The 247,303-nt window shown below is 41.2% G+C and overlaps 3 protein-coding genes across 8 annotated transcripts; 2 read left to right on the top strand and 1 right to left on the bottom strand.

Annotated features, from left to right (window-relative positions):
* Positions 1-41,624: 41,624 nt before the first annotated feature.
* On the bottom strand, positions 41,625-49,821 carry TMEM100 (transmembrane protein 100). Of its 3 annotated transcripts, none has more exons than XM_021555556.4 (3): positions 49,734-49,821; positions 46,382-46,552; positions 41,625-43,179 (listed from the first exon to the last, which is right to left on the bottom strand). In XM_021555556.4, the coding sequence occupies exon 3, from the start codon at positions 43,115-43,117 to the stop codon at positions 42,713-42,715; it is 405 nt and encodes a 134-aa protein (XP_021411231.1). In that variant the 5' UTR covers positions 43,118-43,179; positions 46,382-46,552; positions 49,734-49,821; the 3' UTR covers positions 41,625-42,712. The 3 variants fall into 3 exon arrangements, with proteins under 3 accessions (XP_021411231.1, XP_085412868.1, XP_085412869.1); XM_085556742.1 differs by lacking the exon at positions 49,734-49,821 and adding an exon at positions 48,723-48,821; XM_085556743.1 differs by lacking the exon at positions 49,734-49,821 and adding an exon at positions 47,050-48,696.
* An 8,842-nt stretch (positions 49,822-58,663) lies between these two features.
* PCTP (phosphatidylcholine transfer protein) lies at positions 58,664-68,286 on the top strand. The gene is made up of 6 exons (XM_077787373.2): positions 58,664-58,890; positions 61,977-62,094; positions 65,281-65,360; positions 65,694-65,865; positions 66,514-66,581; positions 67,105-68,286. Exons 1-6 carry the CDS (start codon positions 58,726-58,728, stop codon positions 67,168-67,170), a joined length of 669 nt encoding a protein of 222 aa, XP_077643499.1. The 5' UTR covers positions 58,664-58,725; the 3' UTR covers positions 67,171-68,286.
* Positions 68,287-100,566: 32,280 nt separating this feature from the next.
* Positions 100,567-227,162, top strand: ANKFN1 (ankyrin repeat and fibronectin type III domain containing 1). Of its 4 annotated transcripts, XM_085556503.1 has the most exons (20): positions 115,003-116,700; positions 154,997-155,096; positions 155,247-155,381; positions 160,100-160,301; positions 167,999-168,209; positions 172,995-173,189; positions 175,203-175,316; positions 189,859-189,956; positions 190,560-190,650; positions 193,929-194,036; positions 200,521-200,620; positions 201,749-201,881; positions 202,467-202,583; positions 205,803-206,018; positions 208,080-208,246; positions 209,653-209,803; positions 211,584-211,752; positions 215,127-215,293; positions 218,493-218,712; positions 220,880-227,162. In XM_085556503.1, the coding sequence occupies exons 4-20, from the start codon at positions 160,116-160,118 to the stop codon at positions 221,674-221,676; spliced, it is 3,240 nt and encodes a 1,079-aa protein (XP_085412629.1). In that variant the 5' UTR covers positions 115,003-116,700; positions 154,997-155,096; positions 155,247-155,381; positions 160,100-160,115; the 3' UTR covers positions 221,677-227,162. The 4 variants fall into 4 exon arrangements, with proteins under 4 accessions (XP_077643502.1, XP_021411103.1, XP_085412629.1 ...); XM_077787376.2 differs by lacking the exons at positions 115,003-116,700; positions 154,997-155,096 and adding an exon at positions 100,567-100,811; XM_021555428.4 differs by lacking the exons at positions 154,997-155,096; positions 155,247-155,381 and having other exon boundaries at positions 115,000-116,700.
* Positions 227,163-247,303: the final 20,141 nt, after the last annotated feature.

The raw sequence follows: 247,303 nt of genomic DNA, 5'->3' as shown, positions 1-247,303 counted from the left end.
AGTCAGGGGCTACAGACATCCAGGAGAAGCTGCTGTACCCAGGGGCAAGAGGGGAACTGAACAATTGGGCAGTGCTGCTCACCAGTTGTTGCCATTGCAGACAGAGCTGCTGAACAGTTCCTGGTTCTGTTGGCCACTAAATCTGTCTGTCTTCCCTCAGGGTGATAAAGGGATGTTTGCCTCTCCTGCTTGCCTTGAACAAACCTCTGTGGGGCAGGATATCAGGAGTACATCACTATTCCTGGGGCACGCTGTGACACTGTTCTCAATCTGTGGGCAATAAATCAGTTTTGCTCCTGCATTTAGCCTGCTTTTTGATTTGCATTCAAGACTCTGCACTCTTGGCATGACTGGCAAGATGTAGCTGCTTTTTTAGGAACCAGGGGACTTTTGTGAGCTGGGAATGGGTAGAGGGTCTTTGGCCTGCTGAACAGGTTTGCTGGCAGAATAAATCCTAAGAGTCATTTCCTCAAAGCCAGAGGTCTCCAGGCCTGGCTCCTGACTGCTGCTTTGAATCAGATGCTGGGTGAGGGAGGCAGAGGGGAGTTAGATGATGAGAAAAAGGAATCTCTCAAATTAACTTGGCAGGATCTGCCTCAAGAGGCCCTGCAGAGCTCTTTGCTCAATTCAGCTGGGGTGCAACTGGAGAGAAAAAAGCCTGAGCTTTCTTGGAACAGCTTTTCTTGTTTGTTTTGCTTTTCCAGGCTTTTTTCAGATCTGCAAATCTGTGTCACATCATGTGTGATGGCAGCAAATACAGTGAACTCCGAATTAATTTTGGTTTTGTTGTGTTTTTATTTTTTGTTTTGTTTTCAGGGAATACAGGCCTCCTTCAAAAGAGGATGCTTGAATACCAGTCAGACACCTGGTGAGCAACCCAGCTGTTCTCAGCTGTTCTCCCATCTCCCTTTTTCATTGTTTGCAGAAACAATGAAGTGATCGAGCTCTAAGAGAGTTGAACTGAAAAAAAGAGCCCCAAGTGCCAAGCTCTTTAGTGCTCTTTGTAAAACCCAAATAAATGGAAAAATAAATCAAGCTTAGACACCAACAGGAAATTGAAAAGTTACATCAATGGAAGGACAGCAATGTATACGTCAATCATTTGGCTGGAGATGTTGTGGTATAAACAGATTTTTATCACTTATAGCTCTCTATTCAAATAATTCTGTCCCAGAGTTCTTTTCTAACAGTACAGATCAGAGTTTTGCCAACAAGCCTCTGGGAACAAATATGAGAAATAGAGCAAGACTGGCTTTGCTCTCCCTGATTTCAAATTCACAAAGGTTTTACAGCATTGGCTCAATTCAGAAAAACAGAAAAACTCATACCTAAACCACAGTCAAGGCAACAGGACTTGTTTGATGCCAAGAGGGCACATCCCAAAGTGTTTTGTTGAGTAGAGATGGACTCCTGGAACTGCTCCATCCCCACGGTGCTCAAGGCTCATTCTCACTGGACGTGGCAGCACTGTCCTCATCCCAGCAGCCCAGGCTGCCATCCCCATCCCTGCCCAGGGTCACTGTGCCCCAGCTCCATCCCAGGGACGTGGTCCCTGGAGCCCCCGAGGACAAAGCCTCTGCCTTCCTTGGGAGATAAAAGATATGAGGATACAAACAATCATAAATAACTGATGTCACTCCAAACTGAATCCTGTCCCCTGCTTCACCCATTTCACTCTGTTTACCAGCAGGATTTTTTGTTTTGTCTCTGCTCCTTCCACACCCACCGGTTGCTTTGTGCTGCTTTAGACAGCAGCAGGACTCCAGCCTGCAGCAAGGGGCTTTCCTGGGGGATTTTCCTCTCTGACCAGGAAGGAACCATGTCCCCCTGCTGTTGAGGCTTTTAGACCTCTGATCTCCTCCTTCTGACTCTTGGGCTCTGCCTCTTGTCCAGACCCAGCAGCTGCACTGCAGTCAGTCCTGCCACGTTCCTCAGGTTTCTTTCCTGGCATGGTTTTCTGCTGCAAGCTTAATCCAAATAATTTTTGCATTGTTCTTTCCTGGCCACTGTCTTATCATCTCTTCACTGTTCCCTCTTGGCTTCCTCTGTGGTTCCCATCTGTCTGTGTGTATCTGTAGGCTTAGCTTCAGTCAAGTTTTGATGTCACTCATTGGACATCTTGTTATTCCTTGCCTCAGCATTCTGGTTTCTCTCTGCTCTTGTCAATCCATTCCATGTCTTTCAGTCTCTCTGAGTGAAATCTCAGTCCAGTGATTCCAAAAAGGCCTGAGCTGAAGGGGAAGGCAGCAAAGGTGCCCATGAAAATGTTCACAAGCACAAGGTGAACTGAGCTGAGCCCAGCTGGCCAAAACCCTTAAGATGCTCTACAGACCTGTGTGAACTCTGCCAAAACACAGTTCTGTTCTGAAAGCAGGCACTGCTTGGAGTTTTGCAAGATTTGCTGGAAAATCACGAGTTTCCTGTCTCCACGTGACTGCTGAGGATCTGGTTTGCCAATCTCCATGCAGACATGCACATGGGAATAAAATTACTTCATGCTTCCAGGTAGGTAACCACCTATCTGGTAAGCATTTAAGTGTACCTTGGGTCATTCACTGGAGACAATTCAGAAGCAAAACTGACACAAATACATGATATTCTGAGAACAGTTCCAATACTTTTAAAAGTTGCTTAGCAGCCTTCATGCAGCAAAAGTGGCCAAAGAGGAAATGTTAAAAATTTCAGCTTTAAACCACCATTTGTATCACCCTGTGAAAAGGGAGGATGATACAACAATTTATAATCTTGGGCTGAGTGCCTCACTGTACAGGGACGTCTATTTTCAGTTTAATATAGCAAACCTATCTTTTATCTAATATTCAGCAGTTCTTGTCACAGCTATGCTCAAATGATCAATAATCCCTCGGGACTGAGGTGTTCTGGTCAGACTGTCAGCAATGTGCCATCTCTGGCTGTCAGTCAATGACATTTTCCAGCAGCCCAGCAGCTGCAGCTGCACAAAAAATAAAGCTTTGTGTCATGTGAGACTGGGCCATGCCAGCCCCTCTTCACTGCCCACGCTTCAGCTCCCAGCAGGGCTACACCTGAGCAGGGAAGGCTGAGCCTCCTGACAGCCACAGTGAGAACCCCACCATCAGCACTGTCCTGCTTTGGGCAACACCTCAATAAACTGAGTGCAGCTGAGAGCTGTTTTCATTCTTATTCTGACAAATCAGCTAATTAGAGTACAAAATAATATTCTCAGGCCTGGCAAATCCTTTTGACTTTGAAAGATTTTAAAATTTATTTTGGTTTTTCTTGCTCAGACAACATGGAGACTCAGTGCTAAACTATACAAAACAAATTAAATATCCAATTACAAACAGTTGGCTCTGGTCTGGAAGCACTTCAGTTAACTGCCATGATTCAAAGGAGAAAAATTATTTCATTTTGAATACCGTAATGCTTTTTAAACACAGCACATTGGCTGACCCATCCTGGATCACGACCTCAAGAACTTCACATACTTGTTTTTGAAAATGAGGAAATGAGGTTTGTGCCTTGTCCTATTAAATGGATGTTCAAGCTGCAGTGAGGGGAGAGGAGCTGCCCATCTGCCCTTGATGATGTTCCAAGGGAGACACACAGGGCTCTAGAGTGACCCATGAGTGTTGTCCCAGCCCTAACACCAGTCCTCACTCCCTGGCCCTGGACCACAAAGGTGCAAGAAACCCCCAGCTGTAGGAATATAAAAAGGTAAAAGACTTTAGGAAGTGCAAAAAGGCCTCAGAAAGTAGACAGAAAGCTGAGAAAGGTTGGGAAATTTCTAAGCCTTCTCATGGAAAGCTAGGAAGTTAAGAACCAAGTGAATACATTTATATTTATCATAAGGAATAAGAAAGAACAGGAACTTATTGATAATTAGATGTGAAAAGTCCTAGATATATGCTTTGCAAAGATAGAAAATGTTTCAGTCTTAAATAATGAATTATTGTGTATTTTTTGAGGTTCGTAGAAGTCCTTTTGTTAATGTTAAACCCACATGGGTCTTTTTCTTATTGGTTAGGGCATAATGACTTTGCACCTTTTCTTTTATGCTGTTGTTTCAAAGAAAATGTAGAAAAAGGCTTTGCATAAGCTGCCACCTTGTCTCTGATCTGGATTTGCATGGATGTTGTTATTTTCTCTGTGTCTCTTGTTTTTTTTGCTTGTATGGTACAGACAGATAATAAATCCTGAGTCTGCAGCCAGTCAGGGTCCCATCCCGTTTGTGAGACACAGACTGATCCAGCAGACTCAGCAAGGAAGGGAATGGCTCACCAGTCTGAGTGTGTCTGGCAGTGCCAGGATTTAAAGGGTGTTACATCCCTGAGTCTTCCATGGCAACATTCACATGTGCTGCCACCAGGGATTGACAGAACAAAGCCATTCTTTTGGGCTGGATTCACACCAAAGTGTGTTTTTCAGATCCAATGCTGAAATTTCCTAAGAAGACACCAATTCTCCCAGCTCCAGTGGTATCTGTCCTCCAGTATTTGTCCTTCAGCTCCACAAAGCGCAGAGTTTTAAAGCAGCACCACATGCTTTTAGAAAAATATGGGGGTGTAACAAGAGGTGAATGAGGTGCCTGATCCTTTAGAGAAGATATTTGTGCTCAGAGGTGTGTTAAGTTTCACAAGACTCAGTGCAATCCCCAGGTTCCATGTGGACCACCCAACTGCATGGCAAGAAACCCGTTTTTTTTCTCATGGTTTTGTCCATACTTTATGTGTTTTGCAGCTTTTACAGTTCTTTTGTTTTCCCAGCTGGTTTGCCTGAGATCAGGTCACAGAAAGCAAAGGGCTTGGTCAGAATTTAAACAAAAGCTCTTTCAAATTTAAGAAGAAGAAAGAAGAAAAAAACCCCACTTGCAGGGAGACCCCTTCTCCAGTGAGGAAGAGTTTGATTCAGAGGCTTTTCTGCAAGAAATTCAAGGCTAACTTGACCCATGACTAGCACTGCCAAGGTGTGTAAGGTGGGTGAGAATTGATTGTCTCTGTAAAGAAAGAGAATTTCAGGAAGTCTGAATATTTTAGGTCATAGGTTGGACTAGATGATCTTAAAGGTCTTTCCCAACCTAGTTAATTTTGTGAAAAGACTTCAGCAACAGAAACACATACCCAGGATTTAAGACAAGGGTTAAAATCTCCTTCTGGATAGGCAGCCATCAGAAAAATCAAGGAGGATATAAGGGACTGGCTGGAAGGTGAAAACCTCAGGTGGGTGGATGCAGAACAGAGAAGCTCAGTTCCCAGCACAGCATGAGCTGGGTGGTGATTGAACACAGCCCTGTGAGGGTGAAATCCCATCCTGGCTGCAGGGTACCAGCCCAACCCACAGCACAGCAGGGCAGTGTTGAGGAGCTGAGAGGGGCAGGTTTCCTGGGCCACAAAGAAAATGCTGCCAGTTTTACCCTTGGTCAGATTTCCAAGAACCAGACACTGTCATCAGGTAATTCAATGGCAGCTTCCTTTTGTTCCTGGAGCTCAGAGATCAAGATTTCTACTTGCTGGCAGGAACGGAACAGGCTTTGAATGAACCAGAATTCCTGGAGAAAAACATGACCTCTTTCATTTTATATATGTAAATCCCACAACTCCAAGTGTCCCACGAACACTCTGGGGTGTCATACATCAATTGCTGACATTTTATGCCCATGCAGACGGAGTATCCTGCATTTTAAACAACTGCAAGAACAGAAATTTTGTTCCTATGGAACCTATTTTTTTATTACACTCCTAAACCTAATCTTAATACTTCCAAGTGTACTTTGGACAGTGGCCAAGCTGTGCACGTGTGGTAGGAAGCTGCCTCACACAGCTCTGTGCAAAACGGGACAAGGGACAGTGGCTCCACAGGCTCCTGTGGCATCTGAGCCCAGCAGAGGCAGAACAGCAGCTGGGCTGGCCAGGGGATGGTGAATGTGACCCCACAGAGCCCAGGCAAGAGGCTGCTGGTACTCTTAACAGGGTGGAAAAGCAACGTGTAGAGATCAAAAATTAAAAAGGGAGAGCAAGCTCCTTTGATAGGCTCAATATCACAATCAGGAGAGACTTCCTGGCCTCATATTTTCCATATAAACACCCTTCACTGGATAAAGTTAATGGCTCCCTCACTGCAAGGCAGAAGGGCTTGATCAGTTTAATTGACGTCACAGATTGGGTATTTTAATGAAATGTGCTGTGCTTCCCCCATTTATATGTTTGACCCTAACCTTTACCAGATGTTCAATTCCTGCTCCCTCGCAGACACTGCAGCTCTGTGTTTGAAAGCTGAAATGAAATCCTCTGCCATGAACCCTTTTGTCTGAGCTGCTCCCTGCCATGGGGACAGGCTGCACAGAGCTCAGCCAGCAGCAGTGTGCCCAGGAGAGGAGGGGACCACGGCCAGGAGGATCACACTGTGCCTGTGTGGGAGGGTGAAGGGTACAGAGCTGCTCCCCTGCCATGAGCAGGGATGAAATCACACTCTGCCCTTCCAGCCCCTCCAAACTGCGGCCCTGAGACCAAAAGAAAGAGCCAGAAAGCCTGAAGTGGGGATTTGGCTCTGCCATGTCCCCTTGGGCACTCTGTTCCTGCCTCTCAGCCTTGTTTTCCCAGGCACAGAACAGGATGATGTCCCTTGCCCAATTACATCCTGTGTTTATCAGGGCTGGGCTGGGGAGAGGCTGCAGGGCTTGGGTGAGGAGAGCTCCCTCCTGGCCCCTGGGACAGCCCAGGCTCTTCCTTGGGCAAGGAGAAAATAGCACCACAGACCAGCATCCTTGGGTTCCTCTGCATGCAAATCAACTCTAGGCTGAGACCCTCAGAAGTTTTATCTCTCTGAGCTCTGCAAGAGTGAAGCCAGCTGCAAATAAATCATCAGGAAAAGGGCATGCCATCAAAAAAGCTGCCATCAAAAGTGTTCTAGTGTTTGATGGTCATTTAGAATGTCTCCTGCTTATTCTTTTTTAAAGAGAAGATAAAATGATGGAGCAAGAGAGGGTTAAAAGAAGATCCACATTCCCAGACCTCAGCTTTGGTTTTCAATCATTTTAGATAAATGGCAAGCTGGACCCCAGCCACCCGTTAGTTCTGGGTTTGGATTAGCAAATTGAAAGTCACAGATGAGGTTTTGCAAAACCAAACACAAATCCTCCTTGGCCTGCTCCTGGCTGAAACCGAGCTTGTCCTGAGCAAAAATGAGTGAATCACTCTTTAAAACACATACACCAAAAATGCTGAACTCAACAACCACAGAGTGAAGGAGAGTACAAAAGCCTGTGCAAGGCAATCATTCCTTTTAACCCTGGAGAGACCAAACTTGCAGCACCAGCACTTTCCAGCAAATTAGGCAGGAAAAACATTTGGAAATGTCAAAAAAGAAAACCCGATGAGCTCTGCATCCCCCATGGATCCCCAGGGGCTGGGGATGGAGCTCTGCATCCCCTGTGAATCACCAGGGAATCTGGGTGGATCTCTGCATCCCCTGTGAATCACCAGGGAATTTGGGTGGATCTCTGCATTCCCCATGGATCTCTGCATCCCCCCTGGATCCCCAGGGCTGCAGGGCTCAGCTGCCTCACCATGGTCTCACCGTGGCTGCAGAGGAATCTCAGCTCTGGCCCCTGGAGCACCTCCTGCCCCTCCTTCTCCACTGATCTTGGTGTCTCCATGTTGTTTTCCTCACATGTTCACTTCTCCTTCTCTTCTCTGGCTAGGAAAAAATTTTGTCCGCTTTGTTTTGATTTTCTTCTTAAATGTGTTATCCCAGAGGCGTTTCCAACCTCCCTCCCTGGCCCAGCCTTGGCCAGCAGCGTGTCCATCTTCAGAGCCATCAGGGACTGGCAGTGCTGGACATGGTGGAAGCTTCCAGAGCTGCTCACAGAAGCCACCCTGTGCCTCCCCCCTCCACTACCAGAACCAGGCCATGCAAAACCAACACTTATCCCACGGACAAGAAGCTGAAAGGGAATTCTGCATTCCCTTTTGGAGCAAAATCCCTTATCAAGGGCTCCATCCCTAAGAAACTTCTCTTTAGCAATCAGCTTTGTCATGGTCTGACACATAGCTGGAGGAGATAATTCACTATCACCTGGGGTGTGCTGTTTGGAGACCAATTAGCCTTTCCCAGTTAAATGTAGTTTTCTTCTCTGATTAAAAGGGCACTGAAAGCAATAAATACCCTGTAATGCACAAAGTGTCAGGATCTGAGCTGATCTCAGTTAATGCACAGCTTCTCTTGCTGCAGTCATCTCCCTGGAAGGCTTCACTCAACTGCAAAAGGAAATTGCCTCAAGTGAAGGAAAGTGGAGCCAGTGAAGCAGCCAACATATGAATTCTTCTTTTTTCTGTTTTCACAACTGGGGACCATAGACAGACAGTCTGGATTTATGGCAGGGTTCACAGCTTTGCTGCCTCCCAGAAGCTGCTGTGCAAACTAAGTCATCACCCAAAACAAAAAAATCACCGAGTCAAGAGCCTGAGAGGGAAAAAGTGCAAGTTCTTCTCAATGAAACTAGTAATTGATAATTAAATATTCAAAAGGAAGATGTTCATCTTCTCACTGAGATGTATCACTCCCTCATTTTTGTATTCATGAACGCATTCATTCAAAAGCATGGATAAAAGCAAGGTGACAGGGCCAGGCTGGCAGGAAGATGCCACCAGCACCAGCACGGAAATGACAAGTGCAGTGAATTTGGTGGCTCTGGCTCCCTGGCTCACAGGGGAGGGGAAGGAAGAGCAGGAATTTGAAGATGGCTGTTGTCTTGGACGTGCTGAAGTCGCTGTTGATTTTAGGCCAGGGAGGAATGATCTGATCTGCTGTGTTCCCTCCTTGTCTTGGCTCCCACTCATAAAGGCACTTAAAAAGCTGTCTAGCTTCAAGTATGTGCTTAAGTGCTGAATTAGTGAATTAGCATATTTACTTGTCTGCAATCCCTTCAAAAGCCAATTGGAAGCCCCGGGATTTTGATGAATGTCTTTGATAGCCCCTGGGACAGAGCACAGGTCCCAAGTTGCCCTCTCTGACCACACCTCTGTGGCTGTGGCAGCCCTGTCCTGAGGAGCTGCTGCGTGAGAAGAAGCTGAGCTTGGATGCTCCTCTCTGGTCACCTCTGAGCTATACTGATATAATTTTAGGGATCAGTTTCCTCCTGTCACTTGCCACACTCAGTGCTTTTTAGAAACTTCTGGTTGCATGCAGTGAGCTCACTGTCCCCCTCCAGAAACGAGCTGAGATTCTCATGCTCAGAGTCTGCTTTTCCTGCTGAGTGAGGCTCTGAATTGCAGTGATGCTTTTCCTTGGATTGAACTAGGGGAAGCTGTTTCCAAGGACTCACACACACAGCTGACATCAAAGGCTCCACGAGCAGTGATGCACCCCGAGGTGCAGCGGACGTGACTCACGGTGACTCGGGGACGTGGGCAGCTGCCAAACGAGGCAGCACTGGCAGCAACCTCATCAGTCTGAGACCTTGGTACCCTGGCCATGCCACTTGGGAGGAGATGAGCCCCACAAGTCCCCTTGCTCCTCAGACCACAGCAGTGACCATCCCCAGCACTGTCCCCGTGCAGCTCTGCACCATCAAACTCCCCAAAAGGGAACTTAAAATCTTCTTCACGTCTTTCATTTGTTCATGGATGCTTATAACAAATAAAAGCTGCATTTTTGATGAGTATCAAGCCTGGGTGCAGAAGGCCTCAAGTCTTCTCAGCTCATTAAAAAACAGAGAAGCCAATTCCAAAGGAACTTGAAGCCAAATGAAGTGCTGAAACAAGCTGTTTCTTTCAAAACTTCTGTGGGAGCAACATCCTTGTTGCTACAGCCCCAGGGGAAGATCACAGCCCTGGCCCGTGTGCCCATTCCTCTCTCGCTTTTGCCAAACTGCAGCAAATAATGGATTTTTTCTCCTTCTGTGGAAAGTCTAAGCTAAATTCTTGATGCTTCTTGTAAAATCTGGAGGCTGATCAAGCCTGACTTCCCCACTCACACCCCCGTGTAATTTGTGGTGTGGCTCTGCAGGCGCAGGGGAGGGCTGTGACCATCTGTTTTTCTGGATGGGAGAGGGAAGGAGTCACAAGGAAAGTTTTGGTGGGGCAGCTCAGCTCTGGGCTGTGATTTATAACTGCAAATACAACAAATCCTCTCCAAGTGCCCTGGCGTTGCTCAGGAACCAGAGTCCAGCTCACAGAGCAGGCTCAGGTCACTCGAGTTTAATGACCACTGATTTGGGAAGGTGTGGAAAGGCAGATAAATTGCTGCCCTTGGTCCAAAATCCCTGAGGCTGCAGATCTGCTGCTGACAGATGGGATGGAGTGGTGGGCACTGCCCTGTCCTGGAGACCTGACTCACAAAATGAGGCTTAAACTGCAAATGGAAGGGCTCATCCCTCTCCTTCCCACCCTGGAGGATTTACTGGCACCAACAGCCACAGCAGCTCCATCTGGCACTTTCAGCACCTCCACTTGAAAAGAGGAGGCAAGATTGAAATTTTATATTTTATTCACTGAAAGCAGCTCAAAAATTCATTTTTTTTTTCACATTTTGAGGTTTCATTTTTTCCTTTTTTGTTTTAGTTTTTTTTCTCATTTGGAGGAAATGCTGGAACTATTTCCACCTCTGTTCTAAGATGGGGCACCACTTTAATTTTGAGAATGTTAGAAGAGGTCATTGAAGTTATTTTTAGAGGAAAACCTGAACATCTAAACAAAATCTTCAACAAAACACAACATAGGTTCATATCTACAAATCTGTACTTTTCACTGGAAAAAGATGCATGAGAAACTATTGCCTGTGTTTACAGAGAGCTGATGGGAAGAGTCTGCTTGCTGCTATCCCACAAGGGCTCGTTCCTGTCCCATCCCGTCCCAACCATCACCTCCCAACTGGGAACCCCCAGATCCCCTCATACACAACTCTGCTGGTACATGTGTGACACCAGAGGCAAAGGGATGAGTTAGAGGATCAACAAGGAGCTCAAATGTCCCAGAGTCCCACCAGCTGCTCTCTCTGAGGACCATGCTTGAAGCCACTGTTGGAAGCAGCCAGCAGGAGCAAAATCATCCTGTCTTCTGTGAACTCTATGTCCAACTGGGTGTGTTATTTAGCCTAAATGATATACTAAATATTCTGGGTTTTTTCATATCCATCAAGGCAGACTAGCTAAGTCAGAGATAGGGTATCACAAGTCAGTTCCTTTGGAATAAACAGCTCTTCCCAGAGCGTTTTCCAAACGGCACCAGAACGCAGGGAGACCCTGGGCTGGGGCTCCTCACTCTGCTGCAGCTGGGTGCTTCCCTCTGTGGCTGTGAGACAGTGGGGATGGACACTGTGGAACATCCTCACACACACACACATGGCACTGAGTGCCTGGCAGCCTGTAGGGATGTCCCAAGGAGAGGGGCAGTGATAGAAACCCAGCAAGAGGGGCAAAACCTCAGATTTTGCTCGCTCATAAATCACTGCTTTTACAGCAGATAAATCACTGCTTTTACAAGGCATTATTGAATTCTTTCCAGGCTGACCATCCAGCCCCTCCACCAGCATAGAGCAGACTGGCACAGAGTTGTCCAGACAGGATATCCTCCAGGGAACAGCCTCTGCAGAGCACAGAACAATAGAGCCCTGCCTCTGGAGCTGTGGATACACAACGTGCCCAGCATCTTCTGCCCCAGCCCTCGGCTATCTGCTCTCAGCACAGCACCACGGTATCAGATCTGCATCAGCATCTATTTCCTGTTTGTGAGAGTCCCACCAGGGCTGCAGGGAGCAGAGCAGGCTCTGTCCTGCACCTCTGCCCACCCTGAAGCTTTTGAGAGCTCAGGTATCTCCATGTTTGCTCTCTGAGCACAGCAAACCCACCAGCCAGTCCTACCCATAGCAATGGCTACAGGGCCTTCTGCAGCTCCACCTCCATAGGTTCCCATCCCTGTTTTGGGATCAAGCACGTGTACATAACATCATATCAAAGTCTCTCACGAGGGCTTTGAAGACACCATAGGACTGAAACATCTTCCAGTCACCTTGTAGAGAACATTTCCAGTGGTTGTGGAACACCCAGCCAATTACTCACAGTCTCCTTGGTTAAGGTGCACTGAGTCAACTGCTGCCAGCTCAGCTGCCAGGCCCTATTCTGCTCTCAGTTATACAAATTTGGCAAATTTGGAACAACTTCACTTTCACAGCATAACCTTTTTTAATGGAGGACAGCATCTGGTGTTTCTAGGTTCATGCTGTGTAATGGGGAACAGCCTTGGGCCTCTGACCCATCAGCAAGGGAACATATATTGAAATTAAGCTCCCAATAGGTAAACATCTCTTCAGTACAATTTTTTCTTGTCCTGGTTGTGGAAACAGTGTGACTTAGCACTGAACTGCAGCGTGATACCCACTGCATGCAAAGGGCAACTTCTGCAGCACTGAAAAGGTTATCTACTGCTTGACAGTGAAATAGAGAAAGTCTCTTTAAAAACCATTTCAGACTTAAAGCAAAGCCCTGACATCCAGTCCCTGGAAGCACGAGCACCCTGATGGGCTCAAAGGGATGGCACAGCACTAGCTCCAAGAGCCCCAGGGATATTTCTTGTGGTGCATCCCACCCAGCTCCTCCCTAGTGACTCCACTGATGCTGGGTTTGATTTGTTCATGTATTCATCAGCATGGAAATGGTTTATACAGGATTGTGGGAAGAAAACCCTTCACAGAGGGGTTTGCTACCATGGGTTTGCCATATGTGGGGCCAGGTGGCTCCTTGCTGGCTGTCAGGGTCCCTGGGCATGCCCTGCCCAGCAGCACCCCCATCTTTCACAAGCACCTGAAGACAAAGAACACAGAAAAAAGCTCCTTTTCTCCCAAAGGCAAAGCAAGCCCACACTGCCAGCACAAGCAGGAGGTACTGTTGGGAATGCCCAAGGAGGGGGGCTTAGCCTGGATTTCAGCAGTGCAGTACTAACTGGCCCATGATCACTTATATCCCAAGACTTGGCCACTGCTGAGGATTTTGATCCTTTGGGATCTTTGTCATCTTGAACCATACCTCAATTTCCTAGCCTCTGCAGCAGAGAGTGTACAGCATCATGTAAGTCTGTGAGAACAGAATGGAGTGAAAGCCCTGTAACTGAGGAATATCTCTCAAAAGACTTAAAAGAGGCTCAAGCAATTTTTTTAAGCACTTGTTCTTATTTGAGCACATTCTTTCCATGTGCTGAGCACCCAGGGTATCACAAATAAGAAGCAGGTCACAAAAAGAACCTTCAAACCCCCTAAATAATCCCTGGTGTCACTCCATGACAAACAGACCCCCAGCCTGTGGTGCTGGATGCCTTTCACAGCAAGAAGAGCATTTTGCTTCATTCCAAGCAGGAAACACCCCTTCCAACATTTGCTTTCTTTGTTGGGTACTCGTCTTTCATTCTGCATCCCTGAGCTAGTGCAGGACGTGCAAACATTTTGTAATTCCAAGAACAAGCCCATTAAAGCCTCAGAGCAAGGGGAAAGCCCTTTTCCTGCCAACAAGGCACTTTATTGTCAATACCCCATTGTTGTACTCACTCTCACCACCCCTTAAAGCAATTAATGGATAAATCACGGATTTTTCTGTGGCATTTCTGTGGGTGGAGTTTATTCCCATCCTTATCTGAGCAGCGGATCTTTCCCACCAGTAACCTGGTGCCAGGGTGTCCCACAGCCCCTGACGCCGGTGCACACTGCAGAACAAACAAACTCAATTAGGGGAGGATATTTACAATTGCTGACCAAACTCTCGATTTCCTTGGTAAGCTCCTCCAGACAATGTGCTCCAGCCTCCAATTGTACTGTCAGAAATTCATATGGGCTCAAGAATGAGAAAATATTGTGTTTAGATTTGTGATAGGCAAAGCAAAACAAGGCAGTGATGTTTGTGGAGGGTTCTTCCCCAACCCCATGTGTTTGTTTATTTTTACAGCCCCAGAATGGAGCAGGATGAGTGCAGAGCCTCCCTTGCCCACTGTCCTGCTCCTATCCAGAGCCAGCCCTCAGTGCTGGCAGCAGCAGGGCAAATTCCCTGGGAGAACAGAGCTGCATGAGGCTTATTGTGGCCCCAAACTCCTACAGTGCCTTCACTGGGCTTATTAAAACAGCTTTTCCCAGATCTGCCAGGATTCAAACAGGAAATGTGGTGCCAACATGTTGGCGTTTGCAATGGAGGATAAAAGAAACGTTCACCTCTTATTACAGCTGCAATCCCTGCTCTTCCAAGTGGAACCCTGCAGGCTGCAGCTCCCAGCCCCATCCCACTCAGCACTTACAAGCTGAGATAAAATACCCCTGTTTTCAGGGCATTTTCCCCCTCTGGGAAGCCAGCCTTTGCTCCCTTTCAGCCCTGCTTTGTGTCAGCATCCAAACCCCCCACCACAGGACATGCTGACCTCGGGCTGCTCTCAGGTGTAAACTCCTAAATCCCCTGAGCTGAGAATTCCCTCCTGAATTTGAGCTGGCCTGGAAGAAGCAGAGTGTCCCTCCTTGAGAAGGTCTGGCAGCCATCCCCAGGTGAGTGGTGCCATTTCACAGAGCCTGGCCCTGAGCTGCTGTGGAGCACAGCCTTGCAGAGGATGATGCATTTCTGGGTTATTCCTGTGCTAGAGCAGCATTGCTGGGGCCATGCTTCCCACAGGATGCTAAAAGGGGCAACATCTTTGGAGGTTTTGACACAGGAGATCACATTCAGCCCTTATTTTTGCCCCAAGCAAAATTCAGGCTTATACCTTCATTAATGCAGACTAACAACAGAGTTTAACTCTGTGTGGGCTGATGGCTTAATGTTGGAACCAATTCTGTTTCTTATTAAATCAAGAGCAAATCTTGAGTGATGGCACAGCAAGCAGTGTTTTCCATATTTTCACCAGTTTAATGAAAACCAGAATTTGGCTCTACATCTTAAGAGATAACACCCTCTGTACTTGTGGCCAATATATGAATGTCTTCCAGCATTGTGCATCTCCCTCCAAAACCCTTGCAAGCCTTCCTTTATAGGTTATCAAAGGATCAAGGTCTGAAAATCCATGAAATACATGGGCTGTGCAAGATTTGCATTTAATATAGCATGGCTTTTCTTATCTTGTTTCACTGAAAACCTCCCTTTGTTATTTAGAGGATTAGGAATGTTCAGCAAGGGAGGAGGAGAAGGGGCTGGTGGCTGTGGGATTTTAATTCAGTAAAATACAGAATTATAGTTGTTCCTCATGATTTACAGCAGTCTAATATAAACCTCTGGTTCAGAGGGGGAATATAAATTAGTTGGTTAATAAGAACTGGATTCCAACCAGCTGGATTAGGATCCTGTAACACTCATGTATTTTACTTCTCTCTCCTTGCCCTGTTAATTGACTGCAGGCCACCCAGGGTAACAAAGACATATGACAGAAATATAGTGTATATTTATGTTGGCTCATCTTGCTGTAGTCTCCTTCAGGGTATGACCTGATTTTAATAACTCAGCCTATCACTTTCTGGCTCATTTCCTTATGTGCTTATAGCTTATATAGTGCCTTTAGGTTTATTCTTTTAGCACATTTGGAAAAAGAATTAAAAAAAAAAAAAAACCAACAAAAAAACAAGAAAATAAAAGGAGAGAGGAAGAGGGAACACAGCTACAAAAATTCGTTAAAATCCATCTCCATCCTAAAAATATTTATTAGCACAGATCACCTCCTGACAATGTTTCCCCACAGCCAGTAAGAGCATTTTCAGAACAACTGGAAGATGTGAGCGCTGCCATCTGTTCCACCCTCAGTGAACTGAGAACTATAAACATCTCTGAGGCTGGGTCATTTATCATTACAAAAAAGTATACAAAGAGGCAGGAGTTGAAGTAAAATCAGTCTCATCGTGGGAAGAAATCTGATTGTAAAGGCACACCAAAATATCTTCCAATGTATCAGTCTTCCTAAAAGCTTGCAATGGCTTGTACATTTGGTTCTCTGGAGCAGAGATTGCTTAAATTAATTTAAACCTGCCTGTTTACAGTTCTTTGTGTACTTCTGATATTATTAGTTTAGATAGTTGTGTGGCGTTGATATAGTTATGCTGCTAGAGTACATTCAGAGAAATTATGAACTTTAATGGGAATTCCAAATATGTTCCTGAGATAAAGAGGAAGAAAACCTACTGAGCCTCAGTTGTTTAGGATGGAGCAGAGAGGTATTTGGGGTGGAAGTCTGCAATCAATGATTTTACCTCAAGGCCTTTTAGTTTCCACATCCTCTGTTCCACACCATTTGTTCATCCTGTCTTAAAGCAGGTATTTCCTAAAGCTGAGATTAGAAGAATTGGAGTATGAAGAAAATTTCAGATGAAGGTAAACTAATTCCAATGAGAGGAATGAGAACTGCCAGCCCAAGAAAGGGAAAAAGCAGCTGACAGCAGATTGAAGAAGAGATCCCCAGGCACAGTTGTGCCTCCATGGTGCAACAAAGGGCTCAAAGGAGCCAAACATCTTGAGGAAAGCAAACAAAAGAACTGGCCTCACGTGAACTTTAATTTTGTCCAGAAATTCCACTCTGGATCAAAGAGCTATAGTGAAAGTTTAGTTGGAAACAGCATTTTCCTGCACAGAAGTTCAGCTTCAGCAAGTGGAAAACTTTTCCCCTGCTCATGGAAGACTAGTTTTGTCAAAGTCCCAGCCTGTTCTAGCCTAAGACCAAAGGCTTCTTCTGAGGAAAAAACAAGTGCAAGCCTGTTTGGGCTGATCTCTGGCAGGCAGGGCAAGGCACAGAGGGAAAACTGGGCAACCCCTTTAGCACTGCTCTGCCAAAAGCCCAGTAGGTAATGATGGGTTACAAAGAGCCAAGAAAAAGAGTGGCTGGTCCACGGGGACATGTGGACGTGTCCCTGGGCCTGAACTAGGAGGATGTGAAGCACAAGGTGACCTAGAGACAAAGTCATGAACTTCTGAGATGTGTCTGCTGGGTTTGGTGCTTTTCCTGTGAGGAAAGGAGCTCCTGGATGATGCTGAGGGACGAAGCTTCTGCAACAGCAAGCAGAGACAGCTGCTTCTTGTGTGCCTCCTGTTTGCATTCCAGTACAGCTGGAGCACACAGACACACCTGGGAGTTGTGTCCCGTTGTGGGATGAAATTTCACACTTCAGAAAAGCAAGAGCCATACCAGCTCTGAGTGTTAACCACCCACGCTGCCCTCTGATGAGGATTTCATCATTTGGCTTATCAAGGTCAGACATGAAGGATTTACTGACTTCTCCCCACAGTTTATTATCTATTGACATGATTTTCTTTTCAAATTTCAGTTTCCAATGACTTGCTAGTGTTAGCACTGGAAAAGCCAAGTGTAGAATGATGCCAGTGAGTTCTGCTAGATGTGCTGTGCATCACTCTCTGGCTGCTCTCAGTTCTTCTGAATAGACTCAAAAAGTTATTGGAAATCTAAATACTTTTGTCCAAAGCTGGAATTACTATCACTTGGGTTTTCAAGGAACTGCACAGGGGGTTCTTTACAAAAATTAACTGACAAAAATGAGCCCTTATCCTTTGAAATAGGAGCACAGCTCAGAAAGGGATCCTCAGCACTGCAGACACATAATTGTTCATATCCACCTAGTAAACTTCATCTTAGGGGGGCAAAAAACCCAACCAACAGTTTATTTCCCACACTTCTTGAATGAAATAAATACTCTCTGATGGCTAGAAGAGACCTTCTTCCAAGGATATTCCACCAAGAATATTTATGGCCAGCCTACACTTATTTGTTCTTGTGCTAATGTTGCCCAGTTTAAATAGTTATTTCTTGCTGGTGCTTTACCCCTCCAAAGCTTTTATTGCCTTCCTGATATAATCCAGTGAGGATTGTACTCAGAAAGCTTTTTCATCTTTCCCATTGGTTTCTCTCTTGCTGTCAGAGACTCTAAGTACCTGTCCCAGGGGTCACTGCACCTGGTGGCTCAGCCCAAGGTGACAGAATGGCAACAACTGGATCAGCTCACAGATTACAAAGAGTTGCTGAACATCTTCCTATGATGTCCTGTTTGTTCACTGTTAACTTCTCTAAAAATGGATGCAGGAAGAGGAATCTGACTTTTAGTCCAAGGCTACCATTGAGTGACACCTCAGCTATTGGAAGCCAGGGCAGTGAGACATCAGCACCATCAGTCCATGGAGGTATAAATGCACATCTTCATCCAAACATCATTAAAAGTTAATTTATACCTTCACAACAGTGACCACGACTGGATGCAGGACCTGATGGATCCGTATTCCAGCCCACAACCCCTCCCCAAGGTGCTGCAGGTACTCAGTGCTCACACAGCAGCTCAGGGCTCTGGCAGATGTGTCATGGCATTTCAGAAGCCCAGAAAGTGATGTGTCATCCTTGCAAAAATTAGGTTACAAACATAAAGGAAGGCCAACAAAAGTCACACCACACAGATCTGAATATTGGTTCTGCCCACCTCAAGATCTGTGGATGTTTGCTCCTGAATGTTTTGCTCAAGCTGAGGTTGGAAAGGAATCAGCTTGGCACGTTCACACTTGATGTCTTTCTTTTGCAGTGATCCCATTGTTCTGAAACATAATGGGGCAGAGTTTTCTATAGTCCCACTGGGACTGTATCAAAATTGAAATCAGCACTGAAAAGTGTGCTGTGTAATGCTGCTGCCTGCTCTTAACACCATGATTTTAGCCAAGAAACAGTAAGCTATTCACATTTACGCCCAGTGAACTGGAAAGTCTTTTATTCAAGCTCCACATTAAATTTCAGCTGCCAAAAATGGTCTCATTCTTATTCAGGTCAATACTTGTGACTTCTTAGGCTTGCACAGTTCCCAGGGCAGCTCAGGCCTGCAGCAGCTCTGAGGAGCTCTGTTCTCATGGTGTTGTTACTTGACAGCATGTTGATTTTAGGGAACTGGTTTCCTTCAGCCTCCTTCAATCAATACCCAGTGAAGGAGCAGGGAAAACAAGCTAGTCAAAGGCATTGTATTCTCACCAAAATTCTGCATTCTTGTCAACATCCTCACCTTTAACATTAAATCTTGAGGCTTGAGGCTAGACCTGATTGCAGAGTATTTTGTGCTTCTCGCCTTACCCCAAACACACGAACAGCTGAGGTACAGAAGTCAGACTGTCCAACAGCCATTCTTCAGTACCACATGTATAAACCCTCTGTTAGTGCCTCACAGTGCCTCATTTCACAGATTACATTTCTTTAGAAAAGCTACTTTTCCCTGCCATTTACACTTTTCCCTGCCATTTACATTCACTCAGGGACTGAATTCATGTTACGTGCTGAGGGACAAGAGAGCACCAGGAGCCCAGGGAGGATGCTGGGGAAGATATGCTATTCAGGGCTCCTACCCTGATGAGAAAGGGCTCACAAACCTGAAGAGGCTGCAGGTGCTGTGGATCTATAGGGAGTTAAAATTAAAATCTTAAAAAAATACCAAAATGGGTATCATGGGAATCATGATAAAAGATGAAAAATTACCAGACTGCTTATCCCTGAGGAAATGATGTTTCTTCTCAGTGATTTGAGATGAGGTTCAGGGATATCCAAGAAGCCAAACTGCTTCTTCCCTCAAGCAGATAGGGACTGAAAGCACTGGCACAGAGTTAGTGGGGAAAAATCCCAAGTTATATTGCAGCCATTCAGTAAAGGCTGCCTGGTCCCCACCAGCAGTGACAGCCATGTGAGCAGCATGGGACAGCACTGTGGTCTGCACCAAGCCCTCTGAAAAGGAGCTCTCTTTGCTTTTAATTTTCCCTTTTCACAGAAGTTGTTCCAGCAGAAAGCTGGGGAAATCAGTATTTTCTTTGGAAATACCTCAGAGATAACCAGGCTCTTAGAAAGTGCTGCAGATATGGCACCTTCCACACACACACCTTGGCAGAGGGCTGAGGGAGCAGCTGAATGTCCCTAAGCACTGCTCTGCTCCTGCTCCATGCTGGGGCAAAGTCTCACAGTTCTCATCTGATGGGGCATCCAACCTCTCCGTAGGTGCTGGCCTCCTTTCTCCTGGCAGCAAACAGGGAGCAACAGGTTCTTGTGTGTCTGTACCCAAAGATTTCCTGCTCCTGGACATGCCCCATCATGGTCAAATCCATTTCACCACACCAAGCTTCCCCCCAGCTCGACAGAGGCTGTATCAAGGGTTGTTTCCTCTGTGCCCACAGACTCTGCTGGGACTGTGCTGCTGTGGCCAGCACAATTCCCTGCTGGGTCAAACCCAGGGTGTGTTTGGCACCTTGGCATAAAGCACCAGGCCAAAACTGAGCAAAATCCACAGTTCACACCAACAAAGGGCAGAAGGTGCTTTGCTTCCTTCTAAAGATCAGCCAAGGTGCCATTTAAAAGCACAGCCGAAGATACGTGACAAAGGATGGAACACCAACACACCTGAGCTCACTGCTCTGCCCTCCATGGGTTTGGGTGCTGGAAACCCCTGAGATACACACCAAGGAATTTTGGGACCTGTGGATGTTTCTGCACCTGTTTGTAAATGCAGCTAATCCAAAATTAGCCAGGAGAAGTGGAAGAATTATTTGTCAGCTCCTGGTCTCCTCAGCCATCTTGGAAAAAAATGTCACAGATCCACTGACACTCCTGCTGTTGATTTAAATAGCAGCCAGGGCCAGGATCCACTGCTGGGTGAGGGCAGCGTGGAGCTCCTGTCTCAGGCTCCTCCTGTATCAGATAACTCACCAACATGCCTGAGAAACTCCCTTGGACCACAGACTCCAGTAGCAACCCCACAACAAACACTGTGCAGGGCTTGCAGCCACCCCTGGGGCTCAGGACGTGGTCCTGGCAGCGAGGGGAGGTGGCCCAGCTCTGCTCCCTTCTGCTGCTGCCTCGTGCCCACGCTGCTGGGCTGGCACTCAGGGGACGGGGACCACTTGGCCATCATTTCCTGTGCCCCCTAGTAGGTCCTTCAGTCTCTCAGCCCTATTTTTTCATGAGCACATTCGTGACAGTAAAACCTCCTCCCCAACCTTTCCAACCTTTCCCGTGAGCTCCTTGAGCAAGAGAAGCTCATGCTCACATTTGACAGGGGATTGCTCACTGTGGTGGCTGTGCTGCCCCATCTCTGGACTGTGACTGCTTTTGTGGGGCTCCACTGAAGTGTCCTGGACCCCAGAGTACCTCCTGTCTGCAGAACAGGCTGAGGAGGGGTTTCTGTTCCAGCCCAAGCCTGGCAGCTCTGCCCAGCCTGCCTTTCCCCATGGAAATACAGAGCTCCTAGGAGTGACCAGCAAAACCATTTCCCCTCCGCCTCTCCTATCACACTGAGGGCAGGAATTCGATTGCAGTGCTCCCACCCCTACCCCAGGAGAGCTGTAGTTCTACCTCCAAAATGCAAGTTAAGCATTCTGCCTCCGTGGCTCCCCAGCTCTGCAGAGGACACTCCTAAAAAAACACTTTTCATGTGGACCAAGAGAAACTGCAGAGCTTCCTATTAGCTCATTGTGATCTGCACCATGACTCTCTGCAGCTGCATCAGACACACCTTCAGCCTCCTCCAAAAGCAATTCTTGTGCCTAACTCCAGCTTTACTCACAGGAGTAATTTCTGCTCATTCTGTTTCAGCAGAAGTACTGGGGCTGCACACAGTGAAGGGCAGTACTTTAATATGGGTTAACAGAAACAGGCACTTCATGTTTTAAGGTATCCAGCTAGATCTTAGCACATAAATATTTTCTCTTCATCTGTCAAGAGAACTCGACCAATATCCAGGGATTTCCCCAGAAAGATTTGGATAAAAGCCTGGAATACAGATGATGTATAATTTTCAATACAAGAGTGAAACTATTACATAAAGGACTTCAGAGCCAATACAAGTCAACATCCTATGAGGTTCTCATATATTTTCCAGATGAGATTCTGCTCTGGCCACACCAGTTGCAGTTTTGGTGTTTTTGTTTCAATGTTGGGTTTTTTTTCCCTTTTAAGATGCTAGTTAAAGCAAGGGATTACTTACTTTTTTGCTAAAATAAGCATCTACTAGTCCTAGAATATAACCACTAATCTAAGTCTGATGATCCTTCTTAACAAGACAAAAAGGGCAATCTTTTGTTGAAAGCATTGTATGTAATTTTAATATTGAACTTTTCCTGCTGTAACTTCACTTGTGCCATCTTGCCTCCACTGACTATTAATCCTCTAAACACACAGTAACTCAAGCTATTAGAGTTAGAAAGTTACTTAGTGGGAGGTTTTAATGCTCTGAAGATAAATGGGTGTTTATATCCAAAATCATGTCTTTATTTGGAACACAATTCTTCAAGCACATAATTATGTAAATAGTTCTTGGCCAGGCAAAAAAGAAAAAAAAATTGTCTTCAGGATTTGTCAGCTGTGAGTGAAGATCCCCAGTCTGCAGTGGCAGTGTTAGGAGGGAGCCTGCACAGGCACAAGAAACACACACCCACCTTGGGCTGGGGGGCAATATTGGGCTGTATTTATTTATTAATTCCCCATTCAATGGGGATCCCTTTTTTCACACAGTTCAGGAGTCTGGGGGAGAGCCAGCCACAGCATCACTGAGTGTGTCCCCTGAGCCTGAGCTGCCATCCTGGCTGTCCCAGGTCAGACACAGGTCCTGCCAGAGCAGCACCATCCCCAACAGCCCCTGGTACCCGTGGCTGTGGGATTTGGTGTCAGCAGCCCAGGAGCCAGCCCTGTAAATCATGATAAATATATAATTCATTGTTTTCACAGACCCAGGAGAGGCCCGGGGCTGTGTGTACATCCAGATGGAACCACAACCCTTCCCCACTGCTATCTACTGCACAATGTTTATCAGGGCTTACAGACCACTTCCTTTTCAAAACCCTTATTGAAATTCGCACAATAAACAATTTGCCCAATTGGGTTTAGGAAGCCCTCAGCCCTTTTCCTTTCGAGGCAAAAGAAAAAAAGAAAATAGATTTATTTATTACATAGAAGCAGCCTGGACTCTGGAGGGGCTGGGGCGAGAAGGTTTGAGGCTCTGGATGTGAGCACAGACATTAAGAGGGGACATGCCTGCCCCAGGGGACTGTAAGACCTCAAGAAACAGGAATATATAGTGCCTACCCCCCAGTCTGGAGAGAAAAATTCCTCTGGATTAGAGGTTGGAGCCACTTTGCTGAAGCGTGGCAGCAGCACAGGTGTCACACACAGGGTCAGGAGTCACAGAGGTGTCACACACACAGGGTCAGGAGTCACACAGGTGTCACACACAGGGTCAGGAGTCACAGAGGTGTCACACACAGAGGGTCAGCAGTCATACAGGTGTCACACACAGAGGGTCAGCAGTCATACAGGTGTCACACAGGGTCAGGAGTCACAGAGGTGTCACACAGGGTCAGGAGTCACACACAGTGCAGCCTCAGCCCTCCCTTGGCACAGGAGCCTTCCCAGCAGGAAAGCCTGAGCTCCTGGAGACCCCCTGGCCCAGCTGTGCTGGAGCCAGGCTGATCTGACTCCATGCTGGTTTTGGTCCCTGGATTTTGGGTTGCTCCTGAGGAAGCTGTGGGAGGCACCCCAGGGACACAGGAGCTGCCAGGAAATCATCTCTTCTCACATATAGGTGTCACAGGAGGGAGCACAGACACTTCCCCCCTCTGGGTTTAACTTGCAAGTGTGTTCCACATCTTCCAGGTGCAAAACTCAGTGTGAATGCTGCATCCCATAGGAATGCCTGTGTGCTTTAAGGATTTGAAGAGCAGGCTCTACATGCCAAGCATGCACTGCTGCATTCAGGGCATCAAATGGGAGGCTGAGAGACAAAGGAAGAAGGGAGAAACTTCCTGAACAGAAAAGGTACATTTTTAACACCATTCCTCCAAGAAGAGGGGCCAAGAGAAGCAAGGTAATGCTTGCTCCGTGGGAGAAGATGCCCATTCAGATGAGGTTTTCTGAAAACCACACAGCTGTGAGGAGGAGGGAGGAAATCTGCTCCCAGCTGAGAGCTGCTGAGACAAAACCTCTGCCCCAGGTGAGCATTTCTGGGGCAGAGATGCCAGTGCAGGAGCAGGGGAAGCTTTGAGCCTGCAGCAATTCCCAGGTATAGAGGACTCTCAAGGGGGAGCAACAGCTTTTCTTATTCTTTTGATAAAGGATTTCTACCAACCTGAAGCCTGAACAGTTCCCTCTCCTTTTTCTAACATGAAATCCCCTCTTAAAATCCTCTGTTGGATTTTTGGTGAGATTTTTAGTTTTTGTATCTGAAGCTGCTTGTAGTACAGGGTACAGTGGGGAGAAGACACAGTTATCACCCAGGAACTGTAGCTTTGATGCAAGATAGAAATAATTTCTTTTCCTCTTTGAACTGTCATCATCTGCAAGGGGCAGCAGAGCCAGGATGCCCTTCCCACCCTGGGGAAGGCAGGGAGCTGGTTTGGGCAGGAGCTTCCACACTGCCTGGAGATTTTGAGCCTTTGCCCAGCCAAGCAGTGGGGATACTTTTGCTGGGGAAATGCTGACCTTTCTGCAGGGCAGGAATTCAAGGCAATGCTGTGAATATGAGAAGTGCAGCAGCACTTGGTATGAGATGCCACATTAATGATCAACATAACATTCCAGGCTTCTTTTAATAAATTTTAAATGGGCAGATCTGGCAGGAAATGCTGCCACACCTGGAGGGGAAGGAGTTAATCAGCCAGTATCAGGGATGCTGCAGACAGAGAGAAGCCAGGATGGGTACGGTGACACCAGGCAGGCATCAAGTGCAAAATCATTAGTGTTACCAAAAAAAAAAAAAAAAAGAAGAAAAAAAAGGAGCTAGGGGGAGGATAGAGTACAGACTTCTGCTGGAGTGCTGGGTAGGAAGTATCACAGCTGGAGCTGGGATAGTCCAGTCTTGCAAAATTCTATTTGTATTCTCTCAAGGCAATGAGTACTTGCTGGGCAAGCCAAAGGCAATTAATTCATGGTAAGAGCTGGCAAGTACAATTCCAGGACCAGATTTCCACCCTTCCTGTCCATCCTGACACACACATTCTGCCTCCAAGAAATATATTCTCATCAGGAAAAAAAGTGAGGAGGAGTTCTGTGTTCTGGGTCCCACCTCTGCCTCCCAGCACTGAGCTCCAGTATCCAGCCTTGCCAGGGCCAGTCCTTTTTTCTCTCTGCTTTGACTGTGGTTAGCTTTCTTTGGGGAGGGAATTAAAGTCACAATTAACCAGAATGTTAAAGCACTTCTCTACTTTTCAGAAGAGAGATGCTGCAGATGGGGAAGTGTGAGAAGGGAGCAGTAAAAGGCTGTGATTAAGCACCTAAAGGTCAGGGATGGCCTCAGCGAGGAGGAGGAGGGAAAACTTCCTCCCCACTACCCCCATCCCTTCATGACAGCAGAAATTAAAAACACAGAGAGCTGTTCAGCTGGGAGTGACTTTAGTTTAAATCTTTCTGTTTCTTGCTCAATAACTCTCATGATAAGCTTCCTGCTGGGGGAGTTTGTGAGCCAAGGCTGGCTACCGAACAGGCAGCGTGTGCCTGTCCACATCCTTCTGCATCATTGCAGCTTCTAGATCTGATGGGGCAAATCCACAATTCAAAAATAAAAATATTTAGATACAAGCTGTTCTCTGAGAAGCTAATTCCATGCTGGAAAGTTCTCTAGCAGCTCGAGGAGGAGTCAAGAAAACAGAAGCAGCTCAGGGATTTGTGTGAAGCAAGTTTTTCCTAGCCCTGCACAGATTACATTAATAAAATAACTTGTCTAATTGAAAAAGTTTGATAATTTATAAGCTACTTTCAAAGTCCTTTGAACTCTGTAGGAAATTCCCAGCATCCTGGATGGGCTTTTGCTCAAGTTCTCTATTGTTTGCATGAAGGGAAAAATATGAATATTGATATAAGCCCTGCAGCTTGGAAGCCTTGCTAACAAACAGGATCTGAGCAAGGGAGGATGGAGACAAATTAAATACAGTCAGAAAACTGACCTGGTCCACCAATGGAATGTTTAATATGGCTGTTAATGGCTCTGGAACACTTAAACCATTTATATTTGGTGTGTAGATACAAATTGAAGAGCATCCCACAGTGCCTCCAAAAAGCTTCCTCTGAGGCACTGCTCTCAGAAGTGACTTTATCAAAATCCCTCAGGAGTGGCTGAGTGATGTAAGTTTACTGAGCAATGTTATTTTTTGTGTTACCTCTCTGCCCACAAAACTCCAGGGGAAGTGCACAGAGCCCAGACAACCCAGTGTGGGCTGTGACTGATGGACACTGCAGGCAGGGAAAGCTGCTTAGTAACATCCAGAGAGTCCAAATGTCCCCCCCCCCGGGCTGGGAGCATCCAGCTTTCAACATTTTGAGTACCCCTCGCTCAGATTTTTCTTCTGCTGAACCATAATTGAAGTCAACGACCTCTTCTAAGCTTCAGTCCTGTCCACACAAACTTTGTTTATTCAGACTTGTCAGCAGTTTAGCTCACCATACTTAATCGGGCTGGCTCCATCCCCACCAGAACACTGTGGCCATTCTTTTCCCTTCCAGCACCTCTGGACCCCAGTTACTGACACAGAGAGCCCACACCATCCTCCTCCCCCGAGCCCTGCAGGCTGTATTCCATTCCAACAGGATCACCACCTCCATCCCCAAAGCTGCCACTTCACCTCACAAGGTCACTCATTTTGGGTCTGTTTATTTGCCCAAGGCTGGAATATCCCGTGTCAGCTGACAGATGTGATTGCACAGCAGCAGAGGCTCCTCTCCCACACACAGAGTGTGCTTAGGCTCTTTTGGGGCTTGCTCAGACCTCACAGGCAGCTGCATCTCTGGGACATCGATCAATCTTTCAAAGCAGCGGCTGACAAATTTGTTTTAACCCAAGTTGCTAACCAAAAACTCCTACTGCTCTTCTATTGCAGAAGTTAAAGGGGAGAATTTTTTTTTTGGTGTTCCCCTACAATGAAACCTGAATACCAGGCCTGTTTCAAATGATAGCAAACATCAATGTTATGATTACAGAATTTAGCTTGCAAGTGGAAGAGGGCACTGCCTTCTACCTCAGAGTGAGATTCCACTGTGCAGCTACAAAAACACACAGAAGGCAAAGCCAATGCCAAGCCCTAATGACTCGCAGTGGCTCTGCAGAAGAGGCAGACTGTTGCTCCTACAGCAGTGATCCCTTGGGAGGGTAACACACCCCTCCAAGACGAGCACAACACCATTCCCAGGGTTTCATCCAGTCATTTCTTCAGTTTTCTACAGGCCTAAGAGAGAATGAAACCTTCAAGAGAATCAAACCTATTAAAGCTTTGGAGCAATAGCCCAGTGGGTTTAGTCTCTCTGAGAGGGAGAACATTCATGAAATGAACTCGTAATGTGCTAATTCGGGGAATATCTTTTTTCCGAAAGGCTAGCGTTACAAAACAGCGTCACCAGGCACTACCAGGAAAACAATCCAGTCCCCTCTAAAGTTCAGCAGTGCTCATGACGACATTCCTGTCCTGAGACTGCCACCAAGATGTTCTCAGACAGCCCAGGCATATGGAAATCATAGCTCCCACAGAACAGCTGTGTTTTTTGGAAGTGACTTCATATTTTTGGATGTTGTCTGCCACATGGAATTGAACATCTTCAACAGCAAATAAAGCTCTTCCTTTCATCCCCTGCCATGTTTCCTTCATGTAATAAAGGTGGTAGATGATTTTTTAACTCCACAATCACTTTTTCCCCAGCCTTTCCTTAGAGCACAGGGCCTGTATCTGTTAGTGCCTTTGCAAGTTTCTGGTATTTCTAACAGGAATTGCACTGACATTTTACCCAAGAATGGGTAAAGGGTTCTTCTTCCCACTGGTCTCACATCTGGACTGATCTACTGACTCACTCCCAAACAGTCACTCTGGCAAGTAAGTTCCCTTCCCAAAACCATGTGTTCCATAAAGGCAGTTTCACCACATTTGCCTGGCAAGCCACACACATTGCTTGCTACCATCTTCAGCAGAGGTCCAGACCCTGTGGGACATGCCTAAACCCACCCTGGGCCCTGCCATGTGAACCAGCAGCTCGGAAAGCTCAGGGCTGCTGATGGCCAACACTTCTGCAGCCTATGGCAGATAAAGTCCTGTAAGAGGGCAGTGAGAGAGGAGATGCCAGGCTGCAGCAACAGAAGGGATGCAGGGCTGGGTTCACCTTCTTTTTGGGTGGAACATAGGAAAAACTTCACTTCTGCCCTTCACTTTCTGCCCTTCCCCAGACACTCCCTGCAGGTGCTGTCCTTGGAAGAGGAGGCAAAGCATCCTGGAGGCAACATTTGTCCCCACACCAGGGCAGACAAGCCCAGGTACAGCACGAGCTGTGGAGCCACAGATCAGTCCCCCAGGCATCAGCCAAGGCAAACCCCAACGCTGCAGTCATCTCTGCTGCCCTGCTTTGTGTGATAACCCAGTCCCTCCTCAGCCTTCCCTCTCAGCAAACAGTGCTCAAGCCTCCCTACAAACAACTGCAGAGCTGTCCTTTCATCTGCTCACGAGCAGACGTGATAAATAAACCCCAAACATCTCCACTGGCAGCAACAAGCAGCTGCACAGGCCTCTGCAGTGGAGCTGCCATCCCACCTCTGCTGCCAGCTGCTGGCCCCTGGAGAGCAGCTGGAGCTGCTCAGGAGCCAAATGGACCAAAGGCAGCTCATGGAGCACAGGGAGTGCTGCTCCTGAGCCTGCTCTCAGCGCCTGCCCCAGCTCTTCTGACCTGAGAAGCTGTGCCAGTGACTCCCACATCCATGAGCATATGACTCTCCATCAATTCAGCTCCTGCAGGTGACCACATTTGCTCCCTGGTGTGCCAGGAATTGACAAAAGAGAATCTGACTCAAGCATTTGGAAATAAACTCCAGACATACGTCAGGATGTTCAGCAGTTCCAGGTTCAGCTCATTTTACCACTTCACCCAGATCCCTCAGGCAAAATGCAAATTGCAGATTTCACAGAAGGGCTTGAGGATCCAGATGATGAAAACAGCACCAAGTTCCTAAGAGGCTTTAGCAAAAAAAAAAAAATATTCTTTTTAATTTTTAAATCCTTAAAGGCCTTATATGTACATTAAAGTAACTGAAAGTGGGAGGTATGTTGGTGTAAGCAATTAAGGCACTAAAGGCCTTTGGTTCAAATGGACAGACCTAAAACATCAACATTTTCCCTCAAGATTTCCCCTAGCTGCCTTTGTTTTCCAGCTTCCTTACACTGAGAGCACTGCTCAAGATCACATCATGGTTAATAAATCTAGGTTTACATTGAAATTCTGCATATAATGCTGGAAAGGTCCAAAAGTGATTATATATATGTAAATTTTAAAAAATACACATAAAACATATTTCTAGCTAGCTTAAAGGCAGCAAGAGAGTGTCTTATCAAAAGATAGTAACTGAATAAGGTAAATAAAAGTATCTAACAGAGCCCAGGTGAGGAGTCTCAGACAGGGATTTGGAAGAGCTACAATCTGTTTTATTTTCTTGGGTAAGCCCTCTCTGTCACTGAAAATTTGCATACATATATCAATATATATACAGACTGCTGCTAGCCAGGAGGGAAACAAACAAGGAAGTAGTCAGGAATTGGGAAGAGCTGGGTGTCTTTTAGTTATTTAAGGTATTAGCTGAGCCAATGGGCACGTTTTTCCTGTTTGAAATAGACACAATAAGATAAAGGTCAGCAGGGGAATTGGTTACATTTCTCTTTCCCACATATATGCTATGGCTGTGGAGAATGTAATCTTCCCAAAACACTTAAAGATACAGAATAATTTGGAGATTTTATAAGCATCACATTGGCTTCCTCTGCCCAGAGCACAGTGCATTATAGGTACCAATTCTCTGGGAAAGCCAGAATAATTTGGGCTTTTTGATACTAAACAGTAAAAGGAAATCCTGTTATGCAAATAAAGGGTCCTGTAGCAAAAATTACTTAGCAGCAAAGCTAAGTGCCCTGTATGCTTACCTTTATAACAGAAAACATCACATTGTAGGTAAAGAATATTTTCTAATCTGCTTTTCTCTTCTTCAGTAGATAATTGAATTGGATGTCATGCTCCAAGTGCACCAAGAGGCTTAGTAAATACCAACAAAATCAATAATTGCTTAGGCCAGGCAACAAGATACTCAGTAACATTCTTCCAGATCTATTAACACACAAACTTGATACAGACACCAGCCCAGCCACAGAACCCACCTTCATTTTAGTGACTTTCCTTCTCAATCCTTCTCAACCCATATTTTTTTCAGTTCACTTAACTATTATAGAAACAGCTCTTTCAGACAACAAGAAATAAAAGATACCACAGTGTCACAAACCTGCATATCCCACTGGGATCAGTAAGAGCCTTCAGGCTCCTACTGGGAGTTCAGGCTGACTTGAAACTGCATTTATAATGCACTTGGCTTCATTAGAAGCCAATTAAGGACACTGGCTTCTGAAACTGAACCCCTCAGTCAGTTAATCAATTGCTAGTTCTAAAGTGCAAAGAAAGTTATGCTGCTTATTACAAATTACTTTTAAAGATTATTTGATTTCTTAAAGGAATAACATTAAAGATTGATATTAGTATGTATGTGTACACACATTAACACACGTAAATAAAAGCCCAAGAGAATTTGTCTCTTGGGGAGTTGCAGAAGGACCTCTACAATGGGCACAGTGGGCATTCTGGGTGCTGCTTCTCTAGTCCTCAACATGAAATCCTATACTGGCAAATACCCAGCAGTCTGGCTGGGGTCTCAAGTGTGCTGTGCCTTGTGCCCAGGTCCCCTTTTACAGTTTCCATGTAGCCTCCAGAATCAATACTCCAGAGAGTTTGTTGTTAACTCAGCAAAAGGCAGAACCCTGCTGTAAGGAGCCCAGGGAAAAGCTATTACAGAAGCCAAAGCATAAGGTGGGATGTTATTGGAATGTTCCTGAATAAGCAACTTTAAGCAATCAATTAGTTCCACTTTTGTTTAGGAAAGACAGTAATGAAACATTACTCTTAGGGCCCCAAATGAACAAGAGATCCACTCCTTCCCTTTGTTGTAAAAAGCCCTGCATCCTGCAATATCTGCTTTAATGGCTCAATTCTGGTCCAGGGATTTCAAAATGTATATGGCTGTCCTCCAAACCTTCCTTGAAATAAGAGTGTATTTTGTTTTAACTTAGAAAAAATATTCTCATTGCATGCAAATCCCTTCCTTGGCCTGCAGCAAAAATTCATCAGAGAGACCAAGGAGCTGTGAAGCCTTCATTGCACAAACCACAGTGTTTGTACATTGTACAAACTACAGGAAAGACACCTCACTGCATCCTTCTGCTTGGCCACTTGAGCTGTCACTGAAGGGCAGAAGTACAAGAATATACCCAGGGGCTGGTTCAGGAACCAGGTGCATTAGCTCAAGGTTGGTCTAGCAGAGCATCAGAACCCAGTTCAGCCTCACCCATCTCTGGATTCTTTGCTTAATCCACAACAACAGCAGAAAGCCTCAAAGTCCAGCCCTTTCTGTGGCTTTTATCCCAACAAATGTATTCAATGATTTCCAAATCAAATACGTAGGCCAGGGAATAAGGGGATGGACACTGAGCTTAACTGCTGTTCTTTGGATGCACTCAAACACTAGTTTTTGGAAAGGCTGCTTTTCAGCTCTTTGTGATACTACCAAGAACCTCTGGCATGGGAACAAACAAAAGAAGTGTTGAAGATGCCGGGGCTGGCTCTGTGAGAGGGCAATTTAAAGAATAATGGACATCCAGTGATAAAGTCTCCATGCTGTGCCATTCCGCTGGCAATTATTGAGGAAGTTTGTTTAGGATTTAGGCCCAAGAGTTCCTAAGAGAGGTTTGTAAACAGCATGGAAGTTGAGTTTCCTGTTGGCGATAGGAAGACTGACAGCTCACAGCAACCTTTTGTGTGGCAATGACAAGTGTGATTACTGTGCAGTTCCCCTGCAATGTGATTAGATTGCAATCAGACTGTGGCTCTGCTGGATTTCTTGATGCCTTAATTGATGGCCCCAAACCAAATGTCTTTCACCAGAAAGAAAAAACCCTGAAACTTGAATTCCTTGGGACTGAGTAGGTTTAACACCCTCTAGTGCCATTTCATGCTTGTGGCAAGTGAACCCTCTTTCCTTATGTACTTTGGGTATAATCTATAGAAAGCACTTGAAGATCCAGTGACAGATTCTGTTTCCTGTTTTGATTTAGAGAATACGTATAAATTTCTTTTCTCAGTTCCATAAAGTTGTTATGAAGATGAAGCTCCTTTTAGAATTAAAAAGTAGTTGGCAATACTTAAACAACATGGCTACAATCTTGGGTTTATGGAATTCTGAAGGTTGGGTTGCTATCACCAGTGAGACAAAGACATAATTTGGTGCATTAAGTAAGCACTGTAGTTTCTTTATATTATAGGTGTGTTGCTCAGAGCACATTTCTAAATTTGGAGAATTAATATTTACAGATCATCTACTTTAGTGAAGAGTAAGGCATAATAGGATGACTGTTTATATGCACAAGTACAATATGTTTAATTGAACAGATGTGAAAAACAAACAACAAAACAAATATTGTCTGAAAAAATAACTCTGACAAAACTAAATCAAACTAAATTAATTCAATCAATTAGGAAAAAGTGTCTCATGGAAAGTGTAGCTAATAAGCCCATCTCGGAAATTTAAAAATTATCCAGAAACCTGAGCCACAAACTTGTATTTGACAAACACTGCCAAAATGTTCCAACACCATACAGTAAGACTGTGTTATATAAACACAGCCCTTGCATGAGAAAGTTGGCTATTCATGATTCATAAATCAAAAAAGATGATGGAAATATACCAGTATTTAAGAGATGCTAATAAAACATAACAACTTATTTTACCATTCTCCACAAGAAAAAGCAAACTCGGAGATGGGAGCTGAGTTCTCTTCTTGGGCCCACAGTCATGATTTCCCTTAAAAAAAAAAACAAAACAAAAAAACAACACAGCTTTTTGTTTTTTCCCTTTCTGGCATCGAGGTTGCTCAGTGATCAAGGGGAGGAGGCCACTGTGTGGCTGTACATGTTCATTTACAAATAGACTTATAAACCATATAAATGAGCTGATGTTCTAGCACGTGTTCTTCCTCTGTGGGGAGCCTGGGGTGTTTCTCTTCACTTCAAGGCCTTCCATGAGCAGCTGCTAGCTCTGCCACAGGCCCCTCTCTAATCTCTCATTCCATCATCCCTTTAGGACACTTGTAATGCTTGACGGGACTTTAATACAAATCTTCCCAAGGCAGTTGTTAAATGGCCAGGGTCCATGACATGCATGGGTCCTGACCATGACACAATTCACATGTTCAGGAATGTAACTTCATGCTATGCATGCTGCTGAACTGCAAGCTTTTGGTTCTGACTTCATGGTACTTAATCTCTTCCATGCCAAAAATTGCTTAATAGCATCTCATATGTTCAGCTGAATGGCTGCACTAGCCCAAAGGGAAAACTTTGTTTCAAGGTGGATTTAAACTTTGCTAGAAAAAAAGAAAAATCAAATTACTTAATATAATCAACGCTGTTTTTCCTTCTGTCTGTGAGGTGCAGGGGATGCAGAAGGGCTCTGCTGACCTCAGTGAGCACACTCCCCAGCAAGGCAGATCAAAAATCACCATCTGGGGTGTGTCCCACATACCCTACAAATACTGGAGGATCTAGAAACTAAATGCAAATCCCCAAGCCCTCATACCCACAGAACAGCCCTCCTATTGCCACTTTTGAGCTGGGAAGGAAGTGAAGAGTCACTTTGCATGATGTCCTTCACATGGCTCCTGCTCAGTCATGTCCCTGTGATGAACTGATCCTCTGCACAAAGCCTGTCTGAAAGCAGCTAAAAAGAGTGGCTGAATGAGATGGAAACAGCAGCCAACCCCCAGAGGTGGAGTGCCAACATCATCAGGGGTTAACAGGGCTGGAATCTGAAGAGCAGCCCTCTGACTCCTGGGCAAAATTGGCCACTTTTTTGCAAGTTATTTGGAGACCAGGTTGTGACTGCAGCTCCCCCCCAAGCACTTCTGTGCTTCAGTCTCTTCAAATCATTCCTCAGCCCAACTGGAGGTCTGCTGCCCTGTGACCACACCGCAGCTTTCTGCAGCAGAGGTTGGCTCCCCAAAACCTGATGTTCATTGAGGACACAAAGCTGGGGACACTGGCAGAGCATTTATTTCTTTCAAAGACAGACCTGCACAGATGAGAACTCTCCAAGCGCTCTGCGAAGCTGATGCCAGTCACATTTTCAGAGTTCCAGTGTTTAACAAAGACTTCACTCTGGGGATAAGAGCATTGTCCAGCAGAGGAGGTGACAGAGACGTCAAATCTATCTGCCAGATGTCGGTGTCGTAACTTGTACCGAGGCTCCTTTCTCTTTGTGCACTTGGCCCTGCCGCCTGCAACGTGCATTTCCCAGCTGGAAAGGCCTCACACAATCCTATTACTGGGAAAAAGAAAACTGCCCAAAGGGATAAAGTACAAAAGGTTTGCCTTTGCTACAGGAAATTGGAACTGCCAACAGTCCTGCTGAACTGAGTGCGTCGGCAGAATTAGGGTTTAGCAAGGTATCAGCAGTGGGACAGAAATGGAGGGAAACAATTTCCTAAGTCAGACTATTTTCTCTCAAAATCAAGTAGAGTAGAGAAATAAAATTCAGTGATCAGAGATCTTCACAGTCTGGAATTTTATTGCATTAAAAACTCCAAGGTTGTTCTCATTTTCCTACCTTCCCAAATAAGAATGTAAATCTCAGCCTCAGGAGTTTATCTGTGCATTAATTTGGGTACAGAGCTTTCATACTTGTGCATATTTCATTTCAGCAAGATGAAAATCTTTTGTGTTATCCGGCTCTTTCTGATTTTTTAAATACAATGCAGCTGAAAATTAAATGTGGCAATACAGTTATTACAATTTCCTGTAAAAATGAATAAGCAATAAAATTTACATTTCTGTGAAATGTTTTGACTTAACAAGATCATAGTTTTCCAGTGGAAGACTATTCCCTTGGGGGTTTCTGACCAGCTGTAACTGCAGCGTTTGGAATCCATCTGTCATCCCTGGAAATGAAGGACTATCAGAACCACAGGAGCACAACTAAGTGCTTGTTAAGGCTGAGGGATGCTCTCAGTGCTGGGAGCACCAGGGTGCAGAAGTTTTCCTTTCTCATTCTTCACAACTTTAAATCCTTCCTACATCTGAACACATAGTGTTGAATTATTAAATCGATATGTGAATATAAGTAAATTAGAAAACAGATAAAACTCCAGTAGATGGCGCTCAAAAATATCCCAAATTTGTGTCCCCGCTGGGCTGTCAGGACCTCGGTGCCCTGCACGGCCTTGGGAGGCAGCTGTGCCAGCAGCCCTGGGCAGCCTGGCCAGCATCACCCCCAGGGACAGGGGATGCTCAGAGCTGCAGGGCCTGTAACAAAGGTGGGCTCAGCACTGGTTGGGAGCACAGAAAATACACCAAAAGCAAGTGGATTAAGAGATCCGGGTCCTGTAAAAACACAGCAAAGTTTTGCAGAGGTGTTGGGAACCCGGGCATTTGTAGAACATGACTTTCCAGGCAGGGGAATATCTGGCTGCCAGTTCCTGTGCAGTCTTGTTGTTCAATAATGCCCAATTCTGGGGTAACTTTTGAATTTTGTAGCTCTGACTGGAAGGAGCCTGTTGTATTTCAAAGGCTGTTGAGTAGTAACTCTTCCACAGAAGCACAACTGGTTTTACCACCACCAGGGGAATGGTTTTTATTGACCATTCTGACCAAAGACCAGAGTGAAAGTTGATACCATCTGAGTCCCTGGTTGGTGGCCCACGGGAAGTGATCTAAGGGCCAGTTCCTCTGCAGTCCCACAGAGCCTCTGCCAGAGGAGCATCAGCCACTCCAGCTGTGATGCAGCCGCTGCTCTGGGGGCAATGCTCAGTGAGCCCAGAGATCCTGGCTGTCCTCTGCTTTGTGCAGAGCAAAAGCAAGGCAAGAGCAGAGCAGCCTCCCCAGGCTGCCTGCCAACATGCCTCAGTCCTCCTCTGCAGTACTTACCTCTGCTTTAGCATTAGTGTGAGCAAAACACACATGGGCATATAAATTCTCCCTGGTTTTTCTGTCCCACCCTGAGCTCCAGGCTTCATGCTTTCACTTCTGGTCACTTTTATGTGTCTGTGTCTGTAGTGCCTCTAGTCTTGCTTGGCATGGAGCAGCCCAGGCCACCGTGAGGAAGAGGTGGCTGCTCAGAAAAGCCATCTTAGCCCCACTGATGTCAGCACACAGAGGGGCAGGAGAGGAGCAAAGCAGTGGCTGTGATGTGAATGCTGTGCTCAACACTGATAGTCTGTGTCTGTCACAACACTTGGAGCTGGTGGCAATTGAGGCTACCACACCTATCATGGCCCAGCTGCTGCGATGGAGGAACCTCAGGGTTCTGCCAAGGGAGGAGCAGCTTGTTCTCTAAGTTGTTGGGGTTTTTCTTATAAAAGACTAATGAGGTGTTGGTCCTATATGCATTTAGTCACTCATTTTGCAAGAGCTTAAACATCAGCAATAACTTGATCATCTTTAGGATCTTTCACATGAGTTATATCACTCACTTCAGCAGTTTTGCCTTTGGGGAAAAAAGGGAAAGGGGTGACAGGATGCTTTGCTCCAAGCCTGCATTTCATGAAACTTCTGCAGTACCGCTTTTGCTCTAGATTAGGAAACAATTTTCTTCCAGACCCAGTCATTAGACTTTCTTGAGAAAATGGAATAGTTAAGAGATCAGGACATTTCTTTAAAGGTTCATTTTGCAATCCAGAGTGAAAAGTCCTTTGCTTGTATGCTAGCAGAGGTTGTTCTTTGAAGCACCATCACTTGGTAGGCAAAGAATGAAATTATCTAGATGGAAGCAAAGCAGAAGTGGCAAGAGAGATGGTCATCCATAGCATACCCCATGGATTCCAGGGAAATAAGTCTGCTCAGGGGAATCTCAACTAATTCACATGGAGGCCTACTTTGTCTTTCTAACTGTGTGAAGCAGCAGATTCCTCTCTGCAGCGCAGCGAGGGTGCAGGGCAGAGAACAAAGAGCAGCAGACAGTGAGAATGCGACACCATCCCTTCCCAGAGCTCTCTGGGCTGCAGCTCTGTGGCTGGATGTTATTTTAGTTATTTTAGGGGCTGTGCCTCCCTCCCAGGCGCGTCCCAGGGCCCGGCAGCCGCGGGCTCTGACGCCCGCTCAGCCCGAGGCGTATTCATGTTCAGGAATGGGAGGGTCAGGGCCATCGACACACACCAGCATCCTGCTGCCTATTATTTCCTGCCAGCCCTGGCGTTGCACCAAGCCCTAACATGACAGGTGGATGGAGTTCACAAGGAAATCATGTCATGGGCCAGTTTTCCAGGAAAGCTGTTAACTCTATTCACAAACCCGGGCCTTCAGATAGAAAGGGAACGTGGCTGAGAAGAGGCGCTGAAGGGCTCCTCTGCTGTTATTTATGTTTTTGTCACCGATTATTCACTGACATCTCTTGCTGCAGCACAGAAATCTTTACCTCTGCACACTGCCTACCCCTTCAAGAGCAGATGTGGCTGAATGCTTTTTAACTTAAAAAGCCATGGGGACACTGCATCTGCAAATCCCAAGTGGGCATTCGATGTCACTCAGGCTGCAAAAGATGGTAAAAGAATCTGCCTTTCACTGAGCTAAATGGTTCCTGGAAAACAGAAAATAAATATGAGGTGAGCATCTAAGACCAGTGTAAACCTCGGGACTTCAAACATTTTGTAAGAATGAAACTGAGGATAAAGTCCAGGATGTATCAGAAACAAGACTTACATATTTTTAAAAGTCTCCATCAACAAGGCACATTTGCTATCCTTCCATTACTCTATACAGTGTCCAACATCTGCAGTTGTGTGTTCTTCTGTTCTTCTCTTTCTTTCTTTTTTTTTTTTTTCTGTTTAGAAAATGCAGTAATTTTCCCATTAGTATAGAAGCACAGAAGAAGAGTCAAGAGGAAAAGCAATCAATCCAAAAGAACTGTTTTTCAAAAGTGTCATGTCTGCTACAAATGCAAATTTTAGGATGCACAGAGTCGGGACAATAGGAATCCAACTGGCTGTTCACAAGAGGAAGGATTAGGTCCTGTGTCATGTTAATAGTGACATCAACAACCTGAATAAAAGCCAAAAATTCAAGTTGATTTTGCAGTTTAAGACCATTGTTCTCCCACATGGTTTAGCCTGTAAGATTTAGTCTACACATAGATTTCTGCCAGAATTTATGGTTTTCACATCATACAGTGCAGTTCTTGATATGTAGTGTACTTCAATATATAAAAGCCCTTAATGACTGGCAAATATTTACACTGATATAGCTAAAATGTCATACAAGCTACAGGCAACAAAGCTACTGGAAATATAAAAGCAAAATTATGTCTGTCAGTTCTCAGAGGTACTGTTAATATCTGTGCAAAATTATGGCTGCCAATATTGTTCCGTTCTTATTTTGCAGCCCATTGTAAAAACAAATTAGGTGAAACCTGCTAATAATATGCACCAACTTCCATCTCAGATATCAAAGGAGAAGTAACCCTGGATTTGACTCTGGATAAGCAAAGCTGAGGCAGGAATATGGGATATTCCAGAGGGCTTGTTCCTGGCCTGACCCTTCCGGATGCTGGTGAGACTCTCGGGCCTCTCTTCGTTCCACACTCCGAGCTGGCTCCTGTAATACTGTACCCTTGGTGTGTGGTAACAGGAGCTCTCCCAAGTGCCCATGGCAGAGAAACTTAATTCTTGACACAAGCCCATGAAACTAACCTTTCTTTCTCTCTTTCTCTCTTTTTTTTAAACCTGGAAAATTATGGTATTAGAGCCAGAGTCACGTACAAAACACACCATGTGAAATGACCCGGGAACTGTAAATTGGGCGTTTTGACTTGAACAAAATCTAAGCATTGTCATACTGATCTGATTATTCTTTTAAAATACTGTCCCAGGCTATAACTGTCTTTGTGTACAATAGCAATACAGGGTGTAGTTACAGACACAATTTCCTGTGCTTAGGTTTTGAAATTATTATTTAAGTTCACTGTAACATTTGCCCGGAGCACCAGCGCAATTCCTCTATTAGATAATTTTCTATCCTTGTGAGGGCAGTTTTGCTTGTGCAATGCTGCCAGGGTTTTCAGGAAGAGATAGACAAGCAATTGTGACAATAAAATTTGCATCAGCTCCCACCCAGCCTCTCCCAGAATTGAAACACCATTTGTGGCATTCAAAGCCTTTTCACACCCGAAGGGAAGGTGTTCTGAACTGGAAAATCACTTTGATCTTCACAGGGTTGCATCCTTCTGCTCCTCAGATTCCCATGAGAAACACCAAACAGCAATCGTGGAGTTCCAGATGGTTTTGCATCAAAGACTTCATGCACTACAGCACCCAGCACCCAGGCACGAAACTTCAAATTAATCCAGATCAAGTCATGGAGTTCAAAATTTGAAGCAGAAATTTTGGTTGGTCTTTAAGGGCTGAAAAGGATGTGTTGTTCCTGGGTGTGTAGAGAGAGAGGATAATAATGAAAATATCTGAAATAAATAGATTTGCAAGAAGGAAAAAGCATAGACTGTGAGACATGGGTAGGATGTCATCACTGGTTAGTCAGAAAGGGTGCTACTACTGCTTCAGACTGGCCCAAAATCAATGCAAATGAATCACAGGATAAAAGTCAGTTCCTAAGACCATGGGAACACTTAACACTTTAAAATGTCTTCAACAGCATAAAAATCTCAGCCTGAACTGCTCAGAACCTTTGCTTTGCTCTTGCAGGACATCAGGATCAGGTGCTGGAATTCTCCCCCATAAAATTACTGGCTCGCTCCTCTGAATAAAGGACAAACAAGCCTGACTTTGTGCACAGCCTTTCATTTGCTTCTTGGTATGAATCTGCTTGTGCATGGACCTCGTCTCTAAAGGACACAGGTGATGCTGCTGAGCTCAGCAGCCCCTCTCACCCAGAGGCCTCCCAGCCTGCCCAGTGAGGTGGTAGTGCAGGAGAGCACGGTGTGCCTGAAGCTTTGCTGTGCCAGGGATCACATCCAGGGTCACTGCAATGTGTGTGTGTCTGCACACAGGCTGGGTAATGCCCAGGAGCCCACAGTTACCAAGGCAGAGGGTGGTCCAGAACTCTGCTGTGTCCTTGCCTATGCACTGCAAAAGTCAAAGAGAGCAGAGATAAGGAAAGGGAAATCATCTCTAGTAGTAGCAGAGCAATTCTTACTCACTCCTATTTACCCTTCCTGGAAAAAAAAAAAAAAAAAACTGCTTCAAAATCCCCATTGTCTCTATTCCACTGAGTTTGGCTTTTCTTTTTTGACTTGGAGCTGAGCCTCACCTGGTACCTCTCCCTTCCTTTCACAGCAAGCTCAGCTGGATCACAGTGATGGCCAAAGGAGGAGCCCAGCCCTTCTGGAGAGGGCAGTGGGCAGCTCCTGCTCTGGGCTCAGCCTAGGAAGCACAGAGCCAAACTGCCATACACTTAGTGGAAATCACTGCATCTCTACAGCCCCTGCAGTCCTCTCCTCAGCAGCCCCCAAAATTCCAGTGAGGAAAAAAGGAATGGGAAGGGGAAAGAAGGAGCCAGAAAAACTATTGTGTTCCCAGGGAGGGAAAAAGATGAACAGCTCTATTTAGCTTATCCAGCTTTGCTGATGTCAATCACTTCTCTCATTTTAAACAGGAAAGACACCACTTTAGTCCACCTGTTCCATTATTTATCATGCTATGCATTTCCCATGAATTGTCACTCATGCAAAACCTGTACATCGTAAGGAGACACCCTAATATTTTTAATGACCTTAAGCAAAGTGATTGACACTAGACACCGGTGTCAGATGTTCTGGTGACGCAACATGTTCTCCTAGCAGCAGGAAAGCTTCCTGCCGTGATTAAGTGAGGGCTATGGAAGTGCTAAAATGTGTTGTCAGCTTTCCTCTGATGCAAGTGATTTTATTATAGCGTCTGGTAACCATGGAGTGTGGCAACGCAAATACTGACCCCAAACATCCCCTCCTGCACATATAGCTCGCTCTATTTAAAACACAAGGTGCAGTTTGCAAATCCAGGGATAAGTTATGGATGTAACAAGCTTAAACCATGGAGGGCAGAGGAAATGGTGGCACCTAAGCCAGAATTCCTGGGTGGTTTCAGCAGAAGTATAGGGATCCAGGATGAGCTGCAGAAGGAACCCCCTGCAGGACCTCTTTGGCAGGTGGGCTCTGCAGCAGCATCACCAAAACTGTCCCAGCTGCCAAAGGCTCTGAGGGCAAAAAGAAGACACAGGTCTGTCTTATCTTGGTAGTGGAAAGCAAAAATCATACCCAGCCCCTCTGAGTCTGGAGAAAGTAAGGGGGGAAATAAAGGAGAGAAAAAAAAAGAAAGAGGGCTCCATGCAGCCCCTCTGCCTTCTCATACACACCGGGGTGGAAACCTGTGACTCAGCTCAGCACCACTTGTCCTTCCAGAAGGAGAAATCATGTTCTGGTTTGTTTCAATTTGGGACAAGCCCCTCAACAATCCATTAACTGAGAAAAGTTGGAAGACCTCTACAAACACGAGAGTTAGAGAATCAACACCCCAGCCACAAGCAGGGGACACCTGGCACCTGCTTTTCATGAAGATTTGTAATCCCAAAGCTCAGTCAGCAAACACTACACATAGCTTTGCTTCCACAAGTTATTATTAATAGTTATGTCTCAAACTGATGTGACAGTGAGTGTCTGCAAAACTGTCTGCTGCGATTTTTCAATAACAGAGTTGTTAATCAAGCTGCAGAGGGCTGGACTACCAAACCAAAGTCCACAAGCTGCAGAGGTTTTTGTAATAGATCAGCAGTACATGTGTTCACAGTTATTGTCACAGGGGTTGTTCTACATAAACAGAAATATAAAGCAGTGAGAGTTGAAGATACAAGTTATCTTGATAGCAATAAAGAAATATTTTCTAAAAGTCTAGCAGCACTGGATATTATTTTCATGAAATTTATTTTTTAATTTTATAGCAAAATAATCAAAAGTGCTAAACCTGACCACTTTAATTTACAAAAAAAGTCTCATGTTTTAAGCTATGATCATACCTCGTTATTTAGGTTAAACAACATAATTATACATTTCTACTGTTTTCTATTCAATAGTGAAACAAAATCAATATTAGTTGGTTTAAAAAAGGGGGAAAGTACCACAGGTATTGGGAGGGGGAAGTTACATAAAATATAAGAATCATAAGAATCAGCTTATTAAGAAATTTGCAATGTGCTCTTATTGCCTTTCTTTTTTCTTTTTTTTTTCTTTTTTTTTTTTGAGCTACAGTTTAAGTCCCAGATACTCTGGCCATAAGCTTGTAGTCACTTCAGATGCTATGATTTCTCCCTTGGTCAAATGTCAGTGTTTTAAGGAGACCTCTGGCATTACAAGTCAATTCAAATTATTTTCTCAGTTCCCACTCAGTCCCTTTCCAACAGGATCAGCATGTTGGAGAACACAGTTAGGATGGTTGCAGCTATGTGAGCAGTTTTCTGTGAAGGAAAAATGGGTTTTCCTCTGTCTTGGAAAAAGCCACTACCAAGTCTGCAGTAAGAAATATATTGAGAGCACTTGTGGAGTTGCTACAAGTATTTCTTAATCCATTCCATTCTCATTTCAGTTTGCTTCCACGGTTAAATTAAAACCTGCAGTCTCTCCTACTGATAAATAGTCAAGTTGACTTACAAAGGTTCTGCCTTCTTTCTGTCCATCCTTCTCCTGGCTGCTTCTAACCGAACAAGGTTCGCTGGTTTGCCACGAGCGCTGTCTGGCTCTCCCGCCTCTTTGCTTTCTTCTTGTGCTGCCTGATCTTCCAGCACACGGCGCTGGAAGCCAGCAGAACGAGTCCTGAGGACAAGAGGACCAGCCCAAAGACGGAGATGATGGATCCATGGGAGTTGAAGATGTATGCCACGGCAGTGACCACGATGCCAGCTATCAGGATGACCACGCCGAAGGGAACGGTGCAGCGGTAGCAGGAGAGCTCTGCTCCCCCCGTGGCTGCCGTCAGCTGGCACTCACTGACCAGAGGGATGGTGGTTATCACACAGTCATTGTTGTTACTCTTCTCCGTGGGTGCAGAGTCAGGGTGCTTTGGGGTGCCCAGGATCTCTTTGATAGGTTCGTTTGTCATCTTGATTGTCTTGACTCGGCCCGTTCTTAGGCTAGAGCAGGCTCTGCTGAGCACGTGCTGCACTGTGGAGAGAAGAGCATGACTTCAACCAATAATTACCAATTATTTGTAAGAGAAATGGGGACACAGAAGTATCCCCTTGGGATCACCAACAACCACACATTCAGACCTCACAAGGATTTATGCACAAGATCAACAGTGACGTGACTGATTGTAAAGGATCTGAATCACTTCCTACAGTATTCAACAATATATATGTAAGTTCTGGATATAACAGGAGTCACAGACCAAGACAAACACCAACATTAAAATGTTGCAGGTCAAATCCTACCTTAAGTTACATCCCAAAGTCAGTATTTCTGGACATAATTTAGATTTCAATGGCATTACCTTTTCTCACAAAGAGGTGAGGTTCACACACTGTTTTGATTTTTGCTCACACACTTTTCACACAGTTTCTTTATACACCTACACACAACACATTACACAGACTTGCTCCACTGCATATCACAATAACATGGTCAAGTACTAGCCCAGCAAAAACCAGGATGAACAGTGAGCTCTTTCTCAGTGCAAGTGCTCCTTAGGGAAAAAATTCAAATGGTCATGGCAAGATGTAGACGTGGGGGGAGTGGGGATGCAAACAGATTCCCACACTCGGCTCAGCTCAAGGCCTGTGAACCTCCAGTTACAGGAATGTCAGTGCTAGACTGACAGCTTGCTATTTACACTGGCTTCATGCAAAAGCAATGGGTCTCTTGTAAATCCATGAAATGACATCCCTGTTACTGTGGGAGGGAGATTTACCATCATATTCCCTGATCTCAGATACAGCAGGTTGTTTTCCTCCTGTTTCCAGACCATAAACACACTCAGTCCGGACAGCATGCACAGTTTGACTGCATCTGCACAGGACACAGATACCTTTTGGCCCTGGGCCCAGGGAATAATCAGAGTCCACCTGCTCAGAGCAAGAGGAGCCCACAGCTCTCCCCCGCTCCAGGCTGCCATGGCAGAGCTCAGCCTTGTTGATGTGGGTCACTCTGGGGCCTGCAGGGAGCTCTGCCCACGCTGAGGCTGCCACGGATGTGCTGTCCTGGACCCAGCTCCGCGCACCCCAACACACACTCCAGAGACTGGGCACTGGGAAGCACTGGGAACCCCTGGGAAGAACTGGGAAGCACTGGGAACCCCTGGGAACCCCTGGGAAGCACTGGCTGTCTTGCTGGACAGGCCTCCCAGGACTCCTCCACCGCTCTGCTGTGGGCTGTGCCGCTTTTGCTTTCATGAGCAGCATGATACGCACAGAACAAGGAAGAGCGTTGGCAATGCAGTAATGCTTTTATCACTTTTATCACCTTCACATCTGTGACTAGGAAGTTAATTGCCAGATACTTGTATTCTCCTTTTCCTTTCCCACCACTCCACCCTTGTTGCTAAGATATATTCATTCATTGTGGAGAGCCCTTGGTTTTATATCTCAGTACCTCCTACAACTGACTGTGGGTTTTACACGAGAAAGGATTTCACTCTTTTAAAAAAAATATAGGCACAAACAGGCTAAATGCTGGATATAGTCAGAGTTTTTGTATACAAAGTCCCCTTGAACCCTCAAGAGAGAAGGAAAGCCCAGATCTGCTTTGCCAAAGCTTTTGTTCTACTGCTCTGGGGAAGAGTGCTCTGCTCCCTGTTGTATCTGCTGTGCAGAGCTGCCAGTGGGCTCAGCCCTGCCAGAGGAGCCTGTCCCTGCTGAGCACACACAGCACACCCCAGCACACACAGTGACAGCCCAAGAGCCAACAGGCACACACTGAAACACTCTATTTGATCATCACGAAAAACTTCTTTACTGTGAGAGTAACTGAGCACTGGAACCTAGTGAAGTTTTGGAGTCTCTACCCTCGGAGATAATCAAAAGCCATCCTGGGCAGCATTGCCTGGGTGCTGAGCAAGAGAGGGATCAGACCATGTCACCTCCAGAAGTCCCTTCCAACCATGACCATTCAATGATTCTGCCTGTTTCTGTGAGAGCACTCAGTATTTCCAAGGGCAGGAAAGGGATTTGTTCAGTGCTTATCAGCCTAAACAAATATATCTGTGCTGACATCTTAGATATCCTAAATTCTCCTAGGTTTGGTAGCTTTGCTCTTTGAATCATAATGCATTATTAAATGCCTTTTAAACCAGACAGAAAGAGCCCAGGAAAGCCATGGGTTTGCTCTCGAGTGTCATTAATCTGTTCCCATGTGGATCTGAGCCCAAGTTCTGCATTTTCAATAATGATTGACCCAGCAGTGAGACGTACACTGGTGCCACTATGTTGCATTACTTATCCATAGAACATTACAGAAGTTCAGCATAACATAAGAGTGTAGTCCCCACATGTCACTTTTTTTTGATCTTATAATTCAATTAGTATAATATTTTATTATCAAATTTGAGGGAGAAAAAAATTTAAATATTTTGCATATAAATTTGCATATAAATATTTGCATATAAATTGCTCAAATTCACTGTAATAACTATTTAGAAGTCCAAGCACTCTAACAGTCACTGAAATAGGGAAGCTGCCAAATAACTTGAAAAAGTCTAAATAAACATTATTATTCTGAGAAACTTTAACCTTTAATCAAAATGTATTTACCCCTGTCTCTAAAGTCCTTCTGTTCAGATACAGCTTCAATGAGCATTAAAATCTCCTAGATCTCTTGTACAGAGATTTATGAAAAAAGGAGATCTATTTATATGGTCAAATCTAACAGGAATTTTAAAAAATTCTAATCTATCGTAATTAAGTCAATGGCAAAATATCTGTTGATTTCTGAGGAACACAGTTCTTGTCTGGAATAGGATGTAAGAAGGTAGGCATTCATATAAAACAAATAAACAACCCTCTATTGAAATACTATTAAATGAAATAAACAACAGAACCTATTTGAAGTGTGAGCAAAGGTATCCAGCCATAGAAAAAAGGGCACTGGATTCTCATTGCCAGCAAAGTCACTTCTGACTTAAGCCAACAGGTGATTTGGTTCAAGTTTCAGGGTAAGAAATTTAGGCAAAGACACCCAGCAACACCAGCATCCTCTCACTAATCATACCACAAGTACTATCTTAGGGAGCTACTTTGAGGTGGAGGAAGAATGTGCTTCTGTGGCAATCTGTGGCTAACCCTGGATAAGGGGAGATAAAAATTTTAGCCAGTAGTGAGGGTAAGTTTCGATTTATCAAAAAGACATTAAATCCATCAGCATGCACACCTACCAGATCCAGGAGAAATCCATGGTAAAAGATCCTTGGCTCAGAAAGCAGAGGAAGAGTGCTGAAGATGTCTTGTATGACAATTCAAGGCAGAAAAAGCTGCTCGAGGCTTTGAAGTGTCAGATGCTGCGGAACGAGGAACTGGAGGTGACAATATTCTAGCTTGGAAGTTTCCTACAAGAAAAGTTGTTGGATATTTATCAGCTTTTTAAGAATAAAAGTCGTGAGTGTAAAACTTCTGCTGTGGGCTGACTCCTGCTCCTAACCAAAGCAGGAGATGTTCTCCCTCTGGCTCTCCAGTGGCTTCTGCCTCTTTTCTTGGAAGCAGCCACCCATTTCTGGTCCGGTGTAACATTTTCCTTTGGTGATGTGACGTCGCAGTGGTGAGTATCATAACCCAGTCAAGTCCCCCAGAAAGAGCCAGGCAGGAAAAGGCAATGCACAAGAATTACTGCAGAGAAAAGTATTATTTAACTTAATTTCTATTGCTCACTGCACCTGCATGAATAATGATTCAGAATACATGGGAGTTTGTCATTCCACCTTCCTATTTCTAGCTGTGAACTGACTGTGACAACACACCACTAAAAAAACCTGTTACATCTCTTCCACTATAAGAAAACCTAAGTAATATAATCCCAAAAACTCAGAATAAAAAAAGGCAGACTTACACAGTCCAAGAACTCTCTGTAATAAACATAAATCCGCTATATTTACTGTTGTTTATTTCTCTTACTGGATTTTCAAAAACAAGATTCATAACTCCAAGACGGACAAAGCAAACTCTGCATCAGGGCACTGACAACTCTGCAGAAAGCAGAGCGATGGAAATTGTTATCAACTGCAGAAACAGCTGTGAAATCACCAGGCAGCAGGGTAAAACTCATGAAGCAGCAGATTATGTTGCTAATCTTATTTGACACCCTTTCTAGAAGTGCATGATCACACAAGATGATTTCAACATGGAAGAAGGAGTCCTAAGTAGGGATGAGAGTAATTTCATGAGAGTAAGCTTGTATAATGATAAACTTTAAGGGATTTTCTGGTTTTAAGTTATTTAGACCCTGCTAACATTTCACAAACACAAATATTTACAGGCACAAACTGCTGCTGTTCTCCAGAAGATCCTTGAAATAAGCCTGTGATATTGCTAAGTATATTCAGCTGATTATTGAAGTTAGCTAATAATAAGGAAGTCTACTTGTTTATCTCATTGATCATATTCTTTTCCACAGGACATAGCAATTAGTTTAACTTTCTGAAAAGTTTGGAGGGAAATGCAGGAAAAAAATCCTGACTTCAGATAAATAATCTAAATTTCATTACAACAAATGCAGACCTCTGAAATGTTCTTGCAGTCAACTTCTACTTGGATTACAGCAAGGTGACATTTGTTTGAAAGCTCTTCCCAGTCCAATTGTCCCCCCTAAGCCACTCTGCCAGCATCTTGCTTGGAAAAGATTAATTGCTCTGTCAGTTATTTATTTATATTTATCTCTGACTGCACACAGTTTAGATATTTTTATTTTCAATTAATGTCTTTATCAAAAATTTTGACAGAGCAACTTCTTAGAGATGAAATTTCTTCCCTTCTCCTTCCCTCTCTCACCACAAAACTGAGAAGCAGAAACACATGAAATCTCTAAATGAAGCTTTCAGCATTTTAACTTGGAATCATTTCAATGCGGTGCTCTCTCAGGAGGCTTCCCACATATGGAGTATCTCTGTGCAAGGGCAAAAAATCCACTACAACCCTTTCCTCTTTTTCATATTTTACTTATAACCAGTGGGACACATTTGAGCTTTCCGCCTTCAAGCTCTGGACCAGATTCTCTCTGTCTTACACAATACTTCAGACACTTTTTTGCTTGTGTAAAATCCCAATAAATCATAATGCTCACACTTCATACTATGGCTATGCATTAAAGTGACTATCGAAAATAGTCTAAGGAGTCCTTCTGTCCCGAGAGGAGAGTCTGAGTTCATTCAGAATTCAACAAACTATAATAATCCTCAACACAGTCCTGTAGCTCTGCCCCAGGTGAGCACTCCTGGAAAATACACAACCAGAATTTGTACTTACAAGACTCCAGGACCATGCCCTGAGCTGCAGAGGCAGGGGAAGAACACATTGCCTCCATACCAGCTGCCTCAGGATGCAGCACGTTTCTCTCACCAAGCTTTTAAGCAAAATCATGAACAGATTTAAACTCTCGCACCCTTTTCGTTTTCCCCACATAGCCGGGGTGTAGGATGGGAGTCAACCCAACCCCTCCACAAACCAACTTTGTAATGCGCCAACTGCAAAACTTTCAAACGCTCCCGCTGCACTCCGCACACGCACCTGGGCTAAAATCCTCCGTGCCACGCCTGTCCCTGAGCGCCCTGCGAGAGAGCAGAGGGGCGAGCGGGCGGGGAGAGCCCCGCGGCACCGGGCAGGCAGATCCGCGGGACCGCGGCTGCCGAGCCCCGGGGCTGTGCCAGCGGGCACAGCGAGCCCCGGGCCCGGAGCAGCGGAGCCCGAGCAGCCCCGGGGACACCGGGAGCCGGAGCCCCGGGGGCACCGGGAGCCGGGCACGGGAGCCGGGCACCGGGAGCCGGGCACGGGAGCCGGGCACCGGGAGCCGGGCACCGGGAGCCGGGCACGGGAGCCGGGCACCGGGAGCCGGGCACCGGGAGCTGGGCACCGGGAGACGGGCACGGGAGCCGGGCACCGGGAGCCGGAGCCCCGCGGGCACCGGGAGCCGGGCATCGGGAGCCGGGCACCGGGAGCTGGGCACCGGGAGACGGGCACGGGAGCCGGGCACCGGGAGCCGGAGCCCCGCGGGCACCGGGAGCCGGGCATCGGGAGCCGGGCACCGGGAGCCGGAGCCCCGGGGGCAGCGGGAGCCGGGCACCGGGAGCCGGGCACCGGGAGCCAGGCACGGGAGCCGGGCACCGGGAGCCGGAGCCCCGGGGGCACCGGGAGCCGGGCACCGGGAGCCGGGCACCGGGAGCCAGGCACGGGAGCCGGGCACCGGGAGCCGGAGCCCCGCGGGCACCGGGAGCCAGGCACGGGAGCCAGGCACGGGAGCCGGGCACCGGGAGCCGGGCACCGGGAGCCGGGCACCGGGAGCCGGGCACTGGGAGCCGGAGCCCCGCGGGCACCGGGACCCGGGCACCGGGAGCCGGGCACCGGGAGCCGGAGCCCCGCGGGCACCGGGAGCCGGCGGGGGCGCGGCCGCGGGGCGTGCGGCTCCGGGGCTGCCAGCGAGCCGAGCCGAGCCGTGCCACGCTGAGCCGTGCCAGTCCCTGCCACCGGCCGGGCCAGCGTGCCGTAGCGAGCCGTGCCGAGCGAAGCCGAGCCGTGCCTTACCTCCCGGCCGCCGGGCGGGACTGCGGCGGCCACCAGCCCGCAGCCAGCATAAGAGGGGATGCAGCTCGCCGCACAAGGGACTGTAAACAAAGTTCTCGGTGAGAGCGAAGCAATTTAGGGACCGGAGCAAATTCAGCGGCGGGAGCTGCGGCGGGCGGGGCGGCAGCGGGACGGTCCCGTGGGCGGGGGGGCCGGAGGGTGTCCTGCGGCGCCGGGCCGGGCCGGGCCGGGCTGGGCTGGCCAGGGGCCGGGCCGGGCTGGCCAGGGGCCGGGCTTGTCCCTCCGCCCCGCACGGGGATGCGCACGGCGGGGCCAGCCCCGGCGGAGGCTCCGCATCGCGCCCTGCCCGCGGCACTTCGCACACACGGGGCCGGGGGGACTCTCCCTTGCAGCCCCTTCTCCCCTCCGCAGCCCCCCTGCCCTCCCTCAGCCCCTTCTCCCCTCCGCAGCCCCCCTGCCCTCCCTCAGCCCCTTCTCCCCTCCGCAGCCCCCCTGCCCTCCCTCAGCCCCTTCTCCCCTCCGCAGCCCCCCTGCCCTCCCTCAGCCCCTTCTCCCCTCCGCAGCCCCCCTGCCCTCCCTCAGCCCCCTCTCCCCTCCGCAGCCCCCTGCCCTCCCGCACGCCCAGCCCCGCGCGGCTGTTCGGGCACATCCCGGCTGCAGCAGTGCGGGTGAGGGTCAGTTCCTGTCCCGAGCTCGCTGGGTGGCCGTGCTGGGTCACCTGGAAGCACAGTCCCTCCCGAAATCCAATGAACACCTAGCTCAGCTGCTCAGAAATTAGAGGAGGAACATAGCTTCGGATGCATTCTTAGAGGATAAAGTTTTATGCATCATTTAGAAATATTTTAACTGGCTTTTCTAAGCTTTAATTGCTCGTTTCTGCAGCACATCGAATACTACAGGGGTTTGGAGAAGATGAGTGTGGGTGTGTGCTAATTTTTTACCATGATTTCTGTTACTTCAGACAAATTATGCTTTTAAGTCTTGTAAAAGGACTTGTTTGAATTTTGTGGTTAAGCTGAACCAAGTTTATATTTAAAATACACTATTTTATCAATGATTGATAAAAGAACAGTACACCAGATGTATTTAATTAGCCACTCTGTCTCTAAAAGCATGCATGTGCTTTTGACCCCCACAGTGAAATCCTGGCCTCACAGAAATTAATGGCAAAACTTCCATCAGCTTCACAGGGGCCAGGATTTCATCCTGTGTATTGTTAAGTATTGCTCAGTGACGGAGACCCTGCCAAGGGTTCATCTCCTCCAGATAAATCAACCAGGTTTTGGAGAAGCTCCACTACTTTATGCAAGAAACTGTGATTTCCCCCCCCCCCCCCCCAATTGCTGGTGCTCCCATCAAATGCATCAGCATTTGAGCAGAAATTACAAACAAACTGGATCTGAGGGGAATCTTCATTAGCAATCTCCTGGACCATTGTCTGGTCCTTCCCAATAGAGGCAGCTGTGTCTGTAATATCTTTATTAGACTTGACAAGTTCCACCTCAAAAACAACCAGGTTTCCTACTCCTCCTGTTGGAGAATACAAGCCTCATTCTGTTGATACCTAGGGACCTTGTTTTTTAGCTGAATGGGTTCATAGACAATTATACATGGACAAGCAAACATTTGGCTGAAGCAGCTACTCTCTCTTTTGGCAATTAACTCTCTAATGCCCTAAGAGGGAGAAATTAAACTCTCTCAGGCTTATTTTCAATCATTCCTTCAGATGTCTTACCAACTTCTTCCAAGTATTTTCCTGGCCTTCTAGAAATACTAACATTTCATAAATTTCTTCTGATTCTTCAGGATGTCTGGTTTTTTTCTCCAGTATCAGTTTCATTTTTCACTTTATATCACAAATTCTTGCTGTTTGCACTTGTGTGCATGACCTAAATTTCACCCCATTCCTGTTACATCAGTTCCTCTCTAGTCCTTCCAGTCTAGTATTTGATCCTCCTATGTTGACAGAGAACCTCCCTCTCAGGCTTACACCATCCACAGCTCCACTAGTACATTCTTATATTTCCATGCCAACTTCATTACTGAAAGTATTACATAAAATCACAAAACTGATTTTTTAGGAGCTATTCTAATGCACATAAATAGGCACCAAAGCTGAGCTTAGAATTCATGTCTCTGTACAAAGAAATGCCCTAACAACAGGCAAAAAAGTCACACACTCTGCTAGACCTTGTGCAATTCTTAGTTCTTGCTGTGAAGCATAAAAGCTGCAATAAAAAGTGATGGGAATGAGGTCTCCTCTAGTGCTGAGAAATCAGTGTGCTGTCCCCTAGAAGGATGGATTTGGCACTGAAGGGTTTAAAACAGCTTGGGCACCAGCCCTCTGGCCTTTTTAAAAAAGGGATGACTGACTACCTCTACCTCTCAAGGTCCTGCTGTGTTCTGAGCACAGCTCAGCAGGGATGGGAGGAAAGAAGGACCAGACACACCCAGAGCAGCAGGCTCAGCACCTGAGAAATTCAGTGCAAGCAGCTGAGGAAACGTCAGTGCTGAGCAGCAGCTGCAGTGAGGGGTTCCAGGCTCAGTGTTGGACTGCCAGGCTCCAGTGATGCACAGCTCCCCTTCAGGACCTGCCCTAAATGACAAAATCTCCTCCCGGGGGCCTAAACACAGCTGCTTAGAGGGCAGTGCAGCCCCAAAGCTGGGCTGATGAGCAAGAACCGTGTGTGATTCTGGAACTCACAGCACCTTCTGAGAGAGCAGCTCTGCTCCTAAATTGAGCAATGCTGTTTCTCTGCCGACTGAAACACACTTGCAATACTTCATGGCTTCCTTTGAGTTTCTAACAGTCTCCTGGGCCTCAACAGCACAGCAAACAGTGACTCACTGATCTGGCAAAGTACAACCATTGTGGGCTCCCTACTCATTTCGTTTTTCTTACCTTTTCCCTAACCCTCTACTGAACTTTCCTTTTATTTTATCCCTAAGCCCACACATGGATACATCAGTTTACCACATTTAATGAAACTTTCAGAAAGTGCCCTTTCAACATATTCAATATATTATAAATTGTCCTTACCATGCCATGCAGTGTATGTGTTTTGTGATGAGGAATGGAATCCAAAAGGAGTCCAAAGCCAGTTAAGCCAGAGAAGCAAATAATTTTACATAAAGTGCTGTAGCTCCCCTCTCATGAACACAGTTTACAGCCCAGCTGGTTGATAGCTGTGTAAACCAGCCACGCTGTGGGTACTCAGGCTCATGAAATGGATGTGCTTATAACGACTGAGAAATCTCTTTGGTGGCTGGGAATATGGAAAGGAATTTTCTTTGAACTCCATTAGATCCTACTAGTGCTTTGGTCAACAGCAGTTATCCTGCTGTGCATGTGAACTTTGTTATTGCCTTCCTTGACTTTCACTTAATCTTCCTGCAGTGCTGAAGAAGACAGGATATCTGGAACTGAAAACAATTATTCTTATCTCCTACTGCTTTCATAATTACATGACGTTCCCATTTGAAGAGCTGCATTCTTTGTGTGGACATGTGCTTTTAATTAGCAGAGGGATGCATCACACCACAAGAAGCCAATTCCTCAACCTTGCATAAGTTGGTTACAGAACTCTGAATCTTCAGCCACCGTGGCAGCTTTCTGGCCAAGTTGGGGGAAGCGTGGGAGCAAACTCCAGTGCTGTAATTTCACCATAACCAGGATTTTTATTAGAGACTACTGCAGTAGGATGCAGCAGATTCAGCTGAGATTTAAGTTCAAAATAGGAATGATCTATTTTCTTGGTTTTCCACCTGCATTGAGTCACCCAAAGAATTTACATGGCCTAAAGATATGAAGGGAAATGCAGACAAAAAGCTGAAAAAGTGACTAGTCCAAGTTAGTGGATATTGTCAAGAGACATTTTTATTTCATTTGCTTCCCTTCTCAGTAGGTAGGGTATAAAGAGCATTCACTGTTCCCTCTGCAAATGGTCTGTCTAAAAAACATGGAGCGTTTCAGCCAGCTGTTATTGACTCTCCAACAGCAGAAAATGATGAGTTTTAAACTAAGCTATACAGGCCATTGGCTGAATTATTTCCTGTCTGATGAGTCTTTCTTTGTGCTACTTCACTACAATCCTTAGGACAAATTTATACACACGATCTATCTAAAATACTGAACAAAGTTTAAAAGCTTTTCTCCTACGTAATAGATGACTTGTGTGAAATTTACAGTAAGTCAAGTGTCTGACCTAAAGGGTAGTTTAAAAGAAATTAAAAAAAAAAAAAAAAAAAAGAATAATTGCAGTAAGACCAGTTCTTACTGTTTTCACAAAAGAGAACTTTTCATATATATCATCTGCTTTAGCATCACCTGCTTAAGGAAATGTTTAGAAATATTTCTACATCCATGTAAACAAGTTAAGAAAGTAGAGGGTGTGGCAGTGATAAGCATTTACCAAACCAAGTGCAGATCTAAACAGGCTGTCTTATCTTTTGAATGAGTCATTTTAGGTCATGCAAGTAATGGTGAAATCCCTTCTTCCCTACAGTGAAATCTGAAATTTCTCCTCTTTTGTCAGGGCCAAGTAAACAGGTTGCAGCTCTTTATCTCCAGTTTATTTGCACTGGAAGTGTGTTACTTTCCAGAGAAACTGTGGCTAAAAGATGTAAATCAAAAGTAAATATGGTCAAATGAAAGAGATGGGTTCTGACACCAGGAGTCCAGCATAATAAACTATCTACCAAAGGTAGAAAACACTTAGTATCAGAAGGCAGAAAAACTGCAGAACTCCAGCTACCCTCTGAATCCTCTTCTATTAGGGTGGAACTCTGTTGAAACGAGATATTCCATACAGAAACAGTCATAGTTTGGGGTTAAATTCAACTCTAGAAGAAGGCCATTATAAACCAGTATTTAATAGCTATGACATATGACAGCTCAAGCAGTGCATGTTTTGGGCTAATTCTTTGTAAAAATCACCCTAGGTGACCCTCCCTGCCTAAATACTTAGAAATAAAAACATATATATAAACATATATAGAATATATAAAATATATAAAGGCTATGTAGCAGACAGGATATATTTTCTCTAAAAATGTTGAAAAACAGATTTCCCTTTGACTCATACAAGAGGAGAATATAGACTGCCTCACACATGCATGGCTGTGATGGGAGATGCTGTTGTTACTTCTCAGCTTTTTGGATGAAGAATCATCTTCTTGCAAATTGTAAAAGTCATGAAACAATTTGTGAGAAAGGCATGATGCAGTCAAAAAAGCAACAGCAGCAGAAGCTTATAATTGCTTTGGCTGTGTATACTAGAAATGCAAATGTACTAATTGTATAAATGGTAGGGAAGGACTATTCAGCAGTTTTGCAAAGTTTTTGGAATGCACTGAGTAAAATGGAATTACAGTAGTATATAAATGTCTGCACAGCAGTTGAATTCATCAAAATCCAACATCTTTAGCTCATCTTCAAGAATTTTTCAAAGTGCACCAGTGCCACACAGAGACAGATAGAGGAAAACACAATACAGCTGGGAAGATTCTCTCACATATGGACACATATATCCAAAACAAACACTGGGGCCTGAAAACATCAATGTAGTGTTCATTACTGGTTCCACTTCTGGCCACATATGATTTTCTGATGTAGGAGTTGTCCAGTTTCCTGGTTTTGTTCCATGCCACAGAATTCATTGGATTACCCAGCAGTGATTTCAGCAGCAGAAAGGTTAGGTGTTAGGGGGGAATTCATACAGATTTATTTCCATTCTAAAAAAAGGTGGAAGATTTAGGTACATTAATGCCACTGATAGCCCAGATCAGCAAGTTGCCTTGAGGTATATTTCCCACTCAGAGCAGCAGCAGCTAAATAGAATAATAAAATCACAGAATGGTTTGGATTGGAAGGATCCTTAAAGATCTTCCCATCTCATTCCAACCTTTGCCATGGGCAGGGAAACCTTCTTAGACCAGATGCTAAAAGTCCAGTCCAACCTGTCCTTAAATACCACTAGGGATAAAAGCTAAACCTTCCCACACCAGAAATCTTGGCTGAAAACCAGGTATGATAACTACTACACTGTCAGTTAACTAACCTGAAGCCTGAGATCCACCAAGTATGTAGATCAAGTTATCAAATTCCCCCTCATTGCCCCAGAATAGTAACCCTCTATTTTCACTTAAATGGTATTTGGGTCCCTGATCCATGTGTGGGACTGGATTTTGCTGCATCCAGGCTGCCTTTGGGTCTGTGTTCCCAGACCCAGCTGGCCCAGCAGTTACCATCCCACAGTGATGGGCAGAGCAGTAGAAAATCAGTCCTGAACTCATCCCAGCCTACCCAGCAGTGAAGATTCTAAAGGACTTGAGTTCAAACATCAGCTTCTATCCCTAAGCTAAGGGCAGCACATGGAAATACAAGTGAGAAATAATAACACTTACGTAAACTTACATGAAAACAGAAAATAAACTCTCAGAACAGCTTGTGCTTTCTCAGTAATCACCCCTCCTTATTTACCAAGAAAAAAGGTCACATAGTAATGCCTTTTTGAAAGCTTTTGTCCCTAGAGTGGCCTTGTGAGATAAATCTTTTTCCATGAAAGTGCTGGCAAAAGAGGGAGCGGTCAGGCAGCTGAAGCCAACTTACTGATGCCATGTAGACAGCCATATAATACAATTTTAGGGTTAATTTCCATTGATCCTAAAATAATAGGCAAGATGGAGCTGTGATCACTTCAGTCCTTTTGCACAAACAAGGAGATCATGTAATCTCACAAGCACATGCCCTTGCTGCATGTTAAAGATCAGTTCTTGACTCACAACTGCTCCTTTCCATACTGGGTCAAAGTCACCTTTGTGCAAACAGCCACAAGCTCTGTGAGTATTACTGAGCCCTATTTCAGAGAAAGAATGGGGATTAAAAGTGACAGTAATCTGATAAAAGCTTTGCATAAGTAAAGAAATATTTCTGCAAGGAAAACTAAATTAGTCTCACCTCCATGCCATTGCCTCATATTCCATTTTAAAGACCAGTTCCTCAGCTGGGTGGGCAGCACAGCTTTACTCAAGGCAACTTAGCCAAGAAATTACTCATAAGGGATCAGCCATAAGAAATGTATTGCCTTGATATTTGGAGAACCAACTGGGCTCATTGAGAGCATGCCATTTTAATTAATGCTTAAATAAAGAACAAAAATAAGCAAAAATATTTATAGCTATTGTATAAATACTAGTAATAATTATAATAATACACATACGATTACTACAAAAAATAAAAGAACTGAAATGTTTGCCAGTCTCAGTGGGGAGGTGACAGGTAAGATATGAGAAGATATTTATTATCATGACTGTCATTTTTTTATGACGATAGTACAGGTCACGTTCTGGCATCAGATTTACATACTGGAAGGAATCATGTGAGCTCCAATCTTGCCTTCTGCCAAAATGCTCTCTCCAAAAGTTTTCTGGACTGTGCAAGGATGAGGGTCAGCCTGTGTGTCCAAACCAGTCAGCCAGAAATCCTCATGCTCTGCTTGCAAACCAACTGACTGGAACTGGAAAGGACAGCTGACATAAGTGAACTCTTTGTCACAGAGCTCAGCCACTTGGCAGGGAAGCTAGAAACACTACATGATTCCAGCCTTGCACAGAGGTTACCACCAAATACTTCGTGTGGTGCTGCCAGTCAGTGGGTTTGATGACATCCCACTGCTCAGAGCTGCTTGTTTTATTCTGAAGACACAGTGTTCAGCAGGAAAATCTCACAGGAATTAGAAGAATAAAGCTGTAATGAAAACAGATTTACAGCTCCTGGGAGAAAACCTGCCACAGTGACATTTTAAAGGCTTTAATGCTTGGCTGAGTGTGGTAGGTGGTGCCACTGCAGAGCCTGAGCAAGATGTAAAATGTGTCCCTGCCAGTGGATTCCTCCTGTCTGTGAGGAATCATTCATCCCAGTGAAAGTTTTCTGTCCCCTTCCATCCTGTCCACCCCAGTGCAGCCCAGTCTGCCACAGGCCAGAGCCTGCTGCTCCCCTCTCTGCCAGGCTGGCTGGGCCAGGGCCACGCTCACCTGCCAAGCAGCTGTGCAGCAGTTACAGGTTCTGTGCATTCTCTCAAACACACAGGCCGTAAGGAAAACCACCTGCCAAAATGCAAAGATGTACAAAAATACACGTGCCCATGGTGTTCAACCTGTGTCCTTGGGGAACACCCCAAAGGGACGGCACAGACCATCACACCCACGGGCCTGGCACCGGGCTGATGTCATACACACCCAAAGGCATCACCACCGACACTGCCTAACCCCAGAGTGCACGGAGAGGAGGGCAGGGCTGGGCTGGGATGGGATGGGCAGGGATGGGATGGGCAGGGCAGAGCAGGGCAGGGATGGGCAGAGTAGGATGGGCAGGGCAGGGCTGGGCTGGGCTGGGATGGGGTGGGCAGGGATGGGCAGGGCAGAGCAGGGCAGGGATGGGCAGAGCAGGATGGGCAGGGCAGGGATGGGCAGAGCCGGGCTGGGCTGGGATGGGATGGGCAGGGATGGGCAGGGCAGAGGAGGGCAGGGATGGGCAGAGCAGGATGGGCAGGGCAGGGATGGGCAGAGCAGGGATGGGCAGGGCAGGGATGGGCAGAGCCGGGCTGGGCTGGGCTGGGCTGGGCAGGGATGGGATGGGCAGGGCAGAGCAGGGCAGGGATGGGCAGAGCAGGATGGGCAGGGCAGGGATGGGCAGGGCTGGGCTGGGATGGGATGGGATGGGCAGGGATGGGCAGAGCCGGGCTGGGCTGGGCTGGGATGGGCAGGGATGGGCAGGGCAGGGATGGGCAGAGCAGGATGGGCAGGGCAGGGATGGGCAGAGCCGGGCAGAGCCGGGCTGGGCTGGGCTGGGCTGGGCTGGGATGGGCAGGGCAGGGCCGTTCCCTGAAGCCCCCCGACCCCCCAGCCCGCTGCCCCGGCCCCGCGGGCTCGGCGGGGCCCGGCCCCGGGGCGGAGCGGGGCGGGCCGGGCCGGGCGGGCTGTGCCGGCCGGGATGGCGGCTCGGGAGGCGGAGGAGGAGCCCTTGTCGCGGGGCTTCTCGGAGGAGCAGTTCGGGGCCGCCTGCCGGGAGCTGGACCAGCCGGCGCCGGCCGCGGCGGGGCCCTGGCAGCTCCTGGTGCAGACCACGGGCGTGCGGATCTACCGCCTCTGCCACCAGGTGCGGGGCCGGGCGGCCGGGCCGGCGGCGGCGGGGACCGGGCGGTGGGGATGGGGATGTGGGGGCGGTGGGGATGGGGACGGTGGTGACGGGGATGTGGGGGGCGGTGGGGATGGGGATGAGGTGGTGGTGATGGGGATGGGGCGGTGGTGGCGGGGATTTGGGGGCGGTGGTGATGGGGATGCTGGGGGCGGTGGTGATGGGGATGGGGCGGTGGTGATGGGGATGGGGCGGTGGTGGGGATGCTGGAGGCGGTGGTGATGGGGATGGGGCGGTGGTGGCGGGGATGGGGCGGTGCTGATGGGGATGGGGCGGTGGTGGCGGGGATTTGGGGGCGGTGGTGACGGGGATGGGGCGGTGGTGATGGGGATGCTGGGGGCGGTGCTAATGGGGATTTGGGAGGCGGTGATGGGGATGCTGGGGGCGGTGGTGATGGGGATGGGGCGGTGGTGATGGGGATGGGGCGGTGCTAATGGGGATTTGGGGGGCGGTGATGGGGATGCTGGGGGCGGTGGTGATGGGGATGCTGGGGGCGGTGGTGGCGGGGATTTGGGGGGCGGTGATGGGGATGCTGGGGGCGGTGGTGACGGGGATGGGGCGGTGGTGATGGGGATGCTGGGGGCGGTGGTGACGGGGATGGGGCGGTGCTGATGGGGATTTGGGGGGCGGTGATGGGGATGCTGGGGGCGGTGGTGATGGGGATGCTGGGGGCGGTGGTGACGGGGATGGGGCGGTGGTGACGGGGATGGGGCGGTGGTGATGGGGTTGGGGCGGTGCTGATGGGGATGCGGGGCCCGCACCGCCGCGGCCGCAGCCGCCGGTTCCCCGCACAGGCCGGGCTCGGTTCCTGCAGGCTGGCAGAAAGCTGCTTTCCGGGTAATGCCATTAAGTGCTGATGGGAAAGCCGCCGGGCTCGGTGACCCCGCGGCTGGACGGGGAGCTGCCCCGTGTTCTCGTTCATTGCGCTCAGGGGAGCGCGTCCCTAAACATCGACTGCCGAGCCCCGCCCGTGCCGCAGCATCCTCTCTCCAGCAGCCCTCGCCCCCTCCTGCCTCTCTCCAAAACTCCCTTCACACTGATTTTCCACCTCTAAAGTCAGAAGGTAGTTCAGAAAGGGTTGGAATGAAATTTTCTTCCCTTTTGGGGGGACTAATTTCTTTAAAGAACTTTAGTAGTTTAGGAACTGACTTGTGATTGACAGTGTTTCCATTTTGACACAGATTTATTATTCAGTACTGACTTCTAAGTACATAAAAAAAAAAAATATATATATATATAAATAAATATCCTGGTTTTTTAACTGAGTGATCATAGTTTCCTCTCAGCTCCTTCTGGACTCCTTGCTGTTCTTTGCATGACAATTTTGTATTTGTATTCTATGAAATCGTTTCAGACATGGTAATGTTAGAAAAAAACAGCAAGCCTACAGGTCTATGCTAAAGGCACAGGTGGGGAAAGCCTCTTTAAAAAACCATCACTTCTGCACACTGCTGCTATTGTATGAATGCAGCTGGTGAGATGGAAAGGAGCTCAGGCTTCTCCTCCTCATCCTCTCCTGCTTTTATACAGAAGGACTAAAGAGCTAAAAGGACTATTTGAAACTATAAAAACCATTTACAGATGTCTGCCTTTTTTTTTTTTTTTTTTTTTTTTTTTTTTTTTTTTTTTTTTGTGTAGTGTACAATGCCCCTAGTTGAGGCTGGATGGGCAGACTACATAGGATGCAAAGGACCTTTTCAAGTCCAGTATTGTGTCTCCTGGGAAATAACTGTTTTGTCTTTCAGTTGCTTCAGATTGCTACAAGAGAAGATGAAGTCTGGGAGGAGGGTCTTTGTTTAAAGTCGTTACTGGAAAAATTAGCTTTTAGCACTTACTGAACTGCAACTCCCCTGTAGCAACAGTAGTCCAGGAAGCTGAAAGCAGCAGTTATTCTTCCTGTTGCCTTCTCTTTTTGCCTTGTCTTTCCACCTTCTCTGCAGGTTGCAGAAATAGATCTGGGCCTTCCTGCTCAGTGCTGCATTCCAGCCAAACTGATTGACTCCCCTGATGACATGCCTCAGAAAAACAGAAACATTTCACTCTTGTTTTAACTATCTTACTGTAAATTGCTGTTTTTCTCACAAGAAAAACAGCAATTTACAGTAAGAAAGCAATTCTTGTTGATTCCTCTTACAAAGATGAGTGCATGGGGTTACACAGATGTTGAATAGTTCAGGTTTGAAGCTGGTGATTGGTGCTTCAGTGAAGATGAGTAGTTTAAGTTTCTTGCCGACATTACTATTGTATGGTACTTCAAATCTTCTTTGTGAAGGCGAGGAAAAGAGGAGAATTCATCTATTCACTAACAGAATGTTGTATAATCCTTCTTTTCCTTTCCTTGGGAACGCTTTGATTTGATTTCTACATTGTATATTTGAAATACTCTCATTGTTTCAATTTAGTCCTGAACTCTCATTGTTTTAATTTAGTCCTGAACTCGTACTAACAATGGTACAAACATTGCTCTATAGGCACAGATGGAATTAACATATGTTGAAAGTAATATTAAAACAGGAGATATCCTGCACCCCACCCTTTCAGTGCATACAGCATTCTGAAAGAAAATAGCTGATAAATATTCAAGGCAGATATGAGTGTGTTTTATATAAGTGTGGACATTGTAAAGCATTCTTGTATCCCAGCCTGATGTGTAAGCATAACTAACTTGCCACAAGAATTTAATGCTTCTGGTAAACCTCAGTGTGGACAGCATTTAGTCCACACTGACCACTGGAGATGAAAAGGGGACTGTGTTTGTGAACATGCTCCCTCTGGAACTCCTGATGAAGTAAAAGGGTACTGGTGTAAGGGAAGGAACAGCCATTGTGCAGGGCAGGTCAGCCTGGCTTGATTTACACTTTCATGTATAGATCAAAAAGTCGAGAGGTTAAAGACTGAATCTTATATTGTTTTCTGAACACTTGCTTTCGCAGCTCTTGAGCATATTTGTAATTTGTGCCCCACCTAACTTCCTTCAGCTGTTCTCCCTGATGCAGAGTACTTCCCTTTCCTGTGTGACTTTTCCTCTCTTCATTCTGTTTCCACAGCAATCAGGACTTTATGAATATAAAATCTTTGGTGGCCTTGCTGATGTTCCCCCAAAATTGTGTGTAGATGTCTACATGGACTTGGATTTCAGAAAAGAGTGGGATCAGTATGTTAAAGGTAAGCTCATCTAGGTAAAAGCAAGCTGGAGTCCACATTGATTGTTCCCACTAAAACTTTCCTCAAAGGTATTTCAGAGTTACTGCCTCCAGAGACTTTGTCTCAGACTTAAATATCTTTTGGGATAAGGTTGCACTCTGCAAATATACAAGTAAACACTGATATGGAATCCCTAATGTCTCAACATTAGACATTGGTGGAGGGATCCATTTCCTTTGGAATGAATTATTTCCATGTTGGTTAAAGCATATGATTGGCATCACTGGTTATGCTGGAGCACCTTGTAACTTCTAGTTGTAATGCTTAGGTTAAATTTTAGTGGATGTCTTGGGGAGAAATGGGGGTCGTACCTTTTGTGCATCTTTGCATATGGCAGTGGAGCAGTGCATCGTGCAGGTTGGAAGGGACTTCCTGGATCATCTTGGTCCAAACTTCCTTGCTGAGAGCACAGTCACAACAAATGGCCAGCACCCTGTTCAGCTGAGTCTTCAAATTTATGCTTGGGGAGATTATTTCAAAGGCTAATTGTGAAAATTTTTCCTCAGGCTTCCACCAGTTTGATGAGCATGATGGAATATCTTTTCCTGAAAGCATGGGCTGTTCTTGGCACCTTTTACAGTCAGGAATGGGTGTATCGAGAGAATATGTGGTAACTTCAGGCTTTCACAGAGAATAAATAACTAATTTAGTTAAGTTTATTTAATGTTGTCTTTGAAAAAAGGCATTGAACATGGATATCCATATGGTGTTAAAACATCTTAAGTCAGCAACAGCAAAGTAAGGATTCAGCTGATGTGGATATCTAATAATCAATTCATTTTAAAGATGGGTAGCCTTTTCTTTTTAGCCTATGCTAAAAAGAAGTCTGCTTTTTTAAGCCTATGCTTGAAGTCAGAGCAGGCCAGTAAAACTGAAAAGTGGTCCAAGTGTTTTGCTGAACAAAGAGCAGTGTTAAAAACTAAAAACTTGTTAAATATTGTGCTTGTTAGGTTGAGGACAGCTCCACAGTGAATGATAGCTGATAATGCCAGTGGCTGCATTGATACAGAGGCCCATAAATTTAACTCATGTCAGTCTTGGTCAAATTTAAGGAGTGGTGTCTTCATTAAGAAGTGTTAATTGTCAAAATGTTCAGTAGCTTTCTTGTAGCAAAAGCCATTTTGCCATTAATGAAAGAAAGAGTCAGAGTGGGACTCACCATTATTGTATTGGATGTAAAATATTCTGTTGAGTACTTCAGCAGCCTTTTAGTGCATTTAGCAGAAATGAGTGCTTCTTAAATAAACACTTTTTCATTTTTTTAATTCCTTCATAGAGAAAAGAAAGGAAGCTGCTGGGGGAAGCTACACCCTTAAACTAAAAACTAGATAATGTTGCAGATCTGACACTTAATATCCTTGCTGACCATGGTTTGTTCATCTGTTAATTTATACTTGTTCTGGTGTTTTAAGTCCAGCATTTCACAGAAATTAACTCTTACAGGGCATAAATATAATGTAATGCTTTCCTTGCTACTTAAAAATTGACACAAGCCCACCTGTTTTTTGGGATGGCACTTATGATGAGAGTGCTAGCTAGTGTTTTAAATGTAACCCCAGTTCAGTCAGGGCTTTTTCTTTCACATTTAGGAAGAAACCCCAGAAAACTTCCACTGAGAGCCTTCTTGCTCTTGGTGTTACTGTTTTTATTCCTTGGTGCTCTTACAGCCATACAAGTGTCAGTCCAAAGGAGAATTCTCTGCTGAACTGCTGACTGGCATTGAAAGAAAAACCTGACCAGAGCAGAAGCAGCTGCCTTTTTAGCTGAAAAGGCAAATGCTTCTGCATGTTTCTGTACGTCCACAAGATGTGGACATCCTGAGCCTGGTTTGTGCTGCAGCTGCCAGTTGAGCAGGGAAGTTGTGACTGAACTGTAGAGTGGTGACTGAGGTACCACGTGCTTCTGTGGCATGATGCAAAGTTGTTGGGCCTGAGCAATACTGAAACTTGCTACTCCTGATTACAGCACCTTCCTGACTGAGATCACACTTCCCAACAATTTCACAGTAATTACTGACTGTTGAAGCAGTGGGAGCTGCTGTGCTTATTATGGATAGAATGGACTTGTGATCTCGTGTAGTGATGCCAAATGAAATCAGATTCTTGATTAAAATGCACTGAATTCTGGTTTGAAGTGAATGCAAGGTGGAATGTGGTTTACGTATTGTGTGTTTTTCCTGGGTTTGCAAAGATACACAGGTAAATGAGGTGGCTAATAACAGTTGCATTGAAGTCTTTAAAACAGGGTCATGGTGCCTTTGATAAAGGAAATCTCTGTGTTTAGAAGTGAGTTAAGTGGATAATCCAATGCTCCAGTGACCTCTGGTGGAAAACATAAATGTTGTGGGCTATTAGGACACCAGGTGCATCCAGTCCTGCTCCAGCTGGAGAAGAGGAGAAGCTGTTTCCGTGGGTGACAGCTGATCTGCAGGGCATACCAACAGAAGCCTGGTTTGGAATGTATTGTATAGGGAAAAAGCCTTCTGATTTGAGTTTCTAGGCAGACTGAAGGTGGTGTAATGAAGGCTCATCAACTGCTCAAGATTCTAGTTTGCTGTTGCATGTGAAATTTGTGACAGCTTTTCCAAAATTCATTAATCCCTCATGTAACTTGTCTTCAGGCGTTAGAAAGTTGCACTCATCCTAGTTCCATGTTAATTCAGTATAATTTACAAGGGTAATGACATGCCTGTGAAAAAGCACATTGTGCTTGTGACTTAGACTTGTGCAAAACATACACAGATGAGAAAAAAGCTGTGAGATGGAAAGGCTTTGAATGAACAAACTTGGAAAAGGAACTTGACTCTGCTGCCCTCGGAATTGTTCTGATTTTATGTTCTGGGGTTTTTCGGAGTTGTTTTTTTTTTTTTTTTGTTTGGTTTTTTTTTTGGTTTTTTTTTTCACCAATTAATCCAATAGCCTCAAAAAAACAGGCCACCTATTTTTGTGTGTTAGATTCCTGAACAATCTTGGTACAGAACTTTTTAATGTCTCTTACTGCTAAAATTCAACATACATATCAATTTTGACATCAGGGTTGCATGTAAAATGTGTTCATGTCAGAAATCTGAGCAGTTCTTGATGGCATCTACATTTCTGTTGCTGTAGAAATTAAAAATATCTAACAGTCTTCTTCTTTCAACTGTAGAACTGTATGAGGAAACATATGATGGTGAAAAAGTAATCTACTGGGAAGTGAAGTACCCTTTTCCTCTCTCAAACAGAGACGTATCCTTTCAAGGTTTTGTTCCTCTTGCAGTTTTTGCTACTTGGTCATCCAGGAATCCCAACAACGAACTGATTCCATCACTCTACTGCTCTGATCTAAGATCTTGCAGTCCTCATGTTACATGAATATATATGGCATGAAGAGGAGTGTGGGTGCCTCTTCCCACACAGAGCTAGAGCTCCCATAGCTGAATTACTGCTCTGCAGGATTGAGTCCTGTAGGGACATGAGAAATAACTTGAAGGAGGGCCTGTTTGTGATGGAATTCACTTGTCAATTCCTCATCCCTCAAACTGACATTGTTTTGACATGCCTCCTCAACTTGCCATGCAGTATGTCTACACCCGGGAATGCCGGGAGATGGATGTGCATGGGAGGAAGATCTGGGTTGTGTTAGCAAAAAGTGTGGCTGTTCCTCAGTGCCCTGAGAAGCCTGGTATTATCAGAGTTAAGAGCTATAAACAAAGCCTGGTAATTGAAAGTGATGGCAAGGCTGGATGTAAAGGTAAGAGGTCAAGAAAATGTGTGACAAGTTGTGTAGCCAGGAATGTCTGTATCAGCAAAACACACGAAGAGGGGGACTGGAAATTTTAAGACAAGGGTTACTTTAAAATGAATGAAACCTTTGGCAATGTCCAGTGCAGTGCACTACTGTGAAGAATCTTTTTGTTTAGCAGTTGGGCTGGGTGGTTAAGAATAGTCTACTGACCACTTCCCTCTGCCCTCCCATCCCACCCCCAGTCTGTAGTTCTTTTCCTGCCAGACAGTTCAGCTGGGGAGACTGCTGCAATTTTCTTAACTCAGCAATGATTCAAGTATTGTGTTTGACAGATGGATAGATTAAAGGGTTTGCCTAGAGCTTGATTCCTGTCTTGAGATTAGTCTTTTAAAGACAGTCTTATTTTATAAGGCAGGGTGCCAAAAATGTTTTGCAATAATCGGAATGCCTGTTGTGGCTCTGTCAGCTTCCCAGAGGTTAACAGGGAATGCTTGTATTTACTTCACATTTCACTTCAAGAAAAGTTGAATTTTTTGTGCAGAATTTAGAGTAGAACTGTGGTAGTTGGTGCTTCAGTGATGCACACTGATAGCTTCTGTCACAGTGTGTTAGAGCTGAGTAATTGGTATTTGGTAACTTCTCTCTCCTCTCTAGTCTATATGTACTATTTTGATAATCCTGGTGGCATGATTCCATCCTGGCTGGTCAACTGGGCTGCCAAGGTAAGGAAAGGTTACAGACAATGATCTTTGGATAATCTATTTCAAACAATGAATTCACTGCACTCATACCCATCTTCTATGTTTTGGACAGAATTAATTTTTTCTGAAACAGATATTTTAACCTTCCTAGCTTTTATATGGTCCCATATTTACAGTGTCACTATTGGATGCTCTCATGACAATGGTCTCAGTTAATTTACTTACTTTAATTCCCGTCAAATTCCTTTGGTTTGTCAACCTAGCAGGTAAATTTATGCAGCAAACCCCAAATAATCTGTGTTTCAGAGCATATATGAATAGCCTCAAGACAAGCAAACTTCAATAATGCAGTTTGTTCCCAAAGTGTTCAAGGAATGGCTTGATGCAGTGTACCAGATCTTAGACTTGTTTCTTAGACAAATGTATATTAGATCTTAGAATTATATCTGAAGTCCTTGATATATATAATGGCAATTCTCATTTTGCTTATAGTTTTTACTGATTTCATTATGCAAGAATAACTTTTCTGCCTTTCTCTTTACAGACTGGTGTGCCTGCTTTCCTGAAGGACATAGAAAAAGCTTGCCTTATTTATTCTAAGAACACATAGGTGTTGAAATTGATCTTAATAATTTAATTCCTACATCTCTGCTCTTACAGGAGCAGATGTTATGTATTACACTGGAAAAAATCTACCTCTAATATTGGAAATAATTTTATTTTAGTTGAGTTATGCCTTTAGTTTTATTAGATTTTTTCCATCTCCAGCAGAAGAGCTGGCCACTATCAGCTGCAGCTTTTGAAAGTACTCAAGTTTATCCTTGTTCCCCATGCTTTGCTTATGCTGGTGGTCAGGTGTCAGCTAGAGGAGTTCTGTGATGGATGTGTTGCATCCTTGCACAAGAGACAGCAGTCTTACTAGAAAAATGTCTGAACTTGGATTGCAAATCCTCTGCATGTGTTATGCCTGGATCTGCTTTGTTACCTTGCAGGATGGCTTCCTTCTGAAACTCAGTAATGGAACTTGCATTGCATAGGAGGAAATGCTTCTGCTACCCAAGTTTGTCATTCTTAAACTCTTTGCCTGATATACCAAAAAATGCTGAGGGATGAAGTAAATGACTAGAAATGTGCAGTGGGAAGTCTGTGATGCTAAACTTCCTTAAATCCAGATGTAAAAAGAGTGAGCCTAAAGCCTTGCATTCACAGCTCCATACTTCTGTATGAAATGTAAAAACCTTCAGCTGTGTCCAGCTAGAAGAAAAGGAGGAGGTGACTTCTTGCATGTGTGATTTAAAGGGAACAAGTTTTATCTTCAGAGTCAGTGGCCTTACCTATAAAGCAGCTTGGATACCAACTTGAAACTGGAGATAATTTTAAACTGGGTGCCTGCCACTGAGTGTGGATGAGCTTGATGTGGAACTTGGGTTTGCCTGCATTTTTAAATTTCATGCTGATATAAAGAATGGATGGTGATGCACTAAAGGTTCAGCTGAGCAGGAAATTAAATTTCCAGCACTTTCTGGGGGCAGGGGGAGGGGGGTGGGCAGGGAATGCATAAAAGAATGAGAGGACATCATTCTCAGGGATTTAAAATATTCTGCATTTTTCCTAAATCTAATCTATTTCTGAGTAAGTCTGGTAATGGAGTAGCTTTGTGTTGTTAAAAAATAAACAATTTAAATTATTGCCTTTATACCTTGTGTGAATATATACTTCCAAGAAATCATTATTTTGTCCAGGTAGTGTTCTTGTTCTGTCTCCTAGGTTTAAGAGTTCCATGCTGGGAAGGTCACAAATGACAGGCTGATACTGTGAGCTGCCTTACTTGTAAAGGATTTTGAAAGAACAGATTGGATTAGAACTAAGCAGGACTCTTGTGTTCTGCCAGCAGTTCAGGCATTTTTCAATGTGTTTGACTTGGAGACTGTCACTGGATTGACTATTACAGTATTACACAATATGATTTAACAAAATTTTAAAAGGAGATTATCTGAGGATGAATCTTCCTGGAACAATGATGCAGACTAATTAATTTCCAGTTCTTTCTGAACAAAACTGATCTCTGTGCCACCATAGTCCAATTACCTGTAATTGTAAACCTACCTTAAAATTTGAATTGAAATGTTTACAAGCAACGTATACCTAGTGAGCTTAGTATGTGCAGAGATGAATCATGTACGAAAGAGGTCATTTTTTCATTCTTTTTCTCCAGACAACCTAATTTTGTTTAGTCTTTAAGGAAGTGAAAGCAGGAGGAAGACTGAAAGCATTTTATAATCATGAATTCACTTTGTCTTAAGTTACTTGTCATCCAGACAGAGTATCCATGTGTGTGCAGTGTGCTGAGACACTGAGGCTGAGAGCTCAGGAGGCTGAATGGCTCCATTGTCAGTCCTGCTGAAAATGTGATTTCCTGCAGACCCTGCACTGAACATGTAGAATACTTGGCCTTTGCTCACATAGCCACACTGAAACCATTGCACAGGCAGCTTCTTGTGCTATACACAACTTTCTAAATTAAAACACGTTCAGTTAAATAGCAGATACTAAACCCAGCTTTTCCACTGTTTACCAGCAATGATGTGAGATGAAAGTAACATCAGATCTTGTCTTTAGTTCCCCGTGGGTTTTTAAAGTAACATAAATATGCAGTGACACTTCAGTTGAAGTCTGGGTTGCTACACACATCTTGTATTACTAGGGAAGAAAAGTTCCAGCCTGTGTGATGTGGCTTCATATCTGAATGGAAGATTGTGACTAGAAAGATTGGGTATTTTCAGTCTTTGGATGTAAAGACATTCCTAAATCATTTTAGAACATGATTAATGCCTGATTAAATATTCATCTTCCATAAATTATACATGTATCATGTGAGCCTTTCTGGATATCTTGTGCTGGAATTTACCTGCAGTGAAAGTTGTTAAGTCACCATGCATTATGAATTCTGGTGCACAGGTCTATAAAACATGAAACCCCCTTCACATGCTATTTGTTAATTTAGCACCTCAAAGTTCATTTTGTTTCATCAGCTTGCCCAAAACTGGAGTTCAAAGTTATTCTATTAATAATCTGTTGTAAGCAAATGATTGAATAAAAAAAGAATGAACATTTCTGTTTGGTGATAACTGAGCCCCTCATCTTCTCTATCCACCCCAGTTAACAGATTGGGAGGTATCACACTACAGATTAGCAGGGACTAATGAAGTTTTTCAGCAGCCAAATAGAACTAGAAAAATGCTGTAGTTTCAGTCAACAAACAGGTATCTGCTTGGAAGTGCAATATCGGAGTTTGCATAAATTATATTAAGCTTTGGATCAATTCTCATATAGAACTTTTGTTCTAAATTTAGCAGCTCTTACTGAGCATGTTTTGGCAGGTTCTTCAGAGAAAGAAGTGGTTTTTTTGGAATGACTGGTTCCCCATTCCTGTTTCCATAAGGAATGATGCTGTATCAAAATAAATATAAACCATTCTTCCACAATGTGCTCCAGCCGTTCAAATCCATTCTTTCCATGTAATCCCTCTGTAAAACGAATGTATTTGAGTTGGAAGTAAGGGAAATATTCTCAGTAACTCAAAGTCAACATAGAGAATGATGTCAGATTCACAGTCACTGCTGCTGCCTCTTAGAAGATGATGTGCAAAGAGAAGCACACCTTGTCTTTGCTCAGGAAACAACTGGTTCATGCTTCACTTCTCAAGCAGGTCATCATCTGATGTATAATTTAGTGGAACAAAAAATGTGAGAAGACAGGGGGATAGACTGCTGATGCTAGTCCATGCTAGTAGATGATCAATCTTCCCAGCAACAATTTTGCTTCCCATTATGCCAGTTTCCTGTGTACAAAGAACATTTTCAAAAGGGATCTAATGATACTTAAGTGTTACTCAGCTAGAGTGATTTCTCCCTAAGCACAGATTTGCCTTCCTCTACCAAGATGATAATTCATAACCAACTTTACTGTCTCACTGTAGTTCTCTGATCAAACTACTACACTTTCATACAAAAAAATTTGTTCTCACTCATCTCAGTTAAAAGACACTGAAAACTTCCACAGAAGTTAAGTTTCCAGAATAGAAAAGAAGGCTGGTGGCAGGAATAGAGTTGTTATAAATCCAGATGGACTGCATGAAAGATAAATGCTTTTTGAGGAGCAATAAAAAAGAACAAATCTCTACAGAAAAATTGGTTTTGCTGAGAGTTTTTTCATTCCACTCTTGTTTACAACTGCAGACTTTGGAGTCCTCATCAGTAAGGTAAATAAAACTGGTGTTAAAGCATCCTACTCATTCTTCTCTGTACCTGCCAAGGAACGTATTAATTAGGGTTACATCTGTACACATAAAGAGAAGGTAATCTTTCTGTTAGCTCAGCATTCCCTGTTCTTTGAGAACTTGGCCATAAACAATTATTCTCATTTGGAATCTGAATTATAAATGTGTCGTGAAATCCTGCTGTGAGGCAGGAACATTTTAAATGGGAATTCTCCACTGGAAACCTTCATTTCCAAAGTAAGGACTGCATCCTGTGAATAAGTGTTTTGATGGAATCTGCCTTAATAACCATGTCAAAAGGCCTTGAACACACATATTCATTTTAGCTTGTGAAAAATTTTCCGCATCCCAGCTGTGAAGCAGGTTAAACTGAAAGTTGTTCCTGCAGTGTAAGCACAAGTACCTGCAATATTAAGATTTGAGTTTGTCTTTACCTGCACTCTCTGGATTTTCTGCAAATTCTAATATTTTTCTAAGGCCTGTTTCAGCTCTCGAGGCAAAAGAGATTATATGATGGACTGTAAGAATCAGGTTTTGCTCCAAGCTTAATAGTCTTATCATCCTTCTTGTATGGAAGAAACCCATGAGAATGAATCATGTTATTCCTAGACTGACAAGTTTGGGATTGAAGCAGTTCTACTACAACACGTAAGGCCAAGGGTTCCTCTGTGCTGTACAAACTGTGACCAGAGGCCTGCTGTGAAGTCACAAGGCTCACTGCATTTCTGCATATTTTGGAAGGTTTTAAGTCTTTCCCTGTTTCGATCACTCAGAGCCGTGGGGGTTCAGCTTTTATTATTGCTGGTGCATATGCATGTCTTCCAAAGCATGATAGAAATTGTGTGCAATTGCCTGGAAATGGATATTTCACATTCAGCTGCAACTTGGAGTTGTATTTTAAGAGTGGATTTTAAATATTATTTTTATTGAGACCAGGCTACTGCTGTGCATTTTAAAGTTAATATGTTTTCTCAGCATGGATGCCATATAATTGATTTGTATATTTGAGTGGATCTCACAAGAGGCCAAAATTGCCTGCCCAACCATTTACCCCGTGAAAGGCTCATGATGCTGTTCAACTATTCAAATTAAAACAAACAGTAGGAACATGTTTTCAGCAGGAAATTACTGTGATACTAGAAGGGCCTGTTGTCTCAGAGTGTGAGGTGGGCATGTGTAAGAGTATGTTGCCTTCCACGCATTTTTTTCTTGTAACATGGGAATAAACTGACCCTTGATAACATTTAAGGTGTGGTTCCAGGAACCATGAAGTTGAGAGTATTACCACTGAATAATGAGTTTGATAAATTCACTACAATGACAGTCAGGCATTTAGAAAAACTACTTTTAAATCCATTTGGAACAAGTTAGAGAATAAGAATAAAGAAATAATCTCAGGATCTTTTAAGGTCTTTCAGCAAAGTCAAGCCTAGAATACCTGCCAGGTCACCAAATGCAATTATAGGCAGCACATAAGTCCTTCCTTTGCATTAAGTATGTTTCACAATTTTGTGCTTAACCCATCCTGTCTTTCAGACTTGTATGCTCAATGTCTTTGCCAGTAAGTTTGTTGTGAAAATATGACTTGTGTAGAAGACTTGTATTTTGCTCTTCTTTCTTTTTTTTTAAATGGCCAGTAGAGATCAGAATGTTTTATGCCAAAATAAAGGAAGTTTTTCTCAGTGATGATAATCAGTAAAGAAACAAGTTGCTTTGAGAGACTCTGAAATCTCTGGTTTTGGAGATACTCAAAGCTAAAGTGGACACGGCCCCAGGCGATTTATCTGACCTTGAAATTAGAGCCAGCTTCAAATTTGGTGCTGCTCTGGTCTGTGGGTTTGACTGGATGATGAGATGATCCCATATGTCCCTTCCAAGCTGAATTATTACAAGATTTTCAATATTAATAAATCTAGGAGATTACAGTGTAAACTCTTCTGAGAAGGCAGCATTATTTTCTTTCCAGATGCTGTTATTTAACAGACTGACTTCAACTGAGATACAATGAGACATACAAGTGTATGAAAAACCTACAATCAAGATCTGTATTAAAAACAGGTACATAGATATTTTTGGCAAGATGCTTTTTGTAGGCTGCTTTCTTGCTTTAGTTTCTTATTTTAACTAAAATTATTGGTATGAAATTGGTGAGAAAGCTGGAAAATTTAAACTAAATTAAATGAAGGCAGACTTTCTGAATCTTTTTTAAACAACATCATAATAAGCTAATAAGTTTGAAACAATATCATAATAAGCATTACATTTCATTACACAAGCAATATTGAGTGAAAGCCTGGTGACTAAGTTTGGAAAAGGACAGCAAGAGCAGACAAACTGAGGCTGAGCTGCACACTCCCAGAAATGTTACTGGTGCCATTTGTTATTGCTCATTTCCTGTTGCATCCAGCAGCTGCAGATCATATCTGAAAGGTTAAAAGCTGGGAAAGAGCCAACTGGGCAAGGTTGAGATGTATTAAAAAGAGAAGATGAAATTCAGATTTAGAATATCTAAGAATTCCATGATGATCCTGTAGTTTTACCTTAACTATCAAGGCAGTATTTTGAAGGAAAGCATGCCAAGCCAAATAGCACTCACAAAATTTTAGCATGGTGGGCTCTGTTTTTGTCAGATGGAAATCTATATTCAATCCATTTAATTAAAATTAAATTAATATTAAAGAATATTTACTGTAAGTAGACTCTTCTTCTCCAGATCTGGTGCTTATTACCAACCCAATTCAATATTTAGCAACAGTAGAAGAACAAATCTTTGTGCTGATGCCATAGTGGACTTTCCTCTCCCCAGCCCAATGATGGATATTTCCAATTGACATTTACTGCTGAATACAATGTCCTTTACTGTCACATGTCTTCCCCTTTCCCTTCCCCTTTCAATACTGTGTCAACATTTGGGATGAGCCCAAATCCTAGTGTGTGATCTGACCTTCTGACATCGTAGCCCACTGAGCTACCAACCTGGCCCTGCTTCCTGCTGCAGGGAGTGAGCACAAACATCACTCTCAAGGATCATCTGCTGCCCAGCTATTATTTTTATGTTTGTTGCTGCTTGTCCATTTTGATGTATTGTAAAAATCCTGCATGGATTCTTGGTTGCCTTCCCAAAATATGTATTTGGATCTGTGGATCTGTATTTATATGGAAATAGGAATTAATTTCTTTTGGAATCAGCAACTGTTGAAATTAAGAAAAATGAGGGGGAAGAATAAAAACCGCACTGAAAAGACAGTAGTAAATATGAAATTATGTTGGTCAGTGTTAAGCAGGACAAGAGCATTCTGAGGATAGACTATGATTTTTGTTTAAAATTATGTAATAAAATATATTCAGTATATTTTATAATCAAATCTTCAATTTAAACAACAGGGCAGTTTTTCAGGGGTATTTCTCTTTTTTCATTTAGTAGAGACATATTTTGAAATATGCAAATTGCACATTTTCATTTTCTAGGCCAAATAATGAAGGAACACAAATGTGCCCAAAGTCTCTGGAAATGGGACTATCTTCTAATTTGTAAAGCTGCAAAACTGTGCTAGTTTAGCATAGTGGCACTATTGGAAACATCAAGTTCTTAGGGCATTCTAGATAAGATAGCTTTGACATTTGCTGTTTTCTGTTTTCTCCTGATATTTTGAAAGGTAAAAAGCAATATAATAATCTGCACTGCTCGACCCTTGCCTTGCACAGAGGCTCCAACTCAAATGTTATTTTGTTGGGGACTAAGTTTGCTTACAGCAGCAAACAAGGAGGAAAATAAAAAAGGTTCTTTTTTAACTCCTCAGAATGGCAGTTGCAGTAAAACACCTTCAATGGTTTCGCAGCAGAGATCAAAGGAATGAAATCCCAGAGGGCTTGGACAGTGGGGTCTATTTTTGGTAGTGAAATATCCACACAGTTCCTCTGCTTTACTGGGGATATCAGAGGAAATTGCCAATGCTGTAGAAGCTTACTCTGATGTCACAGGCTTTTGGGTGGGTTAAAGGGACACTGAGCCTTTCACTTTGGATTCCTCTGTTAGTTGCTGTTTATCAAGTAAAATGGTGTTTTTGTCTATCTCACCTTCATTGTCCCACAAATAGCAATTACTTTTTTTCAAGTATTGGGGAAATCCGTAACACAGTAGACTACGTGAATAAATAAGTTCTGATTTTTCACTTGGTTTTAAATAATACATTAAAAATAGTTATTGGATTTGTTTCAAATGCAAATACAAAATATTTAAGCTTTTCCCATCTCATTTTCCTCCCACTTTTCAATTGTTAATTTCTAAAGATAAAGTGGAGCTAGAAAAACATGCTAAGAGAGAAAAATAAATCTTCCGATTTGGGCAAAAATTGGGCACAATGCTCCAATTGTCATTGAAAAATGAGGAAAAAAGTATTTTTACTTTTGTGAAATAATTTAACATTTTTCAACTACTATTAGCATTTTCCACTGCTGCAAACAGTTAAAACTCTGGATAAAACAGAGGCAAAGTATTAAATTTGCAGAAGCAAATAACCCTCTTCTCCTCTCACAGCTGTGTGGCATGGGCAGCACTTGAGACTCATCCCCTCTCACACTGCTTAAGAGTTTTAACACTGGCTTTGCTCCATATCTCTACTTCCTTCTCAGCAGATCCTCTAGAAGAATCCTGCCTGTTTCCCCTGGGTGGATTCTGCCTGTGTTGAAGAGTGGCTGTGCAGGGCAGCACAGTCTAGGTACAGAAATACCCATCTTTTCAAAGTGTTGGTGATGCTGCCTCATTAGGGAGCAAACTCAAAATGAGTTGGAACATCCCAGTTTGGGAACCAAATGGGCACTGCAGTATCGAAATCAATGGATTTTGTATTATCCTAAATTTGGCTTCAGTAGTTACCCAGATCCTGATCCCCTGAGGAGGCTGACAAACAAACTGCTGTGTTCTGATCCAGTGGGTGATGTCCTAAATTGGCAGCCTCGTTGTCTTACAGCATGACCTTGCATCTGCAGCCTGGTGAGTCAGCTGGCAGCAGGATCACCAGCTCTGGAATGTGGCAGAGGGGAAGGAAAGCAAAAATACCTCGGCACAGAAAGGCATGCATGGGAAGTAAGTGAGGGCAAAGCAGCACCTGGAAAAGGGCAGTAAATAGAGTTTAGGAGTGAGGAAAGACTACAGGAAACTGGATACCAAACACAGGAGAGCCAGGAAGGAATATCAAAGCATTTGCAAAGGGCCACAGATACCGTGTGACAAACAAGGGCACCACTGGGCACACAGTGCTCACTGCTCTGTGCAGGGACAACAGGAGCAATGTAGACACAGCATCTTTTTTCTTTTTTTTTTTTTATCTGAGAAGTCACATCAGCATTTGGTTTCCTTTTTCCTGGTACTTTCCTGATGTTTCATGTAGCTTTGGAAAAACACTGGAAAAAAAATGAAAAAGCAAATTTTATTTAGCTATTAAAAAATAAGCATTTTCCTAATTTATGCTATTCAGAGACTGAAGTACATCTTTAATACTTTTGTATATGAAAAAAACTTAGGATCTGGCCATCACTGAAGAAAACATTGAGGCAGGCTCTCAGTTGGGACTAGCAGTCCCCAGGAAGAACCTCACTCAAATTTGTGAGAATCATACACAGAAGTAAATTCTGGTGCAAATATTATGCAGAATTTTTACCCTGCAGTTTTACTGTCTCAGTGAATTGAATCAGAAACCTCAATTCAATACCTTTAAAATCTCATTAAATCCCTGCTTACTCCATCACATATGTGCATAAACAAATCCAATCCCATCTGGTCATAGGCATCTTTGAACATTTGTTTAATGGCTCCCTATCTGTGAGGACTGCAGAAATGCTTGAAAACCAAGTACACCCTGAGATCTGGCAGCTGGAAGTTTTAAGTTTTCTCCAAATAATGAAACTCAGCAAAATGATGAATTGCCAACCTTGTGCTTAGATATATTAATTACAGTCTACAACTGCCTGCACAGGGTGAAGTCCTGCACTAAGACAGTGGAAGCTTTGCTTTGCCTTTCACCTACACAGGCTTTTTCAAGTTCCTGTTCACATCCAGTGTGACAAAAAAAAAATTATTTTTTTCTATGTTCTGATTTTTTTCCTGGTCACCATGAGAACAGGCAAGTGCTCTGTTTTATGCTTTTGTTTACTAATAACAAAAACAGAATGGATGAAAATGCCATTTTGTCTTTTAAACATCTACCTGGTAACATCTTTTGGATTATTAGTCAAAACTGCCTAGATAAATATAAAATATTTCTTCTGCTCCCCCCCAAATTCAAAATGAGGTCGTTTCAGAAAGGCTCATTCTAATACAAATTATGAAAATGCAAAATCCCTAATGTTATATCTGCAGTTAGCTGCCCTCTACTTTCTTTTGTAAAGGCAGATTTTAAAGTACATCCAATTTGCATATAATTAATCGTGATCTAAGGTTTTTAAATTAAAAATGTTTTAAAATTAAGGCCCAAGCCAACTCTGCTTAGTCTGTGGACATTTAATGACATAAATCTTTCAAAGTGTCTGTACTTTTACAGGCAAATTTTTAAAAGAATAGAACTAGATGGATTAAAAAGCTTGTAAATTTTGCTAATCCCATTTAGGGTTGTAAATCCAGACTTTAGACTGAGCAGATCAGAATGGGATTGTTCACTCAATTCTATTATAATTTTACTATGTTCCTGTAAAGGTTAACTTAACGTTTGTGTGCTTCTCTTTACACCACCTTTCACATGGGTCTAATTATTGTGCAGAAGATTGATAATTTCAAGGAACAAGCATTGTCCAAAATATAATTCATGGAAGTTTCTAACAGTTTGCTGTTTCTCACTGAGACTTACCATGGTATAATATCACTGATATCTCACACTGAAACCTTTTCTCATTCATCAATAACTTGGCTCTAAAGATGGATTCTGGCATTAATGCCTTCATTTGAGGAGAACAGGGTCTCTCACTCCCTCAAATATATATAAACATAACATTATATGTCACCACATAGCTCATGGCAACAGCATATAAAAGTTTGCCTCTGAAGAGATTTACTCTGTGAGGACCCAATCTGTGAAAAGTTAGAGGAAAAAAGGAACCAGTGTGAAATTGTAGAGGTGTACTGGTTCTGTTGATAAAATATTGGTTCTGCTTGAAGGAGTGTGGGGTAATGAAGTGCAAAGGATGGGATAGAATCCTCATTATGGCTGAAATGAAATGAAAGAGTAATCAGTGTAATTGCAATGAAAAATTTATCTTGATGTGCTTTCATTAACATGTGCATCATTTACGCACTATAGACAGAATATGAGAGAAAATGCTTCACTCGGCTAAAGGCAGAAAAAAGAAGTTACTCAAGTTTTCTGAATCAGCACTACAAATGCAAGACACTTTGGCTTTCTCATGAAATAAATAGCATATGGTCAACTCTACAATGCTCCTTTAGGTTAAACTTCACTCAAGAACATCCAGCTTCACTCACACAAACCCTGATTAAGTCAAAACTTTGCCTCAGCAAAGAAGTCAGCTCAGTGCACAATCAAGAGGTGTTTTGGAGAAAGCAAGAGACAAAGTTTCTCTTAGATAAGATGGCCTGGATATTCCTGAAATCATATCTCCATCTCCCATCTATCATCTCCATATCAGCACATTACCAGCAGGACCTTCTGCAGGGAAACCAGGCAAGTGTTCACAGAGTGTCCCACATCTGTTTTGGACAATAACAGAGCTTCTTGTACAGGTACTTCAATTCACACCCAAGGAAAAAAAAAAAACCCAATGTAAGAAATTTTACACTATATTTTTCAGTACACTGTCTTTAACATAATTTACATTTATCTTATATTCAGTGCAATTTCCTGATGGCAGATTTGCCTAAATGTTACGGACATAAAGCACTTTGATTTTGCTGGCGTCTGAACGAATATGTACAGTTTTCTTGGCAGGCACAAAAAGAGCTTAATCGGGCGGCCTGCCTGTGATGGGGTGTGTGAGCACCTCGGAGCAGCTCCAGCCCGGGGACCCGAACAAGCTGCGGGGAGAAGCGGGGCGGATTTCTCGCTGGGCAGCGGCCGGAGGGAATGCTTCCCTGAAGTGCAATATCCTGAAGTGCAATATCCTGAAGTGCAATATCCCACTGCCCTCTAGTGCGGCCCACACGCACAACCGTGCTGCAGCACACGGAGATGTTTGATTAAAAGATGACATTTCCTATCCGCTGCTCTCTGGATTTTAGTATTCTGCAGAGTGACGTGATGACTTTTGGTCAAGGCCTGTGTTCTGTTTGCTGCTTATATGGAGTGAAGTGAGGATGCAACAATGAAAAACTCCAAGATCAGGCAAGAGGCGTGAAAGAAACTATGTCAAAAAAGTGAGATAACATCAGAGGAGAGGGGTTGTTCAATCAGTCAATAATCCCCAGGCAGGGTAGGGTTGTCTTTCCCTTCACGAAATAAAACCCCCAGAACTCTCAGGTGGCTTACAGATGGTTTCCCATCAAGGTTTTCCTGATATCATATGGGAAAAAGTTGTCAACATTCAAGACTAAGGAAATTTCTTGGTCAATATTTAGTCCCTCGACTCATAATGAAAAGAATTATAATTAAAGTTTTGCTATATGAGACCAGCTTCTGGATGCTGATAAAACACTTGGTGGGAAATGGTTCTAAACCACAAATAAAAGGCTGCCAAAGGAAAAACACATTGGAACTGCATGGGCTCTGAGTTGAGTTAGGTAGGATGTGACTAAAATAACTCTGGCTGTTAGCACTGTGTATCTCATGTTTATTGATGACTGTAATTGTTACTGCTGCAGTAGGAGGATAGCTGAAATTTTAAAAAAATATTCATGCTGATATAGTTCAAAACTTGATCAAAAACTTACCAGAGTCCACAAGACCTGTGATTTGAATTTTGGGCCAGTACTTCAAAATGTGTAAAGAGAACTTCAGCATGGCTCATAACTGGCATGGACGTGTAGAGTTAAAATATCTGCAGGAGAAGACTCATGAAAAAGTGTTTTCTGCATTTTTCTCATTTAAAACCCATTATTTTTCTCCAGACAGAGAGTCTGCTCAAGAACTAGAAAGGTTAGGATAATTATTTACCCAATTTGGACAGTATTGGGAAAAGTCCTTCGGCTATAGTGTTCTTTTTAAAAGTATATTCTATAGCAAGGTGATAAATTTAATGCAAGCAGTATGATCATCATTCAACATGCACTGAAATATTTAAGTGTTCTCTTTATACTTCAGTAGTCATCTGACTAAGCCCCAAAGGCAAAATTATAAGTTTAAATTGAAATTAAAAGTCTTTTAAGGATTCAAAGTTTTTTTGTTTGTTTTTGTTTTTAAGCATGACTCAAAGTAAAAATGAAACAAGTGAAATTTTCTCTCATATCTTTATTTTGGATCAAACCTATGAGTTCTTATTTATGCTTTCCTTTTTACTCAAGCAACTGAATAGTTACTTCATGGTTCGTCCCACTGAGATGAAGTAGTTTGATAAATTCTGTATTACACCGAAATGTGATACTGTAGAACTGCTTTCTTTTATTCACAAAGGATGAAATGTCACACCAGTGCTGCCAAATACAGTCACTCATATATTTATAAGATACTTGTGACAATCTCTTAGTATAATCAATTTTATATAATTTAGGTAGCTGTTTTCATTGCTCTGTTTGGTGAAAGTGCACCATAAGAAGTATTACTTTTTGTCTTTTTTTTTTCCAGTTAATTGAATTACACAGCTTGGAACTAGAGTAGAAATAATACTTCAGAGTTATTTCTAAAAGAGCACAGAGGAAAGCAACATGTTGTCATAGTTTAAAGCAAATCTATTCTTAGACACTTCTACCTTGCAACATGCAGGAACCCTACAATAACATGTAGCAAGTACACTTCAGCCCAACTTCACCCTATAGCAAATGAAATGCTAAAAATGGTAAAATCCAAGACAAATTTGCAACATTTGTTTCTTGAATTTAATAAAAATAACAAACAGGTGTGCTGGTAAGAGCTGTACCAGCCCTCTGGTGTTACAAGAAGCAGATTACAGATCAAATCTTCATTTCCTTTTGCCCTGCATTGGGCTAACATTTTATGACCTTTATAAAACATCAGAACCAGGGGAATGCTGTCATTTTGCACTGCTGTGTGCAAGAAGAGCCCAGAATCAATTCTGTCTTGGATTTACCATTCATCCTGTAAGTCATCCTCACTGCTGCAATGATTGCAGGAGCTAATCATTTAGCTCTGTGTTATCATCATAGGATATAGCAGTGATGTACCTATAAACTGAGCAAAGGCCTGCAAGCTTGGCTGCTCCCTCCCCTTTCTGGCCCCTCTCCCATCTCTGTGTATATTCATATCATCATTCAGGCTCTTCTGATACATTTTCCAGCATCAGTGTCAGTTCCTGTCTCCCAGCATCTGCCCCAGGTGGATGACCAGGAACATTGGCTGGGAAGGAGCCTTTTATTACTGGAATTCCTTGTGCAGTGCAGAGTCATTCACTCAATAACTCAAACCAGTAATACAAATCTCCTGGCTTGGCAAAGAATACATCTCCCCTCAAGCTACCGAAGACTGAAAAGAGCACCTAAAAACCTGGCTATTAGCTGGTTCTTTTCTTTGCAATGTACATAAGGCCAAAGCAATAGCAAATGGTGATATTTCCCACTGAAGAGAAACTATATGTTTTTTCTAATCTGCAATCAAAACAGGCTTGACACACATTAGTACAAGAATATTGCTTTCAAGTCAAACATTTTCCTATTCTTGCAACCATGGCAATGGAATAAGAAACTAAGGGACAGAAGTAGCAATCCTGGGAGCTGTTAATGATGGATCTGAAGCTGGTTTTGTTTTGTGACCTTAATGAGAGGTATGATCCAAGAAGGGAGGCTGCTGAAGCATGTAGGAAACAGCCTGCCTCACAAATCAGACTTAGCTAAAATCAGCTTCTAAAAAAGATTGAGTCAGACTAATTCACAAAGTTAAGGCCATTCCATCAAGGAAATAGAAAACAAATATTCAATTCCTGAGTGAGCAGCACTACTCTCCTGATCCATCCTACACCTTTTTTGGAAAGACCAACATATTTCTTCTACAGTAATTGATGTAATATAAACTTGTCAACACAATGGTAACTGCAGAAGTTGATCGAGAAGAACATAACTGGAAATGGATTCAGTTTGAGAAATCAATTAAGCAAGGATTTAACTACAAAAATGAAATTGCTGGTCTGAAGTGTAAAAACCAGCCAGAAAGATCATAATTATTTAAGTTTTACTGACCAAATATGCAAATACTTCCCTATGTGAACCTGGAACAAAAGGAGCACATTGAGACAGTAGGATGAGTTTCCTTCAGATTGTATCAAAATGATGGATGGGAATAATTTGTGGCATGGGAAAGTTTGCTCTTGTCACAAGGGAAAGAGCTACTAAAAAAGCAGCCTTGGGTCGTCTCAGGGGTAAAGGTTTTCCTGATTGAGATTATTTATAGAGAATTAGTTTTTATGGTGGGCGTTTTAGTATTTTCTTTTTCTCTTGAAAATTCCATCTGTTCCTTGTGATTAATTTCAGATGTTTCAGATGGATGAAGCATATCAAGGTGTCCTTTGTAGAAAAATTCCAGCAGCAATTCAGTAAACTCGCCATCACTGTAAGTAAATCCAACAATCAGAAAATTACTAACATTTGTCAGAAATGTTCTGTCCTTTCCCTGGAATAATACTGGGAGCAATACTAAAATACTGGAATAAATGGCATACCTTGAAGCAAATCCTCCACATCCCAGAGTGCATGTATATGTTATGTATGCTGTAATGAATTTCTCTCCAGCTAGATGAGAACTCTCATGAGCAGTCTGCATATTTAAAATATTTTCTGAGCTGTATTTGCCAGGATGGACACTGCATGGGAAGCTGACTGCTGCTTCTGCTTTATTGGACTTGCAGAACAGGCTCATTGCCATGGCTGTGCTGTACCAGGGTCAGTGCACCATGCTGTCTGCTATACTTCAACAGTTCTATTATATTTACATGATTGTAATCTGAGTGTCCGTTCTCTGGAACATTTATTCTTCTAAATTTCTCATCAGTGGTTCTAAGGAAAATAGCCCTTTTTTTTTTTTTTTTTTTTTTGCCGTGAGAATATCCCATGTTCATGCTTTCAATGATGGAAAAGGCTCTTTTAAATCAACCCTTAAAACCCTATCTAATAATATCTGTCTACTAAATCCTAAGCCACTTTAGGATGATGATGATATGATATAAAATTCAGATTAAAAGGAAAATACCATCAAATATCATTAAAATTTCAGGACAATGCTTAGAGGGCTATATTGATAGATTGTGTTCTTGTCTGTCTTCCAAACTTTTCTTCAGATCGCTCTGACTCTTCTCTGGACCTCTCCTCCCCTGAGAGACTGCTGGAGGTGAACCAGTGCAATGTATCCCACAAAATGCTTTGTATCTCCAGCCTCACATTGTCCCATGTCCATTTTCTGAATACAGAGGCTTCTAAGGGTTGTCAGGAGGCATAAGAGCTGTGGGCAAAGTGTTTTCTGTGCACAGATAATATGGATGCAGTCTCTGTTAGAGTGGAAATGAGGCAATATTGGGTTTCAAGGTATTTCTCAGCCAAGACTACAAAGTGAGGATGAAATGATGACATTCTCAGTGGTCAAAGAAAAGCTGTTCAGTTGTTCTTAAAATCTGTGCTGTGTATAAAGGGGAGGTTTGTTTGGCATATTTACACCTATGAATGTTGCTTCTACACAACCCCCCACCCCACCTTTGTGACTTGCACTTCATGTTATTTCATTTCTCTGTGGCTTTCAGCACCAGACCAAAAGGGAATTATCCCTCTCTCCATCTCTGGTCAGTTTTAATAATTTCTGTGGACCCTTGGCCAATATGCAGTAACAAATGCTAAACTGAGATGCTAAAATATAATCCTGATGAGCACTGAAACAGCTAAATCTCCTCCAAAAAACAAAACAAAAAAAATCCAAACACACTAAACCTCCAGCATTATAGCCTTTGAGACAATCCTAATGCTGTAGTTAATCAACATTACCTGCTCTGATTACCACGTAATTCTGACAATGTCAGCCATCTGAGATTGGTCCTCCTCATGCAGTTATGTGGAGAGTATTATGCTTTAACACCACTTTAAAAAAGGGCAATTCTCATTATGACTGCCCTTCTTTATTTTTAACAGGACAACAAGGAAGGAATGGACTGTTTCCTTTGTTTTAAATAAAGTATTTTCTTTCAATCATTTCTTCTTAAAAAAAAAAATAGGAATTGTAAAGGTAGTTTTAATTTCCACTCTTCTTTTTTTCTTGAAAGAGAATTCTCTTTTTCAATGAAAATAGAAACAAGCAGTTGAAGATGGATCTTCATCCAGAGAAAATATAATTAGAAAGCAGTTTCTTCAAGGAGGAGTGATTCAGTAAATGGCATTCATCTGTTTGAAGACACAGGATCTTTTAGCATAATTAGAATGGGCTCGTTTTACAGCTGAGTACTCTGTGTCTCTGCCCTCCCACCTTTGGGTATTGTATTTCACCATGTTGTCCAACGGCTGCCTAGGAAACACTGAGGCCCAGTTTGAGACATTGATGTCTCAGTCCTTCCCTTTTGAACCATTTGTAGTTCTGGATCTTGGAAAGAGCATGCTTTAGATAAGCAAATGTATTCATTAATCAAATGTGCAAATCCTTGCTTAAGCAGTTAATGTTCTTCCTACTTCACATCCCCTCCAGATTTGAATTGCTGAATAATTTGTTGTAGCAAATGCTAAATACTGACGTCTGTAGTTCCTTGTAGAAAAATGCTTGTATATTTTCTTCTGGAGATTACTGGAAGTATGAGTTTGGTCTTTGTATATTGCACATGAAGTGTCCCTTTGATGTGTTTTAGATTGCACAATACCATACAAGCACAAATTCTTTCTACATCACTGCAGTAATCGTCAGAAACTGTAGACATTGCAATAACCTGTTGGAGGTGGAAGAAATCTCTTCTTGCAAAGAACAGTTGATTTGAATTTGCCCTAGGGAAAATGGAAGGGTCTATATAGCATTAAAGAAATTATTGCAGTGATTATGGACTTCTCAGTTCTAGAACTCGCAAAACATGGTTTATTTATTCATGTATTTGTCTGTTAATTTTACTGTATTTAAGACCTTTTCATATGACAAGGTGTTTGTAATGCAAGGGAGGGGAAAGAGTAAACTGGTACAAATTGAAACATTTCCACTATTTTAAATAAACCAAGACAGACTTACTTCAGCTGAAAGTCTAATAATTCACTCTAACCTTTTCCAGGTTAGAGATTCCATCCAATTCTTTTAAATAATTTGCCCATCTAAATATCTTGCAAAAAAAAAAAAAATTACTGTCAATCAAACAGTCCAACTGATTTTTCATTACATCTTTATTATGAAATTGAATAGAAATGGTTGCCAGGGGATTTTAATGTGTTCTGGTGAAGTTTAAACTTTTTTAATAGTATACAGCTATATGAGCAGGATTTCAAAGAATCTACTTGTCTCATAGAAAGATAAATGTTTTGTTTCCATTTTAATACCCTAAATCAAGGTTATTAAGTGTCAAGAAGTTTTTCTACACTGGAAGTGTGTGGCTGTAGGACTTCACCAAGGCCACACACAGCTCTTGGAGTATAAGCTGGTCAGCAGTGTATCCCTGATATCCAAAGGCACTGCAGCTAAAGATACCAGAGTTTAAGTTCCTTTCTTTCAATATGAGTACAGACAGATACTCCAAATTTTGATTCTTCATCTGGGAAATTAAAAGCCATCTTTTGTTCCCTCAGATGGAGTTAGTGTGAGAGCCAGAAAGCCTATTCCCAATTTCAGTAATATGAAGCAGTAAATAACTACTAACTGTGCTGCAAAAAGATGAGTATTTTTGTGTCAAATTTCTGAACAGCCTGGAAGCTATTCAGCTCTACCTCATTAATAACAATAATGATTTACTGTGTTAGAATCTGAAATGTTTTCAAATCTGCCCTCTTCCCCATGAAACTTCAAGTTTAGGTCTGGCACAAACAAAAGGTTACTGCTACAATGCACGAAGAGGTGCAGGAGCCCCAGCTGGTGAGCATTTCATTTATCAGCATTCACCAGTGAAAGGCCCTTTTTGTCTGCAGTACATTAGAGCAAGTAGGAAAAACTAATAGCTCTGACTTCAGGAGGCCAGACAGTCTGTAGACAAGCACTGTGCAGATCTCCAGACTGCCCCACGAAGGCTCCTCGGTTCTTGCCCTCAACACTCCTATTATTCCCTGGCAATGGCTGCCAGTTGGCTTGGTAACCACGGACATATTTGAACAGCTGAATTCTTCCCTCAGTTACACTTGGCACCGGCATGGACTTCAGGGGAGCTACAGGGTGTAACTGAGGGCAGAACTTGGCTCTCGGCGCCCACTACAAACCAGGTCAAGGCCACCAGTTGCATTTTTACCCTTAATACTTTAATCCATAGCATTAGTGAAAGGAAGCTAAAGCATGCACCGTATCACCTTGCCTGAGAAAGCCCTCGGTGTGGGCATAAGAAGATGGTGTGCATGAAGCTGTGTCCCTGTCCATGTCCATGGCAGAAGCCATCTCTCATAGCTGCAGCGTGGGCTCGGCGTCACTCACGCTGCACCGATCGCACCGAGCTCAGCCAGCGTCTGGAGCTGCGCTTGAAACGCTGCTTTGTTTTCATCACATGTTTTTATTTCATGAAATGGACCTAAGTATCCTGAAACTAAAGGAGTGTTTTTTCATGCTGCTATAATTTGTGAAATAATGAGACATTTTGGTCTGTTAACTCCTCTTAAGTCTCACCACAATGTTATGCTTTGACTTCATTTGTGGTTGCAAAATATTTACTTTTCTCTTTAGCAGATTATATGAAGCTGTGTATTTTGTCTTGGGAGATATATACATATATTTATATGTATTTAATCTCGGTAGAAGCTGTTAGTAAAGCTATTTTTGTGCTCTGATCTGGCTTTGCATCCTCTTTGAAAATATTTATCAGGATAATGTGGCTTTATTTGCTGATATGATATTTTCTCAAAAAAACCCAAAAGGTTGACATACTAACAATGTGGATTTTTTTTCACCATGCAGATCACATGTACACAAATAATTCCTCACTTGTATGGGGAACAAATTCCCAAAGAATTATTTAGTAATTTTAAGCCTTCTCTCACTGGATATTATAAATGGAAGGTAGTATTTTTAAAATTGCCAGATGGAGTTAGGATCTTAAGCCTTCTAAAAAGTCAGAGCGAGTTTTCACTAGGTCAAACTCCAGAATAAAGGAGGCAGTACAGTCTGCTTAGGATTTAAACAGCAGAACACCTGGGCTTAATTCCTTTCCTTTTCCATCAACATCCAGTCATCAAAAACCTGATCATCACTCATGTACCGACTGAGCTGCTATCCAAATCAAATTCAAACAGTGCAGATCCAATGCAAATCTGAACAGGTGTAGCATTCAGGACACTTCTGGTTCCTTGTTTGAGCCAGCTGTAGTTACACTGCTGTTTATGCCATAAGACTGTGAAGTAATTAACAATTTAATTAAATGTTTGTAAGAGGTTATGATATCCTTTGAGAAAAACAATTGTGTATCTAGTCATAATTCTCTGCCCTGACACCTCCAGTGACAATTCAAATCTGAATTCCTCAGTGTCTGGGAATGCCCCTTTACCCAGGTTTTCCATGGTAATTGGAGACCATCTCAGCCAGCTCCTGTCTCTCTTCATGCCCTATCAGCTCACTGCCCTGATGTCTCCATCAGTGTCACTATCTCTGCTTTCCCTACAGAGCCCCTGCATTTTCACAGGTAGCTTTTCCCACAATGGTGTTTTGCTTGCTTACACTGAAATGCAGTTTAATGTTCTCACCATAATGAAGGTTGCAGATAATTTTTCATGGCTTGTCAGTCTGTATGAGATCTGCAATTCCTGTCACTTAGCTTACATTTTCTTTCTGCCTGACCTGAAACTCTAGACTTAAGGAAAAGCAGATTTTTAGAAGTCTTTAGGCACCTAAAGAAAGGCACCTTTTTACATTAAAAAGAGACGCAAAGAAATAAGAGATCTAATTCCTGTTGACTACTAGTGGAAAAGTACTTAAAGTATTTAATAACTTCTAATAGTTTAATTAGCTGCTCCCAAATGTTGTAAAGTCCCTAAAACCACTTTTGGAGATAACAACCTTTCCTTTTAACTTGCACATTTTTTTCCAACTGTGGAAGCAGAGAAAAAACCCAGAAATAAACATGAGTTATATACACTTTAAAGTCTCTCTGTATTGGAGAAGCAGAAAGAAGGAGGGGTTTGTTGCTCTTTCTGTTTGTGGACCTCTGCTGTCTTTGAATCCCAATTCCAGCTATCAACAGTCTGCAACTGGGAATCTTTATACTAAATATCTTTATTAAGTAAGAGACTCCTAAAAAAGCTAATAAATTAAAACTGGTCCTAAACTCTACTTTTTTTTTGGTGTTTTGGTTTGGGTTTTTTTCCCAGCACTTAGAGATAACATAAAGGCCTGACCTTTGTTTTCATTCTTATATGGTTTTAAGGTGATTTAGGAAAGGGAGGGAGAAGAGGGAGGAGTGAAAGGGAATTTTTAGATTTTCCACAAGGCATATCTTGGAGAAAGATTAATTAATTTAGGAAACAGCAGATGCATATGTCTTCCAAACATCTCAGGGGGTTTTGAGTTTGTGAGGGAAAATGTGTTTTATTGTTGTCTTTGATACCTACTACTTCGTCCTAGTAGAGTCCCAGGATTTCTGAGACTTACTTTACACAGGAGCCACAAAAGTTGGATTCAATGGGACAATCTGACACTGCTCTTGCATCTCCAGATGACAAAAGTCAGTTTTGATGAGAAACCTGAATCTGGTGGTTCTAAAGCAAAAATTAAAATCTACTCTTAAAGAACTTGAATACAAGCACTGAGATGGTCCTACAATAATCACATTTTTATCAAAGGCTTTAGGTTCTAGCCTAGGATGAAATACTGCATAGTAATACATATCTAGTGAAAACATGCCCAAAAAAATCTGGGCTAAGTGAAGCAAAACACTACATGTTCATCCTGCTTTTCAAAGAGTTTAGCCAAGGCTTCCTTTTCCCAGTGATAATTTTCTTGGATGCAAAGAACAGCAGATGCCTCCAAAACTTTTACCCTGCAGTGCTTTGTCAGTGTACTCCAGAGGGCAGCATGGTAATACTGCTGAAATGGTGAACCAACTCATACAAGATTCCTCTGATTTTTCACATTAAAAATAAACCTTATATTATTTACTAAGATTTTAACACAGAGAAACCAGAAAGCTACATCAGAATAAATGCTGTTTTGGCTTCTTAGGTAGCTGAATAAATGGATTTATACCAAGATGAAGTTTAAATTAAAAATATTAAACTAATATTAAATAAAAATGGCTTTCATTGCCTTTAAAAAAAATTTTTTTTGATGATTTTCCTGCTTAGCCTCAGTTTTGGATGAGAAAAATGTTAATATACTAACTACAAGTATAATAAATTCTGTAAAGCACTTTCTTCAAAGTCAAAGATATATATTAAAACTCTGCCTGATAGTAAAGTCTGTAATTTTTAATATCTCAGTAAGGTAATAAAAAAAAAAATCAAACTTCTTAATAATGTTCACTGTGCTCTTGGTGCTTCTAGATACTTCAGCCTAAGAAATTATTTGTTTTTATAATTTATATTTAAGATAGATCTTAATGGAAATAACAGTTCTTTACAGGAGGGAAAACACCTGAAAAGGGTCAATTACAATATTTGACAAGGTCATATTATTGGAGTAAAATGTGTCTCCCTTATCATGGTCTTTAGTATGTCAATCTGGCAGGTAATTAAGAAATATGCAGGTGCCAGAATGCTGAACAACTGAGAATCAATTGCCAACAGCACAGCAAAAACTATTCCTTGAGAATAATATTACATAAAATTACAAAAGGATAATATTCCAATTGTTTTGAGAAAGGGACTATAATATGGGACACTGTTTAGGATTGGTAGGATTGGCCATAAAATGCTGAAATTAAGACCCAGCCTATCTGTGGCAGAAGGCCAGCAAGACAAATGTGATGTAATGCCAGCAAGACAAATGGAAATCCCTATATATTGCAACAATTAAAAGGCTTATGGTGTGTGTTGATTGTCTTATTATGGATTTTATCAGGGTTTTGTTGAGTAAAGTAGCAATTAAACTAAAGAAGCTGTTGCAGAAACCATTTATTACCCCAGTGCCCTCACAGGGCAGACTATACTGAAAGAGACCATGACTTGCATCTCAAGACATGGTTTAGATTTTCCCTTCAGTGATTGTAAAGAACTTGTTATGGGTCTCTCACAAGTAATCCAATAAAGCAAAAAAATCTACTTTTACGTCAAATTTTTAGAATGTTGAGTCTTATGCCTCAGGGGGCCTGACACAGCAAGGGCCTTTCCCAAGCAATTCTTAGGTCATTTATGATGATTTCAATAATCCAAAGTACTCTTAAAGTCAAAGGAAGTCCTTGTGTCTGATGAGCTTTGAAACAAGCCTTTCAGTCCACAGGTATTCATTCTGTAAGTTTTTTCCAGAGTAGTTTAGACACAAGAAAACTTTCCAAGGAATTTTGGGGAGGTTACCTTTTCCTGTGTAAATTTTAACTAATCAAGATCTTTGGAAGAAAAAGAATGCAGATCACTTTTCTGCCAAGGCCTTTCCAGTCCTAAGCAATGCCAGGGCTGTACCAACACAGAGTACCCAAAGATGCTGCAACACTTTTACCCACAGTCTCCTCCAAAAGAAGAATGTATTTAAAGAAGGATTTGTCTGGGGAAATCAGGAATTACAATCTGTACATTAATAAGCTGAGAGAAAGGTTGGCTAAAGAGAGTATATTGCAAGGGAAAACATATTTTCTGCAGTCTGAAAAGACATAGACACTTCCACTGTATGTCTTTGACAGTTTATTAACTTTCTCTGCTAGAGCTGACCATGGGGATTTTTGGCTATAACCAAAAACTGAGTTGTAGCTTCAATTGTTGGTTGAGTTCTGCTTCAACCTTTTTCTATGTCCTGCAGGTTCAGCAAAGCTGCTTTCATTTCCCTACTTGCTTGCAAGTGAAAATAGATTTTTATAGCCTAGCCAGGAACTGTAATTTGTGTCACTCAAACTGCATACAAGATTTGCTGTCCATGTATAAATATGCATCAACCTGGGCAGCTACAGCATTGCTTCTCTCTATAATAATTCATGTCTTATCCTTCCATGGGCATCTATGATAATCACAGAGGATGTGTAGACACAAAAAATGTGGCAGAGACAAATTGTGAAAAAACAATATGGTAACTGTGTCCTTAAATGACCCCTTCAGTTGAACAGCAATAAAAATATTCCATTATACAATAAAAATAACAGTGTAGGTTGTCACAAAGAGTGTCAAGAAAGAGCGCTCTTGAAGGAATAATATTTCCTTCGGACATGAAATCTGTATTCACCTCCTCTCATAAATATTTTTTATTTCACAGAGGAATAACCACCTTTTCTATGCTTTATTTCTCCTTGTGTAAAACTCACCCTCTGTCTGTTACACTAAATGAAGATTGTTTGGGACAGAGGCTGTGTAACTGCACTCTTTGTAGAACCTTGTAGCAGTATTGGCTGATGGCAGCAGGGGCTGCTAAGTGCTGTGTGTGAAACATTCTTGGGTTTGGTTTGATTTCACTGCCAACACTTCAGGTCAGCCCCTAAGCTACTTTAATTTTTCATTAAAGCACATCAACAATACCCTTTGAATGCTTGCTTCTCTTTCCATCTACATGCTAATTGTTTTTTGTCTCCATTTACACAAAATTTAATTTTATGGTTGTTATTTGGAGAATTTCTATAGTAATTTCAAAAGCTTTTTTCTTTGCTGCTGTGGGTATGCTGACTTTCTCCAAAAGACACCTGCTCTGAAGTTAAATCAGACTTTGCCACCTTCTTACCCACTTCTCCCATGATTTCCACAGAATAAAAGCATTAGTCATTGGCCTGTAATTATCTTTAATTCACTGGTACATTCCTTGGACCAGCTGCATGAGGGACTGAAAACGGTGCAATGAAAAGATTGAAGCAGACACAGACAGCATCAGAAGAGTGAGCTACACACACTTATACACAACTGCACATGCATCACTTAGCCACAACACAATTAACACTCTTGCCCCAAAGAAATTATGATCCAAGGCATTCTGCAAACTTAAACAAGTGCTGTGTTGTCTGTGGTGCCAACTCTCTCAGTTCCTACCAAGAATCCTACAACGTATGACATCTGCCTAAAATCTCATCTCTGAAAGTTGTAAGTCTGCATGAGAACATCCAGATTCAATTTTAGGGGGAAAAAAGTGATTTCTGTCATTGCAAATAAAAAGACTGGAAAACATGACACAAATGTTTCTTTAAGACTCAGTAAACAGCAATTAAAGTAAAAAATACCTTTAAAAAAAGTTCTTTCATTTAAAAATCAATTTTTTAAAACTTAAGGGCCAGCCTGATGATGTTTTAGTACTTCAGGTTGACAGAATGATCAGTGGGACTATTCACAGAGTATAAAGATAAAAATGTGCAAAAGATCTTTGTCAAATCTGGGCTTACAGCCAGACTCTCACTCCCCAAGAGCATGCCATATGGCAGTACTTCTAAATTTGGCTCAAATTTGTTTTGGTGAGTGCAGAATTTGTCTAGATCCAAAGCTACTTCTGCATCTACCATTTAAAGCTTTTTCATCCCATGTAGAAACCTCCAAATAAATAAAATTTACAAAGAAGCTTTTATCTGGATGTAGATGTGTTTATAAGTAAGAGTGAAAGCAAAACAACACTGGGCAGGGATCCAGAGGCTGATACCTGAGCTATAAACTACCACTGATCACTGTATTTAGTAAATTAACTAAAAATACCTACCTCAGTTTCACTGCCTAAAGCCAGATACATGCTCCCCTTCTTGCCTTGACAACAATTTGCACCCATAAAACCCAAGGGAATCAAGAGAGATGCAACGGCAGATAGTGAAAGGGACCATTTCCTTCCTCTCCAACATTTTACATGTAATGTTGGCAGCTCAATCTGCAATGATACAGTTAGTAAAAGAAATCATTGACAATGATTGTGTGTCTCACATTGCAGCCCATCCTTCCCCTTTGCAACTGGTTTTGCTGAATCATTTTTTATTTGACACCTGGAAAAACCTAATGCCTAAAATAGGGATGTACTGTGCATGCAGTGCCTCCCTTAACTCCTTCCAAACTCCACAAAACTCAGAAAAAAAGAGTAGAGTTTGCTCATCTCTCAATAACAGCACAAAATGTAAAGACCAAAATGTTGGTCTCAGATTCAGTCAAAGAGAGAAACTGAGAGTTTCTAACCAGGCAGAAGCCTGGGAATCTGTTGGAAAAGAATGTAAACAAAGTTCTTTATCTCTCTTGTTGTTCACATTGTTTATAGTTAAGTTCTACCACTGTGCCTCATGCACTGGGCACCAATGGTGTGAGTTGATTTCACTTCAGGACTAATGGAGTTGGTCTGCATGAAGCTCTGTATAAAGAGCGATGCATTTTGAAATAAATCAGTTTTACTCTCACAGCTTTCTGAGTGTCATTCCTGTCCTGCCTCAACAGCATCACCAAAAGAAAAAAACTGCCAGGCAGGAAAGGGTTCTTTCCCTTGGCCTGCTAAAACACAGAATATCACATAAACAATCCCCCTTCCTTGTCCCTTCCTAAGGGATTCTTCCTTCTGTGAATGGATTTAGCGCTGAACAGAGGGGGAATGTCACCTGAGGGAAAACTATTGTCACCTGAGGGAAAAAATGTCACCTGAAGGAAAACCGTCACCTGAGGGGAGACTCCTGTGCAGTCACCTGAGGGAAAATTTGTCACCTGAGGGAAAAATCCTGTGCTGTCATTTGAAGGAAAACTATTGCCACCTGAGGGAAAGCTGCTGTGAGTGAGGGAAAGCTGTCACAGAGGGAACACTGCTGTCACACAAGGGAAAGCTGTTGTCACCTCAGGCATGTGGCGCAGGGCAGGGAGAGGAAGGCTTCTGGCAGGCCACATTCCCAATAAATTTCTGAAATATTTGTGCAACTTAATGTCTCCTCTAGATGAGGGGGTAAAGCAGAGGCAGGGAGGACATAGAGAGGGGATGTATTGTCAAAAATAAAGTATCATCCTGAAGGTGAGAAAGCTCAGAACCAGGGGTGGAGCTGCAAGGCTGTGGAATGCAGCGTGCTCTCCTGGACACTAATTAGCAGGGCCTCAGCAGCCCAGGGGACATTTTTGGGATAGCAGTGAGTTTTTGAGGGGTTAATGGTGATAGAGGCAGATTTCAGACATCTTTCCTCTTTACTGCGCAGTGCCCAGGGCTGGAGGGCAGCTGTGGGCTGGGGCCCAGGGCAGGGCTGTGGATGTTGCTGGAAGCCGTGCGGGTGAGCTGAGGCTGCTGAGGCTGCACAGGCATTCCTCCAGCCTCCGCAAACATCTCTGCTTAAATTTTAAAACGCAGTTTTGCACTTCAGCCACGTGATGGCCACACTTAAAAATTTCATTCCTAATAATGCCGGCGGTGTAGTGGCTGAGGTAATGAGACCAAAATATATGAGGTCAAAAAACCCTCCAGGCAGCCCCACACAGGAGGATGTTTGTTTGTGCAAATATTTTATACCTAATACACGATTTTGATTGTGTAAATATTTATTTCAATACCTCTCTGAAACAACTGTATGATGTGACATGGAGAAGAGGCAAGGGTTTTATAGCTGAGGTGACATTGCCAGTTTAATGCTCTGGTCCCATGCCTGGGCTCTGGTGGCACTCAGAGCCTCAGCTCTCATGGCAGCTGGGCCGTGACCACTCAGGCTTGGAATAAATGTAACTTTGCCTATATATACTTGTACACAACATAATAATATGAAAATAGAAATACTATAATGACATTATAGAAAGATAAGAATATAAATATTATTTCACACAGTTTGTGGAAGAACTGGCCATGGTGTGGGACAGTGATTAGCCAATCCATCTCCTAATTTCAATATTGAAAAAAACACACTAGAATATATTTTGAAATTTGTTACATTTTAAGATAAAGAAATATGGAAGTCTAATGGTAGTTTCAAACAGAAAAAGTTACAACACTCCATGTGGAAAGTGGGTGAAAAATTGGCATTCTGAAAATTTTCAGATTTAATTTCTTATTAAATAAAACATTAGATAAATCCAAACTATTTTCTTAGTTCTTGCAAATTTGTGCTTTGAGCCTTTGATGGAACCCTAAACCATTCTGGCTGAAAGGCTCACAGTCTGAGGTTTTTACCTGAGAAATGCATACCTGCAGTGCTTTTGACCTTTTATTTATTTTGAAAGTATTAACCTTCAAATGATTCAAGAATATAATCTTAATAGATGCAATTTCCTCTTGCAAATTTCTTCTGACATGGCACATAAAAATGTTGTGGGACTGACTGTCATTGTTTGTACCAAATTTCTTTTGCTCCTGCCATAACTTCAGGATTACAAGGGCTCATTAGCAGGATCATGGCAGTGTTACTTCAAACAGCATGGTTCCTTTTAATTGTCTAGAGACAATCTGACCTTCTTTTAAAAGGAAATCAAATAACTTTATTGTTGCCAAAAGATCTTGGGAAATAAAAGGAAAAGAGGCTGCAATAGTACTGAGTTTAAAAAAAAAAATCAAACAGAAAACCCATATATATTACTGCTAAAATTTGATAAGATCTGGGAAATTAAAAAATCATTCCTCTTTGGATTACTTTAAAGTTTATTGGTGGTATTTTTAGACACCAGAATATTGTTTTTAAACTTCATACAAAAAGCTGGTTTAATAATTTTTTTTCATAAAAAAGTTGTTTATCAAAGTCTTGGACACAGTCTCCTGAAAATTCACGAGGATCTAAAAATTAAAAACTTGAAGGAAAACTACATTTGTAGTGCTTCAGAAGTCTGGGGTTGGAATTTGGTTTTATGAAAAGCTGGTTCATTTTGCTGATTTATTCTGCTCTACTCCATATGTATGTGAAATGATGGACAAGAAGAGCTATTTATTGTTCATTCCTAAATTTTAATCTCTTTGAATCTTTGATCAATAAAATTGAAAATATCCCATCTTCACTTTGGCCACTATGAGTTCTAGTAGTTGCTCATACTTAATAATGAAGAAAAATAAAATGTGCTGCAATTATTACTATCATTTGCTTTCTTCTTTCACTCCTTTTTTTCCCTTTCCTCATATTCAGACTGTGGCATTGAATATAGCTGAGACAGAGCTGGTTCCAAACTCCAGTACTTATTTTTGGTTCATTAATTTTTGGCAAAGAAGGGACACTTAATAGGTCTGACATTCCCAGCCAGGTGGTGATTGATCAAAAGTCACCATAGTCAATGTTGTTAATTTTTCCAAATTTGTAAGTGTGTTATTCCCTAGGAGCCCACAAAAACAAAACAATTAGTCTGGCTTGACAGGAATGATGGTGGCTAAACCAGCATCAGAAGTGAAGGCATTCCATGGGATTACCTTTTCCCTATCTTAAATCTGCTGTAGCTTAATTTACAAAATGACAAGGTAATGCCTGTTTTATTTAAAGTACATTATCTGCATTATGCCAGCTGCACTCTTCAGGAATGTGACATTGTTAGATGAGATTTCCACACACGTACAGGAATGTGCAGACACCATCCTTATTAGCCTAGTAAACATGCAATCTTTTACCAATGACACCCAGTCTCTCTCTCCATTTCTTCCTGTTTGTGTTGTGTGTCTGTGTCAGCCTTGTTCTGAGCCAGTGCTGTCAGGTGAACTCTCCAGAATCTGCTCAGCTGGAGCTGGAAACGGCCAGCCCTCCTCAGATCCCCTGCAGTCAGTAAGTGCCCGTGGAAGGTACACACAGCTATTGGCTGCTGGGATTGAGCTTCTCCCCTGGAGATGAAGTTGTAACTGGTGTGGGACAGTGGGAGGCTGGCAGCTTGCTAGAAAGGGTGGGTACTGAGGATCTGGGTGGCAAATTCAAATATTCAGATGCTAATCCAGCCTTAAGCCACTGAGCTACTGGGTACTTTTATGTAGCCAGTACCTTTCCTGTGACTTGATTTCCCCATCTCTGAAGTAGAATCAAGCTGCCCCTGAGTTGAAAAGATTAGATATTCTAAACAAAAAACATTATTGCTCTTATTGGCAAAGAAAATACCCTAGTTAGATTGATTTGGGATTTCATGTTGGTAATACAATCCTGAATAAGGTTATGCTGCAGGTATTCAGTGGCTGACATTCACCTTGGCACAAACTATGCTTATGTGGGACTGGTGAAATTGATAATATAAATTTGCTTCATACACATTTCAGTAATTCCCCTTTGAATCTGTAGAAGATTCTCTGTGGGTGTTGATCAGGTCCAGAATATTGGACATATGCCAAAACTCTGGCAGAATTTATTTTCCTTCATTTGGACATGTACAACAACCCAGAAAATTGAGAATGTCCATTTTGTTCTTATCTCAGTAGATTTAGTGTCTCCCTAATTCTGATAACTGTACTTGGAGAATATGAGGATTTGAATGAGCCCTGAGAAACTGTGCCTCCAGGGTTAATGAAAAGAGTAATGAGTCTGGTCTAGTACTCAGCAAAGCAGCTCTGGATTGCCTGCTGCAGCTGGTAGACTTCCAGGAGGAGCCAGAAAAGGGAAAACTCAACTTTGTTTAGGCTTACAGTTGGATGTCAAAGACATGGGAGCCTGGAATTTCTGTCTGAGTTTTCCTGTATAGTGATAGACACAGCAGGACATTGCTTTCTTTGGATGTCAATGTCTGACTCATTCTTGTCTGAGCCTTAGTAAAGCTCCAAGTAATTGGTTCTTCAGAGAAGCAGGGAGTTGAAAGTTGTCTGCTGAGGTTTGATCTTGAAGGGAGTGAAAGACAGTTTGTATTATTTGAACTTCAGGAAGAAATTTAAAAAATGTTATCTAACTGTAGTGTTGAGTCATCTTAGTTGGCAAGTGTTTAGGAGCTGCTTAAGTCAGCTGAAAGATTGGGAAGGAAAATACTGAATCAAGAATTTTCTTGTAACAGCACAGGGTCTCTGCTGCACTGTGGGCTAGGATGTAGAAGTGGAGATCTAAAGGAAAATATTATAAACAGCAGCTGCTTTAAAATTAGCCTCATTCCCTTGCTTCTGACAATGCATAAAGTCATAGGAAATCCTACCACAGCTATCCCTTCTAATATTTTAATAATCAATATTCACATCTCTGTTATTTTCTAGCCTGGTTACATTACTTAGTGCTTGTTGGAGAAAAGCTTGTTTATATATTCTTTCCTTAAATTGGCTTTGTCTCAAGCACAAATTTCAGATGCATCCAAATGATTTATATGCCTAATCTGACTGAATCACTACTAAAGGTTAGACTTGACATTTTTACAAGTTTTATCTGTGGGCTATTGCTAAAATGAATCTGAATCTATTTTTTCAACTTCTTTGGCTGAAGGTCTCAAGAACTTTGTGAACTTCTTAATAAATAATTCTGTTCTTAGTGTGAAAATATTAATTGACCCTCCCCTCATATGATGACAGCAGAATGGCTTACCCTTGGTGATGGGGAAAGTTTGGGAGTGCTTTGACAAAAAAGTTGGAAAAGGCTTCAGCTGGGGCTCTCAAGGCTTCACTTATTGCATGTTCTACTGTAATTCCTGTGAGGTCCCCTGACCAAGATCTTTGCTCTGGGCCTTGAGCACAGTTTGGAGTGTGCCTGAACACTTTGTTGCATTCTAAAAGAGTCTCCAAGTAGCAACTACTTCAGTCTCCTTTTTGCTTTTTGCTTTCTCCCTGAAATAGAAGACACAGCATGTTCCATTTCTTCTTCCTGCTATCCATGCTGCATCTTGAGCATGCCAAAATCTACTGTAATAAGAGTTGTAAATAGCTTGACTGTGGGAGGCTTTTCTTTACCTATGCTGTGAAATGGTTTATCATTTATCAGTTCTTTGCATGAGGCGTAAGATACAAAGATTTACAGCAAAATTGGTTCTCTTTTGATTGCACCAGAAAATCTTTCATTCAAACAAGGGATAGAATGACATTTCCATCAGGTTCCTTTCTCCTCCCTTCTCCTTTAGCCTATTAAGTCTCCAGGGGATGAAAACAGCCTGTCACTGGCAAGACTTGTCCATAGAAGGTCACACTTAAACCCTTGTGACCATAATTATTTTGTCTCCTTGCTCTCCAACACTGCCATGTGAATGAGGTCATGGTATTAAGTGATTCTAGCTGCTTAGTATCTTCACTTTATGTCCTAAAGGACTTCTGGCATTTGAGCACTGTGTTTGGGGACTATTAGATAGGAATATTTTCTTGAGTATTTACTGACATTGTTGAATTTATATCCTTATGTGTTTCCCGACTTTAAGTTATTATTTCCTCCCAATAATACAAATGATCCAAATGTCAAGATTCTGATTCTGTGTATTCTACAATGAGAGTGGGGGGCAGAAATCCCTACTCATTGATTTCAATTCAGAAAGGTAATACCTTCTTATAAAAGCTGTGTTATCTCAGCCAGATTCCAATGCAGAAACATTAATCTAGGCACTTAAACTTTTCTTCTGCCACTGTGCTTAATATTTCTTTCTTTTTTCTCTAAAGTGTCAGGAAGTGGTGCCGAGTTGGCAGCAGTATATACCATCCCAGAGGAGGCTGTAAAGTAAGTGTTAGAAATGTTTAGTCCTGTCTATAAAAATTACTTTTACCGAACTCTCAAAATGTAGTAACAGAACTGCCTCTTCTAGCAGTTTTTGTGGTTATTAATAGATGTTAGTGCATTAATTATGTTCCAATGGAGATTTAAATACTAATCCAAACTGTCCATCCAAATTGAATGCTTTCTTAACCTTAGCACTATCTGATAAAATTTCTGTGAACTCCTGTATGTAGAATAAAAATTACTGCTGTTTGAATAAGTTGGCTTGTGGGAATGATTACTGATTCATGTAACTGAATACTGAGGAGGAGACCTCTTTTTGATGGAGAGCTTGCCTTGAAGATTCACGTTACAATTCATCTGTTCACTTGTTTCACCACAGAAGTTATTGTAATTAAGGTATCTCATACACTAGAATAAATTTAAAAGACTGTATTAAAAAGATGGCACTTCATCAGAATATCAGAATTATTTCTTCTTATTCCTTCAAAACAGAAATTTTATTATTTAAACAGTTACTCTGTTTTTAATTCGCATGCAACATAATTGTCAATGTGATAGTGCTAATATTAACAGTCATTTAACTTATTGAAGTGAACATAGTATCTGTCAGAAGTATTGTATCTTTTCCTGCTCTCCTGGTGAAGAGGAATTGAGAATCTTTCCTTTGATTAAGACATAATTTAATTTTAAAGGAATGTCAGCTTTCTGAATATCATTCTATTCAGGAGAATTATTGCTTTAAAATCCTTTTCCAGTGTTGTTGTTCTCTCCCAAGTTTATTGTCAGTATTTTACAGTTTTTCTGAGGGTTCAAAATGCCACTGGAGGACAGATGACACATTTCAGTCTACCCTTACCATCTAATGTGTTACTTTCTGGTCTCAGGTTGCTTTTCCTTGAGCAGTTGGACACTATCAGTTGTCGGTTTCCCCTCTATTGTTTCTTTGCTGCAGAAGCTCAGCAAGTGGGAGATGACAGAGCGACCGTGCTGCCTCTGCTTGGGGAGCAGGAGAACTCTGATAGGGATATAAATTATTGGAAGAGTGTCCATCTCGGGAATTGCAGACAGACAGAGCGGCTCTGAGGAAATGCAAACTATCAAAGATGGTTTGTTTCAGCTGAGGCTTGAATAACAGCAGAAGTGGAAAGGGGCAAAGCACACTGGCGTCACTGTATGTAAGTATGCTCAAATAAATTCTTAGACAGTTCACTTACCTGATGAGCAGTATGCCACATGCATTTCTAGACACTACTTTTCATCTTTGAAGAATAAAAATTGCATTTCATTTAATGTGATGCATGAGCAGATTATTTCTATGCTGATCTCTAAATATGTAGAATATTTTATATGAAGAATGGAATTTGAATTAATTGTTGGGGACAAAACACTTTTGTTATGCCTTCCAAGTAAATGCTACTGTTCTAAACTGGGTATATACTCATACTATGATGTGTGGTTAATACCTTTTAATGGGACATTCATATAACCATTAATCATCATATTTAATACTGGGTGTCCATAATTTCTATTTATGGAACTATTTATATTTCTACAGTTTTCATCAAGAGTCAATTTATGGGAGGGTGTTAATAGCAATCATTTACCTGCATTTACACATGAGCAAACCCAGTATTAAAAACTGGCAACCTGGAATGAGTATGCATAGAGTTTATGATAGTCCAAGACAAACTGGGGTTTATTTTTAAGGAAAAGTTCTTATTTCCTTTGATTCTCTGCAAAAACGTAGAGGTTGGGTGTGTGAGTGTGTGTGGGTGGGTGTAGGTGTGTTTGCAATAACAAAAGAAAAAGTAAACTGGGGAATTATCAAGAACTTTAGGAGACCACTTTTGAAAAGAACCAATCAACTCCAACCAGTGAAGATTAAGTTAATTAAGATTACATTGCACTGTACTGCACACTCAAACTGCTATGACACATGGAATAAAAGAGGATCCTTTTGAATTTCTGAAACCTGGTTTCTGAATTTCTGGTTATTAACCTGCAATTATTTCTCAGTATGTTTTCCAAGCACTGTTTATTAACAGCAGATTCAAAGCTCATGTGCCTTCTATAGCAAAAGCACTTCAGGTTTTTACAACATTTATGTGGTACTGCAAGAGGCTAGACTTTTTTCATGTTTCACAAACTGATTAAGATGCCTTTTGGAAGTGAAAGAAAGGGATAGAAGTTTGCATGGATCTGTCTTCTCTGAAAGACTTTGATTTGACTGTCTCTTGTCAGAGGCTGTAGATGAAGAGTGATTCATGTAACTAAACAGTTTCCACAGCACTTACCTAAGACTTTGTCCTGACCTCAGTATAAGCAATGACAGAAGGGTAGCAAGTAATTCACTGAGGAATTCATACCCATTTCCTTTGTTTTCAATGTGATGGCATGTCCAATTACTCTGCTAATCTCAGCAGGTCCTCTCCTGCACTTCTTGCCTTTATTGTTCCTGCAGCTCTCCTAGTATAGACTTAGTGGATGATGCTATTAGATGTTGTAAACATTGGTTCTTACAAGTACTTTCTGCATTTATAGAATAAATTGAGGACTTCTTGTTCAGCCAAGCTGAATGATGACAGAGAATTTTCCCTATTATTAGGACTGATTAGAAATCTTTTCCCCTAAAATCAAATCAGTTTTGTTATTTTTACTGTGAAATCCAAAAACTACAGCTGTTTTTATGTTTTAGGAGAAACTTGATCTCCTCCTAAAATAAGACGGATTTTTGTTTTAGTGACAACAAATTTCCCCACAGATTTATGACTGAAAACATTCCTATATAAAATAATATTAAACTTCACCTGTTAGCTATATTTAGAATATTTTGCAGAGTTTAGTCCATACAAAACTCTTGTTGAACTCTAGATTGTTTTTTCAGTGTGTACCTATAGAACAAGTCAATGCATTCAGCGAAACTGCAGAATACATATAAAAAGCTTTTTACAACAACTGTGTTAATTTTGTGTTGCTCATAAACTCAAAAATACTTGATGTAGAAAACTAACAACTCTCTAAGGTGAAGGAATTGGGGATTGCTAATCTTTTGATTGCAAATTCTTCTGTTATTTATCATTGCAATAGTGTTCTTGTGGACTCTGCATTTATCAAAAAAAAGAAATATCAGTAATGATGATCAGAGTTAAACTCACAACTGACTAGATTAACTAAGCTCTATCCAAAATTTAAACCCATTCTTACCCTGTCTCTTTGCACTTCCCAATGTTTGTCAATGCCCTTTCAGTACCTCTGTTAGGGAAGGAAAGTCTTTCTATAGGTGCCAAGTTTGGCAATGTGTTTACCTCCAGTTCCAATGCTCCATGTGCAGCTGAATGTACCCTGTAAAAACACTTCAAAGACTTTAAAGCTTTGTTTGTTACAGAACTGAAACGATCAAAACTAGAAACAATTTTTCATTTAGTTTTCCCTCATAGTTTTGGGGTTTGTTCTTTTTTTTAAGGTTTATTGTAATCTGAAGCTATCATATAACGCAGGGAAAAAACAGATCTTCCATGAAAGCAAAGATTAGATTAGATGTCTCCAGAAAAAACCTTTTTGGAATATTTTATTGGGAGATCAAGTATTTTGAAATCACAACGCTAATTAATTTTTCCATTTTAACATTAAAATCTATGCATCTGGATTATGCTGTCTCTCTAAGAAATAGGTGGGCCCGGGTTTCAATCTCTTTGAAAATATCTATTTATCATGAAACGTATTAAATTTTCAAGGCACTATTTTTGAAAACAGGATTCAGGTGTGTGAGGTCATTTGAATTGACAGGATAATGGTATTTCTAGATGTGTTTGTGTGTGATTCTGGCACAAATTACAGGCTTTCACTAAACTTGAAGAAACATTCTTATATTTCTGACTGTTTCAGCTGCCAGTGCTTGTGTGCCTCAGTATTAGCCAGCACTGGTTTGATGTGTGGCAGGTCAAGGGTGAGAAGAGGAAAAGGGCAACCAGAAAACACTGATTGTAAATTTGTTCTTTTTCATATAGTTATAGCTACATTTTAGCTTAGTTTATTTTTAGGTGAACAACATTTTATCAACTGGAAGCCATTGGTGAATAAGTGTGGAACTTCCCAAACGTTTATCAAAAAAAAAAGGCAAAAATGTTGGTCTACTATGTTCCCCACCCACTTATGCAGAATTTCTGCTTTGCAACCCAAATGTACTGCTTAAATGGCCCAGCTGACTATATGATTTATTGCAAACACTGTTGGACTTCTTTAAGTGGATTGGAAAAATGCAGGGAATATTGGAAAAAATACAGGCAAGGTAGCTGTTCTGATGTTTAATAGACACAAGAAAGTTTTGTATCACAGCTTTTGTTCCTTTTATGGTATCTCTTATAGCCAGTCTCCAGCATTTGGATGCATTCATGAGTCCAGTAGTAGATCCTCTGTTTTCAGCTTTGAAAAAACAAAGTAGAAACTCATCAGAAGGTCAGATGAAAACATTCTGCAGCCTACAGCAGATTCTGATCTACATGGCCTTTAAGCTGCCTGAAGAACAATTGGGAAGTGTGGGAATTGCTCTAGAGAAGTCATGAATTGTTTTGGGATTTACTCAACATATTCTAATTTTGGATGAAAGATGTGATTATGGAAGCACATAATATGCATTCTCTCCTACACTCACAAAGAGTTTGTTTTCAAATCATTCTTTGTTATACATGCTCAGATTCTGTGGCATTGTATCAGCCCATGCACATCCTTCAGTCAGGTTCCAGAAGGGATTTCTAAATTTGCAGGGTTTTTTTTTTTTCCTTCTAAATGAATAAAAAACCTGAATTGCTACCTGTCCTACAAGTAGCACTGTTCCTGTGACAACTGCTGTGCAGTGAAGCTGGATGTGTTTCAGGTGCAATGCCTTACACCCCTCCTTAGAGCACAGAAAAGGGATGAAGACTGCAGTTTATTTATCAGGTGGAACTTGTTTCTCATGTTCTATGGAAGAATGAGCAGGGAAAACCTCATGGCAGCAGTAGGTGGGGATGTTTGACCAACCTCCCACCCAAGCAAAATAACTGAATTAAAACCTTGGCTATGTTGAATCCCCACTCCATAGAAAGGGACTTGGTGGCACAATGAGATGAATCTAAATCAAACATGGCAAAGATGAGAACATATCCTAAAAATTTCTGAGCCATGGTCAAGCCCAGAGGCATCTTTTCCTTAACCTAAGAGAGCAGTTAAAAAGTTTATTGCATTTGACAATTTTTTTAAGCACTTTTGCAACTATGATCAAAACTATGTATCAGTTGGCATTGCTTCTTTGTGTCCTTCATTAGGGGCAAAGAAGTAAAATAAAAGCACAGAATTAAGCTCAGCCATACAAAGCACTGATTCATGTCATTTATATGTAAACGATTATGCCTTAAGAAGTTCAAATTTATATTTTCTGAAAGCACAAGTGATTATTCTGCTTTTATCCTTATCCTCATGATTTTCAGTGGCTATAAAATGTGGTTATTAAATCTACAGTGTGTTGTCCATATATAGATATCAAGACAGCTACAGACTTAATGACAGCCTTTTGGTCCAATGAACATGTCAGTAAAGGAAACCAAGCATTTCTCTTAATAAAATGGTTTTCATCATCCTTGAGGACTCATTAAGTGATCTCTTTAGAAGTTATATTCACTGAGCAAATTAACATGATCAGAATGTGCATTCCTTCCTTATGATTAACTCCATAGCACTGAGAGGAAAACTCTAAGTAAAAGTCTTACAGTGATACTAAATACATAGATCCTTATATTCTGTATTGGAATGCATGACACACTGGCATGATTACAGTTTGAATAACTGTTTAAAGTATTTTGAAAGCAGCAAGGACATAATTCAACTTAAGCTCTTACTTTCCCTCAACAGAAATACACAGGGCATTAAACAGCTTGGGCAAACAGTCTGGAAAGTTACATTGCGGTTCGTCTTGTTACACTTGGTGCTTTATATGTAATGGTGGTTTTTACTCTGAGTTCCACTCAGTAAACCTGGGACTTCAGTTTTTTTATGGAGACATAGAAGTTTGCAATGCCTAATCTTCTTTATTGTGATAATCTACTCACCACGAAACAAAGATAAAACATATGTAAGGGATAAGGATTGTTTTCATCACTCTTAAAAGTTCGGTATCTCAGAGATTTAGAATATTAAAATATTAACCACAGGAAAAAAACGTTACTGATGGCTTTAAAAAAATTTTAAAAACTGAAATATGAGTGACATGATTTATTCCTGAGGTGCTTGCATTGAAGTTTATTGGCACAGTGATGTTTTTATAGCATCCACATGAACACTGCTCTATAGTATTGTCATGTAGGGCTCAAAATCAGTAGTGACACTCAAGTATGCTGTTTCCTATGAACTAGTGTAATCTTGGTTTAGTTCACTGAACTATACTTGAATTATTGGAAGACAATAGCCTTTGGTGATATAATTTGATTGTAATAGGATGGAAAACTAAATGTTGTATTCTAGTCTGTGACTGGAACAGATGAATGGGATGGAGATATTTAATACTGCCCACACAATTTGGGCAATGAGCTTTTCACAGAATTGCACACATTAAATATTCTATTTTCCTCTGTGTCTGATGTGGTGCACTGACAGCCTGCCCTTCTTACTTTGCTTGAGCAGGCATCTTGTTCCAGCTATGATGAGACACATCAGTGTAGCTCCCACTAATACTCCCTGATTCCTATCTTATTGCTGGTTTATGTCAGTCTATCAGTCTGCCTCCATTTGGAGATCTCTCCATGTTTGGCTGTTGAGCCACTTCTATTTGAAGCCATACTATTATATTTCTTTAGATGAAACTCTTTACTGATTTTAAACCACCAGGTTTATATAAGAATGAATGAAATTTGGTAATTGAAAGAGCTTTAGAGGTATCATCCCTGGGAAATAAGTTTTGAAACAAAGATGTGCAAATTAATGCAATTAATTGTGCATTATATAAAGACTAGCTTTCTAAAACTAGAAGATGCAGTCAAGTACCAGACTAATACAGTCAAGTAACAGACTAATGATGTTCATTTGCAAACAGTACTAATTATGAACTATTTAAAAGGACCAATCTGCATTGTTTTCAGTAACAAATTATTTATATATTTGGTATTATGGCACCATAATAATAAAAATAAGATTTTAATGAAAATATAGATATCCATTCAGACTTCTGGTTATTGGGCATGTTCTGCCTGTGCTCATGAACATCTCTTTATAGGACTAATATACTTGATTAACAACCATGATTTAGGTGTTAAAGCTGACAATTAAAAAAAAAAGTCTAACCACTAGATCAGTACACCAAGGGTGAACTTGCTGTTAAATTAAATCTGGGATCAGAAAAATTGTCCGGATTGTTTTCAGCACTTAAGTCATTCCAGTTCTTACTTAGAATGCTCTGTGGATTTTATCAGGGAATGCTGCTTTATGGGACACTGTCATTACAAATTACTGTCTCTGAAGCTTTTCCTGCAGAGCAGAGAAGGGGAGAATTCAGCTATGTGTTCCATCTTTACTACTGCATTCCTTGGAATGTTCCATATGTTTACCTTTATCTGACTTCAGATTTTGTGCCTTTGTGGTTGCTGGCAAGAGCAGTTGAATTCTTTCATGCCTGTTGCTTTAATAAGAAATGTGAAGCCACATACACAGTAACATGAGAACACAACAGTATGAAGCAGAAATAATCCCTGATGAGATGCATATCTTGAGTAGGGATTAGGAATGCTTTGCACCCAATTCTTTATTTGGACTGTTACTCTGAAAAATTCCAAAAGGGGGCAATCTTGCCCTCTGCCTGGAAGTCTATAAATATAATTTAACTGAGAAAATACAGCACACTACTTTCTAAGTTCTCATTTACCTTAGAGAGATGAAGGTTAGTGCAAAGGTAAAAGCATTTAAGGGTTTGGTTTTCTTTTTGAAAAGCAAATTTTAAAAGTGATACTGGATTTTCAAATTCATTAACTGCAACAGTATGGATACATGTGGTCACTTTCAAATTGTGATGGTTAAAATTATCTAATGCCCTTACTTAGAGTAAAAAAAATCATGTTGTTGAGAGAGAGATACATTAAAAATTAATATACTTAAATTCCTCATGAACATAAGGCAAACATGCTTATGCTAGAGATTGAGGAAAGAACAGAATCTCAGACTCATCCTCCTTTACCAGATGATTGGTGCTTACAAACTTGAGACATATCTCTATACCAGCATGGAGGAATGAAAATTTTATTTTATAATTTCTTATCTTTCTGTAGCGAAATAGAAGAAATAACTTGTAGCCATGTGCTTGCCACTAATTTGTGGTAAGCCACTAATTTTTACTTCATAGAGTACTTTCTGTGAGAAGAATGCCTATTTACTTTCTGAATGCTTCCTCAGCAATGTGTTCTTGACTTGTCTTTTGTAATTTGATTGCAAAGTAGTTTAAAGAGATATTAGAAATATTCCCACAATAGTTTAACAGATATTAGAAAGCCAACACTAAGCCAATATCCTTTGGCTGAACTAAATGGATGTTCAGAAGGAAGGCTGCAGGAAGCTGGTGAGGAGCATTCTTGCTGGTGGCTGTGTGGCACAGGGTGCTGCAGCTCCACCCCTGTGGCTGTCTCCAGGCAGTGTGAGCATCCTGCCATGCTCTCAGACTGAATGTCTGCTGCATGTTCAGAGCTCTGCTATCTCACTGAGCTCCCTGCCTCAGGAATCAGGGAGTTATTTCAGGCCTGGTGTGCTGCAGGGGCAGAGCTGGCACTGGGGTGTGTTTGTTTGGGGCAGGTGAGAGCTGTGCTGGGAGAAGGAAATGGACACACACAGCTCAGAGGTACAGCTGAGCTTGGCTTTGTCTTACATTTAGAGAACACTTCTGATGTTTTAAAGATATTCAACATTTTGAGAGATTTTTGAATGCTGATCTTTATGAACTGTCCAATAACTTCTCTTTTTACCTTTGCTTCATCCCAGTGACACTGGTGCTGGGTATCCACCCATGATACAGCCAAACCTAAAATGAGTCATTACTACATGGAGTCTGGCTAAAGTTGATAGATTACCTGTAGTTAAATGAAATTGGGTTTGTGATGTTTGGAATCTTAGGCTCCAGCCCATAGGTATGAATAAAGAGGCATGGACTGTCAATTTGTGTCTGCTGCAGTGGCTCTGACCCCTGATTCACAGCCAAGAGGGAGCTGGTACAGCCACAGCTCTATAAAGCATTATGGTTAGATATATTTTCATAAGATATATTTGAAGCTAAAAAAATTATAGCACCACTTTATTGTGCTAAGCAGTATGCATAATTATTTTCCTTTTTTTTTTTCTGCCTCGCTTCACATTCATATGATGTAGACTATTTTAAATTCAGCCACATTTTTCTCCCCTCTAGAGAAGATGACCATACCAATTGCCTCATTATCTGTTTACATTCTGGAAAGAGTCATTTGGGATTTTCTCTTTCTGAGATAAACGTTTGCTTATGGATTTTTTTTTTATTGTCACATCCATGGCATTTTAAAAGTAAATATAAGTACAAGGTTTATATTATTTTAAATGTATATTGTATTTGTCTTCCCAACACTGTGGTTTTTAGTACTGTGAATAACGTAGTATGGAGCCAGCCTATTAAACAGCCTGTTTTTGTAAGGAAACTGTTAGTCCACCTACAATATTCTATTGCTTACTGTGTTCTTCCAATATGCTTAGCATTCCACAACCTAAATGATCATTTGTTGAACAAATTCATGCTTTTATTAGTCAAAATACAGAGAAAACAGAGCCCCCCTGTTTCAAGATATTTGCTAATGCACGGTTAATTATCACATATAGCTTACTATAATTCATTTTACAGGGAGACCTCCTGCAGGTAACATACTAGCAGTTTATGAAGCAAAATAACCTCACTATAGATTAGAACTGTTTCACTACTGGTCAGACAGTTGCTGCTTCTAGGCCTTCTCACTTCACATTGCTAATTTGAACAAGGCTTTATTTTTATATTTGTCAGCAGCAAGACTGTAGCATGGTTGTTAAACCTCTCCCAGGCCTAATTAGAGTAGCAATGCTAGCATTCATAATGAATCTCGTGTCCTGGGTTGGAGGAGGTAGCCATGGTGCTACAGTAGCTTCCTGGCAGACAGTTGCTGGCAGGTTTAAGGTAGCTTGTGGCTTGCAATATTAAGTGACTGTTGAAATTCATTGACTCCACTGCGGCTTATGTGTCTAGATGACAACAAGTTTACACGGTTCTTTTATAGTTACAGCAAATGGGTCCATTTAAATATTTATTAGGTGATTATGGTGATGTGAAATGGAAAAAAATTGCAAAGTACAGTATTGCATGTATAACTGTTTTAACTGTTTGTACAAAATAGGCCTGTGGTATCATTTGAAATTACAGCATCTTTTTTTCCTCATAAATATTTATAGCATATCAGTAGCTAGGAATGCTAATTTATTTGCATTTTGTTTCTTATTTAATTTGACAGCTTTTTGGGTAGCCATTAAAGGCACTCACTCTGATTTGAATGAAGGATATTTCAATCAGCAGTTGAGTGGCATTTTGATTGGAGTGGGTGAAGTTCAATTTTAGGAGTTCTTTCTGCTTTATGAGACACAGAAAGGAGTATTACCTGTGTGTGCTCGATGACGGGAGCACCCCCAGAAGGCTTGCTTCTCTGAAACTCTTACTTCTGAGCAATTTGTCATAGTTGCTGCATTAAATGTAGTCAGTCTGGTTTATTTTACTCTTTTTTTCTGGCTTAATAAAGGTGAAAGTAACACAAGGACCAGGTATAAATTTCTGCAAAAAATTGGGCAAGAGTTGTTGCAAAATATGAATATGACTTGGATGATAGAACAAGCTATTTCAGGTATATAGATAAAAGGATTAAGAGCAGACAGAAGAAGAAATCCAATTCTTTGACAGCTTTGTAGTTACTGTTTATTTTGTCACAGCAACAGAAGAAATGGAAGTGAGTCAATCTCACTCAAGGGCATGAGAGAACATGATGATATCTAGAGGTGTCAGAGCAAATATATGCATTGGAAATGCTTTCAGTGATGGCAGAGCAAAAATTTACAGTGAAGAGAAAGTACAAGCATAGTACAATAAATTTAATCTAAATGTATGTGCATGTCTACCTCTATGTGTAAACTTACACAGAGCATAATATGAGAGACTTGCTCTTTGTAAAGAGAAGAAATATGCTTCAGCAGCTTCACTCACAGTGCTATCACTAAACTTCACTCTTGTTTAGATATTTAAATTTGCTGCATGTGGGTGGCAGAACTTTCTGAATCTGTATTTTCTAAAGAACAGAAATAAACAGCAGAGATAAAACTGAAGTCAGCTCTTGTCAGAGGAGGTGGAAAATGTGCATCATTCTCAAGTAGAGGCAGGGAACACCAGCTGGAGTTCTTTGACTGTTTTGAGATATCGACTAACATGTATCCACAGGTCTGACTTTTGCTTTGCTAATTCTGTGCACATACTTTCTTTGATAGTTTCACATCAATTTCAGCAGGCTTGGAATATTTTCTATTTTCTTCTGCTGAAAAATTAATTCATTATTTGGGCTTATTTTGCCAATTTCACTTAAGGAAAGTGGTTACACAGCCTGGAAATATTGACAGCAACTTGAAATGGAGATGAAGAATTTTCATAAATTTGAAAATATGGTGGATTGCTCTTCCAAGCAGAAGAAGAAGAAATTCCGAGAATTAAAATGGAGAAAAGGTGTTGAATTAACTCTGCCACATGAAGCTACTGGAATGCCCAGAGGCTTCCTTAAGACATGCTGTACAATGTCTAGGATTGGGATACAGTCTACTTATAGAGCCCAAGCTTGCATGACACTTTGTTACTGCATTAGTGCTTATTTCATTACCAGTAAGAAAAAGCAAGATAGAAATCCTGTTGTCACATGTTTAATGCTGGGTTTAGCTCAAATTTGGTGCTCATATTTAAAATTGAGAGAGCTAGTGACCAAAGGATACTATTACAGTACCAGTAGGAACAATTATGTATTACAGCTCAGTTGAGAATTGGGTGTTCCCTTTCTTCTCTGCTATGACAACTCAAAAGATTAAGGGGTGAATTATTGCATGATTATTCATTATTATTAAATTATTTATTTTCAGAATGAAGAATTCTGTGCTTATCTCTGCATTACATTTGGGTGAAGTCTTATGATGCCCAAGATGGGAAGTTAAACATGGAGCTAAGAATGAACATTAATGATGTGAAATTAAGACAGTGGAAATGTGACCTTTTGCATCCACAAGAGCCCTGGTCCTTAGGGCTGTCGATCCAATTATTCTCACAAGGACTAAATTAATTTAAAATAGGATGAAGTGGTGGTGGAGGGGGGGAAAACATTCCTTAGCTTTTTGAATCTGGAACTTCTGTCCTATGCTTTGCTCAGATTTTCCAGTGAGATCACTTCCTGAATGGGGTGTAATATGAATAAGAGTTCTGAGAGGCAGGTTCAAAAGCTGAGCACATGGAATTGGCCCAGCTTTGTCATACCCCATCAGTGACAAAGCTGAATTTGTTCAAGTTTTCCAATAAGCTCAGAATTGTCACACGTGCAGCCTGAATTAGATGAACTAAATTATATATATTGCATACAATTTTTTGTGTCAAAGAATCTGTGAAATCAAATGTATGCATTGCATTCCATATAGAGTTGACTATTCATCTAGTCATGTAGCCTTCCCTATTTCAGTTTTCTGCCACAACTTTGTGCCATCTGTACTCAATATAACGTTAAATACTTTACTTTTCTGCAGTTTAGTACTTGAAGCTACTGTATTTTATAAATTTCTTAAAACTGTAACAGGTTTATTGTTATAATCCATATTTATGAATTTCAGTAACACTTCAAGGTGGGGATGTACTGTTTTTCCTACTGAACTAATATAGAAAGTAAGACAGAAATCTTGTTCAAGACATAGTTATTTAAATCTGTCACAGAGTACAAAGTGGTGCTCTCACGACTGAGTCCCTCGCCTGCTGACATTCCTTCTTGTGATCCATTTAGATGAGATAAAGAGGGATGGGGAGATGGCAAAAAATCACAGAGTCATGAAACAGCAGCACTCTCTGCAGATGGCAAAATAAAGCTTCTTTTTACAGTATCAGGAGAAATTATTTTAGACAATCAGTAGTACAGTAAACTACATTCTATCTCTGTGCATGATACCAGGAAATAAAAATCTATTTTTCAGTTGAATGAAATATACGAGGTCCAAGCACCAAGATCTTAGCACAAGGACAAACTGGAAACTTTCCAGTGGAACATTTTTCTCTCAGCTAATGCCGGTTCACCAAAACCTAACACGTTGCATGAAAATGTCTATTCCAATGAAATTTTTGATGGAAATGTTCTTGGTTTGCTGCCAGCTCACCCGCTTTTCCCAGCTCTCAGCTCCGCGGCATCTCAGATGGAACAGTGCCAGAAAGTCAAGTTTCTTCACGTTCCTGGCCTGTTTGGCAGACTGCCACGAGGGATGGGAGTCTGGGCTCTCGAAAGTGGACAAGAAACCTTATACATGCACATACAACCATACACATACTCTCACAGGTCATTTAAATCCATGTCAGTTCATTCAAAGTAAAGGGGTTTTCTTATATAGAGGGTCTTTTAAATATGACCCTCCTATGGAAAATGTCTCATGTCGGAATTTTAATTCTAACTTGTGACTGAAAAAAAAAAATTGAGGAATATGAAAAATTCTCCTTATAAGGTGAATACTGGTTCCTGTGCAACTGCGTGTTGCACTATTGTCACTGAGGCTATCAACAGCTCCATCTGCCTTCTCTCTTTCACTGCATAACAAGAGGTATATTTGTAACAGGTACAGTGCTTACACACTTAACCTTAACAAAACAAGATAATGTTTTTAGAGCTTTGTAAATATTTGTTTTAAAAATTCCTCCTAAGCCATTTTATATAAGGCAGGCAATCTTTTCTTGCTCACTAAGTGGACTGAGGGAATAGGGTTTCAATGTTTTTACCTGAATGATAAACAGAAAATAGGCACATATACAAATTCTGACTGAGAGGGCCCTGAAGCAGGAGCACTGTAATGTACTTTTCCATAGCCTCACTTCATTGCACTGCAAGCTGCTCAGTTGCTTATTATATGTAAGTAAATAAATAAGCTTCAATCACACTGTGTAGGTAATTTCTGACTGAGATGTGTTCACATTTGGGACAAAAAGCAGTTGATTCAAGTAGCCACTAAGGAATTCCTTTTCTGACTATTCTTAATACTTTGCATTAGCATAACAAAGTCAGGCTCCTTAAGACATCAGTACTTACTGCCATTTACTTTTCAGTTCAGAAGATGAGATTTATTATAATAGATACAGTTCAAGATTTCACTGAAGAAGGGTTCCTGAGCAGAGTTTCACTTCTTGTAAATTCACATGGTCATCATCAAATTTGAGCCTCACTGCCAGTCTGACAAAAATGTATTGCTTTTGTAATAATGGGAAAATAGTAAATGTCCTGTATAGGATGCTAAAACCTCTATTAAATAGAGAAATCATATCTTTGGTAAAATAAGGGGGAAAACCTTGGTATTTTGTTTTATTTTGTTTTTGTGTAGTAATGCAGGAGGCTACATTGGTGCTGTCCCTGACTCTCACAAATGTGATCTGAATTTGCTCCCCAAGTCTTTTTATCATGAAGTGACAAAATGGGAATAATCAGAAGAATGCTCTTGTATTAATGATAGTATTAGATACCCAGACACTCATGAAAGGTTTAGATAAAGTGCACTGTTAGATTCACTAAGCATTGATCTGTGGCATTGAAGAATTTTATTATGGTAGGAAAAAACTTTGACTGCTCTAAACATGCATAAACATGGTTTGTTCTTGTCATTGTAATTACACTGAAGAAGATTCCAAGGGTTGCAAGCAGCAGAAGAAAGTGGGTAAAGTATTGGCAGAAACTTCAGTTCAGTCATAAAACACATTGTCTCCCTTGCTGAGGCTGCAGACAATCCCAAGATCTTTTATTTGCATTTGCCTTGATATCAGTCTATCCATGAGGAGGAGAAAATGGGATGAGTGTGTTTGTGTGTACACATACACAGCACTATGGAGCAATTCAAATTAATCCCCTGAAAGGAAAATATTACATATAATCACAAACTTTTAAATTGGTCTCCAATTAAATGTTCCTTGATAAAAATTATGCAATGGAAACCCATTAAGAGTTGCTTTCTAATGTCCCTAAACTGAAGTCTGCGTTGCACTCTCTAATCTCCTCATCTTTTGAAAAGAAGAGCAGAAAAGCCTCCCTACAAAGCAATTCTGACTATTTTATTTGACTCACTGGGGTGAGAGGAAGACAGGAGGGTGTTGCAACTCATATGCTGCAAACACAATTCAACGCGTGCAATGAAGTGACAACTGAATTCTTCATTTCAAAGAGTCAGTGCTGGACTGGGGTATGTGAGCAAAGACATCTTATTACTCTTATCTGACTAGTGTTCTCTAAGAGCATCGCTGGTGTTATCTATACTCTAATCTGGTTGAGGGGAAAAAAGTTCAGGTCCCTGGAAAACAGAACACTGGCACTGATTTTCCTCAGCAGCTACCTTGCATTAAGTGAAGCTCAGCTCTTTACTGTAAGACTGAACTGACCCACTCCACTGTTCCAGGCACTCACAGCTGCTCTCTGGTGGAAAAAGAAAATTCTGCTTTCCATATGGAAGTCCATCATCTGAGATTTTGAACTTTTGTCTATTTTTCCAAACATAATGTAACTAATTTCTCTGATTGTTCTCTAGATATGTTAAGAACCTTAAAGAAGTCTATGCTTGAAAATTTGTATCTGGATCTATCTTTGACCATTTCTACCCCATAATACTAGAGTATTAAAACAAGCAAATTCACAGAAAAAAAATTGCACTGACAGGATTTTGGGGTGCTTTGGCTTTGGCACCAGCTGAGAGAAAACAGCTGATTGTGCTGTGCAATGCATGTTGTGCTGTATATTGTCAGAAAGAGGCTGATTTTCTTCATGCAAACAAGATGTTTGAGGCTAGACTCAGGGGATTTCTGTTCCCATGTACCAACGTTCCTGACAATTTCTATCAGCTCTTCATGTTTTAGGGCCTCAGACTCACAGTGAAATCTTGTTTATACTGAAGTACAGATCCTACTCTATGTCTTAATACCACAGAGGGTAAGATAAGAAGCAGGGGCTCCTGACTCCATGTGCTGAACTGGACTGAGCCCAATGGGCCTGTATAGAAGGTAGATTCTCAAATACTTGGGGGTTCACAAACATGGCCAGTGCTGGATATGAGGATAGAGAGGCAGCAGGGCAGAGCAGATACAGAAATCAGAATTAAGGATTTGGGCTTGGATTTTTATAGGAGCCCATGTAAGAAAAGGCATCTCTCTTCTATAGCCCATCATGAATACCTGTTAAAGGCTTATATTTTTTACTGCTGATCCCTCTACATTTGTTGTAGCAAACTGGACCTGATTTCTTAATCTCTCTCTCTCTCTAATCAGCTATCCTCATCCACAAAAGCTGATTACGATAACTAAATTAAACTGTGTGTAGCAGTGTATTGTCCCATCAGATGACACAGAGGACTTCTACAGTCTCCTTGGAGTCACCCAAATCAAGTATTAATAGATGCTTTTAATGTAAGAATTCCTAGGCGGTTCCATTTTTCTAAGGTTGCAAGACATTCTGGATGTTTTATTTTCTCTCTGAAATTGTTGTGCTGTTTTCAGTACTTAAGAGACAGACTCCAAATGAAGCAGCCATTCCTAACCTATGCAGACAAAGGGAGTGGTTCCCTTAGCAACAGGAACCATGTGGAGGTTCTCAGAGAGCTCTCTTTTCCCCCTACTCGTGTTTTCTTTTAACTCAACATTTTGCACAGCATCTTGCATGGAGACTCCGACAGCTGGGCTGGAGGCAAGCAGCTCTTCCGGCTCTGGCTAACCCGTGCTCGAGGGGCAATTGTTCTACACTCATCAGACAGAAAAAATGATAATCATGGGTAAGTGAACTGGCAGACAATCAGAGTTCACGCTGAGGAGGGGGAAAGTTTACTGGCTGGCAACCAGGAGTGTCCAGCACTTCCCAGTAGGCATGTATGCTTGAAGCAGGGGCACTAGTGTGATGCGTGCCTGTTTTTCTGGTGGGATTACATGTCTGCTTTTAACATTTCAGGGGTTAGAAACATTAGCTCAACTGGGTCCTATCCTTAGCATGCTACTGACTTCCTTTGCAGTCCTGAACATCTCATCTCACCTCTCTGTTTTCCTTCCTCATCCATTAAAAAGAGATTATATGCCATGAGGATCTTGAAAGGAGTGTAAAGTACTGAATTATAATGCTTGTCAAAATTGTGTTTGCTTTTGAAGTTGATGATAAGGTGTGCAGAACCTGAGATAAACTATTGATCTTTTATTGTGAATTTAATTGAATTAACTTTCATCTAGGTAGATATAGTTGCTTTTCTTCCTGGTATAGAAGAGATATGTGCATGTAGTGCTTTTATATGTATGTGCCTAGGAAAAAGAATTTGTGTATGCTGGTGTATTAGTAACAGAAATAGAGATGTTTATCTCCTTCAAAATAGCTACAGCATGGATAAAGTAGTAGCTATGATTCAGTGAAATCCAGCATACTATAAAATAATGAAATTTAAGCTTTGTATGTATTGAAGTTAACTGCTGTCCCTAAAGTGTTATGTATTACCAGAGCTCTAGACAAACTCAGTTGAAAAAGCCTAATGCATAAACTCCCTAAGTTTGTAGTCATTTTACCTAAAAAGAGACATCTGAATGATTCCAATGTTAAGCCAGTTTATTTTGTGGGGGACTTGCATAAGGGATGAATTTGTCTCTGTTTTTCCTAACTAGATGTAGAAAGTTCCTCTGGTCACAATTTTTCATCACATTTGAATTAAAATTCAAGCATCCAAGTTCATATTTCGACAAATTGTGCTGATCCTCTGGATGCAGGCTCCCTTGATTCCACACTCAGAGTCTCAGTGTCGCAGTGAATGCATTCACCCCTACAGGCAACTTAGTTCTTGTATTTCAGATGTGATTTGATTACTGCAGGCAAAAGCAGTCGCTGTAACTGTATGCGCAGAGCAGCTGCAGAAGTGTCACGCACCAGCTCCCCACAGTCCTGTCAGCAAGGAACTGTCCTTGCTCTTCCCATTCCTCGCCCAGCACAAAGCCCCAGATCCCTGCTCCGTGCTGGTCCAGCAGCGAGCACCGTGAGCCCTTCCCAGGCAGCCCAGGTGACAGCACTCGCAGCACTCCGTGCGCCTGGGGACTGATGGTTCCTCTCTCAGCTCCAATTTAAAGGAAGAAAAATTGCCATGTTTGCACCTTTATGAATAATATTAGGTTTTGTGTCTGAATAAAGAGGAAGGCAATAATGAGTCACTGAAATAGTTTCCTTTTTCAGTCTGGGGTTATTTCTATCCTTTTATACCCGACTTCAAACAATATTGCTGCTTGAATCAGTGATACTAGCTAAGTTACAGGATTAAAATACTGTGTGTTTAGTGAGAAGTGTTTGAGTTCCTAATAATTGAGTTCCTAACAATTTGGCTTATACATTTTGCAATATATGAAGAAAATCCTGGGTTTACAGTGTGGGGTGTTTTTTAGCAAAGATTTTAAGTCATTGCATATTGATCTTAATTACTTTCCCCATCACCATTTGGTATCCATTTCTGCAGTTTTCCCTTGTTCAAGGTTTTCATGTAGAGTTTATTTTTAATTTTCATTCAGATGAACAAAAGTGTCAGTCCTTTTGCCAGGCCTGCTGTTAGAGATTTTGTATGAATAAGGCACTGAGAGAACTTTTAGTAACTTTACATTTACTAAGTTTGTCCTGTTATTAGCAATTATTATACTGTAGCTTTTATCCCAGCATTTGAAGTATACTGCATACATAAACAAAGACGACTCAGAAATCTGAAGACAGGCAAGTAACACCAAGGGATCACTTTATCCAAAAACCAAGTAAATAATAAGAATTCTAATGATCTACAGAAGTTATATATATATATATATATATATATATACTTGAAAAGGAAGCAAATATCTAAGAATATTACATAGACTATTATGCAAATATCTAAGAATATATGTAGAATAAGCAGAACGGATTGATAGCAACACCTATTTCAGTTTCTTGATGCTTTAGATATAGAACATCAATACAGACTAAGCTGAAACAGGAGAAAAAGTGGATGTTAGTCTTAAAGACATGTATGATGACTGACCTATAGGAAGAAGTATGAGAAGCTGATTTATGTGGCTGGGAGCCAAGGAGTTGGCAAAGTTTCATGGTTTTAGCAAGAAGAATAATCTCACACAGATCAAATATCAGGATCTCACCATTTTTATATACTATATAATATTTAACACCAAGTAAAAGCCAAAGCTTATAACATAATTCTTTGTTCAATCTGATTTACTCATTAAAAGATCAGCAGGTTAACTCCTCCAAGATACCTCTGGATACAAAGCAGATCATATATTAGGTTGTGTATGGCTTATGGCTTTTTATGTTGTAGTCCTGGAAAAAGGACTGGTGTGACGGTCTGGGGTGGTGCTGCCCCTTGCAGTCTGTTACCATTTGTGTGATTCTTCACTAAAATACATCACTACTGCATCAAAGTGGGCAGGGGGCATCCTCCTCTGTAAAAGCTTTTCAGTATCTTTTGTGGGAAGAGCCAGAAAACCTAGGAATGGTGAATGGTTCCTAGGCAGGTGTTTCCAAGCTTGGAACTGATCTGGCTTTCTCAGAGAACCATAAAGGATTGAAGGAGCCAGTGACCATAAACAGTCTGGTTGTAGCTACACTCTGAATACTTGGCTCATATAAGTCCTGACTCTGGCTCTTGTCTAATTTGCAGACTTTGTATTGTGGCTAGAGGTGCATGAGGATCAAATGCCAATTAGCTCATGGGACTACTACTTGCTTAAACTGATGGAAGGTTTGAAAAAGGACACTTCACCCCAAATCTTTCATTGCCCCTTCCCCCACCCCCCATTTAGTCATGGTGTATTGCTGAGCCATGCACAGTTCTTGCTGTAGCATTGGGTAAGAGCAGCATGCTCTTACTGACAGAGGTAACAGCAGCTGTAAAAACACTGCAGCAATGAGCTTAGCTAGTTCCAGGCTGATGAGAGGGCAAACTCTTCAAAGACCCATGAGAACACTCTGGTTTCTAAGGTGTACTAAATCCAATGCTTTCACATCTTCATTCCTAGTGTTGCCATTTTTAGCTCATTTATGACAAAATTTGCTATAATCCCATTATGTTAAATTGATGTGTAGGCTTATTGGATGTGGTATAAACTGTACTGAATAAACAAGTAGAAAATTTTAGAGCCCAAAGATTTATTTCATTGAAACATACATATTCCCCAGCAATTAAGATGTAAAACTAACAATGTGACGTGATGAAAATATAATGGCAATGAGTAGCACACACACAAAGTGCAAGAGTAGGTGGGACATCTGAAAGTGTTCAGCAAGGAATTTGGATAAACAAAACACATCTTAAAGTCTTTTCAAATACATAAACATTGTGCATATGAGAAGACTTAGATTAATGTTTGCTATCTCCTCTAGAATGTTATCAAGAGTGTTTTAATGGACAGCTCTTTGGAGAACTAGTATTATTTGCTTATGTCCTGTTTCAATTAATTCTTTAGCCATGGAATTTGAGGAGCTGTTTTCTTCTATTCCTATGGCATGTCAGTTTTCCATTTTTGTTTTTCTTGGGTTTTGTTTTGTTTTGTTTTGTTTTGTTTTGTTTTGTTTTGTTTTGTTTTGTTTTGTTTTACCAGAAGAAAACTCATCACTGATTTTGTAGCCTCCTCTTGTGTCATATTCAAGGCTGTGTTAAGGATCATCTAATGTGTGATTCAGATTGGGTTTGTTCTGTGCTAATAAACCTTGAGAGTTTGGAGTGCATTTTAGAAGAGTTCAAGATGAGCTTGAAGCTGTTGTCTAAACTTGCTTTCCCCAGGAGCATGTCAGGAATGTTCACAGAACAGCTCCAAGGTCAGTGTTCCTGTCCTGCCTTACAGCAGAGGCTGAGCTAGGAAAGATGGAAATCTGCAGAGGGATCCTAAAACACTCCTTTCTAAACCTTAAAGGCTAATGTCTCCTTTTCCTTTTGTATCCTGACAATATTGAAATTAATGATCTTTGGATTTAAATTTCACATGGAGTCAAGCTGAGAAGATGTACCTTGACTCCAAGTTTCTTCTAAATGCAAAATTGCTGCAGCTTTTGTTCCAAGCTAATCTTTGTGTGACTCATATGGCAACGCTCAGCAGGCCTGGGCTCCTGAAGATGTTCCTCTGAGGTCAGCAATTGTCTCAAGCAAATATTTGCCACTTCATAAATCTCTGCTTTTATAGGCTGGATTCTATAGCCTCTCTTTTGGGCAGTACAAGATTATACAACAGCCATCATGCATCACCAGGGGAGGAACAAACTCTTTTAGAAAAGGAGAGTAGATACTCAGACTGAAACACAATGTTTTTTGTAGCTAAACTAAGTTTTAGATCAGTCAGATTGTCACTTGAAATAGGTAGAAATTTCAGGTCCAATATTTTAATGACTAAAGTAACACGTTGTGGGAGTTGACATATGCAACCAGCACATGTTTGAAAAGTGAAGGAGTTTGAAATATTTCACTGAATGTATGATTACAGTGGTTGGGGAAGTTTATGTTAGAATATTTAAAATTATGACCATATTTCAAAAATTGTTATAATGAAGTATATCAAATTTGTTCAAAAGTCAATGTTGAGTTAGAATTCTCATTTAGCCTTTTGTACCTCTTAAATATATATATCATTAGGCATTTTGTATATAGAAAATTCGATCTATGATCATTGCAAAAGAATATGGAAAAGAACTTGCCATTTTTATTGGATTCTGTCTGGTGTGACAATACTTTTTGGCTCAAAAGAGAAAGTAATCATTCAATTTTTATTTAATATATAGCCAGAGAGTTATTTTTTAAAAAATAATCAACATAGCACTTTACTTTGAGTTGGAATTTCAGATTATGATTTTAGGGGCTTTTGGAAACTGAATGGGCTGACATAGTATGAAATATGCCACATCTAGCTAATTAATGTTGATTATTTTAGAAGTGGCCTCCATTGTCTAGTACCTCCTGATTGCTTTTCACTGCTGTACTGTGTATAAAGAAACCCTGTGGCATCACTGGGCGGTTGAATGTCTCAATGTAGCTTATTTAAAGTGTTCTTCAGTTTTCTGGCATAACTTTGTATTGACTTAGACTGATGCTGCCTTAACTTGACCATGGTGGCCAATTTGGGATTGAAAGTGAATGCCATAATAATGGTATGTTATTATATAAATTACATTTTGTGTTATTATCTGTATCTATTTTGAGCATTTAGGACAGTAAGTGGCTGTCTGAGTGCTCACAGGGGTAAGGATTGAACCTCAGCCATAACAAGTTTCAGCACTACCAAATTTAATTGAACTACTACAGGTCATATTAGCTAAAGAATGGTTTCTTGCAGCAGTACATGAACAATAACTCAATTTCATTCACAGGATAAGAAGCTGAGAATTGCAAGATTTGATGTCTTATAGCGAGGCATGTTATTTTACATCATAGCACACTACAGGCATTTTTTAAATCTGTAAATTGAGGGAAAGATGAAGTTTCAGAGATCATACCAGATTCTGAGCAATGGAAGTGAAAAACAGGGTGAAGGGAAAGAATGATGTGAGGAGTTGAATTTTCTTTCATTTTGTCACTGCTTGTCTGCAGTTTAGGGATAACCATTGCTCTGGACAGCTCCCATCCCATCTCATTATTGTCCCTATCAAACAACACTAACTCCTTGCTATTTTCTATTAAGGGAATGGAACAGAATGGCAAAAGCTTTCTCCACTTGATATTTGCTGTCATGTTCATAGGGCTCTTTCTTTAAACCACAGGATGCCACAGTTAAGCTGTGAAAGTGGTGTTATTTACACTGAGCAGTCAGCCCTCACAGCCTGATTACAGGGCCAGTGAGGATCAGATTTAGATTCATCATTCAAGAGACAAAGAAAGCATTGGGATAGAGACAGGAGAGATGCTATAGGAGGATAGTAATGGGAAAAGTAAAATATTTTAGCCTGTTACCCCCAGCCTCCCTGGCTGTCCAGTCACAGAGTCCAAGGAGCCTTTCCAGGTGAGGTGGCCAAGTGAGAGGTAAATGTAGGTGGTTTTATACAAACTTCAGCTGCATGACTTCATTGCAGCTGAATGTTATATATAGATATTAATTAGTTCTCTGTTTAGTTCTCTGTCTTTGCTGTGTTGTTATGAACCTCTGTTCAGTTTCTGACACATTTTTCATTAGGTTGATTCATAGCAATTTTTAAAATTATTTAAAAACTAACTGCCTTGCAGGAATATGTGGAGAGCAGAAAAGTGATAGTAATGCACAGCTTTAGTGCTAGACAAACTGCACTTGAGAATAACTGTGGCCATTGTTACAGGGGGCTTTTTTTTCCTTTGAAATGTTTTGCTGAACTTAATATTGATATTGAAAAAGGTGATGCTTTTGACTTCATATTTCAGCTGTTGACATAACGTGTGTTTTATTGCAAACTAAACTGAGCAAATTCTCTGTAAACTGAGTGTCTCAGACCTTAGTCTTGCAAACACCTCCTCATGGGTCTTACCTCACCAAATTCAGCTCTTTATACATATAAGTGTATTGATTTACTTTCTTGCTGTAAATCAACGAGCTAGAAAGACAACTGCCTTCAGGACACTGATGGGTTTGTGCATGTGAGCAATAAAATATGTAATGTACTTACAAAGTGCCCAACCAGCTTTATTGGGACTTTTATCCTGCTCACAAAGTTTGCCTTACAGGCCCAGGTTTCAACACTGATAGACTTCCCAAAAAGTGGCCGGATTGTTTATTGCAAGTTGGCTAAACACCTACGTTTCTTAAAGAGAGTATTTAGATTTATCTTGGAATTTCAAATTAATTTTATAAAGGGTTTTTGTTAGGACAGAAAGGGAACATGATGCAAAAGCCTCTGAATTTTATGGAACTTTTTAGCTGATTTCAATGAGCTTTGAGTTGAACTTTCAAGGGATGTTTTAGAGAATTAACTTACTTAATTACATACAACATTTATGAAACTGATAAATTTTTCTGTCATGCTAAAAACTCCATGGTCTTTAGGATGAGAATCCTGAAATTTTTAGTGCCCAATAACGGAGATTAATTAGTAGCTCATAATTAATTTTACCTTTGTTGTTGTTGTTGTTAAAGATCAAAATTACATGTAAAATCCAAGACACCCAAGTGGTGAGACACAGGAATGGGACTAAGCACGATCAGCTGCTAATCATGTCTCCAGCAGAGGTAATTAAACCCACAGATAACTCATATCTTCACTTGGCTGATTCCTCTGAGTCTTAGTTATTTACACTGAATGCTTGGAAGGGAAAGGATTCTCTCTTGCTAACTGTTTGTAGAGAGTAGAGACCCAGTTTCAGCAGGGTCTCTTGATACTGCAGTAATAAACTATTAAAGCCTAGAATAATTGCTTTAATTAGATGGTTTAGAACTGACCAACTTCCGATTGCAGTAGAAATGTGCCATGCTGGCTGCTGTACTAGGGACATAATAACTGGCTTGTGTCCTTAAGCTTGCCAACAATAGTCTTTTCAACTGAAGTTACCTTTATTTCCCCCAAACGGAAATGGAATACCAGTATGGTAACAAACAGAACAAAAATGCAAGCCATGTGTCCATGTATTACTAAGTTGTTTTATTTTGAAAAAAAAAAACAAACTACTCTCTAGTAGTTCCCCCATCCAAAATCTATTATGTTAGGGATCTCCACAGACCTTAATTCAGTCTTTGCATTCAACACAATCTCTATCATTGCCTTCATATTTTGGTATTGCATGCATAAGAACAATTTTGTTCAAATCCAGAATTTTTCTCCTTTCTAGAACTTCTGGTTTCTGTCCATAGTTTTCTCTTTTGTAGAGTTGAAAAAAAACAAACTAATAACAGTTTGTAATTTATAATGTTCTAATATGGATGGAGGTCTGAACAACTTGGCCTAGAAAAAGGTGTTCCTACCCATGGCAGGGGGGTGGAATGAGAGGAGCTTTAAGGTCCCTCCAAACCCAAGCCATTCTCTGATCCTATGATTTTTCCTGAATTTTTATTGTCAGTTTTTAATAGTTCAATGCTACAACACAGAATATGCATCATGTTTGCTAAGTGGGGGAAACTGGAGAGAGAGACTCTGGTTTTGTCCAAAGATTTTCTGCTGTCCTTTTCTTTCTGGTAAGATCAGGGAAATTCTTTTAGGCAACTAAAAAAATAAATAGACTCAGTGTTAGAAAAGTAAAGTAAATCAGATAAATTATTTCCTTCCCCTAACAAAACATGAATAGTTTGTATATGATTCTACAGGTGAAATTCACCATTAACAGTTTCCTATTCTTTGGTTAAATCTTAAATGGGAATGGAGAACTTCCAAAAGTTCTCACTCATGGTTCTTACTTTGACCACTGATAATAGCTTCCCCCAAATGTGGGGCAACATTCCCTGTGTGTGTGAGACAGCTCTGAGTGTTGAGAGATCAGTAGGCATTTCATAAAATAAGAGCTTGTTCTCCTGTACAAGGAGTATTTTAAAACAGTGGTTCTTAAAAATCTGTTTTTCTTGGGAGTCGCTTCATTTCTTGATTTAAAGGTTGGACTCAGAGATTTGTACAGAAAGAACTGGTTTATTAACATGCAAAACCAGGCACCAGCAGACACATAATATACATGTCTGAAGATATTTTTGAAATGTCACCTAAGATAGGTAATAGCTAATAGCTAGTAGAAAAATTCTGCAAAGGAAGCTAAGGTGTCAGAGTCTCTGTGCTAGAGAATGCAGCAACTCTGTGTGGTCACTTAGGGCACTCAGTAAGTAACAGGGAGTTTATTCCACTTTCGAAAGATTTGGGGCATGGTGAGCAGATTAACACAGGGAATTTCTGCTAAGGAATTGGTATGTGGTAAATTTGTGTCCCAGTGTAATTTGCAGTAATTTCCTGGATAGACAAATGCAACAGAAAATGAAAAGGAAATAAAGGAACAGAGAAAAGCCAAGCAAACCTCAGCTTGCAATCCAGACTGCAAAGCTGGGAAAACAGCCCCAGTTTCCATCTGGCTGAACAGAAAAGACACACGATCCATAAAAGTGGATATTGAGATCTTCTACAAGTTCAAATGAGGACAGCTATGCATCCTTAGAGAAACCATGACCAAACTTGTATGGGTAGAAATGTAAAAATAGCCAGCCAGCAACTCTGTGGGTTTGTTTTCATGTTCTGTAAGACAATCACTGGTGGCAGATAGACCTCCCCTCTTTGCAGCTCACTAATCTACACAGGAGGTTTAGAACCTCCAGAAATATGATTTTCGTCTAGATTCTCCTAGTGAATGGTTTGTGGGGAGGGCTTATACATGGTCAGACATGTTAGGGAAAAGTGGCCAAAAAAAATTATTTTCTAACAACTATGAAAATTAAATGCAGCCCCTTCTGTGAGATAGGTGGAGATTTTTGCATGTAATTCTGTTTTAGTGAACTGCAGCCTCCCAAACTGCTGGTGGTGTAGGAATGGGACCATCATTTCTGCTTTGGTTCAAAAAGATTAGAAATGGCTCACATAAGCCAAGCACCTTGTCTTCATTTTAACTGCTGCAGTCTGATCTTTTCCTAAAGTGTTTTCCAAACAAATTCCATAGGGACATTACTTTAACTGGAGCAGAGAAACAGTTCACAGGTGGGTTCACTGTCCCTTCCTCACTACATCTTCCAAGAGAGCTATCATCAGCATTTTGATTACAGGATTGATTACATCAGCATTTTGATTACAGGATTTTCTGCTTCTCAAGTAAGTATTTATTGCACTTTAAACTTCTATGTCATTAATGAGACTGCATCTATTTAACATAAGTACATAATTTAGTATTTTACTGCTTGGGAGAAAAAATATTTTCCCATACTGATTGAAAGAATGCTAGAAAAGAGATTAATGCAACTGGAGATTCCAGTCTTGTCTTACTGACTGCTCGAGTGATGCTTGCCTACTTGTTCCATGAAATCAGGAGCTGAGCCAAATTTTGTCAATGTTTTACAGCATAGATTTTCACAGTTTGCAAATGGTAGAAATCTGTTGCTCTGAAACTTCAAAGTTGTTTCCAGGTTGTCAAAGATCAGAAAGAAACTAAAAACTGAAAAGCCAAAAAATAACTGAGAACCCAAAGTCTGAAATTTTCACCAAACTGGAAAGTGGGTTGAGGTTCACTTGTCACAGTGTAGAACACTGAGACTGACATTTACAGCAGAAAATAGTCCTTTCCTGTTTAGAATTTAAAGCTTTTAAACTAAGGTTCTTCAACTTAATTATGGTGACTTCTGGGAACTTCTTCCAGTTTTCAGCTGCAAAATCATTGGGTCCATGGAAAAAAAACCAAAAAAACAGAAGTTTCTAAATAAACCACTTTAGGTTTTCAGACATGACCATCTCCCAGTAAAGGATTCTTCAACTGGCAGAATAAATTCCCTTTATATTTAGGCTTTCTCTGCACACCAGTTTTATTGACATCAGTGGATTCTGTATATGAACCAGGATGAATGTACAGTGGAGAAATGTCCTGAACAGCAAGAACAGCTTTTCAGTAATTGAACTTGCATATAGAGCAGTGAAGAATTTGCATGATTACAGATGTTGTAGAAGATTAAATATAAAGGCACTGTTACCTGCAGGAATGAAATCCATCTTGTCAGCTAGTTGGAAGACTCATGAGCAGGAATTTCCTGTTGTGGCCAATTTCATCCCTCCTTCCTCCGCCCCCATTACGTCTTTGCTGTGCCTCCCTCTCCAGCTCTATCCGAATATATTTTCACTACGGCACATTTAGTTATCAATCAACAGGAATCTCAGCTGCTGTTGTGCTTAGGGGACAAACTGGTCTTTCTTCATACTAACAAGGAATGCCTGAAATAGCCAGACACACAGCACTGATTGATGCAGCTAGTTTATACACCTAGATTCAGACAGTCTGAAACTGCCAGAATTAATGGCTTATTATTAGAAAAATACTTCTGGTAGACTTATAATTTAAAACCATTTAAATGCCTCAGACATAATCACTGAAGTTAAAGTTTTAGCTTGTAAAGTGCTTGATGGTGTGAATTAGATACATCTGCCTGTCTCAGGTGCATTTGCTCTTAGATTTTTTGCTATTTGAATGTTTTTTTTTATATTTATCTGATGTGATATTTGGGATTCTGAAGATTGATGCACATCTTTTTATAGATTAAGGTATGTCTCCATATTAACAGTTTAATTTGGGGGAACTTGGAAGAAAGAATATTGGACCCCGAGATTTTAGGACTCTTAATGTTCCTGCATGAACAGAAAATGACCAAACATTTTCACTTGCCAGCCTTGAGCTGTGTGGTTTGCTTAGCTTGTGGGTGCCACTGCTCAGGGAAAACACCAGGAGCACCCTGAAGGAATCCTACATTTGCTGTAGTGTTGGCAAAAGCAACAACTGCTGGTTCTCCTGGATTTATTCCATGACATATACCAGAATTAAGGGCTCCAAAGAGAACCTGTTGGCAGTGAAGGGAAAGTACCAAGTGAGGTGTGACAGGAGTAAGATACTACACAAACAGAGATATGGAACAAGCAGCTCAGTTTTGCCACACACGCTTTTTGCCTCTGCCTGGGACTCTTAACCTAATGGTGAGCCTTTCTAGTTTATACAGGGGAGTTTAGGTTTGTGGCTGGCTTTCATCACAAAAATGAAGCATGATTTAAAAGCTATGGCAGCACAAAATGCAGAATATTGAGATACGGGAAGCCTGCCCAAGGGCTGCATTAGCCTGAGTGCTCAGAAATAGGCTATGGGCTGCCTGGGAGGGGAAATCAGAAAACATAAGGGACTAAAAGAGGCTTGTGACTCCAGATGAGAGTCAAGGCTGTGTGCTGCCAAAGCAACAGTCTGAGCTCAGAAAATGCTGTCAAATGTTCAGAGTACCAGGACACCTGAGCAAGGACTGTCCCTTCCATCATGTTGAGCTGTGGATGGCTGCAGCTTTGCCAGATGTGCTAATGCAGTACTCTGAGTTTGTGTTACTGTGCAAAATCATCAGACAAAATTATCACTGCACTTAAGGAAGCTTTTCACTGATGGAGTTCTATTAAGTGAAGAACTTTTCTGGGAATACAGAACACCTCAAAATATTTATGAAGGCTGATGGAGATATTTATTTATTTATCACTTGATGGATATATTATTATCATCCCTATTCTGTTGTGGCCTTGTCAGTCAGAACATCTGCTCAAATCATGTAAAACTTGTGAACTGATAAACTAAAAAATGCTGCTGTATGCTGAGCAGCAGATTTCTTTCATAAAAAGTTTATGTTATAAAAATCTCTGGTTCTGTTATTTTAGCAATTCTCTTTTAAAATAGGATGTTTTTCATGCTCCACTATCCCACTCTCTCTGTCATAGCTTAAAAAAAAAAGGTCTCTTCACTATTGTATTTTACTTTTGAACTGTGCTATGCACCAGCTTTCCAAGAGAGAGGAAGAACTTTGAGTTGATGCAGGGGGGAATCAGAGCCTCCTGTGCAACCCTGAGATTTTGTGGGGCTGCACCCAGGGCTGGCTGTGTACTGGGGGACACAATGTCAGCCTTCCAAATCTGGTTGCAAAACCTGATTATTCTCCTGCTCTGACAAAAGGCATTTTTTCCCCTGTTTTTGCTCCTGGTAGCTGAGCTCAGTGTGTTGGTCTGCAGGGCCCAGCAATCCTCACAGTGGTGGCTGTGCCAGGCCATTGTCCCCTGCCCTGTCCGAGCACTGAGTCACCTGTGAGCAAACGTGGGGGTTCAGCACATCCCTGCTCTCCTTCGACAAGAACTGCTTCTGAAAAGGTTCTTTGAGCTCGAGCAGTGGTAGGAAAAACACAGTACTGATTTCACAGGTTATCTGAGGCAAAATCTTGTTCTGCATTCTCTAGATAATCTGAGCTATCCTTTATAACAAAGACTTTCAGAGACCTCTCAGAAAAGAAAGCATTTCAGAGCCTTTTTTTACAAGTTAATTCTGGTAAAAGTCCTTTATATTTAGCGTGTCTTGGTGAATCTCAATACATGTGCTGTATTTCAATGAAACATATTTTTTCTTTATTTATTTACATTTCATTTGTTTCAGAAATACATTCCTGCTATAGTCACAATATGCAAGTGTTTGTGGGTTTTTTTAAAGCTGGCTCTGAATAGCTAATATACTTTTATATAAATTAGGGCTAAATTAATGACATGTTTACATTAGGAACATTAGGACTGTTTGCGCTCTCAAAGCACTAGGAAGTTCATGCAAGGACATATTTCTTATTTTTATTTAACATCCCAAATTTTTTTGACTCAGAGTCTTAAGGTTAATAGGCATATTTATAACTATAACCACATCAATCTATATTGTGGCTCTCAGTAAGTGCTAGAGAAGAGTTGTTTGCACAGGAAGTTAAGACAAATTAACTAAAGATATGATTTTAAAGTATATTAGTTAAAGTGCATTAAAGCTTGGTGTGAATGTTCTCATTCAGAAATAAAGTGACTGTAGTTCACTTTACCTTAATGCACTTTAAATTCACACCTTTCAGCTAATTTAGCTTAACTTCCTGTGTGGACAAGCCTTAAGATTGTTCCCATTAAATGGCTCTTGCTGAGCTTTATTTTCTACTTCTTAAATCCAAACACGTAAAATAGTCTTACATTCTAAAGAGACTATGTTTTAAAAAGAGAATTTGTTTTGAGTCCTCCAGTCATGAAATTTGCTTGAATGGAGTTGTAAGTGGTAAATTTTAAGACAAACTATATTTTGTCATTTTTATTTTTAATTTCAGGTATGACATTAGTGAGAGATAGGATGTATTTATCAAGAAAAACCATAAGACCCAACAAACAAAACTATGACAAACCATACTTAATGAGTCTGGATTATTTTTACTTGGTAATCTATTGGAGCAGAATAAAGAGAGTTTGAACTAATTTTTTTCAAGATTTCTGAACTTTTAAAAGAAAAGATGCTGCACATGAATAGATCGACTCACACATGCACAGTAATTTTGGTGCATGTGTGGATGTGAAACTTGGAGTGACATTGACACCCGAAGTTCTGCCTACGACCCCTGGTCCCTGACATGGCAGTGCACAGATATTTTCTGTTTTAAAAGCTACTTCCTTTCACTGTTGTTTAGCAGTAATTTTGGTAGAAGTATTCCATCTTAAAAATAGATGCTTGATGACTATTTACTGCAGCACCTTTGTGTATTTTAGGGTGCTTGAAGTATACAAACAACTCATCATGTTACTCAGAATAGATTTTTCATTATTTTAGGTTTAGGTTTGTACCCTTTTGTTCTCATAAGATAATAAACCGCTTCTGTAGTTAACTGTAAGTTGCTGTCCCAAGCACTGTGCAATACTGGGTGATTGAAATGGAACCCAAAACAAGGATGTGAATTAGTGGTTGGACCTACAAGGAGTGTTGGTCCCAATCCAGCAGCCTACCTGAGCTTCCACTTAATTTTCAAGTATTTAAGTGGTCTCATTTTCAGTGGAATTCTGAAACTTTTGAGGTGTTAAAGAAAATCATGTGCTTAATGGTTTCCAGGGTTAGGGCCAGAATGCTGAACACATTTTAGGGTTTAGCACGTTGCATTTGACTCTGCTGATGACATGAACTGTGACCAGGGAGTTTTGATGAGAGCTGGCACGTGACTCAAGAAAGACAGTGGCAGCTGATAGCAAAGTATGTGTGTAATAAAAACTGTTATTCTGGTCTTCAGATAATGGTGACAGAGCTCCAGTTTTCTTTTGCCATTTCTCTTACTGGTCACATTCTTAGGAAGCTGTGATACAATCTTTACAGCAGTCTTTATTAACTTTGAACATAACTTCTGTTCCCTCTTTGCATTGTTGATAAAAGTTACAAATGTTTGAGACAATGAAACCATCAAGTACCAGTAATTCCTGATGCTTTTTCCATAAAAATCAACCTCTATGTGAAATAGAAGAACAATAGATGAAATTGTGGGTTTAAAATATGGGTAAACAATAATAAGCAGATACGGTAGTGATCAAAGACCAACTTTTTCACACACTTCAATAAGTAAGATAAAATATATTAATTGGTGCTTGAAAATGCATTACCATCTGATATGTAGTAGATTTACAGACTACAAAGGAAACAACAAATATTTAGCATCATTAATGGTTCTCGTGTTTGTAAGACTATTTTGCCACTGGCAGTTAGAATTATAATAATGTTTTCTGTGAGTCTGACAGTAATGTATTGCCATCTCATGAATCAAACCATAGAATATTATGGAGGTAGGATGTCTTAATAAACATAGGGAAGAAGTATTGTACAGATATTATTGGAGTTACAAGATCATCTACAGACCCTATCTCATTGGGGTCAGAGAAACAGGAAGCAGCTTGGTTACAGTCATATAAGAATAGAAAAGGAGACTCCTCACTCCCAAGCCCAGTGAGTTATCCAGCACTGGGTAACAGCATTATTCCACACTGCTGCTCCACCTCTCTGCCCACCTGTTTCTTAAGCTCAACCACTGCTGGAAATTGAACCCCCTGTACCCTGCATGTGACAAGGAGCACCACCAAAATTTTCAGTGGATAAGTTGAATGGGCAGGTTTAGCACATTACTTACTAAGTGTAATATCAGGTTTTTAATTTTGTCTGCAGAGACCATCATTCCAATTGTATTTTGACACCAAAATAGCACATCAGGCAAAATAAATTTGGCACAACTATCATCTCTTTGTTTCCTCTCTACATATGATAGGAACAAAGTTACATTTCTAGTTACTTCCAGACAAAAGTGTTGTGTGTGGGAAGGACTGTAAATTTCTTAGGTTTCTGCAGCCAAGTATTTAGATAAAGGGATGACTGTCAAAGGAAACCTTTTCCAAGCTGTTTTAGCTTCAAGATGAATAATTAACTTGTACCAGCTTTTAAGTTTAAGTCATAAACTCTGCGGACTCTTATCCCTGGTACAACCTTTTCATCTTACAGTGTTATTTTGTAAACAAAACAAAACAAAACAAAAAAACAAACAAAAAAAAAAAACCCAAAAACCAAAAGAAAGTTAATTCTATCATTCTGAATCAAGCATTCAATATTGTGTCAAGCTGTATTGAGAGGAGAAGCAGTAAGATTGCTTCCTTTATGCTGCAGTGTGAGAGTAGCAAAGGCTACAGGAAGAGAAATGAACTATCCCACAGCTACAAGAAACATTGTCCATGTTGAACACATGGACATCATCTCACAATTCCAGTATGGGAAAGTTTAACTGTTGTACTTAGGTCACAACATGCTTTAATATTATTTGCATTACAGTTACTCAAGAATTTCTATTTGGAAATAATCTAAGGATTATTTTTCTTCTGAAATACAGAAGAAAATTCTTTCCTGAATGTCCATAGAAGAAGAAAAATGACCTTTTTAAATATGGTAGATTATTTAATTGTTGATGGAAATAAATTGCATTGTGTAGCCACTCCTATGCATGGCTTATTTGCACTGCATGTCCAATAAACATATCAGCTTTCTACATTCTCTGTTTACTAAAAGAATGTGGCCAGTATGTTCAGCTGTTCCTGGTTTTGACTTTTTAAAAACTTCTTTGTCTGCTCTTAAGAAAATTAATTTGCTTTAGAAATTACACTTTCATGCAAATTGTTGTCAGATTATAAATACAGCCTAAGTGTCAGCCAAAATACACCAAGGCTATGGTTCTCATATTTGCATTCTGTATTCCTTCACTGTCCACTAAGGCAGATTAATTACCCTGTGTTTCTTTTGCAAGTCAGCAGGAGGTAAATTGGTATTGTAGAAATGAAAAGGAAGAGTCTAAAAGAATATTGTCAATCAATTTGTTAAGTTTTAATTCCTCTTTACTGCATTGTTTTGCAATATCAAAGCCTGAAAATTAAATGCCTGTCATTGCTCTGAGTATTGTCCTAGTGCTGCTGGCACAGGAACTGTTAGTGGTGAGAGAAAATGTCAGATGGCTTTTTTGAATGGCAGCTAAAGGGCATCATGAGAACTTGAAAAATCTGTTTCCTTTAAGTTCTAAAAAATCATTCATTATTTGTAGAGCTGTTGAATAATATGATTTTTTTTTTTTTTTTTTTGAGAATTCTGGTATCTTGTTCTTTCCATGTGGGAGGGATTCCATCTAAATTATTTCATGAAGATGATGTTGTGTCTTTTTCTAGTCTAGGTCATCTTCCATTATATTCAATGGCTTTTAAGTTGGCTTTATATATAAAAAAAAGGTGAAGTGTTTTACAGTGTATGCCTTGATCCTACTCTTTACACCTGGGTTTAGATTAAAGAACTGAAGGATGAGGCACAAGCAAAGTGTTTGTATATAAAGGGGAGAGACACTAGGGTTGAAAGGAGTTTAAAATACTAGTAAAGCCTATTTTTTAGAAACTTTATATTTAGCAGTAAGTCTGGGGAGTTCACAAAAGCCAAGTGGGTTGGTTCCCTCATTGAAAGGGTTAAAGATCTGACTGGTCTGAACCTTCAACACTGGTGCAAATTGAAAGATGTAAATCTGATCTCACAAGTCTACACATAACTGTCAGCTACTTTTAGCCATTGTTCTGTATTGATTTTTATGTTCTTATTTTTATTTAATGAACAGGTTATTTTTCTCTTCCTGTGTAATTCTGACCTCATTCAGTAGAATCTCAATCTGTAACTCCCCTTTAACTTTCAAAAAAATCTCTTCCAAAACAGGTTCAGAAAGCAGTTTCCTGTGAATTTTTATGAGGATGTTATGAAAATTAGGGTTGCATTTTTGACCCCATTTAATCTCCAAGCATCTGGCTTGCACTGCTCTGCTTGGTGATGTTTCTTTCCCCCAATATGACTTTGATAAATACTTTTGGTAGGCTGCTTACTCTTTGCAATTCAAAGCATTAGAGTTATTTACTACACTTCTGCAAACTTTCCTATTGTTTCCACTGTCCTTTGTATCAAATAAGTTGGAGACCAGCACCAGCTTTGCAGGAGATTGATTATGTGGCTGTTGATGGCTGCTTCTTTGGTAGTTTTGAATTTCAGTGCAGAGTAAGAAGAACTGTGCAAGTACTATAAAATTATATCTTTCTTGCTTTTATTTTCCCTTTGCACATGATGCTTTTATTAAGATGATATACTATTTTTATTTGCCATGAAATCTTAGTTCTACAAAACTAATTTAGTTCAGATGGAAATACTTGACATATGAATTTTTAAGAACTTTGATGTCCTACAGGACAGAATTCTTTTCACGCACCTTTAGTGGATGAGCTGTATTTTTACCATCAGTAATATTTACTTTTTTTTTTGTAGCATAGCAGTACCCCACTGTGAGAAGATACCCATTGTAGTAGGCACTAAACCAGCACTGATCAACAGAATTCTTGCTCAGAAGAAGTTGCAGTCTGAAAATGAACATAGAGAGGAAAGGAAGGAGGTTTTATCCTCCTTTTACAGAGGAAAAATTTGAATGGCATAAAGACATTTCAATGCTAAAGACATTTCACTGCTAATTGATTCAAAGCCCACAATCACTCTCTGTATAAGTAACAGGAATGAAGACATCTAAGTTAGATATATATGTCTAAACAAACATACTGGGAAAAAATTAGTGTAATACAAACTACCCCCAAATATATAGGTTTATATAAGGTAAATCAGGATGCAACCATCTGCTGGTGAAAAACACTCTTACAATGGGAGTATTGGCAGCAAAAAAACAAATTATATTCATAGAAACTTATGGTTCAGTGCCCTGATGATCAAAGAAAATTAGGAGGCAGCTTAGGTCATTGTGTTCATATTTAGAAATTTATTGTAGAACCTTCAAAGTTTGTTGACCCAGACACATCATGGTGTGGTGGTTTTGTGCGTTCTGCAGCAGGGTTATAAATACATAGTTTATAATGCTTTGGTTTACTGGGAAATAGCCTTTGGAAGCAAAGAAAATGTGAGCTGTGCAGTGTTTGCCTGCAACAAAACTTTTCATTTACCTGTGGGAAATCTTGGTCTTTGGATCTCTCCTCTCTGGATACCCCCCCACACCAGGAGATAACCTGATGAAAATAAAATCCTGATGTTTTTCTAGGTACTTGTATAAAAAACCCTTTGGATTGAATAATCTTAGAAGAAGATAGAGAGAGGACTCACTAAAACAAAGCACCCAAAATGAAAAGAGTATCTGGGAACCTTGCAATGTGTGTGGTTATGTCTGCCAAAAAAAAACCCCAAAAAACAAAAAAACAATGCTTGAAAACCAAAAATTATATATAATCTTTGGGTTTTGCTCCACCACTTTTAGCAGCCAAACCAATGTAAGCCAGCTCATTCTGTGTAAAACAACAAAACTCCAAATGGCTTCCTTTCATTGAGCTATCTAAACCAATTTTGTATTTTTGAGAAAATCAAATGTCTCATAATTTGGAGAAGCTTTGCCTTGGTTAATCTCTTGGCACAGATTAAGACATAAAATAATTATCATTTGAAGATCTGTGTAAAATCTCAGAAGTTAATTTTCCCTAAAATCACCTCACTTAAGCCCTATCTCTGTACTTAACTCACAGATCACTCTCTTTCAAGCTCGGCAAGGAACTGCTTTTAGATTATCTCCCTGGATAACAGAAAATCCCCAATAATTAATGCCAGATCCTCAGCTCTGATACTTTCATGGAAACCATTAGGCCAATGCCAGTTTACATCATTTGAAGATCTGATCCAGCAGGTATAAAAACGAAAATGGCAAGGCAAAAAAATATGAGCTATTTGATATCAATAAAAATGTGCATAAGGTCAGGGAGGAGAGAGCCTTTTCAAGTTTTCCTTTGACTTTTTATCCTAAAGAAGAACATTGTTTTTTTCCAGTCATTGAACAAGATAATGCACAGCAAATGATAAATTATAAAAGAAAATAATCTATTGCAATAAAACCTGGGCAGAGCCCCAAGTATTTGTTCCCAAAGTATTTATTTTTCCCCAGCTGTATTTATGTGTGAATTCAGTGATGTTTGTAAAACAAGTATTAAAAATCGTAACATTTGGAGTTATGCGTGTTTCCAAAAAAAGTTTCTCCTCCTTCAAAATTCAAACTTTGACCTTTCTGAAATTTCGCTATCACAAGTAACAAGGTCCAACTGGTTTTTATTTTGCAATGTTTTCAGAAAAAGAAATTTCAATTCAGAAGTTGCGATCAAATTTCTAATACAGAAAGTTACTCAATTGCCCAGAAAAGAAGCTGCAATAGATCAGAGAACAGAGAACAAGTTATTGTCTCACTTTGAGTAGCAAATATATTTTGGCTTGTATTGAAATTATTGCTGCCATAACTTATGCCCAGAAAAGATATATTAATAATTATTTACGAAGCAAAAATTGAGACAGCGGCAAATACAGAATTAACTCAAAGAGGGGATGCTTTCTTTTTATTTCACTGTAGCACTTGTAGAAAACCTCAAATGCAAATTTATGTGAGGAAAATTACAGTTTCAATAATGAAGTTAGTGAAAAGATAAGAAAAAAAAAAGGAAAAGGAAAAAATAAAACAGAAAAAAGTAAAAAGAAAACAGAAAAAAAGAAAAAAGAAAAGAAAACAGGAAAAAGGAAAAAGGAAAAAAGAAAAAAGAAAAAAGAAAAAAGAAAAAAGAAAAAAGAAAAAAGAAAAAAGAAAAAAGAAAAGCTCAGATGTGAGATCTTGTAGTGGTTTTGGTTTGTTAATTTAGTATTTTTTTCATTTTAAGTTTCTTTTTGTTTAATGTATTAACGAGTGTGGTAGGTTTTGATGTTGATTAATTATGACCGTATTTATTTTTTTGTTGTGAGCTAGAATTAGGAGAAAGGTAAAGTAGGTTTAAAATTTTAAAAGATCATAAAGAAAATTTATTAATAGTAATTAAAAGTAAATATTAAAAAACCTTTTTTGAATACTTTTTTTGTTTCATGACAATTCTGAATGTAGAAAATGCAAAGTTCTGATTCGGGCACCTGCTGCAGGGCCAGCAGCGCAGAGGCAGAGCAGCCAGGCAAGGAGAACCCTGGCTGGTGGGAGCTGCACGAGGAACCTGGCAACAGAGGCTGAAACATCTTCTGCTTCTGCGGGGACGCTGGACTCCAGGAGGGTTTGGGTGGATGGAGACCAGAGATCTCTGAAGGCTGCTCTCAGAAAATCTGGTTTATTAGAGAGGGTGGAAGGCCCTGCTTGGAGGCACCAGACTGACCCGTGGCAGCCCCAGGGCATGGGGGGAGGAGAGGCGAGGGGCAGAGGGAGATAAGAGAGGATCCCAAGAGGATGTTCCAGGAGAGGGGCAGCTCCAAGAGAACAGAAGTTCCAAGAGGGTGTCTGGCTCCTCAGGGACTCCTTGCCAGGGGTTCAAGGTGGGCTGGAGCAAGACTTGGGCCAGTGGGGTCACAGACTCCTGATGTTCCAGGGGAGGGTTACAGGTGTGGGGTGAGCCACACACTGGGGTGAGATCCAACAGTCCATCTGACCCTTGGACCTCCCTGTAGGTAAGGGCATTGTTCAACCAGAAGGGGGATTGTCCTCACCCTGGCTGTACCATTGTTTTCTACTTGTGCAGTAACTGAGGTTTGGTATGTCACAACTTGTTACCATCTCAGTCTCTGTATTTTCTAAATCTTTTGCCAGGCAATCATATTTATAAGGCTTTCTTGTTTCATCTTCCCCAACACCTTCTCAGTGATCCTGCAGAGGAGCAGTTCCCTGTCTGGAGTGGTTTGGGTCTATGCTGGGGCCTGGCCTTGTTGTAAGGAATGGCATATATGGAATCAAATGAAATTCTATATGGGACAAGAAATGGGGTGGTCTTTATAGCAGGGTGGTCTTAAACTGAGGTTTAATGTATGTACAATATACAAACATTTTTGACAGACCATTAACACCTATAATCTTGTAAATATTTGCAATTTTCTAGATCATAAATATAGCTGCATAAGCAGTTCTTTCAGGACATCATTTATACTCCATTAAAGGTTAATTTACAAGTTAGTACCTTATAGAAAGAAGATATGTTAACTTTCTGTAAAGGGAGACTGGTGTCTCCAGCAGCAATTTGTAATTCTCCTGTGACGCTCCCAGTGGCACTATTCAAAGCACTATTTGAATTCTTTTCATCAGCTCATGTTCACAGTAAACTTAATCTTCTGTTTTGAAGGTGCAGGGAGAAAGAAAAGAGAGGGGGAAAAAAAAAAAAAGCAAGCTAGATCTTAGCTCTTGTGTCTGTGTTCTCAAGCATCCAACTGCTTGTTTGGACAGCCTCCCCTGACACACATTCTCATTTGTCACAGTGCTGGTGATACCTGCTGCTGTCCCTGAGCCCAGCTGAGCCAGCCTGGGCTGGGGGCTGGCTCGGGAAGGGGGGAGGTAAATAGTAGGGGATTGACTCTGTGGGCTATGACTTTATCCACTGTAATGGCATTTGTGCTTTTTAAAGATCAAAGGCCAGGGAAAAAAAAAAAAAAAAAAAAGGTGGGGGCAGGGGAAGAGAAAGAAAATTGGTCACTGTAGACCTAGTCAGGAGCTTTCAGAAGTGCCTGTGAGAAATTAGGTGCCTCTCTTGCACGTTTGATCATCTAACATTGAAATCCTGGTGAGAGAGCTTAGAGAAGGCTCTGAAGAGAAAGGAGAATAACCACTCGTAAGTCAGGACTGTTGGGGAAGAATGAACAAGGAAGGTGCCAAATTTAACTGGATTTTAATTTATTTTCTTTTTCTAAATGCCAACTATGCTTGTTCAGCCTGGTAGTTAAACAAATGAGAGGCTTTAAAACTGCAGTTAGCTACAAATTAAAAGGAAAAAAAAAAAGAAATATGTTGTAAATGCATATATTTTGTTGCCAGCTATTGGGATAAAAGAAATTTTTCTCAAATGGTATAGTATGGGTGCCTACAATGGTCTTTATGAGTTTATTTGCCTTCCATAGGATTTCCCACGAAGAAAGATGAAAGCTTTATGCTCATTAGTCACCATGTACTAGATGTTTATGTTCGTTATTCATATCTTAATACTGTAAAGACTTCAGCAGCATTTTTTTTCCTGTTTCAAACCACTGTGCACACTGCAGAATGTTCCAAGCTTCTGTATTACATATATGGAGTTTCTTTCAGCTGGTTTCATGCACAAAACTGAGGGTGGTCATTATGGTGTATTCACATCACACTAAATAGGAGTTAATTATGTATTCTTACTGTACTGTTTTCACTGAAAGATCTTTATAAAAATTGAGGCTTTTATCAAAACACAATAATAGCAACAAGAGTAATTTTCTTGGGCTTAGGAATAAATTTCTGAATAAGGGATGGGAGAACTGGAAACTTTGACCATTGTACATTGCTTTTGTAATTTTTCAATCCATACTTACATTTCTTCTCTGAAAAAGGCAGATCAAGGAGTAATTAGAAGTTCACAGGCTGCAGACGAGTGGAGAGGAGGGACTGAAGTACCACTTGTAACCTCAGACTAGTTATTCCCAATATTTTTTAAAACACATCCTATAAATCCAGTAGCACCAGCAGTGTTGAATGAAATGACTGCCTTTTTGAGGCCTGAACAAATGGGGATATATTTTGGTACGAAATTTAGTGAAAAAACTGCTACTATGAATGTTGCTGGATTTGCACCAAGCTCCAGGACAGCACTGTGAATCTTGGTGTCACACCTCTGCTTGGAAATCTCAGTATTTTTTGCATGACCAAGGGGGCATCTTTGATTATTTTGACAGGTTCATTGACCTTGATACCAAAGAGCAGCTGTGTGGATGCTTCTGATGTTTAATGCCATGTGCTGTGTGTCTCAAAAATCCCAAAAATAGGTTGAAGAGGCACATATTAAAATGGCAGAACTGCACCTCTCAGTCACACATCAGTCAGGGCCCTCCTGAGGCATAAAGGTTTTGGCTCTGTTAAGTGGAGTGCTGGGTTTGTGTATGCAAATCACAAATGTGGCTTTAATTTATCTTGTAGTAGTTACCATAAATAGCCTTATTATAGTGGATGTTGTAAGTGGGTGGGCAGAACAAGAGTAATCATAAAGGAAAATCTAAAATTTTTCATTCACTAGGGAGGTCATCAAAGAACAGTTTCTTCCTACAGTCACTGCTGAAGCAGCTCTGGGGAAGGAACAAACTCACATGTAGGTGCTTTAATATAATTTAGAAAAGAAACCATGAGCCTAAATGTGTGCAAAGCCTCACACTATTTGGTGGAACTGGGCCTCTAGGTCTATTTGCTGTTGCAGGCTGAAGGCAGCTGAAACAACTTTAATAAAAGCCTGAAAATGTAGATTAAATCAGGATTCATTCTATTAATTTTTTTTCCTAGGATGGAAGTTATTTCAGCTACATTAGAAACTTAAAGGACTGTCTGTTAACTATTAAAGTTACTGTTTAATAATCTAGCAGACTTGCTTGGAATTGCAACAATAACTATTTTATATAAATTGGCTCAAAAATTAGTTCAATTGCCTCATTTTTGAAGCATTGCGATGTCACACAGTTATTCAAGCTTCACAGAAATTTACTTGAGGACACCATTTATGTGGGACATCTTTCTGCTGATAATTTTATATATTTTATCATGAACGTGTCTCTTACATTTATCAAGCAAAGGCCTTTTCCCTTTTAATTTACAGAGTAAGGAATGGATGTAAGAAAACAGTTTTCCCTTGTTGCTGTGAGGGAAGGGAAATGTACCAGCACTTTTGAAATAACTGTGTTAGGGTTTGCTTAGGACATAATTAAGACATCAATCAGAAAGAGTCTACTCCTTCAGTACCAAAGTTAATGAGATATTGACCAGCACTTTGAAGCTTGATCCAAGCGATCATTCCATTATTTCACAAATCCTCCAAATTCCTACCTTTATGATCAGTGATAGTAGGAAAGAAGACTTTTTAATGTTTTCCTATAATTTTTTAAAATGCTTTATTTTAGATTCCAAATACAAGAAAACAATTTGGATCATTGCAATAAATTTCTGGGTTTAAGTTATCACAAAACTGTTTTATTTTAACCTGCTTGCAAATTGACAGTGCAGTGTCTTTGTGGGTGACAGCCAGCTCTGCTGAGTAAGAGCTTGCCTGTATTGGCACTGACAACTCTTGCTGAGTGAATGCACCACATTTCTGATCATTCAATAGAAAGCATAAAACAAAAGGAAGAGTTCCCAGAGCAGTTTGTCCCAGTCCCTTTCTGAAGGACTGTATTTCACAGGAATATTATCATGAAGATGACCATCAAAGCAGGGAGAGAATCAAGATCCTGATTTTCTGACAGAGTGACACAGTCTAACAGGTATCTAAATATTTGCTTTAGGAAACTCGATGCAACTTTTTAAAAGGAGTCTTCAGTGACCTTATAACCAGGCAGCACAGAGGTGATAATTGAAGCATCTTCAAACTGTGATGAACAGCTGCTGAATTGCAGCAGAAAATTGCAAGTTGAACAGTTGCACAAATTTTTTATCATAAAATACCTTTTTGTTACTTAAAATCATCTGGACAGCTCTTTATCCAACTCTTTAATAAGTTTGTATCATTTATATTTCCCTATATAATGGTTCATCCAAATGACTGAGATCATGGAGGTTTTCAGAAAGACAAAAAGCTTGAGATAAATACATGTATACCCATGTATATCCTGGATTGTTTGCTTATATTTTCAAGATCAAATAAATTAGTGTTGCTTTCATTGTTACACAGAGTCCATGTAGTTTTGCTTCATTTAGCTTTTGGAAAAGCAGATTCCTATTTCCTTGTTGTCCTATTTTTTCAGCTGTTTATTAACTGCTGCTGTAATTGAACAACTATGATCAGAAGTTGCTTTTAGAATTCTCCTGAACATTTTCCTTACCCTGTCGCAAATCCATTCTAAAGATAAATCTTAACACATCATGCACCATTTCTTTTAAAGTTTTCTCATTGAATGATCCAGATACATATCTGTAGGGGTTTAATCAATTATTTACTAAAACAACACCTCACTTTCTTCTACTGACTGAAATGGTGTAAGTTTTAACTGGTGAGAATGATTTATCAAAAAATATGGCTACTGATAAGACAAGGATTTATTCCATTTCTGAACTTAAACCTCTATCACTTTTAGTTTCTCTATAATCTATCCTCTGCCTGTCTTTTGGTACTGATTTAATTTTCAGCATCTCTTCCTGCCTTGAAATTTATCTTGAAGAAACTGTGGATGCAAGAGTGATTTCTCTTATGAAATCACTATTGCTAAGCCTTTGCAATTTTTAAAGACAATGTGTTTGAGGATTTAAAATTTAAAAAAAAAAAAATCTATCTCCAAACAAGTCACAGGTGGACGCTGCACATTTGGATTCCCTGACAGCTGCTGTGATGGTATCAGTGGAGGTTAAGGAGACTTTCTGCTTGGCTGTTCAGATTTCACACAAGGTGCCAAGAAAGAACAAAGAGAGCTGAGTAGTGGGTATTAGCAAAAAATTGCAGAATGTTCAGCCTGTGGCTAAGAAAAGTCTTCCACAACTTCTGTGCTGTCCAGCAAAAGAATTAAACCAAACAAAACATGCTCCTGGAGCAACTGACTGGCTCAGGGCTTGTTGTAGTTAACAGTGCTCTGTAGCTTTGGATGGGAATTTCTGATTCTTGATTGATCATATTAATTTCTCATTTGTTAAGCTTTTTTGATTATATTTTTCTATTATTTATTCTTAATACAGTGCTATTTTCAGAACAAGACAGATAATGCAAATGTTGTTTTCTGACCTTTTTAATCATAACTCATCAATTGTAAAAAAAGCATGATGTTGGGTTCTTTATTTCCTTATCCATTCATTCCTGGATTTTAAAAAAAGTATAAAATCTGGTGTTATTTCAAATAGGTGATATGTGTAACAGTTTCCTGCTTGTTTTGTCAGAGACAGAAGTGAAAATGAGTTTATATGGAAATAATATAACATACTCTTTATAGAGAGAAAATGTTGAAAAATCCATTGTAATTACTTTCAGATTTCCATTCCTTTCATACTTCCCTCATAAGCTTAACTTTCTCATCCATCTGTGTATGCTAATTGGCTGTATTAATTATTTCATGTCAAAAGAGACTACTTCATAGTTAGTTGTATAATTTGAAGCAAATGCTACAGTCAATTGTACCTTTTTTTATTTGGAAATTATCTGCAAGCAGTTTCCTCAAAAGTGATATTTACAGCAAATTATTTATCTGGAAGTTATATTTCAGGAATTGCTCTCTAAAAATGTCTGAAAACTGATTTTGAGTATCTAATATTTCATTTTTTAATGTATTCTGTCAGTCACCTTTTTTTAGACACATATGGATGTATTAATTTTCAGTAGAGTAATTCCTTTGTTTTCCTGATTGCTTTTCAAGGAAAGGAAAACTTTTCTGAGAAGACACCTAGTTTATATAATTGTTTGCTTGTAAATACAGCTCAGATGCTGCTTTGTGTAGACAGATAGATGAAGGAAATTAAAAGGAACTGACTCGGCTTTGTTGCATGCACTGGAAAAACCATATATTGCAGGGAGACAGCTTTCACTGCAAATTCAAAGTTTCCACTGCAATCCTATTGGATTTCCTTGTATACTCGTGATCACTCCTTTATTTCCCACTTCACGTTTCACAAGTATTTCTGGTATGCAAGTGACATTCAATTCTTGCACTGTCATCTACTGTGAGCACCATGTGCACATTTGGAAATACTATCTCAATGTAGAAACAGTTTTCTTTTCCATTTTGACAGCTGAACAACACAGAACAGCAGCAGCTCAGTACTGCCAAGGTTTGTTAGGGCTGATGTTTGTGCTGTGATTTTCTGGTTTGAATAGCTGAATCTAGGGTTGAAAAGGAGATGAAAGTATTTCTCATGTGCAGTGAGGTTGTATATCTGTAACCCACTGGGAGGTTGGCCCTACCCAAACCTAAGATCTGAGCCATCAGATCTGTGGGAGATATGCAAAAGGCAGTAATTTAGAGAGGTTGTTATTTTTTGCTAACTAAATAGGAGCCCCCATTATGGAATGAAGATCATATTACATGGAGCCGTGGAATTTCACATAAAATTGGAGAAGATTCATTTCACTTTTAAGCCTGGACTCCTTATTTTTCATGAGGGTTGTAGGAATGATTCTGACTGAAAATACCAGTTGTATTCTCCATATTCTTTTCAAAAGCCTACTGAACAAATCCTGCTTTTTAAAATGCCATTCATTGGTTCATAGATAAGTTTGTGGGAAAAGCTCTGACCAAAATTTCTGCCTTCAAAGGTGTATAACTATTTCCTTAAACTCATATTAAAATTATTTGGAATTCTATTAATCAGGTTTTCCTACTACTTATATTTACGAGCTAAATTCTGGTATAAGTAAAGGGAATTCTATGCAATCTTTGTGGTGGTGGACTGGCACTATTAAGCTTGAATCTGTGCTTCTTTGAGTGTTAAAAAACACAACTGCTTCACTTGTCTTTTTGTGTGCCTCAAACTGTCGTATTCTCCCAGCACAGCTTGTGAGCTGATATATCAGAGCATTCAATTTTTAGATTGCCTATTTTCAGGAGAGGCTGGTAGTTAGGCTGGGATTTCTCACCCTTCTAAAAAATCATTCTTTAAGTACTGCACCTCTTTGAACAATTTTTTTTTAGTGTCTGGGTGTTCTTCAGGAAATCCAAAGAACTGTATTATAAGAATATAATATTACAGTCTCACAGTTGTATTTAAACTGTGAGACAGTGACATAATAATGGGCTCAGTATTCAAACTTTCCTATGATATCAAAATACTCTAGCTTTTGGTGAAGTGTGGATTCATTTCTTAGTGTTAAGATGGTTTTTAATATAGACTAATATAAAGAAAAATTATGGAATCATTCACTGGCCACCAGATTTATTCTGTTCTAATTTCATGTAATCTAATCTGTAGGCTTTTCAAACACAAGTACCAATGTGTCATGTGAGTAATTTGAAAATTCAGTTCCATGGTAACTTCTTGAAGGGGGGCGAGTATAAAATAAAAGTTTGATGAGCCAAAATTGGACAAAATTCCAACATTTCTGTTAAGCCATATGATTAAGGATAAATAGGCACTGAAACAATATTAATGTCCAACTTCAGCTTTCTCACAGGTCCATTTAGTAACCATAAGATAAACTGTCCCTTCATTCTCCCTACTTTCATTTTCCTGTTCCATCTATTTTCAATCCATAGAACTTTTGGGTGTTTGTACTTAGAGCAGTAATTCCAGTACAAAGCACTCATCTCACTGAAGTCAGTAAGAAAATGTATCTCAGTGTTCTGGTAGAATATTGTAAAAGAAATTGCTCTATCATTGAAATCTTCTTTGTTAAAAATTTAAAATGGATTTTTTTTTCATGGCTTCTTTTTATCTATGATTCAAAGTTTTCATAGCAGCTTGGCTATTTCCCCTCCTCTCTGTAGTTCAATATTTATCTCAAGAAAAGTCACCTTATTTGTATTGAACATCAGACAACAGAACCATCTGCACCAGCAATTCTTAGAACAAACCCAGTGATTCATGTTCAATTCTGCTTCTTACCAAGTGCATCTGGGATAACCAAATCAACCTTCTGGTTCTCATCCTATTTAGATAAAAGACAAAGCCAGACAACAAATTCATCCCGCATACTGATAGTGGCTAATTTTTGAATTCTTAATAATTATGGCCCCTAATTAAAAACAAAGTGCACAGTTTTATTAGACAGTACAGGCAACAGAACAGATCAGGTGCTTCCAAACTGCTGGGCACAAGAATTTCTGTTAGAGGATTGTATATATTAAATTGTTATTCACCTCATTGCAAATCCATGGCTTTATTTCCAGCTGAGTAGCAACACTGGATGTTGCATGGAATTTATTGCAATTGTGCCTGCTTAGTGAAATAAAAGTGAATAGAGGCCCAGAATGACTTCTCCCAGAATGGTGTCTGCAAAGATGCAAAATATATTCTCAGTTGCAATCATTCAAAGGACCTGCATTAAGGGAAATGCTGCAAAATATAACCTAAAACATATTATTTACCAATTTTTTAAAAGTTACAAAATTATCAAAATTGGTGTGATAAATGTGGACATTTCTGTGTTTGTGCTTTGTGTGTGTGTGTGAGGGGCTGTTTTTGGGAGGATGGTTGAAGCTGTAGCCAAGGAGAACATCTGAAATAAAACCCTGAGCATTTCTTTCTGTCCCAAGGCTCAGGTGTCACACTGATCAGTGCTACTTGAAGGGTAATTCTCTGGGCAGCACTGAATATCTGTAAGATTTCACCTGGGCTCAGTGCTGCCAAAGCTGAGAGTGGCTGCATTCCCCCGTGAGAATTCAGGCTGGGTTTGTGGGGAACTCATGACAAGTTTTCTATCACACACATTCACACAGACCATGCCCCTTAAAAAACAATGCAGGGAAAAGGAACCCAGTGTGAGGTCTCACATTGTGTGAATTCAGTTAATTTTTCCTCATAGCACCTCATAATTTTCTTGAACAGAGATCATTAATCATCCCAAAGTGTGTAGAAGTTTGGGCAATAGCTCTAAGACCACCAAATGCTGACCTTGAAGGAAATTAATTACTAAAGGTGAAAAGCAAGTGTTTTCTTAAATAAGCCACCTAAGCTGCTTGCTTTTTCAAATATTTATTAATACAATTCAGATGAAATCAGATCAGCACTTCTGGCTGCAGAGAGTGTTGTTTCATTGGACCAGGAGTCCTTGTTTCCAAATCCATATTCAATCTTTTAACACAGCAGCAAATTATATTCCCCATCTGTCTCCTGCAACAACACTAATGAATGTAATAACTGGATGGTGATGTACAAACACTTTTGAAGTACTTCATTTATAAACTATAGGAAGTAGTTATTTATAATAAGCTGTTGGGGAGTTGGGGCTTTATAGTTTTTGAAGTTTTTAGTATTTTCGATTTTCTGCATGTAACTGAAACATAAGTGAGCACGTGATAAGCAAACATTCTTGATACAGGAAACTCTTAGGGCAGGGTGAGCCTGATACCTCAAAGGTTTTCCCAGCCAATGTCTGTTCTAGGACTAAAAAGTGCTTTACCATGATTTGAAGAAAAAAAGGTCCTGAGGCTGAAGCAGCTCTGGCCTTCAGTTGTCCCACCCACAGCGAATCTGGGCACTTGCCAGAGTCCTGCTGTGTGCTCTAAGCACCTCCTGCCCCGGGGTTAACCAGCATTGTTCTTTCTGATCCGAGGGTGAGCACGTCCCACAGGGTCTAGGAACAGGATGGAAGTTCATAGAGACTTTTGCCAACACGTCAAGATTTGGCCTCTTCCACAACCCCTCCTTGAAGAATTGGCCTGACAGCTGTTTTCCAAGGACTTTGCTAAGTCAGAGTTTGAATATGGGAGATAAAGCCCACAAATTTATGGTCTGGCTCAGATTCTCTTTGACCTGCTGGAACACTGAGTAAGTCATGCTGCAATGAAACAGCATGAATGAACATTTCAGCCATGAAAAGTAGGAGTTTATTTCAGATTAATTTCTCACCTTTGGAGTTGGTTGATGCATTAGGTCACTACGATGAAGAGAGAGAAATGGGAAGAAGCGCTGTGAACTAAATTAATCCAAAAAGTGTGTGCTTATTAGGGAGCAATTATCACTTTGTATTCTGTCTAGCTTGTGTGATGGAGATGGGACTTGTGGCAACATGGCAACACAGCGAGGCCAAGTACTGATGCTTATTGCTCAGTGAGAGGCTGGCATGACTAACTGAGGTGGAACAGATTCATCAGGTTTAGAGCTTGAGAAAAGTGATGGGAAGATATTTTCATGAACTGCTATTGTCACTACTACAGTTCTTAAAAGCCTCCATTATAGTAAAAAAGGAATCGTTTTTGTTAAAGCATTATACAGATCTGCTATGTTCCAAACAGACAAGATTTGGTTGCACTTCTTACCTTTTAATTTCACTTTTATTAAAATGTTACACTTGAGGAAAGAACAATCCCGTCTTTTGAAGTTTGCCATTGTTTTTGCTTGCCCAACACCTCTTGTAAAGGATAAACAACCATATGTCCTTGTCTCTCTAAAGTATAAAAAGGTTTCAACAAATACTCTTATGTCCATGTGTATTGCCTTTGCAGTAAACCTTGGATATTCATGATTTGAAGCTATTATAACTTTTCAACAAAAAATGAATGTTTAAATGTTCATTTGAACTCACTGTGAAAAAGAATGGCACTGGCAAATCCAGAATTACTTCACAGCAATCATTTCTATTCTGTCTGGGTTTTTGCATTGCTCCTGTGATGGATTTGGGATTTTTCCCTGGTTTGGGATTCCTCAGTTATTTTCATTTAAACTCAAATGTAAATGAACAGCCACATCAGACCAAATGACTGCAGGATGAATTCCAGCTTGTGGAAAATTCTCACAGCCAGGCAGGGGATGCTTCCCTATTGCAAAGATCACCTACAGGGCTGTTCACAAAACTGGTCCAGGGAGACAGATCTCCTTGTGGTTCTTCCTCTGATAATGCAGACAAATAGGCTCTTAGTTTGAATTGTTGTTATCTAGAACAATCTGTCTCCATCAGGATCTAGACAAATTATTCACCCCAGGAAACTGTTACCCTTTGAAAATAGCCCCTCTCTTCCTACACTTTGTCCTCAGTAGCAGTTTTCCTGAAATGGTATCTTACTCTGGGTTTTTCTGTGGTTTGTTTGGTGGAGGATTTTTTGTTGTTGCTGCTGTTTTTGTGTAAATGTCTGATTTTAATATGTTAAAGTCACTGCCCATAAACAGAATTCTGCTTTAATTAGGGCAAACAAACTGCTCTTTAAGGAGTATCTGCTTAGTGAAATAAACAGTGCTTGGTGTTCACAGAACAGTAGGAAATTGTTCTTCTCTCATCAAACTTCTTTATTCAGTATGAAAAATAATGGCACTTGTGTAGTACTTTATAACAGATGCTGTTATGCAAATTTTGAAGAAAAGTGAATCAATCTTCAGAAACAGGCCTTATATTAATTAGTATACTACTAATTACTGCAATCATACAAAAGTTGCAAAGACACCTATATTTGTATGTTCTTTTTGGTAATTTTAAAGACTGTGTCACAAGCCTAAAGATGTCTTCAGCTTAAAAAAGAAGGTGCTTCTCTGCATGGTGTGTGTCTGCCCCTCTTCAGCTTTGTTACATGCTGAACTTTGCTAAATTCTGTTTTTTTCTTTGTTCCTTCCTAATCTAGAAATTGCCAGCTATGAAAAGCTTGTTAATTTCTGTTTGTAAAATGTTCTGGTGTAACTTGAATTAAATGTAGTGCAGCTGGGAGCAGTCATAGCTAAACAATACATGGCATAAATTATCTCTATCTGGAGTGTCTGACTAGATAACATAATCAACAGGAGGCTGACAAAACATCAGAGCCGCCTGTTGTTGCTGACAACTTCATTATTTCCATGATGTTCAGAGGGGTAATTTGTTTCTGAGGAACAGCAATATCTTCAGACACGTCCAATGGCCTTGTGTACTTTTATAGGCTTCCTGAAGCTGAATGTTTGCACAGATCCAGGGGTTTTTCCTAATCTGGGGAACAACTGCAAGAGCCATCAGCAAAGAGCTCTGCTCTTCGTTGGTTTTGCAGTCCAGCAGCATTCCCATATATCAGAGTTGGTGCACACCTCCTGATAGGTAACAGCAGCTGCTCTTTGATTTCTTGGCTCAGACAGGAAGGGCTTTGAGGATCTGATGGAGTTCTTATACTATTTTATTTCTGTTTACCTTAACTTACACTCCAAAAGATCCCAAATGACTCAGTAGTTTTGTAGTTCTGACAGCCCAGGCCCAATTCTATTACACTGCAGCTAGGAATTATTATTCTCAGGAATTTTCCAAGTAAAAAGACTAGCAGGGGTAAAAAAACCACTGTGACTGTATGAAAAACATGCCACCTTTAGAGAATTCTGACCAGAACAGTCAGAAGTTTCTGCTGGCTCATTTAAAACCATATTCTGAAGTGCAAGCAGCAAGTCCACAGCTGCCACAAAGCTGAGAATTCCTTCCTCTGGGAGCCTGCAAGCCCCAGGCATGGGTGCATCTGCCAAGTTCAGCCCTGCAGAGAGCCTGGATGTGCTGGGCTGGGAGCTGTGGCTGCAGAGGAAACCTGGGGGTGCCAGGGCTGCCAAGCCCAGTTCCACTTGGTCACTGACATCACATTGCCACAAATATTTCAGAATACTTGGAAAAATTCTTTTCTAAGCTTAGTCCAAACACAATTATTTTTTCTTCACTCACAATTTCAGAATTTTTTAAGTCTGGTCATGTCCGTGACTGATCAGCTGGGAAATATTTGTCTTTTTCATAAGCATACTGAATACTTCTGTGTCTTTGTGGATAAGAAGTTATTTGCTATGGATTTAGATCAAGAACACTGGCTAAAGTAACTAGTGAAACAGTAAGACTCAAATCCATGTCCTTGAAGAAACACAAGAAACCAGGGAACAGGACAGAGAAGAAGCAAGTTGGCACTGGGGTATGTGTGAAAGATGATAGGTAAACAAGGAGACAGAGGCGGGAATTGCCAAAGCCAGAGCTGGAATTTACTACAGTACATTATATGTATAAAAATATTCAAGAAAGAATGAGTGTAGGGACAAAGAAACACATACTTTTATGTGTTTGTTTGGGGGTTTTGTTTGATTTTTATTTTACCTTCTCCACTGAATAGTTTTGACTGTATGAGAAAAACCCACCTCATTATCTTGTTTCAAGGAGAAGAGTCACTTTAACTACCTTTCAAGTAATGATTTTTAAAATGAGAGTGCATACAGGTGCCAGACAGCCATGTTACTTTGGGAGGGGGTGGAGATCCCATTCCCAAGTATCCAAACTGCCTGGCTCCATTGTGACAGTGGTTGGAGATCAGATATTTGAGCAATATTTGTTCCTTCTGTGGGACTGTGAACAGTCTAAAAGGCAGCTTTGTCTCTTAGGATGGCTTTGCCACTGCTGCAAGTAAAGTCGGGCTTCGTGTGAGCTTCTCCACTCCAGACTTCCCCCCCGCAGTTTCTAGTGGGAAAACCAAATGGTTTTTTGCACATGTGAAACAGGGAAACGCAGGGTGCCGGGGCTGGCATCGCGTCCCGGGACAGGGGCGCTGGGTGCCGGGGCTGGCATCGCGTCCCGGGACGGGGGCGCTGGGTGCCGGGGCTGGCATCGCGTCCCGGGACGGCGGCGCCGGGTGCCGGGGCTGGCATCGCGTCCCGGGACGGGGGCGCTGGGTGCCGGGGCTGGCATCGCGTCCCGGGACGGGCGCGCCGGGTGCCGGGGCTGGCATCGCGTCCCGGGACGGGGGCGCTGGGTGCCGGGGCTGGCATCGCGTCCCGGGACGGGGGCGCTGGGTGCCGGGGCTGGCATCGCGTCCCGGGACGGGCGCGCTGGGTGCCGGGGCTGGCATCGCGTCCCGGGACGGGCGCGCCGGGTGCCGGGGCTGGCATCGCGTCCCGGGACGGGCGCGCCGGGTGCCGCGCTCCGGGGACCAGCCGGGCTCGGGAGAGCCGGGGGGACGCTGCCACCTATCGATGCACGGAGCGCCAAACCCGAGCCTGCACGGGGCTCCTCGTCCCAAAACGTCCCAAAGGTTGCGAGGAGCAAACACAACGTGCCACATGGCCAGCACAGCGCTAAAAACACCTGCGGGGTGTACAGGGTGAAGGTTTGGGGGGCTGCGCCACTGCATCGGCCAACCTGGGAGGCTCTTTAAGCAAAATGCACCACTAAATGTACATCTTCAAAAAACACGCAGCAGCAAGAGCAAGAGCTGCTTGTGGGATCAGTTCTCAGCTCTCAGGGAACTCCAGACTCACCAGGCATGGAAGGAAAACCTGCCACAGTCGGTGAAGTCAGCAGTGTAAGTACAGCCAGCAAAATGCTCTGTGCAGCCATGGAGAGGGGAATGCCAGGGCAGTAAATTCTGCATGGCTTCTCTGTCCTCTAATGGCACCATCAAAGGCTGAGGATGGGCAGGTTTCTGCAGGAGAGCAGACTAAAGGATCTTCTTCCACGTGCTTCATCATAAACCCAGGGTCTATCGCTTCTGTAGGTCTTTTAGTCTTCTACATTTCCAGAACTGGATGTAGGTGCCTCTCACAGTTATTTACAAACATTCAATAATAACGTTGTATTATTTCATTTTTATCATCTGCTAAATGTATTATTACTTTTTTTTACCTTACTGAGCATTGTTTTGTGTCTTCTGGATTTTGAACAGGCTAATTATGAATTCATAGGTCAAGAAGATTATAAATATATTTTCTTGTGACAAAAAAGCTAACTGTATTTCACAGGAACTAGGCTTGGGCAAGAAAACATCTTGACTTTTAGAATTCTACTAAATACTGTTTGGACAGAAAAAGGATGAAGTATTTAAAAAATCAAAATGGCAATTGTAAAAGGGCTGCTTTCCACCAAGCTGAAGGGAGAAAGCAGAAGGTTGAAGTATTGAACCACAATGAGAAGGTGCTAGAAATGTTTAAGAATAGACTGATTTCTGGAAATTCACTTCATGCTTTTCTCCTGAAAACAGCTGGAAATTGAGAATTCCTTTACAAGTGAGTTCCAGAGGTGAGGTCTATACAGGCAAAAAGAAAACTGAATTCGTGACTTTGACTTAGAAGAACCATTCCTATTTAGCACAGCACTGAAAATTGAGTTCCTAGGTTTACATTTATTTTTAACTGATTTAGACATTTCAGATTTTCAGCATGTTTTTTTCCAGATAGTATCTCAGTGTTTGAGAGGTATTTGGTGGTTTTTGAAAGATTTCCAATTCCCTCCTGTTGGCAAGGAGCAGTGACCTCAGTCAGCTCTCTAATGATCCTTGGAAGGAGCAGAACAAAAGAGGGAATCCTGTAAATGGAGGGCCTGTGATTTCAAGGTACAGGAGGAGGATTGCTGCGCATAGAATATTGCAATACCACTTTGCAATTCTCTGCTGCAGCAAAGCATGGAACTATTTGCATTTGATATTCTCATATGCCCACATGTCTGCATGCATGTTTACACACACGTGTACAGTCAGGCACATGTGTTGATAGAAAATGCCCAAAGGATGGTTTGATCCATATCCAGTTGGTTTAAAAAATACAGATTAGCTTCAAGTTCCATGGCGTACAAACATCAGGCCCAGGACTACATTTTAGCTTCAGCTACTTGGGCAAAAGGATTCCCTTGGGTATGAGGCACAGCACTCTTAGCTGAGGTTTGAAGTGTGGGAGAATCAAGTTGATCAACAGATTTTGGGATGTTTCCAACATTTTCCAAAAATCATGTCTGAATAAAACAAGGGAAAAAATTTCAGCAGATTGTAAGAGTAGCTCTGGTATCTCCTTAAAAATAATCCAAAATACTTTTTCTGTAGATATTAATGGTCATTGGCTACAACCCAGGAATTGGTGTGTTTTGGTTCTTTTCTGTTATTCAGTGTTGCACTGGAGTGTTCTGATTGCATGAATTTAACCCAGTAGGCCATCTAGAAGGATAACAATTTTCTAAGTTATCTTTGTTTGTCATCTTCCCTGTTTTTAGAATTCTGTATATGGGTATTTGAAATGTTCCACATTTGACTTTGTAACATTTTTGTGGGTTTCTGTGGGTTCCAGCATTTGTATATTTTTGCCATATAGTAAAAAATGAGATTTTGAAATATCACTATTCTCCTATCTTGGAAGCTCCTAATGCAGACATTACAGAATCTGCTTTAGCATCCGCAGAGTGTGCTTTTGTTATGCATTTAATAATCTTTTTGAGGCGTAACCTGTTCAGGCTGGGAGCTTTCCAATGATGTTGCAGATGTCCCACAGCTATGGCTATGCCTGCTGCTTTTGTTGCTATGATTGCAGACAGCTGTAGTGGTAGCTTGCTTGAAGAAAGAAGAAACAATACATCACATGCAACAAGCACTACTGCACTGTGATTTTTACCCCTTCCTCTCGCCGTTTTAGCACAAAACCAACTGCTTGAGGATGGCTGCATTAATGTCCTTTTGCTCATACTTATGGCAAATTAATTACAATCACAGTTTTGTTTACTCTGGCAGTAATTATTTTTTCTACTTACACGCTGTGCAGCTGATCAATTCTAAAGGCTACGACAAGCTAAAAGCACACAGAAGTCATGGCATCTCTCACATGGAGGCTTCACACATGAGTCACTCCTCCAGCTGCACAGGTAACTGGGACAGAGTTAAGGCACCAAACATTCTACCTGTGATACAATACTACTTGCTGTAAACACTGTTCTGCTCTGAGATTTTAGCAGCAATCTTGGGCTTCAGTAATTACTAGTAATAGGCTTTTTCATATGTGATCATTCATGCAGTGTAAGGAAGATATTTACTCATTCTGCCCAGAGGCTGAGCCAGCAGAGACAGCAAAGCCAATGTGATTCATTGAAGGAAGAGTGGGGACAATTACCAGCAACTTGTTCACGTTTTGCCTTGGATAGCCTAAGCTGGTAAGTCAAATTTAACTCTTTAATGCACATATTCCTAATTATTAGTTTCAAGTATGATTGATGCATAAACATACAGTGTTGAGTGATTTCTCAGCTGTCGTGTTTTCCTAAAATCCTAAGAGAATGCTTTTACAGCTATGCTGTGCCCTACCAGTGCACCTGTCTATAGAGTATAGCATATATGTGCCACCAACAACAGAGAGTGATCTATAATTTAGGTATTTATTTTTCTTTCTCTGCAATATGTTTTTGAGGGACATGAATATTAGGTCAGTATTTGACAATTAAAAAGGAAAAAAACCCACAAATATTTTATAAAGGTAACTATGTTATATTCATTTGTATTTGAATTTGGCTTTTAAAGGACCCTGGTGATGGGGAATAAAATGGTTCAGTGCTTAGGTGCAAGTAGAAATCTGATCACAAAGGTGAAGCTGCAGGATGTGTAGCATGAAATATGTTTTGGGAGACCTTGATCCCTGGTTTGGCTCATAGCTATAGCCCAGTGACAGTCACACTGGTTTGATGGGTATTTCCAGGGCAGGGCAGAAACTGTTTCCCCAGAGATTTGCTGCAAGACTTTTGTGCTCTTTAAGTCTTGGAAATGACAACTGCTGCTAATTGTGACTGGTTATAAGGGGAGCTGCTGCTGTTATTTTGTCAAGTCCTGCCTTTCAGTAAAACCAGTCAAACCTGGTGCTGTGCTGCCTGTTGCAGTGCTCACCTTGCTGTGGGGGTGCAAATTAGATCACACTAATTTGGGAGGGCTACTCCAAACCATATGGAGAGGTCCTTATGTCATCCTGACTCGGGTCAGCTTTGTGCAGAGGCTTCCATAGGTAAAAATATCAAATGGGGCTGTTCTGCACATCTTCTTTTTCTAAATTATTAGTCTTCCATGTGCTGTAAAAATTTTATTTCTGATAATAACACATCCTCAGGCTAAGTGCATTTCAGCTGGGGGATTTACTGTTTCAATCAAGACAATGTTTCAGGTACATTTCAGGTCTTCACCTGATTGTTGAGGCAAGGATATGATTGTAAAAGAAATTAAATTAATAACTTTTTAAAGGAGGCTAAAACTGCTCTCATTATATAGTTTATTTCTGTAAAAAAATAACAGCATCCAAAAAACCCCATGCTTTCAATCACAGAATCATGTGAATCAAGCTGTCTCTTTTCCTTATTTCTTATTCTGCATTTCACCCACGATTTTGCCCAATCTCATTTCCATTTCTCTACTGTAAGTCATTTCTATAGCCTAATAAGATCCCATTTCCAGAAAGTTTTACATAATATTCAACTTGCCTTTTTTCTCATTTCATACCTTGTATGTGTCTAGGAGGGATGCTAAGTATGATAATCTGCAGTAGCATTTTGCAATTTACTGTGTCAGTCACTGGTGAAAAAATGCAGCTTGTTCACATCATGTCATTCCAGCTATTGCTTTATTGTTTCACATTTATTCCCTGCACTTGTTTGGGATATTGATGGTGAGTAGACAGGGAACACATCTATGTTTCAAGTCATTTGTGATTCACCAGTTCTGTGTGGATAGCAAGGATGCCATCTGTTTTATTGTTGAATAGCTGCAATTTCTAGAGTGTTTACTTAGCTTCTCTATAGATTCACCTGCTCTTGACTTCACGGAAACATTGATGAGATTATAAAAGATTCTGTTCTCTTCTTCCATCAGTGTCAGACTGTGGATCTGCTCTGGCTTTTTACTGTCAAATCTTCCATGTGTGGCAAGGGCAGGCCGTGGTTACCATCCTCAGTGGTTGTTGTTAGGTGGTTACTAACAAACTGTTGTTTTCTTCTGAATGGATAAATCCTGGTTCATTGACCAGATCAAGGTGGGAAGGACTCCAGCTACCCCAAGGAACTGTCATATCTGGAGTCAAATTATGTTTAGTCACAGTCCATAAGAACAGTAACCCATGCCACGGGAAACAGACTTGGTAGTTAACTGCTCTGAACCTTTTCTGGGTTAGTGACACAGATTAGCACCCCAGTGATGCCTAAATTTGTTTGGTTCAAAGCCTGCACCAACATTCTAGAATGCTGAAACAGCCAGTCCAGTTTCTTTTTACAGAGTACACATTGAAACAGAGAAAACAGCCCTGCCACCTGTCTGAGTTTTGAATGTGTATTGGGAGAGGTGTCACTAGAACACCTCTCCCAAAGACCCTGATTTCCTGGAAAACTGTCCAAGAAATGACAGGTGCTTCTCCTTATACTTGCTCAGGTTAGTATTTTCTCATAAAAGAAAATGCTGCTGTCAAGCCGTTCTCTTGAAATTTGGGATTCTGTAAACAACTTCTCCCTTCTCAAGAAAAGCTTGAACTTGATGACTTTCAAGAGATTCTGTGAAAAATATGTGGGCAACTGAGTTTAAGAAGATGGAGAAAAATACACTTTGCATTAGTGAAGGCTGGAGAAGAGATAGGGGTTTTTTTGGAGTCAGGCAGGCAAAATTCCATTTTTTTTTGTAATTATTTAAATCTTTGAGAGTATTAAAGTCAGCAAGCAGGTAGTTTGGTCTAGTGAGACAGGGGGAGGATTTTATCAGCCTAGAGAACACTGACAGAGGCATCAGTCTTGTTAGCTTTAATACCAGGCATTCTTGTTTTGTTTAACTAATATCACAATAGGTAGAAGTCCTACTAAGTAGATGTTCCTAATTTATTTAATGTTTACTTACTAGATATCTACACAACCCCTCAGTAAATTCCCATATTACTTTCATGAACCTTGCAACCTCTCTTATGCCACCCAGATGTGCTGAGCCTGTTGCTTTTCAAATAAAAACCCATAATCCCAAAGCAGACAGTGCAGCAGGCTGACCTGCCTTTGAATTAAAATTTGGTTTGGCCTACTCTTCTTTGTCCTCATCTTGAGGATAATTAGGTTTTTGTGGCAAATGCAAACTGTTCTTTCTATCCTGAGTTCACTACCAACTGTCTATTAGTATTTGTGTGTGGTATTGGTATTAAAAATTTGTAGTCTTGGAATCAGATTATTTTGGGAAATTGAAACTTCCTGTACAAACATGTTTATGGCACTCCCTGGGCTATTTTTATTCCCTATTTGGTTCTGTGTTTTGACCCATATTTTACTGATGGAAAGAAGTTCTTGAAAGCAAAGGTAAAGGGAGAAATGTATGTGGGACAATCTGTAGCACTATGTACTAACAAAAACTAGAAGTGTTACTCTAAATAACTAATAATTAAATTATTAATAGATTTGGTAACTTCATTCGTTTCTTTAAAATTCTAATGACATAGAAAAGTGGGAGATGGATAATCAGTTTACTCCATAAACTCAGAGAAAACCAATCAAAAATCCTTCCAGTATTGCTGCCTCCTGAGGCCCAGAGAGCTTCTGATCATCTCCACACTTGCACATTTATTTCAGGAGCACAGCCCACATAATTCCCTTTTGATTGCACACTCTGTTGTTCTAATGTAACAAAGTCTTTTCGTCCCATATGACGATTGTGTTGACTCTGTCTCTCTTCCTTCAGAGACTTGGTCTTGCTTCAATACCCCAGGAGCGTGGAGAATGTGTGAAATTATTTGTAATAAGATACTTTTATGCTCAGAGTGTCTGCTCACCACAGTGTACAGTGAGAATGGAACATGCAGAAAGCTTAGGTGACCTGGGTAGTGTCTTTAATCTTAAGGACAAATACCTGCCAAAACCAGCCTCAACAGCAGGATGAGTGTTTAGTAAAGAATGCTTTTATTGGAAGTAGTAATTAAAGTCTGGTTCTGCAATCCAATTTTCTCAGAAGAAGGATGAAACCATGAGAACAAAAAAGAATTTGTATCATAGTACAGAAAAAAAAATAAAGATTATTTCCAGAAAATATAGTCTGAAAAGGTAGTCAGGTTTTGTATTACAACTGTGAAGTCTCCTAGAGAGGCATTCTGCGTTATATATGTGTACACACTCATCAGGGGAAAAGGAATATGTGAAGGAATGGTGCATTTTTGTTACCTTTTCACTTAGAAATCCATAGGGTTAGTTTCCTGTCTGCAGTTGGGTCAAATCTGATTCTTAGTTTCCCTTCAGAAAGGCAAAATTATTTCCACACAGCATACCTCCAGAGTTAAATATTAATTAAATTTTTCTTAATACAGAAAAATTACTGTAATGATAGAACATAGAAAGTATTGTTTAATTATGAGATAATATGTACATCGAATTAGGTGAGGCAGAGAGAGGCAGCAGTCCCTCTTGGAAGGGTTTATACTCTAAATGGACAGGTCAGACACAGAGCAGGATAAATACAACAAATATACACAACCAGTGCCTGTCCACTACATGGGGAAGAAGTCACTCAGTATGAAACTGTCCATAGCAACATTTACTTTCGGGTGTCATTTTTTTCTGACACCTGTATTATCAGAACTCACTCTGCAAAAACATTGTTTCCCTCATTAATTGCAACTCCTTCTCCTTATGCAAATTAGCAAATAATTCTGGGGTGGTCTGTTTTATTTTTCCATCTTTAATTCTCTGTCTCCATAGATATCCATGGGTCTAATTCCATAAAGAGCAATTTGCCATTGAAAAAGCCCCAGACGTGCAGAAACTGTGTGTGAAAGTGATTTTAGGCACAGCAGCCTCGCACTGTGCGCTTCAGCGGCGCACTTCTATCAATTCCGTTGGTCTGGCAAAACCTCACTAAGTGGCTGCTGCTTTCCTTCCAGAAAACCCTGGCTGAGGATGACCCAGCAAATGCACAACCTGAGCCTCCTGCAGAGCAAAAAGCACAGCATGCCCTCGTCGCCCAGCGCTGCCAAGCGGCTCTACCGCAACCTGTCGGAGAAGCTGAAGGGCGGGCACACGTCCTTTGACGAGGCCTACTTCAGGTCCCGCTGCGACCGCCTCAGCCTCCGCAAGGCTTCCACGGTAACGCGTCCGCAGGGCCACCGACACCGAGCACGAACCCTCCCCGCGCCCTTCAGCCCCAGCTGCTCCCACACCATCTCCCCTGCGAGCACGCACACCTTGGCGGACGGTCCCGAGGTGCATTCCGGGTCCCCACAGGTTCCAGGTTCCTTGCTGAGAATCACAGCCCCTCTGCAACGACCTCCCTTTGGTGAAGGATTGTTTCTTGGTGGCACATAAATCTTGGTTTTGTTTGCAACCCGCAGCATCTATCACTAGGGAGTTTCTTCCACTACCTGCTCTCTGTTCTGGTTTGTCATATATACATTGCACAGACAAAACAGACCTGAGGTGGTTCCCATAGCAATACTGGGACACTGCTGGCTTGAGCTAAGTACTGATATTTAAATGTTAATTAGCTAATTGCTCCTGGGAATCACCTAGAACCCCCACCCACATAGCCATTCTGGGACTGGGATGCAAAATAGAGGGACCAGTGGAATCATGGGAGGGGGTTTTGGGGATGAAAACACCCCTAAATGGAAGGCTGGGCACAGTGGAGGGGGCTGGATGGGTGTGCTGGTTGGGGAAAAGGGAACCACATCCACTCCACTCTCCCATTTGTCCCTGAATCAGCTGCCTTTTAACCTGTGCCATTCTCATCATCTCGCTTTGTTCCCTAACCAGAGCCCTGTGTTCTTCCCAGCCTTACCATCAATGTCCTTCGTCAAAACAGAGTTTGACTTTCTTGAAGGGTAAAGACAGGCTACCTACTCAAGGGGTGATGCTTTATTTTAGGAGTAAGGCTGTAACTTGGCACTTACATGACCAAACGTGAATTAAATCTAAGATGCAAGTGTTTCTCTTACAATAAGCACTTTTGAGAAAAGTGAAGATGGCTTGTAATAAAAGTTCCCATTTTTCCAAACAGCAGAGCAAATGGAACATTCAGGCATGACAGATAAATGCAAGGCTACTCCCAGACTGTGGTGATGATCAGTAGATAACACTATGGAAGAAAGAGATCACATGTGAAGGAGTCTGGCCTGGTTACCCCAGCCAAATCTCAGCCAAGCACTCTGGTACCAGCAGAGTAAAATATAGAAGCAGCTGCTGGAATTAACCCTCACAAGGGTTCCTGCTGCTTCAAGTGTTGATGAAGTTACACAACCTCCAGTGCACATATTTTGGGGATTGGACTTTGTCTCTGAAATAACAGCCCAATGTAAATTCAGTGTACAACAGAATCTTTTCTACTTGCTGGAGGAAGATTAACCTGCTTGTGGATATTGCCAAAACAAATGAATCCCACTTTTCCCTAAATAGGAAAAGCAAACACATTTTTCAACTTCTCCTCTGAATTATTTTGAAGGAAAGAGTTTGTCTCCACTTCTGAAGAGCAAAGGTTAATGACATTGAATGCACCAGGAGATGCCCCTTGGAACCAGCACTCTGCTGCATTCAGTCAGATGCTTAGTGCAATGCAGGACTGAAGAGTATGGCTGGGCCAGATAACAAAAATATTACATTTTTTCAGAAGGAGAAAGGACACTCAACTCCTTTAATAGTCAAACACTATGTAAAAGACACATTATATAAATCAGTGCAAGAATTGGAAATTATTTTTAATTCAATTAGCTGATGCTGTCCCCTAGGACTGTGCTTTCCTGAAGTCAGAAGACCTTTGCATGACCTGTGGAGACTGTTGTCTCTCTCCTGTGAAGAAAGACCATGACCTGAAGGAAGCAGGGGACCATGGCTGCTTCCTCTCAGCTCTTCCAGAGCCAATAGATTCTTGTTTCATAAAAGAAGCCTGAAAGTCAAACAAGGCTTGTGAGATGGAGAGCAGCCTTTTCATGGTAGCCAGCAGCTGTGCTTTTGAGGCTGTGTGTTTCCAAATGCTTTTCAGTTTGTAGGGATGATTTAAATTGAGGTCTCAAAGTATGAACTGTGGGGAAAGAGTCTTTAGATGGTTTTTTTTAGCCACTATCATATCTTGTCTTTTTTTTGTTTTTTTTTTTATCCCCAACTTCAATTTCAAGCATGACTAAGGGAGTGAAGGAGGAGGATAAACCAGCGCTGGGGACATGCCAGAGCAGACTGACATGTAGGCTGAATGAATGCCAGTCTGTGAGCATATCTTCTGACCAGTGTTTATCTAAATACACCCTTCACATTACATATTCCTTCAAACATGAGCTCCTCTGTCATACTTCACTAATAAGAAGAGAAATTGCCAGTGAGCTGAGCCAAAGGATTGAGGAGCAGGGCAGGACAGTGCTGCTGGGGGCCTAACCTTGAGCCAGTAACTCAGAAGCTCAGATCTGTCCCTTTTCACTCTGCATCTGTCAGCAGTGGGAGTGCCTATTCCATCAGTCATCAGCATTAGGAGACTTGATTTTATGTTGTGTAGATGGGGATTTAATGGGACACAGACCTGTGTACCAGTGCTAACTTTTTTCCCCCAGCCCACTACATTGTCATGGGAGTGTCACGGTTTTTGTCACTGACAAACACCCAGCAAAGGAACCTCCAGGTATCACCAGTCTGGGGTCTGAGCTGGTGTCCACCACAGCAGTGAAGAGATTCCCACTGAACTTGAGAGGCTTTGGATCCCGTTCTATCCATTCTGCTTGTTGTTTTCCCAGTTTTCCCTAGAAATAAACAGCAAGAAAACTATTAGTGAAGGGGTGGAAATATTCCAGGTCAAGTTGCTAGCTCATGTATTTTCTAATCATTGAGTTTCTGTGCCGCTGAGCTAAGTCAAGGAGTAAAATCATGTCTCCAGACAAGTGAACAACATTTGTTAGATTTTGTTTTCTTTCAGCTTTGGCTTGTGAAGAGTTTTCTTTCCACTCTCTCTTGCTGTGCAACACTTTCCATTCAGTAAATTGTTGTCTTGCTGCAGACATAGCAATGTCCCAAAATAGTTTTATTCTTGAACTCATGTTTATCAAAACAAGTCTTTGCAGAAACTACTTTACCACTTTTTCCAACTCCAGTAGTACATAGTGGACTTTTTCAGTCAAACTCAGAGCAAATAGCTTGAAAGGGGCACTTCATTTTAATTAAGCTACATAAGATTGCATTTCTAAACACTCTGGCACTGAATCACTTACTGGAACATGGTTATTACTTACTGCAAAGCAATACTGTAGTTCTTTTCAGTATATACATTTGTGCATCACAGTAACACCTAAATAAATTAATCACATAACACAGCTGTCCAGCTAATGATTAGAGGCTGCAGGACTGAGTCAAGGAAAAAGCAATGTAAAAACTGCTCCTAAACTTCACCCAATTACTTTTAAGTTTTTCTTTGAATTTAATGCTTTTGTCCTTTCAGAGCAGAAGAAAGTTATCTAGTAAAGGTAAATGATGGCTCTTGTTGGTATTTGCGACAACACTAGCTGGACTAAAATAGAGCACTCAGGGCTAAAATTATTACTCCTTATACCTGTTTGGATTTCTTATCCCGAGGCTGCAGATGTCTGAAACATGCTGCAATACTAGAGAGTCTTCTACATGGAATATGATAAGCTTTTTGCAACAAACGATATAATTTTCAAATATATTTCTGTTTTCTGTGTGAAATCAAATAGTTGGGGAAAAGTTGGTCAGGTGTATAAAATGTTTTTCTGGACTTGGAGAGCTGGGCTGGATGCAGATTTCCAAATGGGGCAGTTCACTAGAGGGAGTGAAGATGTGCTAGATAATTTGCTGCCTCTCCAGGATGTTTTCTGACTGTCTAGCAGAGTTTGATGTGCTCTTCTACGGATGAGGGATGCACACATGACCAGTTAGAAAGGCCACATCACAGCTGCCATGATTTTGCACTCTTTGAAGTTACAAGACTTGCCAATGTATTTCAGCCTATTTTGTGTCTGAATTGCTCATTTGGAAAACCTGATATTTCCAATTTGGTCTTGTAATTGTTTGGATTGGATGAAGTATCTTATAATAGTCATGCTCTGTTTCTCATTTAAATCAGTGCAGCTTTTTCAATCAGATTTCTAATTAAATGAAGAAATAGAAATTTACTTTTATTTTTTCCCTTTTGGTGAGACGTTCTTGCCACCAGGTCAGTTGGAAACAGCATTTATGACAAATTTAATTTAAACATATGCTTAGATTCTGCTCAGCAACTTACTTAGGGCCAAAATTTCACAAATACTTCAGGTATTTCATTTGGCAAGCAGAGTCTGAAGATGTGTTTTCAAAGGCACACCAGCAGGTCTAAATAATGATAACTGAATCAAAAAACCCCAGTTTAAACCAAAATTTTAAAAATAATCCTACAGCAACCTGACAGGTAGGTAAAACCTGTTAAGGGGTGTGTGAGTGGGTGTGTGTGTGTATTTAAAAAAGACAAAATGCGTTTGTCAGCCATAATTTGGGTTAATTTCAGCTATAATAGTGAAGTTGGCCATCTCTCTTTTATTATAATGTAATGGTGAATTTTTGGTTTATATAATGGAAGAAATTTCTCAGATGTAGTTACAAGATTTCCCAAGTTTCTCACAAAACTGGAATTAAGGCCAAATAATGATATGGAGCACTTAGGGTAGCACTCTACAAATGCTAACCCATTTAACTTTTGTGCACATACATAAAGACAATTAAAAGAGAATTACTTATTTTGGTTTTTAAAAAAAGGAAAACCATGTGTGTATGCAGTGCCACAGAAGGGAAAATATGAAAAAAGAAATAATTACCTTCCTGTCCTGAGTGAGCATCACAGCCTTTCACTCAATAATATCATCAGCTTTTCCTTTTTGTTCTGTCCCTAGGCTGTTTCCAAAAATGAACTTAAAAAGAAATGCAGACCAATGCAGTCATTTAGTTTTCTTCAACCAATTCCCTTTGTAATATGGTCTTGATTTATTCACTGCAAAATAAGTAGATTTTCATAGCTGTGATTAGTTATAAGAATAATTATCTTTTGCTTGTTTTCTGATTAGATCAAAATGCAGATGATTCTGAAGCATAATTATCCTGTACTCACATAAACAACACTGTAGAAAAAGTTCCAATAAGAGTAGAAAAATAATTTGAAATGGACATTAACAGTGATTAAATTAATGCTGTTTAGAATGCTGATGTAGAAGAGTTGATGAATGTATTTTAATGGTAGGTGTCCCTGTCTGTGGCAGGCTGTTGGCACGAGTTGATCTTTAAGGTCTCTCCCAGGTCAAACCATTCTGTGATTTTCTGATTTTAAATTTCTAATAATTTTCATGATAAAAAAATCTATCAGTTTACAATTCTGCATCATAATAATGAAGTCTCATGGACCGAAGAGCAAGCTTTCTTTCTCCTCTGTACTTCAAACACCAGTGCTCTCTGTATACTAATTTTGAGTGCAGATGTTAAATCAATATCACTGTTGAGTGGAGCTGCAGGCATACAGAAGTATCAGAATCATATCAATAATTGAAATATTTTGTGATTATAATTACTTAAAATTATTTTAATTTCTAGCAAGAGCGCTTCATCCTCTCAGGGTACAGGCAAAACACCAGAATAAGTATAAGGTGTCTGATATCAAGATTATAAAGGTGTTACATAAGCAAGACAGCAGATGTGTGGAGCTACTGGAATGATAAGAAGTATTCCTGCATTGCAGTAAAAATTTCTGACATGTTTAAAGTTTTTCCTTATAACAAGAGAAATATGTGCTGTCCTCTTTTCTAAAATTTTCTTGACATGCACTCTGCCTAATGACAGTGTATGACCATACAAACCATTTTTATCTTGAACAGAGGGGTTAAAAAAGAATGACAAATAGAGCTGCTTACCATTCAACTGCCATTTTTTCTGAGATTTTTATCTTATACCAACCCCAGAATGTGGCCTAAGTATTTGATTATAAAATTAAACCTGAATCTTATCATCTGGAGAAAAATCTAAACCCTAAGAATGTGACAGAACCTCATGATCAGCAGTGATGTTTAAGTTGTATCTTTTATTCTGCATGGAAACCTACAGAAAAAATATTTTTCCAGCATGAGCTGTTCTGTATTTCAGCGTATACAAGGTGATTTCTACGTCAGCACTACTGTCCCAGATTTGCATTGTTGCTGCATAGCTCACCTCACCCTTAGATTGTCATCTTAACATTAGTATCTCATTTTTTAACATTGGCAGTTTGGGGTACAGGGCATCTTCTGCATGTTTATCCTCCTGTTCTGCTGGTCCCCAATATTCAGCACAGATGGGCTCTGTAGTAAAACCTTTAGCTAACATCACCTTTGCGATTTCTTAGTGTGGTACCAATATTTCACATGTACCGATATTAGTGTGGTACCAATATTTCACAAAGAGTAGACCAGAAGATCCCTCTCAGGCCTGACAATTTCAGAAGACACTTTTAACTTCAAGCACACTGAAAAAAAGCCCCCATAGAACTGATCAAATTCCAAGGTAGAGCTGGGGACTGCAGTTTCCAGAACTGCTTGGAAATCCTTACTCCATGTGTTTTACAAGGAGACACGGAGATGTTCTAGCAGGTCAATGTTGTTTCACCGAGAGCAAACCTGGACACAGATATGCCCAATAATACTACTGATAAATTGATATTTAAAAAACAAAATTAAGTTTTAGTGTGGTTGAAGTGTTAACTTTTAATCACAGTAGAAGATGGTTTCAGTTCAACATGTATTTCATGGAATAAAGAGTGTATTCTGTGATGAGAATTTTCTCAGTGGTTTTGGGACACAGGGAGCTGGTTTACACTGTGTATCTGAATCTGTGCTCTGAGCCCTCCTTGCCTTGCTGGGCCTCTTGCTCCTGCTAATTCATTCCAAGGAGGGAAAAACCTATCAGGTAATTGCGGCAATGGGACACTGGGAGAGAATTTAAAGAATCTTGGCAAAAAACTTGTCATTACTGCAGGCTCCAAAAGGATGTTATCATAAAAGAAACCTGCAGGCCCTGCTACTCTCCTGCACCTGCTTCTCCCCAGCTCAATTAGGAAACAACAGGGGCCTTTGTGTTGTGCCACTCTTTTATCTCCTTGACATTGGTAAGGAAAAGGTTCAGTGGTTCTCCCTGCCTGAGAGTTGGTGCTGTGGAAGTTCTCGTGTTTGGCTGCTTGTGCTCCCTGCTGCTCAGACATGCACAATGGACACATTTTTTAGTTCCATTTTTACTTCTGTTTTTAAGGTCTACAAATTTCAAAGTTTCTTGTAGTTACAACTTAAATGCAATAGTACAGGCACCTAGAAATAACTGAGATGGTAGAATGAGCACACTGGGTCACACTGGAACTGGGAAGGTTTTTCTGCAGGACTGCTCATTTGATTTGGATTTTCATCACCCGATTGTAGTTTTCTGCTTGAAATTTTGAGTTTGAAAAACTCAGTAGTCCAAGGCTCTGCCAAAATTGTCATGTATCATCCAGTTTCACACTGCAAACATAATGTTGCTCATACAGTTCGATTACAGGACAGATGTCTAAATAAGAACGTGTCGTTTCATATGGCTTTGAATCTCACTTGAATCTTCCCACAGACCTGAAGTAATTTCAAGCACTCCAGGGGTAGAGCAAGCTGAGTTTTGCTGCAAATATTTGCCATGCTTCAAGCTGAGCCTGAGTTGGAGCTGGAGGAACAATATTTTATTTTGAAGAGCAATCTCACAAAACACAAATTTTCTCTATTTTTAAAGCACTAACATATGAAAAGTTTTACTGAATTTCTGTCTTTATTGACACACAGAATTTCCAGTGCAATGAAGCTATGTTTGAGGCTGTAGAGCAGCAGGACCTGGATGCTGTTCAGATTCTTCTTTATCAATACACCCTGGAGGAACTGGACCTGAACACACCAAACAGTGAGGGACTCACTCCTTTGGATATTGCCATTTTGACAAACAACGTCCCCATTGCCAGGACCCTTCTGCACGTTGGGGCAAAGGAAAGCCCACACTGTAAGTAAAGAACATAAATTGACTTAGAGAATTGCTTGTATGAGATCAGTTCTGCTGTTGTTATTGAAAATTAATTACATGACACAAAAAAAATGCCTGGTTTTATCATAAGGAGGATTATAACAAGTGTGCTGGAGGATATTTGCAGCAATAGCTGCTCATTGAATATGTGCTCAGTAGATCTTTTTTTTTCTCTCTCAGATACAGCAACTAATCAATCAGGTTGAGCTTCTAATGTGATTAACTCTGGGGCAGCTGGGTTAATAGCAATTTTGAGAAAAAAAATCTTTAAAAATATGGCAACAGGAACTCAGTGATTCAAAGATCATGGTCTGAAGTGTAGATTTGTCATCAAAAATGAAAGGATGATGGGTTGTCTAGACTTTGTTTTAGAAACAATTTTGATTATCCTTTTGATTTTGGCTATGCTGCCTTCAGGAGGCCAGATGTATTGAAATCTATCACTTCCATTCCCCAAAGACCCCTCACTACTGGTCTTCAAATGGCCTAAAATCCAACTTAAATGAGAATTTCAAAGTTCTACAGAACCAGAGAAAACCTAAACACAAAACAGACTTTCTCACTTTACTGGAATATCAATACTGCTTATAACTACATATTGTAGTTATAAAACTTCTTTGTATTCCTTCATGGGCCTTTTTATGCCCAGTTTGTGGGTTGGAGGGTGACTTACCAACCCAATTAATCAACCATATACCATGACACAAACTCTGACGCCTTACGTGGGTCTAAAAATACCCCTATGTAAGAGAATTTGTTTTAAACTGTCAATGCCTATATTTAGGACATTCCCAGCAAGGCTATAATGAGACTGTGTTTGAGGGGTTCGGCCACTGCAGACTCTGCCATTAATTTGAAGTTAGTTAAATTAACAACATTTAGTGCTGGCATGTCAATCTCAGTGCTCCAGGAAATTGCACCTTGAGGCTACTAACATTGCCAGTTTTTTCACTGGAGAGTGTGTGTGCATGTGCATGTTGAGTTTTTTTGCCAGACCCTCAGTGTTGGTACACCTTTATTGCTTTTCTATATCCACAGCACTTATATTATCATTTATTCTGGCCTCCTTTAACCTTCCCTGGAGATTTTTGCATAGTGTAGCTGCTCAGTGAAAAGAGTTTTTTAGTTTTATATTTATTTGTTTATTTTTCTGTCATGGTTCATGACTGAGGCTTTAAAAAAAAGTGTGACAGCATTTAGAGTACATGATTGACTGCTGAAGCAACATTCATTAACCATGACAAATCTAGAGGAAAACACAGTCTTGAGTGTTCTAAACAGCAGTAAAAAAGACTAAACTAATTTTTCATTGACCTCATCTGTAAATAAATGCAGTCTGATGGCGAGCAGGGGCAATCATAAATTAGTATTCATTTCCTGTAATTAATGCAAACATGCCTATGAACACAGAGAATATGAATATATAACCACCTCATTTCCATTTCAAAATATACCCACCAAATTTCCACTTCACTTATCTTGATTTTTAGTTTTTCTGATTGAAATAATGGAAGAAACATTCCCAGTAAAAAGCAAACAATCATTTTGTTTGTGTTTCTTACCTGAAGGGTTTGCAGTGGCTATTTGAGAGTGAAATGCAAAAAGTTATTTTCAGCCCTCAGAACAAAGGTTCACAGCATCTTTGTGCATGGCTTCACTCTTGTGGAACTGATGGCAGTCACTTTCTATTTTGTCCAGACTTTCTGCTCTGTTTTTCGTACTCAACCAACCCTGTTCAAATTAAATCCTGTTTGTATCATCTCAGGGCTGCAGGAACATGATCCAGCACCCCGCAGGAGCATTTTCATTCCTCTGCGGTGGGCAATGAGCAAGACTTCTGCAGGCTGAATGGGAGGGTAAAATCCTGTCTCACCCAGTTTTGAGACTGGACACAGCATTTCTTAATGTGATTAAAGTGTACAAAACAGATGCACAGAGCTGGGAGAAGGCAAAATAAAGGAATTCTTCATTCCAAGTGCAAACAAAAAGCTTTCTTCACAGAAAACCTCTGCTTTTTCACTGTATATATTAGCTGTAGTGATCCAGCTGAAATCTCATTATAGCCTCTAACCTAACTCTGTAGAAAAGAGGATCTGGAGGACAGATAGCTTCCATCTGTATCACCTGGATTTCTGCCTGGAACAGCAGCAGATAAAGCAATAGAAAGTAAAACTGTGATCTTCATCTCCACATGGGACTCAGATTGTATAAATCTCAACAGGAACCCAACATCTTTTAAAAACAAAGTAACTAAGATCAGAGAGTAAAGCATTTAAAATATTAATTTAGTTGGGGAGAAGACAAAGTGTTATCTTTTCAGTTACTATCATTCATCATATACTCGTGGTTTGTCTTGTTCATGTGAACCCAAATAAAAATAAGATTAAAATTCCCACCGGCTGATTGGACATCAGAGACTCGACAAATGTGGATCTGAGCCTTGATTAAATAGATAGAGCCATATCCTTAGTGAGAACTTGAACCAATGCCAGTGCTCAACCACCTGAAGCTCTGGCACATAAAATCTCCTTCCTCAGTCCTGTTGTGCTATCAGATGTGTTGCATGCTTATTGTAGGCATGGATCCAGGAAACCCTATCACCTCTGGCCTCCCAGTAAACAACAGTTCTGAGGATACCAGCAGGTTCCAGGGAGCCTGGCCATATGTCCCTGATGTCCATATGAAGAATGATCAAACTTAAGAAAGATGGCTTCGAGCCAGCTTCTGAAAGCAAAGTCTTAGAGACAAACATTCTTCAAAAACAACCCTTTGGATGTCAGAGGTGTTGAGTAATTCTTTGCTCTCCCGTGGCTGTAAAGATCCCAGGCCACTTTTCACATCAGTAGGGTTATTCTTAGACTCTGCTAAACTCTGGCTGTCATACTGTTATGAGAGACAGAGGCAAAAGTTAAAATGAGAGGTTCAGGCTGGATAAAACAAACACCTTTTTCACTATAAGGACAGTGAAGCAGTGGAAAAATCTCCATCCATCCTGGGAAGTTTTCAAGACTAGACTGAATAATACCTGAAGTAACTCAGTCTGACCTCTTGGCTGAGCCTATTTTGATGAGGATTGGTCTAGAGAAGGTCCTTTCCAATCTAATTTGTCCCATATAATCCCAGTTTAGAAATAACACATTCATATCCACATACAAATTTGGTCCTGTGGTGTTTTGGTGTCAAAAACCTATGCGAGTCTTGGTGCTTTATATGGTACAGTTTGATGTTTTCAGAAATGTCTGCTGCTCCTGACTTGTGCAAGTGAGTGATGGGTTCAGTCTGTGCAAGATTCCTGCTGTTCCTGTGAAAGACTTGGGGCAGCCAAGAGCCTGCCTGTCTCTACTTAGCAATTCCTCAGTATTGCTAAGAAATCCACATGTGCCAGGGCACTTATGGTAAAAAGAGACCCTTTAAATTAAGGTATCTCAGAGCTCTTCTGCAAAATCACCCAACACCATAGTGATTTTCTGTGATTTCAGAATTCCTTCTCTTGTGCACTCTTTCCTGCGTATTGAAAACCAAATCAATACCTGCATTTATTTTCAAATTAAACATCTTTATAAGTCCTACTTTCTAAACTGCACATTGAATCATTTTAGGCTAAGAGCAACTCTAAAAATAGGGCTTGATTCACCACATTTCACTGTACAATCAAGGGGCTTGTTTAGGAACTTGGACTAAAATCAATCCTATTCTAGTTTTAACCTATGTGATCTTAATTTTACCTTGATGTAGCCCACAGTAGTTCACACAGAAAATCTGAACTGTTAAACATCAAATTGATATTATTCTGAGCATGGGGGGAAAAAATCTCCACGTAGCAAGCTGCTTGCTGCCTGTAAGAGGACTAATTAAGTTCTCTGGACAAAACTGGCACAAAGAGCTGGAAAGAGATCCATTCTCTACCAGCCATGGACTTTAGGCACAAAAAATTCTTAATTTCGATAATCAATTTTGCTCCTTGTTTGTTGAAGTTTATATATTGTGTTTGTAACCAGTACAATCTCCTTTTTTTTTAAATGTAAGTTCACGATATTATACTGAAGCAGAGGTTGGAGAGAGAGGTTATTATTTTAGCTTGGTTTTCATATTCTGACTTACAACAGAAATGCAACTGCAGTCTAATTAAGACAATTTTAAGCATATGAAAAATACCAGAGGAAAAAATGTGGCAAATTAATTCATGTTGTTAATGACATTTAAGTGGCCAGATCTTTAAGGAAAATTAAAATAAATGCAATAATACAGAAACGCTGTCAGAATACAACCTGACACCCTGTTGTCCAGAGTGTTGGTAGCAGTCAGATGAAATGGTGGCTGCAATTCTCCTGGAGTGACAAATGTGGTTCTGTTGAAGCAGTGATCCAGTAGAAGAGCTTGATTTTTCTCTGAAGGTACAGTGGTGATGATGGAGGTCTTGTCCTCTGAGAATCCAGTGGGAAAAGGCTTCTGTGGTGTTCCAAACATCAGATTATATCCAGGAAGGAATGTTTGGTTCCTCCCCCTGAACGGAGCATCTCCCAATGGGATGATGTAATTTTATCAACCATGCAGCGAGACTCGATGGCCCATTAACAGAAAATATCCCTCAAAGTTATCAGTCATGAAGGAAATAAGGAACTCTGCCCCACTTGGTTTCAACAGTGTATGAAGATGATAATAGAATACACACTTTTGGGTGCATCTTACATTGTAACCTAAGACGTGTTCTGAGCACAGCTAAAATTTTGCCAAGCATTTCCTATTTCCCTCTTTTCCTGGCAGTTGTGACTGTGGAGAGCAGGTCTGTGCACCTGAGCATGCTGGTGCAGGAGGCCCAGCAGAGAGTGGTGGAATTATCAGCACAAGCAGCAAGTGAAGGGCTGGGCACGGAGAGCACCGAGAGGGAGAAGCAGCTCAAGAGCTGGGAGTGGAGAGTCAGGCTCTACCAGCGCATGAAGGCCGGCTACGAGCATGCCCGTGAGTATGTTGCATTTTTCTCAACTTGGAAATAAAACTCAAGGTGATTTTAGTAAGGAGGTCATAAAAACGAGGATCTTTATTTGAAGGCCTTCAGGGGCAGTTGTAGAAAGATGCCCACAAAAACCCATCCCTACAGGGATGAGTGCATTTTTATAGGTTTTAGGAATTAGCATAATGCATAAAAAGCACCAATTAGGAGGATAAGTGGTGATGCCCCTTCTCTGGAGTGCCCCTCTCAGCACTAGCTGTGTTCTGTCCATGAAATGGATCTCAAGGAGTTGTTCTCAGCCTTGGTTCCGAGGAAGAACCAAGACAGGACTGGGGCCCTGAACCTCCTGGGCTTGGAGCTCTGGAATTTTTGTCTTTCTGCTTAAGGAAAGGCTATGGAAAAGTACTAGGAAAAGTACTAGGAAAACTAGCTACTAATACAATAGGCTACAGAGCTCCAAATATATGAGAATATGGAGAATACAGGGAACATATAAAATGAAAAAAAAGGCAAAAATTACATCAAATAAAAGGAAACAACATAATTCCATGCAGGAATCTGCAGCTGAGAACCCTCTCCAAACATGCTGATCCTCGCAGCACTGCTGTGAGCAGGAGCAGGAGGAGGCAGGATGGAGAAACTGAGGCACAAAGGTGAAATGGCCTTTCCATGAGGGAGAAGGAAATGGGTGTTAGAACAATAAAGGGCCAAATAGCTGAGAGAAACAAGCACATGGCTCCTTATGTTACATAAAATTAATATGATATCCAGCATCCCAGCTTTTCATTCAGGATGCAATGATTCTTCCCTGCTTATGTCTTTTCACATTTACTCCTGGATCTCATTTAACATGTTCAGAATTTAAAACAGGATGCTATAAAACAACATATGAATAGGCAGGAAGAGGAATGGAGACATTGGCCTTTTCTCTGTTGTAATTTGATTGTTTTTCAAAAGAACTTACTACTTTGGATGGGATTGTTCTAAATATTTGATCAAGCAGTGAAATTTCATTTTGCACATAAATATTGGGAAAATTTAACCTTAATTTTGATAAGCACTAATCTTAGTCATGGTATCCATTTCATCACCACAGCCACAAACTGAATCACTTTAAACAGTAGTACAAGTGAGTCTGTATCCAAATTAAATTGAATTTGGACCCAAATGAAGGAGTAAACAGGCCTGAATTATTTCTAGACACATGGATCTTTTAGCTGTATCCTATGTGATGAAATACAGTCATTGCCATTAACATTTTTAAAACCATCTTTATATAAATGTACTCACAAATAATTTTCGCAAATTTGTTGTATGTTAAGGTTATTTCTTCAAGACAGATGTAGTGCTCCTTCTCTTAGATACTAAATATAGAAAATGCAGAAATAGTGAAAGTTATATACTGACTTTTTAAATCAATCCCAGCAGTAAGTAATGATATTTTTTTGTTTGATTTCTGAATTGAGTCTGAATGATATTCAGCAAACTTAGCTTTTTTTTTTTCCTTTTCTTTCTTTAAACAAAAATGTGAGACCTTAATTGAAAACTATACTTTGGAACTATTACAGCAAAACAGTTGTGGAATTTGCAATTTTTGAATCCAAATAACATAAAAATGTTTTCTGGTTTTTGATAAATTTGAATTTGTTAGTGAAACCATCAAGGTTTCATTAGCTCTTTGTGGTTTTGTCCTTTCCCTCTCCTCTTATCCACCCCAAGAGATTTATAGGGGCTTTTCATTGACATAATTAGCATGGATCTGTTTTATTGGGTTACATATATGCAGGAAGATATTTTTTAACCAAAAAGGAGCCAAAAACCACGATAGAAACAAATGGTGTCTGCAGGATATTGTTAGTAGGGTCACTAATTAAAATGCTCAAAAGGCAGAAAACACAAACACCTACAACCCAAAGCTCACAATTGCAGGGTGATTTTCAGTGGGATCTTTGAAGATTCAGGAACATTGTTTGAATAGGATTTGTTGTGCTGAAGAGCTGATGTTTTCTCTTCTCTCCCAGGAGCCCCCGAGGCGCCAACCAATGTCTGTCTCATGGTAACGAGCAGCACATCACTCACTGTCACCTTCCAAGAACCCCTCAGTGTCAACTCAGCTGTGGTGACCAAGTATAAAGGTACTGGATTTAGAACATCTTTCACTCCCCTTAACAATGTACAAAAATTTGAGGTCTAAGTGGCAAAGGTATTTATCTACAAGAGGTTATATTATGATGCAAGTAGTGTTTAAATGTAATTATTTTCCCAGTAAACAGACATAGAAGTGGGATTTTCTTGAAAGATTACCCAAGGACAAAATTTTTATTTAAAAAAAAAAAGAAATATAAATTAACCAAAAGCTTTCTCCATGAGTGCTTTGAAGAAGTTTGCTTGACTCACTGTGGTTAAGACATCAGCTCAATGACTGGGTTGAGATGAGCAGTTACAAAACACAAACTAACTTTTGGTGCCTGTGGGCTCCTTAAACCATGTGTATCCTTGTAAAAGCCAAACCCACACCACCATTCCTTAAAGGAATGCCTCTGGAAGCTGAAACTTCTGGCACGGGCATCATACAGCCCAATTAATTAGCTGTTCCAGGGCTGCCACATCATTCTTGGAAGAGTGATACATTTGGGGTGGCACCAGTTAGTTGCAAAGTGGAATGAATAAGAAAATGCTTCCATCTGAATAGCCCTGTTGAATAGAGATGGTTTTAAAACAGAATTTCTGTTCCACAGGAAATTCCTACATTAAGAAAAAAAGCAAGTTTTATTGAAGATTAGAACAAAAATGAGAATTTTTTAAATTTCCTGTTTAAAGGAACTTTCAGGTTTTCTACAATCTTTGGAACAGTAAGTTCTTCAGTATTAAGCACAGCAATCCACAGCCTCCAGCATCCAGTGGGAGCATGAATCCTCCCACAGGTCAAGGGACTGGGGGTCTGAAGCCTCCTTGGTCCTGCCCAGGGGAGTCAAGGATTGGGAGCCTGAAAGTCCTCTTGGTTATTTCCCCCAGTTTCTCCCTTCATGCTTCCTGCTGTGTTTGTTTCTTTGTATTAATCATTGAAAACTCCTTCCAGAGGTGCCTAAACCTAAAATTTCCATACTCACAACCAGCACAGTCCTGGCTGCGTGGTGGGGAATCTGTTTCATGTTTCCATGGGGGATGTCCCAGGGATGGTTTCAAGAGGAGAGATTCAGAAAGACCCCATCCCTTGAGGGTCCAGCAGCTCAGGGAGCCCTTCTAAAGGTGGGACATGCAGTGCACAGGCTCCATGGCATCAGCACAAGCTCCCAAAGCACTACAGGAGCTTATTTTGGGAAAGGTACATTGTCTCTTTCCTTCCTCCTCCTGCTTCTGGTCACAGATTCCACTCATCACTGGCTCTGCCCAGCAAAATAATTTTTTATGTTCTATGAAAAAAAAAAAAAAAAACCAAGCTCCCAGACACTATTGCAGCCATCAAAGTGATAATGCCCCTCATAGCCTCAGTAGAAAGCAAATTACTGTATTACACCTAGTCAGCTGTGCAGTGCTGCAGGAAGTGCAATTTTCAAAAACATCAAAGCCCTTTAGAAGCCTAAATCTAATTTTCGGCAATGGGTTGTGTTGCCAGGGAACTAAATTTCATTTAAGAGCTTCCCACTGCCTGATTTACTTGTGAAAACAATACTTGGGCTCCTAAAACACCAAAGTTCTCTAGAAAATATCAGCCTGTTCTTCGTAATGGTTGTATTTTAAATAACCCTGAAACATTGTCTACCCTCTAATTATAATGATTCTTGGTATTTTCACAGAAAATCAAATTCCAAAACAGTGCTAATTTTTAAAAATAATTTTGTGAAGGTTGCAGTACTTTTCTCTTGGGTATTCATTTGGGTTGAACTTGGTTTGTACCATGCCAGTGGCATCCTGTTTTTGATAAACATAGCATTCAGAGAAATTTAATCCTACCTGACCTAACTTTCTGATCAGACCAGGTAGCTCTGCCTTGTATTTTGAATTACCCTCACTCGTGATCATTTTATGCTTTATCAAGTTGACAGTTAGTCTTGCCAGAATATTCTTTTTAAATCCTTTCTCCCAGGAGACTTTTATATTTATGGTTAGATAAAAAGAAAGATCATTAATAGCTCCTTTTGGTGACTTTCAGGAATTAATTAAGCACTGGTTGTAGAATTGTTTATTGCAATATGGAGTGAGATTCTTTGTGCTACTTTGAGGGGTCATAAAATGAACCTTTCAAATGATCACTTGCAAGAATGATTAGAACCAGCTAGCAATTATTAGCCCTTAAAGGAGAGCTTGATAACAAAGTGTGAGGATCTTTTTAGTCAGATATATAAACCTCCTGTCTAGAAAACTATTGAAGCATTTTGCTAATTCAGGAACGAAACAAAAAAAAAAAAAAAAAAAAAAGAAAAAAAAAAGGTTGCTAATGTGTTTTTTTTTCCCCCTCAATACTTTACCATTTCTTTTTTTCTAAGCAAATTAAAATTCAGGAGCATTTGCAACTGTGTTTAGGGAATACCTGCTCATTAACAGAAACTAATAGTGTTCTTTTCTCTGGACCTGAACTATAGGGAATAAAAACTGACATCAATTCTGTTCAGCTTTGTTTAATTCCCAAAAAACAGTGAAAAACTGCCAATTCAATTTATCCTGTGTCATCTTTCTTTTTTCTTTTTTTTTTTTTTTTTAATTTTTTTTTTCTCAAAGCTTTATTTGCCCAAATGTCTTTTAGAAACTGGGCTTGGAACATTATCTAACTGTCTGTTGTTTTCCTGTGTGTGATCTTTTCCCTTGTTAGCTGTATAACTTACAAATAATCATACAGGAGAATAATACTTTGCACTCACTCTCTAACCACTAAAGCCATCTCACTTCATTAGGAGATTTAATTTTAACCACACACGGTGAATGGGTATTGACTTTGGTGTCCCAGCTGGATGGCAGCTCAGTGACTGCATTCTGTTCAGCCATTGCTTTAAGGAGCCAGAGTATTCTTTACTTCCTCTCCTGGATTGTTGTTTAATGTTGCAGGCACCATCCTAATGGCTCCCTTCAGTTGCCCTCTGGAGAAGGCTGCAGCGTGGTGGTGGCTGACGAGAAATGATTCCTGACTATATTGTAACTTAGTAAAGTGTTTCGAGGCTGGAAGCAGACAGGCATGGCATAAATCAATAATAAAAGTAATAATCTGCTCCATGCTGGAGAAAGACTCCAAGCCAGAGACACCTCACCCCAGCCAGTTTTAGGAAGGATGTGAAGCATCACTGTAATATTGAGGAAAAAAACCCTGCCCTTGGCTAATTGTGCCCTAGAGCCAAACTTCACATCCCACCATGGAAGTACTTAGGACCTGCTTTAGTTTTACATCTTTGAAAGCGCAATCCAAATGTTCCAGGCTAACGCACAAAACAACTTGCCGCAGTTTGAAGCCAGGAAGAGCTTTCTCTTTACACCACCACACTGGTACTGCAGGATGTTTTGTTATCCCAGAGCTGCACCACTGCAGCCATCTGGCTGAAAAACACCCCGGAGCAGCACAATGCAGACAGGCAGCACTCAGCTCCCAGGAGCATCCCTCTAGAGACGAGCAGCAAGCTCTTGCTGGGCTATAAGAACTGCTTTCTTTTACTAAGCAGCTTTTTTGGGTTCACATGCTCCACACAACACATACACAGAAAGAAAGCAGGGTTTTTTCAAAGAAAAATATTAAAAGTCATGTTAAGTAATTTTGTCGCATTTATTTGCTGTGGACTTTAAACCTGATTATTATTTTGCTTTTACAGTGAAGAAGTACATATAAACCTCCTCTTACTGCATGATTTTTTTCCATCCATTTCCCATGAGAAGTAGTCATAATAATGCTGTGATACCAAAGTATAGAATAAGGAAGAAAAAATGGACATAGTGTTGATCACTACCTACTGGAAAGGATCACCATGCAGTGAAAAATCTCTGTTTATATTTTATTTACAATTTTTAAACAAACATCTATATTCTCTTTTGAAGAAAAAAAATGAAACAGCTTGTATAACCCAAGTTGAGCTAATTTATTTTAGAGCCTGGAACTATTTATGTTTGAAGAGAGAGGAAGAAAGACATGTTTGATGTAGCAAACAAAGCTAATCTTCTCTGTTTGGTTGTAGCTGTGGATGCCAAGTTATTTTCCAGATAGTGATGCTGAGCTGTCTGGGCCACTTTAGCCCTTGTTACCTTTTTGTTTAGTTTGGTCTTTTAGCAGAGTATTTCATGTTTGTTAGAACTTCCCAGCTGCTTTCCAGGATTTCTTTTGGGTGAAGATTTTTATTTTCAGTCGATGTAGCTCTTTAAAACACAAAACAAAACAGGTTGGCTTAGATCAGAAGAGAATGAGTTATATTTTGCTTAAATTTTGAGAAAAGGTCGTTCCCTGCCTCCTTTCTTCCAAAGCACTTTGTGGTCCACTTCAGATGTAATTTTTTTTTTTTTTTTTTTTTTAATGAGAATAATTTTAATTGTCTTTGAGTCCCTGTTTCAGTCCTGGCTGGATATGCAGTAGCCCCAGGATGTTGCTGTCACACAGCTGCATGCAAAGGGTCAGTTCCAGTCCAGAACAGACCAGTACCATTTCCTGCTGTCACTGAGAGTCTCAGTAAGGGATGGTGGGAGCTTTCTTTGCACTCAGGGTCAGCACCTGTGCTTAGGAATGAGGAGCCTGGGCCTGGTTGAGACCTACCCTGGAGCTCAAAAGAAACCTGGACCTGGCATTCTCAGCTGGCTTCTCAAGTCAATGGAAAATTTACAGTAAAGATTTCAGAATTAAAAACCTCCAAGACTTTACAGGAATTATGTATAAATTTTGTGCGATTCTGCATGTTTTATTCTTGAGGGTAATCCTTTCACAACCAAATAATCTCATCGTTTTGTGTGGGCTTCTGCTTGTCCCCATGAACACATACAAACAGCAGATACCACATTTTTTCATTATGTGTTTGATATGTTTATCAGAAGTTGGCCTTCTATATTTGACCAAGTTTGGATTTGTTCCATAGCAGGCTCCCTGCAGTGATCCTCAAAGACCTACATATACAGATATATTGCTATATCCCTATATCCATATATCTTTCTCCAGTTTGGTAGCAAATATCTGCTCATATAGCAGTGTCAGAGTGGAAAGCAGCAAGCCTGTGCTTTCTTTGACTTCTAGAAGAACCCTGGTTAGAGAAATGAATGCTTGTGGAAACGAGTCTTATGAAAACAAAGTGCTTTAATAATAATACCTCTGTCTCTCTAAAGTAGATGCTGTGCCACTGCTTGATTCTGGTCCAGTCCATAGTGGAATTGAGCAGCATTCTGCACTTGGTCTTGAGCCCTTTCCACTTATTATTCAAAGTTTCTTTGTGTATTTTGAAATTCATTCTCTCTTTTTTCAAAACAGTTCTTGCTCCATAAAAAGAAAAGAGAATACATTTCTTTGTAAGACATTTGAACTTATCCTGCTGAATAGGTGTGGTCTGATATTTTTTACAGTAGTTCATTTATGGCATTTTATTAGGTCTCCCAGGCACTTTATTTGCACGTTACATTTTGGTAGCTAACAGGACTGTGCAATTTGACTTCTATTTTTATGCCTAGCCAGTACAGAAATGTATAAAAGTTAAAACAAACCTTTCTATTTCTAGCTCCTGTCAATGTCTGTAGTATGTGCTGGACTTAACATAAAATTTAAGACCTTCTATTATTTAAGTTTGTTATGTATTTAAAATCACCTTTGAACATGAATCACATATTAAGTGATGGTGTAATTAACTAATGTAGCTAATCAAACACCAGTTACTCAGCTGAATCATTCTTTCCTCTTGCTTTGTGTTTTATAAGGATTTTGAACAGCAGCTCAGAATGAATAGCTATGAGAAAACCCAGACATACAGTCTCTACCTTTGTCTGCCTTCATTTCTGAGGAAAAAGGCTCGTATCATGATGTTGTTGAATTTTAGACACTGCTTTGCATTTTAGATTTGCTTTGACTTACCAAAACTTTTGAGTTTTGGGGGTTTTTTTAATTCTTTGCATGTGGCTGTTAAAGCCATTTCATAGGCATGGCACAGAAGAGGTGAATTCCTTGTAGTTAGTGGCAGGACTGGGACTCAAGGCCTTCAGCTTCTGTCTTGAAGGAGGTCCATGATTTTGCAGATATTTTGATTAATGGATTTGGAATGAAGATTCACTGAAGACTTAAACAAAATCAGAATTTCTTCAAAGCGTTTAAGGCAAAGTTTCCCTGCTCACAGCTTCATCTTGTCTTCTCTGGCCCATCATGGACTTTCTTGGACCATTGACAAGCATCAAAGGTCTGGTCTTCTTTGCCTCCCCAGCCAAAGCCTGACCCTGTTCTAGTAATCAGATCTGACCCCCAGAGCTGATGCCTGTCTGTAAATTTGGAATCAGGTCTTGGGACTGCTGCAAGCTGCTACCTCATGGATTGAGCATAAACTGCAGGGTTTCCTGCTTCTATGCACGAGTGCCCAGTCAGTTCAGGCATGACCACCTCGTCAGTTTGTGCACGAGCACACAATTAATTTACTAATGAATACCCAGCTGGCTCCTTCTTAACCCATGCCTGAGCTCAGTCAGTGCACACCTGAGCATTCTCTTGGATCACTCCTGAGCACACTGATGGGCGTGGATGGCAGTTTCCAGTAGCCAGGGGTAACTGAAGGAGGGGAGGAGGTCAGGAGAAGCCATGTGCTGCTCACAGCTGGCCTGGCCATGGCTCAGTGTGATGGAAAACCCAGCAATGAGTGAAAGCCACAACAGAGAGAAGGGAAGCTGACAGTAGGAGGCAGGGAGGACAAGTATATTAAGTTCAGTCTAGGAAAGATGGTGGGAAGGTGTTCACTTAGATGCATTTAAACTTAGATTTACTTTCTTCTCACTTTTAATTAATTATTAGAAATTTGTGCTAATTGGCAATAAATTAAATTAAGTAAAATCTTCCCAAATCGAGGCTGGTTTGCCTACCACACCTGTCTGTATTGCTAGGGAAGGTGAAAGCTCTGTAAGTTACTGTAGGGATTATTTTATAAAGGAATAAAAGCCTTAAATATGGTTAATCAACATCTATGTAGCAAAGTCCCTGTTCATATCACAGAGGAACTAGAGGACATAGAGTGGAATCCCATTAAAGAGATTCCTTGAATTAACCTCTGAGCATTTCCTTCCTTTGTGCCCCACACTGTGCAGTGCTCTGCTATGCCTCCTACATTGTGATAGATTACTTTTTTGTGTGCATTTCCCCAGCTGCTGATTATTAATTCGATTTTAATGTCATGTTTTGGGCCGGAGCTGAGCCTGCCCGCCCCGGCTTTGCACCGACGCTCGATCCTCGCGTGCGAGCTTCGCGCGGCCGTGGCTGCCCAGAGCGCAGAGAGCAACGCTCCCACTGGGACAGGAACCCTGCAGCACCCAAGCCAAGCTTCTCTAGGATGTGAAGCCTCTGCATAAGAACCCCATTTATGCCAGAGCTCACCTCTAGGTCAGGGGTGGCTCCGTGTGGTGGAAAAATCTCTCCTCTAACCTGTGCTTTTAAAAAAAGTTCAGAAGTCTTCTGTTGTTTGGTCTCATGGTTGTTTATTGCAAGTTATCTAAAAGATTTTCTTCTGGGGCTGCTGTGGTTTGCTCAGAGCTCAGGCAGAGGCACACACACACCCTGACATCCTCTCTGACCCCGACTGCTTCTTCTCTCCCCGCCAGGGCTGCTGCTGTCTTTTATATGGTACATTACGTGTTTCATGGTTACAGTTTTTCCCCAATGCCTATTACCTATATTAAATGGTGATTTTCTATCTTTTATATGGGACATTATGTGTTACATGGTTACAGTTTTCCCCGATACCTATTACCTATATTAAATGGTGCTTTTCTACTCTAAACCAATCTGTGAGTGCCAACATCACCAAGAACATGGAGGTAAGGAAGAAGAAAGAGGGAGGACAGGGCAGGCCCAGATCCCAAATCCATCTTAAACCCTCTGACCCCCATGTACAAAACCAAAACCCCCCTGTACAGCACTCAGAAATTCTTCCCTCTACTTTGTAACTACTTCTACTGTAATATCTAAACTTTTGTGACTTTTTGTTCTTCCTGCAAGGTTGGTAAATCATTCTATGGTTCAAACCCAAAATCACAGCTGTTTCCAGCTGCCTGCCAGGGTCTCAAATGCTTCTGACCTGGGCCTGGAACATCCAAAAATGTCTGAGGGACATTTTGAGTTCCAACACATTCATTCTTCAATCCCCTCTCACAGTTCTAACACATGCTCTCCCCCTCTTTTCTTTCCACAGCCACAGTAGGGTATGTTTGTCATTTCAGGGCTGAGAAACAAATCTTGGCTGTTATTATAAACCATTGTAGCTTTCTAACCACTGGCCCACATTGGAAGGCTGCATGTGCACCCACATGGCACATTTTTTTAGTTATTTATAAAATGTTAGTAAGAAATGTCATTTTCACTAACAGAGGAAAAAATTTCCTTCTTGTACTGGCCTTATTGCAAACAGATAAAGAATTACTGGAATTTAGAAAACACTAATCAAATACTTGAGAAAAAAGATCAGGGTTTTTTTTATATATTCTCTTGGTGAGAATTTTATTAAAATTCAGTAAAAATAGTATCTTATAAATCATTTATATAATGCAGATTTGCTTAAGATGAACTAGTCATGAATCCATGATCAAGCAAAGATGTGTCTTTGGCACCCAGCCTGCTGTCATAATGGTTCCCATAAATGTCAAGACATAAAATAGAGTATTCTGGCCTGGGTCAAAGGAACATCCAAAAACAGGGCCACAAGAAAGGTTATTTAACATCATTGGTTATTATTAGCAGGTGTAAAACACAAAGGAGCCCAGAGCTGTTGGGAAGAAGATTTACTGCAAATAAAGTATTTGATTATTAAAAAAAAAAATCTCTTAAATAAGTATATTGAAGATTTATAGCCGTAGAAGTTGCAAATGAAGATGTGCTCTCTAGGAATAGTCTAGATATGCTTTTTTTGGTACTCTGTCTTGCACTGTTCTGTCTTGTTCTGCTGAGAGGCCTTTAAACCCCCTGCAAGTCTTTTCCACCACACCACAACAATACTCTGTTTGCCTCAGGTGGGCACAGAGCTGTTTGTTTGCATATTTTTTCATTCCTCTTCAGCTTTACTGATGTTTCTAACCCTGTACAAAGAGCCTTGGATAAGTTTACAAAAATAACTGAAATTATAGATAAGATCCAAAATAATGAACACTAGTATTTAGAGCAGTTTGGAGCTCAGGTTTTAATTTAAGCTGTACCTAGAAATCCAAGTCCCAGGCCATGACTGTGTTTTAACTTCTGTGTTTGCACAAACTGCTCAGTGCCAAACATTTGTTTTTTCCTAATGGAAGCATTATGCTGTCAGTAGTCCCTACAGCTGGTATGACTTGTCTTTCTCCTATCATTTCTTGGAGGATTTCCAAACATGAGAGAGGCCTAAACACAGCCTGAACTGAAAATCTGAAAAAATTGGGTTCCTTTCTTAAATCAAGCTGGAGAGAACAGCTGAAAACAGCAAGGAGGAGCTGACCAAATACTGCAAACAATGTTCTCCATCAGAGCTGGATACACTCTACACGAACAGATTCCTGCTTTTCACTAATGTTCAGATCTCTTCACTTGTTTTATAAATATTTGTTTAGGATCTTTCATCCTGATCTTATTCATATGCATGGCAGTGTTTAATGTCCTTAAATCCATCTGCTAAGACATTATGAGAGCAAATCATTAAAATTTTTTCAAGATCAGCAAGCAGAAAAAGATGGCATGAAATGGTTTCTGGTGGTGCTCTCTGTCTGTTTTATATTTCAAAGGAAGGCTAATAAATAACACAATTATTTGTTTGGAGGTCCTTGGAAACACAAGATAAGACCACCATCAGCCCAGGCCCTGGACATGGGAGGAGGGGAAGGAGAGAGAACCTTTGCTGCTCAAGCCTGCCTTAAAAGCTGGAGTGACAGAAGGCACTGCCCAAGGTCACTCAGCAAGTCAGTGGCAAATGCAGGAATAAAATCCAGAATCCCAGCTCCACACACTACTCTGCAGACCCCAACAAGCAGCAACAGAACTCCTGTCCCTCAATCTAACTAGTCTACTCAGCAATTCATTAATATAAGTGCAAGGAAAAACAAATGTCAAGACAAGAAACAAATTCTACTGTGGCTCAGGCTATTTACTTGACTCAGGAGAAGGTACTTTGCTAAATGAATCTACAATAGGGTCAGGAGATGTTTTGTGTCTTCCCTTTGCCTTTTATCTGTCTGTCCATCTCTCTGATAAGCTGTTAAAGGCATGCTCAGTATAACAGAAAGATTTTGAGTGGAAAAGAAACAGGTGAAAATAAACTTCTCCCTTTATTTTAAAGTGCGTGAATTGAGTATTTAAAAAAAAAAAAAAAAAAAAACAGAAAAAAAAAAAACTTGGCCACAAGTGAGTTACATAACTTAAGCCAGTCTAAAATTATGTGCCAGCAATTTACATGAGTTTTATGTAACTGTTTATACTGCTGTTTATTTAAAAATTACTACTTATCTTGGCGACCGCAGCAACACATCGTGCATTTGCTAGCTCTGGAATACAGGGCACCTTCATTAAAACACATAGTCACCAATATATTAAACACACAAAAAAGCCCTGCTCTGACATAACATGAAGTGTCAGATGGAAAGCCGCAACAGCAAAGACATTCAGCGTTCACAACAAAGCAGCCCTTTGGGGTGTTCAGAACAGGACTGGAACATGCTCCATCCTTAATTCACCCAACAGCTTTCAGGTCCTTTACAGCACAGTTGGTGCAGTCTACAAGACCAGCTCCTGTTCCTGGGCTCTTATAAAGGACCCTCTTCATCCTCAGCTTTCTCTACTTGAGCATGGTTATAATTCAGCATTCACATGCTGAGGTGAGGCAGCCTTTTGTTCCTTCTTAAAGTCCCAAGGACTTCAGCGTGATACAAATGGTTGGTAATTTCTGTTTGCTCTCTCCTAGCACTCTCTTTCTCACAAAGGAGCCAAAGATTTAGCTAAATCTTCATGATTGGTTGCTCATGCACAAATTAGATAATTTTTAGGTCCAGATCCTTCACCAGGGTAAGACCATGAGTGAGTGGGTTTGTATTGGTACCAGGAAGAGGGGCAGACATCCCCCAAGGCCAGGCAGTGGGAGCAATGCTGGCCTGATAAATGATTTTGCCCTTGTTTTGGGGCCTGTTCACTGAACAAGGTGCTTTACCCATCCTTACTTCATTTTCACATTAATAAACTAGGAAAACTGGTGTTCATGTCCTCCTAGGAGGTTTCTAGCCCAATGAATCAGTATAGCGGAATTTATGCATTATTTTTAAATGACCATTACAGTAGAGAGCTGAAAACTGGCAATGCAGAACAGGAGATATAAACCTAAGTGATAAATTATTTCCATTGATTTGCATTTCTTTAAAGCTGTATCATGTCATCTTCTCACTTGAGTCAGTAAAATCATGGGAGGAAAAAAGTTTGTTAAAATTGTAAGTAAGCAAGAAAATTCCAAAACTTGTTATGAGTTTCTTTATGACAGATATACTTTGAAATGAGGGGGGAAAGAAGGCACTATTCCAACACAGCTGTTGAAAAAATATTTATTTTTCAGTTATGGAAATTTTTATTGAAACTGGGGGACGGGTTTTTTTCCAAAAGTGAGGTTTTTAAATAAATATATTTGAAAATTAAGTTTTGAGTTACTTTGGATACACCATCTTGTTAGGTGAATGTCCTTTAAAAGGAGGGTTCTCAACCATGATAACCATAACCTGATCCACAGGCTAATATCATATTCCTGTCTTTCAGTTCCATGGGGCTCAGCCACCACTGGCTAAGCTAAAAAGAAAGGAAAATGCTGGTATTGCTGGCTGCATAAGGAGAGGCACAGCTGAGCCTCAGCCTGGCAGGCAGTGAAGGATGGGATGGTGGGGGGACCACGGGCACCCAGGGGGTGGGTGGGACACTGGGACACTCTCCAAGGCAGCTGCTGTCCCCAAGGGGCTGAGACATCCCAATGTCACCCAGCACTCAGGGGCTCACTGCCACGAGCTGGGGCAGCAGCTTGCCCTGGGAGATCAGAGCAAAGCCCTGCAATTTACCATCACAAAACCTCTCAAACATCCCTGCTGCTCCTGAGATAGCTTTGAGGATCATGTCAGCCCATTCTCCCCTTGGGAACTCAGCATCTCTCCCTGAACTTTGATTATTTCTGAGAAAAAACTGCCATGCTGTTGCTAGTCACAACACCAGGATTGGGGTGTTCCTGCTGGTCACAGGCTTGCAGACAGGTAGGATTGCAATTCTGCTCAGATTAAGGCATTAACTCCTCTTCAGACAGTGTGCCAGCATCTCTAAATATCGGGAGCACTCCTCTAAATGCCAGGTGCAAGTGGAAGGGGACCCACATCAAGGACAGGGCTGCAATGTTTATTTGTGTAAGCTACCCAAATTTAAATATGCCTCTCAAAGTACCAGGTTATGTCTGGACAGCCTCTAGTCCATAGAACAGTTAAAAATTTGGGAAGATTAAAAGCTGCTTGGAGCTACTTCTGTCACCCTTGGCTTTTGCTTTGTGCTGCCTGAAGTGTGACCCAACCACTGCCCCTCTCTTGGAGCAGGACACTTGGGCATGCCTGGGGATTCCAGTGAAGGCAGGATTTGCTGGCAGAATCAGTCCTGAGTGACACTGTCTTGTTTGACATGAATCCTTGAAAAGAAAAATGGTGTATGAAGTGACTGCAAGCCTGTTGACAACACATTCAGCAGTTTGAACAGGGTTTCTCCTTCTGGTTTCTCCTTCTGAAAAACAGCAAACATGTCCAAGTCTGCAGCATGTGTACAGTGTCTGCAGTGATTTAATACCAGTGCAGTTAGAAACCTTGAAAATCACAGTTTACAATAGAAACTCTGACAGGCCATCAAGTTCAATGTTACTTTTAAGTATTCCTATAATTAAACTGTCAACAAAACCCTGCAATACGGTACTGCAATAGTCTCTACATTTTCCTACTAATGTGTAGAGATAGCTTCCACTAAAGGTGGCCGTAATTAGGTATTTAAAACCCGTGGAAAACTAGAAAAATACACAGTGAAAAAATTCAATGAGAATATAAAAAAACAATCTTCTTTTCATTGCAGCAAACACAAAAATGTTGCAGAGCATGCTGTGCAATCATAGAAACAAAGTGCAATCATAGAAAAGGAGCGATTAGAGGAGAAGGGAAAAATGAGTTGTGCTATTGATACTTGGCTGTTTCAGAAAAATGTGTTGGCAGTTAAATGTTATATATGCTGAACAAGAAATTCCCTGAAGCCGTTTTCTTTTAACGTGAAAATACCAGGATGAAACTGCCAGAAGATGAAAATTCCTCATGTTGAAATTAGAATACCTATATCCTCTGATCTATTCTAAATTATCAACTCCAATACTAATGAATATACAAATAGAGTGTCTAAAAACTATTCTGTGAATAGATTTTAGGAAATAAAGGAAAACTTTACATTGAATTCTTTGGTGTAAATCCAGGAAATTAATGAGATTTCCCAGTTTCTACTGTAGAGTAATTCAAGATATTAATTTCACTATGGTTTTGATAGGTTTTCCTGGAAGTTTGAGTCTGAAGGGCCAGGTCATTAATTCCCAGAGGCATGACTCCAGGATTAACCAGGATGGCACCTCTAATTAATAAGGAGTAATTTAAGAAAAAAGGCTGGTTTCCTGCCTGCAGCCATCTGTTCCTCACTTGCACGTATCCTTTTTTCAAAATCATCCAGTAGTATTTCATGGTCTGCTCAATACTCTTTTATTACTGCACAATAATATTTGCAAGTACTGGGGAAGGGTATGGACAGAACTGCTGATCCCATAACCCCTGAGCTCAGCAGGAGCAGGAGTGACAGGAGCACTTTGGTGAAGGTGTCCATCACAATTTGGGCTGAAGGAAGGATGGGAGAGGTCTGTCAGCCCAGCAGCACTCGAATCCCTCCAAAAGTGGATTCAGCTTACCAGGTCCTGGTGCAGCTCTGTAATTGCAGTGACCAAAGCAGCAGCAGGCCTGGCCAGGAGAGCCAGAAGCACTGAAACCAACCACAAAGCACCAGTGGGTGTCTGGTCCAAGGAGAATATTTTTATCCAAATTAGCCAAGGGTAGTTTGTGGGCCTGAGGAGCCAAAAGGACTTTGCCCATGCCCACCTGTGCAAATCCAATGCAAGTCAGAGCTTTTTGTTGGTTAGGATATATAAACTGCCAAATAGCATTAACAGGTCCAATTCCTTCACCTTCTCTGTTCCACTGCTTCTCTGTCTTTAAAAGGAAATTGCTTAAATTAGGGCAATGTTGTCTTAAAGTAATTTGTATTGCAGTCTATTTTTAAGCATTCTTTCCTGAAAAGCTTTTGAACAATATGTTGGTTTTATCTCCCATACACAGAGATATAATTTAATCACTGTGTATTTGCTACACATGACTGTTAAATATGACTTTTAGTACCCACATGGACTGGGAAACTGCTAGGAGAAAGGTTAACCTGTGAGTGATTAAGTCCTTTGACTTCTTTGCTTGACTTGATTTTCTCCTGATATTTGTTTCTAGTGGAATGGAGCTCCTCAGAAGACTTTTCTCCTTTGGCTGGTGAAATAATTATGGATAATCTTCACTCTTTGAGGTGCTCCATCACAGGTCTCAGGACGGTGAGTTCCAGAGGACTCAGACCTTCATGGCCTAGTCCCCACAGCGACACAAAGTCATGAGCATTTGCATCACTGCCCCTTGGAAATCACTGCAGAGCCTTTCTTGTAGCAGCATGTTCCAGTGATTGAGCACCATATGTCTGGTAGCCTTAACCCAAAAGTCACAAGGGAATGGAACAATTTTTTGAGTTATCATTCTCCGGAGAAGTTGGGGCAGATTGGAGCAAAAGCTGCTGTTTTCTGGATCACGGGATAATCAGTGCAGATCAAAGGCTCTTGAGAAATCTAGACCTGACTCTGATGAACAATACCTCAAATAAGAGCTCTTCGTCTTCTCCTTCTTCCAGAAATGCACATGTTTATGGCAATCATTCTAATTTTTGCTATTTGTCCTTGTATATCTATTTTACACCAAACAGAATTGGGTCTCAAACCTTGTCCTCAAATCTTTGTAGTATGTTTTGATTGATGATGGTGCATTTAAATTATTAAAGCTATTTAAGCTGAAAAAAAAAAAATCTTTGTGAGGCACTATTTTGCAGTTGTTACAGCCAAGATTTTTAATCCAGTGATAGTTTTGACTCCAGTTGTTTCCATTTGCAGGGCCAGAGATATTATGTCCGTGTTTCAGCATACAACATGAGAGGATGGGGACCTCCATGCCAATCTACTCCTGAATATGCTTCTCCTTCAAGTAGGTTGGGTTTATCTACCTGCAGTTTGCTTAGTGATACTGGAGTTCAGAATGTAATTGTCATCTAGGAGTGAAATAAATAATAAAACTCAATTCCTTCCAACCCCTAAAAATAAGGCAAAATAATAATTTATGTATATTTATGTCTCAGCTTTTTTCTTCTCCAGTCCTTTGACAGAAAATTGTTTTCTAGTCATTAGCACTTTAAAAAATTAGAAATATTTTAATCTTAATTTCTTTTGGGAGAGTTCTGATATATGGAATTTCATTTTTTCAGTACATTGATGGATCAAAACCTGATTCTGAGCTGCTAGAAGAAAAACACAAGTATCTCATGTAGTTTTATGCTTTACCTTGTAGCATTATAGATCCCATTCACTGGACCACTCTTACAGCACCCTGTACATAAAATACTCCAGTGTGGACACACATGGTGGTAGGATGTAGCCTGTAAATGTTGCAGAAATATCAAAAAGAAAATGTTCCTTTTCCAACCTCTGACAGATCTTCTCAGACTTCATTAGGGCTATGATTTGTTATTTTAAATTTTTAATCTATAATAATCACATTGTATTGTTAGCTGCTTTTCCAGACTTCGTGTTCCCTGCCAAACTGGCTCAGTGTATTACAGCTCCCTTCGTATTGATTAATGCAGTAAAGTGGGACTTCTCTTTTTATTGCATTAACACTAGTTTTTATTAGGCTAATGTAGCTATTTAATAACCTTGCATGCTAATGTGAAAAAATACAACAAGCTGTACATACTCTCAGTAGTTCTAGTGGAGAGGGTTGGATAAATAACATTTTTGCATTACCATTGTCCCATTTTGCTTCAATTTTTTACTTGTGTTTTCTCCAGAACAATACCAGAACTAGGCTAAAGAAATATTCTGCTTGAGAACAAAAATGGGCTACAATCATGGGGAAAAAAATCTACTGTGGATAACTGAATAACTTGGTGATGTGCAATTACCTTGACTATAGCCAGGTGTAACTACACAGGACTTGGCCCCAGAAACCCAAAATTTACATCAGCTGGGGGACAGATTCTTTCACAGTAGCTGCCAGTTATTCAGCCAAATATGCTCAAAGAAGGAGCACTCCTGGCAAGACAGGTGGTATTTAAGACTGCAACTTTGTATGATGTGAATTTTGCTTTCAGCATATTGCATTCTATTCCCTTTTTCTAGTCCCCTGCTATTAACCTTCTGAAATCTGACATTATGTGCAAGTTCCAAAGTTTTGGGATGTGAAGGAAATCTTCCTGCAGATTTCAGTGGATCAGCCCAAAAGCCATGGAGAGAATTCTGTTCATTCCCCTTGTACAGTATTTCAGGGTGCCAAAAGTACAGAAAATCCTGTAATTGCTGGGTTTAGGGCCACATGCTTAAGCTTTACAATAAGACCAGCAGAGCCTAAATGCAAATCTTTTCATTAAGTAACACTCACATTAGAGAGACAAGATGTTATTTACCATTGCATTTACTGGGGGCAGAACTTCCCTATTCACATGACTGCCTTCACCACTGGCTGTGAAAAGCAGAAGATTTGTGCTTGGTAAGGAGGCAGCAAGCTGACATTACACCACTGCTGCATAACAATATATGGCCCTGAGCTAAAATTTAAATGGGAATACATTAATGCTCTACAAAGTTGTGAGTAACAGCAGCCATGAGATTATGCAAGGGAAAGGAAAGCTTCAGGGCCTGATGCTGATCCAGTCCAATCCCAGAGCATCAAAGGCTGGTGACACTCTTGGAGATGTGTCTGTGTGTGATGATAGGGAGCACTTGCCACTATCCTCCTGTTTCCCCCACACAGCAGCAGCCTGTAAAGTGATGGCCAACGCTGTGCAGCTTTTTCCTGAAATTCCAGTAGGCAGAAATATTTCTAGGTTTATTCATGATCAGGTGAGTGATGGACAATGACAGAAGCTGGTCTGGTTTCTGCGTCATTTTTAGGGTAGTCAGCAATCTAGAGGTTCAAAAAGTTTGGAAACCACTGGAAGAGAGAAATCATGAGGTTGTTTGAAACTCTACCAGTCTGATAATACCAAAGCACTTTGAGACTGCTGAGTTCCAGCTGGTCCCTCCTGGCTGCTCACAGGAGCTCTAGGGACATTTTCCCCACACAGAGCAGTAAATGCAGCTGGCCCTGCTGTCTGCAGCAGCACAGAGCACACAGGACAGCCCCTCTGCGGCTGTCACACTGCCCACAGGCTATCAGGATACCGAATGTCTTCTCTTTCCAGCCTTTCATGGGGCTTACTCTGGCTGCTACACGAAATGTAAATAAACAGGTATTTATATCCCTGGCATAGTGAGCCCATTGGAAGGAATGCTTGACTCCAAACTTGCACTAGAAACTGGATCTGTATATTTAGTGAGTGAGCAAACTGCTGGTGGCTACACGGCCTCTGTGCCAGCAAGATGGGAGCATGTCTCCAGTGCAGACAGATCTCTTAATACCTTGATCCACAATTCCTCTGGGCCAGGAAACAGGTACAATGAGCTTTTCTCATTATAATCAAAGTATCAAAATAGCCAAGTCTGGAATTAAAGAGCTCCTTTCTGATACACACAATTTCTTCCTATTTATGATGAGTTTGTTTTTTAAAATGAAGACTGCGATTCTCATTAGCAGCAAGGGAGTGAAAACAAAGTCTGTTGGAGGTTGAATGTGTGTGGGACAAGCGCAGCAGGATTTTGCCTCAGGAGTGCAGTGCTGAGCAGCCCATGGCTCCAGGGCAGGAACTGCCAGCGTTTGCTCAGGCCTCTGCTGGGAGCAGATCTCCAGAAGTGATTTCACTCCAAGCACGTTTCTCTGGCCACAGGGCAAGCTCTGGGGGTAGGAAGATGTTCACTCTCTGCTTTGCAGACGTGTAGGTGAGCTGTGGATCTCCTGGTGTTGGCAGGAGTGGCAGAAGGAGCATGGTGTGACCTCGGTGAGGGGCTGAGTGCCAGGACAGGCTGAGAGCAGCCCTGCCTGCAGCACCAGAGCCCATTCATGGAGAGAAACAGCCATGGTCAAGTCAGTCACTGCAGGAGCTTCTCAGAGCTGCTCGTGAGCTCTTTGTTAATAACCATTACAATTAATCACCCAGCTGGCACAAGGCAAAGAAAACTCAGTGTACAAGTAACAATAGACGTAGAAACGACTTGTGCCTGCCGAGATGTAGAACTCCTCTAGAGACGAGAAGTACCAGAGGCAAGAAAATATTTTTAGACCCTCTCCTGCACCTTTGTGTTTCATTTCTGTTTATTTCCTTTGTTCAATAGACTGGAAAGACTGCAGTGGAAGAGAGCCTCGGCACAGGGGACACACAGAGGCCCTGGAACGGCTCCTTCAGCAGGTCCGAGCAGCTCATCAGCACTACAGCTGCAGAGGTAGGGATCCATCGCCGTGTGGTAGGGCACCAGCTGAAGCCGCTGTGGCGCCTGTAGTTTTTAGCAGTTTTCTAACTAGGTCATACCTTCTCATTCATCAGGAAAAGAAAGATATTCATATTGGCCCATCTGGAATCACTTTAGCACACTATCTCGCTCTTAACCCTTGAAATTAGTTGGATGAAAACGTCTGAAGGCTGCAATGTGCACACACACAGTCTTTCTCCCTCCATACCCTACACACCTATTGATATATTTTTCCCTACAAATTAGTTTCACACAGGGTTCCATTAAAATGTTTCAAGGAAGGCTTTTTTATTTTTTCATATAAAGAAACCCTTTAGACAGTTAACAACTGGTTTGGATCAAAAGGGAGGAATTGGCTGCCTCCAAATGGAAGACACTAAGTGGATGGCATGCCAATCCATAATGAAAAATACTTGCACAATGCAATGGGAAGATAAGATTGCTACATTTCAAAACAGAATGGATCAAAACTAGGAGAGAGTTCAAATCTCAGCCAATCTTCATTCATGAGAAACAGACTGTGCCTTTAATAGCTCAAGAGCTAAGGCAACATCTTGGCATTCTTTTTAGAGCCTATATAAAAACTCCTGTTCTATACGGGTTGTTGAAAAGTACTATTTATTTTCTTAAAATAAACTTCTAACTGGAACAATGCTTCATTGCAAAGGGACTTTCTTTAAATGGAAAAGTTAAACTATCATGAAGTTTTCATTTTTCTTCACCTAGTATAACTGATATGTCAAGTTGCAGCAATTGATTTAAAATCATAGAAATATTTTGAGCTAAAATCATCTGGCTGAAATAAAAAGAGGCAGCCTTTGTTCTTTACATGCAAATTTGTAACCATCACACTGATCCACAGTCTGACACAACCCATTGTAACCATAGCAACTTAAATGATTCATCTATGATGCTTGGAAAGGAGATATTGCAAGAAAATGTTGTTTCTCTAATTAAAATTCATGCAAATGTTATCACTTGCAGGTGGTCTTGGTACTGAAAATACAGATGATGTATTCTATTTCTTACATGGCTTTTTATGCTCTTAAAGAAGGTTTTTTTGTGGTACAGTTTTTCCTTTCTGGAATTAGTACCTATCTCAGCTCTTTCGGGCACCTTTCCAGTCAACAGGGACTAAGTGATGGAACATCTGAAAATACTCTTAGTATAAATTGTTTTACTGACATAGCAGCCCAGAACAGAAGCAGTTATAAACATCATGCAGAAAATACCTCCTTTTAACATTCTGACACCAATGCCTGCTCTTATAAAATTCCACTGCTCCTGAAATTAACCTCAGTCTCAAAACTGAGCAAAGATCACTTCATTATTGATTTCCTAACACCTTTTCCTTGAATAATAAATTACAATACAGACAATGTGTTCAGCTCAGAACACTTTCTTCCGTGCCTGAAAGGCTGTGGGACCTCACATAGGGCAGTACCACACTGGAGACAGCTTGAGCAGCACCCTTGCCTCCAACCAAATAGAAATCTCATAATTGCTTGTAATGCTAGCATTACACAGCAGTATATTTTGGATAAATCAGCATGGTATCATCATAGGAGAACCTTTGGAACTTTCCTTAAATATATGATGATGTCAATCCCTTTTATTTCACTAATTTGGTAAGGAATCAAAACAAAGTTTGCAGGAAAAGTAAGAATTATGACATCACTTTGACTCAGAAATTTTATTCTGATATTTATCAACCTCAGTGGAACCTGAGGAATTTGATCAAGGATCTGAGATAAGCTTCTCAGAAAACCCCAAATAACAGTTTTTACTTCATGTAATACAGAGGCTTGATCTCTATGCTTAATAATGTAAATTAGCATGGTGGCCTGACAGGGTGGAAGTCTGCCTGGCCCTGATGTTGACACACAGGCTGAGGACCTGTCCAGGCATTTTTCTGTTCTTTGCCATGATCCCTTTACCACATTCCAGTTAATGCCAACCTTGGGATCTCCGTCTGCCCCATTTGCTGTAGAGCTGTCAGCAAAGAGCTGGACATGGTTTGAGGGAGATCCTTGGCTGCCTGCAGTGCTGCTGAGCTCTGGCAGCAGAACAGGCTCTGCCAGAAGCAGGCTGTGCAGGAGGCAGAGCTCAGTGGGAGCAGAGCTGGGGTCACACCTGGTGTCACACCTGGTGTCAGGCACCCGAGCGTCCCACAGGATTCCTGCGTGGGATGTCCCGCTCGGGCTGGCTCCGAGGGCAGGACAAGTGACAGAAGGTGGAAAAAACTGAGAGTAATCAATCCAAATGGTCTGAGATCATCTGAACAACGCAGGCAAATCCTCAGAAGCCAGAGGAGCTGGAGGATGAGGCTGTGTGCTGCTGCTCCTGCGGGATCTGGGAGGGGACATTGCCCACATTCCAGGCAGATCCTTTGCCCAAGTCTGTTCATTCAGGCTCTGCCTTTTGCCCTGTGCTCTGCATTGCAGGCGCTGGAGAAAACAAGATTACAAAAATACCAGGAAGAATACACTGGAATGTACAGTGAGTTTAAGAGCTTTTGGAATTAGATCAGCTGTTGCTTTTGAACCTGCTCTGTGATATGATGAAATCTCCAAGGGAATTACTTAGGAAGCTTTCTTTCATATGTTTAATCTTCTGGAAAACCCTGGTGATTACAAATAACAGTCATCCATTTGTCTTCATAATTCCATGCTACAGACTATCATAACTGAGTTACAACAATTGTATGTCCTGGCAACACTTCAAATATATTTTTAAGTATTTTTTTCTTTTAGATCTTTCTTTCTAAACAAGTCAGAGTGGATTAAGTAATTGTGTGGCGCTTCATTAAGAAAGGAACCCAACTCTTCCGTAGAATTCTTACCAGATTTTTTCCCTCTGAAATTCAGCTGAAATGCATTTTAATAGACAAGTCAGAGGTGAAATAAAAATGTTCTGCTTTTAATTTGATTCACAAGCAGAGCGCATAGTTTTAATTGCATTTAGCAAAGAGAGGGATTGCTGATTCCACAAGGCATTTAAGATGTTTAGATTATAATTCTTTGTGAGAATATAGGAAAGTAGACTTGAGAACCAAGCTATAGACTGAGAATTTCAGGTTGGGAATTTGAGAAGAGATCCCAGATGCATACAAGCTTGAGGGGATGGCTCTTATTCTTCCAATAGGTTGCTTTTAAGTATGGGTTTTAGTTACATAAAAAACTGCAAAGAAATCTTTATACATCCTCTACATTCAAAGAGAAAGTCTGCCATTGTCAAAAATACACCTTTTTTATTTAATTGCCTATTTCAGACCAGGTTTGAATGCTTCTGATCTAAATCTAATCACTGGAAATTCTCCCATCTTGGCTGCTATGTACTCACTCCCAGGCTTCTATTAAAAGAGCTCACAGCTCAGTTGCTGTATCATTTGTTAATATAAACTTACTGTGTTGCTACTGGTACTTTTCTGTGGTGGTTACTCTATGTTATTTATTAGTTAATTAAGTAACAGACAAAGTTCCATTTCCTGCAGATCCAAATTATCCCCTAATTTCAGCTCCATGTTTTCTGGCTTCTAGACACACAATACTGTAAAACAAAAGCAAATAGCAATATAGGAGAGTTTACCATCTCCATCTAGTTTTACATTAATTCTTTTGCTGTTGGCTTCTGCATAGCTGTGGACTAAACCCAAACCACTAAATAGACCAATAACATATATTTCACTTGTAACGCGCCCTCTTATTTTAATGTTGCAGTCTCTTGGTGTTTTATACAAAATTTTGTTGCTTTGCCTTCAGTAATTTCCTCCTCCATTCCCTCTGAATAGATGGAGGAAATACAGAAGAAAACAATTAGAATGAAATTTATATTCCTAAATTGATCTTAACCTTGGAAGAATGAAATAGTAAGACAGGAGTTTTCATGTAGCATTTGGTTTACATTAGTGCAATACACTGAAAAAAGGCTCACAGTAAAATAACTCTTATCTGAGGAGATATGGTTAGAAATACAAATGAATATTTTTAGAAGGAGAAGAAAACAAAGGAGTAGTCATGAATTTGGATGAGTCTGTTTAAGCTGAAGAGTGCATTGCAGAATATGCCATGGAGAACAAGTTTGCACTGGAAAGATAATGGATTTGATGATCTAATAAGTCTCATACATCTGAACTGTATGATTTCACCCCCAATAGAACGTTGTTCTCTTTGTACTCACTGTTCCACAGAGCAGTAATTATTGCTAACAATGTGTCTGCTTGCTGGGGCCTTCAATGTGCCAATCATGGTGCAAATTTATTCAGCATTCAGTGCTGAGCACTTCCACAGATGGGGTTGTGGAAACAGCAAATTTAGATGTTCTTCAATTATTCAAAATTAGAACTCACCAGGGAGACACAGACAGACACCTCCTATTCTGCACCAGAGGTAAGTGGGACATACTCTGAGAGCACCTGAGCAGGTGATCAGCAGCTTTCAGCAAGTTGCTCTTCATGAGTCATGGCTTTTTTCCCACTGCAGAAGGATGTCCCTCAAAATGTTTCACAATTCTCTCTGGATGGGGATCCATGCTTCATCCAAATAAACAGTCAGATCCTGGAAAGCCAGATGCACTTTCACAGTGACATTTTTTGTTTTGTCTTTCTTTTCATATCACAGCAAATATCTGAAGAATTAACTCCATTTTTTCAAAGTATTTCTGCTGTTTCTCTTACAACATTAAACAGCACAGACATTGCAAAAACCAAAACCAAACCCAAACAGTTTTAAATGCCCATTGCTTTCAAATCCAGATATGAATAATAACTGCCAGTACATTATAAAGTCCTGCATGTCCCTGACTGCCACCTCTTGGTGTCCCCTCCAAACCTGCTCACAGGCACACAGCTGCTCACAGCTGTCACACAGAACTCATGGCTTTCAATGCCCATGGGAAGATACTTCCTTGGCTCACAAGGCCATGCATGAGAGAAGGGAAGACATTTTGTCAAAATCATCAAAGTGAAAAAGAATGCAATGTATAAAAATTTAGCAATGTTTTCTTAGAACATTGGGACAATTTTATTAAATTCTTCTATTGGAGAGCTGGCCCAGAGATGCTGACAGGCACACAACAGGTCTCAGCTTTGACATGAAGTGAACAAAAGAGTTTAACACCTCTCTCTTGGACTCCAGATTAGTAGGGAGCAAAGGTAAGTGTGGAAGCTCTGAAGCAATACATAAGTGGAAGTTGTTGTGATGGAGAAAAAAAATCCAAGCTTAAAGCAAACCAAAAAAAGTGCCTTCATATAGAAAGTTTTTATCATTTTTTCCTAAGGTAATAAATATATACAGTAGTGAAGCTATGTAATGCAAAGTAATAAATAAGTGACAAGTCAAAAATGGTTTATTTAGGGTTGAAAAAGAGAGGGGGAATTGTAGGAATATAAAAAGGTAAAAGACTTTAGGAAGTGCGAAAAGGCCCCAGAAAGTAGACATAAAGCTGAGAAAGGCTGGGAAACTTCAAAACCTTCTCATGGGAAACTAGGAAAATAAGAAACAAATGAATACATTTATATTTATCATAAGGAAGAAGAAAGAACAAGAACTTATTGATAATTAGATGTGAAAAGTCCTAGATATATGCTTTGCAAAGATAGAAAAAGTTTCAGTCTTAAATAATGAATTATTGTGTATTTTTTAAGGTTCATAGAAGTCCTTTTGTTAATGTTAAACCCACATGGGTCTTTTTCTTATTGGTTAGGGTATAATGACTTTGCACCTTTTATGCTGTTGGTTCAAAGAAAATGTAGAAAAAGGCTTTGCACAAGCTGCCACCTTGTCTCTGATCTGGATTTGCATGGATGTTGTTATTTTCTCTGTGTCTCTTGTTGTTTGCTTGTATGGTACAGACAGATAATAAATCCTGAGTCTGCAGCCAGTCAGGGTCCCATCCCGTTTGTGAGACACAGACTGATCCAGCAGACAGCAGATGCATTTAATGTGATATACAGACAGATGAGGCTTGATCTGGTCCCCTTAAAGCTTTTCCTTAGGTTACACTGGTGATGCTGGGATGTCAGTGTCAGCCAGTGCACCAATTATTTACTTCTTAGAAGCTTAAGCTACATGTGGTAAGAAATTCAGAAATTACAACACCCTAAAATGTTGACTGGTGATTCAAATCCCTTCTTGGTTTTTGAGACCACTTATAGAATTCCCATCCTTTCTAAACATTAAGAGCATGGAGGGCTGGTTCAAGCTTGCTTCAGAGCAAAAGAGCTTTATCTTGTCTGAGTTTGCAGCAAGTAAGGAAACTGTCTGCTGCTCTGTATCAGTAAGTTAATGAAAACACCATCAAAGGATTGCATCTGAGCATCTTTCTAAATGTCTTTTGAAAGGAATGTAATAGGCACTGTCTGAAATTTAGTACTGTGGTTCAAGAAACAAAAGGTTTTTATGAGACACTAACTGAAACTTAAGCGCTGGGTTGGGTTTGCTTCTTTTTCCCATTTCAGAAAGTTCTAAATTACAAAATGCTGGTCGCAAGCAATCGGTTTCCAGAAGCCTGAAGCACCTTTTCCATTCATCAAACAAGTTTGTGAAGACTCTGAAAAGGTTTGTCATTCCTCTCTGTTCGAGGCAATCTGAATTTTGGCAGTTGCTGTTCTGTATTAGAGAAAAGCACCTCACAAATATGTGTGAACATGTCACTACTGATGAGACAGCAATTGGTCAGAATGAATTGATAAAATCACAGATGTGTAAGACTGGTGCAGCTGACAGGAAAAGAATGCTCTAGCTTCTACTGAAATCACCAGAATCTTTTCCTTGTTACTTTTGGGAGTGGATTCAAATTGTTACAGAGTGAAATATTCTGTGCAAAGCCAAAGCGCAGCTACTGAGCTGTTTGAAAGCACTGCCCCTGTTGCTGCTCATTAATGAAAGTACAACATTTATTCATTCATAGCTCAGATAACACTTGGATAGTCCACTGGCAACAAGCTACACACACAACTCTGACTTCCCCAGCTGGGTTTGCAGCCCACTGTGACCCAACTCGCAGCCCTGATTATTTGTTTTAGCAAATGGAAATTGCGTATTCTGGATTATTTCTTCTTTCATTGCCACGAGTGTTCAATTTGCATTTTCTTCTTTGTATTTTGGTAAGATTTTGATTCTTTCAGAAGAGCTCTCCAGAGTCTTTAAATTCCCTGCAGTAACCACTTCACATATGTAGCTAATTGTGAGGGTAAATATTGAAAGGAATGATATCTATAAACAGGTTTGCAGATATGTTGGCCAAATTACACTCAATTATACCAATGTAAACCCATAATAACCCACCAGATTTCAATTGAGTTACTTCACATTTGCTCTGAAGTAAAGGAGGGCAGAACTAAGCACATTAATGATAAGTTTTAGTAAAATTTCTGATTTCTAAAGGGCATACGGCCTCCATTGTGTACTGTGTACTCTGGCAAAATCTAACTGAAACTGATCTGGCTCGCACAGATCCATAATCTCTTAGATTCATGTAGTCTCACATCATCTAAAGTGATAAACTTCCCAAATATTTTTCAGAATTCACTGACTGAAGATGCATGACCTTATATTACACAGAAGTTTTGACCAGATAATCCACTTTGTTTCATCAGAACTTAACATCTGTGATTCTTTGACTAAATTTGGCATGGATGTGAATAGACATGAAAGGTGTTTGATAGTGTTTCCTTCTCTCTTTAGGGGACTCTACTTATCTGTTATACTTTTTTACAAAGACAATTTGTTAGTAACCAATGAAGATCAAATCCCAATTGTGGAAATCGATGACTCTCACAGTAGTTCAGTTATGCAGGATTTCCTGTGGTTCACAAAGGTAATGGGAGCCTAATTTCATCTATTGCTTCTACAAATTTGTTGCTAGCAATGCATAGGCCTTAACTCACCACTCCGAATGTATGAAATTATGTCAGTAAAAAGCTGAATGATGAAATGCTTTATCTCTCATGTGAAAGGTAATTTTCCCAAACCAGTCATGTGGATTAAATCCTGACTGTGGCACTGACAATGGTACAATTAACTCTTAAGGTATGATCCTACATGAGTGATTGCTATGTGGGCACTTAGAAGTTTTATGGACATTTAGAGCAAGAGTCTAAAGAAATAACCAGGGGTTTTAAATTTGGTATTGTGGTTGTGCCATCACTCAGGTTGTCTCACACTACTTTTTTCATACCACAGTAGTCCAAAATCACTTGAAAGGGTTTCATGATGTTTACAGAACACCTCCTGTGTGAGTCAGTATCTGTGCCATCTTTATCCACTCAGCTGATTGCCATCTGGAGAAACACAAAATGTGCAATATCTATTGATTTTTCAAGTCCAAATTGCATTTTAGTATCACTTCTGCTTTTGCAAATGCCGAGAACAAGAACTGGTTGAAGTGGATCTGTTTTTGCAGTTGTCCTGCATGTGGGATGACATCAGGTGGCTGAGGCAGAACATGGCTGTGTCTGTGTCCTCATCCACAGCACTCCAGGCCAGGCAGAAGATGCTGTCAGCAGCAGCACAGCTACAGGTGGGTGCCGTGGCATATTCCTGGCTGTTAGCTCAGTGATCTGCAAGGGACGGAGCTGCCAGCTGTCCCTGGGACTGTTCTTTGGAGCAGCATTCTCAGCTCCAGTGAAATGAGGCACTGAGCCTCTCCTGCCAGGAAGGAAGGAGTTTTATTAAAGAGTAGGAATAACAAAGGAAAGAAACAATAGGAAGAAAGAAAAGACAAAGAAACGAAAATGAAAAAAAAGAAACGGACAAAGAAACAAATAGATTTGAACCAGTAGATAATGGCCAGGCAGACAAGCCTATGAGTTTTCAGATTGGGAATTCAGTTAAAATCCTGATATTTGCTGCTCAAAAGTCTCTTATGGGCCTATTAATTATTAATCTCTTAATAAAGCATTTAAAGTCTGTTCTATTCCAGCCTCTGCTGCAGACACAACGTGAGTGTTACTGAACACTTAAATCCTTCTGAGTCTCAGTTCACTACTTGTTATGCAAACAGAAATTACAATTTCTCCAGCAGAACATTTCCATCTTTATTGTAAAGCTTTGAAGCTGGGTTAAATCGGGTTTCACGACAACATGAAATCTCTAGATGGCAGGCAGACACTTTCATTAAAGTAGTTACTTTTGTGGGAAAATACATTTTCAAAAAGCTGCGTGCATGGTTGTTATGGAAAAAGTGTATCCAACCTCACTTTCTTCTACCTTTTGTTGAAGTCACTGAAACTTCCCAGAAAATCTGTGGTGCACTCCTGGCATTACTGCAGATCCTCACTGCTGGCCACTGTGCTGGCCACACGTCCCCCAGGGGCTGTGTCAGCACCATGACCTGGTGTGCAGCAGCTGTGTGCTAACAGTATGCACAGGGGGTTTGTTTGACACCTTTTGCTGAGCATGCTGTGCAGCAGAGCAGCAGAGCAGCCTTCCTGGGCAGCACCTGTCTGGACTGATTTCCCCAACGTGCCCCAAAAGCCAGCCTGCTGCACCTTTAGTGCAGGACCACCTGTGTTAAGCAGCAGCTGCTTGTCAGTCCTTTGAGCTGTCACTATAGCAGGTTCTCACTATACCTGCTGAATACCCCCCCAGGAAGCTGGGGCTGGCTCAGCTCAGGTGGCACACGTTTGGTTAGCTCAGCTCCATCTCCCCTGTGCAGATCTTGAACAAAGAACTGCCCAGGGAGGTACCCGACAGCCCCAGGGCATCGTGGTTTTATTGGCTACCACAGATGCAAAGTGCAGAGCTTGAAGCACAGAGGCACAGCAAATATGCCCATGTGGTGTACTCCCTGCTGAAGTTTTGCCAAATTTATTGCCCTAAATGCCTGTTCTGTTTGCTTGGTCCCTGAGGAGCACAGGGATTGTCACCCAGCTGTCAACGGTGTGTGGCCTAGTGGGATCCGCCAAAGGATCTCAATAAAATTTATATGGTTGAATACTTTTTATTGAGGCACTTAATAGACTGACTCTGCAGGAATGCAGAATGGAGAAGATAGTGATGACACAGCTGCTCAGGGACTAGATCAGTGCATTCAGAGACAACAGGGACTGCAACTTTGCCTGTTGTTACCACCAAACAACTGAAGCAAACAAAGCACAAGTGATGGTGTAAAAAGCTAAGCAGATACAAAAGTGTTTTAGGGCATAAATCAGTCCCATATAGATATTAGTAGGTCCCTCTTTCCCTGTGCTGGAATGTCACTCACAACATAGTGACAATAAAGAAATGTTTGTTTATATCTGGGCACATTCACGTGCCGCAGTGATTAGTATGACAATTAGATGGCTAAGGACTACTGCCAGGATCTGCCCCAGCTGGAGACACAGGGATTAGCACAAAATGTACACTCAAGACACCCAGAGTCAGCCAGAAAAGGAGACAAACCCCAAAAGACAGAAGTTTAAAAAGGCAAAAGAGATGGGCTACATAGACACCAACAGCCTGCCCTGGAAAGAGATGCACAAAGCTGAAAGAGACAACTTATACTGCCCAAACCCAGGCACTGTGCTGACTACCGAGAGTTTAGAAACAATTTAACATTAAAATTGGTAAGTAAATATTGCCTGCTAAGTGCAGATAATTAATTTCAGTATAATCTATCAGTTTAAAGTGTCATTAATTTAATGTACAGTACTTCCCCAAAGATACAATGTGCTTCATTGTGAATTCAAGTTTTCCTTTTACACTACCCTTCTCCCTATCCAGCTTACTGTAGATCTCTTGAAAAATCACAAAGTAATGAGCATATTTTAAATGTTATGCATTTTTCTTTACAACATCTGGGAATCTCTTCAGTGGCTGGTCACTGGATTGAGTGTGTTTGCACCTATAAGCAGACGCCTTACTGTGTGAGGAAAGGCATTTTAACCAAAATATGTATTTTATGTGGAGTCTTTTAAAATTACTTTTCTTTAATCCTCACATATTTTCCTGGAGAGCTTTGCCTTGGTAGTTTTGTCAGTTTCTGCCTGTTTTGTCTAGCACATTCTTGGTATCTGAAGTAAAAGGATTCATGTCTCTTCAAATCCTGTGCTTCACAAACACACTCCACATTTTAGCTCCAGAATTATTTACATTCAGCACAAACATGAAGGTCTCTTGCTTTTGTTGCTGAAAATAATCTGAATAATTTTTAAATGGAGAACAGAAAATGGAGATTATAGTTAATGAACATAGCAAAAAATATTTAAAATGTCTGTTATGAGTGATTTGGGAAAAAAAGGAAGAATTTTATATGATTTCTAAAATTTGGTTGTGAGTAGGTTCAGATAAGCACCTAGCTCTTAAATAAGTTCATATCAAAGGAATCACTAGCACACCAATGAGTGCTTACAAAAATCACATCCTGCATCTTTACATGACCGGGCAAAACTAGGAAGTTTGTGAAGTTTGAAACAAATAAGTGAATTTCTTTGCAGTAAATAGGTGAATTAATTTGCCTTTTACAAAGGCATTGGGTCATAACAGTCTTTCTGAGGTTCTCCATTACATATTGGAATAAGCACTGCTGGACCAAATGCCTCATAGGATCCACAACTCAATCTACAAACACAACCTAAGGGAAAATATTTCTTTTTATCACTAAATGATATGACTGTAAGGCAAGGGTTTGAGAAACACAATGTGTCTCATTCTTAGTGAAGCCAGCAGGACTGATGTCGATGAGCACAAAGTTACATTTCAAACTATACTCTCCTGATATGTGATAAATAACATCCATTTTGTATTCGTTTTCTAGAATTTGCTGGGAACTCACAATTTAGGCAGAGTTTTTTATGAGCCAATCAAGGATCGACATGGCAATATGCTGATAGTTACTGTAAGAGAAGTGGAGAGTCTGTACTCATTTTTTAATGGCAAATGGATGCAGGTCTCCAAACTACAAAGCCAGAGGAAATCCCTTTCAACTCCAGAGGAGCCAACAGCATTAGACATCTTGCTTATAACAATCCAGGTAGTGCTTTGCTTCTCTTACTGTGTGTTATTTGCTTTTGTAAAGCCTGTGCCAGAGCCCTGACTTTTGGAAACATCTTGCAGAATTTTAGGCCTTAGTCCAGTGCCCAATAAAATTAATGGCAAGGCTCCCATTGAGAGCAAAGACTTATATTACTTCCAGTGGATCTGGGATCAGATCCTCAATATGCAAAATATCCATGAGATTCTAAAGAAATTACTTCAAAGTCCTAGCAGAGAATAGTAGTTTCTATCAATTTCGGGAAACCAGGCTATGGAATTTTGTAGCAAAGGATATAAAAAAGCTTTAAAATTCTCTGGGATGTTCTTAAGCACCTATAGAGACACTTAGAATTTCTACACTCTGTAAGATTTTTCCATCCAACCTTGAAAACTAAATCTAGGTTTTAAACTTTACTGTTCTACTTAATAAGCTTGTTCTGTGGGGTTCAGGGTTCCTTGGAGCCTGGTATAGCTGCTAAGGAATCCTTTACTGACCATAACCCTCCTTTAATTTCTGCATCACATGCTCCTAGACTTGCAATTAGAAAAATGCCAAGGTTAGGACTGATCTGAGAAGCTGCTTGGCACACTCAGCTCAGCTCCCATCCCTGAGAGCTGTGAGGGTTCAGCCCTTCAGGAATTATCTCTGAGCACACATTAAACAGAGACAGTTCATGTTAAGATTAATACATGCTTTCTGCAGCAGCCAATCTCCCCAAAACTGTTGCCCAGTTACCCAAAATACAAGCCAAATCATTGTCTTAGTGCCTTCTTTAGCATTGTTCCTGAGATGCTGGCTGCTGTGCTTAATTTTTGAATTAGAGCACTTTCTCTGGCACAGGCTCTGCTTTTCATATCGGGAAGTGACAGGCAATCAAAATATATGTTACCAGGTTTTAGGAATGTTAAAAAATTTCCAAAAGACAATAAAACTTACCTGATCTATGCTAGATTTTATGTATTACAATGTGTTAAAGGTGCAGAAAATTGTCAATCTGGGCAAAAGTTTTATATTAGGAAAAGCAAACTACAGTCCTGATCAGATTTCCACAGAGATCCTAGTGGAAAAAATGTTCCCCTAATGGTTTACACATTCCTATCTAATGCCCACCCTTTCTTCTATTACTTGTTTAATCATCGAGTGGGTATTTTGTTCATGAAGTGCTTGTGAAAATGAGGGTCTAATTGCACTGGTCAGAGCCAAGCATAGCACTGGCAGATAATTTGATGGTTCCAAGAGTAAAGGCATAGGGCCAGGTGTCTTAATCCTCACCCACTGCAGAAGCACACATTTCTCAGGATGGATGGCAGCAGACATCATTTTTCAGGTAGTTTTGGAGAAATGCTATACATAGCCCTAAAAAGGTCTCCTGGCCTCAGCAAATTCACCATCAATAATAATTTCTTCTAAGGTGTATTTGTTGGTAAAGATATTTGTTCAGAAAATGCTGCCACTTGTTCAAGTTTGCAAACTACCAACCCCCATGCTGACAGAGATCTTCCTGTTGACAGCAGGTGATACAGAGCAGTTTTTGGAGAGATGTGGGCTGGGATCCTTGGGGACAGTCCTGGCTCCTGCAGCCCCTCTCTCCCAGCTCTTCCCCAGTGCTGCTCTGCTCCCTCTGTGTAGTCACGAACCAAACCCAAACCAAGGAACTGCTCTGCTGAAAAACAACTGCTCCTTTTCCCAAGTTGTTTTTCAGAGGAATCAGTTCCCTGACCCGCCTCACCACTGAAATGATCGGACGAGAGGCAGACGTGGGGGTTATTTAAGCCAGTTTAAACACCACAGTTGCAGAAGATTGAAACCTCAGGTTGTCAGAGCCAATTCCTGCACGACACAGAGACCTTAGAGATCCTGTGTATGGCTTTAAGTGAGAAGCTGTCCAAGTGCACCCGAACTACCAGAGATTATTCATATGCTTAAGCATGTGCTCAAATGCTTTTTGAATTGGGAACGACGGCTGTAAAAACATTTGTTGCTTTTTGCTCCCAAACTCTTCTGCTTATGTGGAAAAAAAGATGAGATTTTTATGCAGGACTGTTTCCCTTAAAACAGGACATACTTTCCTATCACAAACGAAGTCAGCAGCGCCTCCCTCCCGGCTTGTATCTGGGTTACCTGAAACTCTGCAGCTCTGTGGATCAGATCAAAGTGCTGGTGCTGCAGAAGCTGCCCAACGTCCTGTGTCACGTCAAAATCCGAGACAACAGCAATGTCTCCAAGTAAGTGAATTTATAGATACACTTACACACAGAGAGAGAGAGAGAGCAGTTGTTTTAACTTTGGAACAATTGATCTAAAGTTAATGCCGAGGCAATTCTGCCATTGCAAAATTGTAGGTGGCAGCATGGTTTGGCTCTGGTGTGTGGCAGAAGGGTTTGGCTCCAGTGTTTGCCATCCCAGAGAGCCCTGCTGAGCTAAACAGGTGCACCTGAGTTTTCCCAGCTGTCTGAAGACCTATGCAGGGTACATGGATAGGGGCCCATTGGTTTCTAGGGATGGTATTCCATGGTTATTCAAGTCCTGCACAGGGGTAATGTTCCAAGATCGTAGCCTGCAGCCCTGACTCAGCCTTCAGTAGATTTAGTGCCACCCTTCCCATGGATTTTCACTGACTATGGAGTGTTGATGTGGGGAATTTTTTTGTTTATTCTCTTGTGTGATGTCTGGTTTTTTTCACTCTAAACCACAGCAAACACACAGCATTTGAAAACCATATTTATAAACACAGCTAGCCAGCAAACTTCTGTGCTCTGGGAAAGCCATTTTCCCCTTGCCCACTGCTTCCCTTATCCATTGGCAAGGGCTCTGCTTGTACTGCCTGGTCCTTGCCTAGTGGGAAACACATTTTATTGACCTTTTTCTGGAGCTTTTTAATCCTGTATCATTTCAGCAATCAGCTGAGAATTTTGCATGAGGAAAAAGGAACTGGATATTTACATAGACAACAAGGATATCCAGAATGTAGTAGTGAATACTAACAACATTGGAAGGAATATAAAAGCTAAGGCTTCAGAGTTTATAGCAATCCCTGACTCTTCAAGCTTAAAATCAGATCTTTATTTAGGAAGAGATTATACCACAACTATTACTTCTCTTGTAGTGGGGTTTCCTGTACATTTTTCGTTTAATGTTTGATGCTGGCTGCTATTCAAGACTGAATAGTGGGCAGGGTGAATTAGGGATTGGATCCAGAACTATGATTCCCATGTTTATCAGGTCTCAAATAGAGACACATGGAGGAAAGCAGGAAGTTCTTTGGCTGCAGTCAGTAGAAGCTAGTCCTGCACAGAGATCAAACTTCCTGCTAATTGTAGCAATTTCAAATGCATGTTTTCTTAAATACTGTGGTAGATAGGGAATGAAGAATGTGAAAGAGAAAACCTTAAGTGAGAAGCCTTACTGAAATATTTCAAAGGCAGTTGGACTTCCAGAGGAATGTTCAGTCTCATGTACATGTGCTAGAAAAATAAAACTTTTCAAAGATTAATCAAGATTGCACAAGTTTAGAATGTTTTGGTATATGAGGATTAAACTATCAACAGATCCCAAATGCACATGCACTGAATTCCTGCTTGTGCATTGAACTGTTGTTATATTTCTAATTTTAACTTGACTCAACATACAGAGATGAGTGGGAATGGATCCAAACACTTTCTGGCTCAGAATACGTGGAAAGTATGGATCATACTTCAGACTGCCCTACTCAATTGTTCTTGTATGAGCTCCAGACAGCAGTGAAAGCTCTCCTCAAACAGATCAATCTACCTCTGCATCAGGTATTTGCCTTTGTGGGATTTATCACCTTTTTAAAACCCCATTCTTAAGAATGCAACAAAAAGCTACAAACTGTGTCACTGAAAAATAGGGATTCAATGTCAGGGTTGCAAGAAAAGCAAAGCAGAGAAGTTTTGTATTCCATTATTCTAAGGGGGAACATCTTCAGTAAAACAGTTCTTGTCCTGGACATGGATTAAGAGGCAAATTTCAACTGCTTGCTATTTTTTTCATCTTTTAGGTTATTTGTGCAATTTCAGGTAGGTCCAAAGAAGCACTTTTGCATGAAAATAATAGTTTTGAGCACCTTTAAAAGGCTGACAAAGAAAAAGAGGCATTTTTGCAGGCAAGCACAGCAAGTGGCTGTTTTCTGGGAGGCTTCGAGTGAGGCTGTAGGAAAGGCCCACGAAAGACACAGCATTTTGCTGTTCTTTTGCACACAGATGAAAGTGTCCCTTCTAAAACACAAAGTCCCAGACCTCCAGATTTCTGTGGGTGAGGAGAGGTGTCTGGCTTCTGGCTTTACATTTAGGTACAAGAAATGCATATGTGAATAAATAAAGTCAGGGAGAATAATCTGTGATGTGAAAGATTCATTAAAAAATAAGCTAAGAAGTTTGTTTCTTGTTTACATGAATTCCATTTTATTTTGGTCTGCAAAGGTAAAGAGGTCTTAAAGTAGAAGTAAATCATCTTTATATTCACTTCAAGATATGTTTGTCCAGCTAGAATGATTTGGTCTTAAAATAAATTAATCTGGTTCTACATTTCTTGATTTTGAAAGATTTAGGCTTTGCTTTTAAAAAGGAATCCATCAGTGCTTCACCTTCTAGCCAGGGAAGAGCCAAGTAAGACTCAAGTAAATCCAAAATTAAGATAGATGGTGTGCTGCCTTGTGGTCAGTCACTCTAATTCAATAGGGCTCTGTACAGGTCTCCATGTTATTGCATTTGCTTGGAGGTTATACCTTTTGTGCAACTTTTTTTTTTCTTATAAACTTAGGGACTAAAATATTGAAATCACTGTGCAACATGTTCCTGAGGCTGCAGCTCAGCCAAACATCTGAGCTCATCCATTGTGCCTGAGAGACAGACATCAACATGACCTTGCAGTTAAACACAGATGCAAATGGTCTCATGGCTCAGCACCAAACTTTTATGTTAATGAATTGCATTTTTAATTCCATGGATTTATTTATGTGTTTTTATTATTTTTATCGTAACCAGGAGCAGGGACAGTGGCACTGGGGCACAGCCAGGGCAGAAGGCAGTGCTGCACACAGCAGCTCTGAGCAGCTCAGGCCACTTCTGCCTGGGCCATTTTCTCTCGCTGCAGCACTTGTTAAACCTTTGCAGTGCTGTGTTGAGGGAGAGCTGCATATTTCTTTTAACCAACCCTAAATTGAATCTTAAAGGTTTTTAATTGAATCCATTTTCATGTTTTCACATAATTATGCAATCATAATCTTGAAAAGCACATGGCATGTGATCATTTTCTGCCTAATAAGAAACATAAATGTTGTTTTCAGGGGGGTTGTGCCTGTGTGTGTTGTTTTAATGTGGAACATTGCAGCTTTAAATCTTTATTTTATGTAGTGACATGAACCCACATTTAGCCACCACCGCCCCCCACCCCCGCCCCAAATATTTACGTTTTATAAAAATTCCGAGCTTGATGTTGTGCAAATTTTCTTTAATGTTTTATATCATTTGGGGTGTTGTTTATATAAGTGCCATGTTGTAATTCTCTCCTATTCCTTCCCCCGCGCGTGTCCCTGTACAGGCTAAGCACTTCCGTCTGTACACACAGGAGGTGTTGGAACTGGGTCACAATGTCTCCTTTCTTCTCCTGCTCCCCGCCTCAGACGACGTCTGCACTGCCCCAGGACAGAATAATCCTTACACCCCACACTCAGGATTTCTTAACCTCCCTCTTCAGATGTTTGAACTTGGTATAGTAGCTTGCTTCACCTAGAAATATTAACCCAGTCTCCTTATAATAAAATCACAAAGTTGTATCTGTTTTCCCCCTTGTCCCAGTGGAGAGTCAATAAATCACATGATGGCTTTGGCAACAACACTCCCTATAACGGTGTACAAGTTACAGAGGGAGCAGGGTGGTTAAAGCGTGCACTGTAGCCATCGTTATTGAAATGCAAAGCAGACAGCAAGGCCCACAGCTATCCACTATGCGTCTATAAGCTTCTTTGCAAGATGATGTTCTTTAAAACAAAAACCAAGAGAAATTGCACATGACACAGCAAAGCTGGAGAGTGATAGGAGATGGAAAAAAAACCATCCCTCGAAGTTGTCACAAGGATAATTGCTGGTTCTGTAATGGGGATGTATGCAGATCCTGATTACAGATAGTCCTACTCAAGGTCTGACTCCTTCACAGCTTTGTGAAAGGTCTGAATAGATTTTCCCATATGAGGGGCATCTTTTTCCCTTTGATACCTGGAAAAAATGCAGGAGACTGTCCTATTGCTGTGGTTCAGCAAAAGCCTGTTGTGAAAAATGCCAAAGCACTGGACTTGAATCTCTTTCCTTGGAGAGCACATCTTGTGCTCTAGCAGATTCAGCTCTCTTCCACTGCACTGCTGACTGGGCAAGAATTCCCCAAAACAGAATTTTCCAGCTGTTTCATAGAAGGCATAAGATGCTTAAGCTTCAAGGTCCTCTCTTTCTTATTTCTTCTTTGGTCCACAGAGAAAAGAAAAGGTTCCACATAAAAGCAACTCATAAAGACTTAATAGTTCTTTTTAGACAGAATATTAAAATGTTGGGGCTGTTGAGCCTTACGCATCAGTTTGCTCTGTTTCCTTCTGGCCTGTAAAACTGGGGATCTTTCTTTCCTCTGCCTTCAAGAAGAGAGACAGATATAAGCCAACACTGATCAAGTCAGTACACCAGGAGCCACTGCAGGAAAGGCCTTAGTGGCAGCTGTGTCCCTAGTGATATCCCTCCCAGATCTTTGTGACACCATTGCCTCCCTATCTCCTGTGTATCAGTGCCAAGTGCTGCTCAAATCATTTCTGTAGGAGATGAGATATTAATGGAGTGTCTTGCCTTACCTGTGTTTCTGCAGCCACAACTCATCCATGACCTACCATCACACAGCACCACAAATTTCATTTGGATCAGGCAGGAATACAGCTCTGGATTTATGCCCCGTCAGCCACAGCACACTGGTGCTGTGACAGCTCTGGGGGTTTCTGCTGCCTGTGGGAGGGCAGATGCCAGCTGAGCTGCCATGCAATTATGAGTGGAACGGCCACACAATACATGATGTAGTCTGCCAAGGAAAAGTTACCCCTTCAAAGGAAAGCTAATGTAAGAGTTAGCTCAGTGCTTTGGGTCACATGGCCATGGCTGCAGTGCCCTAAAGCCAAACTTTTATCTTCTGATGTGCCACCCTGAAGCCTGTAGGCCTCTGAGTATGGAGCACATCATTTCTCCTGGTGAGAGGGGTCTGCTGCCTTGCTATGCAAGTTAATGCACAGAGCATATTAATTTCTGATGCAATTAATCTCCTCACTAGAGGTTGTGCAGACTATTTGATTCTCATTAGGTGGAACACAGGCCAGGGGCAGGAGTGCCTCTCATTTCAGGGACACAGCCTGCATGGGTCTGACAAATCAATAGAGCCTGCATGGGATGCTGTGGTACCAGCAAACATGCAACAGAGCCATCTCCCAGAAGGTATTCCTGGTGCAACCCTCTCTGTTCTGCAATGTTGCTGCAGTGGGAAAGCAGTTCATGGTGAAGAAAACAGTATGGAAAGCTGAATTTTACTTTTGAGTATATTTAAAGTAAGCAATCCTCTGGCCAAAGGCAGATGACATTTCAATATGACTTATTATATATGTATCCCTGATGTTCTATAAAGTGACTGTGATTCACATCTCAAATATTAGAAGCTTCCATTCCCCATTAGCTGGTGGCTACCAACTATATAATTGCATAACCACAAAAGACTACGTTGAAGTAACATTTGTTAAAGTAACATTAAAGGGTCTGACTTAAAACCACAAAGGCTCAAAACTTCAGCACTGGAGCCGAAACCACAGCTGTAATTCACTCAAGAGTCCACCACATATGGCATATGTACTGGAAGACCACACACTAATCACACTGGATCCCTGCAATATCTAGGCATTGCTGAAACCAGAAGGTAGAATTCATTCTTTCACTCTTATTTGTGAGATTTCAGTGTTCAGATTAGGCCTTTATTGTTAATGCTAAAAATGTTTCTGTGATTGGATCTCAGCTGAACAAATTCTTCTCAATTATTCTAATCATGTTGTTTGTAAGGAATAAGTAGACATGGGGCACTGTTTTCATTTTAATTTTTTAATATTTTTGATGAAAAGAATATATGCATTTTACACCTGGAACACCCTGAAAAATGCCCTGCCCCAGTCCAGGGGAGCAGCAGCAGTAAATCCGACTGGCACTCGCTGCTCTAACAAGATCATGCTGTATGTTTGCATTTACTGCAGCACCAATGAATGGGGAAGTATTTCTGAAAATTTGCTCTCCCTCAGCAAGTTTCTGCACTGCCATTTGCAGAGGTAACTGCTCAGTTTTGCCTGAGCACTGGCAGGTTCTGGAATAATGTAGCTCTAACACACCAGGTAAAATGACATTTGCAAAGCTCCGTGGCACTGTAGCTATTCTGTTTCTGTTACCTTTATGCTGCTCCGAAGTCAAATTACACAAAGCAAGAGGTCATGTCTGAACTTTCTGTGTTACCCTTCTGCAGGAGCATTCTGAGGATGATGTGTGGTAACACCTAAAAGAGTTTTAATTATTTCCCCCAAACTGTGATATCAGTGCAATGCTTTTCCTGCTGAGTCATTTACATTGAAGTTCCTCATTTAAGACAGCATAGCCCAAGAGAAAGTTACCTGCCTTCAAAATTAATTTTTAATTGTTTCATTCTGAAATACTTAATTAAAAAAATATTAAATATTAGTTTCATTTTCCATCCATGTCACTATTTCTTTGATAAAATAAATTATGAGTAATAAAAACCTCAGAATTAAAGCTATCAAGGGCAAGATAGCCTCTGGAGCTGCATACTATAGACCTGATTATCCCTTCACTTAGATGTAATTAGAAATTACTATTTTGAAATCAGTGAAGATACAGAGTAAATCCAGTGTAAATTGGAGAACTGAAGCCTGTATTATTCATTTCTAGCTTAAAGAAACCCACCAGAGTTAGTTACTACATTTAATAAAATTTGTGTTCTGAAAGCTAAGGATTTCATATTTCATAACCAGAATGTAACCATTTTCCTTTGCACTTGGTCTTTTCACAGCTCATTTTTGCTGTTACAAGGAAAAATTTATAAGCCTGTATTGCCGCCTTTCTGCTGTCATAGAGCTGGACTCTCTGAAAACCCAGCAGTCCCTGAGGGAAGCAATTTCAGACAGTGAAGTCGCTGCAGCCAAACAAAGACACCAGCAAGTTATAGACTACATACAGGTAATAGTCTGTTTCTGACTATTCCAAGGAGATTTTAAGGTGGCTTTCTTAAAAATTGCATGGGGCTGTAATTTGAAATCTAAATGGAGAATTATTCACAGACATCATAAAAAGAGCAGTTGTATCAAAAGTGCAATTCTGTTTTTATGAAATTCAAACCCAGAACATGCTTTCCTTAGTTGTTGCTTTTATAGAAGGATTTTTATGGGTAAAATCAAATGACAGTTATACTAGACTGTTATAAAGAAATGTGTCAGTCTGCTTGTAAAACTCCCTCCCATCTAATGTGAGGTAAGCTAGCACCATGTCTGGGCATTCATTTGTGTAAGAGTTTTTCTTTGTCTGTATGAACTGGGGACATTTTTCACCACGATAATGTGGCAATTAAAAAAATTTAAATGAAAATTCAGACTAGGTTGTGGAGACAATCTCCACCAACAATATCACACTTAGGAACACAGCTCTGCATTTCAGATGTCAAGCTGACCCCAAAAGCAGCTGAGCCTGGCACCATGCAGTGGCACTGCTTCAATCCTCCAGTGAAGGAAGATCACCAGTGTTACCATACTTGTCCAATTTGCTTATTCTCTATCCCTCATCCTGATTTTCCTCTACTGCTCCCAAATCAAGACTTTACCTACTCAACTCGGGGCTCTTTGAACAGCAACTCCATTGTGCAGCACAGCAAAGCCTGTCCTTCTGCAAATGATTTTGACAATTGGTTATTTATAGATAAAGCTCATTACTTTTGCAGAGTATATCTAGAAGGCATGGTTGATCTGTCTTTCTACAAGAGAGATGCAAATAACTTTACAGCTCTATATTCTTAATATTCAAGCAATCTTCGGTTGGAATAAGGGCCAAGACCCCATTTATCCCATTGACAAGATGTTTGGCCCTCCATAGTTATGAACAAAAGCATGATATTTCTATTTCTCTTTGTTCTGCATGCAGACCCCCTTTACCTTGTCCACCTGGAACTTTTGGCAAACTGCAGGAAGATAGAGAGGGAAGATCCATTGTACTTCCATTCTCAGTCATCTCCCATTCTCATACTCAGAAAATCTATCTTTCTTGCAGTCTGTAGGAGAATTTGGAAAATTTTTATCCTTCACATCAAACCCAAGAATTTTTATATTAATATGCAGGTCCTGTGTAGACAGTTCTGTGTTCCTCTTCTCCAAAGTGTTTGAGTCACATATCTATGCTGGGAAAATATGGGAGAACATTTTAAACTTCAGTGTTTTGTGCTGAATTATTGTGACAGTGTATTAGGCTTGTCAGGTTTCCTCTCAAATGAAAACCAGCTGTATTCCACCTATTGGCAAAAATATCTCTGCCTACCACATACCACAATCTTCAGTGGTGACCACGAAACCGCAAGAGCATTTGTGTGATCCCAGATCTAAGACAGTGTTGAAGTCACTACACAAACCAAACATTGTAAAGAGCAAGGGAGTCTATATAAATGCAGTTCTGAAAAGGAGTCAGAGGGCAACTGAAAAGTAAAAATTATTGAAAAAACCCCAACCAGAATGTAAGGTACTTGGAGTCTTTACCAGAATGTTACAGAGAAAGGAAAGAAATCTATGGACACTTAAACTAAAACTGAAATTAGACTGTAATTTATATCATGTAATGCTTCAAATGTTCCTAAATTGTAAAAGAACCACCGTTCATTACAATGTCCTGCAGAAGAGCAGCAGGGGGAAAACCAACAGGATTTGCATTTTAGTAAACTGCATGCAGGATGGTTCTTGTTTGGGGTTGAGGGAGGATCACAGAAAGGATGTATAAAATCTCTAAAATCAAATAGGTGAGATGTTTGCTAACTGTAATTCTCTTCGTGGAGCTACACTGAAGTCTTGAAATTATGCAGGATTATGAATTAATCTCTGAACCATTTGCTATTCTTATTGATGTATATTCTTAGCTCAAATTAACTCAGTGGTCAGGCTTGCACTGACATCATTGGAGTCGGGATTTCACCTTTACATAAAAATGGCCATACTAGGTCAAAACCAAGATCCAGCTGCCCAGCTATCCTGCCTCCAACACAGCTCATCAGGAACTACCCCAGCAAGTCTGGCATCTACAGTGTCCCTTGGGAGTAAATATCACACTTTGAATATGCATCTTGTGAAGTATCTCCAGCTAAGAGGAGTTATCTTCAAATATCAGCCTGCAGGCTCTCTGACCCCTCTGGCACTCCCTGATCCCTCTGGCACTCCCCTAGCAGACTACTGTCACTGCACAGGGTACCCCTCACTTTTACCTCTCCATTACTGACCCAGAACTCTCACTGCATTCTTGCAGAATGTAGCTTGTGTAACTGCAAATCAGCTTCCCTCAAACACTGCAATATTAATAGGAAGGCTCACTTGAAATTCAGAATCTTCTGAAGGAAAAGTGCAAGGGATGTTATAGAAAGGACACTGCAAGAGGAGGGTATTTACTCACAGCTACTGTCATTTGATGGTTGCAACATTTGCTCAGCCATCAAAGATCTTGAATGTCTTGAAGATGATGTTAAAAAATGTTGAAAGTGTTCCATTATCAAAACACTCTTCAGACCCACATTAAACATCATCTTTCTTCTCTGCAGAGATATTTAAACCTACACCCGGCTATTGATTTAGGCACTTGTCTCTTATTGCCATCAAAAGGCATGTCTTAGAACTGCTTTTGTGTAGATTTATGCTTTTAAAATGTATGCAGACTAAAAGGGTAAGGGAGAAACTGCAGTTTGGCTCATAGCTGTGCTTCTGCCCTCCATATATGTATCTACACATGAGTATGTTCTTTGTTAAAAACTAGGTCTGATCTGAGCAATTGCTTTGGGCCGGGTTTGCAAAGCTGTTCCAGAAGTCTCACTTTTATTCCAGTACAGAACTGAACCAAGTTCCAGGTGTGCTAAAAACTGATCAAATTTTTACTCCATCAAAATACAACTTTCATTTTCTTTCCATGTCAAACTTTAGTTTTGGATTCACCCCTCCTAAAAATGCACATTCTTAATTGAGGTACCTCTTAACCAAAATAATTTCAGACCTCCTCAATCTGAATGCTCTTTTGGAAGATCATGCTGCTCTCTCTTGGCAGTGACTACAGACTTACTTGGGCACTTGAAAAAGTACACACTTAAGCAGAATTAATACTCATACTTAACTGTATTTTGTCACTATTGTTTTCTTCACAGCAAATTGATGAGATCTGGAGGGACATGAGATGGATCACAGAAGCACTGCAGTATGCAAGATACAAGCAGCCAGCAGCAGGCCTGCCCATAAGGAAGCTTGTGGATCTTTCAGAAGAACATCCTCAAAAGAAAATGAGCTCCACCTCTTCACATCTAGATTGTCTTCCTTCACCTCCCCCTTCTCCTGAGCCTAGAATCCAGAGAAGAAAAGCAGTGAGTGGTAAGAGAATTTTTCTTTGTTTACCAAGCACTCTTTGAACTCATTTTTAATTATAACATTTCTTGTATGTCTTTTCATAAAAGGAGTAAATTTTTCCCGTACCTGTCAAGGTATTTTAACAATCATTTTACCAATCATTATTTTAACAATAATTTTACCATCATCACTCAGTATACTGAGATCCTTCTATAATCTTTACAATCATTTTTTACTTTCAGCTATTCAGAATAACTGCTCATCATCAGCCAACTTTGTCACCTCACTGTTCCAGATCATTTAATGAACAGGTTGGAAGGGACAAGTGCTATCACTGGCTTCTCCACAATGTCCAGATTTCCAGTAAAATCCATCCATGGTGAAAGCTGACTGCTTCATTTTTTGCCTACACCAACAATCTGCTCTTTTATATGGAGGAGCTTTCTCTTTGTCCCAATTACATCTGCAGAGCCTATGGTAAAGAACATTATCAAAAGCTCTTCAGAGCTCTGAAGATGGCTGTGTATTAACTGTGCACACATTCAGAGTTTTGTTTGACTGATGAGACATGAGTTGTTAGCAAAAGCTATTGACCCATTCTCATCATTCATGTATCTATTATTCTTCCCCACAGTTTTCATTAATTTGACAGAATCTAACTCAATTTTTTCCAAAGTTTTCATTTGCAATCTTCTATTTCTAAGGTATTACAGCCATTTTCTTCCCAGGCTTTCAGTGTTCCTCTATTTTGCAGCAATTATTTCTCATGCCCCTCTTGCTTTATTTTGATAGAGCAAATTTTAGTGCCAATAGTCCAGTTTAACCACTATTTTCACACACCTCTCAGAGTTTTCAGTGTTTTAGAGAAGTATTTTGAATTACACAAATTACACAAATAAGTACCCACTTCACTGACCATTATTACTTCACTGCATAGCCATAAAATTAAACTGATTAAAGAAATGTATCATAGGAAATAAAGATGAAGCAAATGAAACAGCAACACCCTTTTTGCTAACAGAATAAGGACTTTGGAGGAAAAAATAAACCATCATTCTGCTGAGCTGTCTTTAAGCAACAAGTAAATGAAACAGTAGAAACAAAAGCAACAGATGCTGCATTAAACAACTGCCATGACCATTACAGTAATAATAATTCAGGGTTTTTTCAAATTGGCAGTTTTATACAGTTAAGGAAAATTAATAAATCTATTCTGATTAGATTTCATGAGGTTAAAAGAAAAGAAACCTGAAGAGGCTGGTGCTCTGCTTCAGTCCATTATAGTGGTGTTCCTTCTCAGCACCCCTTCCTGAGCTGTTTTTCCCTGTATTACAGACCATGAATACTGAATAATCCTTGTCTCTGGTACAGTGCAAACTGCAGTTTTATCTTGTCCTTCACACCCTGGTACTGGGCTCTGTGGTAATTTACACAAGCTCCAAGTGCACAGTCAGCACTGTATAAAATTGATGTTTAATTCCTGGAATTTAAGATAAACTATTCAGGGCAATGGAGCATCAATCTATCCTATCACACATGCCACTATTCATTTTCTTATTGATCCTTCTGAAGACAAAAGATAGCAGCAATTTCAGTGCCAGGGTGAGATTTGGTCCACAAACTCGCATTCGAATTCTGTGTGTCTGTTTTGGATTTGAACACACAATGCACCTGATGGCAAAAAGGGGACTTTTTATTTATCAACCTCCATGTTGTGCCTTGATCCTCTTACCACACTTATAGTTGCACACTGCTCACCATTACAGAGATATAAATCTAGACTAACTTAACTGATATCTTTAATAAAAACAGAACCTGGATTAGAGATTTTCTCTCTCACAAATCTCCATGTCTATGAAATTTAGTGAAAGCAAGAAAAAAAAAACAGATCCTCTCAGAACTTAATCCCAATTCAAATTCTTTTTTTTTTTTCTGTCTTTAACATAATAAATTAATTCTTCCTGGTTTTCCTAATTCTGCCACCACCTGTCTAACATATCTGTGGCTCCTCCCTGACAAATCCTCCCTGACTGCCTTTGCTGTCACCTCGGCCTGTGGCAATTTCCCAGAGGAAACACACATACATTGCCAGCACTGGAGATTTAAAATTAGGACAAAAACCACATAAATGACAGTGAAGCCATGTCTCTGCTGAGCTTGTCCTGTGAGTGTTAACCAGTTCTCCTTGCAGACTCCCAGCCCTGCTCAGATGAAGAAGGCTGCTCCGAGGTGTTCCTCCCCACCGACAGCGACTACGACTCCAGCGATGCCTTGAGCCCAAGGGAGTCAGACCTGATTTACTCCTCGTCCCAGGACATCTCCCAGCAGGCTGGCAGTGGCCTGGGGGGCAGCGCACCCAACGTGCTCCAAGCCCACGACATGAAGCCCTGCCTGGCACTGAGGGAAGGCCTGACAGAGCGTGGTGCCTTGGACACCAGTGCTGAATGTTGCACAGAGCAGATGAGCAGTCTGACAATGTCAGAGCTTACACCGAAAAGCACGGACAAGTCCTCCAGCTCCAAGCAGCCATTGGGCTTTTTAGGGAAAAAAAAGTTGGGGAAACACCAGCATTACAACTACTTCAGCCGGCAGCACCGCTGGCTGCGCGTGCACAGCGAGACTCAGGCGGGCTCCCTGTCAGAAGGTGTCTACACCCAGCATCCCATGAGATCTCCAGATTTGTCTCAAGAACCTACCTCCAGTGAGAAGGTGGCAATTGCCATCGATGGGTCTCGGAGCACTTTCGTACCTCATGCATCCAGCCTTCCAGAGGATGGGAAAGGCAAGTATGAGGAACCAAGGCATGATGTCCATAGGATACATGTGCAGCCTTATGGAACAACATTTCTGGATGAAGAGGGTGAGTCCTGGGCAGTGAGCACGGAGTCTGTAGAGCACCCAGATGTGCACAGTGCTATGCAACAGATCACAGGGCCAGAGGAGCAGTCTGGTTCTGCTGTCCCAGAAGTTTTCAGCAGCACTCTTTAACCCCGGAATCCTGCACTGCTTCCCATCACCCCACATGAGATATGAGCATTGTGATCATAAAGGCCATACTTGCAAAACCACTGGTAAAAATCCAGCTCCTGAAATGGCAACTTGTGCCACTCTAAAGGATCCTAATCACCGGATTTCTGGTCTCACAGAGGTATCAACTGTCATGAAATGAGCATTATTATTACTGGCATTGCAGCTTTGCAGGTAGAGGCATAAGAGTCACCATAAAACAATGTGCAATTGAATAATCAGGTTTTGCAGGTCTCTTCATGTCCATGTTTCTCTGAGCATGCAAAATTTTAAGCATGAGTGATTCTGCCTGCAATTTATCAGAAGTTGTAACATCCTTGGTGTCCTTATGTTAGGACTGTGTCCTAAAAGTCTATTAACTTGTTTCCCACCACCTCCTGCAATTTTTTCTACTTTTCAGCTTTTCTTGAATGAATTTACGTTGGATATAGCTGAAATACTAACTGGCCTAGTAACACAGATAACCCAGAGTTTCTAGCCACCTAAAGAACTCAAAATTAATTCAAGGTCTAGAAAATATAATCAACACCATCTCTGAATGCTGTCAGAGCCTGACATAATTATCACAATTGTTTCTTCAGGAGCTTAGATTTCAACTTATTTAAGCAGCAAGTTAATTTAAAAGCTCAGGAGATGAACCTTTGAGGCCAAGAACAGGCAGAATGAGCCCAGGTTTTAGACAAATAATATGCAGGGTGGATGTGAGATTGAAGCAAAGTTTTTCTTTTCTTCTCCCCATCAAACAAGAGCACATTTTGTTGCATTGGCATCACTCTCACACATCCATTGGAAAGAAATACCACTCTTTATTCCTGAATATTCACCATAAACTCCAGGGGTATTTGATCACTATGTCTGAAGCTGGGATATTCTGGCTATTCAGATTAGGAAAGTTTGGGGTGAAGTTTGAGTGTAAGATTTTTTTTTTTTTGAGCCCCAAATAAATACTAATGTGATAAGGAGGTTGGACTCTTACTGTATTGTGTAAAAGCAAATTAGAGTCTGTCAGGATTTTGTCCTTTGCAACCACAATAAGCACTACAGAAGATAATCTCAAAAATGAAATCTATATTATAGATTTCTATAATCTATAAGAACCGTAACACTGGAGTTACTAAGAAATGAACTAATGTGTAGAGAAACCCCAGCTGTTGCACAAGCTTTAATTTTCTTAAACAGTTCTTGAAGTTTAATTTTATAGGCCACATTCCTGCTGGTTAAATTCCCTCACTCCGTGTTTGTGTAGCCTTCTACCTTTCAGTTTTCCAGCCTCCAGGTGGATACATTCTAAGGCCCCCAATAAAGAGATTTGAGTTAAATAGTTGAGTTTACAAGTCCTTGAGGTAAAGGTAAGGATTTGGGCCCATGATCTGTGGTCCTTATTAAAATAGCACTTCCATAACCCCAGTGCTATTAAAATCCCTGCGAACTCAATCCATAAATTCAAAAATAAATGTTATTCACTATTTTATGCTTGTTCAGTATGTGGAAGCCAAGAAGAGTCTTTGCAGTGATAGGAAGGGCAAAAATTTTCTATAACGGAATTACATTTGTAACTTCTCTTTTTGGGAGCAGGAAGTTAGCTTTTGTACCAAAAGTAGTCATTCATTACCTGACCCAAAGTGAGGATGGAAAGACTTCCATTCACTCCCACAGAGTCTGGATGAGACCCACACCAAAAATTCCTGTGGGTGAGAAGATGCAGGGGGAGCAGCAGTGTCAGTGCCCAGTTGCAGCTAGAAGGGCACACATTGTATGGAACTGGGGATGGGGAATGCCTGACTCACCACAGAGCCAAGCAGAGATGTCTGACTGTCACTGAGGGCACTCACAGCTGGTTAGATTCTGTTTATTAGCAGAAGGCTTTAGATTCTGTTTATTAGCAGAAGGCTTTTCACCAGGGAGAGACAAACAATGGAATGCTCCTGGGCAGCACAAAATAATAAACCACAGTTTCCAGTGTCCAGCACCTCGCCTGGGCTCCCCTTATCTGTTTTGCCACTGAAGAAAACTGCCATAAAACTAGTAAACAATAAAATAACCATACACTGTGGCCATATGGTTTTGCAGGAAATCAAAGACAAGATGTTCCTAAATGAAATCCACCTCACTTTTTTTTGGCTTATCAGGAACAATGAGGGCAAGAAGCAGCAAAATCTCCAGCAGAGAGGCACACACTGCTGGTGAGATAAGGATGTAAAAATCTCTTGTCTGCTCCTGCTCCTTTCCAGAAGAAGTCATGTAGTTAATAAAGGACTGAATTCTCTACTGGTAGGAAGGCCTTGACTTCATCATAATTTTCTCTGCTGAGATGAAATTTGACTCTGGGGGTGCAAATACTAGCCAAAATCTATCCTGTCCTAATTTTAACCTTGCTGTGGACGTAATGTTTAGCTGATGGCCAATGGGATGTGCTTCCTTGATCTACTGCCTCCAGACTGAGGTTCTTCCACAAACTTTAATAGTCCAAGTACTAATTGATAGTTCTGGGTTTAAATACTTCTGGCTATAAAGCACTGACTTATCTATAGGTAAAAATACATGTTCTTTGTTCAAAATGGCTATCCTGACCTATTTTGAGTCTCCTTAAAAGAACAGTACTGAACACTCAGAGATAAATAAATGGTAGAAAGCAGTGCCTTAAGTATTGCCATAATACAAATCACAATCCTTCTGCAGTTCCATTAGGAACATCTCACACACATTTCACTAGCAACTTCAGCAATTGAAAAGAATCTTGGAAAATGCACAGCACAGCACTGTTAGCCTCACTCCATAGAGCGACTCCACCAGTGACTCGTCTGAGTAGAGCTGAGTAAAGGCTCACAGTCCAGAATCAAATTAAAATTAAGAATCCAGACATTTAATTACTGGGAACCCTTTCTCCAGGCTGAGCTCAAGTGGCCCTCCAAGAATTCTTGCACAGAGCTGGGCAGTGCCATGGCTCAGAGCCTGCAGCACACCAGTGCCAGCAGACCAATCACTCAAAGGAGCCTGTGCCCACTTGGCATCAGTTGAAGCTCTCCTCTCTAAAGGGTACTTGAGCTTTGCAACTTCTGGGTGTCTCTTACTCATCTATCTGGTACCAGAACTTTTGTCCTGCATTTTTCAGGGAGTATATTTTCTCCTGGTCTGAACCCAATCCCTCCTGTTTCTAGCCATGACTTGGACTGGCTAGAAAAGAATATAGTGCTTTAATATTATGACTCTACAGAAAAAAAAAAAAAAAATTGTAGACGATATCTCCCTGTTTAGTGGCCTCAGTCTTTCCTGTTTCTGCTCGTAGGAAGTGAGATAAAGGTAAACTGCAAGGTTTACACTTAAAATTCCTTGCATCCACAGAAAGGCAGTCTGCAAATGGACAGTTTGTCTCAAGACACCTATGACTCAAACACTTACTTCCCATGCTTGTATTTTTTACTTTGTTTTAGAGACTAATTAACAACTAGAATTTTTTTACATACGAAGACAAAGAAATCTATAAAATAATGCTCTTAATTATAGACATTAAAGGGGGAGATGGAATATTTTATCCTGAATATTCATGGTTTGGAAAGAGACAGTGCATCTTTAAATTCTCCATGGTATGAAGAAATGCATTAAGTTGCTGGTCAACTCTTTTAAGGTGTTTAAATGCATGGCTTGTGACTGTTATGTAAAATCTCAATACAGCCTTACAAACAACAAAGGTATAGTGTATTTGAAAATAGGGTACACAGTTTGGGAACTTACTCTGAATTTCTCTAAGGTGTTGAACTTTGCCATCAGCAAAAACTATTTTCAGTAAACAGGCCCTGAATTTTCAGACAATGGAGATTTCATCAGGTTGGGTCTCTGATCTTTCCACTACAGAAAAGCATAAAGTAATTAGAATGGTTTACTTGTAAGTGTAATTTATCTTTTGATCGCATGAAGTGGAATTCATAAGGCTGAATCATGCCCAGCAGTGAGAAGGGGAGCTGTTGGCCCCATATATTGTTTGCAGGAAGGCAGGGCAGCATTCCCCAAGGCGGACCCTGGCACACTGGAGCTGGCAGCAGGGCACCCATCCTCCCTGGAGCCCTCCCAGAGCCCTCTTGGCTTAGACACTTCTGCAAAGCCAGGAGGCACCGTGTTGATCTGATGGGGCTCTGGAGCAGCCCTTCCATCATTGCTGGGTGCTGGAGAGATCCCACCAGCTTAGAGGTCACCTCTCCTCAGCGCTGGTGTCTGTGGGCTCTGACCCAGCAGCTGGTTCTCAGCCTGGGTTGTTCTGGGGTGAATAAGAGCCAGGCTGGAATGCCTTCCTCAGTCTTTTCACACCACAGCATCCTGGGCAAGATTCAGCCTTTACACCAGTCAGCCTATAACAGGGGAAGGAGTTACTGAGCTTGGCTGTCACTAGGCGACAGAAAACCACCTCTGTAGCTTTTCAAAAACTAGAAACAAACTTTTTGTGTTTATTGTTATTTTAATTTTCTTTCTTGGAAAGGCAATGTGAAACTGATCTGACGTTGGAGAAGCTGGTGTGGCACCTTATTACTGTGAACTATAGTAGTTATTGAGCAGGTTTGAAGCTGAACGCACAGACCTTTTGTGTTTTACTTTATGTAAAGGTCTGTTTGGGCACAGTCCTGTTGTCCTTGGGCCTCACTCCAGGTTCTTTTGCACCAGTGTAAATCAGTAGTTTCACTGAACTTGGGTCAAGTACAGACCATGTACAGACCAGCACACCCTGGCACACAGTTCTGTGTCACCTGAGACCTGGACCAGTGGAGTCATCAATGAAAACAGCACATTTATGCTGGTGTAAAACATGATGTGTGTAAGGAAGACAAAAGGTGTTTGATCTCAGACTATTCCCCTGGAGGTCACGGGGCCGCTGGAGCCGGGCTCAGGGAGTGAGCCCACCACGCTGTGTGACACCAGCTGTCCTGGAGGAAGCCCTCGATGCATAATCCACTATTGCTCCTTATGACAGGGCCCACATTTCTCTGCCATGTTATACAAATGAATCCCCTTCTGAATGCAATGGGAGTTCCAGTCATTTTGCTGATAAAAACAAAGACTTAATAGGGTTACTGGGGACTTGGGGGAGGGGAAGAGGGGTTGTTTGTTTTTTCCCCTCCGAGAAAAAGTCATTTAAGTGAAATGTGCGAGGCAGTGTTTAATTGCTTCCTGCCTTGTTTGTACATAGCAATTTGGCTGTTTATTGGTTGTCTTTGTTGAGATTTTTATTGTAACTTGTTTCTATATATGCAACCAAGCGTATGTTAACGTTTAAATTTTGGTACAAAATAATGCACAATTTTATGTGCTCTAGAACTTTGTAAATATCTCAATGAACAATGTATGCTGTGCTGACTGTGTGCTTGGGACTTGACACAATATTTTCATGCATATGTACCTGTGAATGGCTTGAAAAAAATCAAAATATATATTGAGGATGGCCATGAGCCAAGAGTAAATGAGTGCCGTATGACTCATGCTTCTTTAATAATTCCTGAAAGAGGCATGAATAGTACATAAAATAGACAATAAAAATAATTTTCAGGACTACAAATATTTTTTATAACTTCAGATATTAAATACTATTTTAGAAAAAAAAAAGATCAGTTGGTAAAAGAAATCTTACATTTGAGTGAATCATTGTCATAAAAATGTTCTTAACATAGATTTTTTGTTTGATCTAATATCATAGAAACTCAGCTCTTTCAAGATTTAGAAGACTTGAATTGCTCTTGCATTCCTACTACTCCTGTGATCTTCTAAAGTTATGCACTTCAAGTCTTCGTTAACAGAGAAATGCTGGTGTGTACACTCACATGATCTTAAATACCACATGCACTTGTGCATAATCTTTAAACAGTATTTCTTGGAAAATACTCTGTTTGACCATCATCAAGTACCCCCATATGTGAACTTTACAGTCCCTGGAAATCTGAACGTAGTTTGTGTTTCTCCCTGAATTCTTTTATTTTTATTGGAAAGTAACTTTTTCTAAGGCCAAGCTTTCAAATCTGGTCTCCAAATCTTTATTTTAATTCAGAAACCTGAATGAAATAGGCATGGCTTCCAGGTTTGTGGGTGAAAATACCCTCCCACAAAAGACAACAGAAATTGAATTTTTTTCACGTATTCTTGTACACAAAAAAGCAAAGCAAGACACTTCTAATGCAGTGTGCAACTGTGTTCCTGTACATAAGTAAGGGAAACAAGAACAACTCCGTTTTGAATGCTAAAGTCAAACTGGAAGAGCTCTGCTCTGGGTCACAGTTTACCTGCTTTCAAAGATGGACAGGCTGCTAAATGTTTTAACATGTTTTAAAAGTCAGATGATGCCATAACTGGAGTAAGTGTCATGGCCAAGGTCACACAGACAGCTTGTGGCAGAGCAGGGACACAGTTTCCTCGTTAGCATTTCCCAGCATCAGCATCCTGTGCACAGGTACATGTGGCAATGTCCACAGTGACCATGGTCTGTATTTCAGCTGTGACACCCCCAATTCAAGCTTCAAAAATAACAGCATGCCACTGGACTAATATTGGATATTTTCACCCGTGGAAAATATTTTAAACAAAACACAGCCAAAGTGGAGTTAATTGGCAGAGCAAAATAATTCTCAAAATGTAAGATAAAACATGTTTGTCACTTCCACTACCTTGTTTTTTAATTCCAAAACTTTAAGACTGGTACTATGTTTACTAAGTTAGTAAAAGAAAAAAAAAAAAAATGCAAGTAATTAGTCATGTACAGTGACCTAAGAAATTACCTGGGGATAACACTGCAGGACAAAGCAGGATTTTTGTGCGCATGTGCTTCAGTTCCTCTGGTGCATTTTGCATGTACCATGCATCTTTGGAGCCTGGTTATTTGTATGTTTTGCTTGCCCCAAGCTGAGATTCTCCCTTCTCTCAGAAGATCAGTGAGTGAGCAGTGCAGCTCCCCCAGACGTTTCCAACACGTCTGCCATGAAGGACAGTGCTGTTCTGTACCTGCCTCTGTGTTCTCTGCTGTTTTACTGAAAAGCTTTTAAACCAACTGGAAAGAAGTTACAAACTTTTCTGGGCATGTTTCTGAGTCGCTCTTCTGACAGCAAAAGATACCCATTTCACTGTTCCACTCCAGTGTATTGACCTATATAAACTCTCATCTCTCTGAGCAAACTATTAACTTATTTTTTATTCTGTCTTTAAATAAAAGCTTTGGGTTTTATTTGGGGTTTTTGTTTGTTTTCAAAACACACAAAAAATTCTTCATTTATAAGCTTCACTGTTCTCTTCCCCAGGCTGCTCCTCTCCTCCCCAGACTGCTTTTTCCAATCTCTCTCTTCAAACAAATATAAACATTTTTATAGCCTTTTGCTAAAAGATATATTTTCTGAAAGGTTTTAACTAATAAATATTAATTAATTTGCGCTAATTAATCAGTAGGACTTCTTTTTCTTGCCTGTGAGAGTAACATCTTTTTATTCTGACTGTACAGTTCATCTTTATTATGCCAAAACCAATCAAGTAGAATCATCCACTCACTGCTCACACACACACACAATTACAGACATTAGACTAATAAATGGAACAGCAATTTTTAAGACTTACAAACTAATACTAAAGAAATTTAAAGACAAACAGTATTTAATACCAGTAAATATACATGCTTCTTCTTGAAATATCAAAATCATTTGAATTTGGTGATGTCAGCATTCTTTTTACTGAATCTATGTGATACTTTCAAAATAGATTCTTCCAAAATTTCAACCAAATTTTATTTCTCGGGGGAAAAAAGTCAGTGCCAAAATGTTTTGTCTGGCACTCTTTGTTATCACTTCCTTATAATTCTGTACAAAATATTTCAAGTATGGATGCCTTAAATGGTGATAAATAATTCTGTAAGAGTTGAAACACCCTCTGTAAGAAACACCAACATCTGCCACTTCTGCTGAGTTTAGTGGTACTTGGGAGTGCCCCTCACTTCTGAAAATTGGGCATTTTGTTGAAGCCCTTCATCACAGAAACGTGGCTCCTGTTTCCTGCAGCAGTGATCATTTGTGGACCACAGAACATTTCTCCACCTACATGGGGGTTCTTCACAAGAAGAACCTGCATGGCCTTTGTCTTTTCCCATATTGCTTTTTAAAATATTTGAGAAAGGAAAATATTGTTCTGTTTTTTTTTCATTTATCTTCTCTTTTCCTGAAATGGTCACAGAAAGGAACTAAATCGGAACTCGAGCTCAAACAGTGGAATGCCCAACCTGCATAGCTACACATGCTTTGAACCCAGCCACAGCAGAACAAGGATTTTTTTTTTTTTTAGGCTTTCTTCTGGGGCACACTTGCTTCTTTCCCCCTTCTATGCCTTGTAGTTTGGTCCTGATCCCCTGCTCTCTCATGGCTCCATCCTGATCCCTCTCTTCATCGGGTCTGAGTCACAAGAGCAACAACCCTGCCTGCTCCGACCTACTCAGTGCTTCAGCTGTTAAGGTAAAGCCCACGCTCCCAAGGGACTCACGTTTGAATACAACCCCAGGATTGTCAGGGCTCTGGCTGGCAGTGCTGCCGAGGGGACAGTCTAAGGCTCTATTTTAATCTTCTGGAGCCCAGCCAAAGACTGGAACGGAGCTGCCAGCACGAGGGGGGCCCTCCTGCTCACTGTGCCTGACCTCCCATCAGGAGAGGTGCTGGTGTGTTCCTTCTCAAACTACTAGGGCTCTTTCATTGCGCCTGACCTCCCATCACGAGTGCTACCAGGGATCCAGCTCTGACTACTGGGGCTTAACCCTGGCCCGGCTCCAGCACACGAGCCGCACGCTGCTTGTCTCCAGATGTAAGATGCACTGAGCATAAATCCAGACTCAGCTGCAAGCGCTGTTTCAGGTACGTTATAGAGCAGCCACGGAGAGACACTGCTTGCTCGTCCTGCCTTAGAGAGCAGGATGCATCCCCCGCACACTTCTTCAGCTTTATTTGGGAGGATGCAAACCAGTGTTTCACTGGTGTTTGTGGTCTCAGCCCGAGTCCGGTTCTGCAGCTTGCCTTCAGATGCACAGTCCTGTCCTGTCATACTGGCTCCACAGCCCATCCCCACAGTGATGAGACCTGGCCGTACCATGGGCCAAACCCATACACAGCTGCAAAGCTGAGCATGCCTTACCCTCTCCTGGATACCCAGAGAAGGGAATCTTACAAAAACCCTGGCAGGGTGATGCCCGGTTTTGATGCTCAGCGCTGCAGACCTCTCCTCCAACACGAGCAGCAAAGCACAGCAGCACTGTCCGCCTGCCTTACTCCTGGTTCGCCTGGAGTGCGGACACCAGTCCATCCTGGCTTACCATAAATCACCACCTCAACGTGACACCCCTTGCAACACTTACTCTTCACTGAAAGATAAATATATTTTTACCAGCCTAAGTCAGTGTGTCCTAACTAACTTCAAGTGACGCCCGCCGGGTCAGTTCTAGAGCTGCACAGCTTTACACCAGATTTACACCTCGGCAGCCCGGAGCCTCTGATGCCGCCGCGGTGACCGAACCTGCGGCCGGGCACAAAGCTTTGCCCTGAGAAGGCTCGGGGGGGCTCAGAACCGACACGGGCCGAGCCTGCCCTTCGCTGCCGCGGCGGCCGGTGCGGCACAGCCCGGGGTGTGCTCCGTGACCGGCCTGGGACAGCCGGGGCTCGGTGTCTGTGCCATGGCCGGTGTGGGGCAGCTCCAGGACCGCTGCCCGAATGTCCCCGTCAGCCCGGGGCTCGCTGCCTGAGCCATGGCCGGTGTGGGGCAGCCCCAGGACCGCTGCCCGAATGTCCCCGTCAGCCCGGGGCTCGCTGCCTGAGCCATGGCCGGTGTGGGGCAGCCCCAGGACCGCTGCCCGAATGTCCCTGTCAGCCCGGGGCTCGCTGCCTGAGCCATGGCCGGTGTGGGGCAGCCCCAGGACCGCTGCCCGAATGTCCCTGTCCCTGTCAGCCCGGGGCTCGCTGCCTGAGCCATGGCCGGTGTGGGGCAGCCCCAGGACCGCTGCCCGAATGTCCCCGGTCCCCGCGGCGCCCCCTCACGCCCGCCCAACATGGCGTCCCGCGGGCGCCGCCGCGCCCCCTCCTGGCCAGCGCCGGCAGCGGCGATGCCGCGGGCGAGGCGCCGCCCTGAGGGGAGCGCCTGGAGCGGGGATCCGCCAGCGGCCCCACACGCGCGGGGATCCAAACCCCCAAAACCTGCGGCATTTCCCGCAGCCCTGCCCGAGACCCGGCACGTCCCTGCCCCAGTCGTGCGTGCATCGTGGCCTCTCTTTCGCCGCAGGTGTTGGCGCTTGGGACTGTGAAGTGAGCGGTGGCCGTGGCACCGGTGGGATGCGACAGCAGCCTTGGGGTCCACGCACAGCCTGAACCCCCGGCCAAACAGCCTGAACCCCCAAACAGCCTGAACCCCTGTGCTCAGGACAAACAGCTTGAACCCCTGTGTTAAGGCCAAACAGCCTGAACCCCTGTGCTCAGGGCAAACAGCCTGAACCCCTGTGTTAAGGCCAAACAGCCTGAACCCCTGTGTTCAAGCCAAACACAGACCTGACCCCCAGAGCTCACAGCCATCACCACCAGCCTTGGACTCGCTGTACAGCGCTCTGTGCGCTGCCCAGGGCTGAGAAAGGTTTTCCGACAAAAAGCGTTCAGGAAGCACCACTTTAAGTCACTGGGAAACGACTGATGTGCGAAAACTTGCCGGCGTTGTTCTCGGTGGATGAGTTTTTGGCAGCTGTGTGTCACTCCGGCTCGGGAAGATGGTTAGCACAGGGATTCTTGGCAAAGCTAAACTCATAAAGATCGCTCTGTTTGAGTGATTGCATCACCGCAGGTTCCTGAGTGACTTCAAACTCGAGATGCATATTTTAAATCTCCCCCGCTGTTGCTGATAATTTGTTCCATATTTACCATATTACTTAGGACTTGCAAATGGGGCGGGTTTTTTTAGAACGTAAATGTTAATTGAATTAGATGGCCATAGCCACAGCAGGCCGAGCTCATCCCTGGCCCCTAATGCCATGGCAATCCCTGGGTTTAACATTCAGGGTGAATTTAGCACTATTGACTTTCCCCCAACATTAATCCATGGTACTTGAAAAGAGATGGAGCTGCGTAAACTCAGATGGTAACAATTTCTGATTGAGGTTTGTGCTGGCTTTGGGTCCCAAGGTTTTCAAAGGATGAGGCTGCTGAAACTGTATTGCTTGTTCAAATTTATATTGGCATCGATACATACAGTTCTGGACCTACCCAAAAAACACAGTTCTTGTATCTGCATCTGTCAAGGTAGGACTTGGGTAACAATGTTGGTAAAATAAAAGGCTTAATGCAACAAACTTTTAAAAGCACATTTCCTCAGTTGGGGTTTTTATGGTAATGTTCTTCCTTTAAATAAAACTGCAAACTCCCCATAACCTTAGAAAAAGCAGCAGCTCAAAAGGAAATAATCTCATGCTCTAGTGTCCTACATCCTGCAGAGATTGCATCCAATGTCCAGTATTGCATTGTTAAAATCATCTCATAAAATGACATTTAAGGTGCCATAGTTACCATTTATGAAGAGGATATCCTTTAGCATGTGATAATAGCTTTTACTTTGGAGCAAGTATGGAGTAAATAAGATCTGCACTGTTGGGATGTCCAAGCTGATGGGAGAGCCGTTGATTCTGAGACAGCTTTTAATTTCACTTTCAACCTGCTCTACATTATTTGCTAAAACAATTTACAGAAAAAATCAGTTCAATCAATGTTTGGGAAAAGATATTTTAGTTTTGGCAATTAATTTTAAAAACAAACTAAAGATTCATGTCAGTGAGAGAGTACAGCTGTCATGAGCCTTAGCTACCTGAGGCTGATTACAGTCCAAGTAGACAATAATATGATTTTCAGCTTTCATGTTAAAAATCTCATTTGAAGTGTGAAATTAATATCTTTTTCTGGCATTTTTCTTGCTCGATGTCTCCTCCATTTGTGGTTTATCCAATTATTTAAATTTTAATTCACTGCCAAATGAGCAGATTTACCACATACAGATCCCTATTAATGCATATTAATGCAAGCAGTAAAGTATTTCATCCTGTTCTGGAAGCTAAGACTTCAGAAAGGTTCAGAAGGATCAGTAAGGATTCATACGAATAATTCAGGGGTTGGAAACCATACCTTAATGCAAGATACTTAGGCAACTCTTTCTAGTTCACTTAAACAAAAGGTGACTAAGAGCTATTAGTTCACATCCTGTTCAGTTTATGAGGAGGGTTTGGATCACAGAAGTGTCCTAACACAGACAAGAAATTCCCTTCTGAACCCCAGTGTCAGGGTACCGGAGCACTTTGGAGTGAGAGTACAGTTAACTTTTGGAGAAACTTGCTGAATATTGATTTGCCCTTTGCACTCTTCAATGTGAAATTTGTGTGAAAAGAACCGGGTGTCCCCATCCCACTGTACATTGGTGGCCATGTTTTCAGCACAATCTAGCCAGTGCTGCTGGTGTGATAGTCAGTATCTCCTGTGCCTTAATCCACACACGAGGGGTTTCTCTGCTAGGTCAGGTTGTCATCACTCGGCAGGGACAGTTGCCCAGATGGTGACCTTGCTGTCTGTGCAGTGCCCACCCAGGTGTGGGAGCATCTCATCCAGCTCTCCGTGCTAACTTCTCTCCAATTTTTTGATTTGTCAGTCCACTGAGACCTCTGGAAAGGACATTGGAAAACTATTGGAAGTGTGACACTGACTTAAATTTTCCAGCCTGACAGATATTTAGCTCTGGTTCTACCTTGCGCCCTCAAGGTTGGCAAGAAAGCATAGATTGAAAGTGCAAGTTAACACACTGTGAAGGTTCTTTTTGTGTAAATTGAGCGGGGCAGGCAAAAACACATGTAGGAACACCAAGGCTACAAAATAAATAAACTGGGACTCTCTGCATCCAGTTCTATCAAAAACTGGGACAGAACTTTACTAATTGGAAGAAGCGATGGATACTGGGAGTCAAGTGGTTCCAGCAGGAGTGTTGTTTCTGGGAGATAAGCAAAGGTAAGACCTGCCTTTTTGGATGCAGCTTGGCAGGAGGGAAAGTTGGCAGAGCTGAGCCAACAGTGAGCTCTTTAAAAATCCCATCCTTGCCCTTTGAGTTCTCTGGGTACTGCGTTCCCGTGGGCTGTGTGACTGTACACAGCAACACATCTTTAAGTACTTCCGTGCTGGGTTTGAGTATTGGCTCATGCTCTTCTTCAGTTGCCTGTGGGTAGGTTTATAAATTATGTGCTGAGGCTTATTTCGTTTATGTGGTTTCTTGAAATATGCTTAAACTTAGGAGATATTTAGTCAGTATCTTTGCCTCTTTAAAAACCTTCTGCTATGTTACTCATATATTAGGTTTTGGGTTTTACAGAACCTCTTAAAAACCTCTTGAGCAGATCAGTAAAGGTCTGCTGGCCACAAAGCCCACCATCCTGCTGCCACCACGTGCTGCTTGTCAAGGTGCCCCTTCTTCCCTGGTTCATTAACTGAACATTGTTGGCAACAGTGAGCAGTTAAGTAGCTAAATGTCTATTCAAAGAGTGGCCTGCCAAGTTATCAGTGCAGGCATATTTTTGTAAAGAAATATGCAGCTCAACTTGTGGTACCATTGAGAAGCTGAACTGCAAAAACATCAACACCACAAGTACACAGTATTTTTTCTCCTGCTTACAACACAGTCATTTATTTTGGAATTCTTATGTCAGCTGAGGACTTCAGGGCAGTGACAGCAGAAGAGCTGTCCAGATGCCAGGGAGAAGAGAAACCTGTATATGTACTCCTGTCCTGAAATGGTAGAGGGCAGGGAGAATAGCTGGGAAATTATCTGAAAGACTACATTCCCATAAGCTTTCCAAGGGAATCCACAGATTGTTCCCACAGCAGATACCTGCAATACTTTGAAAATATGTACAAAATGAAATTGCTAAATGATGATTGCTAAATTCCCTTGTCTTCCTGTACCCGCAGAGATCTGCAGATTCAGAACAACCTTTATATTAAGATAAATGATTGCCTTTCAAATTAGCTGGGAAAGCATCACATAATAAAGTGATTGTGATGGGAGTAATCTCTGTGCTTATGGCCAGTGAGATGGTGGGCTCTGACATCAGGGTGGCCAAGCAGCAGACAAAGAGTAAACAAATAACTATAATAGAGACTTTGTTTGGAGTTAAGTGGAAAACTCAAATCTTTCTATAGTGTGTTTTTCTATAGTATATGGAGACAGGGTTTTTACCTCTTACTATGGTACCATTTCTGTGTGAAGACAGCCCCTCCAGCTCTCAGCTTTATTTAAAACTTTTAAATTCTCTGGCAGTTCACAGCACTAACTTTTTGAAAGAGTCTGTGTTCATTAAAATGTAGGGAACACAGTCTGTATAGCATTGTGCAGAGGCTGTGCAGAAGTTTCTCCTGCGTCATATCACAGAATCTGATGTTTTTAAACCTTGTTTTAAAAGGCTTTTTTTTCTATTTTATCTGGAAACAAAACTTGAGCGCAGGTACAGGTACTGTACTGAGGTACAGGTGTGCTGAGGCAAACCAGAAGATAGTTCTGTTTCATTCTCTAACTTCTTTCCTGCCATCTGTTACCTCAAAGGTTTAACTTAGACTATAAATTTTTGAGGGAGCAAGAATGCCTTTTTCTTACATTTGGACAACACCAGAAATGGCTGGTCCATGTCCAAACTTTTAGGTACTACAATAAAATAGATAATAAATCTTTCAAATTATGTCTTTTTTTTAATGCTCCCATGATCATCATGGGTGTGATGTTGTTTTATGGCTAGAGAGCCAAGACATAGATGGTCTCCAGTCAAAGTTATCAAGTATCCCCTAATTATGGCTGTGCTTATTCAAACCACCTAAGAGCTGGTATTTCATACCAGGACTTTATGTGTTCAAAGCCCAGTTCCAGTTGGTTTGCACTGCAGCTGTTGTGAATGCATGCCCTGCTATGAATGGAGCCCAAGTGAGGCTGCATAGCTTAAGTGTTGTTGAAAATGAGACACAGACATTAAGTGGCCATCTGTGGAAAGTTTTCAGTTGCTTTCATGCTACTGCACTGGGATTCATGGCAGATCCCAGGGAGAGAATTCATTTTTCTCTGATGATGTTCACTTCCTGCAAATGCTGCCTTTTTCTTCCTGCAATCTTCTGCTTGGATCAGATCATCTAATTACTGTAACAAATCAGGGAGTCCTGTTTCTGCAGCAGTTTTCTTTCACTGTATATCCATTGTCAGGTGCACCCCACCAGCACCGAGGTGAAAAAGGAATGCTCACACTGACTGTAGAAAGAAGTATGGGGAACAAATGGCACTTGCTCAAATAATGAAAAGCTGTAGCATGAAGTGTGAGAACAATTCAGGGCTGCTTCTTCAACAATAATGGCACATGACAGAGCATAGTCCAGTATCACAGACACACCAAGACAGTTCAGCTTAATTCCTTTGTATATCACACTTTTGACTAAAGGTAGTTGAAGGTCCTCTGTCCCCAGGGTGGGTATTTGCAAAGCAGAGATAAAATAGTGAGAAGTATTACAAAGGCAGCAATTACATTTATAATTGATGAGTAACTTCCACTGTAATGAAATCAGAACATGCTATAAAATCCATGAGGCCCTGTGGTCTATCCCTGCCAATATGATACTCTACAAAAGATAGGAACTAGTCCTCTTCTTGGTTTGCTGTTTTGTGACCCTGAGCAAGCTGATTTGGTACTTTACTTCCTTTTATGTTCTCAAGTTTTGTCTGTGCTACCTGTTGAGATGATGAAGCATGCACACCCTGACCTGCTGTTCAACACATGCCCAACGCCCACTGCAGATGGATCCTGGTTACACTGCACTGAATTCACCTGATTTCATTGGAAGAGCTCAGTGGCAGAAGGACCTGAAGGAGCGGAACTCAACAGAATAGTCACTGAGCAAACACTGAGTACCCATATCATGGCACAGCAAATGGACTGATTTGTATGAATTCTGTTGGATTATCTTACCAATGGTTCTGATAATATATCTCTTTACAAGACTACTGTCTTGTATACTACTGTATATGTGTTCTTGCTGTTTTGAAAATTTTCAAAGCAGCCTTTTCCAACATTTTCAGTCCATATTACAATAGCCTTATCTCCTTGTACAAAATGGCTTGTCTAGTGAATGATTTACTTTAAACCAATCAAATCAAAGCCAACCTTCATTATGAGCAGCAGCACGTGGCACTGCAGGATTTTAAAGCACTGACAGGGTTTTCAGAGCTCAGTTTTCAGCCCTATCACAGATTTGTGCAACCATCTCTTCAGTTCAGGGGGTGACTGGCTGCACCTCTATCAGCAATGAGCCATGCAGCCCAGGTGGAGAACAGACAGGTTGTCCTGCGCCTTGGGAGAGAGGGTGAGATGGGCTTCTTTAGCCAACCAAATCTGCCTCTTCCCAGTGTCGTTTTGCCACTGGTTTGAGCATATCAGGGTTCTACTTACTTGATAATATGCCAGGACAGTGGTTCAGTGACAGGAGGCTGTTCTGAGGGTTTGTTCCCCTTGAACATTCATTGGCAGCATCCCTGCTGGGGATACCTATGTGTACAAGCATGCACACTCCCATCTGCTGCTTTTTCATCAGCTAGGCAAACAGGGATCTCAGGCAATCAAGCCACTTGATTGCTCTTTGTTGCTGTCTTTTGGAAGGCTCTGTTGCCCATTAAAATGCATGTGAGGTTTTTCTGCCACTTCACAGGCTTCTTGAACTAAACCCCTTCCAATGTCAGGATCTAAGCTGCAGGTTCAGGCTCTTACCTTTAAAATCTGTGCATTAAATGCCTTGTATCTTACCTGGTATAGTTATTGAAGTAATCAATGAACATTCTTTCTACTATTTACCTTTATCCTTTCAAGCTGAGAGATCACGCACCACTGGCATTGAAAAGGCTGAATGATTTGCCCTGGTTCATGCTTCTGAATAAAACTGACAGCTATGAGATGGAAATGTTCAGCTCATGTTTTAATTTGCTGCAGCAAAGATTTATCAGACAGAGGTGAAGTCTTTGACTCAGTTTTGTCCTACTGGGGTCTCTCTGTACAAGCTACAGAGGGAAAAGAGGGGTCCCAAGTGCTGATATTTTCAGGTGTCTCTTGCTCTCCCAGTTACAGCCAGTGGGATTTTAGGATAACTCACAGCACAGAGCTGCAGCCTGAGCAGAGGTGTTGCAGGGCTACTCGGGGATTGCTGCAGAGCAGGGCTAGGGGCAAGGGGAGGCTGGGCACCTCGAGGTACCACATCCACTCTCAGGGAGCGGTCAGGGAGCAGAGGATCCCTCAGGATGCTGTGGATGCAGCACCAGTGGCTCTGCCGGCTCCAGGAGCTGCTCAGAGGCACCGCGGGCAGTGCCGGGGGTGGCAGAGCCAGGACTGGCAGTGCCGGGGCTGGCAGAGCCGGGACTGGCAGAACCGGAGCTGGCAGAGCCGGGGTGTGGCAGAACCAGGACTGGCAGAGCCGGGGCTGGCAGAGCCGGGACTGGCAGTGCCGGGGCTGGCAGTGCCGGGGGGTGGCAGTGCCGGGGCTGGCAGAGCCGGGGCTGGCAGAACCGGGGGGTTGCAGTGCTGGGGCTGGCAGAGCCGGGGCTGGCAGAGCCGGGGCTGGCAGTGCCGGGCTGGCAGTGCCGGGCTGGCAGAGCCGGGCTGGCAGTGCCGGGCTGGCAGAGCCGGTGGTGGCAGTGCCGGGGCTGGCAGAACCGGGGCTGGCAGAGCCGGGGCTGGCAGAACCGGGGCTGGCAGAGCCGGGGCTGGCAGAGCCGGTGGTAGCAGAGCCGGGGCTGGCAGAACCGGGGCTGGCAGAGCCGGGGCTGGCAGAGCCGGTGGTAGCAGAACCGGGGGGTTGCAGTGCCGGGCTGGCAGAGCCGGGGCTGGCAGTGCCGGGCTGGCAGAGCCAGGCTGGCAGTGCCGGGGCTGGCAGAGCCGGGGCTGGCAGAGCCGGGGTGTGGCAGAACCAGGACTGGCAGAGCTGGGGCTGGCAGAGCCGGGCTGGCAGAGCCGGTGGTGGCAGTGCCGGGGCTGGCAGAACCGGGGCTGCCAGAACCGGGGCTGGCAGAGCCGGGGGCCGGCGGGCTGAGCCGGGCCCGGCCCAGGGCTGTTCTCCACGCAGGGAGCCGGCGGTCCGCGGGCCTGGGGGCAGGGCGGCTGTCTATTTTTAGTGAGGGTTTTATAGAGTGGATCCCTGCGGTCTGGCTCCACACTGAAATATTGTCCTAGTCTCAATGACATAAACACAGGGCCAGCCTGTGATCCTGGCGCCAGCTTCAGCTTAGGGAATGTGAATGAAAGTACCAGTGGGGTCCAGGCAAGGAGAAGAAAAAAAATCCTGACTGTAATTACAAATAAATCCCAAACCCTTTCGCTCTCATGGCTCACTTAGTGCAGCAAATAGCCTCTGATTCTCTACAAATAAGTCCCAGCTTAGTTACTGACAGATCTACCAAGAGGCAGTTAATGGAATAATGACTAAGGGAAGCTTAGGGTAATTTACAAACAGTTCCCGGTGTTGGAGGGTGATCGCCCCCACCTCGCCCCCCTCCCTGCTCCCTTCAGGTCCTGCAGCGGTAAGCGCCAGGCAGGACCTGAGCCTAGGCACACCAGGGCTCTCTTCGGCTCCTCAGGGAAGGCTGCTATTTATTTATTTATTTATTTATTCGGAAGATCTCACACAAGAATGATGACTAGCAAACTCCAATATTTGACTCCCTAAGGAGAGCAGTTTAGATAATATTCTGCTGAGCAAGGTTATTCCTACCTTCTTTTTGGTTGAGAAAAGTGGGGAGATCTTAAGTGAAAGTGGCATAAAAAGCTATCCCTGCAATGAGATGTTTTAAATGCAGCATTCTTCCTTTTGCTCCTTTTTCTGTTACAAAAGCAGCTCTCTTTGAATCCCTTGTCTGACCCTCATCATTTAAACTCATATTTGAGATGAAATGCTCATTTTGTTGACCAAAGTTAACCCTCATGTTCAAAGTAGAGAGAACTCTTTGGCACTTCAAGAGTGGTCAGTGTAATGCTCTTTTTTGTTCATTTTTGATATTTTTGTAAATCAGAACAGAATCATGTGTCTGGAACACTACTCTGTCAAGAATAGGAGAAATGGGAAGGCTGTTTCTTCATGGGAACAATTGTACACGCATAGACACATGTAAAGAGAACAAATAATAGTCAAAATATATGCCATTGTGTCTGGCATGTTATTGAACTGCTGATGTGTTTATTACCAGAACAAGTACTTCAAATGGTGATGTGGCTTCAGGACACATGCTAGGCAGCAAAGATACTCAGCTGAAGTGTTATTTCAGTGATGCTTGGAAGAAAATCATCCTGACCTATGTCTAAACCTGCTATAAGGCTATCCTGACCTATGCAGGAAAGCCTAGCTGCTTGTTAGTCCTCTGATGGGTTGTTTTTTAATTCCTGTGCCATCCTAGTCTTTCCGAGTATCTGTGTTCAAAGGAGGAGGGTAACAGTCACTTGTTAGTTTTCTATTTGAAAGAATAACACAAAGTTCCTATTCAGGCTTATCAGAGGAACTTCACTGTCCATAAGCAAAGCTGTGCTGTGTGCAAAGTAGCAATTTGTGACTTTTCTGTGTGCTGTGGGGCTTTTCGTCTTATATTCCTGCTCTTCCCTCCTATACCCCTTGTCAAGTCTCCTTTAGAGACTGTGGCATTATGGGATGCTGCTCAATATCCAAAAGCTTTTAACTCTATCCTGTAATTGATGTTTTCTGTAAATTACAATAAAGGAAGGATATTTTTTAAAAAGGGGAGGGGGGGGGGACAGGGGGACGGGACAGGGAAGGACAAACGACCAACATATTTAATGAGGATGAGTAAACACACCCAAGATGTAACTGTAGATATAAGAAAAATAAAAGCAGCTGGGGGGCTTCTGAGACATTGTTTGTCTTGAAAGTGATGAGAAGAGTCACCATCAAAAGACTTGTTTTACTACAGTCATGCTTCATTATGGGCAAGGAGAGTGTGGGGAAGGGGAGGGGTGGGGGTTCCCTACGTGACCAGGTTGCCGGAGGAGAGAACCTAACTCGTTTGCATGGCCTAATTAATCCCTGAACCCAGTCAAAGCCTGAGTCAGAGGGAGAGAGCAAATGTCAGATCTGTGTCTGCGAAGCCTAGATTCATTATTTTACTCGCCTGGGTCCCTTTGCCTTCAAACACAAAATCTTGAAACTCTCAAGCCAAAGAAACACATCCCAGAGATTCCTACTGAACATCAGCAGATTTGGAATCAGTCTCAGACACAAATGTCTGTTTCTATATTTGAATTAATCCCATAACCTCACGAGTGTGCCTGTTTCATCATTCGTGAGAGAAAGGGGAAATCATTCCATGTGCCACTAAAGGTACAAGTTTCTTTGAGAAGTCTCCTATTGAACATAGAGCTTTTCACAGCCAGCCCAGCCACTGTGGGTTTGTATCTTGGGACATTTTGTAATGGCTGCAGAGATAATGCTATGCACACAATTCTGGCTGATCATTGTGATCCACTTCTTTTTTAAGAAATCAGATTCCCTGAAGGGATAAAGTATAAGAAGCTGGAAAGAAGTGATAATAAAAAATACTGGGGAATGACATGCAGTTTAATCTTTTTCTAGTTACTAGAGCTCCTTCATCCTTGTACATTTTCAAATTTAAAAGATTTGTAATAAAGCGGTGGTTCTGAATTTGTGGGACCTTCTGCTGTTGCATTAATTATTGAGGCAAAACCTTTGTCAGAAGTTGTTTTATATACAGGCTAAATTCTGCTCTTTTATTACACTGTAGCCAGGATACTTCTTGTGGGCATAAAGTGCAGCCATTCCACACTTAGTCCAAGATTTCTGAGTCAGTTTTATTTGGGATCCTGTTCCCTCTGGCTCTCTGATCAGGATTAGACCCTGCCTCTTGGACTTTGTACTTCCACAAAACCCGTGAGTCTCTTGGAACCTTTTACACCAGAGTCTGAGGCAACGTTTACTGAGTGCAGGGGACCTGGGGGCTCAGGACTGAGTTGATAGAAGTACTTTTAAAATAAGTTTCAGTTTTCCTTCGTTCATAACTAACAGGGTAAACATGATGTAATTGGATTTATTTTTTTCCTCTTCACCCCCACTGGAGCCAGGAAAATGAAGTAGTTGAGAGAAAAGGGGTTGTCATTTTCAGTCAAGCAGTCATTCATCACATAGCATTAGACAATTAGCAATAAAACATTTGGAGGGCTCCATTGGTGCTAAAAGGGCGAGGGGGTCTTTTTAAATATCAGAGGTGAGAAATGTTATGTATCAGGGTTATTCAGTAGCTGGCATCAATGAATCACTCCCATGCACACAGGGCTTGACTGGGGGAGGTTGCTGTATTCTTCGCTTCATTGAATCTTTGTCCCTCAGTTGTCTTTAGCATTTTATAAAAAAGGAATAGTAAAAACTTGGTTTATCTCAATAGATGTTTCTCTTAATGACCAGGCTGGCTAAAATGAATACATACATTCCTATTTGGCATGTGTGTATATATGTAATATATGCTGCCACAGGGAGTTTGTTTGGATAAACAATGTTGCCTGTGTGGAGATTCAGATCCCCTTCAGGAGCCATTGCTTGTAAATATAAGTGTCATTTTTTAACATAAAAAATGCCTTGGTTTCTGTTTCATCTTTTCCAATTCTCCCACTGGCTTCCCTGCCTGTAATGAATTGGTCTGCACACTGTGAGATGCTGGTCTCTTCTCTTGACTGCTGAGATGTTAGGATTTGGCAGAAAAAGTAGGATGTTTAGGTGGGGTAGAGGAGAGGGAGGATTTAGAAGAACTTTGGGCTTCCTCTGTTGCAAACCTTTTGCATAAATAAATAAATAAATAAAACTAATTCCTCCAAGTGGGGTTGTAGCCAAGAAAACTTTGTTCTGAGAGATTCAGATTTATGGCAGAAGACACTGCTGAGAGAAAAAGCAAGAAACAGAGACAGTGGAGTTCCACCTCCCATGATATATAGAGCCAAGGGAGGTATAAATACCCGTCACTTCCCGGACCCTCTTTAAAAAAAAGACAAACACCCAGGATCCTGTCTCTGGCGGGCTTGCAGCAAGGCGCCCTCATAAAAGCTAAGATAAACAGTTTATCAGCAGATGAATGCACAAGCTCTGGTCTAAAGACAAAAGTCTATACCTTAGGAAAAATGCAGAAGCAGGAAGAGTGGGCTGAGAATCAAGGAGGCACAGTATTTTAGGAAGAAGAATGACATGAAATGAGAAAAATACAGTAATTCTTTAAGGACATTTTGAAGGCAATGGATACATCTATGTATAGCTGTACTTAAAAGACTAAGAAATAACTGGTTTTTATTTGTGGGGTATACTTTTGTTTTGTTTTGTTTTGTTTTTCCTTCATTGTTTTAATGCATTAGTCATCTTAGAATTTACTCCACTATAAAACATTCATCCCAGAGCTTAGTTTCAAAGTACATTATTTATATGTTATTTATCACTGTAGATATAGGTTCTTGGCCAAATGTCTCCTTCCCTGTCTCCATTCTGATGGGGTTTAAAGGTAGAACTTTGCTCTCTCAAGGTATGTTTTACCTTCCAATATTTTTGATTCAAAACTGTTTTCCTTCAGAGCAGCTGATCACCTGCTAACATTGTCATCCTCAGCACAGTCCTTATTCTGTGTATCAGAAAAGGGGCAGGGAAATTGATAAAGTATCTTCCTTATGAGGGAAGAGGGACAGAACACCACATTTCAAAGATTCAGCAGGATCTCCCTGAATCTTTCCACATTAAAGAATGCAGTTTCAAAGTAGCAGAATGGTGATTTTTTTTTACCTGTGGTACATGGATTCCAGGGAAGGTCATAGATGACCCTTGATAGCTCATAATGTAGATTTGTCATCAAATATATTTGGACTATGTAAAAATGGCTGCAAGCTGTGCATCTCCTTTAGAATTTCCTTAGGGATTCAGTTTTTAAAGAAAAGGTAGAAAATAAGTTCTTTATAAAATTTATACAGATGTATAAAGGAAGAGGAAACCAGCAGCTTGCTAGAACCTAAGACTAAAATTGGAGTGGTTTTAATTCAGTTGTCTGCTCTTTCAAACACAGGTTTCCTCTACAATTTTAGTAAAACAGGAGTCTTGTCCCTGTGCGTTGTTCCATTGATACTGGTAGCATCTAATCAAACTTTCCAACACTTCCATGAAAGAAGCAAGGATTCACATTCCTGCTCTACAGATAAGGAAAGGCAGAGCTATGAAATGTGCTGCCCAAAGCCATATGAGAAATTTGCATGACAGCAGAGCAGAGGACTTATTTGATTATGCTGTTGCTTTTCCCTTCCTTTCCTTAACAATCATTTCATGCCAATGGATTTTTTAAAATGAGAAGCAAAAGGCAATGAGAGCATGATTTAAAGAATCTTTCAAGTGTAAAGGGATGCAAGAATAGTTCTAAGGAAGCCTCCACTCCCAAGGAAGGCACAGCTTTGCCAATCACACCTGGCATAATTCTTCTTCATCCCAGTTTTGTAGTGTTTTATTACTTTCTGTGAGAGTCCCTCTGTGGTTTCGAGTGGTGCATGAGACTACTGCTTGCAGACCAGGCTTATTTGAAACCATGGGCTGAATTCAGAGGGATGTCCCTGAGCCCTGGGTTGGGTGAAGTAGGTCAGGCCATTTTCTGTTAGTAGATTTAACAGGAAACAAATCTATTCTGAATTGCTTCTGTGCATCCTCACTGCTGTGGCCTGAAGTCAGCTGCTAATGTGTTTTCAGAGCTGTGCCTCCAGAGCCACACAGGCTGCATTCCTCTTCTCTCCTCATCAGCGATGTCACCCTGAAGAAGTGGCATCTCACTCTTGCCCACACTGGCTTCCTGTGTGCCTTGAAGGCTGTGTTTGTTTTGTCTACTGAAAAAACAGGTTTTTACTACTGACAGCACTCCAGAACCACTAAAACTGAGGCAAAGGGAGTTGTTCTACTCTGCTTCATGCATCATTGCCAGTAGAATGACCAGCTAAGGCCTCTATGAGCTGCTGGCCTCTCTCCCTATCCCAGGAAGGGTTGGCATCATACACTGACCCTGGATCATGCCCTTTACCTCCAGGTTTCATTTACTGCTGTTTTCAGCAAGCCTTGGAATAAACCAGTTTCTTTTCCCTCTGACCCAGAGGCCTCTGGCAGAGTTACTGGCAGCTCTTTCCCAGCCCTGCTGTCAGCCATTCCATCAAGAAATTCTTGGGCCATAAGTGACTTCTATCACTTCTACATCCCTCAAGCTTTCATGGCCTCTCCAGGAGCCCAGTGCACCTGAGGCGAGGCAGACACCCACGCTTGAGGAATTACTGAGCTCCAGCCTGCTCTGCTCAGAACAGATCTGGGGCTTAAAGAGGCACAGAGAGGCTTAAAGAGACTCATTCCAGAAACATTTTGTTGTACAGGTAACTCAGTTGAGGAGGAAAAGTCCTCCAGCCCTTGTTTAGGGTCACAATTTTGAATGTGGAATCTTAAACATCTGGCATGGAATAGATGGAACATAAGCCTTATTAGCTTTGTTTTTTAGACTTAAGAGACTGGTAGTTAAAGAACTGGTTTCAAATACCAGCTGAATAAAACTTAATTTATTATTAAAAAATAAATACAAGCGATTAGATGTAACTTCTGAATTTTTGCTTCTGTTCTGGGTCTGAGGTGTAGCTTCTCACTTATATCAAGGGACAACTTTTATGCCAAATTTCAGCAATTAAAGTTTACCGGGGTCTAGGTGGAGGTAGAGACCTCAACTTGCAGGTGAAAAAAAAATTTAATAAAACTCCAGCAGGTCTTTGACAGACATTGTAGCAGCAAGTGTCACTGTGAGGCTCTTTCACAGTGTTAACCTTAGGTCAGTTTTCCATCTTTTTCATGTAATTTTTTTCACTTATGTATTATTTATAAAATGCCCTATATGTTCTGGAATAAAGCAAAGTTAAGAGGTTTTTTAATTGGGAATGAAAATAGTTGAAAAAATATCACTTTCGTAAAAACTACCCAATATTGGTAATATGATCTATGTAGTACTTTCATAATGAACCTAATTTTGAAGGTTAAGATTTAAACAAATGCATAAATAATTTAGGTGAAATGGCTTAGCTTCAGTCTCATTAAACTTAGGCTCCTAAGTGCCTAAATAGCCTGCAGGAATGGGATTCAAGCACTTCAGGAAATTTTACTCAAACCATAATAGAGCCTTACAGCCATCCTGCCTGCCACGCCGTGTAAGTGCTCTTTGCGAGACAGTAATTCTGCCATGGAAGTGGCATTTAGTATCAAATTTTAAATTGTTTTATGTATTTCCATTGAGGCATTTTCCATCTTTCCTGTATGGATTAAGGGCATAACTGGAAATTGCGTTTCTGATGAAGTCCTAGCGAACTCCCTAGAAAATCGCCAAGCAAGTGCCCCGGAGAGAGCAGCGGGGCCGGGCAGTCTCCCGGAGCATCCGGCGCGGGAGCCGAGCACCCGGGCTCGTCTCGGGGGACCGCAGGTCCGTACGCGGGGTCCCACGCGGCCGCAGCCCCGAGGTG

The sequence above is a fragment of the Lonchura striata genome, chromosome 18 (assembly GCF_050655825.1).
Source record: "Lonchura striata isolate lonStrDom1 chromosome 18, ASM5065582v1, whole genome shotgun sequence".
Taxonomy (NCBI): Eukaryota; Metazoa; Chordata; class Aves; order Passeriformes; family Estrildidae; genus Lonchura; species Lonchura striata.
This window is presented reverse-complemented; position numbering and strand designations above follow the sequence as displayed.

Excerpts from the sequence above, each read along its gene's own strand:
- PCTP (XM_077787373.2), top strand. The coding sequence starts at position 58,726 with ATGGCGGCTCGGGAGGCGGAGGAGGAGCCCTTGTCGCGGGGCTTCTCG. Across the intron at positions 65,361-65,693 it reads TTCCTCTCTCAAACAGAGAC|TATGTCTACACCCGGGAATG; the intron begins GTATCCTTTCAA and ends CTTGCCATGCAG. Across the intron at positions 66,582-67,104 it reads TGGTCAACTGGGCTGCCAAG|ACTGGTGTGCCTGCTTTCCT; the intron begins GTAAGGAAAGGT and ends TTCTCTTTACAG.
- TMEM100 (XM_021555556.4), bottom strand. The coding sequence starts at position 43,117 with ATGACAAACGAACCTATCAAAGAGATCCTGGGCACCCCAAAGCACCCT.
- ANKFN1 (XM_077787376.2), top strand. The coding sequence starts at position 160,116 with ATGACCCAGCAAATGCACAACCTGAGCCTCCTGCAGAGCAAAAAGCAC. Across the intron at positions 160,302-167,998 it reads GCCTCCGCAAGGCTTCCACG|AATTTCCAGTGCAATGAAGC; the intron begins GTAACGCGTCCG and ends ATTGACACACAG. Across the intron at positions 211,753-215,126 it reads TCTTCAGATGTTTGAACTTG|CTCATTTTTGCTGTTACAAG; the intron begins GTATAGTAGCTT and ends GTCTTTTCACAG.